Raw genomic sequence first — 288358 nt, forward strand, 5'->3', positions numbered from 1 at the left:
ACCGGCCAGGCTATCTGTGTAGCTGCAACACACATCTCCATTGCATGCTTGTGGTGCAGTTCTTCTGTACATAGTAGAACAACATCAGCTCCACGGAACAAAGGACTTTCCGTATCTTCACAACAGAAGAGGAACTGAGACCTCTTTGCATGGTGTTTAGCAAGGATGTGAATTTTTTTCTGTTCTGAGAAACAACTGCTGCATCGCAGAGAAGCAAAGTTTTGGAAAGTTCATTACACTGTCAGAGAGAAAAGATGCTGGTCTTTACCGCCTACACTGCATATTCACTTTGGAGTCAGAAGGTCAAGCTGCAGGCCAAAATCAAGCTGAAGTTAATACCATTATCTTTAACAGGACTGTGAAGCAGTAATTTCAGAAAGAAACTTGTAGTTAACAAAATCTATAAATTTTATGCCAGCAAAGATAAATTTCGAGTCAGTCACTTGCAGGACTTGCAGGAGGAACTCGTCATAAAAGTTCATTTTTGCTTCCACGTTAACAGCGGCTAACTTTTTTTTGGTATGGTAATGTCATTTTTAAAAAGCCACTTTTCAGTGTAAATGCTTATTTCAGAGAAGTCCTGCACATGCCTGTTGTGGGCAGCGTATTGGTCCCAGGCCACAGACCCATGTATCTGTTTAATCTTCTATCTGCTACAACACCCTTTGGCAAGGAGTTCCACAGCACAGCTACCCGTGACATGAAGAGTGAGGTCCTCTGGTTTATTTTGCACTTGCTTTTTATCAGCTTAATTTGATACCATCCCCCAGCTTATTATTATTATTTATATATATATATATATATATAGGAAAACAAAGTAATATGGTTAACATAAGGATGTTCTCAATATGTTACTTCCAGCTTTAGTTATTCTAACTTCACATATATTTTGTTTTCCCTGTAACATCATATAATTATTCATAAAATATGTAGTAATATACTTGACCATTTGTATATATGTACATATATACACATCATCACATTTTATGTGAAACACTCTATACTGAGCCTGTGCAACACTATTTTACATACACAGCCCAAATCTGACATTTGATTTTTCATGACCTTTTTATCTATACAGTTCAGTGGCTTGTGTGAGATTTTCTTTTTAATTTAAATCTGTGTTATGTTCATAGAAAGATAGTTCTTTAGAGGCTCAAATTAGTTTCATTCACTAAATATCTGAAAAAAAAAAAGGCTTTCACGGGATTAAATGAAAAAATCTGAAATTCGTGTTATCTGCAGTTTAAAGTAATCTACTTGGAAGAAATGAAAGATCTGCAGGTGACTACGAACGCTGGGTGATTTATCGATTATTTTTATCGACTTACTAAGTAGCAGAGCAGAGACGATACTTGTGACCTGATGAAAAGGAGCTGAGTTTGCATCGGCAGGTCTGAGACTCAGTGCGCCTCTCCAGCAGAAGGGGAGAAGAACAACCTGTTTCGGTCGTTTAGTGGTGGAGGAATTTCACCCTTGCAAGCCCAAACTGCACCACAAGCCCAAATACACGGGCTTTCAGGAGGGGCGATGCACACAAGAGCACGGCCAGAAGCCCGTTTGTGCCGGGGCCGGTGCCCGCTCCTGGTCCCGGGGCTGCGGGGATGGGGATGGGGATGGGGATGGGGATGGGGATAGGGATAGGGATGGGGATAGGGACGGGGATGGGGGATGTAGGACGCTATCTTCCTGCCACCGACGGCGAAAAAGTTTGGCGAAGAAGGGGAGGATGATGAAGGAGAGGAGGCGGGGGGGAGGGGGGACGGGGTCCCCATTTCCCAGCCCGATCCACCCGCTGTCATACTACCCGGCCCGGGTCGGCGGGACACAACACCTCCCCCCAGACCCCCCAACACCCCAAAGCCCCCCTCCCCACCGCCGCCCCCCGGGCAGCCCCCGGCCGTCCCGACCCCGCCTCCCGCCGGCGGGGCGAGGCGAGGCGAGGCGCGGCGAGACGCGGCGCCCACTGCAGCAGCGGCCCGGGAGGAGGCGTGCGGCGGGGCTGCAGCCTCCAGGCAGAGGGAGAGAGCCATGGGGAGCTGCCGCGGAGAAACTCCCCGCCGGATTTCGCCTGCTGGTGGCCTGCTCTGAAGAGAAAGAGGGGGAGGAGGTGGAGGAAGAGGAGGAGAAGGAGGAGGAGGAGGAGGAGGAGGGAAGGGGCCGTGGCAGCGGCGGAGTGTGCAAGTTGCGCTCTGCCCTTCTTCCCCCCCGGGCCCGTCTCCTGCCAGCGGAGCAGCATGCGGACTGGCCCCCGCGCCCCCTCGGATGCGCGCTGCCTGCCGCCGCCGCCGCCCTCAGCGCGCCCCGCCGCCGGCCGCGCTCAGCCGGGCGCTGGATGAGACGGCGGGGGGGGGCACATCGCCGCTGCGCTGCCTCCTGCCGCTCCTTCATGCGGGCGGCTGCCGCTCCGCCGGGGGTAGCACCGCCGCCGCCGCCGCCGCCGTTGCCGCCGCCGAGGAGGAGCCGGGCCGCCGCCGCCCCCCCGCCGCGGGGCCCCGCATGGCGTGCTACCTGGTCATCAGCTCCCGGCACCTCAGCAACGGCCACTACCGCGGCATCAAGGGCGTCTTCAGGGGACCGCTCCGCAAGAAGGGCGCCCGCTCGCCGGTAACGTCCACCTCCTCGCTCCCTCCCTCCCTTGCCCCCCGCACGGTAGGAGCGGGCCGGGTGGGGGAGGCCGGACGGGGGCACGGGGACGGGGGTGTGGGGCGGGAGGCTTCGAAAAGTTTCTCCGTGGGGGGCTTGAGGGGAAGGGGGCGCGGGGGTGGCGCTGAGTGGCGGCTTCCCCCCGAAGAGAGGTCGCTGGAGAGGCTCCGCGGGTGAAGGATGCTCCGGGAGCGGGGGCTTGGTGCCTTGGCACAGGTTTGGGGGAGCCGAGCCGGCTGCAGGGATGGATGAACTCGTGCCGTTGGGGTGCTGTGAGCTGCCCGGAGAGACCCGACCCTAAGCGGAGCGTGGGGGAGTTTGGGGAGGTCCCGCCGGGCCCCGAGCCGCCGGGCTGCTGGGGACGGTCCCCGCGGGTCGCTGCAGGGCACCGGGGGGCGCGGGGGGAGCTGCAGTGATCGGGGTGTCCCCGGGGAGCCGGAGCGATGCAGCCTCTCCTCCGCCTACCGAGGGTGGTGGCAGCACCCCAAAATCCCCCCGGCTGGGGTGCAGCTCTCCCCGTCAGCGTGCCGGGTCTGAACATGCGAAATACTCGCGGGTTGTCCCCGCTACCGGAGTTGGTGAGGTGCCGGGGATGCCAGCACCGGTGGTCCCTCTGCTTCGGTCCCATCACACCTGCACCCCAAACGCCTTTGGGGAACTGCGTGTGACGCCAAAGTCTCTGCTTTCCGTTTCTCGGCTGTCGGTGGTGGCGCGAAGTGAAGTGACAGCATCCCGGTGCACAGCTAAAACCCCCTCCGTGTCGTCCTACGGCAGCTTGCGGGTCCTTGTCGTGCTGTCCCTTGCCCTGCTGCAACCTTCGTGTGCAGTGCACTGAATCTGCACCGCGGGTCCCATCCCGCAGCCCCTGGCTGAGCTGTGCCCGTGCTCTCCGACCCGTGGGGCTGAGCCACCCTCGTGCGTGGAACCTCCCGCACGCAGGAGAGGTCGGCGCCAGACCTTAACCGAGATCTCGCCCCAAATCCGAGGTAGAGAGGAAAAGACCTCAAAGATTTAGAGCAGGAAGATGCTTGATTGTAAATACTTTGTATTGCGGATCTGTGTTTTGTGTCTAGCAGAACTTCAACAGCTGGCGTTCAAGTCAAGGGGAGATGTCAGGAATTGCTGTGCCGAAAATAGTGTTATGTCTCAAATCCTTTCCAACTTCTTTGCCTTTCTTTCACACTGCATAGTGAGGATGTGCACCACTCCCTTCAGCCTAAACACTTAATGAGATAAATGAGCTGACTTCACTAGCACATCATCATTTTTGAGATAGTTCTGTCAACAGCTGGGAGGAATTTTTGCTTAAATGCAAATACCAGAGGAAAAAAAACAAGAAATATTCGTTTTGATTTTTCTTATATATATATATACAAGTTTTTTTTTTTTTTTTTTTTTTTTTTTTTTTGTGTGGAAAAGGAAAAAAAAAAGTAAAAGTTGAAAATAAGCTCAGGTTCACTACATAAAAACTTGCTTTCTTGGGAGCTTTCCAGGGTCTGAAACAAGTAGCAAGACCAATTTGTATTGCTTTTCATGAGGACAGACTCTCCTGGTCTTGAGATTCATGTGACCAGGAATTGAGATGTTTTACATGGTTTTAGACCATTTCTGTAGGAAAAAAAAAAAAAAAAAAAAAGTTTTAGTACTCCTTAGCTTTCATTCTGAATTACTGAGGGAAAACTTTCACTTCTTTGTACACTTTTTTTTTCTTCTTTCTTTTTTTTAGTGACCACTATTTGAAGCTAGTCAGGCTTTGAGGTGATAGGCTAAGCCCAGAGTAGTGACAGGAATAGAGGTACATGATAAATTGATGTTTTATTAATGCTGGGTAACTGTAGGTCTAGAACTCTTACTTTTAAGTGTTTGATATTTGATATTACTACTGCTTTTATATGTGCTGTTTTCATGTGGAAGTCCAGGTTTCAGGTGAAAAATAAGGAATGCTTTGTTGGCAAACTAGATAATAGTGTGCTATTAAATCCTGAAAGCAGTGATTCTTTAGAGTAATCTGTATGTGCCTACAAATTTTTTACTTTCCAGACCATATCCTTCTTGCTCATCAATGTGTATGAAATTGAGAACAGTGAACAACAACACCTGGATACATGTTTATATTGTGGATGTGGAGTCATGCATAGTGGAATTTAGTACTAATTGAGGTAGTAAAACTGTTTTGAGCATGAAAACAACAACCAACACCATACAAACAAACCCTCCAACTATTTGTATTTTCTTTAGCAATGAGCTATGAGTTAAACTTGGGACCACTTGTATACTTAAGAAGTCATAAACATTTGGCATTTATTTATAGCGCCTTTTTTTTTTTAATTTATTATAATTATTATTCACTTAATACCTCCTGATTATAACTTTGAAAGATACAGTTTATGTCTCAGTCATTTTTAAAAAGCTGAACTTGGAAGTAGCCTTGAAGATTAAATGTTATAGCTTGTACCATTAAACAATCTTATATTTGTACACTATGAGCTATCTTATGCATGAGTCTACAAAGTTTTTAATGTATAATGTGTATCTTTCTATATTTAAAGTGTTGTATTAACAGACCATGAAATGTCAGTAGACTTAAGGCTATGCTTTCAGAAATGAGAACAGTGGTGAATATTTTAAATACCTTTATCAAATTTCATGGCTATGTGAACAAGGATTTTTCAGTCTGAATATTCCCATAATATTTATTTAGCATACTTTGCGATTATTGTGTTAGAAACAAATCACGTCCTTCTTCCAGGTCTAAAGAGAGACCTTTAGCTGTAGCAGTACTAAGAGCAAGATACAGAAGACTACAGAGATACTGAACTCCATTTGGGCATGTGAATGTGTGGTGACATTGTCATAAGATCACTTTAAAACTCCACCTTCCCTTTTCCCGTTTCTGCACATGGGAAAAGGAACTAGTTATGATGTTGAGATCTGAAGTTAGCGATGATGAATTTACAAAGAGTGGAATTAGAAGCAGGCCCTAGTGATTCACGTACCCACAGTGTTGTGATAGACTTGCACTGGAAAGGGGGTTCAGAGTTTGACCATGGTGCCAGCATTGCTGGGAGGGAAGGGCACTAAGCTGAAGAAAGAAGCCACTTGTTTTAGAGAAGTGATTCTGTGCTGAAGCTTTTTGGTTTTGCCTGGAAAGTTAAGTTCATGAACATATTGCGAGCAAGCGGTAGAAAGCTTTCTGACTCTGAAATTTCTGTTTAGTGGAAGGCATTATAATGCAAAGATCTTGCATTAATTTCAGCCCGTGATGTTGTCTGCAGGATTTTTGAGTCCTGAACAGATTACCTTGATCAGCATGCTGGTTGTAGTTTCTGCAGTTGTGGCAAATATGCTGTAATGCTCACTGGCAGCCAAACCTGCTCAGAGGTGTACTGTCACACCTCACAGGCCTGGCAAAGCTGGCACTGAAGAGGACTTGGTTGTGAAACTTTCAGAGAAAATCTTCCAGGATACAGAAGAAAATGGTACCAGGAATTCAGCAGATGGCCCCCTTGCCTCTGAATCACTTCAGAGCCAATATTATTAGGGTGCACTGCTCTGCTTATGGCTTTTTAAGGTGAGCTGTAAACAGAGTCTCATTTACTACTTGTTATTTAAAGACCCCTTTGTTTTTTTGAAGGAAATAGAAGACTCAGAAAAGCCAGTGCCTTAGCCAGTTTCTGACTTGGCTAATTATTTTCCTTCCGTTGCTCCCTGCAGCTTCAGATGAATACAATATTTTTCACATACTTCTTTATGCTGTTTTCTAATAAGGCTGTCAAGCAGCTGCTCTATTGCACTTAGGGCTTACCTAATTTCTTTGGGGGGTGGGGGGTGGGAAATGCTCCTGTGTTGCACAGAGCTATCTTTTCAACAGCACAGCTCTTGCCCCGTGTCCAGAGGTTCCAGTAGCAATAAATAAGCACCTTGCAGCTACTTGGAAGTAATGACTGGTTAGTTGATACCAAGCCACAAGCATGCTGTTCCAGCACCCAAGCAAGTGTAACCAGGACTGAGTAGCACCTTATTACTCTCCGTAGTGGATAGCAACACCGGGCTCTTGAAAACCTCTTAGAAACTGAAGGGGTGGTTGAGGAATTGGGTACTGTAAGCAGGGAACAGCAAGGCCACGGCACAAGCAGCTCTCCCTATCTGCTTGAGTCTTAGGGGGAAATGCTAGCAAGACTGAGTTTGGAATGAATAATGTGAGTTTGGTGTTTGCCAGCAGCGAGGAGAGAGGTGTGCCAAGAATGGTTGTGAGAAAGCGATGTGAAAGCTAGATATGGTGCATGTGTATCATATGAAATGTGGTCTAGGTGGCAGCAGATTAAAAGGAGGGAGCCACTGTGTGTCCAGGTGATTAGCTAGAAGACCAAATAGCTTGGGAGTCTCTGATCACAAACCTCTTGTCCCTCAGTGCTGTGTCTGTACCCTCAAAAGCTCCAAAAGCAGAGGAGTAGGCTGTGCTGTAGGCACTACTGGGGAGGGAGCACAGGAAGCAAAACTTCAAGAAACATAGTAAGAAGTGATTGGTAACAAACCAGAGGCTCCAATAAATAACCTAGTTTGGTTAGCTTTGTTGGAAGGGAAGCAGAAACAAAACACACCAAAAAACTACTGAAAATAATGTAGATAGGAAACAAACAAAACAAAAAAAAAGGAAAGGAAACAGAAAGTGATACTTTCATTCATATGTGTCAAAAGTCTCTGGCAGCTGCCTCGAGCAGAGGTGATCACAGGCCGGGGGGAATCCCGTGCACTCTGCTGAAAGCATAGTGCAGACACTGCACCCTGAGATACATAGAACAGATACTGCATCTGCCTGTGCACAGCAGCACACACATGAAGGAGAGACACAGATGTGGGAGGGTCACCCTGGTTCACCTATTTCTAAAATCATTGCTTCTGGGCACTTCACTTCTTAGAGTGGGCTGAGTGTATTTCCTACCAACCCTAATGCTGGAGAATGTAAATATTCAGGCAGCCCACGCTAAACTTGGAGGTGAACTTATTTCCTAACTTTATGGTCCTTATTACTGTGCTTTCTGGGGATTTCTGCAGTGCATGAGGGCAAAAACAAACCTTCAGAAAATACATTAATGTGTTTTAGCCACATGTAGCATTGCTGCTCGATCGTTGTATTAAAACTATTTTTGTGCTGTCTACAACTTTTGAGCATATTTTGTTTCCAATTCCGTCAGTGGGCATCACACTTTGGATATAACATTACAATCAAATTTAATCGTCTTCAACCAATTTCTGCTGGGGCCATTTCCTTCACCCACAATTAGCTGTAATGTTAAACAGGTGCTTTATGTTTTACTGTGCCCTTCCAGCAGTCTAATATTTTTATTGGTCCCTCTATTGAGTTCTTAAAACTAGATTGATTTCTCTCTTATTTTGCATGTGGCAATGCTTGTTTGTCGATTACTTCCAAACTGAGACATTGCTGCTACATCCATTTGCATCCTCACTTGCAGCTCAATCACATTTTACTCACCCAGGGTATAGCAATTTATTTGTTTTTATTCTGCACTGTGTGCAAGTTTGAAAAGAGGATTTTTTTGTGTGTGAAATGAGTGCTTCTGCAGACAGTGGGTTTAGCTGCTAACAGCTGTAAGTGTTCGGGGCTGTTCCTTTGCGTGTTCTCCTGCTCTCTGGACTCCTACCCACTGGTGCTGTCTATGGCCAGGGCTCTCCTGCCTGCACTGGGGAAGAAGTCTCAGCTCCTCACCCTGGCTCAGAGGGTGTATTGTTTTCATTTCCGAAGGGTTAAGTAAAGTAAGTAACTTTATTTACACAAACAATTTCACCTGAATCTCCTTGCATAAAAAATCATGGTCAAAAGAATCACATAATCTGAATATACTTATTCCTACCAAAAAGAATTTGCAAGAACTTCTTGCAAAAGTTTTCTAAGTGGAGAAGGAAGTGAAAGGTTTTTAAAGACTGGCCAGAATGTAGGTATTTTTCCCCTAAGATGTCTTTCCCTGATAGACTGTATAGCCTCTGGCTACAAGGCTTTTTTTTCACCCTTTACATTTAACGCTTTACACAAACATTTGTTAAGTCTTTTTATTACATCTCAGCTGATTATTTTAGAAGACTGAATCATTGTTACCTACAAATGTAATTTTTTTTTTTCTCAATAGTATTAGGAAATCTGTAGGGAGTGTTAAGAACTGTGTGGAAAATTATTCCTGCATGGAAAATGTTGACTTTTCTGTGGAAAAAATGGAAATGCAAAATGTTTTTAACTACACACTGAGATACTGCTTTTTTAAAATGCCATTGGTAGTACACTGTGAGAGAATTAGTTTTGTTGTTTTATTTTTCTATCCTCCTCTAGAAGCCTTGCTTCTTATATGGATACATCCTCTGTGATACCCTCAAGGTCTTCACTCTCGAAGACAGTGCATCACAATTGTTAAAACATACAGCAGAAGCTGCAATCCTTCTTTTGGAGCTCAACATCTATGATATTACTGTGAAAGTTTTCATATCACAGTAAGATAATAAAGTATCAGGGATAATTTATTTAAAGGGTCAAATGAAGTTTGTTACAGGATCAAGCCAATGGTGAAGACAAGTACAGATGCATAAATGGGCTGCAAGAACTGGAATTCCCAACCTAACACTCAGGATCATTAAGAATCTAGTTTGTTCATCCAAGGAATTCAGTGGTCTTCACTGGGGAAAAACATTTTGCAAATATACTTTCATGCTGAACTTCATGTGTGCAAACATTTCTGAATAGCGATAAATACATCCTTCAAAACAGCAATTTAACATTCCTGTCAACGGTTGGAAACACTGTTTTTATCAAGATTTAAACAGCTCTGCTTTTAACCTTTGAACCATCAAAACAGTGTATGAACAGAGTTCAAGTAACTTGGTTTATGATGATAATCTACATAAATGGTACCAGGGGTAGCTACTGTAATATTAGAGGTAGTATCCAGAGTTCACTCCTGCATTTCTGTATTTTATGTGGGCACGTATGACTGCTTGTCTTGTACAATCAACTACTGCGCATGAGTAACAGACTTGTCATGGCGTATGTACACATGCCTGAAAATGCTGTTCACTGCTCAGAATGTATTGTTCTGTACCCAGTTGTAAGACACTTTAATGACAGCTTTTTGTATTTTTTTTTTTGTATTTTTTATACTTTACTAAATTTATGTGCATACTGGATAAGATGTAAACATCATCATCAGAATTTTGTCCCAGTTTCATAGTTATGCATAATGTTAATTGGCAAGCTGGTTCAAGTAAAGAAATAAAACTATTGCTCAGAGATTGCATGCAGCTCTGAAACAATTCATACATTAATCAACTCTAGTTGATATCAATTTTTCAACTGATGTTTTGCCTGGAACACATTCTAAAACAGATTTAGTGCATTTGTGTCAACAGAAATATTCCATCTATATTCTACTCAGACTGAATAGGAGAGAAGTATTTGATGTTGTTGAGGAAATTCTCAGTTGTAATCGGCTGTATATCTGCAGCCTGCATTTCCAGCTTAGACTGTAACATGTTAGAAAGGCTTGTGAAACTAGATTGGAAAGCATAAGAACAGGACTTCCTAAAATATAACCTTTGATAGCAAAATAATCTGTAGATGGGATTTGGGGTTACAAATCCCATCCGCAGAATAGGTGTAAATTAAAATTACAAATAAAATCTGTAGGACTACTGTGATCAGTGGATCTGCTAGAAATGCAAACTCTTATAGTTGTTAAGTTGTTCTATGCATTTTTAATATAATTTTCAAAGAAAAGTTTTCATATTCAATTTCTCATAATTCTAATTTTAGTAGTTTCTGTGGCTTTTATATGTGATCAGTGCAAACAATTTGTCTATACAAATCTTCATGTTCTCTGTGCTTACCATCAAATCTTCAGAGGAAGAACGACTTTGTGAAGTGTGAAAAACTCAGACTACCGATGTTTTGTGGGGACGTTGTTCTAAGAAGGAGAAAAAGCTGTGTAATCATGCCACCCTACGTTAGACACCTTTAACCAGGAAAACTGAGTTCAAATCTTGATGTTTTGAGCCCTTGCCTGTGATCACAAGAAGCTTCTGGTGATGCATTGCAGGTAGACTGGGAAAGAATTTGCAATGATCCCTACATCAGTTGATTGGTGAACATTGTGGTCCGAATGCTGGCTAAGGCAGGTGATCAGTGGACTGGATAATTAAAAGGATTTCTCCATGTGGGAAGGGCTCTGCTTATTTCCAGATACTGCTCTGACTGCTCCACTGTGCTGGAAGGTGCAGGAGCAGAATCTGCTGGAAGGCCACAGCTTGCATGGCCACAGGTCTGTACCAAACAGCACCTCTGCACATAGCCATCACCTCACTACTGGGAGGTGATCTGCAGATCTGGTTCCCTTGTCTGATGAGGACCAGATCAGAAATTGTCAAACAGCAATTGAGGACTTGTTTAGAAGACAAAATTAAAAAGCACAGTCATGCAGGTCCCCATAAAGCAAAAGACAAGAGCACGCAATGTGATGTGTATGCAGTTTGTGCTTATTAAATAATAAATACGCATCCTGTAAATGTCACTGAATACATATGCAGCTTCTCCTAGCTGTCTGAATGCTTAACTGCAGACCTTATATAGCTGTACTACTGTTCTTTCTTGATATAGGTCTAAGGATATTATGTTGTATGCATCTGCGTAGACACTGACATTTGACTTCTTTAGTGTTAGATATACACTATTTCCCTTCAAAAAAAAAAAAAAAAGATATTAAAACCTATGTGGAATGATAGTTTAGTTAGCCTAATCAAGAAAAGTTAGTACTATATACAAAGATTTTGAATTTTCATTGGAGTGATAAATATATCCTTGTTTATTCAGTGTGGCAAAGATGCAATGTAAGGAAGGCTGAGCAGTGCTGGAGACAGCTATTTACACACAAAATAAACAACACTAAAAAAGTTCTCTTTCTGGGAGTGAGTGATAAATTTTTGTGGTTACTAATAATCAATAGAGAATCACATATGCATGCTCTTTGATGCAGAAATTGTATTCGTATCTTATAAAATAAAAATGACATTGGAATGAGTGTTGAGTACATAAAGTTGCTGGTTTTATCTTTTGTTCATATCTTCTGCTGGAGACCTTTTTAATACCATAATGTATTGTACACCATGTAGAACAGGGACTTTTTAGTAGACATATATGTACAACATACGTGTTTTATTGCTTAGCATTGTAATAAGTGCATTTTAGAAGTTAAACTACAAAAAATACCAACTCAACATTGTAGTTATTTATCTCAGAAGTTAACTCTTTCCTCAAAATAAACAAAAATCTGTCTCTAAATTTATTCCCTAGAGGACATGTCATATTTGAAAATGCTAATGCTTGGTGGAGAAAGATCCACCTTTCTTTTCAGCTAGGTTAATAAATCTGTGCAGCACTGGTTGGTTCAGAGCTCTCTTCTTATTGGGGAACAAGTTTTCTTTTGTGTAGTTTTTATTTAAAAAAGAGGTATTGACAGAATTGGGCATTTCATTCTATAAAGCACATATTTCTAAAGATGATTGCTGAAATAGAGCCACATGCTGTATTATGACTTCTAGTAGGGGAAGGTCTTCTAGCCTGGGTATCTATTCACACTATTATTTCATCACCTTAAATAATCTCTGACTTTGTAGGTGACTGATTTTGATATCTGTGGGTTGTGAATCAGCCTTCAGATATTTTTGTTGGTTTGCATACTTGTGCATACTTGATGACTTTCATCAGAAGAGATTATTATAAACAGCAAATCACAAGAAGTTAAAAAAAAAATGTTTCCTTGAAAGGGGTTTAACCAAGTTTACAGAATGACTTAACAGCGCCTGCATAATCTTTGCAGTCAATAAAACCAAAGACAGAGAAATGTGCTTAAAATCCGTAGCAAAAATGTTTTGTTTCCATTGTCTATTCTTGAAGACCCATTCTTTAAGCTATAGAAAATGAAGTTTATTGGGTGTATACACTTAGTAACAATCAGGCTGAAAAACAGTTTTTCTAGTTTTTCAAGTTTAATTTCATCTGTAAACTTAGATAAGAGGGACTTTGGATGCCTTTCCCTTCTATCAAAATACCATTGCTTGTCCCAAGTTTTCTTTCTTTCCTTCTTTCCTTTTTTTTTTTTTTGTCAAATATATCTAATTGCAGTAATATTGTATTTCTGACACTCCAAATAGCAGTCTGAATAAAAAATTATTATTAAAAAGTGCCCCAAATGTGTATTTTTAGAATCTATTTTAGCCTGTGATTGATAATTGCACCAAGCAATACTGTAATCTTGAACAGTGAAAAAAAATGCAAACCCACCAACAGCCCCATGCCCACAATCCACAACAAATAAATAGAGTTAGTGGGTGAGATCAACACCACTACAATAAATCACTGACAGCCTCTCTTCCCACGTCCATACAGGTAAAGTTCAGATCCTGCCCTTCCATTTGCCTGGGAGCAGTTATATAGATCCTAATTGGCTTCCTGATTGCATGCTAAGAATAATATCTGATTAAGTAATTGTAGTACCTTACGCTGAAGAGTTTTAAATATGTAAAGCTACTCTGAACTGTCTCTTGACAATAAAAAGGTATTGCTGAGCATGTTATATGTCATAAAAGGAATTCTATTTTTTTCTATCATTATGTACTTACTTAGTTATGTTTATACTTCTAACATCTGGCTAATAAGGATGGTGAATGTAGGCATTAGGCATTAGACAGCCTTAAAAAGATTGATGCTTTTGATTACAGCATACCGTATGATAAATTGTAGGGTTCAAATCTTGTACAGAGTTATAAAGGATATGTGGTATCTGAAGAAACATAGAGGTGTCAATTTTCTACTTGATGGTACTAATATATTTTGATAAGATCTGCATATTAAGAACAGAATGAGCCCTCAACTACAGTGATTTAGTGCTGCAATTGTACACCGTACTTCACAGTGAGTAGAACAAACAAACAATAAAAATGTGAATCCTTGCTTTAACTCTGAAGGACACTGAACAAAGGCGTGTAGGCATTGCTGCTGGCAGGCATGGAGATGACTTGGTTTTCAGAAGTGACTGGAAAGAGGAAAGGAAGGAAGTCTAATAAATGGGAATGGAGAGGTTAATTGCAAAGTAAATGAGTTCACTACAGAAAGCACTGAGGCTCAGAGCCTCAAAGGCTGCATGTGTATTAGTAAGCAACACCAGGGATGTGCCAGGCACTGGAGTTTAATCATCTAGACTATGAAATTGTAAGCACTGTTTCCAGTGTACTTGTGGCATGGATCAAGCAGCCCTCTCCCAAACTTGGTGAGGGTTTGGGAATTACTGTAGGGCAGGGACCCCTGCCAGCACACAGTTTCCATGTGAATACTTGCTTCTGGAAGCTAAGAATGTTCAACTGCACTGACATGGGCTGTTCAGTGCCAGTTGTCCCCATTGCCAGAGAACGTTCCTGAGCCCTTTTTGAGAGACAGGCAGAGATGTATAAGTGTCTATCTCAGCTCATCGTGAGCACCAAAATTTCTGCCAGTAAAGGCAGGTAAAAAAATTTCCTTCTTTTGTTCTCAACTGTTGAAATCCCACCCCTATATGGGGAGAAGGTTGCTGCTCCTAGGGTTCTTCTGCCATGTATGATCAATCCCATATGCCTATGTGAATGGACCATCTCTGACTCCAGCTGAAAATGAGCCCAAACATGTATCATTTCTGTGGTGTAAATCTGGAGAAACTCCCTGCAACCTGAAGTTCTCAGAACATCACATCCTCAGCCTATGAAGATTGACTTTGTATTTCTTCTAGACACTATATATCTACCATTTGCATTTTGGGGGCAGCAGCAGTCACTTTCTCTAGGCATATTTGCTCCATGTAAATCTTTCTTGGTCTCAGCTGCCTTGGTCTTGAACCTTGTTCAGATTCTGGATGTGCTGGAGTCATCCTACAGTTAGTGTTTAAGCCTGTGCAATTCATTTGCCCAGGATTTTTAGCTTCAGACCATCTTTCCTCTTTGAGATAACATCAGGTAGTACAGAGGGAAACTTGTGCAACACATAGGTGCCTGCAGAAGAAAGCAAACACAAAGACATGCCAGAATCAGGCTGCAGATGTTTTTTGAAAGGCATTAGGGTATTAAAAGTATCTTGGCATTTGGGATTGCTCAGCATTGATGTTTGGCCTATTATGGATTAACCCTGAAGTTATAAGATTTCTGTGTGTCTGAGTAGGTGCAGGACTGCCCTCTGCTTTCCCACTCTTCGCACTCCATCATGGGCACAGTTGCTAGAAGAAGCTGTTGAGGCCTAACAACACTTCGGCAGTTAACTCCGACTTCACCTTCTCTATAGAATAAAGCAGAGCCTGTGCTGGGGCCAGGGCCCTGACAGTGGGATTGCATGGCCATGTCTGCATGGTGAAGGCAGAAGCATCAGAGCCTTACAGACAGATGACAGGCACTCACAGCACTTTCCCACGTGGCCACACTCTTTCTTCTACCTTGAAACAAAGGACCCTTTTCCAAACCACCTACTGGGAGCACTGCCCATGCTCTGTTGTTCCCCAAACTATAAATGGACTTGAGAGAACGATGGGGACCATAACCCAAATTGTGCTGGGGAGCATTGTAAGAACAAAAGAATACTGATAGTTGCATTCTAGTGCTTGAGCCCATGTCACGGCTCTTTGTTACTAGAGTGTAGCCTTGGCTCCAGCACCCTTAGCATATGCTGAAGATAGGACTGTACCTTGGAGTGTGTTGTGACATCCCAAGATTGATGAGTAGTGGCTGGATCTCCTGGTAGCAGTCGGGTGTGGACAAGATGGAGTGGCTGCATTCCTTACAAACACCATTACAAGTCAGCCTTGTGCCTCTAATAGGTAGAGTACCAGTAAGTGTGACATGCATATACTAACTGAATGGAATAAAGCTCAGCTTCACTACACAGGCAATAAGCTTTAAAGAAAAAGAGCAGGTTAGAGAATATTTGTGAATCATAATGAGCTTCTTAGAGTGCTTTTCACAGTTCTTCCAAGCATTCTTAACATGCACAGGCACAGCAGGCACAGGAAGTAGTGCCCAGAGGCCATTGGGTCAGGGCAAGATTTTATCTTGTTTAAATCAATGTGGTTAATCGATTGCAGCTTGCAAGGCTGATTTACACCAGTGTGGATCTGGTCCTCAGATTTTATTTCAACCTTATTTAGAAAGTAATCTGACTAAAGTTAGTGAATACCAGTTAACTGGGACCTCCAGGTTCAGACATTGCTGTGACTCAGTTACAGAGTTTAAATAGAAGGAAAATGCAACCACAGTCCAAAAATTAAACCTTTTCCTTTTTGCTGGACTCTGTACCCTGACTTTTTTTTTTTTTTCTTTTTTCTGTACTACTTATTGACAAACAATGCTGGTAAATCACAAGCCATGCTGCTATAGCATATATATTCACACAGTGACCAGAACACCTTTCTTGCTACTTAGCAGCTCTTTGATTTGCACACTTCTCTGGGAGCATGCAGTTTGACTGAGAACTTGCTTCCACATTCCTTATCTTCATAACAGATAGATATATTTGTTAAGAAGGACAACTCTGGATTTACTCACTGTGTGGTGGTGTTATACTATATTTTAGATACTCGTCATGCTAACTTCAGTGCCACTTGCTTTCAGGATCCAGATTTCCAGTTGGCTTACATCAGATCTAAGTAAAAGACACATTTAAGGCATTTCTTAATTTTTCAGCAAAGAAAAAGCTCCACAGAAGTCAATCACAACTTTTGCTGAATTAGAAATACAGAGCAGTAATGTGAAATAGTAATCAGATTTAATATTCTCATAATAATTAACATTAATGAATATATTAATATTATTTCAATATATGAATATTAGGCTAATAGCTGTTCTCTGCTGTTAATATTTTGTGCACAAGTCATTGACAAGGCTAGTTAACAACAGCTGTTGACACAGTGATTATTTTCCTATAGAGGACGTGTCATTTTTAGGTTTATTTTGGAATCTAACACACGATCTTTTATTAACGATATAAGATGGATTTCTGGGTTTGTATGTTTAACTGCCCCATGAGGGATTTGTTTTGTTTTGTTTTGTTTGTTTTCTTCTTGAACTGCAGTGTTTCTATGCTGGTAACTTCCTCTAACATAATATGTACTAGAAATATGCCAACAATCATCGTCTGTAAAGAAGCTGTTGAGCATGATGCTTTTCCAGGCAAGAGGGATTCACCTTTGGGTAGTCTTATTCCATTGTGTAACTGTTGATGCCTCCATTAGGCACGTGAGAGGTGGATGTGTCTTGCTTTATGATCCACGGTTAGTAAGTATTTCCATTATGATACTACGTGACGATCAGATAAGTCTGGAAATTGCTACTAGAAAACCAAGTCTGGAAAATTACATCTAAAGGCATTCCAGACACTTTGTGAAGCTGCTACAAGTTCTGTAACTGAGGTGTATATACACAGGAATTCTGATTTTCCTCCTGTTGGTATGTCTGCCAGCAGTGTTATGCCAGCTGCACGGTGATAGCTAAATGGTCACTTCTCTGTCTCTATCCAAAAGTTCAGGAGGCGATCTGCAAGACAACATTGAAGATGGAGCTGTGAAGGGCTGGATTGTTCATTCTGCCTTTCTGAAAAGTGCAAGGAGTCAGTCATCACTGGTTCAGCAGAGTGGAGGTGATGTGGAGAACTGCCTCAGGAAGGCAAAAGGGGCAGAAAAATAAGGGAAACTAAATATGCAAAAATAGACACCTTTTTTCCATTGATTTTGTTTGCATACTGATAGCAATACTAAAAAAGGCATTTATCCATGGCCAAAGGTCTGCGGCATGACAGTAGATCTAAAATAATTGACACAAAGAAGTAACAGATTTGGAAAATGGAATTTTAGTTGTATGTGAGGATATTCTCGCTCATTCTTTAGCTGGTTGATGAACTGGTCTACAACTGCAACCGGAAATGGACTCTGCTGTCTCATTATGATATTTATCCTACTGGCACTGGATCTTACTTCCACCCCCCAAACACCTGTAGAACAGATACACATTATGTAGGATTGGGGGTTAATTGTGCGTATTTAGTCTGTGTGTATGCCTGAGTTACGGCAATATAATGGAACAAAGGCTGATTTCAGCATGCAGATAAGTGATTTGGTTTAGTGCTGTAAATGTCTTCCTTGCATGACTGTAATTCCAGTCTTTTTCTCAGAGTTGTGTAAACTATAACCTGTTGCTCGTTTAGAACACTTAGTGTATTTATCACAAACTAAAATTCTAAAAAAATGCAGCTTTTGTGAGGGAAAGCAAGGGTACCCTCTTCAGGTATGGTGCTGACAATGATTTTGTGCAAAGGAAGGAATGAATCATTAGCTTTTCAGTTTCAGGATCACAACTTTTCATGGTAGATACGTCCCTAGGAAGCAAAGTTTTTAGCCAGACATGTGCATTAATTTATGTCTGAACCATTTGTTAATATTGGCAAAGTGTCACAGGTGCTCTGAGTGCTTATGGCAGGCTGGGGAGAAGAATGCAGCAGCAGGCTGCTGCTTCATCCCTGAACGGAGGGTTGGCATTTGTACGCAGTGAGAGCTCGGAAAGGTACATTATTTTTCCCCTGTAACTAGTACAGGAATTAATCTGTGCTTCTTGTAATAGTTTCAAGGAGTTTTACTGAGCTTGGTTCTCATGATTTTCAGTAAAATTTCTTGTAAAAATGTTTATGGAAAATCTCCCATACAATTACTCGGCCATACAGTGACACATCTCACCTACTCTTTCAACATTTTGTGCTGCCAGAGGGATTTAAGAATAAATACTACTACAGAGTACAAAGTTAACACACTCAAATTAATTTTATGCTGTGCACATATAGTGATGGATAACGTGGATTAAGGGCTTGATTTGCATATGCTGAAGTCAAGAATTCTGGTGTTAGATCTGCATATGGTAAAGTTGAGATTTCTTGGTGTTATTTTGGTTTATGAATGGCACATAAAAGGTCCTTGGATTTTGTTTGATTGTATACAAAATCATATTATTAATAAATATAGGCATAAGTATTAACAACAAACAATGGCAAAAACAAGACATTACATTCTTGTATAAGGAAGATAATCATAGAATATGGGTTGGAATCATATGATTATGAGTTGGAGGTACCCACAAGGATCTTCGAGTCCAACTCCAGATAATACCAAATTTCTACCAACAATTTTGTTTTCTGAAGAAATACATCTCCAGTCCTACAATTATTTTCTGAAGCAAAAAGTCAGATTACTTTCAGATCATTATATCATCTGTACTAAAAAGTGCTAATTGGGGATTTGCTTAGTACATGGTTTGGCTTGACAGCAAACAAGGTTAATGTTAAATGGTCATGTACCTGAGTTCATTCTAAATGATCTTTAAGGTTGAGATATTTAAAGAACTTTAAAGTTAGTTAACACTGCCTGTGTTTGGAATGTGATACTGATGTATGATCAGACTTCTCCTATAAAAAAATTAGAAGCTGTAACCCAATGTTCAGAATCATCAGCAGAAATATATGTTTTAAACTTTAAAATTTGTATTATGCAGGATATTGTAAGTGGTGTGAGTTCATACTCTGGATGGTGGCACTGTTAAAGAAAGTGGATTTGTGGAATTCGTACCATTATATATTGAAAATAAACATGTAATGAAATGTATCAGGGCAAAGAACTGTGTGTAAGGTCTAGGATACCCAACACTATCCCTTTAAAGGTTATCATACCTTTGCTAATTTATCTTTTCCTCCAAATTAGACATGCAAAACACATTGCAGATGTCAGTTAATTAATCTATTTAGAGTTTTTGTTTTGTGACTGTTTTGCCCCTAGTAAATACTTTTTTTTTTTTTTTTTTTTTTTACTCTCAAAAGAAACAAGTATCAAAATGATGGCAGTGTTAGACAGTTAAAAATTGGAAATACAGTATTGCTGTGTTCTCTCTTGAAGGAAAACAACGTGTTTTACACATGCACAATGACTTAACTTCTCCTGTTAAGTCAGCTTGAAGTAAAGGTACTGAATGTTCCCCGGCAGAGAGCTTTGAACCAAAATTTGGTTGGAGCCCTCTCGCTGCAGCCTGAGGATAGGGGGAGGGATATGGTCTTGTTTTCTCAGAGTACTGGAAATCCTTGAGGACATCTGACTGCCTCTTTTTCCCTCTGTTTTATGCATTAATTTGGTAAAAATACATTCAGCAAGATCGGAGAAGGAAAGGATGGGAAAAAGCAAGGTAATGACTGCATGAAGGAATGTTTGCTTACTTCCATTGTATCTCCCTGCTTGTTCCTAGAAAGCTGTGTGCTTTGCTCTGAAAGTTGCATGATGGCTTAGTGCAGAGCGCACACACTTATGGTGAGCCTGCTAAATGGGGAAGGGCAAAGAGCAGGAGGGGAGAAAAGGATGAACAAGGAGACCAAGACCACTGTGGCCCCTTGCTGCAAGAAGCAGCCTGTGCAGGCAGAGTGGAATGATGCAGCAGTAGCTGGGAAATGGACTTGAGAGAAGGTGGGAACATAAGAGGCTGTTTGTAAGGCACAATATAAATAGGAAAAGGAACTGTTTCCACTAAAGCTGGAGAAAGATGGGATCTCCTTGTAAAATGCAATACTGTTATTGGAGAGGGAAGGAATATGTGAGGGAAAGTGAAGGTATGAGTTAAAAATGTATATTACATTTCCATAAATTCATTTTATGTTAATATTAATAGGTAGGTATGGATAACAATTTCTCAGATTAATATGTGAGAACAGTGTTAATAATATTCACCTGAATCTAGTGGCAGCATATCTACTTCACTTGACATATCCTGGATCTGATAATTTTAATATTTCTACCTTTGTCTATATGTGAAACTATATGTGCACCTACATATTATCTAGCTAGTGCCTGACTTTAGAGAAAAAGATAAAATAAAATAATATACATTGAACTTGCTAATTAAGGAGAAAATCCTAGCAGAAGTTAGGTGGTAGTCATCTATATAAGATCAAGATAGACTAGTAGGCCTTTGATATCTTGTGTATTATTTAAAAACAAAATATGCCTGCATATTCAGTGTGGACAGTCAGTCTCACATCAGATGCTTTGAGTTTACAAGGTGAGATGTGTCTGGTGTCATGTAACCTCCTTCAGTACATGACTGTACTTGAGCTCGGAAGCCAGAGTGGCAGGTGGGACTCACTCGTACAAGTGCATTCTTGAGCAGCTTGCTGACTGGACTAGTGCAGAGTGGTAGAATGTAATATTTTCCTGGCCATATAGGCATAATTCCATGTCATTAAAAAAATAAATAAATCCTCTCTCTCTTAACAAATGGGCAAAAGAAGAAGTCATCTGTGCAAGCACCTGTACAATACTTTTTAAAGCAATTTTGGCTTAATGACAAACGAGTAAATTGTGTTAAGGAAACTCCCTCTAATGAAGAGCGCTTCTTTCAAGAAACAACATCAATAAGTGTAAGTAAGACTAATAAAATATGAGTGTTGTTTTCTAGGACCACAAAGAATACAAATGATTTTATTTACAGCTTCTTTTTTTGTAAAATTTACCCTTTTTTTAATTTCAATTTTTTAATTTTTTTTGTGTGTGTGTGTGTGATATACTTCTTTACCAAAACATTAAAAAAGAATGAGGAGAATAAATGTTAACGGGTATTACTACATGTACATGGATTATTTGTATAGTGCTACATGATACATATCCTAGAATTGAAGGGACAGGGTTATATTTGCTAGCATGGTGTCCTTAATTTATAATGATAGGAAAGGTAAAGAGGTAAATAAAAGGAAATGAAAACTACTTGTTGAAGACAGCTGATAAAAACGATGTGAGAGCAAACAGGTGACACAGTGGAAAGAATTCCTAGTGGTTGGGGATGACAGAGGAGCTCTTATTTGCACTATTGTGGCTCTGTGCCTGCCTCCCTTGGATAACTTTAGGCAATTCAATTAACTGATATGAGCCCCTGTTTCATCATCTATAAAAGGTAGATAATGCTTACCCGCCTCTACAGCATCTTAATATCTGATTTTTGTAATGTGCATTGTGATTCTCAGATGAAAGATGCTATACAAGTATTATTATTATTGCTACTAGTAGTAGTAACAGAACTTGGCATTTATACTGCACTTGCCTGTTCACAGTGCTTTAACATTAACTAATGCATTCCTGCAGTGCCTCTGTGAAGTAAGCACCTATGTATTTTTAGAGATGAAGAAACTACTGAACAATTATTTAGCTTGTCCTTTTTCACAGTGGCAGTAAGATTAAAAAAAAAGAAAAAGGAAAAATCCTAGAGTACAAAGTTCTGTGTGATGATTAGAGCATTTGCAGGAGGTTGTAGACAGTGTTTTGATTTTTTTTTTAATATAACTTTATTCATTCATTCATTTATTTTTCACACTTAGAAGAACACGGAACACAGCTCTCTCAATTTCTGGAGAAGTTTTTTAAGCACTGAATTGTGTAAAAGCCTTCCTACTCTTGTTGTGTTCTGAACGCAAAACCTAACAATGTTGGTGTGTGTTTATTTGACCAAGTACTCCGGCTAAGCCTGTTCCTCCAGGCATTTCAGTGCCTGGTTTTGAGGAAACAGGGGAGTTCAGCTGGGAGCTTGGTCCTGGCACACAGGGCACATCTGGGCAGGGTCAGCGCTCTCGGTGTTTTCTTAGCCAATCTTTTGTATCAGTTTTGCTACCTCCAGGTGTAGATTGATCAGTTGAAGGGCTTAAAATCTCCTTAGATCTCTTTTAGGTGCTTAAGAGTTTATTTTTATTTATTTATTTGTTTTTCTTCTTTCATTTTTAACTTCATTAAATTTGACTTTTAATAATAATATGAGGGGGTTGATTTGTCTTTTTTCTTAACTGCACTTTCTTTAATCTGTGATATCTTTGAAAATGGGAACTCTCAGTTACTCACCCACCTTTTTCTGATCAAAGTGCACAATAATGAATAAATATTTGCCTATTGTTACATTGCCTTCTTTGGTATGGTCTCAGGAGCTACAGATGTCATCGTGTCTGGAGATGCTGTCTTCAAAAGCAGCTATTTTTCAAGGTGGCAAAACGTCCTTGCTTCAGAGCAGTGATGGGCTCTAAAGCTTAGGCTTTCTTCCCAAGTTTAGCAGGTGTCTAAACATCAGCTAGTGGAAATGACATGTATCTTTTACCTTTACGTATAAATAAAGATTATATGAATACATGGTATGGACTCAAACAGAAAGCCATGATTTTAATGGATGTAAGATGTAACCATAATCAGAGAAACTGTGGCCAGCTTATGTGGATATATCCTGGTTTCATTAATGCACTGTACAAGGTGCAAGTATTCTGGTCTGTGCTGAGACCCCTTTAAGCAACAAATTAGGATATGTGATCTGCTGTTCAGAAGCCTTTTCCTAAGGCTTCACAGTGAGAGAGTTGCAGTGTGATCACTGCCTTTAGCTTAAGTTCTTCCTTAAAGGTCTCCCACGGTTTTCCACCGAGGACTGCACTGAACTTCTCCCTTTACCCCTACGGATACCCTCCAGTCATCAGGACTTCTACTTGCAACAGAATGAAGTGTAAATTAGTTTTCATCACAAACAGCCTTCAGGCTTTTTTTTTTTTTTTTTTTTTATTTTTTTTTTTTTTTGTGCTAACAAAAGCTGAAATCAGATTCATCAGGAAAACTCCTTACAGGCTGCAGCGAGCAAGGAGGCCAGTTGTGGCACAGAATGCTGGCTGTTCCGTGTATTTGGGATATGTGTGGTTTGGAGTGGTGAGGACATGGCTTTGAAAGCAAAAGTTCAACCTCTATTAGTATGCAGACAGTGAACCGTTTATGTAGCACACATGTAAACGATAGCAAAATGTGATTCAGCATTTTGTAATCAAAAGCAGCTATCCAGAGACATCTCATTTTGTTAAGTGTTGCATTCCTGGGCCATTACTAATAAGAACCTAGGAAATCTGGAAGTGAATGTGCCTTCTTTGTGTCCCAGACAGTAATGATTATCAATAGCAGCAGGCTGCTGAAGTCAGCTCAAATGGTAAGAATGCTTTTCATGAAAACAGTAATAGGTAAAAACAGATTGAGTTTGAAATTCAGTGCAGGCACATGCTTCAGGCTAGCCTGAGAGGTGAGCTGTCTAGAGACCTCTGTGTTGCTCATGATAGTGAAAAACTGGAAAATGACTAATCACAAAGCTGGTTAAATGTGCAACAGGCAGACTTGCATTATGTATTGAGATAGTCCTTTTGTTTTCTGCAGTCTGGCAGTTACAGGGTACTGCTGTCACCCTCAGACAAATGAAGACTCCAAGAATTAATGAAGTGTTATCTATAAAAATTGCAATTAGGTGTAAACTAAGTCCCTTGTTCAAAAAGGAAAAAAAAAAAAGCATGGTAACTATAATGTTATCACAGTCTTTTGTTTGTATTTGTTTTTCGGGATGATAGACCCTTTTAAATGTACAGACTCATTAGCAGAAGTTTTGCCTGTCAAGCCCACAGATATTGAGGTTAAAGGCAGGAACAGAAGCAAGAAAGTCTCATGCCCCATACATACTCGCATCTTCCTGCTTTCTTTCTTTACCTCTCCAGTAGAAAGCTCTATCAGCTTGTATGGACATCGGATTTGACTTTCTGATTCAGAAAAAGATACTTCTGCAAGAGGTAGGACTCATGATTTTCATATACTGTCCATCCCCGGTTTTAGGGATACTATCTCATTATCTGTTGTGGTTTATCCTGGCAGGCAGCTAAGCACCACACAGCCATTTGCTCACCCACCTTACAGTGGGGTGGGGGAGAGAACTGGAAAAAAAAAAAAAAAAAAGTAAAAACTCATGGGTTGAGACAGATTAATAGGACAGAAAAGGAAGAGAAAGTAATAGTAATAATGATGAAGATAGAGTATGCAAAGCAAGTGATACACAATATAACCACCATCCACTGACCGATGCCCAGCCTGACCCCAAGCAGCAGCTGCAGTCGTGCCCACCACAGGCAACCCCCCAGCTGTTCAGCATGATGCCATGGATGTGGTGTGGGACACCCCTTTGGCCAGGCTGGGGCAGCTGTCCTGGTTCTGTCCCCTCCCAGCTCCTGGTGCACCCCAGTCTCCTCGCTGGCAGGATGGTATGAGAAGCACTGCTCTGCAACAACTAAAACATCAGTGTGTTACCAGCATTATTCTCATCCTAAATCCAAAACAGCACCATAGCAGCTACTAGGAAGAAAATTAACTCTATTCTAACCTAAACCAGTACAACATCTTCCTGTACCTTTTGAAAATAAGATTCGATTTCTTAAGTATTAGCTGAATCAATAGGATTACCTGCATGAGTAAAAGTCAAATCATTACTTACAAGCATATAGTCAAAGCAAGAAGACATTAGTTTTGATATAATCCCCATTTCTATTTCTAATGTTCTCCATTTCTTTTTTGGACAACTTATTTCTTGTTATTAAATCAGCGATATGGAAAAAATGCTTGCCTTTTTATTTTTTATTTTTTTTTAACAAACTATAAAACATCTTTGCAAGCAGATAAAAAATATCTGAGTTACAAAATAACATAAGAGTTTTCTAACTTAAGTTAAACTACATTTTCAAGCTTCTACAATAAGAGATTTTACAAATCCTGTATATATGGGCATACAATTTTCAGGGTGTATCATTAAACTACAGTAAACTGTGTTTAATATTTTCCAAAAGAAAGGTTTTTTTTTTTTTTTTCCAAAAGAGGGTTTAAAACTTTTAACATTGTCTTTAATGTGCTTGCAAGTTTAAACTTCTGAAGTCAGTTTGATGCATTAGAGGATCCCATTTTATGGAATTAAATGAAACATAGCTGCACCAGGACATATTTCTATGGTTATATTTTGTGGTGGGTTTTACTTATTTATTACTTATTGATTTTTCACTATGACCCCTCCTCCATATTATCCATGCAAGTTAAATTAAGGTATATGTTCTGGATAATTACTTCAAAAACTTACACCTTAAAGGAGAGTTCATGCAGGCAAAAATTTGAGTGTTGATAGTCATCTGAAAGTTGACCAAGATATTCTGATTTTACGTTGTGTAAGATTTTGGGACAGCTTTCAAATTACTGTATAGTAAAGAAAATTTGACTTTTATTTGCATCTAACTTTTAGCTCATCATTTTTCTTAACAACAATGTATTTATCTTGTATTGATGATATCTGAATACTTCCTAGGAGAAAGAAAAGTGGCTGTGATATTTGTACCTTTACAACAAGACTCAGAAACAGGGACTCACTTGTCACTTGAAAAAGTAATTGCTGAACATACAGAACATTGAACATTATGAATAAGGAAAGGTCGTTGTGCCAAATGACCTAGATCCTAAAAGACAGGATATCTGATTGTCAATGGGTTCTTAGAAATGAGCAGACTTCTAGACAGAAAACACGTCCAGAATTTCACCTTGTCTCTTCCAGGTTTATACCCATGTAGCCCTGTTGATGTCACTGCTGGTTTTCAATAGTATTATGACCATCTCTTCAGTTTGGAGAGAGTGCCTTGCACCATACTAATATATCTTACATCAGGGTATTGTTATCTGTCATTTAATCTGACATATTTATGCCTGTGTGGCATGTGGAAGAATATGGGGTGATGCTGCTGTACCATTGTAATGGGCATTTTTTCTCTTTTTTTATGTAGCTTTTATTTTAGCATCTGAAATTTGAAATATTATAATTCATGAGTGATGCTTTTTTACAGTATTGCATGTTTGAGTAAGATAATTGGTATTTAAAATGTAATCTTAATGTTGGTATTTAAAATGTAATTTTGGGTACTGGTATTTAAAATGTAATCTTTAAAGAATTCTAGTGTATTTATCTTGTGTTCTTGTAACACATGTACAATAGGTGATTTCTGGAGTCTACTTTGGCTTTCCAGAGGGGTAGCCCATGAACCCTTTCTATTTCACTACAGCTTTGTCTATCCTACAGCTGTGTCTGTATGTGCAATGACAATCAGAAATTCCATCAAGAAGCTTAATTTTTTCCATCCATCATGAAGAATACCTAGAACCCTGAAAACAGCTTCCTGGGACTTACATGTAAGGAGTTTATATCATCCAGCTGCACTGCACTGTGGGTCCACATACACAAAGTACTCCTGGCTGTAGATATATTTCATGTGGATGTGTGTAAATTACCTGTACACTATCTGTAACTGGTAGCAAGCGGGTACCAGGCAGAAGAGAAACAAGGAAGTACTCCAAAGGACTTAAATTGCTCAGGAGCTCAGAAAGGAGCCTGCTTCTGCCTGTGGACATAATTCTAGCTCTGTACGATGTCCTTGTATTGATTACAAGTAAGATATAAGACAGAGGAAGAAAATTCAACCTTTTAGAACAAGGTGACGTATCAGGAATCTTTCCAAGTGATTCAGCCAGGCTGTGTGGCTCAGTAGAGGTAAGAGCTGCTCCTCACAGTGTTTATTGTCAAGGATTAACAGCAGATGCAACACAACTTACTGTTGTTTTCAAGACGGTGCTTCCACTATTTGGGAAAAAAAAAAAAAAAGAAAAAAGAACACTAGAAGAAATAAAGTCAATAAAGGCGTACATGTAATTAAAAATTACCTCTTGTATTACACATGTTGTTCCATTATAAGAAGCAGTTTTAGCTGAGTTTGTCATCATCTGCTAGTTACTGGTAGTTTACAAAAAATGGTTTACTAATTGCAGGTTGATTCTTGTGGACAAATGCTTAAAACTCTAAATCACTGTGCAGCACTAATTGGTCCCCTGGCTGGAAGACTGTTGGGAAGAAAATAAATTGGAATGCAGAGTAAAATAATCTCTCATCTCTATAGGTGGCTCCTAACATCCACATCTTTATTGCTGCCTTTTCTGTGATGGGGTAGGCAAATTTCCAGGCTGTTCATTGGAATTGCTTACATTTGCTTTAAATGTTGGGTTTGTTTTTAAGATCCATATGCGTAATACTGAGCAATGTAAAATTAAATTGCACACAGATTGTTTTTGCTTTTTCTTTTTTTCTTTTCATCCAACTCAAGGGATGCTTATCTGACTTATTGAATATTTACTGATATGAAAAGCTGAAGAAGTTGCTCCAATATAAGGTCAGTCCAATTTTTTTTTTCCCTATGGTTCATCTCTAGTAGTTCTAAATCTCTCTCTAGTTACATGCTTGAGAACAAGGTTATTAACCAGTGCTTTTCATAAACCTACTTCCAAGATATACTTGGGGTTTATAGAGAAAAAATCATCCTACGGAGCTGTTTGTTTTACATGGAAGGTAGGGGTTGGCCCCAGACAATGCTGTTCCTAAACCTAATACATACAGTATGACTTCTCAAAACATACTACTCCTTTGTAAAAAAAAAAAATAAAAGAGAAAAAAATAAATAGCTGTTTGTTTTGTTGTTGTTTTGTTTTTCCCCAAGTTGTTACTGATGTGCCTTGTAAGAATAATTTCTTGATAAAAAATGGAAGAATTGCTTTTGCTGGAAAGGAACAGAGCTGTAGATTAGCCATTATGAACTGATTCAAACTGATTTTAGCTTTCATTTCTGCCTCATATTTGAATTCTAGTAATGACTATTCTCTTGATCGTGTACACTGCTGAGATCAGTGTAATGTAGATTGGTTATTCTCAACCTCTAATCTTGCAATTATGTAATTTGTTTGATGAATAAAGGGCTGAAGCCTTAATTCTTGTCTCCCTGTTCTTTGTTCAGGTCCACAAGTGCCTTCCGATTTTGACAAGAAAAATAAATTAATAAAGTTTTAAAGAAATTTAAATAAATTAAAACTATCTACAACACTAAATTATTATGCTAGCATTTATTTTATTTTTTTTTTTTTGTTTATTTTTGGTCCAAAATGCAAATGTGGATTTGAGGATCTAGACTACTGTCTCAAGAATTATGGAATTTAACTATCTTCATAGCAGAAATCAAATATCAAAATGTTTTTAAAATAATTTTCTCAATATGAATCTTCAAATGATTAGCAACCTTTTGTTTGTCTTGTTTCAACCACTTTAAGAAATAAACAAATAAGAGTAAACAAACAATAAAAAGAACATGAGGATACAGGAAACAAGTCTCTCTCATGCTTGAAGAATTTCAACAGAACAGTCTTGATACCCACTTGCTGATGCTGTGGGCTGTTTACAGAATCAAAGGTAGCTGTTTAAATACTACTTTCTCCATCTCAGTAAGAACTTCCCAGTTTGAAGCAAAGAGGTATTTGGTTTGGTACAGATAGTTCAGGGGAAACCTTTACTCACCTCATCCACAGTGATGACTATGAGAGGACATGGTAGCATTTCTAGTGCACCATGAGGAGGACTGGCAACTTTTCAAGTTGATATGCAAAAAGCTTTTTTTCTTCCCAAATGAGATGTTAAGTTTGCCAGTAGAAAATCTGTACAGGCTGGGAAATGCCGATTCATAAAGAGGCAAAACACTGCTTGTCAGGAAGGATATGTCACTCCTCAAAGGGATAAGAAGTTATCAGTGACTTTGAGGGAACTCTTTCCTTTTTCAGTTGATCCAGTGATAATGTGGCTTTGAGACCAGTGCTGTTAAAAATCTGACTATATGTTTGACTCCTACCTTAATTCATCACCTAAGCACATACTACTGTACTGATATCCAGACCATAACTTGCAGTAGAAAGTACAATATCACCTTATGAAATAAGAATTTTTCTATCCATCTCATCTCTTGTTAGCTCCTACTTCTGTAGTGCTCCTCTGACAGGAGAAAGGCCCATATCCACAGATCTATTTAAGTTTACCACAACTTACTTTTCAGAAACTGAAATCTTATGGCCTGTCTACATGATGATGCTAGGAACAGGTTGTTCTTTAAATTACTGAGGTTCAGAAAATTTCTTTCTTAATAACATGGCAATTTTGCTTTCTGAGTAGGTCGCTTCTGTTGCATATGAGGAAGAAGTGTTTGTTTTTGTAAGTACCTCCATCTTACAGAGGAAAATAGATATGCAAGTTTTTGGGTCAGACTCACTGAGGTGACTGCTGGGGCAAAGCAGTCTAAAGCTGAGGAATTTCTACTTAAGTTATTGTCATTTAACATTAACTTCTGAACAGTGATTGAGGCAGAGGGGAAAAAGAAAGACCACAACCTATCATCACAATCAAAGTCTTAAGTAAACACCTGTCCTTCCCCTTTCCCATGATCAGTGTAAATCAAACACCCATCCTGCCTCCTTCCTAGTCTCTACTTCAGTAATGTTCACTCTGGTTTACTACACTCCATCCATCCCAATTCCTCCAGAGAGGTAGTGGGTGGCACATGAGAGAGGTGGGAGTCATGTGTGTTAAGGTCTCTGCCTGCTGATCTTCCCTTCTTGCTGGTGGTCCTCTGCCCTGGTAAGGGCCACAGTCCTTTGGGAGTGTCCCTGCCACACTGTGGGTGTCCCATGGGCCATGCTGGGACTGGCGCCTTTCGTCTCTTTCCCCTTCTCCTTCCCCTTCCCCTTTTCCTCTCTTCCTTTTCCCTTCCCTCTCCTTCCATTCTCTTCCCTCCTCTCCATCTCTCTTCCCTCCCCTTCTCTTTCTCTTCCACATCAACCCTGACTTGCTGAATGTTTAATAGTTTATGGTGAGTGAGACTATTCCTACAGGCAGAGGAATATAGATAAGGACTCCACCTAGAATACTTAGTTGTGAAATGGGAAATGCTGTTTGCTCTAAACCCAGTAGGATGGGGTTTTCAAAGAAGTGCAACATTGTAAGACTTCAAGCCATTAGCCTTTCTAGATGTCTGTTTTAAAAATTTATTTTACCATGGGACAAATTCATACCGTCATTTTGTGGCACCAAAAACAAGCAATACAATATTTTTCTTTTTGTGTCTTTATGTATTTTTCATGTCTGGTAAGTTCCATGATCATTACAGAGTCACATATGTTTTCAATTAGGAATGTTTTAATTTATTTAGTTTTTTAAAAACTCTTTAAAGTGGTTCTGTTATGCACATATAGACAGAGTTAAGCCCTCTTATTTGCTATCAAACCAAGAAATTGAAGTGGGATGAAATCAGAATAACATGAGTTCAAAGTTTATGTGTTAAAATAAATGGGACACATTTTTTGTCTATTAGTCTGGTGGAAGAAGTAAAATTAAATTCATCCACAGAGTACTGAAGAGCAAGATTAAATCTATGATGCACTGTGGTTTTGAGTAGAAAAGAATGATTCCTGCATATGTTTTACAACATCTGAGTGGAAACACCGATTCTGGAGCATTGGGATAGGAAATACAATCAGTGCAGCTGAAACCAGCATCTATTTATCTTAAATTAATCTTTTTCCAAGTAGGCAGTTGATATCCCAGTGCCGGCTGCCATCTTTTTTACATTCATGCAACAAACATTAAGCCAAAGAACTGTTATTGCAGAAGCTGAAATATATTGCAGCACACCGATTGTAAATGCTTAAAAATACACTAACTCTTTCCTGTATGTTCAGTTGACAAACTATAAAAATAATTTCTCTTTTAAAACATAATTATTGGACATAACGAAACAGATATTCTTACAAATGTTTTGTGTTTTTCACAATTATAAATATTGGTTTTAAGATCCTTAAGTGCAGGGGAAGAAACAGCAAATAGATGTAGATTTTGAGCTAAAATATTTGTTTGCTTATTTGAGGTTTTAAGTTCAATTAAATTTGTTTCTGATTTTCTCCAGTATGGAGACAAGCAAAAATCTGAGAGGTATTTCTAGCTCCTTTTGAATTTACAGGGAGTTAGGTAGGTCAGATCTGAATCTCACACTCTGGACTGAATAACAGGTGAAAAGTTATTATTTTGTATATCTCAGTTTAGATACATGGAGTTTAGTTTAAGAACAGAGGAATTCAGGACATAGTAATGCTCAAGAGAGATCTGCCTTTGAGACAGATTCTCCTAGGCATTCAGGTGTCTCATTTTCTTCTGGGACTGAGCCTGAGGTTTTGTTGGATTTGACCTTAGATGTCATAAGAGAAAATGAAATAAAAAGATAATTTACTGTTTCCTACTGCAGATGTAGTAATCAGAAGGAACTAAAGGGAAGAGGAGAGTCATTCGTTATAAGAAAGTGGTAAATGAAGCAGGCAAAATTTTCTCTTAAAGCCATCATTTTATCACCCAAATACTGATGATATCTGACAGTAATTGCCTGCCAACAAAAGTACATTCACTGGAGTTTAATCTTATTTATTTTAGCTGATTCTCACGTTAACAAAGTTTTTTTTTTTTTTTCCATTTTTACTCCTCCAGTTATTCATTACTTCTGGTTTTAAATCAAAGCTACTTAAAAACAAACAAACAAAAAACAGTGGGTTTTAGAAGTCTTAAGTGACAACTGTTTTTTATTTTGTTGTAGCTTTCATATTTTCAGCAGCCTTTATTTTATCTGTAGTGTAGGACATGCAAAATATATACAGTCAAATACTAGTTTCACAGCAAAGTTTGCATTTGGCCTCTCTAAACTCTTACAGGCTATTTGCTGTCTTCCTGTGCTGACTGCTCTTCAGATGCACCAAAGTGAAGTGGTTCTGATGGGCCTGTCAACCCCATCAATAACCTGGGCTATGAAGCCACTTCTTGTCTGTTGTGATGTCGTGGTTTAAAGTAAATTGTTTCCCTGTCTGTAACAGCACCTTAGCTTTGAAGGGTGGTAACATGCATGTGGTGGGCAGTAACATCTTAAGTCGATAAGTTGATTGTCTGAAGCAAACAATTTGACCCTCATACTCTCCATGACAAATGCTAGATGCCGGTGCAGAACCACAGGGAATTCATTTCAGTTTAATGGAAGTATTAAAAAAATCACCTGGAGTCACCTTAAGGCATTCTAGGTGCCTTATTGTGGCCTCTGGCATAAATTAGAGGAGACTTTCTGTTACAAACCCTGTGGTAGAAATGCCAGGGATGTCGTGGGGTTGTTGTAGTTGCTATGAGCTACCTGGGGGTTCTTGTCTGCAAAGAAGCCCTCTTGGTCCAAAGCTGAGTTAGTTCTGGCATCATCAGCGGTGAAGGTCCCCCTCCAGCAGAGCAGGATTTGTAGCCGAGGAGTTTAGAAAAATCTCTGCTCAGAACTCAGTGCAATACAAATGCTTATTTTGTTCACATGCAGTCAATTGGCAGCTAGATAAACAACAGCACAAATAATCCTAAACACAGCAAACAATACCATTATTTCAAATTAATAATCGTAGTGGTCAAAGTTTTAAAAATCTTGCCTGTTTACTTTCTTAAGTCAAGGGACAGGCTTTTAGTTCAATGACCTTCTTTTCAAAGTGTTTGAATGTATCTAGAGTTTGGAAGTATGCGGATGATGAGTGGAACTGCTCTAACTTCAAAAAATATGTTGTTTAGAGTTGATGAAAACCCTAATGAAGCCAGTGGGGTGGGTGTCTGTATTTTGGCTGCTGGATTTACATCATGATGATGTTGTTGAAGAAACTGAAAGTGAATAAGAGAAACACACACCATCCCTGTTTTTTAAGAGTAGATTTCAAGGAAGGCAACCTTTAGAGGTAGATAAATCCTATATGCAAGACAAGCAGGACTGAAAGCATGAAACCACGTAAAGCCTGTCATTCCGTAATTGCTCACTGTGGTATTTCTTGTGTTTATATTGGAGGCCACTGTCAGGAAAGATAGCAGACTATACCCACCATCGAGTAGGTCTGCTCTGGTTCTGTATCTGTGTGAAGACTCCGTATAATTGTTTGAGTCAGAGAAGAAAATGTAGATATACTCAAATTATTATTGCAATGGCCAAGTACACTTATAGGTTGATTATGATATAAAAGGTCTGATTTATTAAGATCTACTTGCTCATCAGAAAGCAATAATGAAAACACTTTTACCAGACTTGAAGCTTCTGAAAACATATTTATATAGAAATGCTGACAGACTTAATTCTAGCAGTCTAAATAGACCTACTAATACATAATATATTTCAGAAGTGTTCAAAGGGTTGTTACTAACACTTTTCCAAAAAACAAACTTTTACTCTTCATCTCAAGGAAACTCTTTATCCCATCCATCAGAATGAAAATCACTTAGTTTTTCATATGTCCAGAAGCAAACTTTGCTTTTGTGATGAAAACATGGATTAAATGTGGCTTGCCTACCATTGACAATTAGAAAGCAAAGGTAAATATTGAGAAGTACTTTTTTGCTGGGACAAAATAACCTTGTCTGTTTGTGTATTTGTACTAAATATAAAGAAAGATTTACACCTAGGTACAGGTTGGTGCATCCAGCACGTAATGTACACAGAAGAGTGCAATATGTCAAAGCAAGACAAGGTTCTGTAAGACCAAGTTGCTCAGACAGCTGAAGTTAGAGTAACTGCATGGCCAAAGGCAACTCAGAGGTTTCCAGGGCAGCTGCTTATGAAGTTATAGAAGTTATAGCAGAAGCCGTATATTAATTGAAGAGTTTCTCCTTGCAAGTCATTTAAGTATAAGTGAAGGCCTGTTCTATCAACAGGTAGAAATGAAAAGAAATATTATACTTTTTTTTTTTTTTTTTCTTAAGTGTTCATTTTGGCTGTGACACTCATTTGTAATTTTAGACCTGGAGGGAAGGCAAGACAAGGTTTATTTTGGAAGTATTGTATTTACTTTTTGCCCTCTACTATGTGCCTTTTAGACAAGTGCAAGGTAAGGTTTTGTACATCCACAGCCCAATTTTCAGAACCAGTGAGTGCTGCAGGTTCTTGTGATAACATCTGGAGCTATATCTCTTAACACCTCTGAAAAATCAGGCCTTCAGACATTATTGCTTCATTTCCCCAGGCAAATTGTCTCACAGTACCTGACAAAATGAATGAGAAGTGCAGAGTGTGCAAAGTGCTGCAGTTCAATTTGTGCTAACATTTATGTCTTTTGAATGTCAAGATGTTTTTTTAAATGTTTCTTCATAAAACTAAGTCCACTGTCAACGGTATTCCTCGCTCTGATTAGAGGAAGTACCCTACAGCTTAATAAAATTCTAAAGCAAGCAGATAGCTGCCAACGTTTCAGAAGAAAATACGTGAAGCCAGCTCAGTCTTTCTTTGAGTGAAAGAAAAGGCAGGGAGTATTTAGGTCTGTAGGTGAGAGCTCTTGCTCCCTTTCACCTTGATGTGCCAAATAGTATTTCATGACATGTATATTTCTTCTCTCTAGCCACCTGTGGCCAGCAGAGTAGATGGAGATTCTTTTGCTAAACCTTTCTGATGCTCAAGGGGACCATTTTCCAAATTTTCACAATTTCTGCTTCTCCTTCTTATCATGTCTTGGCCTGAACTGCCATGGTGTTTTTTTGTTGTTGTTTGTTTGTTTTTGTTTGTTTTGAGAAGGAAGGGAAATGATTCTTTATGAGCAATTGTTCCTGTAATTTCTTCCTAATCAGGGTTTTTTCAGGAGATAAAATTATTTCTTCAATGTGAAACACTTCAGGAGTTGTCAGGAACTCTAGCTGTCCTGGGGCTTTGATTCCCTGAAGCATTATGAGAAGTTCTGATTTCTGCATCCTGCTCAAGGCAGTGCCATCCAGGCAGCTATTTACTTTTAGAAGCCTTCCATCTTAAATTAAGAGGAAAAGAAAAGTAGCAGAGGTCGCCAAATCCATGTAAAATATCTTTTTGTGAAAGAATAGGATTTACTTTGCTTAATTACACTTGTTTTGACAGTGACTTTACTGCACAGAAAAGCTCTTCTAGGGTGATATGTACTTTTACCTATCTGGCTTTACTTGAAACTTGATGGTAAATAATATTTTTGTGTTGGCATGGATTTCATCCCAGGCATATCAGACACTTTGGTACAGAGACTTGAATGCCATGATTTCAACATGCCCCTAGCCTGCAACACTGGAATACTGATTGTGTAGGTTACTGTAGTCCACAAAACTTGTTGTTGTTGTTGTTGTTTTCCTTTTTCATTAAATTATCAGTGTTATAGCTGTTTCCATTCTCTCTCATTCTTTCAGGTGTGCATTTTCTTTCATGGTACCCTTACCTGTTGAAAGTCTCTGATTTCTCATTCACCATGTTCCCTCTCCTACAGGCTCCTGCTCAGAGCTGTTTTTGAGAATATTTTCAGCACTGGTATCAGCACCAGTAATATTGCCATTGCTTCTGATACTGCTTCTGCATTGTACTATTTTTTTTTATTTTATTTTTTTTCAAATAGCTCCAGAGTATTCAGGGTATTACACTTGAGTGATTTGCAAAGAATTGGGCACACTTTGGTGCTCTGAAAATGATCATTTCAGTGGTAAATGCCACCTTAGTCTGCTAAGCTGTTCTCTTCATTTATTCCTTTCCATGTGTGATATGTTAGCTATATGTTAAACATCATAGCAAAACTCCTGTAATTTGTGACATTCTGTTTATAATATACTTACTGTCAGGCTTGTATCCAGAAATACACACCTATGTTTTTGTATGAGTATACACATATATGCGGATTTATCCCACCTTTCAAATGTATGGCTTTAAATTAGAACTGCTTGATATCTGAGAGACTTGCATGATGCAAAATGTTTAACTTAGGGGATAAAGAAGTACAACTGACATACCTGTCTGTCAAGTTTCAAGAGGCATGTTTTTCAGTAATGCACAATATGATGGCTTCAGGATGAATGACTGCACAGAAAGACTTGGTCCCATAAAACAGGTCTATATTTGGAAGTACCAATAATATTTTTCTGCCCAGATGGTGAAAAGCCTTCTCTGGATTTTTTTTTCCAGGTACTGTTCATGGAATTAAATGCGTACTGCAAAATTGTGGCATACAGGAGGTGGGAAAAGGGACAGGCTGCACAGGAAGAATTTAGAAACATTGTCTAGGCGTGTTGGAGGATTTTAGGAAAGGTAAAGCTCTGCTGGAATTGAGACTTGTCAAGGGCAGCCAGCAGAGCTTCTACTGCTGTATTAGTATTGAAAGACTAAACGAGGACAATGTGGGTCTGTGGGAAATGGAGTGGGTGAGTTAATAGCAGCAGGCAGAGATAAGGCTGAGGTGCTCTGTGCCATCTTTACATCAATCTTCACCAGCTTGGTGTTTTGTGAAATCTAACTTTCGTAACAGAAAGCTCAGAGTGCAGTTAATGTGCAAGGGTTTTGTACTGTGAAAAAGGTCCAGCTTTCAGAAGATGTGACAACTGTTAGGTGGTAACTCACAGTTACCTCTTCAGTATTAGTGTTTTGATGTGTTTTTATTATAAAGTTGTTGGCAGATCATGAGAATATGTAAATGCTTCAGAAGCTGGCAAACCTGCCAAAGACGTGTATAGGAAAAAAAAAAAAAAAAGCTTTGATTCTTTGATTATTGAAATCTACCATGATGAACTAAGCAGTGTTAGCATTCAAGCTACCTTTAATTTGATAGTTTATTATAATACTGGCAAAATGAAAGGATCACGGCAACAGGAACGGCTCACTGCTGTGCTGTGTGTTTTTTTGAATTGTCCAGCCAGGCAGAAAAATTCACTCCTTTCTGATTGTACTGTCTTTTTCCACTTTAAGCCCCCAGTATAGATTCTCTGCATGATCCTTAACATGTTCTCCTACTTCATGCTCAGCCTAATGACCTCCTTAATAGGTATGCATTCCTGTTATCTGTGGAGGATGCTAAGCAATGTGCTTTATGTTTTAAGGAGTATTGGTTAGCATGTGGTATGTCTTCCAGCTGCCTAACTGAATCCATTCTGAGGACCAAGGATGTGGATTTGTCTCATATATAGTTGTGGAGTTAGCTCAGTTTAGAGACTTGTGACTTCTGTTCTTTATTGGAAATAAATCCCAGGCTTTCTGATCACAATTGTTGCAAATACATAGAAGAATAAGTAGATCCTACAATGTAAATCAAACACAAATGATTCAGCTTAGACACATATGATAGATATATAGAGGGTTAAAAACCACTTCACAGAAGTAGTGAGCTCTCAGAAAAGATTGGGTTGAAAAGACAGATCATTTGCAACACAAAAAGCATTTTCAAGTAGAAGAAAAAGTACTGGGGAAAAGGCATTAAAATCACAGCATAAGGAAGAAATAAGAAAAAAAGATGTTAGAAATACATGAAAATGTGAAAATAGCAAAAGGAGAAAAGACTAGAGATTCTGGGAGGAGCAAAGCTGCTGTAGGAAATGCTGTAATGAAGCACTCACCTCATACATGTGCAGATTTTTCTAATTTGAATGAATGGCTCACTGAGCTTGCTGTTAAAAGCAAGAGTTTTGTACTGAGTTTTCAGCAGCAAAGGAAAGTTTTATCTGTTCATATAGATAATGCTTTGAGGATCAATAGTTCAGAAAGTCCTCTGAAAGGTGAATGCAAATTTTTTACAAGATGTGGGTCAACATCTGTTTTAAAACTTGAAATCTTGAAATCCAGTGTTAGATCCCAACATGGCAAAACTTAGGAAAAAATATTATCTTTTTTTTTTTTAATATCCCTCACTTCCCCCCCCCCCCCCCCCCCCCACTGGATTTGTTCAGTTTGCTTCACATTTTTTAAAGTTAAAAGAGCCTACATTTGTGATAGTTTTGTATTTGCATAGGAGTCATTAATGACTTATGCACCATAAAGCCTAGCTTCTCTGTCTGACACCTATTCAGCTGTAACTATGAAAAATTATTCACACACAAAGGCTTTCCGATCCCTGAAGTACAGACTGAAGTTAAAACCAATCATTTTTCAGAAATTTTAAACTGACTACCTGGTCATTGCCAGCTGTATTTTGTCAGAAAGGCTTTTTGCATGACAAGTTTCATCATGTTTTTCCTTTTCTGCTTCTAGAGGGCTTTTTAACATTTACATTTCTGGGCTGATGTTAAATGTTTTTTTTTTTTTCTTTTTTTAAATGAAATTTATATATTTTCTGGAAAGTATTTGAACAAAATATCTGTCTGAATGCTTTTCATCCTTTGTTGCTTATTCATGGTCTAAATATTATTCAGAATCCATCTTGTCTTCAGGTTTGACCTAAACTATAACAAAAGCTGAAATAGGAATAGAGCAGCGAGAACACAGATGTAATACTTATTTTCTCCCATTCTTTATCTCTCTGGCAAAGAATTGTATAACATGACTACACTGTTGTTCAAAAAACAAAAACAAAAACAACAAAAAAACAACTCTTGAAAAGACCCAAAGACCCATTTCCCTCTTCAAAATCACTTTTTCCTTTGAAAACCACTGATAGTTAATTTTGACTATTTCTTTGTATTGTTGGTCAAGAAATCATTAAATTTAGGATTAGAGGCAGTAAAGCTGAAGCATCTTTGAAATAACAAGTGTAAGATCACTTCAAAACCTATTGACCATGAATGATACCTTAAGAAATAAACAAGGATATCTCTTAGGCTCCTTTCTTTGATATGATTTACAAAGGTCTCCAGAAAACTTTTATATTGCTCTGCAGCTCGGAAAGTATATTAAAAATATATTCTTTTTAATAAAAAAGTTTGTATTTTTATTTTTTCTTCACTTTTCTAAGTTCCTTTCTACTTTATAGGTTTTCTCATGTTGTAAATAGTCTTAGAATAAAAGAGTAAAATTATGCCAAACACCAGTTTTCCAGAATTACTTTATTTTTTTTCATTTTAAATGTTTTGTCCAATACCCTAGAAAAGTGATTATTTAGTGAATTTTGCAGCATCTGTAAGTTTTACTTAGCAAATTTCTGTACATGACATAATTTCCCTTATTTATGCCTTGATTTCAAAGACTGTGAATTTGAATCCATTTTAAAACGGTGCTGATGGTCTGTGGTAATATGTTGACTAGTGCTGCACAATGTGTATTAATAGTTTTGTTCAAAAGATGCTAGAAATAAAATATTTCAGTAATCTCAAAATGTAAGTAACTTCTCAGTGACAGAATTTGATCTGAGTTTTTCTTGAAGGAGCATTGAAAGAAAATTGCCCAATATGTCTTAATGTAGTTTCTCACTATTCTGCTGATGAAAGGAATATCAATTTTTTGATTTTTTTTCCCTCACCAGTTTTGGCTATCTGAATAAGATGTCTCACCCCTAAATTGATGATCAGTAAAATATTATATTTAAAATTTTAATTGCTGGATTATATATTCAAGGGCAAACTGGTGGTAGAGGGCTTTTTGATTTTTATTTTTTATTTTTATAAAGTCTTCTGAAATTTTACTAAGAATACATACAGTCATTCAACTTTTAGGAATATGAATCCTATTTAACATGGAGAGGAAGGCACACCAAATACTAACTACTACATTTTTAATTTTTATTCTTTAAATCTCTTCCAGCACAGACAGTATGTTTTTTCCCTCTCATATTACCACAATTATTGAGTAATGCCAGAGATTAGTATTTCATTCAAGAACAAGCAAGAAATGATTCAATCTTTTCTGAGGAAAATCATAAAGATAATGCTTTTCAAAGTTGTCTAATTTTTCATTCATATGCATTTATTTACAAATCCTGCAATTCATTCTTTAAAGTTTATTTTAGCAAATGAATACTTTTAAATCTCCGTTTGAGTCCTTCTTATTGAACTTTTGAAATATTTCTCCAATAGCAAAATATGGTAGAAATAATTATGTGAAAATAGGTTCTACAGTGGTATTGTAAAACAACATGTAAAATATTTTACTAAAACAAAGCTATACAGCATAGTTGAGACTAAGACGTAAAATATCAGATGCTTAAAAAGAAACTGTACCCTCAAGAGGTAGTATTTGGTGTGCCAGATTATTTGTGAAGATATCTTTAATATTTTAAAATTAGAGATTTTTTTTAACATTCCATCCAGTGCTAACTTGGAATCTTGTAGGACTGGATTGCAGCTGGTGAAGAAATGAAGTTAAAAGAAGAGAGTTCCTCTGCAGAAGAGGGTGCAGAGGAACTTGCCCAAACGTTAACGATGACACTCAAAATGTAAAAGCAGAGAGAAGTGCATAAAAGAGAAAGGCATGATTTGCCTGTGTCGAGTTTGAAATCATTTTAAGACATATGTCTACTTGCATACAGCCTGCTCATTTTGGAACTGTTTCTGCAACAGGTATTGAGTTTGAATGCAAGAAAACCTGAGACACTCTCTGTGCAGGGAAATGTGCCCTGTCCACTGGGCTTGCTGTGAACTAGAAACCACTTCTTCACTGGAGCATAACAACTTGGTTGCCTTTTTGCTTTGTAGGACCACAGCCTGAGAGTAATAAGATTGTTCTTCTTTCCGTCATTTTTCATGCATATCTCTTTAAATATTAGGTAAGTACTTTAGATAGGGATCTTTAATATAAAAGGAAATGAAACCCAGTTTCTAGGTAGAAAACTAAGGGTGAAAAGGAAATGAACTGAAGTGTTTAGAATTAAGTATTTTGTGAAAGAGTTGCATTTGTTCTTAGTACAAGAAAAGAGGAAATAAAAGACCCATTTAAATTTTAAGATGTAAAGCTTAAACAGAAATCTCAGTAAGTTTAAATAAACTTCATTTTATAAATAATGAGTGCATGTAAATGAAACCAAAGCCATGGTTCATGTAAAACATACTTGAAATCTGTCTACACACATATTACTGATTTCTTGTTGAGATATTCAAACTGTGAAAACAGTGCCATGGTTAGGATTTTACCTGTCTGATGCAACTATAATGTGATGAAAGTATAATAAAAAGAATATTCCTAAAAAAGAAAAAAAAAGTTAGATTTTGATTATATAAAAAAAGGTCTAACCTTATACATGTATTATATATATTTACTCATATAATAGATATATAGCAAAACAACAAAAGCAATATTGATTTCAGGAGGGAAAATTCTTGTAGTATGATAGAGGGAAGGATGTAATTTTATTTACTACTTTTACTTTTTACGGCTGTAGGGACACCTGGCTTGTCTGTGTACTTCTCAGTGTAGCTTTCAGTGGCAAAATATATCCTTTAGGGTGGCGTTGGTTACTGCATTGTGCAGAGGATCACTTCAAATGCAAATCCACCTTTTCATTTTGACTATTATTTTCTTATACTCAGGAAGCAATATCGCAACATTTGGTGGTAACATCACATCTCTGTGGCCAGTTAATTCTATTTTCAACTTCTAGATTGTTTTTCCACAGCATCTTCACATGTGTGGCAGTGTGTATCATGATCCTGTTACTAATTCTGTAGATAATGTCTTCTGTTACAGCAGTACGTGTGTGCCCTCAACAAGGGTCTTGTCTGTACTAGATATGATCTAAACACTGCCCTGATTTAGCCACTAGTTTGCTACCATTGCTAAGGTTCGTGGGAGTGTATAGAAGGTAGGAATTAGACAAAAGATAAGAACATCATACTTTTATTTTTAAATTGAGGAAATTGAATATGAAGAATATATCCTTTATTGTTTTCCTAGAAAAGGTAAGAGTGAAAATACAGGTGCTTTGTCCTTTTGTGCCTGTTGCACGTAGGTACTTATAGGTACTTCAATAATATTTTTACATATGCAGAAAAAAAAACATAATCTTCCAAAGGTATGGAACTTACTGCCACAAAATGACAAAAAATCCTCTTACAAATTTATAACTATTTTTGGTAATGCATAGGTATTTTAACAGTTCTGATAAACATCCAAGTTTCATGTCTAACACTATTGACTGAGTATATCTTGCAACTTCTTACATCATCCTTGCCTCAAGGGAAATGCTCATACTGTGTGTATCATGTCAATTGTAGTATATGTGCTGCCAAAGATGGGGGAACTGAACTTCCTGTATGATAAAATTATCAGATAATTTTTTATTGTGGTAGTCCCATGGGGACAATGATTTCCTTACAGCTGTCTTTCATTTATGGCAGTGACCATATTCTGTTTATGCTGTAGTAAAAGTCTGCAAAAACTTTTCCCTTCAAATGCTTAATTAATACATATATAAATATTTTTTTCACATCTACTCTTATCCACTAGACTCATGTCATGTAGATATCAACATTTATTCTTTCTAGAAAAAGTACCAGCATAAAATCTGATCTCCTGCTAACTTCATCCAGCAGAACTTCAATAGTCATATTTTGTCTGCAATTCATAAGTAGCAGGTAGCAGGGAGTTATCTTGTGTAGTTTGTTACCTCACTTATAGAATTATATCATTCCCTTAATGAAATGTGTTTAAAATATGGAGAAAGCATAAACACATTTTTTTTTCTCTTCCGACTTATTAAGTTACTGAGTACATTCAGGCTTTCAGTTCAAATTTCAGTGTAGACACAACAGTAGGAGCCTCTTCAGAGTTGTTGAAATAGCACCGTCTTGGCTTTTTAACTCTTTTTGGCATAATTAAAATTTGTTCATATTCTGGATGACGTTTTTCCTGTTCCTTACTCCGTGTTCGTTAGACTTTGTTCCTGGCTTACCTTGTCTCTTTGCACTCTGAAGGTCACACTAATGTGGTGAAAGAGGACAACAATCAACTGAGATATTTGAAAGCATTAAACTACTTTAGATTTTTTTTCAGTTCAGGTGGGATAAAACCATTTTGAGCCTTCTCCACAATTAGCCCTAATCCTTGGGCACTGTGCTCATCAGCATCGCTGGTTTTGAAACTCACTGCATCTGTTCATTCAGATTTGGGATTATTACTTAGTCATGTTATTCATGTCACCTTCTCATGCACTGTCATGTCAATAAATTGTGATGCTATCTTTCAGTATAATACTTCTCTCTTTCATGGCAAAAATTCATCTTTCATTAACAACACCTTTCCACAATGCTTTTTGTTCCAGCTAGGATTGCCATAATATTTCTATTATGCTTCTATTAGCTGCCTTCAGTTCTGTATCAGTAATTTTAATACCCCCATTTTGTTGCCTTGGCATTTCAGCAGTTCAATTACTCCTTTTAGGAACTTGTGGATCTAGCCTTCTCTTAGACTATATATGCTGGATTGACATGTTCCTTTCATTATCTGTATCGATTGCATACTTACTGTTCTCATCAATGTTAATATTTTCATTGCCCTTATTGTACTTTCAAATTTCCTCTGATAATCATTCTTCTACTGTCATATCCTTACCTACTCATTTTCCTCTTCCTGTATGTTACAGACCTTCATCTGTTTTCCTTTTTTTCCCCACACTGAATAACCAAGCAAATGCAAATGAAGCCTACCTCCTTCTAATTTACCTCTATATTTCCTAATTTAAAACTCATTTCATCAACCACACTAGCATTCTTCTCAGCTTGATTGATACTTCTCTGGGGTCCATCCATAGAGCAGACATCTATTTCATCACTATCAGGCATTCTAACACTTTCCTGTCCAAACCCATATTTTTCCCACAGCACTACTCCTTGATATTCATTATTTTGCTGTGTTTTTTCCTTCATTTGTTAAGAATTACAAGAATTTCAATGAAAATTGTTCAAGATTCCTGTTTTATGAGATCTTCACTGAGTCATCCCTAGTCCCTTTCATGTGAGTTTTAGGTTGTCAGGTTTGCTGATATGATAGATGGTCACTGAAGTCTTCTTGACTCTCATGAGGATGTTTTTCAGACTCCCATACTCCTCTCCTTGCCTTGTGTTTGTCAGATAATGCATCCTTCTCTCTTCTAGATGTGCTATAATGACAGCCCATTCATTCCTCCCAATAAGAGCAAGGCAAACTAAACTAGGCTGATGAGAAAAATGATTCTTTTTATTTTTTATTTTTTCCTATTTTTTAACCAATCTTATCCTTTTATTGTTTGTTTCTGTTTTCTATAACATCATTCTCTATAACTTCCTAAAACAAAGGGGCTCATACCTGCTTCCCCACACATGACTTATTCTTTCAAGTTCTATTTCCAAGACAGAGATTTGGGCAGGAAGGTATTACAATGTTATCTTTCCATTAAATCTCGGAAATAAAAAGTTTTTAGTTGTTCTTCAAGAGAAGAAAAAAAGAGATAATTTCACTCATGACAGGGACATTTTTATGAAGCGTGTTCATTCTATGCACTAAATGCTCTCACGAACCTGTGCCATATTTGTGCCATAGTCTTCATTAGGAACCACGGAGGCCTCTTCTATGGAATAGGTTGTTTTCCAAAGGAATAACTAGAGTTCAAAAAGATATAAAATCCATGTTTTTATTTGTTTTTAAAAGCTTTGTATCTCATAGTACCTACTTTAGTCACCTATTAAGAAGACCTTACTTGAAGTGAACTAAATATTTTTCTATTTGCAGATTGTTTCCTTTTTTTTTTTTTTTTTTTTAGTTTTTATTTATTGCACATGGAATAGCTGAACAGAGTAAAAAATGTCTTTTTCTGTAGCTTATTCTTTACTGTGGTGAATTACAGATGTCTAAGCCCTTTCTTTTGGCATTTACCAAACATATGAATCATAGTTCAATGGGGGATGTGCTTATATACCTTAGCATGCCCATAGGAAAACCGGGATCACTGAGTGAAGAACTATTAAAATTGATTTAAAAACAACAACAACAACAACAACAAAGATGTTTCCCTTATCAATCCAAAGATTTTAAACCAGAATATTTCTAGCAGTGTGGCAGACAGTACAAAAATGCAAAGAGAGACTAGTATTTATATTAATTATATATTGATGTCAGTGAAAATTTGGAAGATGAACTTTCCTCTCTGATCCTTTTTGTTGCAGGTGGTGTTTTATCTTTATGGTTAAGTAAAAACTATGCTGTTGCTAGCTTGGATTTATTATTATTATTATTATTATTGTTATTGTTATTATTGACAGAAAGCACTGCTTTTTCATATATATATATATATTTTAATTCTTTCAATTTGGTTATTATATTTATCTCTTGTAGTTATGGTACCTAAGAATTTAAAGTCCCACAGGACACTATATACTGGGTGCAGCATATGCCATTATTTATTATGTTGGTGGTTGAAGCTTTTCCCAACTTTACTTCCCAAGAAAAATCTTACATTTCAGGACCCATATGAGGTGCTGATTTAGAAGGTAACCACAGCTAATGTAGTATGAGTGTGATGAAGAGGTTGTAGAGGAAGACTTCAAGGTCGTTAGCCAAGTTAAGTGAAACAGACTGCAGGGATAGTGCCCCCTGATTCCCTATTGTCAGGAAAATGTGATTCCTTTAAGGTACAGAGAATTTTTGCCATTTCATGCTTGGAATATTGCTTTGGGCTTGTTCTTCTGAAGTGTAATATTTTTGTAATTTTGATCTGGTTGGCTAGTCAGATAGTGCAAAAATCCAATTTTGAATGGATGAGAGTAATGCTGTATGAGTGAAAAGTTATACTTGTTTCATTAGAGGAGTAAGGTCTAAAGTTGTTTCTCTCCCTAAGCATTTGGGAAAGTCACATAGAGAGCGTTTCTCTTTCATGTTTAGTCCTGTTCTTCAAGGCTTCATCCACATTCTATGGAGAAAGATGTCAATCAAGATGGAGGGAATGACTGTCTCTATTAATGTGGCTGTCTCCTTTCAATAATGCTTAAATGTCTAAACAGATAGAATAAAGGGAGTTGAATCTCAGAGTCAGAAAATGCAATGATTGCCCATAAACACCCATATCTGCTCTGTAGTGCGACAGCTCTGTGTTTTCTGCTGTAGGTTTCAAAAGGACTTTTAGTGTCTAGATATTACTGCAAATGTGTCAGGACACTGTGCAGAAGATGAATTCAACTTAACATAAGAATTCCAAGATGAAGGAGCCAAAGAAATGCGATTAGATATATATGTATAGATGAGGAATTTTTTATTTACTTGAACATCAAGCAAGCACACAGTAGACACTCAACTATATTGTCATTTACTATATTTATTTACCTCATCCACATTACCAGCAAATCAACAAATCTGTTAAGGACTGGCAAGACATTTGTTCTCACCCCATAAAAAGTGATTGTCATCTGCTTAGATAAGTTACCAGATCCTGAGGCTGGGATCTTCTACAAGATGCTGGTGAGAAAACTGATGGAATACATATGTGCTCCTCATTATCCATAAATGAGTATTGTTATGGGGATGGACAGACATAGCTGAAAGGGAAAAAGCAAAAAGAACTACAAATGTTAAATTTTCTTCTTGATTTGGGTAATACTGTCTTGGTACCATATTTAAAATGTGCCAAAGGGAATGTGACTGGATATAAGGGAATATGATTTAGTAAAGAGACGGTTTAGGCTAATAACAAGAACTACTACCTGACATTGAGATCTGTACAATTGTGGAAGAGCTTTCTCAAAGAAATTTTAAAAGCTCCATGCTTGAAGACATTTAAAATTAGAGTAGGAAACATCAGGGAAATATCTGTTTTGACAATCAATGTCTCTTTCTCTCGCTTTCTTTCTAAAGCACCCACAAGTATTGCTGTAATACTTAGGTGCTTCAGGATGGACTAATGGGACTTTTATCTGTAATTCATATGATTTTCTGGTATTTTTAGTCCTCTGAGTAGCCTGAGCACTTTTGTGATATGGCCCTTGACAATGGGTTTTCTCCATCTGGATAAACATTTCCTAATGAACTCTACCTTGGGAACTGTAACAGCATGTTCTCATAATTTTAAATCACTGCATTTTCTTGACAGAATTTATAGTTTGCCTGTTGTTTTAATTTGTTGCCAGATTTATTTCTGTAGGCATGTTAGTTTCATGTTTATAAGACCTGTCAAAAATAGTTCTTCTTCCTTTCTCTTTTTTTTTATATATATATGTATGTATCTAGTACACATAAGTTAGCGATGTTTAAATGTCAGTGTGAACTACCGGTTACTGAACCGTAATCACTTACAGTAGTCCTAACTCAGAAGAACAGAAACATTCAGAGTTATGGAAAAGTATGGAGATGGACAACTTTATTTGCACTAGGTTTGTGAAAATGAACAAATAAGTTTATATCCTGAGACTCTTTGGTATTTCTGTGTTTTCATGCACCTCAGACAAGTTGCTTTGCTTTGGAAGTATTGACAGTTGAAAACAAATCACCAAGTAAGTCTCGTCTCCAGATAACATGAGGAAAAACAGAAGCAGACATAAGGAGGAATTTGAATGCAGGGGGACTGGTGATACAGAGGAAAGCAATGCCAACATGAAATGAGGGACTCAGGGAGGAAATAACCAAGGTTCTGGGCAAATTCCCCCTTGTATTAATGATACACACTCACCATCCAGACTACTGCTTAATCCAAGGATGTTTTAAATACAAATAAAAATATGGTGGTTTTATTATCTCTGTAAACACTGGAAACTTCCAAATAATTAAGCCCAGGTTGGGCCATTCCATCTTAGAAAATTAGGGCTGCATCCACCTCTGGACCAGCTCCACCAGTGAACTTCACTAGGCAATGAAGCATCCTCCTCCTCTCACTGCCTGGGCAACCTGTTTGCCCTCAGGCCATGCTCACAGCCATCTTCCTGCTGTTCACAGCCTGAGCAACTTTGCCTTCAAGCCACTCTTACTTCTTTACCTGGTTGTTATTAGTATAAATTGTGTCTCTGTTCAGGCCCTGTCCAGCCTTCCCATCTCGTCCCTTCAGCCTATTGAAAGGGTGACAGCAGTTTTGTTCTCCTTTTCAGAAATATATAATACCACTTCTCCCTTGTTTCTCAAATCCCACCTGAATATTATTGCTAGAATTCTTTATATGGTACTGAGCTAGTATACTTTTTCTAAAGTTCTTAGGAAGATGAGATTTTGGTATTTTAAATTTTAGTACCTTTCATTAAATCCCTGGAGAAAGGTGAAGACAGCTCACCAGTTCATATACTCATTATAAAGACACATAGGTTAGAAAAATGGAGGTTAACAAAATTCAGTTTATTCATTTCACTTTCTGGTGTGTTGAACAGTCTTGATTATTTTTTTTCCTTTTCCTTTTCCTTTTCCTTTTCCTTTTCCTTTTCCTTTTCCTTTTCCTTTTCCTTTTCCTTTTCCTTTTCCTTTTCCTTTTCCTTTTCCTTTTCCTTTTCCTTTTCCTTTCTCCTTCTCCTTTTCCTTTTCCATCTTTTTCTTTTTCTTTTCCTTTTTTTTTTTTTCTTTTCTTTCCTTTTTCCTTTTTTCTTTTCTTTTCCTTTTTCTTTTTCTTTTTCTTTTTCTTTTTCTTTTTCTTTTTTCTTTTTCTTTTTCTTTTTCTTTTTTTTTTTTCTTTTTCTCTTTTTTCTTTTTTTCTTTTTCTTTCTTTCCTTTCCTTTTCCTTTTCCTTTTCCTTTTCCTCTTTCCTTTTCCTTTTCCTTTTCCTTTTCCTTTTCCTTTTCCTTTTCCTTTTCCTTTTCCTTTTCCTTTTCCTTTTCCTTTTCCTTTTCTTCTTTTTCTTTTCTTTTTCCGTCAAAGAATTTGGTTTAATTCTTTATTTTCCTTGCTTTCTTTTGCTTTCCTAGCTTTCAGTTTTCTTTCTGCATAAACTTCATTTAGTTTACTACTACTTTAATAGTAAAAGATAAACCTATCTATAATTTCTGAGTCTTAACCTTGAGTCCTAATATTGTTCTGCCTGGTCTGTGCAACATTATTTCTAATGTTGCAATAATCTCACTATGATTAGGTAATCAAAAGAAGGGAGTATACTTGACTTACTATGTTATTACTTTATGCAGTAACACTACCATCTTCTGATTCAGTCCTGCTTGTAGCATCCAATTCTCCATTATTTAATTTTTGATATTGTGTGATGATCTAAAGGTCCTAAAATACTCTTGTAGCTCTGTTTATGTGCACCTTCTTAGACTTAAGATAATTTCCTACTGTGTGTTTTCTGTGTTTCATTTACTTGGCTTAGGTTTTCTGTTCCATCTTCTTCTGTTAAGCTCTCTGCTGTAGGTGCCTTGTAGATTGCCTTGGATCAGAATATATATTCCGGTAACATCATGTATATATATATATATACACACATATATATATATATAATATTTTGATGTTACTAGGCTTACTGTGTTTGTTTGTTTGTTTGTTTTTTCTTCAAAAGAACTGATATGCTGGCCAGTCTTTGGTCTAAAGACTTCATTGTATATGAATGCGTAAATATGAATATTTAGAGAAAATCAGGATTTCCCAATTTCCAACCATTTTGTTTAATTTTGACACTATTAAAACAGAACACTGTTTATCTAGTAATAAAAAGGTGTGTTTAGTTTTCAGTTGATAATAAATTATTGATCAAATTGGAAGAACAAATTGAAGAAAGAAGTTGAAACTTTATGATCTTTAGTTACAGCTCGGCAAATATTGACACTATAATTACACATAAACAAGTTTCTAACTCATGGTAATGTATGTCAGACCCTGGGTTTGTATGTTAGCTCTATAAGCTTTTACAAAAGCTATGTCTGAGAGTACTTTGTTAACTCCTAATTTTACCTTTGTTTAAAAGCCATGAGTTTACTAACCCATGAAAATGACCTTTTGCTCTCCTTTTCTTCTGTCTGCGAAATCTGAAGTATGTCTTTGTTCTTTTGGAAAGACTTACTGATAGCTAGCAGTGAGCAAACCTCTGGTCAGTTATTTTAGCTAAGATCTCATCTATACTCTGCTGTCCTGTAGGCAGATTTTGTATTGCATCTCTAAAAATGAAATACAACATGGGAAGTGTAGCTGATAATTTATCTGCTTTCCTGGTTCTGTGATTCATTAAAGGGAACCCTGTGATGGCAAGGGCTAAGGAGTAGAAATTATGTTGTAGATATTGCTTTTCTCTCTCTCTTATATATAAAAACATTTGCAACTTCATGGTGAGAACTGCTGAATATATTTTACGCTGTGTATTTTTACTATTTTTCAATAATACTATACAAATGATTTTTTTTTTTTACAATATTGTATTATTACAATACACAAGATAAAACTATCAGTATACAGTTCACTATTTTTACATATTTACTAATTTAACACATATCCAAATTTAATTATTACGGACTCATTTTCGTTGTTGTTGGTTCTTTTTTGTTTTTATGGTTTGTTGTTTTTTGAAAAAGAAGCTTTTGTATATTGCCACTGTAACTGAGCAACACTATTCTTGGTTGTAAAATTTTCACAGCATAGGTCAAGACTGGAGAGACTATTGATTTTTAAAACTTCATTTTTTTCTTTTTCTTTTTCTTTTTCTTTTTCTTTTTCTTTTCTTTTTCTTTTTCTTTTTCTTTTTCTTTTTTCTTTTTCTTTTTCTTTTTCTTTTCTTTTTCTTTTTCTTTCTTTTTTTCTTTTTCTTTCCTTTTTCTTTTTTTCCTTTTCCTTTTCCTTTTTCCTTTTCCTTTTCCCTTTTCCTTTCCTTTTCTTTCCTTTTCCTTTTCTTTCTTTTTCTTTTTCTTTTTCCTTCTTTCTTTTTTCTTTTTCTTTTTCTTTTTCTTTTCTTTTTCTTTTTTCTTTTTCTTTTTTCCTTTTTCTTTTTCTGTTTTTCTTTTTCTTCCTTTTTCTTTTTCTTCCTTTTTCATTTTCTCTTTTTCTTTTTTCCTTTTTCTTTTTCTGTTTTTCTTTTTCTTTTTCTTTTTCTTTTTCTTTTTCTTTTTCTTTTTCTTTTTCTCTTTTTCTTTTTCTCTTTTTCTTTTTCTTTTCTTTCTTTTTCTTTTCTTTTTCTTTTTCTTTTTCTTTTCTCTTTCCTTTTCCTTTCTTTTTCTTTTTCTTTTTTTCTTCTTCTCTTTTTTCCTTTAATTTTTTTTTCCAAATCCATTTATTTTAAAGGCTAAAACTTTTCAAAGTTAACACTTTCAAAGATTTGCAAAATAATGACTATCTGGTGTTTAATTGACATCACTGACAGCTTTTTACATACTAGGCGCATGACTAGTAGACATGTTTTCCTATGCTGTTTTCAGTGAATAGTTAACTCAGTCCCTAGTAAACTATAAAAACAGCTCCTAATATTTTCAGTGCATTGTCATTTATATAAATACTTGGAGGTTATCTGAGGCAGTACCAGCATAGGTTTTTAAGCAACAAAGAAACCAGAACAAACAAATAATGATCAAAATACAAAATTAATGGAGGACAGGAGTATAATAGGGGCAATATATTTACATTTTAATAGAACATTTGATGGTGTCTTCCTCAAAAGCTGTTTTTAGAAGAGCTCATTTCTGGCTGCCTCCTGCATTTAAACTTAGAGGTGTGGAAATAAATTGTCTGTTGTTAATGAATGGGAGTGTCCAGTGAGGTGCCACAGGGCTTTGCACTGGGTTTGTTTTCATCTGCTCTTTGTATTGAATCTTTGAGAAGAGGGAGAAAATGAACTAGATGCTGCTGAGAGAACTGAAGTTGTGTCACATGGCAGTGTCTGCAAGCACTGCCCCTGCCCTGCTCTGGATCCGTGAAGGGAATGGCTCCTGTGCCATATCCAGGTGGTTCTGGGGAGGCTGGAGGCTTCTGGGAGAGGACAAGATGGGGAAAACAGAGTCCTTCAGGCTACAGCAGAGCAATGCTAGCTATGAAAGTGAGATAAAGGCTTTAGACGTGAAGTTCAGGGCAGGCTTTGGAGGAAAGGCAGGTCAGAGGCAGCCTGAGTGTTGGGTTTGAAAACCAGGGAGCTCTGCGGGGAGTGGGTGGCTGCTGACAGTCGTGGAAGGAGGGTGACAGGCAGTCCTGTGAGCATTAGGGGAGGAATGAGCTCCCTTGCACACACAGAGTCCATAAAATGGGCTTGAACATAATGAAAAAATAAATAAGTTATGGCAGATGCTTTAGTCATAGCAGATCACAATGGGTAAATAGCACTCTATTACCCATCTCTCAGTACTTATAACAAGTTAGTGAAGGGGATATGTAATTAACCTAGCCCTCAGGGTATGGTTTGCAGTCCTACTGTGCTAGCGAGCGGGTGTCCAGCATGCAGGAGTAGTTGTATCCAGATAACTGGAGAGAGCAACCCCCAGAATATTGCATTTAAGGGTAGATCTGCAGCTTAATGGCCTCTAAAGAGGGAAATGAGGAATCAGAGGAGGAGAGTAGGTATTAGAAAAAGAGTGCTAGTTGGATACAAATCTCTTTTAACTAGTACTGTAAAAGCTGGTGGGATTTGCCTCAATAATACCTATTTTCCAGCTTTGCTTCCTATTATTTCACGTTTAAGTCCTGAGATAATTGGTGTGGATTACCAGGAAAGAGGTCAAAGTAGGTCCAGTAGTAGAAACATACTTCATGTCCTATTCAAGTTTTATGTAAAATATTCCTGGCTGTCCCCACAAAATCTCAAGTCAACATCAGCACCTGGGGGAAGTAAATGATGAATTCAGAATTTTAAAACAGTTGTGCCATATGCACCTGAGCAACCTGACAAGCACATTTTTTTTTACATATGTGATCCAGCCTGCAGTTGATGAGTGCCAGAAAAGAAGAGAGAAAAGGCATTTCAGAGAGATGTTTTATAGTCATATGAAGATTGAAACAGATATTCATTACTTAATCTTCTCTGAGTAACTGTAAAATGAGATGGAATTAAAATCCCTCAAATTTTTATTGATACTGGCAGCTGGGACTGATTGTATGGGCAAGATCTGATCATCATATAGGTGCTATTCCTTTTGTCCATCCAAAAGGAGCAAGACTGGAAACTTCACAGAATCACAGAATCATCTAGGTTGGAAGAGACCTCCAAGATCATCTAGTCCAACCTCTGCCCTAACACTAACAAGTCCTCCACTAAACCATATCACTAAGGGCTACATCTAAACGTCTTTTAAAGACCTCCAGGGATGGCGACTCAACCACCTCCCTGGGCAGCCCATTCCACTGCCTAACAACCCTTTCGGTAAAGAAGTTCTTCCTAATATCCAACCTAAACCTCCCCTGGCGCAACTTTAGCCCATTCCCTCTCGTCCTGTCACCAGGCACATGGGAGAATAGACCAACCCCCACCTCTCTACAGCCTCCTTTAAGGTACCTATAGAGAGCGATGAGGTCTCCCCTGAGCCTCCTCTTCTCCAGGCTGAACAATCCCAGCTCCCTCAGCCGCTCCTCGTAAGACTTGTTCTCCAGACCCCTCACCAGCCTCGTCGCCCTTCTCTGGACTCTCTCGAGCACCTCCATGTCCTTCTTGTAGCGAGGGGCCCAAAACAGAACACAGTACTCAAGGTGCGGCCTCACCAGAGCCGAGTACAGGGGGACAATCACCTCCTTAGACCTGCTGGCCACACCGTTTCTTATGCAAGCCAGGATGCTGTTGGCCTTCTTGGCCACCTGAGCACACGCTGGCTCATATTCAGCCGACTATCAACCAGTACTCCCAGGTCCTTCTCCGCCAGGCAGCTTTCAAGCCACTCATCTCCCGGCCTGTAGCGCTGCTTGGGGTTGTTGCGCCCCAGGTGCAGGACCCGGCACTTGGCCTTGTTGAACTTCATGCAGTTGACTTCAGCCCATCGGTCCAGCCTATCCAGATCTTCCTGCAGAGCCTTCTTTCCCTCGAGCAGATCGACACACGCACCTAACTTGGTGTCATCTGCAAATTACTGAGGGTGCACTCGATCCCCTCATCCAGGTCATCGATAAAGATATTAAAGAGGACCGGCCCAGCACTGAGCCCTGGGGGACTCCACTAGTAACCGGTCTCCAACTGGATTTGGCTCCATTCACCACAACTCTTTGGGCCCGGCCATCCAGCCAGTTTTTAACCCAACAAAGCGTACGCCAGTCCAAGCCACGAGCAGCCAGTTTCTCGAGGAGAATGTTGTGGGAAACGGTGTCAAAGCCTTACTGAAGTCAAGGTAGATCACATCCACAGCCTTCCCCTCATCCACCAAGCACGTCACTTGGTCATAGAAGGAGATCAGGTTCGTCAAGCAGGACCTACCTTTCATAAACCCATGCTGACTGGGCCTGATCGCCTGGTTGCCCTGCAAGTGCCACGTGATGACACTCAAGATAATCTGCTCCATGAGCTTCCCTGGCACCGAGGTCACAACTGACAGGCCTATAGTTCCCCGGGTCTACCCTCCGGCCCTTCTTGTAGATGGGTGTCACATTGGCTAGCCGCCAGTCAACTGGGACTCCCCCGATAGCCAGGACTGCCAATAAATAATGGAAAGCGGCTTGGCCAGCTCCTCCGCCAGTTCGCTCAGTACCCTCGGGTGGATCCCATCCGGCACCATCGACTTGCGTACATCCAAGTGTCGTAGCAGGTCGCCAACCATTTCTTCATGGATAGCGAGGGCCACATCCTGCTCCCCATCCCCTTCCACCAGCTCAGGGTTACCAGGTATCCAGAGAACAACCGGTCTTGCTACTAAAGACTGAGGCAAAGAAAGCATTGAGCACCTCAGCCTTTTCCTCATCTTTTGTAACTAAGTTTCCCCCCGAATCCAATAAAGGATGGAGATTCTCCTTAGTCCTCCTTTTTGCGTTGATGTATTTGTAAAAACGTTTTTTGTTATCTTTAACGGCGGTAGCCAGATTGAGCTCCAGATGAGTTTTGGCCTTTCTAATTTTGTCCCTGCACCGCCTCGCAACATCCTTATAGTCCTCCTGAGTAGCCCGCCCCTCTTTTTGCAAAGATTATAAACCCTCCTTTTTCTCCTAAGCTCGAGCCACAACTCTCTGCTCAGCAGGCCGGTCTAGTTCGCGTCGGCTCGTCTTTGGGAACGTGGGGACAGACCGCTCCTGAGCCATTAAGATTTCCTTCTTGAGGAGCGCCCAGCCTTCCTGGACTCCTTTGCCCTTCAGAACCTCCCTCCCAAGGGACTCTGCCAACCAGTGACCTGAACAGCTTAAAGTCAGCCCTCCGGAAGTCCAAGACAGCAGTTTTACTGGTCCCCTTCCTGACTTCGCCAAGAATAGAGAACTGAACCATTTCGTGGTCACTCTGCCCAAGACAGCTCCCAACACCACATCTCCACCAGGACCGTCACTGTTCATGAACAGAAGGTCTAGCAGGGCACCTCCCTGGTAGGCTCTCTAACCAGCTGCATCAGGAAGCTATCTTCCACGCTCTCCAGAAACCTCCTAGACTGCTTCTCTGGGCTGTGTTGTGCTTCCAGGATATGTCTGGGAAGTTGAAGTCCCCCCACGAGAACAAGCGCTGACGATTTCGCGGCTTCTGCCAGCTGCCTGTAGAACTCTCTCATCCGTCTCCTCATCCTGGTTCGGCGGTCTATAACAGACCCCCACCAGGATGCTTGCCTTGTTGGCTTCCCTCTGATCCTAACCATAGGGACTCAACCTTCTCATTCCCAGCCTCAAGTTCTCAACATCTAAACCACACTCTAATATAGAGAGCCACACTTCAGAGAACTGCATAACAGAATACACGGGGGAAAGCTTGTGATTTCCAGAGAGCTCCCTTTTCCTATGTGGATTCAAGTTTAGAAGTTTTCTAAGCTTGAATGCAATAAGGTTTTATTTTTTTTCAAAATTTTCTTTCTCTTACAGTTTCTTTCTCCGTAATTTCTTGGCTATTTTCCAAAAAGCCAGCGGCTGTGTGTTGTATACAAAGACTTTATAATTGCACTGGTATGCCGATTAGAGCTTTAATTCTTTTCAGCAAAGGCTGGACCCTGTGACTATTTTTGACCAAAGTGAACTTAACTACAGTGAACATATTTTACTACAGATAGGAAATGCAGAATGCTTGCCTAAAGCAACATTTGGAATTGAGATGAAAAAATGTTCTATGGCACTGCCATAAAAGAATATGCCAATCGGATTTTTTTAAAATGTACACTGAAAAGCACTTCAAAAATATAATCACAGACACCCAATATTTAAAATTATATAAAAAATAAATTTTATACAACATACTTATGTTTTATATATATACCTGTTATTTGTAAAGCTCATATGTTTTAAAATCCTGAAATGTATGAGTAGAAATAGACATCCAAAAATCCTCATCTGAGAAAAGAAATGCAATCCAAAAAGTGGTATAGGGTTAATGTAGGTCATCCCTGATGTAAACATCTACTAGCTGAGCCTGTAACCTTGGGTTTTCTTTTTAGTTGGTGGAAGGAAGAGCAACTTGAAGGGCCTATATCCAACTAATTTATTTAAATGCCTACATGGAATAAAGTTCCTCATAGATAACGTGACTATATTGACTAGGCCTTTGATGACTACAAAGGATCCCTTGGTTCACAAGGTGCAATAGATGTCTGGACTGTAGATGCCTACACTTGGTTTGATGGATTCTACCACTGTCCTCTCTCTCTCTCAAATCTCTTTACTGCTTTCTCTAATCTCTCTCATTAGCTGTCACAGTTCTGTGAGTCTAGGCTACGAGAAACTGATTTTTTGTTGACCCCTTGTGCTTTAGATGTTATTTATAGGATTTGTTCAAAGCCAACGTAAAGTGCTACTGTTCTTACTTGAGTACTACTAACACGTTCTTTCAAAACTGCTTTTCAGTTAATGTGTCTTATCTAAGGAGGGCAGTGTAGCTATCTGACAACCTCAGAAAAAAAATTCCTTTGAGAATTAACTTAATGAAAGAAAGGCAACAAAAATCACATTCTATCATTTTGTAGTAAGAAAAAACATACTGAACATTACCATACACAGTATATTAATTTTTAGTCTTGTGTTAAATTTTTCTTATAGGTCATTTGTTTCATTTATGGCAATTCCTATGCAAAATAAAACCACTTCATTCTAGTGGATTTTGAATATTTCCCCTGGAAACATTTGTCCTCGCTTTGACTTAACAATTATAATTTGCATGCACTTTTTCATTTGTCAGAGAAGCAGCCTTCTTTGTCATGGTACAAACTTAAAAAAAAAAATAAATAAATTTCCATGAAGCTCCAGATAGGAATTTGTTTTTCCTTTAGAGTCAGAAAAGGTTTTGAAATATGATGTTTAATATAAATTGCACACTGCGATGAAAGTAAAACAGATTTCAATCAACCTTTACTATCCTTTGTAACTAAAAGTGCTGTTAAAGTACAAAGAAACAGGCATGTGAAAGTGGAATTCACAGTGGACTTTTATATTGGTGGAATCATGTCACTTTGAGATCTATTGTCTGTGGGTAAGGGTGTAGGTTTCTGATTATATGTTTCTGAAAAAGCCAACAAAACCAAATTGAACACATTTAGAACTACCTCATATGGTTACCAGTTCTCGTGGTCTGTGATAAAGCCTGGAAGTTTTTATTGGACTACTTACTTGTCATTAGTATTGTCATACTGAAACTTCTCGTTTCTCCCTCAGCATCTTTCTCTGGAGTTTAGCAAAACCTCAGCCTCTGGCCTTCTGCAGAGGTACATTGGGACTTCTACAGTGACTGTTTCTAGTACTGTGAATAAAGCCATTATAAATCGTCCTCTTCATATTTTTTTTTCACTGTGTTGTGTGGTACAATACTGAGGTAGTATTAAAAGGTAGACAGTTGTTGCAGCTGAAATTGCAAACTGGCAGTAGATATCATAGCCAATCCTGTACTAAATTGTTGTAACAGTATGTTTCATTTAGTGTATCCAATTTTAGATAAAAGGTGTTATTATGTGTGTTTATGTTTGGGGGGTCTATGTATATATGTGTGTGAAATTGGTTAAATATGCTTTTAAATTATTTAAAGCTTATTAGTCCCCAGTTAAGAAGTTTTATATACATATTTTTTTGAGTCCTGGAACACTAAGTTTTAGCTTAACGTTATCGTTAAGTTATAACATGCTGAAATGTGTAATTGTAGTGGGAATGCATGATGCTTATCAGTTGTGGCCAGAAGATACACACACAATTAATTACTAACAAAAGAAAAAAGATAAATAAGGTTGCTGACTAAACTACATCTAATCTATTAGATTCCTGCTGCATATTGCCAGCTGAGATGGTCATTTGCTAAACTGGCCATATTGTTCCTTGGGTGGTAAATTGTATGGATCAGCTGGGTTTAGTACTCAAAAAATGTCTGGAAGAGTTATCTTGTGGAAAGTACAGTGTAGATCAGTCTAGATAAGGAAATTAATCCTGAATATTTCAAATATGGTTGGAAGGTAGTTAAGAAAATTAAATATCTGCCTGGGTAACTTTTCATTCATAGATGAGTGAAAATGGTTTGAAAATGATTCTTTAAGTAGTAATTGTTATACATTTAGTTCAATATCTTACAATATTTGGGTTTCAAATAACTGACGCAAAATCCCAGCCTACCTTTTCATGTAATATAATGAATGACATAGGACAAGTGTCTACTTAAAAACCTAAGCCTACAAAAAGACAACAGTTTTGTGTAAGAATTGCAAATCTTCACTCCAAATTTGAAACAGCATAAGAGAAGTGGTGACAGTGTGTCCTTTCTTAAGGCGTGTTGTCAAGAGGCAGAATTCCTTTCCTCTGTTCCCTTCCTTCTCCTTTCCTCCATTCCGTCTTCTCCTTCCTTTCTCCACCCCTTCATCCCCAGTGTCACAGCTGATAATGCATATATAACAAAACTATATTATCCTGGTTATGAAGTGTAGAAATCCTACAAAAAGCACGACCCCAGGAGTAATATTTCCGCTTGCTGTTTTTCTTCCCAAGTAACATCTTCATTGAGCTCCCAGAAGTAATGCCCTGAAGAAAGGAGTTAGTTCTACACATGTGGCATGACCTTCCTGTGGTCTTGCCCCACTTTAAAACAGGCTAGTACTGCATGCTGATTGCATACAAAGGTATTTCCTAATGGACATGCTGTCACAAGATTCCTTCCTTTAAGGGTGATATGTTGAAGTCATCATGATGAAATGATGGGGGAGATATTTCTTCTTGTAGAAACTGCAGCATATTTTCTTGAAAGAGACTGTCTGTTATAACTCCAAGGATGTGTGATGGGTAAAAAATCTATATATACACCATATTTTTTATTGCCAGTTCTTGCAATATTGTACATAAACATTCAGTGCTTCTCCTACAGACCCACCTAAAATGTTTTTAAGGGTATTTTAAAATGAAAGGTTAAATAAGGTATAAATAAGGTTATTTTTTAGGAAGACAAACTTCCCTAGAAAATAAATTTCTAACCCTTGTTCTTGTGGAAAAAGCTTGGAAGTAAGAGTTGTAAGCTCTTTAGAAGATAGAGTTGATTATTATCTTTAAATCTCATGATTTTAAAGTCATTTTTTAAGGAACCAAATGGGATTTGATAATATTTTTGAATATTCCCTGAACACAGAGGACTGGCAATGTGACAGTCCTTTGATTCTTGAGGATCTCCTGAGGTCTTCAGAGAGATAACATTACATTACTTGCACTGAAGCTGTATAGGTTTTAAGCTCTGTGTTTCAAAGGTCAAACATCATCCATGTTGATGTTTGAGGTTTTGCGATATGATTGTGTGTTAGTGCACAAGATTGGTAGCTACTCTGTGAAGCACACTTCACCCATATCTAATATGTCATACAAAATATACTTAAAATGGCTCGAATGAACTTGTATGCAGTTGGTCTGGGAATATTCAGCATCGTATGGTATTTGTTTTTATATTTATTATTTTAAACCAGTTGCTAATACAGCAATGAGTAAAATTGCTTTCCAAAGTAACTGTATTTTTAAAAGAAAGCTAGGCTTCTGTCACTTGTGGTTTAATGATGAGATTTTTCACTAAGATTATTGTTCTATCAGCTGCAGAGAAATAAGAAAGTTTATTGTTTTTCCTTTCAAGTGTTGTATTCCTTTTATTGTTTTCTGTTTGTATTGGCAGAAAAAAGTACTTTCTTCTAGAAGGCTAATACACCAGAAAAAATGGTCTGACTGGTTTAACAAATCAGATGGCTACTTTTCTGTGTGCAATAGTTGGATACTGATGTGAAACGTACTGTTCGTGTCGTTACACTCCAGGATAAAAATAACTGTTAAAGTCAACTTACTTGTACCTAAGAAAGAGATGAATCTCTGAGCAGCATCATTTTATGATGAAATTGCCAATACCATTAATAATATAAACTGCAGATTAGGTGTAAATTAGCAAATTACTGTGTATAATTGCTAATCTCTTAGCTGTTCTTACAAGTCTTAAGTGTATTACCCAAAGAAGGAGAGGTTGGGAATACGGTAGGAAGGCTGAAGCTGTGGACAGGAAATTCCCAGTACAACAAAATGATTTTACTTATATAAGCATGATGCTGACTTTATACATAGGTCTCACTTAAGAGTCTGCTGTAGGCTCTAACAGCTTTTTAAGGTTGAATGTCCTATGGCTGTATTAAAACAAAATACATATCTCTTTAGAACATGTACACAGACAGGCAACGATGATGTGCTGTTTAGAACTTGGTATAATGTGTTTCAATATCTCACTTTGTACGGACTTACCACATAAGAATTCATGGACATCTTCCGATTACTTTATTTGGGCTTCCTATGTTGTTTCTCTCAAGGTGGAAGGGAAAAACGATTTTCCTGGAAGAACTGTAGACTTTTGTCTGTCTGCAAGCACAGTTTCAGTGACGACCCTCTTTCTCCCAAGTATAGGTTCATGCTGCCTGCCCATCCCAAACTCTGCTCTGCCAGCTTTGTATTTGTGGACTGAAATTTTTACTGCACTTAATTTTTCTTTCCTCACCCTTTGACCCCTGACAGCTCTGTGAGAGATTTATACCAGCTTTGTGGCTAGGTCTTGGGAGAGGCAGAGAATCTTTTCTCCCTTGACAGAGCTCTTTGTATCTTAAAGAGCAGACATTGCAGTGGCACGGCCATTCTCATGATGAGGTTGTTGTTCTGCTCATTGTGTGCTGTAGTAAAAGGTTAACATATCTCCCTAATCCTCTTCACTCTGCTGCTGCTGAAGTCAAATTTGTATTTCCACAAAACCGGTGACTAACTTCCACAGACTGCCCAATTTTATGCTGCTGCTTCCTGGGCAAGGTTGCACAACCCCTAAAATATTGATTTTCAAGGTTCACACACCTTCTAGAAACAGGAGTTGAATGAAGATGTGTTGTAACTTGCTCTGAGTAATTCTTACAGTACTGACAGATGTCAGCATATTAATTTTCCTGTCCAGGTAGATTTTAACTCATGCAAGTCAGCTGCATGTTTTGGAAATTATTCCAAGCATATTTTTATCATTTGGTTGACTGGTTATTTGAATGTGTATTGTTCACATGCAATTTGGAAGTTTCATGAATCCCTTTGTCCCTGATCCTTTCTGAACATGCCAAAATATGCATTGTGTGGGCCAAATCCTGCCCAGGTGAGCAGTGAATGTATATAAACTAGTCTTGTGCCAGCTTCATTCATTAAAATTCTTCCCCAGTACACAATGATCTTTACATGATATGTAAATCACAGTAAAAATAGGGCCTGGTATTTAAAAGGTCAGACATGCAAGTGTGCATGCAGAGATGTATGTGAATTTGCATTTGTAACTTCATTATATTCTGCTATGGATCTGCTGCAAAAATGATCAATTTGACAAATTAATGGTTGTTGAACTGTAATCATGTTCATCGTGCATACAAAGCAAATGTGTAAATAAGTGTACCTTTCTGTCCATGCATTTTCTTCTAAATCTCAGGGAAACAAGAAAATTTTATTTCTCATATTCATATTTCATATTTCTATTTCTGGTCTTGAAGCATTTTCTCCCTTGCAATTCAATACACTTATAAAAGCGGTCATAAAATTTTAAAGAGTGTAAAAAACTATTAGAGTGTCATGAAATAGAATTAGAACAATTGATTGAAAAAGTTATTTTCTTATGTCTTCTGCTTCACCATCAACAGCATCGTATTCTCTATTAAAAGTGGACAAAGATTGTTATGCTTCTTTACACTGTGGAAAAGAGGTTCTGAATCTTACTTATTTTTACTTTCAAGAAGTTAGTCTGACTTCAAATCAGTGTGTAGGTTTCACTTAGCTAGCTTTCTTCCTTTGTAGGACTGCAGCTAAGTAAATAAAAGCAGGCTGTAAGAGATGAGCAGTTTAATATTCTGCAGGTTGTCACAGGGTATTTTATATTTAAACTTTTATTTATATTTATAATGGCTAAGAAAATTTGAACTCTCAGCAATAGCATTTCTGTTAGACTACAAGTTTTTATTCTCTTTCCCCTTCCTCATTTCTTTATCAGTTGAATATGTTGAATATTAGATATTACATGCAGATGTCTTTTTTAGAGTCACACAGAATGAGCTCTAGACATTTTATGTTCTAATGTTTCTGTTGGAGAATAAAATAAAATTGCAAATATGCCAAATATGGTTTCCAGTAGTTAGTGTTCTGGTAAGACTATGTCTTGATGTAAGGCTATCCTGTAAGACAGTCCTGTAACACTTCTTGATCCATAGGAATTGCTTATATAGTACTTATATTAAAATGTATTGTTTATTGCCACATTGGATTATGCAATCTGGCATGAACTTTCATTTGTATGCAACAGTGTAAGCTGATATTGGTAAGAAGAAAAGTTGATAAAATCCTTAACTTTTTTCCTAAGTCTCTCTTTTTCTTTTTTTTTTTTTTTTTGTATGATTGGTGAGCTTTTCTCAATGACTAGGAAATTTAAAGAAGCAGAGAAATTACATAACAAATTAAAATGGAGATTGGAGTTAAATAACCAAAACATGAAGCAAGACACATTATTCATGTTAAATTAAATGTTACATTGAATCAGTTTTGGGGGATGTAGAGTATTATAGTTTAAAATATTGAGGAATATATTTTGATTCAACAGAAACTAATTTTGTCTTAGCTTTTTTTTTTTTTTCTTTCTTTCAAAGTGAACCAGAAAAAAACATTATTTGCCAAATTCTAGTTTGATCCTCTTCTGCTTATTGCAGAACCCAGACTTGGAAGCGCTCAGCAACTAATTAATTAAATCTTATAAACCTAAACCGGAGTCTATTTCTTCCCTTTTTTTGCCTTGTCAAGATGTGCCACTCTACATACTTGAATGCACCCTTGCTAGCTTTATTAATTTTTACATGGCAACAGTGTTCAGATCTAATTTAAGTAAAAACATGTAAGAGTCAAATATATGAAAAATGGCAATGATCCGCAACATAAAAATTTGGATAATTTATTACAAAAATATCACATGAATCATATCCTTGTTTTGTTTGTCCATCCAAAACAAACCAAGTAATATAATGGTGTGTATTCAGATGTAGAATTTAAATTGGATATGATTTATATGATACCATGAGCCGATTCTGAGAACCATTAATTAATTCTAAGGGAGGAAAGAAATTATAATAGACACAATTAACTTTAGATGTATTGAGTTACTGAATTTCATCAGTCTACCTGAAACTATCCATTTTATTTTATTGCTAAATATGACATTTTATATTCATTTGTTTACCAAATTTGATATAACACTTTATGGGAAAGCTGCATTATCTTTTCTCGGGCCAGTGTAGGTCTATCCCACAAGGGTGCTCCAGATATACTTGGTGACTTGTGCTCAACAATATAGGTTCCATATGATCTCCATCAAACTATCCAAAAGCTTTTGCATATATGACGTGTCAGTTTCCTTTTCTTCTTCATTGTCATTGTATTTGTCTGTGGAATTATTAACAATTGAACCTGCTTTGAAGAATCAAGAGATAAAAACACATGGTGAGAAACGCTAAGGAGGTTGACCAGACCACATGAAGCACACTAATCCCATATGAAGATAACAAGCATCTGAAGACAATCTATTCTCTTAAAGCTTGTGAAGTATGATTAGGTGTTAAACCCAAGCAAGCTGGTGCAGACAAAGTTCTCAGATTTGCGTAACAGATGATGGAAAGGTTGAATCATTAAGTCAAGTTCCTCCGAGTTATCTGTATTTGCAATTTTGATCAATAAAATTGTGATAGATCTATAATAAAGGTATTTGTGTAAACATCTTGTCTTAACCCATTCTGAACAAGAAGTCCTGTTGGCTTGGTTTTCACAGATGGTGTTTTTCATGCAAAACTGGATTCTTCAAGAAGTACTGCATGATAAGTCTCTGGAAAATCAGCATTTGGGTGCATTGATGTTGTACATAATTCACTGACTATATTTTATATACATCTAATTAGAAAGCACTAATAATGTTGGCCTATATCTTTAGCTTCCTTCTCTTTATAACTTCTTACCTTTTGTCTTGTGTTTTTCAAATATTTCACTATTCTTTCTGAAAAAAAAAATAAATAACCATTTGGCTGTTAAAGTTAATTAAATTTATTTTGTGTTATAATTGTTTATTTAATCTGAAAAATAATAATGAAATAATGAATATTGTCTTTGATTTGTTTGTGAATGCTCTTATATGATATCCATTGAATGTAACTAAATGCATCTGGCAAGTGCCTTTTTGGTTTTACATTGTGCTTGTGGGTTGCCTAGTAAGCAAATTCCAGGTAGGTGAAACTGTAAGTTACATGTTTGGATAGAACAAGATTGCCAAAGAAAGTAGGTGGCTCTTGTTCAGATGTTGGTGTTCACTCATTACTTAAAACTAATCTGCTATAATCATTTGCTTTATCAAGCTGTAAATCCTGTAATTACACATTCTAATCAAGGAGTAGTTTCCCAGGATGTTTCCTCTTCTTTAATTTGTTGTTTGTTCCTCTGTTCAGATATGCCTCTGTTTTGTTTGCTTTTGAATCTGTTAACGTTGTCCACTGTCAGCACCTTGATTCTTTTGTTAAATCAGTCTTCTCGAGCATCTTTATATCTAAGGCTGTGCTTGCTGTTCATTCATCATCCTTGTTTACTTATATTGTATATATTAAATGCAATAATAAATGTAACATAGGCACCCGTTCTTTGTTACTGTTTCTGGATCATTTAGACTATATTTCTTACTTGATCAGTACTCAGCAGTTTAACCAGTTGCAGAAATAAATATTCAAGTGTAATTTTTCTCTCTTTGCCGACCATTGAATGCATATAATAATTTTGTTTATCAGTTCACCAAATCTTTTGGTTTGTTGATAAGATATATAAAAAGCAGTAACCACAATTGAGATATTCTGAGTCCACCAAAGAAGAGCTAATATTATTAAATTAGAATTAGAATTCTGTCAAAGTTTGTTACTATTGTTAAAGTGTATGAATTAGCTGTTTTATCTCTGTGAGGCAATAATACAAACATTAGAAAATTATCCTTTCAGAGTTAAGGAAAAGGATTTATCAGTTCATAAGCTGTGAAATGCTAAGCGTTCTTTCTTCAGTGTGAGTGAAAAAAAGAAAGCTATCAACTGTCAGGGCTGAGTCTACCTTCTTCACTTTCAAGTTTTAGTGTCATGAAACAATGCTGCTCTCAGTCCTTGGGTCTGAAAGCCAGCTATAAAGGAAAGAGCAACCCTTTCACCTTGTGTTTTCATTCCTCTAAATTAAACTACCTTAAAATGTCAGTGTCTCCAAAATAAGACAGTATTTTTCTGCTTCTTGAAAAGACATCCCATGCAAGGGCTGACCAGTTTACCTGATTACTGAAGATGAGAAATTGTTTCAGTAATATGAAATTTAACATTTAAGATTTATACAAAACCTAGACTTAACAAGCCCCAGAAAATCAATAATAATATTAGGAAATGATGCAATAACTGCATAGGTTTGATCAAGACATATTAATTCCAGATTGCATAAAGCAAACTGTTAGACTAGTGTCATCAATGCTAGATTGAATTATGATTGTTGCTATCATATTTCATAGGTCATTTTTTATTATTATTTAAAATAATTGATTTGTATTTTAAGTGTATTTTTGTGTATGTATTAGATTTTTTCTGTGTACATAGCACCTGAGCCTGAGACAATTTCATTGTTCCCACATTGCCACGCCCCAGAATGGCAGAAAAATTACTGACAGAAAACTGTATGAGAACAGAGTTAGGAATGTTTGCCTCAAATACAGAATATGATAAAACTTCAAGCAGAATGATATGGCATCCCTGCCTATGGCAGCGGTGTTGGAACAAGATGATCTTTGAGGTGCCTTCCAACCCAAGCCATTCTATGATTCTATGGTATCGTGTGGTACATGTAGTGATTTGAATATGTGAGGTATTTTACTTCAATGAGGGATTTATAGGATGTTAATTTTGAAGCCTATTTGCACCTCAGCAAGATAAAACTCTAGACTACAGAAGCCCATTCCATTGTGCTGTGAGCTGCACCAGAGGGCCACAAAGTACCATCGGTGTACAGCAAACAGCTTTTAATTTACAGTTGTGTTTCTGTCTCTGAGCATTGTAACTTTGTCAGAAGGAACCTGATGGAGGAAGATTAATCCTTGAGTTCAGATACCTCAGTCCTCTGAGGGCTGCTCTTATACTTTGCAATGCAGGCCATGCCAGTGAAGGTGGTCATAAGGGAGCATCGTCCTACACCTGCTGTCCTCCCAGACCTGTGCAGCTGGAGAGCACCCACAGCACACCAACACTTATGCCACAAGCCTTCAGTGAAAGCTATTCACACAACACAAGTCATCTTCAAACTGTTAATGTCGCACAACGGGAGAGTTGCTGGAAGAACTTTTCTGTAGGAGAGGAGTGATGAGGTCATCTTTGACATGATGTGTCTACTTCATCTACCTGAACTATTGTCTTGAACTTCTGTAGTGCATCTGGTTATAACTGATGCAGTCATTTTGAATACCTTCATTGACTTGGGGTCTAATATCCTCATATACAGTCTTTACAGATTTCAACTAAAGAAACTATATGGTATGACAATTAGGATTCTGCTGACATATGCTGTTTTTAAATGTATATGTTTCAATACATTATCACTACACTGTTTTGATCTTTTTTTTGCCTCAGTGCATCTTTTCATAATACTTGTAGGTGGTTAATACCTTTGGCATCTTTAAAACTGTGTCATTTTTGTTGGCAGGGGTGTTGGAACTAGATGATTTTTAAGGTCCCTTCCAACCTGAGCCAATCTATGAGTCTATGATATGATTTAGATTAGGTATTAGGAAGAAATTCTTCACTCAAAGGGTGGTGAGGCACTGGCACATGTAGCCCAGAGAAGCTGTGGATGCCCCATCCCTGGAAGTGTTCAAGGCCAGGCTGGATGGGGCTTTGAGCAACCTGGTCTGGTGGGAGGTGTCCCAGCCCATGGCAGGGGGGTAGGAATTAGATGATCTTTAAGGTCCCTTCCAATCCAAACTATTCTGTGATTCTATGAAAATGTCCACTGAGTTCAAATCAGTTGCCAACTTACAAAGGCAATATTGACTATCACAATGTAAGTTTGCTTTCTGGAGGAAGCCATGCTAAAAACATGTATTTAAAATACATTCAGATTAAAAAAAAAAAAAAAAAGGCACTCAGAGTGTGCCTGAGGTACCTATACAGTGAAGAGAGTGTGCACTGTGCTACTGAGATTGTTGGGAAACACAGAGAAGGAGCTAGATATTTCTTCAGCCATTCAAATCTAACCTTCCTTAATGCAATCAATAGGAGGGACAAAGGTGTACGATGATAACCTCACCAAAAGTGAGTTTTTCAAAGGGTTAGTATTATGAGAAAAGCCTTTTCAAATATTGTATTGTGTCATTTCTGTTGATATTTTTCCATACCCCTCAAATGTGTAGAAATATGATTATACTTTCCTGTAATTATTGTCTAATATCAATATTTTAATAAAAATCCCTTTTTGGGGAAGAAAATATATGTTCAATAATAAACATGTTTGTGGTATATTATCTTATTCTTTGGTGCATAATTTCCGTGTGCATTTTAGCAAAGTGAAAAACTGCATAGTCAGAGATCATGTATTTAGTCTTCTGGATTCAGTAGATTGTGCTATTTTTGCTAAGTCTTAAGTGACAATGGTGAAGCACAAAATTAAAAATATTGCTTTCTTTTCACTTTTTGCCTTGTGTGGATTTCACCTCTTTTAAAGAGGCCAAAAATTCCCCAGGGAGCATTTGAGAATAGCATGAGAAATGCTATTTATTAGCTGCAACCTTCTGTCTTTTACATATGGTGTAAAAAAATATTTGTATTTATAACAGCTTTAGGAAAGACTTTAGTTATAAATTAACCTGTTCACTTCAGAATGATGTTTTTTCTATTTCACTGTAAAACTATAAGTTACATTGAAATTGGTTTCATTTTGACAGAACGTTTCTCCCATTTTTAGGCTAGATCCCCATTTCCCCATCACTGCAAACATTTACCTTTTTTTTTTTTTTTTTTTTTTTTAACATTAACGCCAAATCTTTGAGGCCACCTACATACATAAGCATGCATATGTGTAAGTGCACATTTTGGTCTGTGATCTTTTGAAAATGTTCTAATTCTAAAATACTTGTCTTGCACATGCAGTACTAAGTTTTGCATATTGTATATAGTCTTTGTCGTAAGTTTCTTTACTCTTGTTGTAGATACGCTTCCTGGAGAAAAATTTAAAGTAAATTAAGCCTGTAGCTAAGAAAGGCAATGCTACGTTCTTTCAGAACTTCTTCCAGGATTTCTGGAGGACCTCTGGGGATGCTGTGGCAAACTTTCTGCTGATGGCTTCTGCCAGAAAAGGGTAGCTATGTCCTATGGGCTGCTTTGACTTCTTGCAAAAGATTTGGCATCTCTGATGAGCTCTGGCAGCTATCCCTGACAAAAGAGGGTCTGGGGCTTTTGTTATAACTACCTCCTAGTTACAGAGGATGGAGCATGCTTGCAACAGGTGCTGGGGAGAGGCCTGTTTGAAAACCAGGACTTGAGCACGCTTCCCAGTGCATAGCTAATAAAGACAGCTGAGAGATGCAAGAAGTTTGTACAGGAGGGGGCTAGAGACTGTACCTGTGCTCAGCAGCGGTGGTGATGCACCACAGGATGGGGTCTTCAGCACCCATAGGAACAACTACCCTAGAACAGCAGAGGCTTTGATCCAGACTGAGTTCTGGAGAAAGGCTGCAGGTCTGGGACTGTGGGAACACGATATCCCTCACTGGAGACAGGGAGATGGGCTCCTTCCATGCAGGAGATGTGGACTGCATGGGCATCCTAAGAAATATGTTTTGGTTAGAGTCACCGAGGATTATTATTGCATTACATTCTCATTGCTGGAGATATGGTGTCATTTTGGAAGTGTTTGAAGTATATATTCAAGAAAAATAGATATTTTGAGTTTTCTTCAAAGATAAGGAGTTTTCCAGAATTATTAGCCTCTTATTGAAACTAGGACTATTTTCATATTAGTGATGTTCACAACAGTCCTGTTGGGGATGTGATGGACTGAATCAGTTTAAACAATCAGCACAGAAACTTCTAAGTCACCTTGTAAATACTACCATTAGCTTGTATTCTATCTATTACCACTGAAAGTTGAAAACTACAGAGTGATGTGGTACTGAATTACAAAATATATTTGCTTTTTGGACTAGCGTTGGTCATTTAAGTGAAGCCATCATTTGTTGCAATAAGGAACTCTGCTTCTTGCCTGACCTCTTCTTACATACCAACAGAGGCCAACAAAGCTAAATTTTTCGTGGTGTTATGAAACATAGATCTTTCTTGTCACCTAATTTGCCATGTCCCTAGTTGTTTTTCTTATCTGCATTTGTTCCTTCTGATAACAGTTGTGGTGTCTGCTGAATTTTTTGAGAAAACATGGAGGGTCTCATATAGCCTCACTGAATTTCTTGAATGTGAGAACTGCAAAATCTTCAGCAACTCCCCTCTTCAGTTGGTTGAACAGTTGTGACCTCTGTTTTGATGGTGGTGGCTGCAGGGTTTTGTGTTTTCCTGATCCCGCCCCCACCCCCCCATTTTTATCATCTTGTTATTTCAAATCACTAAAAATAAATAAATGAACATAACCAGGGAATGCGTTTTAGCTGACCTGAGTCAGTTATCCTCTTGCCTGCATTTAAGTCTACATACCTGATAGTCTACTGGATTTTCAGAATTAGGCCTCCCTTTGGATTCTGCTTCTTTCAGGGTCACTAAGATTTTGTATTGCTTTTGATCAGGTATAGTGGGATTCTTTAGTCATTTGGTTCCTTGGGTTTTAATGCGACTAGCAACAGAAGGTTGTTCTGAAAACACAGAGAGGTTATCTGTGTTCCAGGATTCACTTAGTAGTCAGTTGATAATGATGAATAATCTGGTATTGCAGCAGCAACTGTCGTGTCCTACCCACTTGTGGGTTTCACGATTTACAGAACCTTTCTGAATGGGTGGTACAAGCAATATTTACCTGAGTTCCAATTCTGAATTTAATGTTGTGGAAGAAATTGAAATCTTCGTTACATCAAGCTGCCTTTAATACAAGCTTCAAATTATAGGCCCATTCTTTTCAGTTGCCACTATGGGTCTGCAACATTCAGAAGGAATGACAGCCTGACTGTTCAGATTGCCTTACCTTGGTAATGCCAAGCAGGACAACATTTACTTGCATTGGAATCAGTATCAGTTTTGTAAAAACTAAAACCAAAAACATTAAACTGTGGCTTGCACATTTGGTGAAAGCAGCAGGACTTCTTTCATTCAAAGCGGTGTGGTGCCTTTATTCTCTGCATAGGATTCCTCACTTAAGCCTGCTTTCAGGTTGTTTGCTTGCCTGTCCAAAAGCACCTAGATTTGTGCTGTTCATCTGGTATTAATCTTTTGAGTTTAGTGCCCTTGATAATGAGGAAACCTCAAAATTGTGGGGGTTGATATGGATAAGCAGCCAGAAGGTTTGATGCCTTAGCCAGGCTTTGAAGCTTTCTTTGATCTCCCCAACATTGCCTTTCACTCTCTTGTAGTGTTCCCAAATCCATCTAGTGACTCTGGACCTGACTTTTTTTCCTCCCTTTTTCAAGACAGCTTCTTCCCTTCCTCCAAGAGCTTTGATTTTCTGATCACAGAATTGCTCCCTGCCTCTCTTGGAGACAAGATGTTCAGGGATCTCTTTCTTTTCTTTCTGGAGAAGAGAAAACCTCAGAGGATAGGTGTTCTGGAGTAACCAGAGGTGGCAGTTAATATGATGGTCTCCTGCAGACTTGACAGCCAGTGTGCCAGCTGCCACAATGGAGCATTTGATCATTCTTTATTTATTTATATTCTTCTTTAATTAGTCTTTGAGTCCATATAGATTTGGAAAGACTGAATTTTTTCATTCTGAGACAATGAAGAATGTCTTACTAGGCAAATGATTGGACTAATTTAAGACACTGTAACTTGGATATATATAGAAACAATTTCAGGGCTGGATTCTGTGACTTACATGGGATGAAAGACAGCAGACAGGATCATTCAGTATCTTTTATTATTCATTCCGTAGCCTTTATTAATCGGAATGTCAAGCCAGATTATAGAGGAATTCCTTCTGCATTTAAAAAGAAAAAAGAAAGGACTAACCTCTAGTCCTATAGGAAATGTAAACTTTTTTTTTTTTTTGAACACATTTTTAACCATTCTGTTTCAATCTGTGCTTCTGCAATGCCACTGCAGTGAAAGATGGTGTAGTCTGAAAGCAAAATTTGACCTTCCATTCATTGCTTTATAACTCAATTGTAATTCAATCTCCACCCTCTGTGTATGGTCTCTGTCAACTCTAATGCATGAATGCCTCTTGTGTTACATTGGTATTCTAGAAGTTAAACAATCCTTGTTAGATTTTTAAGATAAGCTCTTGCAGTAGTGCTCAGTTTATGTCAACAGGGTAGGGGATTTAATATGAAATTCTGGAACTTTAACTAATGCATGTTTTCTTCATTTCTTTCCACTAATTCAATGAAGACAACATCATAGATTTTTAGGAAACATTCTCAGCCTTAGGTGACATTAAAGGTATGAATAAAATAGGTTAAAATATAAAGCTAGAAGAGGGAAAACAATTTACATGATTCACTTGCAAATTATGAAGACTGGACAGTAATTTGAATAAGTATCCAGAATATCTGTGCAACAAAGAAATGTGTGGGCAAGGAAAAAGATCAGTATCTACTCAAAGTTGTGCCCATCTGTGGTGGTTTTACCTAGCTGGGCAGCTGAGCTCCACCATAACCACTCTCTCACTATCCCTCCTGAAAGGGGGAGAAAAAATGATGGAAAGGGCTCAAGGGTTGAGATAGGACGGTGATCTCACTCTACAATTATCATCAGGGGCAAAACAGACTCAGCATAGGGAGATTAATAAAATTATTACCTATTACTAGCAGGCTATAGTGGTGAAAAACTAAAAGCAAACTAAAAACACCTTCCCCCCATTCACCCTCTTCAACCTCCTCCCGCTGAGCATCACAGTGGAATGGGGAATGGGGGCTGTGGTCAGTCCCTGAAGCTTTGTCTCCGCCACTCCTTCACAGTCACTCTCTGCCCCTGCTCCACGTGGGGTCCCTCCCACGGGATGCCGTCCTTCCCGAACTGATCCTGTGGGGGCTGCCCACAGGCAGCAGCTCTTCAAGAACTGCTCCCACATGGCTCCGTACCACGGAGTCCATCCCCCAGGAGCAAACTGCTCCAACACGGGTCCCCCATGGGCGGCAGCTCCCCCCAGACTCCCTGCTCCTGCGTGGGCTCCTCTCCACGGGCTGCAGCTCTGGCCCGGGGCCTGCTCCTGCGGGGGCTCTCCATGGGCCGCAGCCTCCTCCAGGCCACATCCACCTGCTCCACCAGGGGCTCCTCCACGGGCTGCAGCGTGGAGATCTGCTCCATGTGGGACCCATGGGCTGCAGGGGGACAGCCTGCTCCACCAGGGGCCTCTCCACAGGCCACAGGGGAACTTCTGCTGCATGCCTGGAGTACCTCCTGCCCTCCTTCTGCACTGACCTTGGGGGCTGCAGGGCTGGTTCTCGCTCCTCACTCTCCCAGCTGCTGTTGTGCAGCATTATTTTTTCCCCCCTTTCTTAAATCTGCTCTCACAGAGGCGTAAACAACCTTGCATTTTGGCTTGGCTCTGGGCAGTGGCGGGTCCCTTTGGAGCCAGCTGAAACTGGCCCTTATCTGACATGGGGCAGCTTCTGGAGTCTTCTCACAGAGGCCACCCCTGCAGCACCCTGCTACTAAAAGCCAATACACCATATTTTATGGTTAGAAGCTGTAGAGAACTGGGATTGAAAGAGGTGTAATAGCTGAAGAAGATCACCACTGAAGCAGGTAGGGAAGAGTGTAAGTGCAGTTTCCTACCCAGCATCTGCAGTCATGGGTGTTGATAGTTCATTCAGGCAGGTTCCTTTGACTTTCAGGAGTCTTCTTCCTAGATGCAGCTTGTTGCCTACCAAAAACCTGATCTCAGGGGCATAGGGTTAGGGTAGAATTACATAGCCATTTAGAAGAAAAGCATTCTGTAGAGCAGAACATCACCTTTGAATGAAGAAGCAGAAAGCAATGTTAATGATCTGACAGTAGTGAATAATAGTCTACCGAACAGACATATATACATATGCAACTCATGTTAAAACACAAGGTTGCTTTAAATGTCCAAATTCCTGTCGAGTTTGGCCTGGTTGACAAAATGATATTTTTGTATTTTTCCATGAGGAAATTTTTATGGAGAAACTAATTACTAAATTAAACATCTTAAAATGTAGTCTTCAAATAGCAATTGAACTTGTTATCTTCTATCACTACTAACACTTGTACTGGCTGGCTGTAGTGTATGTTCTGGATGGAGACATAACTCAAGATTACTTGTTTCTTTCTAGTAAGTAGACCATTACACAGGGACAATACTACCTTCTGGGGCTACTGTTGAATATCCTATGGCTGCAGTATAAGAACGTAGTTCAACAAACTCATCCAGGCACAGTAGCCTGGGCATTACCACCTGTCCTGTCCTTCCTCCAGCTCACGTGTTGGTTCATGTTAAAATTAACTTTTTTTTTTTTTTTTAGCGAGGTCAGATTTAACCAACGTACGCTCCTTGACACCACTCAAAGCATAGCCTCACAAACAATTGTGCCAGCACAAAAGGAGGGGATGTAGGGTGGGAGAACCCTGGGAGAGCTGTTGCTGCCATATCCCTTGTGGATATGTTGCACCTCTTGTGCCCTCTAGGTATCTCGTGTAAATGTTAAGCTGCAAATGGCTGGAACAAATGTTTACCGGGCTGGCTTGTGACTATGAGCATAGATTGTCCAGGTCTTATATAGGAAGGGAAATGTTTTTTCACCATTTCAAGGGATTTCTCAGTCATTCACTCCATGAAGATGGTCCAAATTCTCTCCTGTTTTTATAACATTAAGTGAGGGAATTCACATTGCCCAACTCTGAAGGTTCGGAGTATCACCTAACTGCCTACAGCAGCCTAGCAGGTATGATGTGTTATCTCTTAAAATGTCATTGATGTTAAAGCAAATGTGGATCGCCAACAACATTACAAACATGGTAAAACAAATGATCACAAAATGATTGTTATTGTAATACATCCATACATCGGAACAGAATTAAGACTGTATTGAACTTTAATTTAGGCATTTTTTGACTGTGGAATTTAATTGTGCAGTCAACAGGGGAATGCTCTACAGTACTCAGTATGTTCCAGTATGACTCATCAGTGTAGAGTAATACCCAGAAGAAAGGATCGAGCTGTTTTTTATTTTAATGTCCATTTGAATTTTCCTGAAATGGAAATGAATATATGAGGGTTCACTACCTTTTTTAATAAGTTATTTTTCATTACTGTTTATACTGTCAACAAATTTGTGCTATTGGTTCCTGATTTTTTACACCAGGCAATATGGCATGTATTTAAAATAATAGGTTTTCAATTATTTATCTCTGAAAAACTAAAATAAAATTAAATATATTTATGTTAATTTATGTCATTAAAATCTTTTCATTTCTAATTGTCTGTGCAACTATAGAATAGAAATGAGGAAAAAGTCAACATAAAAACATTTTTTCTAGAGCTCCTGCTATGCAGTAACAGTATGATAGCTCTTATATTGAATTATTGCTTATAGCTTTCAGATAACACTGTGTTTTTATCAGTAGTATCTGCTTATATATATATATATTTTTTTTTTGTATGTGTGTGTGCCCCGATATTCTGAGTGCATACAAATGCTTTTGCAACATAAGATGATATTCTTATGATAGTGAATTTGACAGTAGAGTACTTCCATTCATATTATGGTTCTCATGGTCTAAGATTAGTCTGAAATGGTAGTGGAAAATTCTTTTTAGAAGGTAAGAAATTGTTGTTCATATTAGTGACAGCTGTAGTCAACCAGCCACAACAGAAAGCAAGTTATCATGTCAGTCCACAGTGGGATTTCTTATGTGACAAAAGTTTGCTCAGGTAAATAGGAGACCCCCTGTGAACACACAATACTTGCATTTTAAAATGAAGTCATGACTGAAAATGGTCTTTAAAAAGTTAGCCGTAACAAATGTGTTTGTAGGTGGGCTTTGTCTGATATATCAGACAAAGATTGTTGTTGTTGTTGTTTTTTGTTTTGAAATATTAGATATTTTAACACAAAGATTTAAGACAGTTATAGTTCACAGAGAAGGACAAAATCGCCCAAAACCTGAAAAACAAGACATTATGTACACTAATGATTAAAAGGTTTTGAGGTAGGGGTAATAAAATTAAAATTATGATTGCTAAACAAACTTTTTCCTTCCTGAGGTAAAATATCTGTTTAAAGAAGAATGGTCTTAAGCCATAGGGAAGGTTGATTTGATTAACCAAGGTATTTTACACCGTTGATTTTTTTTTTTCTGTTATAGTCAGAAATTCTTAGTAGAACATGAAGATAAATATTCCAGCACAGAAAGGCATAAACTATTCATGAAGTATTAAAAGGAAAAAAAAAGTGGTGGTGTATGAAGTAATTTACAATATAATCAACCTTTCAAACTTGCATATGCAAGAAGCATGAAATGGGTATATATGAGCAAATGTATGCAATTAACAGTACTCAGGCTCTAGTTCAGAAAATCGTGTAGGGCCATGTTTATCTTTAATAGGTACTTAAATTCATAAGCTGAGCACATAAATGTGCTTAAAGGAATGTTTGTATATAGATTTTCCTGTGAAAACTTAGAGACCATCCTGAAGCACAGTTTCTAGTAAAGAGTAGCAGCAGATGTGCTGGGCAGAATAAGATAGCCAAAAGCGTCATCATGTGAAATTATAATTATAAATTTATCTTGAAAAATTCATATAAGAAGTAGCTAGAAGAAAGCAATGTCTCACTATTCCTGTATTTTAGCAAAGCAAAAAGAATAAGCTGCGACCATGCCTTCTCTTCTCCCATGCTTCCCAGTTCTTCCTTGCCACAATGAGTGTCAAAGCAAGGTGCATGCTTTCCAGGGAGTGTGTGGTGTGCAGGCTGGGGTGCAGGGGGAGAAGTTGTAGGTCAGAATGGGAATTAGGCAGTATATACTGGGAGGTGTCACTTGGACTAGGCTAGAGGTGAAGCGTGCCATTGAGTCTGGGGAAGGCTGAGAAGTGAGGACATCCTCAGGGTCTCCTGGAGCTGTGGTTTGCATGCAGTGTTGCCTGCTTCTTCTTGCTCTCCGTAGCCTGAGCTTTCCAGATGGCCACATCTCTCCTGATATTTGGTTTACTTCTCCTTCTGGGTGGTCTTAAAGTTAAACAAGACTCTGTAGGTATGAAAGAGCACACCATCTGCTTTTGCTTTCATATGCCTTCCTTCTGTCTGAGCTCCCCAGATCTCAGGGACTATGCTCTTCCAAGTGCAGGCTCAACTGTCTGGCTGATTTTGATGGAACCTTGCAGGTTTCATTTTCTTGGGCTGAAGCTAAACTAAACTAGTCTCAGTTATGATGGGATCATGTTAGTGTCTTAAGGTGTTCCCATTTGAATGGGTAATAATTAATATTCAGTAGACTTTCCTTATCCCAGCCTTTCAAGATACATTATACTGTTAGGCTAGCATGTGACTAACGTGCACCAAGGCACCAAGTGACATAATTGCTTTGTGAGAACAGCCAAAACTCATTAGTTGTACAAAAAATATTGTAAACTGTGGTAGCAAGCAGATGCCTAATATTTCAAGCAAAGGGTTTCTAATAATAGGAAGAAAAAATTTGAAAATTAGATCAAGTGAAACAAATCTCACAGCTTTTCTCAGTGTAACTACTAATGAGAATTTAAGAGAAGGCATTAGGGTGTAGTACATTTTAAATTTCAATTAAGAAGCCAACACTGTGACACATAGGATTAAAATAATTGGTTAAATGCCAACTAGGAAAAAAATATACGTATCCCAGGACCAAATGGATTCATAATAAGAACTACACACATAGATACTTTATAGTGTTATGATATAGAGTTAATGCTGGACATTGTACAAAATATTAAACAAAAATAGTTCAAACCCCCAAGTATTTTCATCTGGTGATTTTCAAGGTGTTCCAGCAATTATTATTCCATGCAGCTGATGACTTACTATACATCTCTTTACAGCGGCTCTCTGGTTGTTAAATTACTTGTGGGAATGTAGTGATATCCCATATAAATATATAAACATGTTTTTATGTATGTACATGTGTAACGATGTTTCTGGTGGCTGAAAAGCAAAATCCTCTTTGAAGAGGAACAGAGAATAGATTAAAAAGAGAGTAACTGATGAGGTGAAGGATTTTGAAACAGAATGAAAGAGACAGTATTGGTTAGTTCTTAAAACTCTATAAATTTTACTCAGATTATATTTTATTTGATACCAGCCATTCTGTGCAAATCAAGTCTCTGTGTGCCTCTGTTTGCCAATTTTTAAGTTGGAAATACTTCGTGACCTTCTTGGTGCAGTCCTTTGAAATGTACTGATTAAAAAAAAGAACATGTTCATAATGTCTTGTTCATAACAAAAAATGTAATAAAATTAAAAATAAGTAGAAATGAGTAGAAGGAGAAAATGAGTAGAAAGAAAATGACAGTGCATAGGGCCTATAAGAAAGTAATTACAGAGGTAGAAGGTTACAAACAGAGAATTGGAATGCGAGGGAGATGGAGAACGGAAGAGGCAAAAGAAGAGAGAAAATGATGAAAATAAAATGAGATAAGAAAAACTGTGAAATACAAACAGATAAAAGATGCAAAAGAGACTGAACAGAGATAATAAAGAAAATGGGGAAATGGCAAACTACATGTTCCTGCCTGGTACACGTTATTTAGACTATCCACATTAGTTTCAATGTCTTCTTAGGCTGCTTCCACGAAATGACTTACTTTAGTCTAGTTTTTCCAACAGCTTTTCCTTTCAATCTACCAGTAGCAAAGCTTCTAAAAATGCCTCACCTCTAAAGATCCAGTATACTGAAGGCTGGCCTTGTCCTCTGAAACATGCTGTGAGATCAGGACTGAGTAATGCTACAGAGATCAGTGCTCACTCCTGTGGCGTGCTTGAGACATGTTACCTTGTAAAATTTGCATATAGCATTGAATCTGTGGGAATTTAATGTTAATCTGTAATAGTAGCAGTATTTTCAAGAAGGAAAAAAAAACACATTAGATTCAATGAAACTCACATTGTTTTCTTCAGTGACAATTCTGATTCAGTCAAAAAATGTTCCCCACCAATAAAGAATTCCCCTCATATTTTCACTAGTTCAAGCTTCATGTCTGTTGATGGGTTGCACTGGATTTACCCTGTGATATCTATACTCTTAAATATGTAGAGGTGTCTCACCCTCAATAACCTCCCACCGATGTTGTTGCTTAGCCTTTGTGCAGCTAGCACTTTCCGTCTTTCATTGTAAATGAGTCCTGCCAGCTCTCCGAGGTCTGCATGCTTTCCCTGACGTCCAGTTTATCAGCAACTTTCTTGTAAAGTTATGTTCACTCTTAGCCCTGTGGTGTCATCTTCTCTGTTTTCATAGCCCTTTGTGCTAATGTCATATTTCAGATTTAAATCTGAATCAATTGGATACTGTTTGATCTGTGTATTGCATAGTTGCCTTTGTCACTGACCCCTGTACCTGTCACTTTTCATTTTCTTCAAGAAATCTTTAACTTTCTATCATTAGAATAGACTTTCTGGATTATTTTTTCCAGTAGTACCACTTGTTCGCTCCTTATATTTGGCCTCTCATCTCTAAATGTCTTCCCCCCCCCCCCCCCCCCCCCCCCCCCCCCGGTGAATCCTTTTTGTTTTTCAGCCACAAGGCACACAAGGCTTCCCTCTTTGTGTCACATATATCATGCACCTTGCATCTGGATATTGAAATTTCAGCAAAGTGCAGTCCTATATTTTGTTTCATCTACTGCTTTTAATTTGTGTGTAGAAACCCATGCCAGCATATAATGTGTCAGGTAATGTCTTATCCGCTCTGTAGTTCATTAAGGCTCTGCCTTGTCCTTTAGATATGTCACTGCCAGACCTTTTCATTGGACAGAAATGTCAAATTCACTTGTTTCTCCCTCTGAATCTCCGATGTCTTCATTGCAAAGTTTTGATTCTGAAAGAGTTCCTTGTATGTTAAGCATCCATACCAAATAGTTAACAGCCGTAAGTCTCTTACAAAAGGTCTAATTCTGTTAAGGAGATGAGTGCTATTATGCTGTAGAGGAGGTACTGGGAACTATCATTCTCAGGACCTCTGGGCAAATATTCATCATTCTGCAAGATCAACTAAATATTTCAAGATTTCTCTTGGAAAAATGCAGCCTCTCAACCATTGTAAGATGTTGGTATGAGCTTCTAAAACACTTCTAGTTGTTTTGGATCTACTCTTCTACAGCATATTTTACTTAGTTGGAACATCATTAATAGGTCAGAACTCTGTAGCACGATGCACTGTACAAACCCAGAGCAAGCTATGTCTTGCAAATTGACACCTGAAGAAAACATTGATCAGGATAGATGGGAAGTGTCAGGAGATCAGATATGATGTTGAGCAGCATGAGAAACAGTGGCCTTGGTGTGTGACAATGGCCTGGTCATTTGGTGGCATCCTGTCAAATGAGAGTGGTTGCTGCACTGCTTTGAGAAAGTACCACTAGCCTTGTGCAGCACACATCAGGGTTACGGCAGAGCTCTTCCTAATTGTGGGGAGGTGTCCCACTGCTGCGTGGTGGCACTTGGCCTCTCCATACCCAGCAACAGATGGCCAAGTAACCTATGTTTGTTGTGGTAGAGATGGAGGAGGTTACGGGATCATACAGAGACCTTCAATTTCTTCATGATGATGGAGAAAAGAGCTACAGGATGATGTGAGGGAACACTAAGACTTCAACTTTAGCTTTGCTAAGGTTTAATTGTTAATAAGGCAGTCAGAAGGAAATGTCAGGGATAGATGCAGACTGACCTGGTATAGAAATACAGCTCAGTGAATTGTCTGCCAAGAAATCAACTTAATGTGCTTTTCTTTCACAGTGAATACACAAAGTAGACCCAAAAAAAGGAGCATCTATTTCCTTCCAAACTAGCTCTATTCAGATTCTCAAAAACTCTGATGTGGCACCACATTGATTAAATGAACGTAAGTTTTTCCACATGTAATTGAACTGGTATTATGAGCCTGTATTCTGTGTCCACAGCACAATGTCATGCCCCATGGAGTAAGGGAAGCAGCCCTCAATGAACAAGGCTGAGTGCTGGAAGGAGCTCATTGTTGCGTGTGGCTGCTTCCAGCAAGGCCTCGTGGATGAGGATTTAGCTTAAGTTGCCTGTAACTCTTGACTCTCCTCTCGAGCTTCAGGGACCGACGCCAGGTAGGTGCAGATATTTAGGAGACAGTAAAATTTGATTTGAATACAGGATAAAATTACCCAAGTCTAAAGATAAGATACAACTACAGCATCAAAATCTAAAGGGAACCCACATTATCTGACATTTCTGTCATATTATTGGTCAACATGGATAACAGAATGGAATGTATTTCTGGCAAAATTATTTTTACTTGAATGACAGCTAATTTGTCACATAAACTTATTTCTACAACTATATGATGTCCAGCACATAAAAGTCAGCGGCTCATTTTAGTCTGTTGAAAGAAACAGCACTGTTAGCGAGGCCAGTACCTTAATACCACTATTTTCATTATTCAAAGGACATAATGCTGAAGAAAAATACTTCTAAGCTAACATTTCAACATTACAGAGACATGAACCTGGAATTTTGGTTGTCTGAGAGACAAGCCATAGTAAACAACGGCAGGATGTGACATATGTCCTCAGTGGTGGTGGCCTCAAGGCTTCAAAACCAAAATAAGTCTAACTAAACTAGAACCAGATAAAAATCTGGCATAGTTTGTGGATTGGTTTAATTGTGAGATTCACCATATCTTTCTCAAGTGCAGCACATGAAAGAAAATTAATGAGATCACATGAATGAAAACAATGATAATTATTTTTCTTCATTTTTTACCATTATGTTGTTGCATTTATTTAATAAATAAATTAGCACTAATTACTAGTAGAATTAGAGCAATATTTTTATAACATATATTACCCAAATCCATTAATTCTATCATTCATATGCAGTGTTAGATATGGCAAATTTGGATGGCAGCTTTTAGATAAGATTTATTGCTGTAATTTGGAGAACAGTGATGTTTTTGCCTTACGACCTTGAAACAATTTTGACCTAAGCCATATCCGATCAATATTTCCTAAAAGCTAGGTTTTATAATCTTCAGTGTCAGAAGCTTATTTTTAACAAAATATTTTTTATGCTTATAGAAAGACATAGAGTAATGAATACAGAGGTATTGAAGTACCATTAAAGTAGGTACCTCTGCTATCTCTGCAAAGGCAGTGCCGAGTGCTGGAGCAATAGCGTCCCAGGACTTAAGCAAAGGCTCACCTGATGTCACTTCCTATAGCTTCTACCTCGCTGCTACCTGTAGTAACCTCTAACATCCTCAAAATTGAAGGGAGACTGTAATTTATGATCATGTTCTTTTATGATATTATGCATATTTAGCATTGCGATCACATAAACAGGGCATTCAGGCATGCCAGAATTGAAGTTGACCCTGTTTTCCTCCAGAACATTTTATTATGGGTGGAGATTTAAAATGTTTCTTGATGCTTACACATACTGTCAGGCCAGAATATCTGACATAATTGTTCACTGAGGGGGTCCACTACCATATCTGAATTTATTCTGAGAAAAAAAAAAAAAAAATCCTAGGCAACTACTGTAGTGCAACCCCAAACCACAGCTAATAAACATGAGGTAAAATCTGGCGTATTTATTAGATTAACGTTTGCAATTGCACAACTTAGGTCAGCTCAAAGACTGCTTGCATTTGCCCAGCATGTTTTATAAACATACCACAAACAGATGCAATAATTAACAGCCTGGGAAAGATAAGTGCTTTTTCCCCCAATACTCTTTGATGAAAATTGTGTGACGTCTCATTTTTCTGAACTATCCCAATTTAACAAAAAAGCAACTTGATAAATGTTGTCTCTCCCTGTTGAATCTAGCTCACAGTTTATTTAAATGTACATTACACTGTTAATTTTGTAGTGCAACTTGGTTTGTTTTCTAATCCACTAAGTATTTCATTTCAAAAATATGCAAGCAAAATCTATGTTCCTTTGTACAATGAGCCTTAGATACTTAGAACAGATCAAAGGAAAGCTACAGTTTCTAAAACCTAAAGCAAAATTTCAGGGTAATCTTGTTGCTCTGAAATGGATTTTTTTTTAAACCTGTATCTAGTTGATCCGAAGAACCATTGGAAATCTCAAATTGCTGCAATGGTAATGAAGCTTTAGAAAAAAAAAACTTTTCTGGCTTCTATGTACAGCCTCAAAATGTAGGAAATTTAAAGTATAGCCCCTTTTTCAAGGAATATGTCTTCCAATCTTCTATGTAGTTGGCAGTGGATGTCTCCAGCACTCCACTAAAAGCTTCAGCATAGACCTGACTACATGAATAGTTTGGTGAGGAGAATCAAAAGCTCAACAAGAAAACCAGCTTATCAGTATGTAAAATTAACATTCATTATAGGTAAGGTTTTACAGTCCCAAAAATGTGCACATTCAGCTGAGCAGAACTGTGGTTCTCTGAGATAAAATAGGTAGCTATTCATATAATTACAATCTGTAATTAGGAATGATGAACAATTATAGGTCTGGAACAAAAAAGATGCTCTTAGAAATGCAAATCTCAGATTGTACTTCCCCCCCCCCCAGTTTAAAACATTGTAAATAGAGAACCATAACATGATTATAGGTTTCAGATACAAATTAAATTTCTAGGTGAATCAGTGAAAAAAAATTCAGTTTCTTGAATGCATTTGTGAAGGCTGGCTAATATCCCACTGGCTGCCAAGATGCAAGAATATGCAATATGCAATATCAGGCACATATATTCCCAAAGCATAAGACTCAGCTCCTATGGGTGGAATAGCCTCTAGTGCATAAAAATTGCAGGTGGCCAGTACTGCTCTGCCTAAAAGAAATGCTGAGGTGTGTCTAGAACTGTCCTGAAGCTTCTAAGCATTGTCCAGGATGAACAGAAGCTTTGTTGACAATCCTTGTCTGGGTTATATTTCTCTCTTTATAACTAATTTCACCCAACTATGTTAAACATCAACATTAAACATAAACATGTCAAGATGAGAGCACAGAGAAAAAACATGTCCTTTAGCAGTTAGAAATCATTGGTCAGATGGTGAGATACCCTCACTATCAGAGTGATACGAGAATCAACAGAGTACAGACCTGTGGTGTAGCAGTGGCGGAAAAACTGTCCAGAGGTATTAGTTATGATAACATAATTGAGGCATGGTCTGGGATCCCTCAAGCTTGGCCTCAATCTATCTATTTTACCTGGATTGAAGAGGAAATGGCCAGCACTCAATTTAAAGTTTAACTGGTTATCTAGAGATAAGGTGGAACAGAACATCAACAGCAATAACAATTATTTATCTTTAAGACAGAGGAATAAAAAAGTAAATCTTGTAATGCAAAGGCCAAAAGAAGTAGTTAAAGTACTAGAACAAACAATGATGTGGGCAATCTGAAAGTTTTTAAATGAGATTAATGCGAAAAGCTGAAAAGATTCATAAAAATAACTCATGTCAAGCTAACTTGGTTTCTGCCTTTGATGAGATAATAAGCTTCATAGAAAGGGGAATAAAGGGGACATATCTCTTGACTTCAGCAGAGCATTTGACGTTACTTCACATCAGAAAAAAGTGGTGTGGTTAATGCTTTTGAAATTGTTAGACAGATGGCTGACTAACTACAATTGAAGGAGTAATTATTAATGCAGCTCAGGCAAACTGCAAAGTGCACTCACATCATAGAATGAATGGTGTTTTATCTAGCATTAAACAGACGAGATATCCACCATAACCCCACAAAATGGCTGTAGAATGTGCTAGTACAGACCAGAGAGTTTATGTCACATTTTACTTCCAGTCCACTCTGTACTGCAGCAGCTGCTTGGCATGACTGCCTATAGCAGAGGCAGCAGAGGGCAGGTTAGTGAAAAGAACTAATTAATCGCTAGCATAATTAGTGACTAATCCTTCATAAATTGAAGGAGACTATGCACAGATTACTATAGGTTCCCTTAGAAGCAGTTCTAAATCAGTCTGCTGATTGCCTATCAACATGCTTTAGTCTGCTTTCTGCCAGACTCATTATCTCAGACCCACGAGTTCCCATTAGTTCCTCTCTTTTCCTTTCAGTGTCACCATATATTGTATGTTCCTTCCTAATCCTTCACTAACCTACCATTTTATTCTGTGCTGACTTTGCACTTGGTCCAGCCAACAATTCTCCTGTCCCCTGAATTCATGCCATCAGTGGGATGAAAGCTCTCTGTTGCTCCACTTTGCCCTTATGCTCATATCTTTCCACCCCTCTTTCATTCATCATTTCTGGCACTCCTGAACCTCATTCAGGTGGTCCAGTCCTCACAAAGCACCAGGAAGAATGAGAAGACAGCTCTACCACCAAACTCTGCAGTGCCTCATGTTAGAAGAGCAGACGCTAGGATGTGCTATTCTGCTTGTTCTCCTGCAGCATCTCTCATCAGAGACTCGTCCATGGCTTGGAAAAAGTTTTGGCCAAGTAAAGCAAGTGGAAAAAAGAATGGGTACCTTGTTTGCTATGTTTATGTTATATTTCTGAGGATATCAACATATACAGACCTACTTTCCATGTGACTGAGGCATGGGTGAGTGCTTCACACCTTACAGTAGTGTTTTTTTATAACTGCCTTATTTAATCACTTTAGAGGATGATCCCCTCTCTTGCTCCTGGTAAGGTTTTAGGACCAAGACAACTGTTCTTCTATTTGTTGCCATAAATCAACCTTCCCTTTTATTCTCATAGTATCCATCGCCCCCTATAAAATATTTAAGTCAATTAAAGGTAGAAAGTTTCAATCCTCATCAACAGATACTTTTCCCTAGACAAATGCATGAGAATGTCAAACATCAATGGTTCTAGTTATAAGCCTCTTTTTACTGTTCATTTTTATAAAACTCACTGTACTTAAAATAATTTTTCCTTATTAATACAGCACTACAATACTGTTTTACTTTTTGTATTGTCCCTCATCTCTTGGTATTTCCTTCATCTGAGCTGTAAATTCATTAAAAGACTGGAAATACAGTGATATAAGTTTTTGCTTTTCCCCATCAAGGATTCTCTTTCATGTCATTGCCCTCCCTGAAGATCCAATTTACATGCATGCTTATGCTACAACAATTGATTTTGATTGAAATGATTGATTTCACATGTATTCCAAGATAGATAGCAAAAGTCTAAGAGGTCAACGAGAGGGAGACCTGAAGAAGAAGTCAACTTTAATTAAATTATCTATACCTTTGCTACATACACAGATATCAGACAAACAGACGTGTGCAGGAACGATGTTCCGCAGATATGCTTTAGTTCTGTTTAGCTGTTCTGCAGCCATGAGGGGGGCAAATAGTTTTCAATGTGTCTTTGAAATGAAACCATCAAAGACTAAGAGAAAACAAACTATGCATTTAAGACAGTACTTTGGGCACAACAGCTCTGTGGTACAGGACCCAAGATTGCTTGTCTGAAGTTAATACTTCAGACACAGACTCTATTCCTCGGTACCACTGAAAGTTGAATAACTATCTGGCTCTGATCATCAGATTTGAGTAGAATATACTTATTTATATTTTTTCAAAAAATAAAAGCCTATTTTCTGTTAAAGCAGAAAATCCTATAATCAACAAGATAAATTTATTAAAGTTTATTTTATAGAGATTTTTAATAAAACTGCTTTAGTTGATGATTATTTGTTAGTAGTCTCAGTACTCTGTTTTCAATGTATCTAAGGCTCTTCAGTGTGTTTTATCCTAGAAACTTCAAAAATCTTTGAAGTCGCCTGGTTGACCCTTCTGCCTACATACCCTTGAGATTTAGCCCTCTGAAAGGACTTATGAAATTATATGAAATTGTAGAACTCAGTCTGCACATTAGCTAGTTTAAGTTAGTTTAAGATGAACTCGCGGGATTTAAAAAGGGGCTTGAGTTTCACATAATATTATGTTGATTCTCTTCTTACCAATTTTTCCAGAGCTCATGGCCATGTATTCTCTTGCCTGACGCATGCTTATTCCTTCTGGTTTATCATAAACCATGAGGCATTTACTGTATCCATTTGTATGTTGGTATCTTTAAAAAAATATTTGATAGAGCAGTTCAAACCAAGTCCTAATATTTTTTTGTCTTTTTAATGAAGTTTTCCCCAAAACAAGGAAATCTTTTTAAAGGTGAATGCTTAAGATTTCACCAGCTGTGCTGGCTTCATTCACAAGGAGCTTTTGCTGCCTGAACCAAATTCAGTCTACTAGATGAAGTGCTAAGTAAACAATTGCATCGTGGGATATTGGTTTGATTACCACTTTAAGAATTTGTCACCTTGTCAAAGTAAGCTTGATTGACAGACCAAATATTTGAACAGCACTTAAACACCCTATGTCCAAAGTTGCATAATGCTCACCTACCGAACTGTCATACAGCAAAATAGCAATTTATGTTTTCACTTTATACTTAGGATCATATTATTGATTTATGTTCAATTTCTCGCTGACTGTCTAGTAGCAAATGAAATATGGGAATTTCAATGTAGTGAAAACTGCATTTTAAAGCTTTCTGGAGAGTTTGATTCACCTAAACTGAAAAGCATTTACTGGAAATACTGGGAATGCTCAGACTTGGTAAATAGATTGAACTGTCATTCATGTGATACCATGTGTCTCCAATCCAGCTTCCCATTTTCTGCCCTGAAACAAGCAGCCACTGCCATGAACAACATTATTTTGTGAGAAAACCATCTCTTCAGTATTATCAAGGCAAATCAAATATGTGTGTTAGTTTGTTAGTTATAAATATTAAAATATTTGATTAATACAGTTATATAAAGATGCAAGACAAAAGTAACAAAAAACATTGTAACTGGATCAGTACAGGCATGAAAACTTAAATAAAAGCAGATAATTACTTAAACTGATACAATAAATTTGATAATATCTGCATTCAGGTGAGAAAAGCTTAACAGTCAAGGCTCCTTGCAAAATAGACCATAGATGACCATTGCCATCAGAGAAGTTCAGAAAATTGTAATTTTAATAATATAATTGATTCTGAACAGTTAGTCTTATATATTGCTTTTGCATGTAATAAAAATCAAAAATCCTAAGAGATATACAGCAAGAAAGTAGTATCTGCTCGATCTCATGGAAAGGAGACATGGTCAAATACCTACTCTCTGAAATCCATTTATCCAGGTTACAATTTTGTCAACCCACATCACTGTGAGCTAGTTCTCTTTCTTTGCGCAAAATAAGAAGTGGATTAGGAGCAGATCTTCTAATCTAGGTATTATATCTAGGAAGGCTTAGAAAAGAGCAAGAGCTAAAGCTAGCTGAAGACCCCTCTGAGTTGTCCTGCCCTGCTTCAAGTGGAGGGCATCACTGTTTTGGCACACATTGAAGCAGAAACAGGTTGGCCACCTGAAACTTCAAAAACTGATTGCAACCTTAGCTTCGTGGGTCACACATAAAAACTGATTACAGGTGGAGGGAAATGTGAGGCTGCTGGAGGGGAAAACAGGCCAGGGATTAGGCTGAAGCTCTCCTCAGTGTCATGCTATGTCCTGATGTGGTGGAGCAGGCAGTAAAGGGACTTGATCAGGAAAGGCCTGGGTTTGCTAGCCACAGATCTTGGTTTGTAGGACAGAACCCAGCAGTTTAAACACCTTCTTACAGCACTTCCTCTCCACCTCGACATCTTTACCCGATTCTGAGACTTTTCTCTCTCACAGCACCTTCCCTGCTTTGCTCCCTTCTTTGTCATAGACAGCAGGGCCTTTTCAGAAACAATTTTAAAAAAAAAATCTTCCCCCTGCTTTATTACATTTCTCTAGTCTGGCCTGAAGAGCACAGTGAGACTTCAGGAATTATAGGTACTTGGCAAATAAGACTAAGGAGGCTTATAAAAGATTGAAGATGCCTAGAAAGCCATCCTTTCCATCTTGAAGAGACTAGATGGAATTGGATCTTGACCTCAGAAGACCTTAAAATTACTTCTTATAGCCATTGCTGATTCTGTCTCAGTGGTACAACAGTGGGAAAAATGGGGTAATTTAGATTTTTTCACGTATGATTATATTAACTTTCTGTTTCAGTCTGATTTGATTAAGTGCTTATTGATGCCTAACTATGCTTACCTGCATAATATTGAGCAGTCATTCTCTTTTCCCATGATTATAAACTACAGTCTGTAATGCCCGTTCAGTGCAGTTCAATTCTGGCTGGTGACTGGTGCTTTTTCATCTTAGTTCTAGTACCAGTTCTGTCACCCCGCCCCCCCCCCCCCCCCCCACTTCTTGTCATAGAATGATGAACATGGATAATCTTGTTTTAATAAGAAATCAACACATCACAGCCTCAGTTCAACCAACAAGCAACCTGCTCCCCTTTATTTGGAGAACTGTAAGGGACTGAATGCAGACATAATTGTTTGATAACATATTTTCTGTCTGTACATACAGTTAAAAAAACCAATCTGGTGCCTTTGCAATTGCAATTTTTTATTTCAGTTCAGTAAGTCCTTTCCAGATGCAAGTATGATCACAGCACACAGAGATGGACCCATTTTTATTATATCAAACCATACATTGTCTTAGCCAGGAAAAATCAATTTCATATAGTTCTCTCAAAAACAAGGCAGACATGAGACCCTCACTTTCTGCTTCTGCGTTCTGCGCTATGCTTTGCAGCATGGAGAGAAATGTTAAAGTTACATAAGTTATATCTATAGCCGGAACTATGAAAATGAGGAATTGGGAACAAATGACTTTTTTTTTTTTTTTTCCCTTTTGACTTTTCATGAGAACTGCAATGTTTGGTCCAGAGTACATATTTTGGGAAAGAAGCCGGAGATACATCATCTTATAACTTACATCCCACTCAGAAATACCTCTTATGGCCACTTGTTCTGCTTTGTAAAACGCAGTCACCATCAGAGAAAAAGCAGTGAAAGTAGGAACATTGCTTCTTGGAGATTTGAGAGCCAAGTCAAACCACACAAGGACAGATCTTGCTTGAGGCTACCTTTAGTCTTATCTGTGAAGATGAAAATTGTTTTCCAACAGATCCTTAGTTTCCTTTTGGATTTAAGGACCTAACCTAGTCTTTACACAGCTATATCTGTGTCTATGTTAGCGAGTAGTAAAACCCAATGAGTGGATTTGTAAACTAAAACCACTGGTACAAAGGACAGTGTCCAAGTTTTACATATTTCAGAAATTTTACTGCAAAAAGACCTCTAGTCTGGTCCAGTAGACTTGTGTTTACCCACTGCAGGTTGTAGAACAATGCAGGCACTCATGGAGAGTGTCTTCAGGTCCCTGTGCTTTGAGACTGTAACATGAACCAAAGCTCATTAAGTGACCAGGAGATTTATTTGAAAAGTGTGCTCCTGATCAGAATGAAAACACTAATGTAGACGCATGGTATAGATTATTCTATCAGGTGGTGAGCCTCATAAAGCTGGAGGATGAATGAAATCTCAGGATTTGGGGTTGAAGGTGTAGTCTTTAATATAGAAGAAATTGAGAATACACCTTAAATCGTGCCACCTCTTGGGTTTGGAGAGCACTTTAAAAGCTGTACAGCTCATAAAATGTATTTCGTATTGTACTATATTTTAAGACCTCATCCATTTCTCCATGGGCAATTTTTAAGCAGGCAGGGTAATTGTGCTAAAATGCTAGTAGTATTTGAATCACACAGTCGACATTTTCATGTTTTTATGCAAATACAGATCACTGCTTATCTCTATAATTTTAAAACTGTTTCTTTGCCAAAGTGGTTTGGAAATCTGTGACTCCTAATGGTACATTTTGTTTGTAATTTGCACTGGGTGTATACTGCATTTTTGAGCTGAAGAAAGGAGGGAGAACAATGCTGAGGGCCACCTGAAAAGCTATTTATTTGTGCATATATTCACGTCAGAATTGTGTCCACCCCCTCTTCCCTGGTAGGTGAAAGCATACAGCTTATTCGTCTTCTACAGGAACACCTTTACGGCTCCCATATTTTCTTGCTTAGAGTGTAAATGGGTTATATTTATAGGCGACCTCTCACCAACAGTTTGTGCCAAGTAGTTTTTATTTCCAAAGTCCTCTGTGAGCGAAGTGGCAGGGAGTTACCTCTCCTTCCCTTGCACCTCAGCCTCTCTGACAGTCACCGTTTGAATTTTCTTTCATTCCTATTCATGGATGGGGAATTGTCATCAGTCATCACGATCAATTATCAAGCTCAGTAATAGTAAGATCTGTGAAATGCACAACTGAAAGGCAGGAGCAAGGTGGGGGGACACAAGAGTTTTTCAGAGCCATAAAGTGTACGGAGAGGATGTGTTCATGCTTTTAGGAGCTGTAGCATGTGCTTCTTTCTGTGGTGCACTGTTAAGCATTTGCAGACGCAGATACAATCTTGAACCCCAGTGCCCTATACAAGGTGTGTTGTTTCATGGGAGAAATGCTAGGGGGTATTTCTGTTAGGTATTGAGGACAGTTTTCACTTAAAATGATGAATCATGTGATGGGGTTTCTCGTGGGCAGCCAGTGAGCTTGAGTCTGGTTAGTTGCAATTTTGGTTCTGGACTTCATATGTTGTTGGTGAAGAAGGGAAAGGTAAGGGACATTAAACATTCTTTCATGGGATGTATTAATTTCATGGTAGCTGCATGAGGCTTATCTGCTAACACAGTCTTTCAGCCCATGTGGGTTTTCAGCCCATAATTGGTTCCAACGTTGGATGGCATTAGGTGGGTTGGTGGCATTATCCCATATTCCATTTTCTCTCACTCCAACACTGCTATGACAAGGATAAGGGGTGCAGTGTGTATGTGTTCTTGTAGCCTGTTCCATGTTTCATATTCAATTAGGGGAATTTGCACTTGGGTGAAATGTGACCTACGTTCCTTTATATTTAAGTTTCTCTGTCTTTGATGAAAATGGATTCTACCTTACAGATAGGATTTCTGTCTATCCTCATACTCAATGCTACACCAATTCTCTTAAAACAAAACAAAACAAAACAAAACAAACAACAACAACAACAAACTAAAAGTAATAAAGTGAGTTTTTGTTTTGGATACGTTACTACTGCACAGTTCAATCCAGTAACCTAAAACTAGACATCATGAAATCTGGAGAGTTGAATGATAACAATTGTTTTGGATATTCAGATCCTTGAACCTCCAAAGTTTTGGTTTTGTCTTTTTTTTTCTTTCCAACCATGAGTTTGAGGTTTGATATTTTTCTTGCTCTTAGGAGAAGTTTATCTACAGAGTGTTAATTTTAAAGTTTTTCATGCCAAGCTACTACCTTCTGTTTGAAATTTTGTCTCCATTGACCAGTGTAGCTGTTTATTACCAGTGCAGCTTTGTTATAGTAGAGGATGCAGCCTAGTTTGATACATTTTTTTCTAGCTTTATATGTAAGCTGGCAAAGTTTTTTATGTAGCTTTATTTTCTTATTTTCCAGTTAGGGTCACAGTCTCCTGTACTGTATTGGTTGGTTTCACATTTCTTAGTATTAAGCTTTTCCAGCCACTTCAGAAATGGAACAAATGACACTAGCCTCAATAATTCTGATTCACATGTGTTTTTGCTAAAAAAAAAAAATATAGTTTTTGTATTGTGGTACTATGTATTGTGTGCACTAATTTTTATGTTAGCTATGGTAAGCAAATTACAACTCCATAAGATATCATAGGCATGTGATATAATTCCCAGAGTAAAATCTTTTGCCTGTAAGACGGAGTAGCCCACCTTGGTAATAAAAGTGACAGCTGAGGTAGTGCCATGCTCTTTTGCAGTGTTTTGTTGCCAAGATGATATTCAGCTTCTCAGGTAACTAAGAAATGTTGTAAAGCTCTTAAGAAAATATCTAGGATTTTTCACTTTTATGGCCACATTATGCAATGAAAAGACAACACTCTTTACAATCTATTTTGGGGAAATAATAATGATAATTAATGGTCTCTAATTGTGGTCACTTCATTCTGCAATTTAGCTTGTAGAAAGGACAAAAACTCTCTATTATGGTTCATTTGCTTTGCAGCCTTTTAAGGCTTGGTCCTGAAGAAAATCAAAAGGACGCCACAGTGAAGAGGATTGTGTAGAATGAGTAAAGCTGGACCTTTATTTATTCGGGTATTCAGATTTAGGTCAGGTGAAATATTTTGAAAATATACACTTTGAAAAATTGTTTTCATTTAAACAGCCCAAACATTTGGTTAAAACATTTTCTAAATGAGATGTATTAATTTTATTGCTAAAAATAGTTCATAATTTAAAAGTAATTCCTGAATAACACTGACATACGCTAGAAAGAGTAAACATTGATAATGTATTGTTTGGGGGTAAAGTAAAATGTTTCCTTTGACTTGTCTGTGTTTTCAAATTGTCAGCTAATCAAAATAATAGCTATTGGTCAACCAGAAACAAATTTTTTAGTTATTTCATCTTCTTGTTCAGAAGGATGCTGTTCAATTCCTGATGAAAGAACAGACTTGAATGCTGTTGAACAAGACACATCATTTATTTTTATCACTTCTGTCTTCCATTTTCAAGAGAGAAAATATCAAGAATCCGTAACCGACAACAATATTGAACATAGTACTTTCTTAATTTTGTTAATATTTAGAGATTTTTAGCTATTAAATTGAGGTATAGTATATAATAGCCAATAAATGCTTTACTCTGCAAACTACAGTCTATGCTATTTAAATGAGGTAAAGAAAACAATGAAAATGTGTTTACTTATTTGGTTTTCAGTAGAATTACATTATTTCTAAGACAAAAAGAGGTTGCAAACTGACATACACAAAGAAGAAGGATGGCACTAATACCTTGGGACTTTCTTTTAATGTCACTTGAAAGGCTTTTAATTTTTTTCCCCAGAATAGATTTTCAAGGGTTTTCTTTCATAGCCTGTATTAGACCTGATTTTGCTCTTATTTGAACTATTTTTCTTAGGGAACGTTGATGTGATACAGACAATCCAGAAGGCCATGAAAAGCTGTTGTCTATTGTTTGCCCTTTTTGCATGGCTATGGTGTCATCTCTTCTGCCCTTCCTTTTCTATTACCACGTGTAGTCACTAAAAATGTCCGACAAAGTAGATGGAAGTTGCTACCATGGTGAAAATCATCATGGGCAGCTGCCACACATCCTTGGTTATGTCTTAGATATTTAAGCACCATGCCCAAAATATGACAGATTTTCTTTGCCAATTGTATAATATTGATACACTTCCAAAGAGCCTCTTCTGTTTGTGTACCTAGGGAATACACATGACAGATCTTCCTTGGAGAGGATATTTCTTTCCAAAGAGCCTCTTCTGTTTGTGTACCTAAGGAATACACATGACAGATCTTCCTTGGAGAGGATATTTCTTTCTTTTAGTTGTGTCAAACAGTAAAATCAATGAGCCTGATTGCTCCCAAAATCAATGAATTCTGTCCCTTCCTGCTTTGTGGGATCCTAGTGCCAGTGCTGGTATTGCTGCCCTTGTGACTTCAGGAACTCTCTACCAGCAGTCTATTGACTGCTCTTCCCAGTGTGAAGGGCAGGAGAACCTTCCTAATTAGAGCTATAAACTTGTTCTGTTGATGTAATATTATTACTGAAAACTTCTGCAAACACTTTCATCACTCCTTTTCCCTAGAATTTTCCATTGGAAGTAACATTACCACCTTTAAAGTTTTATTGTACACTATCACCCTACCCTCTCACCCTGTTTTTCATGTTTTCATTAAAAAAACAGAATTCATGTATTTGAAGTACACATTTCATTTTCATAGTCACCCATTTTTTATCTTTGTTACTGTACTTTCTTTACTATTGGAAAGAATACAGGAGTTTAAACAAATTTTGCTTTACTTGCTATTATTTTTCAAATTCTCAAAACTGAGGAATTCTTAATAGTTGATAACAGAGCATATGAAGCTGGGTCATTGATTTAATTCCCTGTCAATCACAAGCAACTGTGCAAGGAGGGTCTAGTCCTGAAGGGGCTACAGAGCATCCCATGCCACCAGCTACAATATGATTCCTGCACAATATAATGAATGGAAAAGGAAGGAATGATGGTTAAAGTATCCTATAAGCACATTGTCCAGCCTTCTTGTTAACAAATAGATTTTAAAAAAGATGAGAGTTTCCATGAAAGAAAAGAAAAAATAATTTGAGTTATTTTTGAAAAACTTTTAAAGAATATGATTTTTTTCTTGGTTTTAAACTTAAAAGTGAGAGAGGACTGGGCAGGGTTTAACACACTTTGAAACTCGTGTAAGGGGTTTTCCCATGTGTATCCTAAGGACTTGAGGTCTGGATAACAACTGAATTAATTGGACAGTAAGGATTACAGGGCAATTCCAATCCTTCCAAGGCCGAGTAGTGATAGCAGGAAGGGGAATAAAGATCCTGCCCCATTAGTCAGAAGGCAGAAGTCTTGAGATGAATTGTGACTGCAAGAAAAAAAAGTGTACCTGCAATGTAGACAGTGAAGCTGTGTCCCACTGGGAAATGTGAATGCTATTTCAACGTTACCTTCCATACATAATACGTAAATTAATGGACTAATTTAATTATTTATCTTTCAACATTTTTTCACTTGGCAAAATGGAAATTCTGGTCAAAATGTTGATAAGCAAAACAAAATATATGTTATTCTTCCTTTATTAAGGACTTTTAGTCATTGAAAATCTCAGAATATTCGGATATACAGGCAAATAACAAACAAAACCAACCAAACCAAACAAATGGGATTGTTATCTGTTTGCTGATTTGGTCCAAGGCTGAAACGGGGTCTCGTGAAATTACTGCTAACACTGATTTCTCTTAGAGCTTTCTAGGAATGTTGCTACAATTTTCTCTTCACACTATTTTGGTAAAATTGCAAGGTGCAAGACATAACCAGTAACAGGAGAAAAAAATAAAAACACTTTTTTTTTTTTTACTTAATTTACTGAAGGTTTTGATTGCTGTTTTCATTTGGCCATTCTCCCTCTGCATAGTCCAAATCTTGGAGTCATTACTCAGTCATTCATTCCCCCATTGACTCCTAATGGGATAATTAGCAGCCTAAAGATTTTGGACACAAGCTAACTTGGGTGGTGATCTGGAGCATGTGTGGTCTCAGTGTGTACAATTAATAATGGCCTCTTGTCATTTCTCAGTCATCTAATCTGAAGGTTTCAACCAAGTTAAAATCTGCTGGGTATTTGTTCATTCTTCTGCATGACCATGGCTTAACTAATATCTATGCAGTATGTATCCTGTAACTGTCTTGGACTGTATAAATAATGGAAGGCATTTGCATGCTGACCTGCAGTTATGTCTATTTAGAGGAGACAGTGAACTTGCTTGCTTGGCTTGTTAATATTCTAGTTCCCTAGCAATCAATCTGCTTTGATATTTATGTGACCCAGTAAAGTGTATTTTCTTGGTTTTAAATTATGTTGGCTCATCTCCCTTTATACCTCCAAAAGTCAGTCTGACTTTATTGCCATTTGGATCATGATATGTGGACAGCATGCTTTTACCTAGCCCTCCTAGTCACTTGGCTGTGCAGGCAAGGGGGTCTTACCTTGCTCTCCCAGACACTGAAGAGGTGGCTAGTCATTATAAGGATGCATTCTGTGTTCCCCTGTGCATCCTTGGGTTTCTCAGAATACTTTTCTCTTCTTGGTATTTATATAATTTAAAGCTCAGTTCCTATGTACAGAAATTAACATTTTGATATAAAAATGCTGCTGATATACAAATACCAGAGCTACTATAAAACAAACAGATAAAAAGAATAAACATTCTGAGTCAGAGGAAGCTGATAAAGTGCAGACACTGCCTTGGGCTATCTCTGCACAGAGCAGACAACCTACACATCCGCTTTATCTCCCTTTTCTTTCTTTCTTTTTTTTTTTTTTTTTTTTTTTTTTATGAGTTCACTAAAAACATTCTCTGTTTCTAAAAGTAATTTGTACTCACCGGTGATAAACACAGTAATCTTTCCCAATATTTCTGGCAGCCTGGGACTTGAAATTCCAAGTAGAGTATGGTGGTGGTGTGAAGACAAGTCCCTGCTCATACCGATGGAGAACCTGCAGTCTTAGGAGTAGGCAAGGAGGATTCTTTCACAGACCTCATACTTTTAATAGTTCTGGGAGGTGCTTGAGCAAATGTCTTCCTATCTGTTAGATGAGATAAACACTGTGTTTATCTCACTGAAATGTCATATTAGATTATGATAAATATTTCAGTGTGCCAACAGCTCCAAATAATAAGTTGGAGCTATGTACTACTCTGATGCAAAACACATTTGCATCATGCACCAAAGCATTTTATTAAACATAGCAGAACAGGATGATGGGTTGCAAATCCTTCCCTTGGCCAGTCTGAGGCCTTTGTAATGCTTCTGCTGTACTTCCTCTGCAATCATGATCCCCGCCTTTCCAGGGATGCTTGCATCTGTCACCCCAGGGTCTTTGAATGGGAAGATCCTGGGTTTGATCCAGTTTCAGTCTTTTTACCTTTCTTCTCTTCATTGTGCAGCTGCATGCAGTGGATTAAGAGACAGCAGATATCCCTCTACAGATGGGCTGATGCCATGGGCCATGATGGGAATGCATGCTTGGGCTGGGTGCTTCCTGCAGACGTCAGGGCCAAGGGCTCTTTGGGTGCAGTGAGTGACTTGTAATCTGCGTGCCCGATACAGCTGGTCACAGATCTGCGACAGCTAGTATCTGAGAATGAGAGAGGTAGCTATGCTGAAAACACAAGATAGAAAAGCTAGAGAGGCTGAGAGGGGAGGAAAAGGGCCCTCATGAACTTAAGGAAAATACGTTTGTGTGTGAGACAAGACAGATCTGCAGTTCATCACAAAGATGATAACAGTGTTCAGGGTTCTGCCAACTTCTTCTATGCCACCCTCTATCAGTCCAAATGCGTATCTTCAGCAGGAAAACAATTCACCACAGTCTTTCTGGGTCTTGCCTTCCACTTTTCCAGGTCTGTGTTGCAGATAATATAAAAGACATTGCTGGACTGTTGCTGTCAACTTAAAAAGAAACAGAATTTTCAAAAAATTGTTTTGATCTCCTTGGGACAACTTCAGGAGGATTTATTTTCCCTTTCATGCCCATCCAGAGTTAGGTATCACACCTTCTCTCTGAAAATTTCTGCTTCCCATTTGTTTTTTTTAACTTATTTTTACCTGTTGGCTGCCTGAACTGCCATTAAAATCAATGAAAAGTTCCCCCAGCTGTTTGCTAGAGCACTGTACAGACCTTAGCATCTATTCAAAGACCACAGAAAATGCTGAAGTCAGTAAAAGTCACCTACTGGTTTTGCTTAGCCCCTAAACTCCTACTGGAGAGGAGGGACAGGACACTCAACTAATGTGTATGTGTATGTAGCCTGTGAGGGAAGAAAAGTTTGCCATGGCATTACAGTTTTCCCTTTTTTATGAAGACTCATTAATCTGCTAAACCAGATGTTTCTGAGCCTGGCAGATCTATTAATCTGTATATTTTCCAGTTTGCCAAACATTAAATTGCCAGAAAAGTAAATGGAAACTCTCATTTACTTCCAGTGCTTAAGATCTCCTAACACAATCTAAAAGTGCTTCAAGCAAGTCAGAAAAGGAAATAACAAAAGCCTACATCATCCCCGAGTTCCAGTTCATCTCCCCATAAGGGAGCAGACTTTCTCTTCTGGAGGAGAAAGTGCACGTGTATTAGAGTAACTTCCTCTGACAGTTCTCCTGATAGAGAAGAATATTCCTCCAGTCATTGTATCTCTAGAGGCAGCCCTGCATAAAATACGTCTGCACTATTAGACGAATCATGTTAATGGGCTTAAAATGTTTCAGTTGGGGAGCTGAAAAATGTATTGAGAATATTTCAGTGCAAAATCATTTCATTGTTGGGATGTGTCCATATATGTGCTATTGACTTATCTGTGTTTAACTTCTCATAGCCTTTGACTTGACCTTTCACTTGACTCCATCTCCTGTCATTTTCTTGGTATGAAAAATTTTAGCCTTTCATTTGACCTGTGTGAACTCATAAATTCTGGTTGCTCACACCATAATCACAGAGCAAATAAAGCTCCTGCTGAAGGATAGGGTATCCCTGGTATCTGCTGAAAAGACAACACAGCTAGGCACAAAGAGTCCAGGAGGTTGCTGCAGAGCATCAATGAAAACTTTTTGACTCAGGTGGTGGAGGAGCCAATGAGGACAGGTGCTGCTGGACCTTGTGCTAACAAACAAAGAAGGACTGGTTGGAGAAGTGAAGGCTGGGAGCAGCCTTGGCTGCAGTGACCATGAGGTGGTAGAGTTCAGGATCCTGCGTGGAGAAAGCAGGGCAATAAGTAGGATTGCAACTCTGGACTTTGGGAAAGCAAACTTAGGCCTCTTCAGGGACCTACTTGGAGGAATCCCATGGGTTAGGTTCCACAGGGAGTGGGGTGGGGGGGGGGGAGGGCAGGCCCAAGAGAACTGGCTAATATTCAAGCATCACTTTCTCCAAGCTCCGGGTTGGTGCATCCCTGTGAGTCAAAGAAATGGGACATGAAACCTGCATGGGTGAACAAGAAACTCCCGGCAAAACTCAAACAGAAGATGTATACAGAATGTGGAAAAAGGGACAGGCCATTTAGGAGGAATATATGAACACTGTCAGAGTATGCAGGCATGTGAAAAGGAAGGCTAAGACCCATTTGGAATTAATCTGTCAAGGCCAACAAGAAGGGCTTCTTCAAATACATCAGTAGCAAAAGGAGAGGCTGAGAGAGCTGAGCCTGTTTAGCCTGGAGAAGAGAAGCCTGAGGGGATCTTATCAATGTATACAAATATCTGAAGGGAGGGCGTCAAGAGTATGGGGTCAGACTCTTCTCAGTGGTGCCTAGTGACAGCATAAGAGGCAATAGGCACAAACTGAAACACAAAAGTTCCATCAGAATATGAGGAAAAACTTCTTTACTGTGAGGGTGACAGAGCACTGGAACAGGTTCCTCAGTGAGGCTATGGAGTCTCCTTCTCTGGAGATATTCAAACCCTGCCTGGATGTGGACCTGTGCAACATGCCCTAGGTGACCCTGCTTGGCAGGAGGATTGGACCAGATGATCTCCAGAGGTCCCTTCACACCTTAGCTACTCTGTGATTCTGTGAAACCTAGTGAGGTTGCTCCAGGCCAACTGTCACTTCTCTCGCAAGTACCATCCAATGTCTTACCCTATTTGGCATGTCAGGTGTAGCTTCAAATAGGCCATTTTCTCTAAATTAGTCAATATGTGATCATGTTTCAGTTTAGTCATTGTAGACTGAGGTATCTCTGGAAAAACTGGTGTGAGTTCAATTTTATTTGTGGGTCCTTCTCTACACCCACAACCTAGATGAAAACCCAGGAACATCATTATTTAAGAAGATATTTGTGTTCCTAGTGCTTTTTTAATGCTAAAAATAGTACGCTGTCCTCTTCTTCTGAAATCATTATTCCTGTCTAGTGAAATTTTGCACATCAGGAATAATATTTTTATATGAAGAATTCACAAAGTTTCATAGGCAACTGTTAGGAAATCTGGTTGGAGTTTTTCTGGTCAGAAAATTCAGCTTGGCAATACTGGATAGTGCTATTTCAGTCACGCCAGCAGGAAAGAATTTCCAGGTTTCAAAAAAAATATTTCTGAAGAAATGTGATGTGGTGCCTACCCATCACTCACGTGGTATATTTCATTGTTGAGTACAATCTTATGTTATGAGTAGCCTTGCTACTGGTCTTTCCTCTAAAATAAGTTGGTAGCTTCTCAATCTTCCAGACACTTCAGCTGTCTGTGTCTCAAAAATAAAATCCTTACAATTAGTATTTTTAAGTATTGGCAGATTATTGCTTTCTCATCTTAAAGGTAGCATATTCTCCTCATAGTGGTAATTTCCCCTATTTCTGTATTGAATTTCTGCATTACATTTATGTATGCATTGCATGTCTTCAAACACATAGAGAGGTCTAAAAGTCAAGACTGTCATTGTAATACTTTTATGACTACTGAATTTATTGGAAATGTACAGGTGAAAAGAGATTCCAAGAAGTATATGTAGGTATCCATTTAACTTATAGCATTTTTATGATCCCTTAGTTGACAGTTTGAAACTTTTGTTATTTCTGTACCTACAACGTTGATTTTCCTTTGAAACTAACACTTCAGACATGTAAACAGAAGTTTATTCAGACCCTAAAAATATCTTTACCATAAGTTAAAAGTCAGCACCCTCTTCTCTTCTATTAAAACAGAAATGGAAAAAACAAACAAACAAACAAACAAACAAACAAACAAAAAAAACCTGACCGACTAAAGTACTCTTAATTCCTGTATCCTTGCTGCCGAAAGTAATGACTAAAATTAGACTAAGCATTGTGTATTGTTTATTCTGGACTTGCTTGGTAAGGATAGAAACTTGGAACTCATATAACAGGAAAACTCATTCTGTGTCTCTAATTTGTATTATGTAGTTGATTTTAATTCTATATAAGCACGAGGCTCATGAACTGTGCGATGCTGGTCTGAAAAACTGCGGCAGGACTGCCTTGGTCAACTAGTGGTAGTGAAGTGAGGGTCCCGAGAAATTCAGTTCAGCATGTTCAGTATGCACCTTGCTCCTTTTCTGAATGAGACTAGTGGTAAAGACAAGGACATTAATTTTTCAGCTGTTGCTCTGTAAAATATATGGATGCAGAAGCCTAAACTTCCAGTGGACATTACAGGTTAATTAAGGAGTTTCATTGATTTACTCTTAGTAAAAGATGGTTAGCCAATGCTCAGTGCTAAGAATTCATTGAATTCGGATAGAGCATAGGATAGCTGAGAAGAAATATTTTGTTCCCTGGAATAATGTTTCTGTATGATTCTCAAAATAGGAATCTTCCATTGTTAAATTATTAAAATTACTAAATTATTGTAATCTTTAAATAAGTGGCTGCAATTTAATAGAAAAATATTAATTAATGTATTTAATAAAATTTATTGTTACATAACACAGTGTTACTGAAATTTGGTTTTGGAAGTGAGAACTTTAAAGATGAGAGTTTGATAGATTTGTATCTTGCTTGAGGAAATTTTTAAAGCAACTCTTGGCACATATTTGACACTATCGTTAAATGTATTCTTATGAACCAGCTACTGGTGGCACAGATTTTCAGATCTCATTGTAACTGCAAGTCCCTGGAACCCTAACCCTCACGACGTAAAGATTCAAAATAGAAACAGTGCTATTTATACTACCTATTTGGGTATGCATGAAAAGATATTGAATAAAAGGGTTGTGTAGAAATCTCCTTCAAATTTTCATAGCAAATAATGAGCATACATTAAGAACAAATTACATCTATCTGAACTTAATGGGTGAGGTGTCCCAAGCTTCTGCAAATGAATACTAATGCAAGAAAGCTGTAGTATATATTGAACATTTAATTAACTTTTGGGGTAAGGCTGTCACTGCATTACATGGAAGCAGCACGTGTAAGAAAAGCAAACAAACAAGCAAACCCCCAACCCCAGTACAGTTCTAGAATGGGAAGCAAGAGACACTTCAGCAGTAATTTTTCTGTAGAAGAATCCTAATGCCTCCATGCTGTAGGGGCTGGTACTTACACAATCTTTTCTCACTACTGGAAAAAAAAAAAAAAAAAAAGAGAGATCAAATTCAGCCATCAAATACAGGAGCCCACCTTTGGCCCCTGATTGTATGGCTGTCTGTTTTATTGTTCTCTTTCATTAGCATTTCAGCGGACTGTGATTGATGTGGCCATGGTTTTACTGTGCTGTTGTCAGGAGCAAAACTAAAGCATCTTTGACATGTCAGGATTTACCACCGGTGGGGTCTCTCTGTGCATGCATGTATGTGTGTGTGTTCAGATGGAGTAAAGCTACATGCAGTAGGCTTACTGCATGCCCAAAGTTGTGTAAGACTGCTGATATATTGTTGATATTTTCATCCTGTACAAGATGGTATCACCAGTAAACAGAGGGGAACTGGAATTCTGTATTTGCAGTCCCCTAAAATTCTAAATCACTCTGAATGCATTGCATCATGTTAGGAAATACATATAAAATGCAACTCTAGCATAAACATTTGACTTTATGGAAAACCCACTAAAACACTTGTATCTCAAAAAACGCAGAGGGACAGCAGGAAATAATCCGTGAGTGCATTTTCTTATCAGCTAAGGTACTTCCTCATCATACAAGCAGTTCCTAAAAATGGCAATTTTAGCATCCTATGACAATTCCGTCTAATACATTTCTTTGTGTACATTCTTTGAGCTGTGAGCAGCACATGAAGATGCAGTCCATCTACTTATGTAGTACATAAGTAGTGATACTAGTCAGCCTTTTAGTCTCTACTAGAAAGCTGATAAAACAGCTTTTAATCAGTTAACTACAAAGCAGATAAAGTACTGCTTATGTGTTTGTTACTGAAAACATTTCTTTTACACTCCATGTCATCTTTGGCTTAACTAATACTTTTAGGGTTCATTGGTGAGTTACTGAAATAATACCATGTGTTTCTAAGGAAATTTGAAGATATGAGCGACAGCTTGAAGACTCAATAGACTGATTATTGCCTATCAACACTGAGTTAATCCCCTGATGTTAGTTGGTGTACAGCTGGTGTTGATCAGCTGGGGAACTGCAAATAAATGATAAACAGCAGCAATTTCTAGGAGTTATATTTCCTCTCTGTGTTGAATTTTGTCAGTAGGATTGCATTTGCCACGAGTAGCTGTCAATTCCATCTTGTCTAATTTTGTTGCATTTGGGAACGCTGATTTGTGATTTGGGAGAACTACATTTTGTCAAGCAGTTCTGAGCGTATGGACTTCTGGTATATATTTTGACCTTTGAATGTAGGATAAATTTCACATTAAGTGTAAAGGCAGTGTTTGTTGTTGCCGAATATGCATTTTTGCTCAAAGAGTTTTTTGCCAGAGAGTTAGTTCCATCATTTGGGCTCCAAGCACCAGACCTCTCAGCTGTGGAGACCCCAATTTACTGCTAATTCATCAGCAATTTACACCTTGTCTGGCCACATCCAGCTCCATGCCTCACTGCCCAGCCCCACACAGTCCTGTAAAAGAGCTGTGGTGTTGTGGGGCAGGGAGGCATAGCAAAGCTCTCCAGCCTCAGGTATCCTGTGTGCTCTGATGCCCCCCAGTACTTCGGGAACCTGCAGATTTTGCGTGTGCATCCCTTTGCTCTGTCGGGGTTGCAGAGAGGAAAGTCCAGTTTTCTGCACTACTCCCGCTTGGCAAACACAAGCACTAAAACATGTAGGCACAGTCAGACACCACCACTGTTTCCAGTTGCTGCATAAAGAATCACCGTATAAAGGACAAATTGCTTATAACAATCTACTTTTAAACCTGTATGTAATCTACCCAGCCCTCTTTCTTGCCCAAAGTGCAGTTACTTGGATTCACCTTGAGATACCTGGAGCTTGAATAAATTCTCAGGCAAAGTTCAAATTTACCATTTGTGTATTCCAGATGTAGTAGGTGCTATAGTCACTGTGGGAAGCAACCTCCCTGCCTAGAGCAGTTATTTCTCCCCAGAAAAGTGTATTTGGATTTGACATAGCTGTAAGTTTGGGCAGATGCTGGTTCTCTGTTCTCCCAATCCAAACAGAAAATGAAAAACAGTTTTGCTTTGCGGCCTTAATTAGAATAAGTCAGAGATGTGTTAATACTTTTCAGATTTTGCTTGGGGAAGGAGCTAGCAAATCCCTGAAAGAGTGTTGCCGTCAGAAATGAACCTCTGCGTACCAGTAGTGGAACTGGCCCTCAACACTTTCCCGTTGGCACGTGAAGCTTTGAGAGAGGCAGAGAGGCACAAATTCAGAGAGAGCAAAGGGAACGTTGCAGTCGAAGGAGATTACAGCCTTACCACCCAGAATGTGAATTACATCTCATCAAACTGGCAGACAAGCCAGCAGGTAATAAGTTGTATCCCATTTTATTTAGCTGGCAGGCAATAAACAGTGGTCAACCTGCAGCCTCTTATCACTCACATTCTGCAGGATGTGTGGCTTGACTGCCTTTTATTACCCGCTGGCTTTTCTGCTGGTTTCATAAAATGTGATTTTAAAAGCTTGCACGACCTCCTTAATTCATCTTGCAGTGCCTGTGTTTCAGGGACTTCACTATGTATATGTGATTTAACTAGATCAAATACAATGAGCTGTAGATGCTGTGGCACTTCTGAAGTGTGCAGAAAAACAAATATTGAATGGAAAGAGAAAGTAAATCAAGAAGTCCCTATTAAACTGACAAGGTAGTATAGAAAGGAATGGGAAGAAAAGCAGTAAAAGGTCACTTAAAGTGCAAAACTTGCATTTATAATACGTCCCAGAAACCAAGAGAGTGATCTTACTTTGATGTGCAAAAATACCTACAAAATTACAGTAGATCATAGAATCACAGAACAGTTTGACCCGTGGGCAGGGACACCTTCCACTAGATCAGGCTGCACAAGGGCCCATCCAACCTGACCTTGTACCGTTCCAGGGAGGGGGCATCCACAATCATATATTTTAGATAATTTTGTATGTGCTACGCTGGCCAACATACTGGTTGGAAGATGATTTCTCTGCCAGTGAATCTACCACAATAACCTGGCTGGGCACATTCCCTAGGAGAGGCCAGACCTGCCAAGCTGCCAAGCGGCTGAAAATACCACTGAGAAGGCTGAGGGGTGAAGGCTGAAGGACCAAAATAAGCCCAAGATTATACTGGGGCCACTCCCATTGTCTTCACTGTGAATTAAGTTTTGCTGCTAGATTTGTTTGGGTCAAGGCTGGATTTTTCTCTCATAAGAATAAATCTTTTCTACTGACATACTTGCAATACATGGGCATACAAAAGTTTCCACTCAGAAAAAACATAGGATAGATTAGGGGAGAAAGCATAACAGCACTGAGGGAGAATAAGGATGAAATAAATTAATTCTTTCTGTGTTTTGAAAGCTGTTTTTTCTTCCAGTTTAACTCAGTTATATTATGATTGGATGCTTTTGGTTTTCTCCCTCACTGTGAATGTAAAATTCAGTCATTTTTCTTGTTCATACAAAAAGCATCCATTAAGATAAATTTCAGTGTGGTTTGTGACTGTCGTGGGAGATCCTTAATTATATTCATGTCATAAAGGAAATTTTTTTACAAAGTGTTTTTCTAAAACAGATATGCCTGTAATATTAAGAAAATTTCTTATAATTACAGTAGAAATATAAAAACAAACCCAATAATATAAAATCCAGCTATATTTACCTTACAGTATTGAATCAGTTGATGTAATAATTACACTGTGTGTTGATTTTCCATAGTCATTATGTTCTGATAAAAAACCTATGTAGGAACAAAAATGAACATACACAGACTTATAATCTTTGTCATTTCAATTAGTCCCTCATTTCACATCAATTTATTTTTGTTAAGTCTTATTCTACTGTGTGAAACTTTGGCCTCAAAAGACTGGAAGCGATAAAATTGGTCAGGTTTCATTTTATATATTGAACCCTATTTTCAACTGTGTTAATAAAGTGTCATAGCCATTCAGAGCTATGTTGTAGTGTAATGAACAGTCTCAGGAAACAAGTGTCTATTTCCAGACATAGATTGGGGTAGAAATCTGGCTAAATGGAAGCTTTTCCAAGCAGAACAGTTGGGAGGAAACCATTGCTCTCTCTGACGAGGTCCTGTCCATGGAATAGAGCTTTAAATAGCATGCTGCTCGTGCCACTGACAGTCACTATAAATCACAGAAACAATGATCGATGGGACACCACTGAAATGGGCTCTACAACACTGAACCATAGGTTGGAAGTTATGAGCATCATGCTAGAAAGGTTGGTGTGGCCTGGCAAACAGTGAGTTGCCAACCGAAGTGGGGTGGCTTCATGCTCAGGACCTAAGTGGTCCCACAGGGACCGAGCCCCTGCCCTTCCTGTGTCCTGTGGCCCCCCACAGTTCCCCAGGGCAGTATTCTGCTCTTTGATGCACACACACCCCTTGTCCCTGTGTACACGCTGCAAGTTTCTGATAGTCATTTAACCTGTTGATTTGAAAAGGATCTGTGCATACCCAATCTAAAATTTTCTGGAAGAAGCTTTATTCTCTGTTTCAATATTGTAAATCTAGGGAAATGTAAGAGTTACAACCTATAACGAATGAAGATGGGATTTTCAGAAGTGCTTGTTTCTCTATAACTATGGAATTCAATATAATTTGATGTTTGCAGTAAATACTGTGTGTGGACTTAGGCTAAACCTGTACACTTTTGACAATCACAGACTTGTTCTGTGAGGCCACATATCCAGAGCTTATACCTATGGTCAGACTCAGAACTAACTATTTAGAAAACTAAACAAAGCTAGCTTGACTTTTCCAAGGCATTTCAGTCCTATGGTGTATATTCACTGTGGGGGTTGTGAAGCCCTGGAAAGCAGAGGTACGTAAAAAAAGAACCTCAATTTCAGACAAGTGGGCTTCAAGACTTTCATCTCAGGTCTGTGCAATAAAACATAAACACTTTTGGACCGGTAATCTCTGACAAATGGCAGCTTTGGTACATAACAATATTTGAAAAAGTATGACAATAAAATAATGGCAAATAACTTTGTCCTATAGGTTAAATTCTGCGCACTACATAAATCAGACAGGCTATCATTCAAGAAAATGGTGCAGAAAAGAAGTAATTTCTTTGTGCTGAGTTAATAGAGGGTATATTTTGAAAAGAGCCACTAATTTGCTGGTTATCTGACTGTAACATCCAAGTCTTTCTGCAAAACTTGGCCTTTCTATGCCGCATTTTTAACACAGCAAGTTGCTACTGGATAATTAATGAAATAGCAAGGCACAGTATGGTGTTGCTAAGTTTTTTCAGTTGTGCAGAAAGTCATTCTTACATTCAAAATGCTAATTTGCAATATCTGACATCTGTCATACGGTATCAAATTTAGAGCTTTCTGCATAAAAGGCACTCAGCTCCCTAACAAACTACCCTTATTTTGATGAATGCACTTCTTCTACTCTCTGCTATTTCTGTGTGAAGAGGAAGGTGACAAAATGCTTCAAGTTAGATGGCAAAAATATCTTTCCTACTGTTTGGTAACCTCCATGCACCTGGTCTCCATGGTACTGTAGGAAGCAGAGGCCAAGAGGCAGGCAGCTTTAGTTATCAGTCTCTTCAGCATGCCTCCCCGGGAGGAGATGGGGAGGCAGAGGTTAAGTAGCAAAATTTCATCTGTTAGACCAACAGCATCTCCTGCCACATGAGTGTGTGCTCAGGTACAACTGAAGAAAAAAAAACAAACAGCAAAAACTCCAGAGGCCTTGCTGTTCACTTGCGAAGAATGGAAAAGAATCAGTGTATTTCACTTTGCAAAACTTCCATAAAAAGAATCAAATCTTAAAAAAAAAAAAATCCTCTATTTTCACCCTCAACTGTAGATTAACTGGAGAAAGGAGAACAGAGGAGGTTCCTGTGCTTTTTTCTCTTTGTGTGCATGCTCCTGCATCACATACCATGACCACAGGCCATTTTCCCTCATCCTCCTCTCTGTCTCAGGGTCCAGTGAGGTATTTCAGGAGATGCTGGAAGGGCAAGTGAAGTCAGGGACACCTTAGAGGAATAAATCTCTACCAGAGCTGGGTTACATGGTATTGGCACTCAAAACAGAGCTTTCACCTTGCCATGCACCAGACTTGTCAACTCTCATCCTGCACTTCTGCTCGCAAAGCCTCTGTGAAGGCTAACCTTGAAGGAGGTCTCCTCTGAAGGGTAGAAATCCCATTGGGAGTGACTTATACTGCATCCCTGGGTCTCCAGCAGACTCAGGCAGGTCAGATGCTGCTGCAGAAACATTTGCCCTGCACAAAGGCCATCCGTGCGTTCCTTCATCATACACTTCCAAGCTGCTCAAAAGAAAGACGTTATTGTGGGTTGACCGAAATATGTATTTTTTTCCCAAGACATTTAATTTAATTTGGGACATTTTAATAAAAGACCAGGAAATCTGAACGTGTTCTTCAAGTTATGAGAAACAGTCTGTTGAGTCTGAAGGGGTGATATTTTGGTTTAGGTGGATGTGGGTTATTTTTCAAATGAAAAGGAGCCTTGTTTCTGTCATTAACTGAACACATGAGATGCCACCAGCAGGCATAATACAAATCTGCTGGCTATCCATGATTGCATCCCTATGACCTGGAAAATGCCTAAAGCCATTGGATTTGCTTCTCTCCAAAAGAGACTAAGGAGTTGATGAGAAATTTTCAGAGAAATAGTGACTTGTGTCTCAGCGCTGTCTCCAGTGCAGAACTGCAGGTGCTGAAGGAAGTGGACCAGAAGTAGGACATGGACCAGTGAAGAGCATTCCTGCTCTCTGTGCAGAAAAATCTGATTTCAGCTTGTGCAAAGTTGTTGTTATACACAACGTCCCACCTGCTCACAGGTTTACCACAACATTGTAATTTTTACAAGTTAAAACGTGATTTGTTTGCATCCACATTCTGCCTGTAGTCATATTTGCTCAACTCCTGAACCACAGAGGTAACTGAGGGAAGAACACAGGGTGGGTTAATGAACAGATATTTTTACTGCAGGGCAGGATGCATCAATAGATAATGTGGCTCTGCCAGTGCTAGCCACTGCTTTACTTCCCAAATCTGATCAGTGGCTTGGGAACTCAACCGTGACGTTCATAATTCAGTAGAGTCTATGCTCCTGTCTGTTCAGCCACTATATCAGCAAGATTTAACTGGCCTTTTTTTTTTTTTTTTTTTTAGTAAGTCAGCTCCCTTTATTCTGTAAGCTATATATACAGTGTACAGGACTCCCAACTGAAGCTGTTTTCTTTATTACATGGGTTATGCTACAAAGTTATTCCTGTCTTCTCAAATTAAACTGTGGGGTTGTATGGCCTTTTAAAGAACATACACAATTCTGTTTTGTGTGGGTGAATTTCCATGGAAGTTGGCTTACTCTGCATCAGTCCACGTTTGGCAGTGTGTCAATGTCTGTGGGGATTGGCATATATTACCTTTTTATTCACTGGATCTTGTTTGCAAAAGAAAAAGACAGGCCCAAAAGCTTCTTAAAAATGTCAGGCCAGTCAGTAGACTGAAGTTGCAGAGACAGTCTAGTTTATTTTAGAGATGATTCTGCTACCAACTCACATTCCAGTTTGGGTTGACATAATATTGTTATATGTTTGTACCATATGTTTATCATGTTAAACAGCTTGGGGGAAAACAAACAACTATGCTTCCTGCTAGAGGGACCTATTGGCAATATAATCCTGGGCAGAAAATTCAGATGGTGAATTGCATCTCTCAAATCATCAGTCAACCCTCGTCAGCAAAGAACAAGAAAACAATGATTTTATTAACCTGAATATAGTCACAGATAGTGTGTGCTGTTTCTGAAAAAGAATAATCCATTTGAGAAGGAGGTTGACAAATAAATTACTTTTTTTTTTTTTTTTTTTTTTGCCAAATAAGGCACTTTTGAAATTGTACTTTACACTTTTACTAAGGTGTTTTTTGTTTTGTTTGTTCTTGAATGCATCATATTACACATACTCAAGAGCTTTTTAATTTAAAAAAACAATACAATATGTCTCACCTGCCCAAGGAGATCAAAGGAAATTATTTGTATCAGTAATGGAACTATAATGACAAGAAAAGGGATATTTCTTAATTCCTAGTATTGTAATAAATCTCGGTGATTTATGGGAAAAGCAATGTTTCTGCCCTGACTTCTGCCTCTCCTTCCACAGTATGACACTGTCGTTGCTTCCACGGGGAAGGATTATCTGAGAACACAGAATCATCAAAATGTGAGAGCATTTCTTATTTCCACTTTCATACAGAAAGCATGCAAAACCATTGAAATTCATGTGTTCATAGTTAGATACAGGCTAGGGGATAGGAAATGCACTCCTTTAATTGATTCACAGGCTGCCTCTTGCAGAAAGCACAACCTCCAGGCTGATGTTTGTCCCTTCGATGTGACCCACGCAGCCCAGGAGGACCGGCAAGAGCACAGCAAGGTACATGGGAGGCAGAGTCCAAGCCCCTGTGTAGATGGGGTCCAACTGCGTGATTAGTTGCATGAGTTTTACTTTAAACTGTAAATCCTCAGGATTTGCTTTCAATCCCATCTGACTTTTCCCTCTGTTCCGCCCAGCAAGGAGAGACACTGAAGGAAACCTGCACATTTTGAACAAGCCGTAGGAGACTGCAGTGAATTTCCCTGCCATGCACTGGCTCTGGATGTCAGAGAGTAGGGAAGCTGGTCTGCTTAAGCTGATGCTGATAGTAGTCTTGTACTAACTTATGAATGGACCACTTGACAAGTCTGAGGGAAAGCAGAACACTGCAGTTAATTTTATTCAGAGGATCATCAATTTTGTGTGGAGAAATTAAATAAAAAATAAAAACCTTTACATCTCCAAGCTGTAAACTTTAATGTGAAAGCTTTGGCTGAGAAATGTCCTGAGAAACATCGAGGTGTTTTTCAGCTACACCCATCTCTTATCTGCAGGTGGGGCCAGTCATTGTAGAAGTCATTGTGCTAGCCCATACCAGGATCCTGAGGCAGCTAACCATCTCTTAGAGTAAGGCTGCATTTCCAACACAAAGCTTTTGCAGTTTTATTCTGATACTTTTAATGAAAAACATGGTTGGCTGAAAAACTCACACCTATAATTTTCCATCCGCTCAGAACAATCAGGATGAATTGCACTGATCTACAGAACTTATTCTTGTGAAGCTTGTGCCAGGCTCCCAAGGACACTTTGCATCCCTGCCTGCTCAGAAAAGCACGAGAGCTTTTGGATATTTTTGTTTGTTTGTTTTGGCAGTAGTGTTTTTGTGTTTGCTTTTTAGTGTCACTTAGATCTCGTCTTGCTACTGGAGAAAGTGGTGAAAATTGCATCTCTGTCCACTAGTCAGTTTACTGATGGTTTTTGAGAGTGGGAAAATAGAGCTTTGGTGCAGCATTGGTGCAGTGGGATTTGAGTCTGTGGAAACAGAGGAAAGCTTCTTGCGGGAGGGCTTTTGAACTCAGATTAGCTTTTCAGTCAGAGCAGTTTTACCACCAATTTCTCAGCATCCCACTAACATTACTCACATGACATTAGCATCAAGAAACCCCATCAGTAGAAATACAGAGAAATAGGTTTTAGCTAGGAAAACACCAAGCTTCAAGGCAGGTGCTTTAATGCTCTACAGAATTGTGTCCATGTAGGGAAACCCATATATATATGTGTGTATATATATATATATATATACACACGTATATATATATACATATTTAGAGTTGAAAGCATAGTCTGGCTTGTACTTGTCACTAAACATGAATTAACTACAATTACTTACACCTATATTTGGGAAACACAAATATAAGCCATACCAAATTAGATGGTCTGCCCTCTTGACAGACTGTTTCAAATAATATTAGCAGTTCATATTAATGGAAATCAAACGTAATAATTAGTGATTCAGAAAAAATTGTGGGAAAAATCAGAGTTACTCAGAGCATTAGTACAGAAAGAATAAAGCTCTAAGATGGGCAAATTGCTTTTGATGAATGCCACAGGTGCAACACTTTTCAATACACCTTTGCTGGGCTAATAGCCATAAATGTGTCTCTGAGTTCAGTAAGGGGTGCCAGGCACTCTTCTAATAACAGTAATTCCAAAATAGTAGGTGAGTATGAGCTTAGAAATAAAAAAGGGAAATCAAAATACTGTCTCAGTCTTGTTGAAAGAAGCTTTTAACTCCTTTTAAATTCTAAAAAAAAAAAAAACACACTAAATTATACAACCTTTTTCTGTACAGTTTTACCATTCCAGAAATGTAATAAATACATTGAAAAACAAGCTCTGAAGGACTGTTGAATTCGAGTCAAACCTGACAGAGAAGTTAAGGGTCATATATCACTGAGGAAGGACAGTACTATGGGGGTAGGTCAAGATCCTGCAGTTCCTTAGTGAGGAGTAGACAGCTTTTGATTGCTTGTCCTGCTTTCAGTTAGGACAGAGTTAATTTTCCTCCTAGTAGCTGGCAGGGTGCTATGTTTTGGATTAGAATGAGAAGAGCGCTGATAACATGCTGATGTTTTAATTGTTGTAGAGCAGTGCTTACACCAAGCCAAGGACTTTTCAGCTTCTCGCTCTGTCCTGCTAGCGAGCAGGCTAGGGATGCAGCAGGAGCTGGGAGGGGACAGACCCGGGACAGCTGACCCAAACTGGCCAAAGGGGTATTCCATACCATCTGACGTCATGCTGAACAATATATAGGGGTGGCTAGCCGGGGTGGAGGGGGGCCAGCTGCTCGGGGGATAGGCTGGGCATCGGTCAACGGGTGGTGAGCAATTGCATTGTGCATCACTTAATTCGTACACATTATTACTATTAATACTATTATTATTATTATTATTATTTGTTATTTTTTCCTGTCTTAATAAACTGTCTTTATCTCAACTCACAGACTTCACTTTCCCATTTCTCTCCCCCATCCCAGAGGTAGGGGGGAGGGTGAGCGAACGGCTGTGTGGTGTTTGACTGCCAGCCGGGCTAAACCACAACATTGCTCTTGTGTCCTTGTAACATATCTATCACCTCCTCAAACCTGCCTATTTTTCCAACTTTCTATTTATATGAGCCAGCAGAGTAAGCTATCTTTCGGGAAGGCTGGAAGGACAGGGAGGATGACCAAGGTGGTACCCCCTGCAAGTTGCAAATGAGATTAAAAGAATCAGGAGCATTTAGCAGCCATCAGAAATGACCCACCTCTTAGGAGTGCTTACACCCAACTAGTTATATGACCTGTGCTATCAACACCAGTTGTTTTGGCAACAATTTTGAGGGAGTGGCTACCACATACGGTGCTTTGCAACCAGGTTTTTGCAATTTCAGTATTCCTTTTTTGTTTATGTTACATTTACATTCTGCCATTATACCATGACTAATTTATTGGTATCTGTTGCAAAGGTGATAGGGAGATGTGGAGGATAGCAACAAATTTTACCAAACAATAGTAAATAACTTGACTGTTTTTAAATACTGCAGATATAATACTGTATGGCCGCATTTCTTGTTTAATTATTAGCTATTTAACTTGATGAGTGTAAAACCACTTTTGCTAGTGAAGATAAACTTTCATCTAGATGAACTTAGTTAGTTGGCACTGTCACATTTTTGAAACAGAAAAAGAGATGGAAGGCTGGGGATTGATGCAGTGGGAACTGCCTGCAGGTACAGCAAAAGACTGCCCAGTCTCCCTCAGCCACAGAGAGAGGAGCTGTTATTTCGATTGCTCTGACTTTCTGCCTACTCCAGTCTCTTGAGGTTCATGTGATTGCTCTTCCAGCAAGCCCACAGCTTCCCATGGGGCTGGAGCATCCCTCCATATCTAAACTCCAGGCTCACCTGGGACTACCCAGCTCTCCTTATGCTGCTCACTGGGGGAATACTGCTGCTCCCTTTTGGTGCCAGCTGGGTGAATGGGGTTTCTACTGTGCGTGTAGGTGCCTACAGAAACTGCACATGTACTCCTCATTTACTTTACTGACTTTGTTTTTGCTGAGCAGGTTGTCCTCTGACTGCTCTTGTGTGAAAATGTGCAGGATTTTTGAAAGTGTATTGCTATTGTCCTTGTCAAAATTAACTTGTTTCTTTGGGAAACTAACTGCAATGTATTCAGGGGACACTTTTTCAATGTTTTGTTTCTCCAACTGTTTGAAAACAATGATTTACACTGCCATGGTGGAATGGCAAATGTAGATAAGGAAGCCAGCCTGCAGGCGCTTGCCATCTGCATTTGCTGTAATATGAATGCCAATTAATGCAAATGTTGACAATTTGTTAGATCTTTAATACCTGTCTGAACAACAACCCAAAAAGTCAGAGGGAACTTCATTAAAACTATTTTTCAAGCTAAAATAGAATAGCTCAGCTCTTATAGTTCATCGCTTTCACAGAAGGACTTTTCTTCAGCAGACTGGCTGCCCTCCAGGTTACAGTTTAGAGGCCTTTGCAATTACGCTGGGGAGAAGAGGTGGTTGTGAAGGACTGACAGCAGGTACCAATTGCAGAAATCACACAGGTGGAACATATTGGCAGATGTTCCCCAAGTTGTCCCTTTTTGCTGTCTCCCAGGATACACTGTGACTTCTCTGAATACGTGGCTGATGTCAGGAGGAAGATGAACATGCTGCTCCAGAGCTGATCCTTCTGGTTGGAGGCGATAGTCTTTCTGGCTCCCTCTCTGCAATCACTTCACCCAGTGCCTTTCCCTGCAGAGTCCACTGCTGACCCAGCAGCTCAAAAATGACTTGGGATATCTGGCCTTAGGCTGCTGCAAACTCCCTTGGAAAATTATCTATATTGGGTGTAGCAGAAGTGCCTGTGTAGTTCAGCACTTCCTGGCAATATCAGCAGGTGCTGCCCTGAAGGGGAGTTACTGTCCCCTAAAAGCATGGGTCTGTAAAGCAAGCTGAATGGTTTCTGTGCAGTGGTGTGCCCATTTGCATTGCCATACTGGTTGACCAGGTAATTTGGGAAAATGGCAAATGAGAAATCTGGATAGTAGTCCTCTGTGCTCTCAAAGACATTTTCCATGTACTCTGGAAGTTCTGGATATACGACTTTGTAAAAGACATAGAGGGACAGGTCATTGAGACTACCAGAAAGAACAGTGAGAGTATTGAATCAATTTGCTTAGCCCCTATAGGCACACTGTCACAGCTGTGTCATCTCCAAACTCTTAGCCCTGGGTTATGTATCTGAGCACAAACTATCCCTGTCTGCTGGTAAATCCTCTGCTTAAACACTCACTCACTCCAAATCTGAAGTAGAGTGTCAGTCATGAGTATCTCCCCCTCTGTTGTACTCATACCTATTTAAAACCTAAATGCCAAAATTAAGAGGTCAAACTCCGCCTGTGCACCAAGTAGCAGCTAACAAACCCAGAGCACTCAGCAAACAGGTAGGCACATTCTTTGCCTTCTAGCTGCTGTGTCTTGCTTGTACTTACTGTGTGTGATGGAATGGGCGCTCTGGTAGCGTTTTGTGGCAAGCTCTGCAGACCTCCATCCCTGTTCTCAAATGTGACATGAAGCCAAGCCTCCAGTTTCACCTGGAAGAGGCAAAATGGCAGACATTCCTAAAATATTTTTTTTTCTTCTTTGTTCTTGTCTTTTGAGGACTGTGGTCACTACTGACAACTGGGTCTGTACACTGTAGAAATGCTTTTCAGCTTATTAACTCCAGAAGTGTCAGAGCAGATAGCAGAATTCACCAGGTTAGCGCTCTCGTTTTAATTACAACTGAACAGAAGTGAGTGCAGATTGGTGTAGAAGGAGGCTGCAAAGGCCATCAGGGCCAGTCCAACTCCCTCGCTCGATTGATGTTTGACCAAGACTGGTGGCCTGGGACAGAGCTGTTCAACCAGGGGGTCGCTGTTTGACTGGGGTCAGGCAACATGGGACAGAGCCAGGCGTGGGGCGCAGCCCCCTCTGCCCTTGCTGGGAAAGGCCCCCAACTCCCCAGTGCTCACCCACTCATGGCGGGATGAAAAGCACATTCAATTGTTTTATCTGGAGTTTGGGGAGAGGATGTGTGAGATCAAAATACCACCTTGAAGTTGTGCTTTCCTTGAAGTTTTCCCTTACTTGCAGCTTAAATTACTCTCCTAGAGAGGAGTCTTAGAAAGGGGGAGTGACGCCTGCCTTTGCCACAGTGAGAAGACTGAATGATGTCCAGGTGCCCTTGGGGCCAGGACTTAGGGACAACTGCCCTTTCCTTGCTGGCATTTCCAAGCAGCATGCTGGCTCTGGGGACTCCAGCCACTGAAGCACCCTGTGCTTCCCACCCTTGGCCACTCTCTGGCCACACAGGGATGGGAAGCAGTCAGGTTTTGCACTGCTTCTCTCGCACCACGGGGAGAGTTGCAGATGCTGCTCCAGGGCCAGTTTTGAAAACAGTGACATGTTTCATGAGGAAGGCAGTGGATCTGGGCATTTGCTTTATTTACCTAGACATGGCAAAGTTAATTAGAAATCAAAAACTTGTGTCTAATCTCTGAGGAGGTTAAAAATCCAGTTCACTAAGCTAGGTTCTGCAAGAAATTAATGTACAAAAATATAGCAGGTGTACAAAAACTGAGCAGTGTTTCTATGGAATATTTTTAACAGGCACTAGGTTTATGCATGTGTCTCTTTTCTTATTTTGTTCAGTAACTAATCTGTTTTGGAGACAGCATGTGTAATGTGTCTTCCTATTGCCTCGACACATTAAATGAGATTTATTTTTTGCAAAACTTGGCTGCAAAAGATTAAAACACTAATGACTGAGATTTGCATGCTGCTTTTCTGAAGTTTGTATTTGATATCACACCTTGACACCAAAGCAAAAATTGTCAGTTTTATGCATTAATATTTCACATTTGCATGAAAGTAATCTGTGAGTTAACAGTATTCCAATAAGTTTACTTATGAGAATATGTTCTTTAATTACAATGAACCAGGGTAGGGTAAAGAGAGGGAGTGTTTCATGAGTCCTACTAAAGGTAGGATCATTTTTGTTTGTTCTGCACTGTCAGGAGAAAATTGACTTTAAAATAAATAAATAAATAAAACAGATAACACACAAAAAAGAGTTGCATAGCATTAGTGTACTGAGTCCATGAGAAACAGTTATGATACATTACCAATTATTTATAAAGAGAATTCTAGAGAAATGCTCTGAATATAATACTTTCCTGTTTCTCTCTGCTACCTATATTTTGTTAAATGACAGAATTATCTTGGTTTAAAGATAAAACTTGTCTCTCTTTCTCTGCTACACAAACATACACACACAGGTAGATTCACCTTTTCAATGGATAATTGATTTTTTTTTATTTTTTTTTTAATCTCAGAAAAAGCACAAAATGAATCAATGACTGGCTGAGGTTCGTAAAATTTAAGCTTTAAATAAAAGTATTTTTAGTACTTTTAAAGAACAAAGATAAAAACTGGTGCGGCTTCTGCAGAGAAGCGCTAGATTTTCAACCGAAGATATGCTCCCAATACAAAGAAATGTAATTACAAATGTTGGACTTTGTGTAGGAATTACGGAGGAATTGGTAAGATTCTTTATTATTACAGTGTTATGCCTAGTGCATAAGGTTACACAAACAGAGCAGGTGACAAATTACAGTGGCTACCTCTTTTGCATTCAAATCTATTAATTTATTCAAAGTACCCAAAACACTGCAAAATCCTTCTGTTCTTAGTTCTGCTCTGTATTCTTCTTTTGTTTCAGCTCTCTCAGGTTGTTACTTGGGCTTTTTGAATTTTCCAGGATGCAGTGGACTATACAGTATCCCCAGCAGAGCAATAGTCAGCCTGGGGAATAGTGCAAGGCAGCTGTTCTTCAGTAGTCAGTTGACCTTCTTTTTGTTTTACTACTTAATGCTCCTCTTTTATATTCCAAAGGAAGAGCTCTGTTCAAAGTTGAAGAACAGCTAGCTGTTTTTCTTCAAAGAAGTCTAAATGCCATTCTCCGGTGTGATCAGTGGTGGTCTGAATGTCTCTGACTTGTTGCATTGGGAGTGCTCAGGCACGAGCAGCAAGGCAAGAGAGTGGCTACTTGGCCACTGTGAACTTAAAAAAATACAAAGAGCCGACAAGTGCTGGTTGAGCAACTAGGAAATTTAATGTCTGTTTTAACATTAAATCAAATATGAAATTACATCTTCATTAAACTTCTCAGAAACTAATGGTGTAAGTGAGATGGTAAATGGCATGCTCTCTCTTATTTTCATTTTTTTTTTTTTTTCCAGAAATGGAAAATTTTATTATGTATGCTATAACAAGAAAGAATATGAGTCACTAATAAATAACCACTAGCTATAAACAAGGAATAAAGAACACAGTAATAGCTTAACATAAATAAACTGGCACAATAATACCGTAGCATTTGTTGTTCCTTCATTAGATACTGAATTTGGTTAGTCTTGTGTGATCTCAGATAATAACTGATTGTTCTTGAAGAGTTTGAGAATTCTTAAATATTGTCTTGCTGAGAGATAAAGTACACAGGGTACAGGTACAAAAGCTAAGGTTAAATGCTCTGCAGTTTAGTCTTTTATCTACTGTAAATCTAGTTCCTACTGTTAGAAAGAAATAGGTGGTATCTATGCCAATCTGTAAATTCCTCTAAACTCCAGTCTGCATTGGCAAGCAAAATAAGGATCCCATCTGAGAGGCTCGTTGTCAGAGTAGGAGAAATCACTTGGAAGTTTGTTCTTTATCCACAGTTATGCCAGCGGTCCTAGGAGAGCTGCTGTCTCCAGGCCTTAATTAAGCCTGGAATCTTCTGCCTCTGCTGAAGGTGGTGGAAGGTCTTGGCTGGAGGGAGCAAGTACAAGTACATCCTTGTGCCTGCTGTGCCCTGTCAGCTCCATACTATGTCATTCCTGCTCTGGGTGACCATCTGAATTTGGCCCTCTAAAAGTCTCTTTCTGTAACGCATATCTAACGTAGCTTAAACCATTATGCTTATTTTTGCAGCTTTTGATGTATGGGTAAATCCTGGTGATGTAATTAATCCACTCTTAGGGATACACCAGGCATCACAGTGCTGCCCCAGGAAGAGAAAAACTTGCTGACCTTATGCTCTGGGTCTCCTCCATATGAGTTATATGGTTCTGTTCTTTCACATCTTGGTGGGTAGGTGAAAATCATATTGTTTTCCTGGCGATGCTATTTATCTTCAGTTACACAAAATTAAGCAGGTCCAAGGCATTTTCTCCTGATATTATTATTTGATATTTTAATGCATCCCACTATAAGCAGCTCTGAATGTAGCAGTGACCCCTTTACTGCTTTCAAAATGAAAGATCTCTCAAGCCATAGAGATTTTTTTTTTTTTTTTTTTTTGAAAGAAGTACGGAGCCGAAATGAAATTCCCTAGGACCAGCCAGTGTTTCCTCTGTTCCTTTGCACTCTTTTCCATTTTGGGCACAAAATAAAAAGTGTATCTTAGTTGTGTATAATTAATGTCATGGAACTGTGATCCCGGCATGACACAAGCTGTATCACTGAGAGCAGAAGGTAAGAAGAAATCATGATTGCTCAGCAATTTGCACGGGAAGATGAAGGGGAAAGGCATTTTAAATTAATGGTTCTAAGGCCTTGATGTTGCCCTGCCACATTTCATAAATCTTTTCCGAGCAATATCTCCTGTGAAAGGGGACTCTGCTGTCACTTAGGGAATACCAAACAGATACCTTTTCTCAGGAGGAAACTGTTTTTACATTTTGCTTCAGAACGCACCCCATGGAAGGAAGTAGCCTTTCAGCTTATAGAGTAGCACTTAATGTCTACTGACTGCAAAAGAGACCTTCTTCTCGAAGCCATTTATCTTCGAAACAACCCCTGTCTGCTTTGATAAAAGGTTGAGCTCTCCCCACCACCTTTCAGTGCCGCAGTGGAGGGCTGCCTGCAGGCTCATCCCATGTCAGCAAGGCAGTGATGCCCCTTGCCATCGCACAGCCCAGCTGCAGGCTCAGCCCCCAGCTCCCAGTGGCCCTCAGCACATGGGTGACCCTCGCTCTGCAGAGCTCCATCTAGCCCGTGAAATCACTTACTTCACATGAGCACATCAGCATAGTTAATCTTTGCTATAAAACATCTGGGGAGTGGGCTCGGGCATCTCTAAAACTTTGGGAATGTAGTAGAGTTGGGATGAGAAATGCGTGTAGTATTTGCAGTACTGGTCTTGTATGACTGAGTGTTTCAGCAGCAGCACTGGCGGTAGGCAGTGCTTCTCCATGCTGTTCGCCCCTCACAAAGTCCTCTGCATCTTTTGGCAGAGCTGGCAAAACATGTCCTACAGCACCTGTCATAGGTAGTGGTAACCTGATATGTTGTACGCATTCCTCTCAGAGGCTTCAGTGAGGGGGCAGATCTGTTTTCATGTAAGCTGATTGCATTAATTGGCATTTATATCAGAATATTTAGTATACGGTGAGAAAAGGACAGATGACCTGCCATAATATATTCAGTAGCTGTTTATATTCCTCATAGTGCCACTTCCAACACACAAAAAGCTTTTACCTTACATTGCCTGCTCCTGGGCACAAAAAACACTTGAGTGATAGTGCAAGTGACTCCCTTATGACAGTTATTTCCCAAAAATAATTCCTTATGCCTCCCTCGTGACTGTCATTTGCTACAAAATCATTTCTACTATGATCTGTACAGAGTCACTAATGCATTTTGTGACTAAAAGCAACCACTGCTTAGCACTGGAATCCTAAAAAGATTGCAGAGGAAAAGCAAATGGGAAAAATATTGCACATTGCGTCCACAGGCAAAGACACAGGGATGGGCTTGGAGGTGAAGGGTTAACTTTGCCTTGAGTTGGTGGGCCTCAGATGGCCACAGTGCAAGGACCAGGTGCCTCTGTGCTCTATAGTGGCACTAAGGGACATGGTTTGTGGCACTAAGGGACGTGGTTTAGTGATGGGACTCAGTAGGTCTGATTGACAGTTGGACTTGATGAACTTGAAGGTATTTTCCAACCTAAATGATTCATTCTATGGATAAATGATTCTGTGATGCTCACGGCCAGCCATAACTTCTTGAGGTTGCATGTAGGAGAAGCAAGGTGATGCCCAAGGAGGAGGGGGAAGGTGATGCTGAGAGGTCTGTTTCATCTTGTCCCAATAAGGCTGTGGAGGTTGGTGCAGCCACTGTGCTAGCACTGCCATAGCCAAAGCTTCGATTATGCTGAAGTGTCAGTAAACGGTCTTTTAATGAATAGCCAAAACTTTCTCAGCCAAACTGAGAAGGCAACATGTTCAACCTGTACATAGGCACAGACACAGGGGTCACTCAAGAAACTGCCAAATAGGCAAAATACTGGGGAAAAAACAAAACACTACCAACTTGCTGTTTGTCTCATGCGATCCTAGAGTTTATCACATTATAGTAAGGTACCGTGCCAACAGAGACAAAAATGTAGTCTCTTAGATGTCTGACAGATTATCTTTGTCCAAGAGAACTTTAAAATATGGCTTGGGAAGAAAGATGGAAAAAAATGTGTTTTAGCCTAAAAGAGTATGGACACATCAAAAGCTCACGAACACAGCTACAGAAAAAACCTCGGTTTTCATGGCAAGGAATAATTTGGTGCCCATGCTAATGGTGGGTAGACAAGAACTAATGCCCTAAAATTGCTCTGCAAGTAGGATTAAATACTAAGTACAAAAGTAAAGACACAGTGAAGTTGGAAGATGGGGGCAGCTGTGGGATCTCCATTACTGACAGTCTAACCTGTTATCAGGATGCACTGGATTGATGTAAGTGGGAATGATCCTGCCTTGAGATAGAGGCTAGATCATACAGCTTCTGTAAATTCATTCCATCTATAGGATTCCCAAGGCATTTGCAGATAAAGTAGAAAATGATTAATTCTCATTAAAGTTAATTGCAGATAAATAAAGTATTTGTTCAATTGTGGTCAATTTGCTCAGTGAATGTTTAATGTTTTATATTTGATTGAGTCTACTTACTATTTAATACCCCCCATTTCTGTTCTTGTCAGACAGCTTTCAGCAATGGCTAGCAATCTTTCTGCATTTCATCAGACGACATAATGACAGTTTTAAGTAGAGTGATCAGTTGCTTGGATAATATACTTATTATGGGTGGAAATTAGGAAGCTTGGTTTAGAAATGTAAAGAGCATTAAAATAAAATGAGCTCCCAAATTAGATTTGGGTTACATGCTAAACAAACAAAAACAAACAAACCTTTCTTTAAAAAAGTCAGAATTCAAAATGATGTAGGGATAGTAAAAGTTTGGAATGAGAAGTGTGACTTCTACAAATGTGACAAAAGCAGTGCTAATTTGAGATGACTGATTCGGAAGGCACTTATGCCTGTAGAAAAAAATAAAATAAAAACAGCTAATGCAGGGAATCCCAGGGAACCTTTATTTCTTTGCTTAAATGCAAGGGACATTTTGAACTTATGTTGTCTCTAGCAATAACTTCAATGACAGCAGCTAAAAATAAGCACTATGCAAACACAATGGAATTCACCGGTGTGAGAAGGCATTCGACTGCAGCATGGTCTTTGTACATTGAGATTCTGATCTGCTACCAAAATAACCCTGCTCTGCAGTTAGAAGTGCTGTCCCATAATGTAAAAGTCAAATAGGACTGGAGGGCCAGTCACTGCCTCTTCCCAAACCTTAACAAAAATGGCCTTAACAATCAGAGGTCTACAAGGCTGTATCATAAGATTGTAAGATCTTGTATTTAATATGGTAGGTTTTTTTCCATCAGTGCAGAGTTAAAACTTAAAAATAACCATTTTCTCAAAGACTCCAAATTGAACATGATCTGGGGATAGTACAAATGTGGAGCAAGAAACATCTTATGGGAAATGTTGTCCAAAATCATAAGCATCTAGCTGAGAAAAGGTGAATGTGCTAAGACTATCATGCAATGATGGTTTTTAGCTTGGGATAGAATTTTTGCAAAGGAAATTTTTTACAGAATTGTAATGAAGCTGCTGAAGAACCAACATGGAAATTACTCCAGAAGTTGGTTTTGAAGGCCAAATCCAAATGAGGGTATAAACCTGGCTTCATACATAGATGGCAATAGAAGCACTTAAACTCCACCTAGTTTTTGGTATTTGGTACCACTCTTCTGATGCCTCTGAGTTAGCTAGTGCTTTGCATGAAGCAGGGCTCTTCAGGTGTGTCAGCTCTATCTGGTTACAGGAGTGTTTCTGACTGTAAGGCTAATGAGCAGGGCTTGCAAAGCCATGTGGCGACAGCCCAAAAAGGTGCCTGCCTGTGCACATACCTGACTTTGGAAATGGGCCCCAAAACCCCAGCAGGGTGTACAGCAACTGGCTTGGTACAGAGGGGAGGGCAAATATTCCTCATAGAGGCTGAAATGCAACAGAAGCAGTTGTTTTAAAAAGTGTGACTTCCAGAGGATGCACTAGCATTTTGAGAACACTTTTTTGCCGTTTTGTGATTTCAAGAAGCCATTTTATTTGCTGACGAAATTCAGCTTCTGTGGAAAAGATAAAATGGATCTTAGAAAATTATTATAAAATATGAATACGGGAAAAATGGAATCTGAAAAAGGCAGTTGATTGATAATTAGGGGATCTATGTTGAATCTTCAGATCTACCATCACACTATTTAAGAAGCTTATAATAGTTGATTTTTAAAAGGTTTTATTTTGTCTTCAGTTTACCCTCATTAAAATGGAGACAATAATACCTCTGCCCTCTCATTCTTAGATGGCTTTCTTTACCATCTTTGCAAGTATGTTTCTTAACTAATTACTGGTAACAGAAAAACAGAAGCCCTCAGCACTATCACCCCGATAAAATAATTTATAATAATAATAGATCAGATGCTTACTAACTTGAATAAAGTGAGTTAGTATATTCTAACATGAAAAATAATAATGCTGAAAGGAAAGGCTGCAAAAAGAGCTGGTTGAATAATTCATACTTAAATTGAATCTGATAAATTTTGCTCCTTTTTTCCATTGACAAAAAGTCTATATACAGATGACTGTTTCTGCAGATTTGTTCTGTCATTGTATGATTCACACACTCTACAGATCTCTTTTGGAGTATTGTCTGTACCATTTAACAGTGACTGGTTGCATAAGGCACATGGTGTTTTTTCTGCTTCCTGATGGTGTGGCGCTAATGCTAACAACCAGGACTCTGATACTGATGTTTATGGAAAACAAATATAAAATTCACTTTCTATAAATATTTGAGCATAAAAACTTAGCATTTGCTCTGCATGAATATTGATAATAGGAAAACTAGCATTGTGTTTTCCTAATGTTCATGGAAAGTTAAACAAGGTCAGAGGCAGACAGTTTGAAAATATGACTGAATACTCATGCTGTTTTTTCCTGGTTTCAGAGCTCTGGCACAATTCTAAGCCATGCAGTTGTCAACAGCAACCTTTTCTTTCTTCCTCACCATAATTTATGCGTCTTATATGTGAACCCTGATATGGGTGTACAAAAGGGAAACTCCACCTGCTAGCACTGATGGTGTAAATTGCATTCTCTGTCACCAAAATGTGCAGACAGGAAGGAGAAGGCAGTACATCTGCTAACACGTAGTTCAGTATCAGCACTGTGGATACATTTGCCCCTATATCCTGTGACCCCTGTCTTTGGAACGGTCTGCATCTCATATGCCAGCATTGCATTAGATCCTAGCTTCAGTGCTCAATCAGAGTTTGGTTTAAGGAGCTGCATAGGGTCCCTGAGGGCAAGCAGCCAGGGTGCCTTGCTGGCATGCATACTCCCAACATGAAGATCTGCCAGGTGGCAGGTCAGGAGGGAGGATACAGCCCCCACAACCTTTTTCATTTTTTTTAGGATAGCCACTGGGAAACCTGCAGTGAGTCACTGGAAAGCAGATGTGTATGTCTGAATTCACTCTGTCTGAGTGCCAGGAAGCCCAGATAAGTTGTTTTTAAAATGCCACCATAGAACCAGATTTTTCTAAGTCCCCAAGTAGCAAAGCAATTTTAGGAATACAGCAAGATAAACAAGGAGAAAAATATGAAAGCAAAGCAGTAAGTGCAGGCTGGGTACTCTCTTGAAACATCAAGTGTTAATCACAGACTGCAGCAAGGAAAGGGGAACATGGGAAAAATACTGGACTAGTGACATTTTGCAAATGGTACGGTGAGTACCAATAATCTTCATCATACTCAGAAACCTTAGAAACACTGTGAGTGATGCTTGAGAGAAAAAAAGAAAAAAAAAGAAAAAAATGTAGCTTTTTCTTGTCAAAGAGAGCTCATTTCCTTCTTGGAACTTAGCTTCTGCATGAATAGGCTGATGGTGGAGCAGATGATACCTCTAGTGATTGTATTTTAGTTCCCGCGTTGCTGATATCATGGAGCAACATGGTCCAGCTGGCATGTGCTGAGTATCATGTGCAGGACTTCCTTCTCATCATTGCATGCAGGGACTGGCACTTCGGCTGCCTCAGCAGCTGCCCTGCTGTTTGTGCCTCACCTTCCAGCAGCCAGTGCTTACAGCCTGACCTGTTTGCCTCTGTGGCTGTATATGTATGTATATGTGTGTATGTGCATGGTAGGGAGAACAGTGGCACACATCTTCATGCAAGTGAACACAGCCTCACTAGGGAAACTGCCTCCCTTCCATTGGTATGGCTTGCCTGGCTCCCAAAATTGGGGTCCAGTCCCTCTCAGTACCCAAGTCAGAGCACACTTGCACACAGGCAATATTTCCCCATGGAGACTTTCCTTGAGAAGAAGAACAGTTGCCTCTAGGAGCCAAGAAAAAAATAAAGTTGGTGTTTTATTTTTTGATCTTTGTTATAGGATCAGTGCTTTTTTTTTTGAGAGCTTGCTTGCTGAAACAGAAGTAGAAGGTGGAGGAGCTGACATTTCAAGGATGTCTTTGGAACATAGAAGAAATTAAGTATAAATACATTTTGAATTCTTGAATTTGTATGTTTGTACTGAGAAGTCTTCCTGATTAAAATAGAAGGACTGAAGCTATATGGATTCTATGCTGAAATTCAAGATACACTTTTTCCTAGTGAAGAGCAGGTATATATATGTTTATTTTTTCCCTGGCAAAACACTTATAGCTTCATTATATATTGAATTATTGCTCATATTCTCCTCTTAGATTCCTGTGGAGAAACAATAGGTATTTTAATTAGCGTTCTATTTCGATGGAGTAGTAATTCCACGCTAATAATGGCAGGATTAACATCTCCCCTTCTCTAGTTACGCAAACTCTTCCACATTTGAGTTCTGAGCTTTCTTAGTTGATATTAATACATCAATCTAATTTTAGCAGCCTTAAAAAATGGACAAAACAAATGGATTTCATTCTACCCTGTCTCACACTCACAACGGCATTGCTTTTCAGTTCCCATATCTTTGCACTGCAGGTCATGTATCTCATAAACTTTCAAAATAAAGCCTGCTTATTACTAAATATGTTTGCTCTCTGCAGTGTCATCAAATTCATTTTCCACGTTGACACTATTACAAATATCCTTTAGAAGTCTTTGTCAACTTGTTATTACAATTACATGTAGCTTATAAAACATGCATTTTATACTCATTTCTAACATGTTTAAATATCAAGTGTCTTTACTTTACCCTGTATAAGAAACCATTGAATGTACAGGAGAAAGGTAATGCAATTAAGCAAAATAAATCAATTTCACATTTCAACTACTAGCCTTAATAGTTGGACAAATCTCATCAAATTTTTCTGTTTTCTGTTGGAATTTGACGTAGGGTCTAACATCAAGAAACAATTACTTACTTTAAAGTGGCCCTTGTCTATATCTCCCATTTTAGCACACATCAAATGAAAATTAGAAGAAGCAAGTGAGATGAAATGTTATAGTTAACATTAAATTCCTGAGCATGTGAGTTAAGTTCATTTCATTCACACAGCTTGAGAGGTCAATGAAATGCAAGGGCTAGGACCTGACCTCTTTGCATTGTGTTATGTAATTACAGCTTATGGGAATTAAGGTGATTGTTCAGAGCAAGAATGCTGTTGGATGTCTATGTTGGTGAGTTTCTTTGCACTTGTTCTATTGTTTTTCACTAAAGCCATAGCTGCCGGCCCAAGTGTTCCTACCTGGAGTCAAAATTAGGTGCTTGTCTATGGCAAGATACAGTGACACCACACTTCTGGCTCCATCAAGAAGCTTGATAGTTGTTGGTGCTTCCTCCTGATGAGCCTGGTCATCTGTCAGGCTGCAGACTGTGGATACAAAGAAAATGAATTAATCCAGAAATGCACACAATGAGGGTGTAAGAAGTATTGATTTTACCCTGATACGTCTGTCTCCAAACCAAATCAGATGAAGGTCCCAGGCCCAATTGCTGTGTCCTCACTTTAATGGCTTTGCAACTTAGCCTTAATTTTCTTCTAAAATAGCTTTTAGAAGCTGAATAATGCATAAACAGAAACATACACAGTTCTATTTCAGGATCCCCAAACTGGCATGCTTTCACTCAAATGATAAGCATCTAGCTGTGTCTGTGAAGCTAGGCACATCAAAATGTCCTTGTGCTGTTGTAAATTCTTAACTTCAAACTAAGAGAATTCAAATATTTTATTTCAAAATTCTAAAGCCTGGCTTCAGTTTATTGACTGCTTGCATGCTGTATCATATCACTTGCCGTACTCTGCAGTGGCAGCAAATATATCCACTTGTTGTAGATATTCAAAAGAATATACAGCTGCAGGTTAGAACTTTACCCAGATCCCAATATTTGGATGAATAGTCCGTGCAAGGACTGCTTCTAGCACAAATGCGTTTTCTAACACTAGCAACGAACCTGATTTCTTGCAAGAAATTTAACTTGACATATACCAAATGTTGAAATCTATTACTTCTGGACAACATTATGGCTTTTTTTTTTTTGACTTCAAGTGTTCTATAATTGATATGACGAGCTACTGACATTCTGTGTGAGATTTTGCAAAGCATTTCATTCTTACTGTCATAACCTAGTTTGCCATCAGAATATCCTTACTCTAAGTCCAAACTAGAGAGCTGATAATTAAGACCCTAGAAAAGGCTGGAAGGATACAAATGAAAAAAAGGAGCGTAACTACTGATCTTGAAAACACAGAGAGGGGTAGGATACCAAGCAGAAGACTCAAAATGAAATGAGAATAATCCAAGACATAGATCAAAGCTGACCCGGAACCAACAATGCCCTGGTGACAAGCAGAATAGTATCACTATTGCTGTTGATAAGCTTTTCCTGAAGCAGGAAATGTTATTTACAGTTCCCATAGGAAAAGGATAACATCAGGTACCACTTTAAGAAACTTATATAGTATTTTAAACAGGAAAGTAGTAAATATTAAGGAATTCATAATGTATGTATTTAGTATTTACACAACCTCAACAGGACACTACAGTTTTAAGCATGTGGCATGTGCAGATTTAACAAATCTTAGAAAAATTTGTAGCTTTTAGGAGTTAAAGTGGCATTGTTATAATGTAAAAATAGGTGACTTCTGTCATTGATGGATAGAACATAGTATTTCAACTCATTGATCAGAGGATAACTGCATTTTTACAAAATTGTTCATATAAAATACTTACTAACGTGTCAAAACACCCAACGAATCAGGCTTTTTTATTATTTCTACTTTTCTACTTTACTTTTTGGCTAGATGAGTACTAGTCACCCCAACTCCAAATGTCACACACACACACGTACACACACACACACACACACAAAATTTCTCTTATTAATCACAAACTACAAACTAATCTGGCTTTGGAAAGTAAAGTTGACAGAAGTTTCAAGAAATGGCAACTTCTTCAATTTCCTGGTGATGCATGCTTGCCTCCCCAAGTGTCCCGAGTGTCCCAGCTTTAGCCCTCTCTGTGTATGGCTCCTTTGTTGCATGCAGTCACTGGGAGTTTCAAGACCTGATGTGATTAAGGCTAAGGGATAAAGATTCCACTTTGCTGAAAATTTAGTACCAGAAGTTGTTCTTCTTAAGTCAAATGTGCTACAAAATTGAACTGATTTCTGGTCCCTTCCATAGTTTTATTAATGGTTAAAGCGCATATGGGATATGAATAGTTGTAATGTTATGCTTGTCTTTGGTGAGATCATTACTGGAATAAGGCATGATGGTTTGATGTCTATGCTTCAGTGAGAATGTTAAAATTTCTGAAGAAAATTCAGAGATAAGCTGCAAGATTTACCCGAGCTCTACAAACCGTTGCTGAGCAGGAGAGACTTAATTGCATCGGCTAGATCAGAAGACCAGGGTCCTCTCATGCCACTACAGGTAACCGAAACTGAGGCTTTGGCTAGACCATGAGTGTAAAATGCTTTGGTTCTTGCTGCCTCCTTTTCTTCATCTTATTTGATAGGTCTGCCAGGGCCCTTTTTTAATTTTTATTTATTTATTTATTTATTTATTATTCCCACCCAGGGGACTGGTGACATCACCGTCCCTGGGGTTTTCAAGGAAAGGTTGAAAGGTTGAACCTGATGCTTAGGGACATGGTTTAGTGGGTGACATTGATAGTAGGGTGATTGGACCAGATGATCTTGAAGGTCTTTTCCAACATTGATTCTATGATTCCTTCTTCTCGGAGGTTTCCAGGGCTCCTTCCTCTCCTCAGCCAGCCACAGCAGCAGCTGCAGCCCAGGCCCCCCTCTAGCCAGAGGGAAGATTTTGCCCTTGTCATTTTTATGCTCAAAATCTCGTTTATAGGCAAAAAAGCAAGCATATCTGTTTATATATAGCCAAGAATTCAGCATTAGTACCATTGAAATCTGGAGTCTGATCATTATAAATCCAGATTACAAGCAAACAAACAAATGAAAACCAACCAAAGAATAGTAATACAGTTAGATATATACTACTTCTAAACACAAAACAGCCTCAGTAGTAATAGTAATGCAGTTAAAGTTGTTATGCACACCCTTCTCTGTTGCTACCTTTTTCCCTGGAGCCGTGCTCACCCTTTCCCTGCTCCTCTGGGTCCTGAGGTTGGTAGTTTCATTTGGTGGTGTTGGGGGAGCTGCTATAAGTCATCAGCATCTGGAGTCCTTCATCAAGACAAATATCATATTCATGTTCACTGTTTTTTCTTCTGTAGGGTCAGCCTGGGTACATTTTTATACGTTTATGGCCTGTTATTATCGATGTACTATACTATACTGTACTGTACTGTAGGGCTGCAGAGGGGGCACAGCCACAGTTTGAATCCATACACAGAGGTTGTTTGGCAGCTCTTGTTTGTCAGGTGTTTGACACCTGGGGAAGCCTGGCTTGTTCTCCAGCTGGGCACCCATCCTGGTCCCTATGACTCCAGCACCACCCGTACTCCCCCTATCAAGTACCTGAGACTCTCAGGGATGTGCAGAGACAATCACAGAATAGTATCAATCTTATACTATTTTCGTTGTCTAACAGAAATACAGCCGTATCTGGATTATATATAGCTCCCTTTGTAATCATTGTAGAAAGTGGGTAAAACAGCATGGTTTCATCTGCTCTGTTTTAAGATGTTTTACTTTGGCTGAAAGGAATCTTCCTCTGGGAATGCCTCCTTTCTTCCGTTGTTCAGAGAGCCTAGATTAGATTTCGATGTGAAACTTTTAGACAGAAAAGCTGTGACAGAAGAATCCTTGCCAAAACAACATGTAAACTCATATATGTTCATAGTTATACTTAGAGTTGCAGTTATATGTTATTGTAGATGTGTATATATATACACATATACACAGATGCATACACTTTCCTTTCACTTCTGCAAAAATTTAGTATTGATTTTACATTCCTTTTTGTTGTTAGTGTTTTAGGTTGTTGTTTTTTTTTTTGGTTGGTTTAGGATATAGTTTTGAAAACTGTACATTGCTTGAGAATGGCAGTTCCAGTATCCCAGTTTTCACAGAATTCTATGTATAAACAAATATCCTGCTTTGTCTTTTCTGTAGATTATGAAACGTGAAGTCTTGCTAACCACAGATGTGAATGATGTAACATTCTAACAGAGTTTCAAATAAAATAGAGCATGAAAATCAGTGTATTCCAGCAGTTCCAATAAGAAACAAAAACATTTTTTTCAATGCTAAAAATATATAATTTTAGGAGGCAGACATAGTTGGGTACATGCAAATTTTTTTCATCAAAAGAGTGCACACAGAATAGAATGATCCAAGTGCAAGACATAATTTTCAATTTCTCAATATTATATTATAAAAAGAAAAGTATACTAATTTATCATTGCTGGTTGAGCTGTTTCAGTGTGGCAATGAGTAATTGTCCGATAGGTTCTGAAACAGATGTAAAGTGGCAGTGCAAAGTTTCAAGTGGGGTTTTTATAAAACACTTGCATCTTAGTTTCCAGTACAGAGGGTTTCAGGATATACAATCCATCAAAGAAATGGGTTACTAAATGAATTCCTAATTCTGCCTAGAAATTAAACTTTATTTATGATATTTAGATGTCCTAAACTATACTAGCCTATACTTCACTATACTAAAGTGCCTCACATTTTACAGTAGTTTCACTTATATGTAGGAAAAGGAGACCTGCTGAGGACTGAGTCCAAACTCATCAGAAAGGTCTGTGACTGAATGGTGCTGGACACTCAAGTCTACTCACGTTCAGGTTAAGAGGTCTAACTAAAAGCTTCATCTTTTCTCCCAGCAGAAGAAGTTTAGCTGCATGTAACCTAAAATTGTAAAGTAACTTGATAGAGAAAACTGTAGTGGATATATAATAAATAAATAAATAAATAAATAAACTCAGTAAATTCAAAAATTGAGGTTATATCTGGGCTGAATGTCTATATAACAGCAGAGAAAATAGTGCAAGAGGCTAAAGGACATTCTGCAGTTTCAAGTATGTGTGCTGCTCCAATTCCCATTTCCAAGGGTGTTACTCCTATGGCACCATGGCTTATGATATCAAGTCATCTCATGTAACGTTACTGACATTTCAGTGCATGTCAGATATGTTTTAGTGCTGCATGAAAACAAGATTTTAAAAGAACCTCATGCGTATTCGATTGCATTTCATACATCCAGCAAGAGCAGCATTGGAAATGTGTCTTTGATGGCTTTTCAGAAACAGAATGCTTGAATTCTGTGGTTACACCCCAGCATCTGCAGAGGTTTCTCTGCAACTCTGAGCAAAACTGATAACAGAATATTTTCAAGCACTTCTTCATAACTGGAATATTGTAAGAGTTTGGTCTTGTTATAGGAGCATACAAGAATCTTGAATGTCTGTGACTGACTTTGAATTCAGCCTCTGTCTATTTTTGTGATTACAAGCATGGTGAAAAAAGATGGTTGGATAGCAAAAATAAATAAAATAAAAATAAATATATGGCTAGTATTATTAATTTGTACTTTTCTGGAGTGCTCATTTACCTGGTTACAATTTATGCAGTGCATAACAATACAACATATACAAATAGCCCATAAATCCATTTAAGCTTCTTTAGATTTTGATAATCAGGTAAAACAATTTGAATTTTCAATTATTCTCCCCAAATCTTTGAAGTCAGAATCTAGGTAAAGAAGGTGATTTTGCATTATTTTAAAACTGATATCTAAAAAGGTGGTTTTAGACAAAAATGTCATATTTTGTTGTAATGATGCTGAAAAATCTTTCTTTGTTTTCAAGTGTATGAATCATTTCCCTAGCAGCACTCAGGAAAATGTGCAGAATGCAAAATAAAATTAGATCCCAAGAACATGTGGTACATATTTATTTCAGAACATCAGTTACACTACTGAAGTAGGATACTGAAATTGCCAGCTAATCAGACAATAATGCATAACTCAAAATTTCTGGAGACTTGAGGAGTCTCAAACTCTCTAGTTTGTTGTTCAGTGACTAAATTTTTTAGCTCACTGCCCTAAGTTTGGTGCCTAGTTTTGGTGCAATGTCTCAAGAGACATGAACATTTGCTTAATGAGATTTGCAAAATCTGCTGAACTACTTAAGCTAACCGTACAAGCTCTTACTGACAAAGGTGGTCTTAAGCTGTCCTCCAGTACTTACAACTTTAGCCCTAGTGGGACTCACTACGCTGAAGCTCTCCTATATAAGGTGCTAATATTATTCATTTCTCACAAAATGCATCTGGAGAAGACAATGATGGTCCTTCCATAACCTTTTATCCAATGACTCCATGATTAAAGTACTCACCCAGGTTGCAGGAAAGGCAGATTCAATCGTCTCCTCTACTTAATGGGATTCAAACCCCCCACGTGTCCCAGAAGAGCATCCATAATGACCAGACTATAGGCTATTCTGAGTAAAGGCTTTCTTGGTCCCATGAAAGTTGTTTCATGCTGTCTGAAATAATTGAAACTAGTAGTAGTGCTCTTGTAGCTGTAATGGCCTAAGAATAATAAGAGAAGAAAGCTTGGTGGGAAAATATAATGTCTCCTATAAGAACATCTGATGTAGTTGAAAGAAAAGGACAAGCTCAGGGTCATCTAAGACATTGCCCAGATCTACAGTAGAAATTTAATTTGGCAATAATACATTTAATGTAAAAGATGTAGGGCCAAGAGAGAATGATTATTACACTTGGGAATGCAGACTTCTTCCCTACTCAGATGAGTACTTAATATACATTTACTTATTCATAGGATGAGGAAATGACATTTAGGTAACTAAGTTAGATGGCTCTAGCTCCATTGTTGTTTTATCCATATACCATGTGAATATGCAGGACATGCAGCTGGAAATTGTAGACTATTATAGTTTTTTCTAGCACAGTTTTTAAATACTGTTCATCCAGGTTAGTGCACACAGCTTTATGGCCCGCTAACTGGGGAAAGATATCCTCATCAAAGAGAATGTGTAAGGTTTTTTGCCCACATGCATCAAACTGTACCAGGGTATGTGTACCAGAGATACCAGATTGTCCTACCCCAGTTCTTTATGTGAAACACAGATTTCTTTCATTAAATTTTTCACATGAAGTGCCCACTTCCCACAGAACTAGTTTTTTTTTTTTTTTTTTTTGGTTCAAAGCTACATGAAAATTGCTTTCTTTTATGAGCTGGGTGCTTTGGGAGCTTTCTTTCCTGATTGCCCCCTACATGGAGGGTGCCCACCATTGTGAACAGCAGGATAAGCACAGGCTGGGCACATGCAGGGGCTGCCAACATGCCTGGAATGCCTATGGGTATTGCTTGCAGCCCCGTCAAGCAGCTTGGTTGGTCTAACTTCAAAATAGCAGCTTTACCTTTTTTTTTTTACCCTTTTTCTCCATTATTAATTTTCACGGGAATATTATACAAGCTCTCCTGTAAAGTCAGTTTCCATGAAAGAAGAAACCAGGAGGTATTAGCTGTTTGGAGAATTAATTTTTATTGTTTTTCACAATACATACAGAATGTCAGTTTTAAACAATGTCCACCAGCCAGTATAGCATCCCAGAGGTCCAAGAGTACAGCTGTACTATTTCTGGACCACCAATCCCTCATTTACTGCTAAAAATCTTGTCAACATTGTTAAAATAAAAAATAAAAATCATTTTCTTCCCATTTATCTTGTAGAATTGAGTACTGGCAGCTGTAGCCTTTAAATGTTAGGGTAATACATAAAACCAGAGAACTAATTTATTTTTTTCTACATATTTTCTCTAAGATTCTTTTATATTTCAACCTTCAATTTTAATATGACAATTTGAGTTGCAATTGAATTATACCCTTCCTTTCCACCCTGGCCTTTTTTTGCCTGCCTAGAGAAAGCTGTACTATATGAAAGAAATAAGTGGGAGGAATAAGACTGGATAAAGGACAAGGACAAATATATATATATATATATATATATATATATATATATATAAGATACTGTTCGGATTCTTTTGGTTAATCAGGCACAAAAGTTCACTTAAACAATAAGGTCATATAGGAGTCTTTGACTGGAAACTCGTTATTGTAAAGCCTTAATAATATGTTGAAAGTATAATGTTCAATCACAACAAAGCTTTAATTTATTTTGAAGAAGTGTAAACATTGACGGTCTCAATTTTTATGCAATAATATTTATTAAATAAACATTTTTCATTAGTGGTCATCGTCAAAATCAGAAGACAACCATGATTGGTCAAAAGGTCAGGTCAGATAAGAAGCGTTTATATGAAATTGAAAAGAAGCAGAGTGCATTTCCTCTTGCACATCCAGTGTCATGAACAAGGTGAAAATGTTGCACAGAGCCCTCTTACTGCTGCTACAGGGCAGTTGTAAAGGAGGAGCTGGTTGATCTGCACTTAGCACTCTCTGAAGTCAGAAACACTTTTAGGGCATTGGAAGACCTGCACTACTCCATTCACAAAATAATGATGTTTTCATATCCAGAGTGTCAGCTCCTGCTTACAAGGATAGCAGATGCAAAAGTACTGGAACAGCTTGTAGAAGCAGTTAGAGTTGAAACATACACCAAGGCAGAGTTTCACAGAGATAGTATCATTCCCCAAAGACTGGGTGGGAAGATGGTACAACAGCTGCAACCCATGTAACAAAGGGGCCTAGTTTGAGTATAATGAACATTTCAGAAGGAAAATGAGGAAGCTTTGCACTTTAAAATGCAATTTTGTTTGATTTTTTTTTTTTTTGATTTTCATAAAATTTTCAAACAAGTGTTGAAACTAATAATCTCTGCTCTTCTTCAGAACATGCAGTAGAGAAAAACATATTTTGCTGTGACATGATTCTTTCACTTAAATTAGTTTTATTCTAGTTGCTACATCAGGAATGCTACTCACTTATGTGGAGCTGTTTTCACATTGTCATATTGTATTGTTCATGACTTATAATTTATATTAATATTTTATATTTTTCCAGTGCTATTGAAATGAAATGCTTTTACCTTTCCGAGAAAACATATTTTGACATTAGCAAAGTGTGACAATTTGACATTATCCAAACAAACAATTCAATATTTCTGAATCTACATTTCTTGGCGCTTCCATTCTGTGGAAATTGCCGACATTTTGACATTTCTCTCCGATTTAGAATGAAAACACATTTTGATTTGTAAGAATTTTTCATCTAAAGGAAATTCCATTTACTCATTAGACTCTGTTGTGTCTCTGATACTATCAGGAGGCAGCTAGCCATCATTTAGGAGAAACAGGTACCTACAGAAGGTGATTGATCCAGTTCTGTAATGGAGTTTCAGAGAGATGGAATAAATCATCTTCTATAGGTGCCCATTTCCCTGCACTGATTGTGAAATATGTTTAAACAACTAGTTTAGATGTGGGCAAGCAATTTAGATGTCTGAAATGGAACAGGAATGCCATAAAAAATGGACCCAAATTTAGAGATAGTTTACCTTTTACCACTGCAAGTAAGGGACTCCAGACAGTTACAATTAATGCACTGATAAGTTGAGGTCTGAGTGAACAGTGGGATGGAAGGGTTATTTAATTTACACTGTCTCACAGTTTCCCACTAGATTTGTTTGTTTGTGTTTGCGGTTTTGTTTGTTTGTTTATGGTTGTTTTTGTTTTACTTGTTTTCTTTAGCTTTGCTTTGCTTTGCTTGCTATATTCCCTCTATTGCATTCTTCTTGGCTCATAGGTTATAAAATCTACAAACTCTGTCTTCCCTGAATCCCTTGCATAACTTCTGAATTTGGACTAATGTTTTTAGCCAACATAGTCAACTAATTACTTAAATCAATTGCCTGTCCTGTAACAGACACAGACAGTAAAGAATCCTGGTCAGCCTGTATTGTTAGTTCTCCTCCTCATAGGATACTCTGTAAGAGCGGATTATGTTTTAAAAAATAAACAAAGTCATGGGGAGACTAAGCTTTAGAAAAACATTCTTTCTGATCAGTTACTCCCTTCCCAGGAGCTATGTGTGATAGATGTCATTTTTCTTGAGCTGTGAAAACTAAATACCCTCAGCCTTGTTCTGTGGCTTCCTCTCTAACTCTGTTCAGGAACCTGTACTCTCAGAGTATAATTGGGACCCCTGATGCTGTGTTATACTCCAAAGAATTACAAGAAGAAGCAAACTTGTGATTTGTACTCTTCTACACACAGACTTCGCACTGTGCAGTGGTATGGTCAAACTAAGATAGCAAAACTTGGGATTTTTACCAATTATTCCCCCCCTCCCACTCCCCCCCCCCACCCCGAGTGTGATCTGAGCTGAGTTAAATAAAAGATTTCTGCCTGTGACTCAGTCTGTGGAGAACCAGTCCCTCCTGCTTTTCACATGAGCAAAAAAGAACAGCTTCACACATTGGAAACATTTGCACACCTACTTCAGGACACCACTAAAATAATCTCCTTGTCTCAGATGTGCCATCAGCTGTCTATGCCCCATAACAAGAGTACATCCAAGATTTCATGTACTTTGCCTCAGAACACCCTGGGAAGTGGAAAACATCTTTATCTGTATTTTCCCCAATGTAGACTGAAACATAGAAAAGCTCAAGTTCCTCTGTAGGCTGAAACCAGACATACAGCCAACTTGCTGCAAACCCAGCCCTGAGCCAGCCAGGGTCTCAAAGTCATATAGCTGCTTTCAGACAGCTTGGAGCCAGCAGTAGGGTCCAGCTGAGGGGTGGATGTGTTTGATAAGAGGCTGGTTTCTTGGCTTCCATGCTGCAGCCATATCATGTCCCTCATGTGCAAAACATGGACAAAGAAAGGCCTTTACTGCCTGCTCTTGGGTCTGCAGCATTCCCATCTGGGATTTCCTAGCCACCCAGGCAGCCTGTGGATTACTCAGGAATCATATCTTAGAATGCTAGAATCATAAAGGTCGGAAAAGACCTCCAAGATCATCTGGTCCAACCATCCCCCTACCACCAATGTCACCCACTAAACCATGTCCCTAAGCACCACGTCCAACCTCTCCTTAAACACCCTCAGGGACTCCACCACCTCCCTGAGCAACCCATTCCTGTGCTTAAACGCACTTTCTCAGGAGAAATGTCTCCTAATTTCCAACCTAAACCTCCCCTGGCACACCTTGAGGCCATTCCCTCTAGTCCTATCACTAGCTACCTGTGATAAGAGGCGGAACCCCAGCTCCCCACACCTTCCTTTCAGGCAGCTGTAGAGAGCAATAAGGTCTCCCCTGAGCCTCCTCTTCAGACTGAACAACCCCAGTTCCCTCAGCCGCTCCTCACGGGACTTGTGTTCCAGGTCCTTCACCAGCTTTGTAGCCCTTCTCTGGACATGTTCCAGGGCCTCAATGTCCTTCTTGTAGTGAGGGGCACAAAACTGAACAGAGTACTCGAGGTGCGGCCCCACCAGAGCAGAGCACAGGGGGACGATCACCTCCCTGGTCCTGCTGGCTGCACTGTTCCTGATACAAGCCAGGATGCCGTTGGCCTTCTTGGCCACCTGGGCACACTGCTGGCTCATACTCAGAAACAGTATCAAGAGCTAGGGCAAGTCTTTTGTTTTGCAAGGTAACAATATGCCCATGCAAGTTCACTGAAAGCCTAGAGACTACTTTTTAAAAATTATTATTATTATTTTTATTTATTTTAAAAATGTGCTCAGCAACTGTGCAAGCTCTGTGAGGTGTTCCATCACTTATTTCTGAAAGATGTCCCATAAAACAGATATCCTGTAAGTGTCCTGATTCATTATGTAAAGCTATGAAGAGCCAGTAATGTCAGATGTGAGGCAAAACTTGCAGGCATTATATAGTCCATTTAAGGAAGTGTGGTTATCACATGAAATATGCAGTACTTGAAAAGTTGCATGTGAACTAGTGGAACCAAATTTAGCACCCCTCATTAGAGGAATCTTTTGGTATGAAGGCAGCTGTGGTGTTTCTCCCTCAGTTAGCCTCTTCTTTTACTATTCCTGTGATAATTTATAAACTTTTTTTTGCTTAATCAACCGATTTAATGATTTTGTTTCTCAAGATGCATTTCTAAAAATTGAGTGTACGTGCAGAACACTCGCTTTCCTCCTGCAGAGAGCACAAGTTTCAGTGTGGCACTGGATGCCATGTTGATTTGAAGAGTTGCAGAGGTTTGCCTTTTCATGGTTTTGCTACAAAACCTTGTACTGTGTGGGTCTGTAATTTAGCTTTACATTGCAGTGGATTGTAAGACTACTGTGATGTGATGGTGTGCATGTAACCATGGCTACTGCCATTTTTCAGTCCACTTTTCCTGGTATGTAGCTGCAGTCACACTTTTGGGGTTACTTTATTTTTGTCTCATTTTTGAACAGGGAGCCTTTGAAATAGAAGTCCTCCATGATATAGAGTTGCCCACCATCTCCAGTCTTTCAGACTTCGTGAAAAGAAGTTAGAGTGAAATCATTCAACTGAGTTGTTACAATCTGGCTGAACCCATTAAACGCTGATCACTTGTAGGCAAGTCTGCAAGATCACATTTGCTATTGACAGGGAGAGCTGGTGTTCGTGACAACCTTCAGGGAAAGCATCTTTCCTTGAGATAAAGACCAGTAAAGCAAACTGCACACCCTTCATCACAGTGTGCAGTGGAAGCAGGTCCAGAGCCAAAGTCTACTGAAATCAGTTGAATCTTTTAATTTACTTCAGAGTTATTGTTCAGGCCCTATGGTAAAGTGAATCTTACCACTTCAAAGCAATGAGCAGGAGGATGTGAGCTGTGGTAATGCAGGAATATGGGGACACAATGGGTGCGGAGGTTTCTCAGTATATTCAGAGGGGAGGTCTCTTGGGACCTATCTGAGGGAGAGAATTGGTCCCTTAAAACCTGCTTTTCTACCTTAGGTGAAAAGACACTGACACTTATCTTCACCAAAAAAAAATGAGCATTTTAAGCAAAAATATGTTTTGCAACTCAGCCAAGCAGCAATGCTATCTAACCTCTGACAGAAAAATACTGAAAACACTAAAGAAAACTCTGCTGGTATGATGACTGCCACTGTTCCCTTCAGATCACTTAAATCAGAGTGAGCCTGCATGTAAACAGAAGTGCAAAGCAGTGGAAGCCTATAGAATTCAGTAGAGCTCTTCGAACTGCAAATCTGGTCCCTAAGGCACATGCTGAAACAAAGCAATAGCTAATTTTTTTCAGACTGACTATTAAGAACAATCCATGACAACAATGGCTAATGGAAACAGTCAGCTCCAAAATGTAGAGCTAATGCATTGCCTTCAAAAGAAACGGAGTTAATCAGTTATTACCGCTAGCTGCCCTGCTTGGGCACAGTTTCTGCTGGAATGTGCTGTCTGTTTGGATTCATATAATGTAGCCTGCAGACCAGAGTGCTAAGAAGATTTTAGCACCAGTTTTCATCCTGTTTTTGGAGGAGGAGTTCCTATTTAATTTATATATATGTGTGTGTGTGTATTTTATTGCTTCTTCCCTTTCACAGGAGAGATGTCTGCAGCAGCTGACTGTTAAAAAAAAAAGCATTAAAATATTAGAACAAAATTTGAGGTGAGGTGATAATGCAGTCTATATAGCCTGGCTGTTAGATTAGCTTCCTGGCAAGGGAGTTGCAAGGATTTGTTGAAGAATAATAATACTAAATTTGCCATACTCATGAGTGCAATTAATTGAGAACAGACTTCAGGGAATAAGGAGTCTTCTGCTGCTGGCTAAGAAGTGATTAGTAACTGGTGTAAAACTTCACTGTTCGGGTAAATACAAAAATGAAACATTAAATATGCCAGAACTATCTAAGCTCTCCTTATCACTACTTATGACTACTGACAACAGGCGTGTTTGTGATATGACATGAAGCCAGAATTAACTTTATGTATAGAATTTTCTATTCTGCTCACACTCCATGGAGACGGTCTAGCTGTCTGAGTGATTGGTTATGAGTACAGCTTTTTGCTTTGATGCACTCTTCTCAAATCACATTTGCTTTTCACACAGTCTGTTTTCTCACTGTTCGTGCTACCCTCATTAGTATTTTAATCAATGCTCCAAAGAAGTGTGGAGGAGATTGCTGGTTAGCTAATGTTCAAACCTCCAAACCCTGGAGCCATGGTGAATTTGTTTCCACTGTTTCTTGAGACCTACCCTGAGATCTGGCTCCCCGGCTATACAGATGCCCCAGAGCACAGCCCAGCTGCCGGGCCCCATTGAGCAATATCCCAGTGTGCCCGCTACCCCACGTGCATATGTACACCCCATACCTCACCACAACACGTCCCCAGAGGCTCTTGAAGGCAGTCTGTGAAGCAGCTGTGTGGATGGAGGTGAAGGAGCACGCTGTGCTCATCCTTCCACTCCAGACTACTCTTTAGCAATGGTGTAGATGTAGCTAGATAATCTTCTACCCTACTGGTCTGCTGTTCTCACCACTCACAGACAAACTAATTCTTCATTTTACTCCAAATTTCAGTCCCAGAATGCTTAACCATCCAAGCTGCTGTTTTATCTGATTTTTTTTAATGTCTCTTATTCAGTTTCTTGTTCCAGTTCCACTCTCCATTCATTCCTGATTGTGTGCCTTTCAACCATAATTCTCCTCTTTTATTTCCGTCTTTTTGAGCATCCCATCCTTGACTCTTCTTTTGTTCCATATTTTTATTTTATTTTATTTTATTTTATTTTATTTTATTTTATTTTAATTTTTCTATTCAACATTTCTCTCTCTCCTTCTAACAACAGATTCTTGACTTTCCAGGCCTGGTACCAAAATTAGCTCCAGAACTGTGGCCCTGTCATATCCGTGATCTCTCACATTTACTGGGCTGTGGACAGCAGGAGTCAATCAGTAGCAGACTGCAGATATTTGACTTGAAGCTCCCTGCTTCTATAGTTTGTTTCCCACTGGCATACAATCCTCTTTTACAAGGAGAATATCATGCTATACCTTTCTACCTTGCTGCCAAGCTACAGGAGTAAGGAGCATCATTACTAGGGATCACTGTCCTCGGCAGCTGCTAAGCACAGAGGGCCTCTTCAACTATAGCGAGTGCCATCCCTTGCCAGCATCAACCCTTGCTGACATAGAAGTCTACTGGGGAAGCTAATACATTATGCCATGGACCTGGGAAAAAAAAATGTGATCCAAAAGGATGAGCAGAGTCATAAAGCAAATGTCACGGATATAGCACCATAGGTACCTTGCAGGTTTAAAGATATTCAAGCCTTCTCTCTTCTCTGGGTATTTCTCAGTATTCTTACCACCACTAAACTCTTCTTACAACTTTCACTACAGAGATAATATCAGATTGTTTTCTCCCAAATTGTTCTCCCCATCTGAGGCTGTCTAGACATTATTATCCAGGGAAAGAATGTCAAATGTTAAGATAATAGAAAGTAGATTGTAATGTAAGGTTTGAGAAAGGTGTATTTTCTAAATAATTACATTTGTGAATAAGCATCAAACTTCATAGCTTCCTTAAGTGCAAATGCAAAATATGTTCCTGCCCAGGAACCTGAAAGAATTGTTGAAAGAAACCATGCTTGAAGATCTAACCACCAGAGTTAGTTCAAGGCATGACAAATTACCATTTATAATGATGCAGACAAAGTTAGAAACATGGAGAGTTTAGGCACGTGTAAGTTCAGACAAACTTCTCAAAGTACAGACAGCCTTTCATATGTGACTCTGTGCTTGTATACTGGGTTTACATGGCAAAGTTTTGGTAGCAGGGGGCTGCAGGGGTGGCCTCTGTGAGAAAACTCCAGAAGCTGCCCCAAGTCAGATCAGAGCCAGCTCCAGATGGCTCCAAAAGGGACCCACTGCTGGCCAGAGCTGAGCCAGTGAGAGATGCTGGGTGGGCCTCTGGGAGACGAGGTTTAAGGAAGGGGAAAAAAACCTGCTGCACAACAGCAGCCGGGAGAGTGAGGAGTGAGAAACAGCCCTGTAGCCCTCACATTGGTGCAGAAGGAGGGCAGGAGGTGCTCCAGGCATGCAGCAGAAGTTCCCCTGCGGCCTGTGGAGAGGCCCCTGGTGGCACAGGCTGTCCCCCTGCAGCCCATGGGTCCCACATGGAGCAGATCTCCACACTGCAGCCTGTGGAGGAGCCCCCGGTGGAGCAGGTGGATGTGGCCTGGAGGAGGCTGCAGCCCATGGAGAGCCCCTGCAGGAGCAGGGGGTCTGAGGGGAGCTGCCGCCCATGGGGGACCTGTGCTGGAACAGTTTGCTCCTGACGGATGGACCCCGTGGTACGGAGCCATGTGGGAGCAGTACTTGAAGAGCTGCTGCCTGTGGGCAGCCCCCACAGGCTCAGTTCGGGAAGGATGGCATCCCGTGGGAGGGACCCCACGTGGAGCAGGGGCACGGAGTGACCGTGAAGGAGCAGCGGAGACGAAGCATCAAGGACTGACCACAGCCCCCATTCCCCGTTCCCCTGTGTTGCTCAGAGGGAGGGTGTAGAAGAGGGTGGATGGGGGGGGGGGGGGGGAAGGTGTTTTTAGTCTGTTTTTAGTTTCTCACTGCTCTAGACTGTTAGTAATAGGTAATAAATTATATTAATCTCCCTACACTAAGTCTGTTTTACCTGTAACGATAGTTGTTGAGTGGTCTCCCTTTCCTTATCTCAACCCTTGAGCCCTTTCCATCATAATTTCTCCCTCTCCCTTTTCCTTTGACGAGGGGGAGTGAGAGACCAGTTGTGGTGGAACTCAGCTGGTCAGCTGGGTAAAACCACCACAGTTTGCTGATACAGTGTCAAAGCAGTTATGCATGATTCTGGCTAACGAATGTAGCCCTGCTGATCTTGAACTCAGCCCAAGTGCTTCCTTGCCATGGACTTAATAACTCAGCTTCTGACTCCCTATTTCCCTACAACCACACACACATTTTCTAAGTAGAAGGTAGCCAGGTAGGGCTTGTAGTGTTAAATGGGAGACTCATTTAGAGCATGACTATGCTAAGGGTCTGTGCAAAAGCTTTGGTGAGAAGCATAACTCATTCAGTCCTGGTGGATTAGATACTTGCCAGTTGCATAAATAAATCTGTGTCCATATGATTTAAACCATATTCTCCTCCCAGTTTCTTCCCCTGCCACCCTTCTCCCCACACACGGCAAATAAACGATTTCTGAAGCTGCTGGGCTAAGTACTGATTCTGTCCAGGTTACCAGCTGTTTCAAAGACAGAGGGCATTTTTTCAGCTCCAGCTGCCTCTCTACCTCAAACAAGTTACTGTTGATATAGAGAAAAAAGAGGTAGTCATTTCCTCTGGTAAGTTAAGAGGAGAGGTCAGGCCATAAACCTTAATGACAGGTCACAAGTCCTAGCCTGCCATTCCCACCAGAGCATGGCCAGGATAAGGTTCGGAGAGCAAGGACAAGATGAACAGGCAAGGAATCACAGAGCCAGGGAGGTACAGCAGGTCCTTCCCCCATGGGAGTTGGAGGCAGCTCAGAAATAGCCTCATAAACATAAGGTTTGTGAGGAGAGAGCGACCACCAATACAAATCACAGAAGGCACTCCCTAGACAGTCTGCTGGAAGACTGCTGGCAGACTCTCTAGGCTTAAGATATTTCTCAGTGGCAACCCTCTTTTTGTCTTCTTTTTTTCTTCTAATTCATTGATTATTTTTTGGTGCTCAGCAGTTTGCTTTAAAAAGTATCAGTTTCAGAACACTACTAATACACACATCTTAAATATCAGCCTCTGTCTTTTAATCTATTCATGTAAGTTGGAGAGCTAAAGAGAAGATTGAAATGGTTCAGTTCTTTCCCTAGAAGCCATCAGTTCTGTGTTATTGTTAATCTAATAATCTTATTATTATTATTATTTATTATTAATAGAAACCAAGTGTCTTTCTCTAATCTTCTGTGATTTTTGAAGGGAAGGTCAAAAATCACTGTAGTTCCACTGAAATTCATAGAGCCATACCAACCTTCACTGGAGAAAGAACTGCCTGCTATTTTCAGTTCTACATTATGTCATCAAACTTTAAACCTGTTGGAAATAGCTGTAGGATGACATAACTTTTTTTAGATAGGAAGACACAAAGTATGTACAAAGATATTTTCACTCTTAAATCCAACTGAAATCACGGGGAGACAGGTGTGAAAGACGTTTGTGGATCTGGGCTCAGATCCTGAAATTGTTCCTGATCTGTTTTTCTCTGTTCTTATGACTTTTTTTCCAGTAGAGACTAAATAAGGAAAAAAAAAGAAAACCAAAAAGGTTATATATATTTCTACAAACTGGCGGTTGTTTACATAACATATTCAGTTTAATTCTTCCTGACTTTTCGGGAGATTTGATAGGAAACGATCTCTGTATTAAACCCTAATAAATATGACTTTAGGTCTAGATATAAGAGGCAATTTAAGATTTATTGCACTAGTAAAAGTCTGCAGTATCTTCACTAAATCCTACTGAATTCTTTTGAATTTCAGCTTTGTATAAGAAGTAACATTTTGCCAAGTAAGTTTCAGTAACCGCTTTCCTAAAGGAAACATTAAAAAAAAAAAAAGTAATTATGCTGGAAAGTCATATTTACTAATATACTAAATCTTCAAGTTACTAGTTATATAATTTGGTTTATTTATTATGGCTTTTGATCATAAGTGGCTCAAAGATGGACTAATGACACCTTCTAGAGAAATTCAGGTACAGACATAGATATTGTAAGAAGTGGGAGATTTTGTGCTATTGCTGCTTTTCAACACCACAGAAATTACAGATAAAAAAGCCCTTTCCGTAACAGAAGGCTAATGCTGGAATATGTATGCACCACTTCTCTCATGTGGCTGCAAATTACTTAACATGTTTATTCACTCAGCTGGTTTGGACTAGTGATTTGCCTTTCTTAAAGAATAGACATGCATTCATTTACCCAACAGCTAGAGATTTTGAAGTTGAATGGTTTATCGGTTTCAGCAGAAGTATCTAGGGCTTGATTTGATTTACTGAAGGTAGAGGTTTGCCTGAAGCCACAGGGTTTTGGAGCATCATGGATGGAAAACACTTAGATCCTCGTCTGCTTTGGCCGTGAAGGCAATAACGGCTACTGGTGGATCAACTACTTTGGAAACTGTGGGGTTAGTGACACTTTAACTCCCTGCAGCTTTTTGGTAAGTGAATGCACATCTAATATAAAACATTACATTTGGATATGCCCATAAATTGTATGTGTTTGTACAGCAAGGTGCTGGTATTTCACAATTTGGCCCCTTTATCTGTATACCAAATATCGGAGACAAATCTTGTTAAAGATGTTAAAAGAAGAAATGCAAAGACAGCACATGCCTTTTATATGGATTCTCTTGGCTAGCGAATCCTGCTGCTGCAATGCAAAATGCAGCAGTGCACTCATTTGTGACAGCTGCCAGCAAAGACAGTGAAGAGGATCTGCATTCAACTGCATTCAGGCAGCCGTGCTGGTATGTTTTGCAAGGTTTTGTTATAACTGTGTGAATTGCTAGTCTGATGCACGGGACATTGCCAGAGGTGTGAGGTCAAACACCAAAACATGCTGTACAATGCACACAATACTCCATTAATAGTCAATGTGTAGCAGGGAAAACCTGGACCCTAAAATTTTGTTTCTCTGAAAAATCACCACTATGTAGCTCAATAGACTCCTATGGGTAGGGTGTGAGAGATTATAAACTCTGAGGGTTAATAAGCCAGGTTATTACCCAGAGCCAAAGACTTCTGGAATATGTACAGAAAGGGACATCCTCCACACAGAAATGTGAGGAGCTATGCTCATCTCTGAAAGCTCAGATTTTTTCTAACTCTGAATTGCACGTTGAAGGAGTGAAAAGCCTGTATTTCAGCAGGGTGTAAAATGCACCAACATACCACACCTTTAATCTTTTGACACCTTATATTCAGCTGCTTTCTGTCCCTGGTGGACCCAGAATTGGGCTAAACCATCAAATTCCTATCTTCTCCTGTTTCGTGTGCTGTGCTGCAGCATTCTGGATGTGAAAGCAGAGTGGGGTTAGTAGGGCAGCTGCACTATTGTCTCCTGCCATGCAGAAGATATTCTGCCTGTTGTGAGACAGTAAACCAAACCTTGGGGTACCACAGCTAGATGTTGTGGTTTAGAATAATCAACTGTGTAAATAAGTGCTATGTCTCTTTGCACAAAGAAAAGTATAACATTTTTGATATAAAAATATTTTGACGTAAAAATATTCAGGTGAGGTTGAGACTTTCACTTCAGGTTTTTGATAAGGCTTTGTTCAATCAAAGATCAATATATATTGAGTATATTGCATACGTTATCAATATATATTGAGCATATTACATATGTTATTGTTTAGAGGTTTATAGGATGGATAGTTGAAAAGCAAATATGTTCATGACCAAACCAAAACACTTGAGTACATCTTCTGTGACTCAAGCTGTTACAGTCTGTGCCCCAGAAAGGAGAGATGTTAAATTTCATTTGAACAAGAAACAAAATTAATGTTATGAGTTAATAAAATTAATTAGGTGTGAAATTCAGCCCATGCAAAGGAGTTAAAATAAATTTCCCTTTAGTGGTGTACAAGCATTATATGGGACCCCTGTAGAGAGCAATATTCTTTTCTTTACAGAAGTTGAAGTACTTCATAAAGGTCAATATTAGTCATTTTTATTGGTGTTACAAAGAGGTTACAAAGAGCACTGACATAAGTGAAGATGTATCATTCTGGATCTATGAGATCCAACCAACAGAACACCATGTGCCGTCAGCAGCAAACTCTGTCAGTAAATAATGAACTTGCAGCTCCAAAAAAATGTTTGTACAAACTGCACTGTGCAACTTCATATAATGAAAATACTTATATAAGCAATTATAGATATCTCAATGACCACTTTTTGTATTTTTAGCTCTCAAAAGATGCACAATGGTTGTAATATGTGTAGGCACATGATTTCTCATAGCAAAACTTTTTTTTTTTTTTTTAAATCTGATAGCACAAGAAATATATAGGTCCACCAAAAATAAACTCCAAATGTATTTGCAGGCCATTCGTTGTATTTTGATTCGTTGACCAGGTTCTCTGGGAAAAAGGAGTCTCTGTCTGGGCAGCTTATTGCACACCCAGAAAATTTTGGAGCTTTTTTTATAGTTCAGAGGTCTTTATGTTTTTATTTCTGTGCAGTATTTCTGAAAGGAAAGTTTTGTCACTTCTCAGCTTTTGTTTTGCTGGGGAAATCTACACTCCATGAACATCTCTAAAAAAGCAGAAAAACAGGTCCTCCTCAGCATAGAAATTTCTTTGACACATTTGTAGTCCATAAGAGGTTCCTAGCTTCTCATTCCCATCTCCATACATTCAGTGATTACTGCATTCCTCCTGTCACATTATGTAAAGGGTTTTCTGTGGAAAATCCATGTGCCACATTGATAACAATTGTATCTTTGTATTATGAGAATTGCTTTGTCTGTGACAATCTCAGAACATGAAAAAAAAAAAAAGGCAAGTTTTGTAAGAAATAATCTTTTTTAATAAAGAATTGGAAGAAACAGATAAGCTTTTAAATGCATGAGCCCTTCTTCAGGTGTCCTTTATGCTTATACACAGAATATATTAATAACTCAACTTTCAAGAAACAGGGCATGTTATTCCACTTGTATTAGAAAAGCTTTTCTCATTTTAAACAAGTGTACACAATGTGTGATGATTGGTAACAATGTACTCTGTCATAAATTGTTATTGTTAATTACTTCTATAATGCCATAGGTGTGTATGGCATTGTACAGACAAATAAAAACTGACAGTTCCTTACCTCAAGGAACATGGAAACAAAATTGCACATAACACAGCCAACGATGGCAATAAACAAAGGGAGCAGGTGGGGAAATGTGGAAGCCAAAACTTCCATGATTGTATGAGATGCACTTCATTTGATGCATATCCTGCTTGCTCCTTTTTTATGACAATAAGTGCATGAGACAGCATGAGAACAGTGTCTGGAATGACAGTGCACTGAAGCTGGTTCTGTTTGAGTTGCAAGAGCTGGAGACAGAGAAATTAGATGGTCTTCCTAGTAAAATAGAGCAGATAATTTCTGTCCTGGATGATCTGAGCTGCTCTGTGGGGAGTTGTGCTCTGCATGAGCTTGTGTGACTGCAATACAATTTGCATGGAGCTTCTTAATATGCTTCAGTTAAGAGCCAAGTTGTTCTGATGCTGAGGGACAGGGATAGACCATCCAAACTCAGGAACAATCAAGCAGGAAGTCAAGCAAAGTGGCAGGGAACCTGCAGATTTAAATAAAGATAGAAGCATAGAACACCTAAGGCTGGAAGGGAGCTCAAATGATCATCAGGCCTTACCTTTCCTGAGGAAAAAAGGAGCCTAAATGTGATTATCTAGCATCTTGTCCAATCACATCTTGAAAACCTCCAGTGATGGGGTTTCTACCACATCCATGAGGAAGTTGTTCCAGTGATTGATTGTTCTCAATGTAAAAAGTTTCTTTCTTATATCAAGACAAAACCTCTTCCGGTGCAGCTTGTACCCATTGCTCCTTGCTTCTCCATGTGGCTTCTTGTGAAGAGAGCTTCCATCCTCCTTGTAGCTACCCTTTAGGTACTGGAATATTATGATGAGGCCCACCCTGAGCCTTCTCTTCTCCATGGTGAACAGACCTAACTCCTTCAGTCTTTCCAGCCCAGGGTACAAGTCACAAATAAGAAGCTCATGGCTAAACTGAAACATAAAATAGAATCATACAAAGGTGGCAGCAGAGTCAGATCAGCCAGAAGAAAGAAAGAGACATGGTCTAAGCATGCAGAGATGGGGTTAGAAAAGACAATAGCCACCTGGAGTTGAATATGGCAAGAGATGTGATGGACAAAAAGTGTTTCTTCAGGTATATCATAAGCAAAAAGAATGCTAGGGAAAGTATGGGCCTTTTGCTGAATGGGAATGGGGTCCTAGTGACAAAGGACATGGAAAAGGCTGATGTCCTCAAAGCTTCCTTCATGTCACTCTTTACTGATAAGACCAGCATGAAGGAATCCCAAGCTCCTGAGAGCCTGGGAAAGTCTAGAGCAAGGAAGATATGGAGGAGGAGAGGAAAGAGCAGATTAGGGAATATTTAATCGAACTGGACATGCACAAGTCATCAGTCTTATGAAGTACGGCAAAGGGAAGTGTAAAGTGCTCCACCTGGGGAGGAATAACCTCATGCACCAATATATGCTGGGGATCACCCAGCTGTAGTGCAGCTTTGCAGAAAAGGATATGGGGGTCTTTGTAAACAAGAGGTTGAACAGGAGACAAGAGCATGCCCTTGAAGCAAGGAAGGACAAGAGCCTCATGGACTGCTTTAAGCAGAGTCCGGCCAACATATTGAGGAAGGTGACCTTTGCCTTTTACTTAGCACTGATGAGACAAATCTGGAATTCTGGGTCCAGTTCTGGGCTCTCCAGGACAAGTGTGACATTGATATACTGGAGTAAGTCCAGTGAAGAGCACAAAGATGATTAACAGAATAGAGGATCTGACATATCTGAGGAGAGGCTGAGAAATCTGAAACTATTCAGCCTAGAGAAGAGAAGGCTCAAGGGGATCTTATCCATGTGTATAAACACCTGAAGGAAGGTTATAAGGAAGACAGCCATACTCCAGTGTTGCCTAGTGAAGTGAGTGTCCATGGAAAGGTGTTGGTAGTTGGAAGGCTGCAGGAGTAGCCTCTGTGAGAAGTCAGGGGCTGCCCATGCCAGATGCAATCCGTTCCAGGTGGCTGACACCAAAATGGACATGCTGCAGGACACAGCTGAGCACATAGCCAAGATGGTGGTGCATCTGTGAAAAAATGTTTAAGAAATGGCGGAAAATGTTGGACAGAGATGAATGAAGAGAACAAAAAAAGAAAAACAGCAGAGGGAACATCAAAATCAGAGGAAGTGGAAAAGGAGATGCTCCATGGAAGATCAGATATTCCTGGAGAGCAGCCTATGGAGGACCTGTGCTGGAGCACAGGAAAAGAGAAGGGAGGAGTGATGGAGATAAACCACTCCGTCCTGACCAAAACCACCCCTGCGCCTCTCATTGTGTCCATGAAGGGACTGAGTGTAATCTGCAGCAATAAAAAGGGTGCAGGAAGGGAGTCTGGAGTGAAGCTGAGGCCAACCCACCCCACCTAGTGACAGGACAAGAGGCAATGGGCACAAATTGAAATACAAGGATTTCAATTTAAACATAGGAAAAAAGCTTTGTTTTTTACTTTGATCAAACATACTGGCACAGGTTGCTCAGAGATATGGAGTCTCCATTTCTGGAGATACTGAAAGCCTGACTGGATGCAGCCCTGAGCACCCTGCTCCAGCTGAGTGTGCCCAGATCAGCGTGCTGGACTGGACAATCTCCAGCGGAGCCTCCTGGCAGCAGGCGTTCTGAGACAGACTGAGCCATTGCAAGGAGGAGCCCGGCAGCTGTTCTGGGTTACTCTTTGCATTAAGTTTGCATCCTGGATTTCAGTAACATTTTGTTTTGTTGTTTTCATGCAGGTAAAATCACAGAGTTTTACTTGACACCACTTTTGGAAAATATTCACCTGTGTGAAAATAACCCCACAAGTATGATTACTGTTGTAATCATCCATAAAGATAAGATATTATATTATTTGCATAATTAATTTTATGTACAGATGCATCAAAGGCAATTTAGTATGAAACATTTTATTAAGTTCTGTCAATAGCAATGAAGAGAGCTTTATTTCATTTCACTGTAGTTCAAAAATACTCCTAAGGGTGCTGTTTCTAATTTCCTGTTTGGGGAACCAATTGTGCTATTAGCAAAACAAAATCCTCTATTGTTTTTAGCAGCAATATTCAGTTTTTATAATGATTATTTCCTGGGAGATATGTGCAGAATTTGAAATGGAAGAGATAAGTCAAGTGACACATAAATCTTTAGAATTAAAGCCTGAAAGCACATTCAATGTGATGTTTGCTGTGACACATAGTTTATTGGTGTTCCTAACCTTGTGACACCCTTTTAGTTACATTTATAATTACCTATGATTTCAGCCATATTTCTAGCAGCATTTTATTTAGAAAGTATATAATGAAAAAAATATTTTCTTGGAAAAACAGCTCCTCTATCAACATAGAGTAATACTGATATCATATATGATGCAACTATTTTTGGTTATTAAATAAATTTGAGAAAGAAAATATAGAGAATGATGAAGACATTCTCAAGACTGGTGTAATTGCCTGGACCACAAAAGAATTGAATTGGACCCACAATTTCATCAGTGGAAAACTGTTTCTTCTGTATATTTTCTACTGTGTAGATGAAATGGCTGTACTAAAAGAGCATGTTAACACTTGCATAGAAGGTAAACAGGATATATATGTATCACGTAGTCAATTTAACAGTGCAGTACAAGTATACTAGATATCTATCTGATTAGATATTTAAATAATGTTTGTTTTTATATCTGGTACAGTTCTTGAGAGCTAAGTGCTCTCAGTTGAAGTTTATTTGCTGCTTGAATCTCTCTAAACAGAAAAATTTCTCAGAGAGTGCCTATGAGCTACCCATGCAAAAAGAAAACATTAGTCAGTGTCAGAAAATATTACATGGTAGAGTGTTATTTGCCCAACAACTATGCCGGAGTTTATTCTGGCTGTGTTGTTTCTATTTAGCTTATGTTTTGAGTATACTTTTTTTTTTTTTTTTTTTTTTTTTTTTTTTTTTTTGTCCTCGTGATTGTTTTGCTTTATAATCTGTTCAGGTAAGAACTTTTCAGACACCATTACAAAGCAAACGTTACAAAGCTACCAGTTTACTCCAACACCATTTCATTCATTATAATTTCTCATTCTACGGTGTCAGTTGAATTTCTCATTCTACAGTGTCTTCTAAAAGATGCTAAACTTTTTATTGACCACATGATTATTCAAATTGTGTATACGTTTGATTTTGCCATAGTAGCTTTTAAGAATGCCCTTTTAAGTAGAGAGGAAAAGAACAGTAAATTCTCTTTCTCTGTCTTTTGCCTCCTTTTTCGTTATTCCACTCTGACTCTTCAGGGCAGTGATGAAGCACATATTTAAACATGAATATATGCCAGAGTCCTGCAGAATCCTTGAGTTGTATATATCTGAGTGCTAGCTAGTCTAAAGCACAACTAATGTAAGCCAGGTTAAAAACAAAGCAAAACCACCACAACCAACAAAAAACGCCCCTAAAACCATTTTTACCAGAAAATATCCTCATAACTGATTGATAAATGGGCAACATTTGCATGCTCTCAACTACACATCCTCATAACAGTATGACGGTCTTGATGCGCACAGCTGTCTAGCAGAAATGAACTCATGGAACTGAATCATCTCAGAAACATCTCACATTTGCTCTGTCCAAGTGCTAATAAAACTCATCAAAATTCCATAATACTTTGCACAAAAATGCCGACAATACTTTTCTCCTTCTTGCATCGCTAATGTCTCTCATTTGGATATATATATATATTTTTTTTTTCAAAGCAAAGGTTTCCTGAAAAAAATGCTTCTGGTTTGTGTTTAAGTCTTATGGGATTGAATCATGAAAGACATGGCTAGCACATAAAAAAGTAAAAAAGCTGATGTTTTCAGCTTCTTTCATTTTTATTGAGCATGTTATGCACCTTGTGTTAAAAAAAAAAAAAAAGGCAAAAAAAAAACAACCAAACAAAAAAAAAAAACTTTTACAGGTTCATATCAGTGTTCATATCAAATTGATTAGGACTTTCACACACACACACACACACACAAAAGAATAGATCTGATGTAGCACAACACTCAGCCTTCAAGAAGGAAAAAAAAAAGAGAGAGAATGAAGACATGAACTAACATGTCAGGAGTATTCCTTGCCTACTCTGAACAAAGAAAGGCAGAGCAAGGAATACTCTCACAAGGAAAGTGAGAGTGTTTGCAGTGTTCAAAGTTCCAGTTTGACAGACATGGAAGATTCCTAATGTACTGTACTTAAAAACAGTTTCAAGGAGACAACAACAGGCCTAAAGACCAAAGGAAAGAGACAGGGCAAGAAACGATAGTCTTGGGGTAAGTATCTTCTGTCAGGACCCTGAGGCTGCTCAGTAATACAGGAAGGCTAGACAGATGTTCAGTTGATGGATGTTGAAGGGTTTTGCCTGCTAGGAGTACTCAGAAAAACAACCAAAATGAACTTTGCTTTCATATTCTAAAGTTAGAGTTCACTCATCCTAACTCCCAGTCTCATACTCTCCAAAGTCACAAATTACTTTTTGTTCTGAAGTCACATGGGCACAAGAATATAGAAGAAAAAGTAGTAGAAATGGGAGTAATTGAGCAAAAGAGATGTGATCTCTCTCGGCTCATTTAGAAAAACGAATTATTTTAATTGCGAGTCTGACACATCTTTATAGAGTACATGAAAATATAGGTCTGGAGGTTTTTTTTTTTTTTTAAGGTTGGCCTACAGGGGTTCATTCAAATCTTTGCTGAACAGCTCACTGAAGCTCTAATTGAAACATTTAATTTGGTACTCCATAAAAATACCTTGAAATACATTTTCTCACAGTACCAGCAAATATTAAATGTTACTTATTACAAGGAGGGAAAAGATGATCCTGTGAAAAATTGATTTTTGCTTCAGAGGTGCCAGAAGGAAGCTAATTAACAAAATGCGTGCTGCATACATGAAGTAAGTCAGTTTTGATTATACAGTGAGATTTTCAGTGTGAAAGGAGAGCGTATTTTGTCATAGTTTTTTAATTTTCTTTTTAAGTAGCATGTGAAAGGATCTGTACATATCTAGACATACATAATATTGTTCACTCTTCACATAGCTTACTTATTTAAAACTCAAACAAAGGAATCAAGGACAACTGTACCATAAATCAAGGACGGATTGAAGAAAACTGAAGCTATACAAAATCTTTTTTTTTTTTTTTTCTTTTTGTATTAAAATGGCTTTTGAAGAAATTCTTGGTTACGTCTGACATTTCTACTGATGAATGCTGGTGTTCACTGGAGCATACTAATAGGGAAAACAAGGAACAATTGAATGTCTTGAAGTAAAATGAGGGTCATTTTAAAGATATGCATAGAGGAGTCTTAGCCAGTAATATATGCAGCCTGTGTAACCCAAGGTTGATAAGAAGATGAAGCACCATACATCTGTGAAAGAATCTGTAGAAGTTAAACCCTGTTCCTGCATTAAAATTTCTGGCTGCTTTTCCTTACCCCCCAAATTGCCACAAAGTCAAGTACTGTTCTTTCGCAAAGGAAATTCTGCTCTGCCCAAGAGAGAAACTAAAACAAGGCATGAGTCCTGCAAGGCAATGGGAACATGGAGCACCATGAGCAAATGTGTCACCTCTTCAAGGTGGTGTCTGCAGAACATCCACTGTTGAAAAAATTGACAAGAAAATGGCCTGGAGATGGGTCAGGAGGAATGAATGCAGCTAACTCATTGGCTTAGTTCGTCAGACCACTTTACTGATAGTGTTGTCCTGTGGTGGCTCCATTATTCTTGGTGAAAATATTTGTTCACTCTTTTTTTCATTATAGCGAATTAATAGTTTTCCTTTTTTAATATTAGAATTACCAGTTTGTTAATGACATGGGGATATTTTCATTCAGCTGTTTGTTAATGACATGGGGATATTTTCATTCAGCTGTTGCATTCATTAAGATTTACTTGATCAATTGTAACTCATAGAATCATACAGTGGTTCAGCTTGAAAGGGACCTTAAAGATCATCTAACTCCCCCCAACACATACACACATCAAATTTCTTGTTGTTTTTAACCAATACAAAGAATAAGTAATATTTGATCAATTGATGACCCAATACAAAAGAAAAACAATGAAGGATCCTGATCCTGAAATGTTTGATAAAACTCTCATCAAGTTAAGCAGAAGAAACACACAATAGTATATTTTATCGGTATTACAAAATGGTTTGGGCTTCAAATAAACCTAATACATTTGTTTAAAAGTTGGAAAAAAAAATACAACTTTCCAAATTGAAACTAATAAGCAAAATCTTAGAATTCCAGAAAATCTTGACATGAAAGTATAGAAATGTTTTTGTCTAAATCATTACATAATTTTGCTACTGACAGGAGTATTTCCAAGTCTTCACAACTTAATAATCTTGCTAATACTACACTTGCATTTATCCCATTTTTTTTCTGTTGACTGTTCATTTCCTGCTCTAATAAAAGAAAGAAAATGAAACAGAAAGAGGCGATTATGATCAAAAGAAAAAAAATGTATTAAGAGATTATTTTAACATAAATATTAAAAATACACAAGTTTTTATTATTTTTCAGTACTTGTAGTCAGCATCAAAGAGATGAAACTGGGCAGAAGAATGAGACAAATGAAAATCTGGGAATTACATTCTTTGCTAAATGTGATACTGATATATATGTTACATTATTGTAAGTAATCCAGACTTGAAAAAGTCGAATGTACTGAAATAGATCCTAAAATTCAAACAGTAAAAGGAACCAGTCAAACCATACTCATATGAAGCAGATGAAGAAGTAGAAATTGTCAGACTTTTAAGATCCCAAGGATGAGGCTATTTTTAACAAAATAAAAGATCATTTCAGTGTTGGAAAAGCTACAAAGAGAAAGGAAAGGAGTACAACTGCCTGACCCTGGTCAGATCAACCCCTGACCCTGGTCAGATCATACCATCCAATCTTTTGTGCCCAGTTCATGTCAAGATAATAGATCAAGATAAAGGCACTTGAGTTTTTAAGACTGCCTTTTTAGAAGTACATTCACCTTTGAAGGTCTCCAGTATTAAAAACTATTTCTCTCTATACTGATGAAAATCTTTTACTGTGCTCTAGAATTATAAAGTTCCTAAGATGACCATAAATCAAAAAGATATAAATATCTTCTGTAAATGGAAATATTCATAATTATTTTTCTAGCTGATCTTAAGATCCTAAAATGAATCTATTTTTACTCCACAACATGAGCTTAAAATAAATAAATAAATAAATAAATAAATAAATATATCCTTTACATTTGTTACTACAATAAATGAGCAATTTTCAAATGAGCTCAGTTTTTCGTTTTAACTTTATTAATAAAATGATGTGTAAAGGACGCTGTGCAGAATCAGGAACCATGCCATAAATAAATAAATAGGTAAATGAAATCTGTTTGCCTCAGTAAGTCAATAAAACTACTTTGGAACAAATAATAAGTCAAGATTGCTTAAAGATTTCCTGAAAAGGGAAATCTCATCTTGGTAAAGTATTATATGATGTAAGTATGATAGAGTTCAGTAATGTGAAGTTTTGGGCTAGGATCTGTCCAAATGTTGTTGGAGCCCATAGTCATGGAAATATTTTTCCACGTTATTCTGATTAATGCTCTTCACTGAGCTCTTCAGCTAAAAATTCTTGTTCTCTCTAATTTAAAACAAGTAAGTTGCATTAGGTCTGCAGTAAGTATATGGACCGTTTAGAACAAAACAGGAGTATACACATGATAATAAGAGTTATGGGAGGTCTACATGGGGAAAAAATGAAAACCTTGTTTTCTTTCTTTTTTTTTTTTTCTGTAGAAAAGAGGGATATAATTCTTTAAATATTTTAAATACTTTGAAAACCTCTAAAAGGTTGCTCTAGAAAGGAAAGCAACAATCTGCTGTCTGTTTGCATTCCTATATCTAAAAAAAAAAAAAAAAAAAAAAAAAAAAAAGATAATGAGCTTAAATTGTCACAAGTGAAATATTAAGGAAAAAAAAGTTCTAAAGTGAGTAAGCATTGGAATAAACGTGTTGAAAGAGGCGGAATCAGAAATAGTGAAGGTTTTTAATTACATTAGAAAAACATTTCAGACATAGCTGGCCTTGTCTTGAAAACCAGAGGTGGATGAAATGGGTTCTTCGTTCCATTCTCGTCCGTGTCCTATGACCCCTTGATCGGACATCTATTGTTCTAAGAAGTTCCAGTGTGACTCAAGTACGCTAACAGCTCCTTTCATTAAAGACATAATTTCTTCAGCATTGTCAGTTAGGTGTTTGGTGTTTACGCTTTGTCCAAGTTCCCTCTGCAATCAGTCAGAGAGAAAGGTTTCTTCAAAGACTGATTCATACCAGCCTAAGATGTTTGTCTAAGACAGGCAGGATGAAATGATGCTTGGAAGGCCTGTTTCCCTCCTTGGAGTAAGGAAGGAGTGTCTCAGATTACAGACCTAGTTTTACATGTCCAAAGGAAAGTAAGGTGCATTCTTCCCTTAATCTGAAATATTGAAGTACATCAGAAGTACATCAGAATATTTGGCTTGGTTTCTGGCCCCTAGACTTCTCCTGGTAATTCATTGAAACACATTCAGTATTTTTGCACATAGAAGTTGGGGGCCTTAACAGTGCTATGGAAAAAGACAATTACTTTCTTACTTCTACTTCTTATCTCCCACATTAATAAACCCAAGGGTTGTATCGTTCCACCCTAGTGTTGCCCTGACAGTGCCTGGAGAAGTGAGCACATGCAGTGGCTCTGTGTGATAGGATAGGCATAGAACTGGATGGGCCTTTTGGAAAACTGAGTCGCATCTCTTCCCAGAGGTCATGCTGTTGTTGTGTAACTCAACCTCTAAACCACTCCAGCTCAAAAAAGAGTTTAGTTTTGTTCCTCCCAGTGCTGTTTTTTGATTTCTCCGTTATTTTACTATTCTAAAATAAGGTGTCTTAGCATCAGTATCTTTTTTTTTTTTCCACAATCAATTTATAGCCTTTTTCTTTATAGGATTTATTCTATTTATATTTATATTTATATATTTATATATATTATATTTATATTTATATTCTATTTATAGTATTTTTCTAATATTGTTCTTTAGTTCAGATAGCTCTGGTAATTTTCTTTCAGGTTATAAACGGAGAGAAATCATAATGAGTCTCAGCTATTGCTTTGCAATGCACTGGTAACTACTTCACTTTCTTTCTTATGGCAATTGAAATGACAAACTTTAATCGTATCATTCCAGTAAGATGTCTGGAGTCAGGCAGAGCCTGGTTTCATGTCCAGGTGAAATTTGGACAGGCTTACCAATGTACAGTGATATAATATTTGACTAGGTCACTAGGTCAGCTGAAATTTGTTTCCTGTTCCTTTTTTTTTTTTTTTCATGCCATCATGCCTAAACTGGTGACTCGAGCATAATTTAGGACTGTCATTAAACTCAGGCCTTTGTCTTTCTGCATTGGTTCCAAGCTGCTTTTGTTTTCCATCCAATTTCCAATCCTCCTATCCTTAGGATTGTCCGACTGTACCATCTGGATCCTCTTGTATATGAATGAGAATTTCCAAATTTCCTTAGCACACTGTTACTTTTAGTGAAAATATCTAACAAGATTGGATATTCATCTGGTAATTTCTGCCTGGACCCTGAGGGGACCAGCAGGTCTCACTGGTCCTGCCTGGCATTCCCTGGGGCTTCCCAACGCTGCCCAGGGCCCCATTTCAGCTCCCAGGGGTGTCAACACCTGCCCCAGGAAGGCCGCAGCAGTGCTGGGCTCCAGCTCCCCACAGCCACAGGCTGATGTCCCAGCCAGGCCACAGCCCATCCCCATGCCCAGGAAGGTGCCTAATGCCTGGTGTTGGGGTGTCCCCATCTGTCCCCCGGCTGCCCTGCTCCTGTCAGGGGCAGTGGGACAGGCCCTGGCTGAGAGGCCTGGTGCTGCAGCCCCCTTGGGGACCCCCCATAGGCCCTGCCCCCCCCCACCCTCCCCCCCCAGGAGCTCCCAGCTTGTGTGGCACCCTAACACTTCCCTAATACTCACAATTCCCTAAAGATTCAAAGCCAGCTCATTTCTTTCAGTACAACCATAATGGCTAGTTTCCTTCCCACTCATCTCTTTTGGTTAATAAATTCTATCAGAATCTGCAAATGTATGATTTTTATAATGCAGTTTGCTTTAAGGTTTACTTTGGTATAACATAGTGTGCTGCTATTCCCTACTCAGAGAATAAATCCTAGCCATTATTCCTACCGTGGATAGCTATTAACCACAGAGAAGGAGCTGCTGCAAATGAACTTTCAGGAAGAAATCATGGCTAAAGCTGTTTATATCGAGGAGCTGTCAGAATCTTTTCCTGTCAACAAAACAATCAGGCAATGTTACATTAGTCAAAAATATGCTCTTGATGCATTTAACTCCTGAGTCTCTTCAGAAGTGCTGTTTGAAATTGCTGATGTGTTTGGCATTTGACAGGCCATTGCTGAACCTTTTGTTATTTCTTGTCACCCTTTTCTGGATTGTACTACTGATCCCAGTAGGAGCTGGGAGCTTAGTGCTCCTTACTATGAAGTAACAATTGATATTGGACATCCAGCAAGAATATTCAGGGTTTGTGGATTCCACAGACTTTATAGCAATTCTATGCACAGAACTGAAAAATGCAAGAAGATACATAAAAGTCAGTGTTGGCATATACACACATAATAGCGGCTATTCCAGCCAGAATATATTCATTGTTTTAAAAGTTGACAAAATCATTATCAGAAAGTTCAGAGTTCAATAAGCACAGTCAAGCTAAGTAGAAAAATGGCCTGTGAAAGGCCTGCAAATTGGAGCTAGAATAGTATGAACATGTTTTCAGCCAGTTAAAAATTATTTCCTCTTTTCAATGTGTTCCCTTATCAGTATACCTAAAGTAATTCATAGGCCATCAGGAAGAGTTAGGCAGCATAATTTTATTGATAACATTCAAATGTGAGGTGAAAGTGCTTCCAGTGCAAAGTCCATGTCTTGAGATGTTCATGTACTCTCTGATGGCAAAATTTATTTCATCTGGCCTTAGGCATCTAGAAGTTTTCCTTAAGTGTCTTGTCTAGTGTAACTATATTTAATGGTGAGAGAGCACTCAAGGGAGTTTTCTTCCCAATCACATTAAAAATCAGTCTTACCCCGAAGTGGCTGTATTTTGATAATTGTAAAAGGAGCTCAAGTCATAGCCTGGGTATCTACACCTTTGTGGGGTAACATTAGGGAAGAAAAAAAAAAACATGCATCTTGCCAAATATGGAGGTTTTCCTTGTTGCCTGCTCTGCATTGACCCTTTTTTCACTGTCACAGTTTATCTGAGAGTATGATGGTGACAGTAGTTGTGTTTTCTGGAAAGAAACAAAGAATGGCTGAATTTCACAAAATGTAAAACAAAGACATACAGACCTTTAACAACACATGACAGAACTGAAATGGGGTTCAAACCTTTTCATTTTCTTGAGAATGACTCATCTTTAAAAAAAAAAAAAAGGCATCATAAGAGACAAAAATCACAACCCCAAACAATATCTTGATATCTTGCAAAGCTTGAGCTATCACAGAATGTTATGGACCATATATATATGATGAACATGTTGTGTTTTGGACCTCAGCCACCTTAGCCTCAACAGGCTGTTTGCAACACTAGGGTTCAGCAAGATATCTAAATGAACTGAAGCATTCTCCTCTGTACAGACATGAGACCAAATTAAATACATTTTAATATATGTTGCATTGACATCTGTAGGCAGACAATATTTCTGACTCTCACAACAAGACATCAACAATAGCTCTTTATGTCTGTTTAAATTCTTGTCTTGTGTTTGAGGTGTGTGTGAGGACTGTATTTCAACAGACTTTGCAGTGGTTTTGTAGTACATTGTAGGAGGTCATAAGCACTGCAGAAATATTAATAATATATAATAGAAAAGGAAGGAAGAGCAGACTACATTTTAGTTTCTCCAAGAATAATTAGGATCATCCTCACACACAGAATCACAGAGTCACAGAATGGTTGAGGTTGGAAGGGCCCTCTGAAGATCATCTAGTCCAACTCCCCTGCCAAGCCAGATCACCTAGAGCACACTGTGCAGGATGGCATCCAGGTGGGTTTTGAATATCTCCAAAGAAAGAGACTCCACAACCTCTCTGGGCAACCTGTGCCAGTGCTTTGTCACCCTCACAGTAAAGAAGTACCCTCTCATATTCAGACGGAACCTCCTGTGCTACAGTTTGTGCCCATTGCCTCTCGTCCTATCACTGGGCACAACTGAAAAGCGACTGGCTCCATCCTCTTGACACCTTCTCCTCAGTTATTTATACACATTAATGAGGTCTTCCATCAGTCTTCTCTTTTCTAGGCTAAACAGGCCCAGCTCTCTCAGCTTCTCCTTGTACAACAGGTGCTCCAGTCCTCTAATGACTTTAGCAGCCCCGCTCTGGACTCACTCCAGTAGTTCTATGTCCCTCTTTTGCTGGGGAGCCCAGAACGGGACACAACACTCCAGGTGTGGCCTCACCAGGGCTGAGCAGAGGGGAGGATCACCTCCCTTGACCTGCTGGCAACACTCTTCTGAATGCGCCCCAGGATACCGTTGGCCTTCTTGGCCACAAGGGCACATTGCTGGCTCATGGTCAGCCTGCTGTTCACCGGGACTCCCAGGTCCCTCTCCACAGAGCTGTTCTCCAGCAGGACACCCCCTAATCTGTACTGATGCTTGGGGTTATTCCTCCCTAGGTGCAGGACCCTGCACTTGCCTTTGTTGAACTTCATGAGGCTCCTCTCGACCCATCTTTTCAGCCTGTTGAGGTCCCTCTGAATGGCAGCACAGCCCTCTGGTGTGTCAGCCACTCTTCCCAGCTTTGTGTCGTCAGCAAACTTGCTGAGGGTGCTCTCTGTTCTGTCATCCAGATCCTTGATGAATAAATTGAACACACACGGTTTTTTGCTCTTTAATCTGAAGGTTAAAACATTTATAAACATTACAGGCATACTTAAGACACATAGATGGAGTTGGCATGGATCTGAAGCCTTTAAAAACAGTTGCTGATCTGTCAGTTATATGTGGCACAAGCATACTGTAGAATTTTAGAATCGTTAAATATAAAGAAAAGTATGTGCTGTGTGGCTAAGTCAGGTAGAATAGATCAGCCTGAGTTCTGTTTAGGTCTCTTTCTGTCTTTTTTGCCCATGATCCGACGCTTCCACAATTTTGTCCTGGAAAGTTCAGTGAAAAATTTAATTTAGGGAAAAAAAAAAAAAAAAAAAAAAGGTTTTGTTCCTACAGCTTGACTGCATTACATTAAAAGTACATCTGACTTTCCTTTGTTCAGGGTAATAGGGAGCTAAGTGAGATACACTGGGCAATGGGAAATCCAGGTAATACTGATGGTATTAGCTGGGCTCTATAGCTGAGCTACACAGGCAGCCTGACCACTGGAGCACAGAGAGCTCAGTGCAGAGAAATCGAAATGGCTCCACAGGTATCAAATCAGGCATAGAAAGGCAGCACTGAGCCAGAGTTGGTAAGCTCTGCTGGACTTCAGTGCAGTACACATCTGATTACTTTGATGTCTGCGTAAATGGGCTTCCTATCATTTCCTGTACAAAAATGTTCACTAAGTCTACACAGAACCTCCTCAGTGCAGACTCCATGCAGCTGAAAATCAGACGTATTCTTTCTGGGCCAAAGCTGGATCTAGAAGCAGTATAGACAAGATTTTTGCAACACTATACATGAACTGTACATGATCTGGCAGATCAAAGCTATATGAAGCTAGCACCAATGTGTCTCTGTGTAGTGAAGTCAGCCTGCAACATAAAAAAAAGAGTTGCAACCAATAGTTGGGAGCTGTCTGTCTGTGAGAACCTGACGTGTCTGTATTGACTACCTGTCTTTATTTTAAGTTCTTCTGTAATATAAACAATAAAAACCGTACTAGTATTCCTCTCAGACTTACACAGCTGCCTACTGCTAAGAAAATTGCATTGCTTATTATTTTGACAATGCAGCCAATTGAATTCCATTTTACAGTTACTTCTCGTCCTGGATAGATAGCAAGTACAGAAGCTATTTCAAAACCACCAAAGACACATCGGATTCTCCAAAAAGATTTTAGATTCACAACAACTGATCATTATTTCACTAATGAATGTGTTGTGTTTTTTCTTTTTTTTTAAAAAAAAGAAAAGTTTAGCATAAGCTGTTTCACTTACAATTGGTAGCAAAATAATAGGAAAAAAAATCTCAAACGAAATTGGGCACTTCTAGAATTTGTGGAAGACAGGTATAGGTTTGCTTATTTCTTCTTTTCTGCAGCAAAATGACATTTTACTTGAGTCTGAACTGTGGATGACAATCAGTTTTGTGTCAGATTGTTTGGCAGAAGGCAAGGGAAGTGCTCCAAGCAAAGGATCTCAATCTGACATCCGTGTAATCCAGTCATCCACTAACAGCTGTATGAGGAACTGCTGCCTGTAGGGTCTTCATTGCTTGGAAGGGGACTGACTCTGCAGTGTCCAGTAAAGTTGCCTGGTCTGCTGAAATAAGACAACTGCCTGACTTCTACATGTGATATTTGCTGATATATCCATGGCTCCTTTCTGAATGGATAGTAACTGAAAGTGAGTATGAAGAGAGAAGTTCCAGTTCTCAGAAGTCTTCCTATATAATGAATACATAAGCATACAGACGCGATACAATCTGATTCTTCATTGTTTGAGCTGAACCTACTTTGACGCTTTACATGCAGATTGCTCTCCTGTACAGTAAGCTCATTGAATACAATATGAAAATTTGTCTTTGTATTCCAAATATGTTGGAATTGCTGAAGCAGGACAATTCAAGCTTTTTTGGTTTAGTTTTAGAATCTGTAAGGAATGGGCAGTCACAAATGGGTAAATGATTATTGATCCAGATTCAGATTCTCAGTCTAAATTTAAAAATTTGTTTAGATTTACATACAATCAGGTCAACGTTGAGCTTTACTCTCTGATGTTGCAGACTCTCAGTTTTTCCTGTTTCAGAAAGTGAAAATGTGTTGAAGTACACCAAGAAAGGCCACTCAATAAAGTGATAGTGTGTGCAGACATTTGTGTTGCGTTGGTCCAAATGTGTCTTTAAGAGCCCAGGTTTCTCAAAGAGTTTAGGTAGAGTATAGTAGGTGTCTTTCCTATTGGACAGCACGAGCTTAATCAGTAAAAAAGAAAAAAAAAGAAAAAAAAACAATCTAAAAAAGGCCATGTGTAAATAGAACATTTAATCCTTCTGAAGTAAAACAAAGACAAGAAGAAAATTGCCAAAAAACAGCTGGCACAATAAATCTGAAAAGATTTCTTGCTGACAGTAATCAAATCTACATAGGGGAAAAAATGCTATGCTATTCTGTGTCAAAACACCAGAGTTTTGGTGCACAAAATCTGATATGACAGAAGCTCAACAAAACCATCCTTATTGGGTGATTATTAACAATATTTAAAAAAAAAAAAAAAAAAAGGAAAAGAAAATAGGAAAAAATAGGAAAAGCCCAAAACATCCAGGACCTTTCCAGACATGTCCAAATCATGTCAATTGATGTTTCTTGAGACACTGAACCCTGTCCAGTGCAATTTGAAGTCATTCCCACTTTTTCAGGTTTTGGAAGAGGGACAGTTTGTTCAACAACCAGTTCAGCAAGGTACGATGAATCACCAATAACTATTTCACAAGTGATGCTTACTATGTCTCTATCACTAATACAGTGTCTGGGTTCTCTTTGAGGATAAGAACATGCTTATATGTGTAATAACTTTTATTCTGGTGTTGGTTTCTTATTGAGAGTTTCATCTTCCACTTTCTGTCACTCAAACAGGTGAAGAATATCACCTTCTGGAATGCCCCTCTCTCTACAGGCTGTACAGAAAGATAAAAGATTCTGTGTAGCTAAAATTTGATGATGTGAATGCCACCCTATGTAGGAATGTAAAACAACATGACAATTTACCTCTTAAATGTAAGCATGTACTGAAGTGCTTTACTTATAACCCACTACTTCAGCTAGCAATGCAAGTCATCAGGACTGGTTCAGCTGGTGCTTATCAGGAGAGGTTAAGTGATGTTGATAACGCCATTAAAACACATATAATAAAGGCAGCAGAATGAAGCTTATTAGTTTATCATGAAAATCAAAATCACTGTGACCACAAAAAGCGATGCAAAGATATAGTTTTATCTTGCTGTCAGTGTGATCATAGAAAATAATTCACAACTTTGACTTGGTCTTACTGTTGTTAGAATTGTGGCAAAAGATCCAATGACTTCCATCACTGGTAGACTGGAACTATAAATCCTATCTCATTTCAGCTCTTAGTTATTCCCTTTGCCATTATGTTATTCAGACAGTTTCCTGTTCTTTCTTTTGCAAATATCATTGCTACATACGATGAAATGTAATTTGCAAACATCTTAAAGACTTGAGATGCATTTTAAAGTGAACTTCTGAGGCCTAGTATTGGTTAAAAACTTGATTTTCTGTTCATAATTATTTTTATCGGTTTTATTCCTTACAGCTTTTTAATTGTTTTAAAGATCATAAAATGTAACATTGTCTATTGAAAAAAAAAAAAAAAAAAAGTAGGATTAGCAGCAGCTCTTTTATAGCACAACATATTTTTATTGTTGCTGTTATTAACATAAAAGGATATATTGAAACATTTTTAAAGCTGTTAAAATCTTTAATGATTGTAATCAACTTTTATATTTGTTTAGTTTTCTGTTCTCTGCATCTCCTTTATTATGTCATCTATCCTTTTAACTTGAACCAATTCTACCATTAACAAGAGCAAAGAAATTGTTCATTTCTTTGTTGGAATTAACTCCTCTTAAACTTGCTTATGAAGGAACCTTGTCATGTGTCTAAATTTTAACATGTGAGTAGGAAACTAGATTTTCACATGTATAATATTTGCTCATAATTAAATTAAGCAAGTGAATTAATCGTGCTTCTTATTTTTCTTAAATTTAGGCACATAGTGAAGTTTATTAGTGATTGGAGTTTATAAATGCTATGTCTAACCTAAAAAAAAGTTCAATGTTAAAAACAAAAGTACAAAGTAAAGGTGGCATTTCCAAAAATGACTCTGGATATGAGATGAGACACTTTTTAAGAGGCCTGTTTGTTGTTGTTGTTTCTAAAGATATATGCTCAGCAAGCACTTCAGTATAAACAGATCCTCTTTTAAACTACCCCATAAGACTAACAGCAACTTCAGATGGAAATTTCAGAGGAACTTAGTCAAGCAACAGCTGTCTTGGGCCAACCTGGTGTCCTATCAGTGTCTGCTGAAATCAGCCTCAAAGATGATTAGATCTGGTCTCCCGTGACTGTCTTCTCAGCATTCACCAATTTTACTTAACTGTCCTGCACACAGTAACATCTGAATTTTAACAAATAAAGCTAATTTAGAAAATGTATTAGGTGTAGCAAACTTGAATGCTGCTAAACAAAGAATTACTATTGTGTATCAGATCAACTGATAGTTACTGAAAGAAAAATCTGAGAAAATTTCTGGCTAAAAACAGCCCTGGAGGTGTTACAGTTCAAGCAAAATATCTTAAATCATTAGTTTGAGAAAAAAATTTTATTGGGTTTATGTGGCAAGGTTCTGGTAGTGGGGGCCTCTGTGAGAAGACCCAGCAGCTGCCCCATGTTAGAAAATGGCCAGTTTCAGCTGGCTCCAAAGGGGCCCAACACTCACCAGAGCTGAGCCAGTGAGCGATGTTATTTGCACCTCTGTGAGTGCAGATTTAAGAAAGGGAAAAAAAAAATAAACTGCTGTGCAACAGCAGCTGGGAGAGTGAGGAGAGAGAACCAGCCCTGCAGACCCCAAGGCCAGTGCAGCAGGAGGGCAGGAGGTGCTCCAGGCATCCCCTGAGGCCTGCGGAGAGGCCCCTGGTGGAGCAGGCTGTCCCCCTGCAGCCCATGGGTCCCACATGGAGCAGATCTCCACGCTGCAGCCTGTGGAGGAGCCCACGGTGGAGCAGGTGGATGTGGCCTGGAGGAGGCTGCGGCCCATGGAGAGCCCCCGCAGGAGTAGGCCCAGGGCCGGAGCTGCAGCCCGTGGAGAGGAGCCCACGCAGGAGCAGGGAGTCTGGGGGGAGCTGCCGCCCATGGGGGACCCGTGTTGGAGCAGTTTGCTCCTGGGGGATGGACCCCGTGGTACGGAGCCATGTGGGAGCAGTTCTTGAAGAGCTGCTGCCTGTGGGCAGCCCCCACAGGATCAGTTCAGGAAGGACGGCATCCCGTGGGAGGGACCCCACATGGAGCAGGGGCAGAGAGTGACTGTGAAGGAGTGGCGGGGACAAAGCGTTAGGGACTGACCACAACCCCCATGCCCTGTTCTCTGCACCACCTGGAGAGAGGACGTAGAAGAAGATGGATGGGAGGAAGGTGTTCTTAGTTTGTTTTTAGTTTCTCACTGCTCTAGTCTGTTAGTAATAGGCAATAAATTTTATCTCCTTAATGCTGAGCCTGTTTTACCTTTGACAGTAATTGTTGAGTGATCTCCCTGTCCTTATGTCAACCCTTGAGCTGTTTTCACACTATTTTTCCCACTTTCCCTTTGAGGAGGGTTAGTGAGAGAGCGGTTGTTGTGGAGTTCAGCTGCCCACCTGCGTAAAAGCACCACAAAGATGTTATAACGTGGAGCAGTGTGCAGTTTGAGTAAACAGGAAGGAGAGAGGGTCAATCTCTCTTCTTTGGTGCAGAGAGAACTAGTTATCACGTTTGGTACAAAATGGGAGAGTAGAAAATAATTGCAGTATGTCAGAAGTCCAACATCACTTGCTGATTCCATGATATTTAATATTCAGAGGAGTTGCATATTTTAATTCCTAAGTATATCTTACAAGGATAGTCTTTCTTTTAGGATGAGAAGCTGTAGTTGGAGAGGTGGTAAATGAGAACCTCATACTGCTGTGAGTAACCTTGGAACTGGTAGAAAGGCAATAGCTAAAAAATGGAAATAATAAAAAGTATTATATAAAAATATTTTTCAGCAACTATTCGTTGCTGTTACCCATATCCATATTATCCACATTCTCACAGTATAACCCACAGTTATATATGGTATAAACACATTCTTTATGCTTTGTCACTGAGAGCTGCTTAGGCTTTCCATTGTTTTGAAAGAAAGTGGGAGATGCTAAGGAAAGTTGATGTATGTAGATACGAGAGACAAAAGCTGCAAAGATTTTTCATTCTACAAAAGAATCTCCAGAAGCTGCTGGAACACACATCTTTGATACTGTCATATCTACCTGCTTTATGTAGTTTGTGGAAAACTAGCTGTAATATTTGTCTGTGAAACATCATGTCCCTCAACAAACACATAAGGGACAAGTTTCCTAACAGAACTGCATTCACTGGGTTTGTCTCCAGAGATTTAAATGCTGATGAACAAGCTCCTCTAGGCAGTCTGACTATGTACAGACTCTGTACAGCAGCTGTGAGAACAGACTCAAAGGGGAAAAAAATCTTTCTGAAGGTCATGGCACTGTATGGTAGAATCAGTGAGACACAGAGAATAACACCTATCCAAGAACAGAGTGAGCAGAACACTCTTAACAACTGAGAATGGAGAGTTTGGGAGATACTATATATGAAAACAGGAAAAAATATAACATTGCCTACTATTAGACACAGATGATGTGATTAAAGTGAAAATAAAAGACAGAACTCCCTCAGGAATCTTTCTTGAATACTTACCATTCCTTCGTTCCTTTTGCTCCTAAGGTGAAGTGAGAGAATATAATAATTCATAAAAATGCTACCTTTTTTTTTTTTTTTTGTCTCACCAGGAAATGTTAAAAAAAAATCTTTTTTGCTCATATGATGATATAGAAGGCATTTTTCAAAGTGTTTCAGTAAAAATAAATTTATTATTTCTAGTATCTTGAAGATTCTTTTGCTAAAATTCTTAGCTTACAAATCCACATCCTGCATTTAAATGCTATATAAAGAAGCAGGATGCATTGCAGAAAATTAGATAGGCATCTGTTTCTATATTTGAATTTTTTTAGCCACTGTGCTGCTATCATATTCAGTACAGATTTCTTATATTTGCCATATGGGCTGTAGTAAACATAATAGAATAAAGAAGCTTTGCATCATTAATAACTATTTATTGATTTTAGAGGTATGAGGTTGTTTCCACAGATGAGTTTTTTTGAAGATGTGAGATACTTGGTGCCTTCAGAATGTTATTCAAATACCTTACGTTGGAACATAGAAATCTTTCACATTTCAGCTTTTGCATGCCAGGCTGGTTGGTTTGCTGAAAAGATCCTGAGAAAGATTTTGTATAGCGCTTTGTGGTATAATTATTTTTTTTCTAACAGAGAGTCTAGCTAAGGGAGCCCACATATGGAACTTCCTGATGTGATTTCACAGTTAACAGGAAAGGCCTGAGGACATTTCTACATATATTGAGAGACTTCTTGTTTGGTTATGACACTTCTGGAGGTGTTAAATAGCAAACCCACAATATTAGTGAACTAGTTTTATTGTGATCAGTGAAGTATTTAAAAACTGAAAACTGAATATCTGTTTTATCAACCAAACCAGTAACACATACTTACTAATGACATACTCCAGTCTTTAATGAATTGCTTTCTATATATATGCCTTTGACAGCCCATCCATGTATTCCACACTTTCAAATATCTCACAAATACATACATTCTCCTCGAACATCTAATATTTTAAGAACTGACAACTGGAACCAAACATAAAAAGCATGTTATTTGTGTTCCAGCCAGGAGTGCTGAGACATCTTTCAGATCTGTCTCTGTATATTCTGGAATGGCATGAGTATGAAGATGATAAGGACCAGAACAAAGCATCCTGACGTTTATTTAGATAGTGCAGATTTGGGTTTGGGTTATGTTTTGTTCATGATTATTCTTGTTTTATCTGGGGAGATTGAAATGTGTGCATTCATCATATTACTGTGTCTTACTTTTCTCTTACTCTCTACAAAACAGTACAAACTATTTTCCTGGTTTCAGTAATGACTGCAAAACAGACACGGAGATGTATGAATAGAGTTACAACACACATTTTCCCATGCTGAAAGTGCTTGGAAGCAGCACAAAGCAGAGACTCTTTGCTAAAGATAATGGAAACAATACAGATGATTGTCACATATTATAACCACACACATACACACACACAAAAAATAATTATGACCTCGTACAGTCTCGTAAAGTAGAATTATTTTTATTATCAATTGTCTACCACTAGTTGTAAGAGACTTCATAACAAAATGTTCTATGTTTGTGCAAAGTAATCTGTTTTGACTTTTTACCCATGCAGGATACTTTTTCCTTTTGCTAAACAAAGACACATATTTACCTGCTACATTTAAGAAGTTTGTTTGTCTTTATCTTTTTAAAGTAAGTTGTATTTTCTCCTGTCAAATAATTGCAAGGTTAATGAACTGGAAATTAATTTGCCTTTGCATTTCCCAGAATCTAACCTTGGTGGAATATATGATATATGAAATATTTCAGCATATATATAACTAAAATAGTGGCAATGAGTGCAAAACACATAGATCATTTCTGCATGTCTAGGATTTCTCATGTTAGACACAAATAAAAGGCATTGATTAATACACTTGCAATTGATTCCATTTGTAATTACTGTCTTTCTCTAGCAAGAGTCAGTTGTAAGGACAATAATAGCACAGAACACTGTAGTTAATTGTGTGTGATATGGCTTCTAAAATGGTGTACGATTTATTTGGAGGTCTTGCAATGTACATGCACAAACCGAATAAATTAAATATAAAGGCCTCCTATTAATAGCGATTTTTTGACGTTTGGCATAGTCTTTTGTGTTGCATGAAAAAAAAAAAAGGACACACAGATGTTAAAGGTAAGTAATAATCCTTTGATTACAGTAGCTAAAGGCTGTCCTTTAATGGATTTTACTTGTCACTTTTAATTCTTTTTAATCTTTGTCTGCATTTCATTAGAACGGCTTTATCATTCTGATGGCCCTCCTGTCGTTATTCTGATTGAGTTAATGGGTTGTCGTCATGCCACGGAATGCCAGTATAAAATATAATAGTGTTATATTTATAGTCTTCGGGGACATTTTTAAGATGATTGCTTTGCCAATCAGCTTTTTTGGTTTTACGTGGCACATTGTTTTAAGTGGAGTGCTGTATTTTGCTTTCTCTTGCCTGGTGGGTACTCTGAGCAAAGCTTCTGTCTTAATCTTCCATGACTTAATCTACCCAGAAAATTCAACAGCCAGTTGGTGAGGGAGCTAGAAAAGGTCTGTTATCTTTTCTGTGTTGTTCTTCAGCTGTGATTTTGAAGTTCTGTTCAAAAGCTACATGCCTGCACTGCAATTGTCCTAACAGATGATACAGGTACTTGAATATTATTCAAAAACTTACTTGAGGTCTCATAATGCAGCTATTAAAATGGGTTTGTGTTCTAAACTAAAGCTGTACATCTGAAGGTTGCTTGATATTTAGGCCTTTACACTTAATTTACATATCTTTGGAAAAACTAGTGTTTAAAGTACTGTTTTTTTGGTTGTTTGTTTGTTTTTCCTACATATTATTGAGGAGTCTAATAAATTGCTAATAATTTTAAAGATAATACCATTCTTTGGGAGAAAATCTTGTTAAATAATTGTGGAACATGTCAGACAGCTCATGATTACTGCTTCAATTATATTCTGTAATAATTATGCTGGCTGCACAAAGAATAATGTTTGGGTGGCAAAGAACATTTGACTTTTTAGGTTGGGAGAAGCAATACAATAAATTATATACAGAATATATTAATATGGTATTGGTGATTATATCTGTGATACAAGTCCAGCTGTGACACTGAGCCCTGTTGTTAGTGTTGAGCTATACGATATTCTCCTGCAGAACAGATATCAGAGTTATAACAGGCAACATTTTATGATTTTCTAAAAATTTCTTATGATTTCCTAAAAAATTATGTTTTCTAAAAGTTTAGTAAAGCATCACTTATATGTTTATAATGAGTTAGCTTTTTCTACAAGATAGGAAATGAGGCAGATATGTGGAAAATGTCTATCTAAATTAAATCACTTTTATTTTTAAAATTATTTTAGCGTAAGAATTTAATTTTGCCCTGCCCTGTAGAGATTTTCCAAAAAGATGTGTAGTTTTTAAAGAACTTAAGTGCTTTTATATTTAATAAATAAAAAATATTGATGAAGAACCAGAAATAAGCTACTTATTTATTATAGGATTAGTAGGTAAGGTTTTCAAGACTGTAAATAGAATTGCAGAGGAATTTTTAAATCTCCTATAAAGAAAAAATAACTGCTATATGTTGGGTACTGCTTCAGTCTGAGTTGATAGTGTTAAATTTTCTTGAAGAGGGATACTTACTACCTTGCACTACAGTGCTAAGTAGTATAGAAGTGATTTCACTTCTGTGTCTGTTGGTATGGATAAATTCATATGTACATATATGTTTGCTTATGCTCACTGCTTTTGCAATTAACTGTTGAATCTGGGGAAAAAAGAATAAACATTTATTTCATTTAAGTCAATGAAACTTTTTGTCAAGATACACTTTCATATGTTACATTATTAGCAGACCTTATGTACGCAGCAGATACCTAACTGTGACTATTGTTCCTTCCTGTTCCACTGTATCAAACTGCAGATGTTAGAACTTGGTGAATCATGTACTGCTGCTGCTGCTGCTGCTGCAACACAATGGTATTTCACTAAAGCTTCAGATGCAATTGTATTTAAATGTTCTGTTCTAAGATAGACTCCGGAACAATAATCCTTAATTATGATTTTCTCCTGGAACCACCAGAGAAAATACATTCTGGACTGTTTAGCATTTATATTATTATTTGTTATTATTATTAGCCTTCCTATAGTGCTCAAGATTCCCAGCTGGGAAATAACTCCATATGAGTCCTCCCATGTTAGTTGTTCCATAAGGACAATGCAGTACAGTAATCATTACAATACAGACACACTTCCGTGGTCACACTTCAAGATCACTTTCCAAATTCTGTCCCTCACAAATAATTCAGTCCAAGCGCAAGATATGCACAGCTTTTGTAGTAGTAGCAACACATGCACTTTTTGAAAACCTTTCAATATATTGAAAAACTTAAACTGTAATTAGTATGTTTCAAATGAAAATTGCCATTTTTAGATACAGTCTAGTTGAGAATGTCCAGTTATCTGCTTTCCCTTTTTCATGACTACATGCAAAATGGCTCACATCAGCATTAGTATATTGCACAGAAGGCTGTATTTTTGCCCTCTGTGGAATGGATTTTGCTGGTTCACAGGTATTCCTATTCTTTTGTAATATTTTATGATTTCTAATATTGTACTTACTAAGGTTTTTATTAGCTGTTTTCCAAGTCCAATATGCCAGCAGGTAGATCACTGATCTTACTTTAGATCACTGATTAACTTTGATGGAAGCTACGTCTCCTGCTTTCTTGTACTTGGTTCAGCATAACAGTCTTTATAGATTGCTTAAAGATTGGTACATAGTTCTGTATTGATTCATATTTCTTTCCTCTGTATAGTATTATTAATTTCCATTTATGTATGTTGCCAGACAAACTCAGCAAATTAATTGTGGAATTTTTCTAGCTTCAGTTAAAGTATAGACAAGAGCAAATGATGTTTTATGGTGGGACCTATTAAAATACAATGGCCACATGTAAACATGTGGTTCACAACGTAAACATTTTCCAGTAACCTACAAGGAAATAAAATGGCTCCTAGAAATGTTTTAATGTAGATTTACTGCACTGAGCTGAATCAGCAAAGAAAAAATCATGAATTTAGAAGTGTTTCATGAAGGATCCATTCACTCTCAAGAGGTTTGCTGATCTATCCATATTCTATATCAGTAAATAGGGGCTTGTTGACAGAGGTGGATGAGTGGCAAAATACAAATGACACAGGAAATGAAGAATGGACATTTAGAAGTTACTTAGAGAAAAGAGAAGCAAAAACTAAAACTAAAACTAAAACTAAAACTAAAACTAAAACTAAAACTAAAACTAAAACTAAAAATAAAAATGAGAAAGCAGGGGGGAAGGGGAAAAACAGAAATGGGGATTAAAAGAAAAGAACTTGGATGAAGTAACAAGAGGGAATACATGCAAGCTGCAAACAGCAGGATTTTTAACTTTGGCTTAGAACAATGATATTTAATGCCCTAAGTCTCTAGATATCCTAGCAATAGCTGGGCTTATCTTTTTTATCTCTCTTTGCTTCAGCACTGCACTACAGGTTATAATTAAAGCTGGCCTAAGATAGCAACAAAATTGAATAAATTATTCATTGAAAACTGGCAACATTTTCTAAATAATGGATTTAATGAATAGTGTTCAACTAAAAATAGGTACAATATAAACAGTATTCTGTGCACACTCATAGCTGGTCCTTGGCCCACGTTTTATTATAACTGGTTGATTGATTTATTTTCTTTTTAGTGGAGGCAAAGTAAAAAATACTGCTGTTCTTTCTAGCCTCAGAAGACAATACATACAAGTGCTTTTCACTTTTACAGTTTAAAAGTTCACTTCGGCATAGTATTCTAATAAGAAAAGATGAATTAATCCCTTCTCTGGAACTTGTTGGTAGCCTAGACTATGCTCAGAAGAATAAAATATAGATAGTTCTAAATGTAAATGTAAATGTAAAAACTAAATGTAAAAAGTGCTTCAGAAAAGCTAATTTCCAAAACTCAAAGAAATTTAAGAGAAAATTCTGACTAATACCAAAACAGCACGCAGAAAATTTTAAGTGGAAGTGGATATTAGAAAAGATGTATCAAATAGCTAGAAATCTGCATTGCCTTACCGAAGAGAGTATCTTTTCATAAAAGTTCATTGTAGCCCAGTTGCAATATAAAGGACAACAACTGTTAATGAAAAACAATGGGGATAAGGTAGAAGAAAGCATACATAGAAATTAACCAATAAACATGGGTATAAAAAATAAGGAGTATTTAAAGGAACTGAAAATATCCAGGGTAAAAGGCAGTCAGTTGATCTACGATCTATGAGCTTAAAAAGTACATTACCAATGAAATATATTTTGTAAAAGTTATACGTCCTATATGTATCAAAAATCAAATTTTTAATACATTTGAAGTTATAACATATATTTAGTGATGCAGAGAAGCCAGATAAAATATATATGTATGTGTATAAAACAAATATGATACATTTCAAGCTAATGGGAATGAGATGAGAATGTGCTGTTTAGATTAACGATCATAAATCTAAACACTGAGCCATCTACCATCTACTAAAAATATGTGTCTTTTTCAGACACCAATCTTGGCCCACTAATTTCTAAGTCTTTGGCTTTGTCTGGACCTATGAAATATTTAGATAAATGTTGAGATGATGAGGAATATTCCAGAAAGCTGAAGGAGTGCTATATCATTGCTCAGTAAGGCTGGCAGGATATTTCACAGAACTACAATCCTGCTTTGCTTCTAGGCTAAAAAGCCTTAAAGCCACTGTGAGGAGAGCAGTATCAAGACATGCCAATGCCTAAATTTTCTGCCTCCACTTGTTGTCTTCCTTCATCTCTTTTTGGGAACAAATGTTACCCTCTTCTTGCTTAGCCTATCACTACAGATCTGCCACCCTTGATGATTGCTAGTGCAGCCGAAAGAGGACTGGTGGTATCTTTCTCTTAATTCTGCCATCAATAGGATGCTTGTGGTGATAACCCATCCTGATTCCACACTGAAAACAACTTAGAGAAAAAGATCCATATTTTTGCTCCTTTAGACTGCTCTTGTTAGATCATCTGAAAAAAATAGAATCACTCAAAAGTTTTTTGTTCAAAAATCACTGTAATCTGCATTCATTATAATGCTGTAATACTGTACACTGTCCTGCTTTGACAGCAGAACAAAACAGTCAATATGCTCTTTTATAGTGATCTCCACTGTACCAGTCTCGTAGGGTTAATAGTTGAGACAGATGCGCTGTATAAGAATTTCAAATTTGTATCATCTGTATCACATGTATTGACCATGGTGCATGTTGACAACATATATTTTTGCTAACAAGAAAATGCTTAAAACTATACATACTACAATAAATTTTTGCTTAGATTTTACAACAATTTAAATCGAAAAGCTAAAATACATATTTTCAATCTAGAAGAAAAAAGTGTTTTAGTAAAGCCATTTAAAATACACACAAATTATTGTATAAAACCATCAGTTAAAATATCTAAAATGTCAGTATCTGCAAATACATAGCTGTTACACCCCAACAAACTTAACTGTATGTAGGCCATAAAGAAGATGAACATCTGTATTATATGCAGCCCAAGCCTGGAATTGATATAAACTTTCTTTTATTTATCCATATGTCTATATAACTACATTTGTTCCTTTCTTGTAAATCATTTTCTTTGAAGTGTATTTGCCTCTTGTATTTAGAATAATGTCTCATTGAATGTATAAAAATGTCAGATAACAATTATGTCTACATAATACATCTGCACATCTGCTTAATGCCACAGCTCTGTTAGGGAAAAAATAAATAAATAAAAAAAATGCCCTGAAGTGACAGTTAAGCAAGTCTATGGATGATATGTAGGATCCAAATATTTATATGAGTTTTGAAGACTTTTATATTTGATGAATTGCATACTGTTTATAATATTTGTGTATGTGTATGGCGGCTGACATCACAGACTCGAACCACAGGTTGGAAGAGACCCCAGAAGGTCTCTATTTCAACCTCCTGCTCAAGGAGGGTCTCCTGACAGATCAGACCAGGTTGTTCAGAGCTTTTTCCTGCCTAGTCTTGAAAACCTCAAAGGCAGAGATCATACAACCTCATTTGTCAAGGAAATATCTTGTAAGAAGTCAGTGTAAATCTCCTAAATTGCCTAGGTAATGCAAATGATTTCTGATGCCACCATGTTTTCATGCTTTAGCTTTATCACAGCAGGAACGGAACATTAGCAGTTCTTCCTTTCATTTGGTTCTTCCAGTCCCTACCCAGTGGGTAATGGTTCTACCTGTGAACCATCTTATAGTATTTATCACTTTCAAAAATTGACATTCAAAGCAAAAAGAAAAGTTGGGCTGCTTTCAGCAATGACTGGAAAAGAACTGAAGAAATTTTCAATTCATGTTTGAGCTGAAGATAAGATCTTGTAATGATCTTATGAATTCTTTAGAAACATAAAAAGTGTGATGGCTATATCTGTGTATTAAATTGTATTTTTTTAATAAGTGTAATGTATAAATAATATTGGTTTTAGTACACTATGTCCATTAATCCATCTGTATTTGATTTTGCTAGTGAAACTTTTAATACAGGTATTTTTATGCTGAGAAACCCTAGAAAAGAAGTGTTTACACTTTTGCTATAGCTTACTTTTTTAAATATAATTACAATAATAATACATTGTCAGGTATTATTACTCCCCAGTATGCAAACTAGTACATTTAATGCTTACAGGAAATGTAACCTAGATGTACTGTTTCTAATAGTATCATCAACTGAGAGTTCACTGTTAGTGACAGGAAACTACTGAATCCCTTTTATGCATTTCTTTTCTTGCCCTGTGTGCTTTGATCCTTCACTGATATACTTTGGTCACTCATATAATTCTGAGGAAGACTTTTTTTTTTTTTTCATATGCAGTCTATTATGTAGGTTTATTTCTTACAGTAGTTGCAAAAATAAATAAATAAATAAAAACAGTTATAAACTTAGTATTGGATCCACTCAAAAAATTTATTCTTAATGAAAAAAAGAACCTTTGCTATATGTCTTAAGCCTGAACTATAACCTTATACTGAAATGGTAATCAGTTAAGATCATGGCTTGTAGGTTAGCAGTACAGTCAGCTTCTTAGCTAGATAGGTGAGATGAAGTCACCTTTTTCACTTCAGCTGCACTTGAAGTCAATCTCAGTCTGATGAGCAATATCGGACAAGAGATATAAAAATAGATTCACCCATCACAATAGTATATGCTTTAATAGAAATAATATCCTTCTCTGATAATGAACGCAAAGAGTAATGATCATATCTCAAGTAGCTATGCTAAAAATTATGAAACAGAGCAGAATACTGAAAAAGAGAATAGCACTTTTACTACTTCAGAAATGCTTTATACTGTTTTCTTAGCTACTATTTTGATTCCTCCTGCTTCATACAGGTATGTACCTACAATTGTGGTTTACTATATGAGCTACAGCAAAGTGTGACTTTGTGCAATGCTGAAATACTCTAAGCCAAACAATGGAATTTAGACTGGTTACTGAATGCAATCATAGTCTGTGGCTAAAAGGTTGCAACAATATATTTGTCTCTCTACAAGGACTATATCAAATTAAGAGGAAGCTCCTTTTCCAAGTAATCTTCATAACTTTTTGGCCAACACTTTAACATGATCTTGTTTAGAAACAGCAATATATATTCATTGGAAATAATGAAATCTATTATTTTTCTTTCAGAATAATTTAGTAAAAATAGCCATAATTATAATGTTTGTTACAGTAAACTTTACTGAAATTTACTCTCTGAATGGATCAAATTTATCTTTGCCTAGTTATCTGTGAAAAAAAATATTTTCCTGGATGAATATATGTTTTTCCATCTTCCACAGAATCCATGCTTTTAAAGCTCTTTAAATTTAACATTTATATTTGTTATAATTTTAATCCTAAACATGCCAAAAGCAGTTTTTGCAAAAAAAATATGGAGGAATGATAGTAGGGACTGAACTCTAGCTGACTGCATTTGGGCACACTTTTGTGACTAGAGAAAGCCCTAAAAAGTCATCGCATTTCTCAAGTTCTGATCAGCAACAAGTTTATGTACTCATTATATTTCCTTCACAAAACTTACCCAAGCTTTCTTGGGCAGGAACACTCTCTTCATCTGTGCTTTTGCCAGATTTTGATTAGGACTCTTGGGTTCTTCTGCAATATAAATAATTAATAATTATAATTATGCTAATAGGTTTGAATGCACAGGGAAGGGAACATTGGTATTCAGTTTATTGTTGATCTGATTAGCAATCATGCTTGCTGGAAACAACGGTAAAAATAACTAAAATCAGTCATACTTTTGGCAAAACAGTTTGTGCTTTTTCATTATTCCCACCCTCATTTGAAAAAAAAAAAAAAACTCTCTCAGAATGCTTTTTTCTTTTGACAGCTTCATGCAGGATGGGCAATGGGTATATGATGCTATGAAAACCTGGCACCCCAAACTGACAAAATGATAAAAAAAAAATTACTATTTGATTTATTCTTCAATGTGTCATTTAGGACTTACAACCAAAATGTTTGCTCATCTAATTTGATTTGGCAGCTGTGTAGAACTTATATAAGGAATTGGAAACTTAGAGTGTTGCCAGTTTGATAAACTCTTTTTTATGAGAAGTTTTAAAACCTTAATGAAATAACAGTGTCAGAAACACAAAACACTACTAAAACAAACCACAAAATTAAAACATTGGGCTATAGCAATAGAGAGCCTATATGTGGTAAAAATAAGCAAATCAATGTAGAATTTTTCCCTGTTGAGAATTCCTACAGAGAAAAAATATCTGCAGTTGTTGACATGGATTAAATATTTATTAAAAACAGTGTCTTGGATTAAGTCCCTTTAAAAATTTTCCTGAAAGCCCTGGTTACAGTGAGCTATTATGAAATTGTATCAGAGGGTTTTAGTGGGTTCCAGAGAGTCTATACATTCTGTTAGAGAATTTATTGCTTTGATAACATATTGAAGCTATACTTTTGACCAACCTGCTTATTAATTTCTAAGTTGTCATGCACCTTGTTTTTAAATATGCAAGCACTGATTAGATTTTTGAAGGGAAAATACAAATTTACATGTAATTGGAGCAGAATACCGTGATGACAAGCTCATTGCTGCTCATTACTAGTGGAAATAAACATGCCTGGAATTTTAGATGTTACAAATGAGAGTTCGCCACTGCAATCATCTTTTACTTGCTTCGACATGATAAGGGATGATCAAACAGACTGTTATGAAGAACTTCAAGAAAACCAAACAATCTTACTAACATGCAGATTGTTTTAAGGAATATATTTGCTATAGAACTGCAGTTTAGTAGTATTTATCTATGCTTTTTTAACTATTTAATCAAAGAACCAGTGCTCATAGATGTGCCCTCCAAAAGTGACTTATTTTTCCAATTAATTTTATAATAATTTAATTCATGGGAAAGAAAAATTCTCTGATGTAGCATGGTGCATATACACCCTGCTTGATATTTAGCTCCAAAGCCATATGATCCTGAATGGTTTGTTGTTCCAACTGCTAAGCAAGTACCACAAACCATGACCTCAGCTATGAAGATGCTGGTAATATACCAGAATAAATGGGGATGCTTAATGCGCTTGATCTCAGTCTCTACCTACAAAAATGATTAAGTTTCCAAATAGTGTGTTTTAGTTTGTTATCCCTGAGTGTAAAAGTATTAAATTATTATAATTTTTTAGCATTGTTACAGTTCTGATATTCAGCATTTGTGGATATTAGAGTGTGGGCAGAAATGTTGAGGTGACCTATGTTGTATAATGCAAGTATTGAGAAAGATTAGTAGAAAGTTAGAGAAAAAAAATATTTTATCTGTTTTCACATAAAAATGAGGAGATATAAACCCTTATAGATGATCAAAATTAAATACTTTTTAGATTGTGGAAATGGTTGTAAGAGTATTAGGGATATGAAGGTTTGCTGAGCTCTAGGGATAAGACATAATTAAAAGACTCTGCCAGAACTAAAAAAAAATAAAATAAACCAACTGAGAAGGCAAGTTTGATAACCATCTACAAAGTCTAGCCATGGAGTGGTAAACAAAAAGTCATAATCTCCCTATAGGCTGTGGTAAACAAAAGTCATAATCTCCCCATAGGCCACCCTCACAACATGACATTCAGGAACAATACTGAAATAGTGGTGCAGAAAAGCAGAGAGACAAAACAAGGCAAACAATACTCCCAGAAATGATTAATCTCATTTAATTTTAGTCTTATAAAAGTCAAGTGTCTAATTTTTACATCCCAAGCTCTCTACATAAAGAACATTTTATTGCACCTGTTTTAGGACCCCCATTTTACAAGGGTAATTGTTCAAGTGAGACCTACTTCTCTATTGGTTGTTAAGGAAGTCTAAAATGAATAACCCTGTCTAAAACCAAATCTAATTTTTGTATGGTTGAATCGAGTTAGGAAAACCTATCCATGTAGGATTAATAATAATTCACTTGCTGTAATATTTTGAATGAGTTTTCACCATGTATCACTGAAGGCTAAAGTTTCAGTACTCAGCAGTTTCCAGTCAGATATGCAGGTAATAGTTCTACCTTTGTAGGGATTTGTATTATACTGTGGTCCTCTGTGGTACAAAAACTGAGCATCTGCACTGGAGTAACAAATTCTTGTAACACTTGAGCCTCAGAAAATACGTGTGTATGTGTTTGTCTGTGTACGTGTCTATGTATATATGTAAATTTGCAGATAGACACCCTTGTCAGTCACTTATTATGCAAAGTGTAGATTCAGGAATGGGCATAAATACGTTGTAGAGTTGTGTCACCTCACATCATTTCTCTTGACAGAAAAGCCTGAACAGAGCCAGGAAAGAGGAGTGCACCCTGCATGTGGAGGTCAGAGCTGAAGCTTTGGGGAATTATCAGGTTATCCTTACTGCATGGTGGTGGTGTTATCACCACCGTTTTCATCAAAAATCCAAAACACAGCACCTGAAAAGCCTCTACAAAGAAAATTAACTCTATCCTAGACAAAACCATGACAATTAACCATCTGAGAGTATTAGGCTTGAAGGTGGAGCCTTCAGTGGCAAACACTGTACAAACAGCCAGGAGGTTTCTGCCCTGGATTAGTTATAATTTAAATTAAAATATAAAGGATAGCAGATGGATATAGACAGAATAAGAAAAAAAAAAAAAAAAAAAATCAGTGAGATAATAAAGCATCAGTTTCCAAACCACTGTCTAGTTTTACATTACAGCAAAAGAAAGGTTTTCCAAGTGAAGGAGAATAACCTTATGACTTGACGGATGTTTATAGGTTTCTGTCCTTCAGCATATGGGAGATCCTGAAAGAAAGTGTGAAGCTATATGAATATACCAAAATCATTGATGAAACTGAGATTGTCAGTGTAAAGCAAGGAAGAATAAGATCTCCTGAGGGAGGATAGGTAATATGAAGATAGGCAGTGTTGGTCTAGGACAGTAACACCAGATATTCCATGAGGTTCATTCAATTGAACAGAAACAATTAAATATGGTAGCCAACAGCCAACCAAATGTGTTTCTTGCCACGTAAAAACAATTATTTTTTTGCCTTTGAATTATAAAAGGAGTAAATCTTCAATATCTATTTCGTAATTGCTAACACAACACAAATGGATTAAAAGAGAAGTAGAAGAAGAAGAAGAAGAAGAAGAAGAAAGAAAGAACAGGAACAAGAACAAGAATAAGAACAAGAACAAGAAGAAAAAAACTTTAAAATAACAGTTCATTCATGACAAATACAATCGCCCATCACTCTGTAAATCCTGTTTTGGAGAAATAGATATATAATTCAAGGATATTCACTGGGCTCACTCCAATAGCTTAATTTCAAAACAAGAGTGAAAATATTAAAGTTGTTTCAAAACTTACTGAATATCTGTTTTGGCCTTCAGTCATTTTAGAAAGCCTGACAGTCTAGGAATCCATTTAATGACCTTGAAATTGAAGGATTCAGTTTTTCCATTTCTGCAATTTAATCAGTTACATCCTCAATACAAATGACACAAGGTACTTTAAAGCTGATAGATAAGGGGACCTGAGGCATTAAAAGTTGGGAGCTGAGTTTTTAGAATGTGCCTCTCCCATGTACTTGGGCAATTTTGACACAGATATCTTGTACGTACTGGGAGAAAAAAAAAAAAAAAAAGGAAAAAAAAAAAAGAATACCTTAAGAGATCCCCCTTCAGAAAACTGTAACATGTAGCATTGAACCTGAGAGTTGAGCTTGTGATCTTAGCTCTGGAGGCAAAGAAAATAAAAATATCTAATATCAAATGGAATATGAGCAATTGCTTGCTCCATTGTCAATGGCTTTAGTACAACTGAGATAGGCTTTAGTCTTTAGTCAGATCATAAACAGAAATGATTTCTTCTGTCTTTCTCCCTTGTATTTTCCTCTAGATTATTTAATGGTTATTAATGGGGCCAGAAGAGAAAAAGACAGAGGTATAAGATTAGACATCTTTAAATTTTTAAAACAAAGAGAAATTGGTTTATTTGTTTGTTCAAAATCTTCACTGATTGTTAAAACTATGAACAAACATTTAAATAAAGGAGCAGTGGCTGAAATAACGTCTGTTTTGTATACTGCCATTCTCACAATGTGAACTTCCACAGCAATCTTAAGAGTACTGTGCGCTGCTTAAAACCTGTAAAGTGTAATGAAACGTGATTTAATTAACAAGAGTTTGATTAATAAAACTGAAATGTCAAGTTCTTTAACATTAATGCATGACTTACTTTTCACAGGCATTATCAACAATAGTTCAAACAGTGAAAGTGCTGGAATTTGTTTGGGACAGTATTTGTCCTCATTTTAAACTGAAAAGCAAATTAATATTGTGTTGGGTAGCGTAGTTATTTTTTTCAGCTGACCAAGGAAGAAAGGTGAAATAAACAATTTAACAAAGATAATAAATACATGCTTAGCTCTGGCATGAACATGGCATGGAACTTTACCTAATTTTGGCATCTCTGAGTTTCTGGGAAGAGGTCTATAGGCTTCCTGCTGGTCAGAGAGCAGAATAAAATGTACCTTTTGAATCACAGAATCATAAAGCAGCCTAGGCTGGAACAGACATCAAAAGATACCTGGTCCAGCCTTTGAAGACCTGTTTTAATTTGGGGTATGTTAACACAATGTTAAAAATGCAGGCAATTGAATCAGTCATTTTAAGGAGTTTCTTCTTTCAACCCAGATGCAGCAATGGACTACACAGCATTGGACAGCAATACTCCATCTCATCCAAATAGTAAAAGAAGAATGAATTAGATTTCAGTAGAAGGACAAGCAGATATTTATGCCTGTGATCTCAGTCCTAAGGATTCCAGTCATTGAAGTTTACAGCTATCAGGAGAAACATTACTGAACAGTGAATTGTGAGGGAAATACTACATGCAAGTACCATATTCCAGATTGGATGAAGTGGCAGTGGTTCAAGAAAAGGACACTGTACATAGCTGCATGTTCAGATTCTCCCCCTCTTAGCACTTTGAGAGAACGAGAAGTCCAGGAGAGCCACATGGGGCACTCCTCAGTGCCCTCCCATCATTTAGCTGTCATTGTAGCTTGGGGATACACAGCAAGGTGACTTTCTTCTCTAGCTAGTGAGGAGAGTAGAAGACGTGTGATGGCATGGAAAATCAACCGATGATTCGAAATTTACTTGTTCTTCTACCTCATGTTTTGAGGTCTGACATTAAATCTTCAGAAAAAAAAAAAAAAAAAAGAAAAAGAAAAAAAAAGTAAGCTATGAAATACAGGATAAATAATAATACACTAGACTAAATCTCACATTTCACTTCATTAAAAATATTGAACTACACAACAAATGCTGGCATAATCAGTTTCATAATATACGGATCAATGTCTTTACTTGCCATTTAGTATCAGTTATTGATTTGACACCGTTGTCTTCACAGGCAGTTGTTAACGTTCTTCTAGTTACAGATAAACAGACACCATAGCAAAACTACACACTTCTGCATATTCTCTGTACTATGTGCTATAGAAAATTGCTGGGTGGAGTTTGCTAGGGCAGCAGGAAAAAAAAAATAAAATAAAAGGGGGCTTCTATGACAGTATTCTTTCCCTTCTAATAGATGCTTGGACAAGATTTGGCTTTAAAGTATTAGCAGTTACGAGACTATCTAGAGCTAGTTCATTTTCCATATTGGATACAGTAGAGCCATTTGAATGGGGAAGTATCGAACCAGTGAAAACAAACAAATTCAAAGTGTATTATCACTAGGCCTGCAGCTTCAGACAGTTCAGGCCACAGCTCTTTATCTTACATCTTTTACTCGACTGGAAAGAAGGCCTTTCGATTCTACTGTTTTGACTTTGTACTAAACTGCTGCAACATCTCACCATGTTGCGCAGTGTTTTAGCATATAGGAACTTCCACTGTGCCGTCATGATTGTATCGATGTGATCAAGGTACACCTAGATGCCTCTGAAGTAGACTGTGGATCGACATTTATCTATGAGCAGGGTCCCTGGTATTGGCTCACAGCTGAGATTTCTTAAATCTCCAAAAGCTTCTGACAAAGTATAATTGTACTGCATACATGTATAAAAGCAGTGGAGCGTTAAAATAAGATGTTCCATTTTCTTAGATGCTAGAGATCGCTAAAATTGAGCTCACTTTCTTCAGCCCACAGAAGGTAGGGGACATGTCTATGTCAGAAGCATAGTAAGAACACTCTGAGTGTGTGCATGTGCTAACCCCTTATTTTTAATCAGGGACATATTCAGAGAGAGTTCCTGCGGTACACCAGCAACAGCTGCAAGGAACGATGGCATTTAGGTCCCACTTTGGCTTTGGAAATTATTTTCTTCTTCTTCATGCTTTTGTGCTTGGCCATTTTTCTTGGTTCAGATTTGCGTCTTGTGAAAGTTTGGTAAGTGTTGTGAAACAGACAGAATTAAATATGATTTAATGTATTTTTCTAAAGAAAAATGTTACAGTCCAGAAAGAAAGATGCGGTTAGGAAATGCTGCAAGTTTTGCAAACTTTTTTGGCTCAAAACCAGACAGTCTAGTCTCTTGAGTGTCGAGAGACAAGTACTTCAACGCCTCTGATTCCAGCATTTTCAGTATTTTCTAAGGTTGTAGAGGAACAAAGAATAGTAATTATTAGGTACTGTAATTATATGCTAAAACCAGCAGAGATGATCTAGTGTATAATGAAGTATCCTATTAAAAAACAACAACAAACAACAAAGACAAACAAATAAAACAAAACAAACAAAAAAAAAAAAAAAGAGAGAGAGAGAGAAGCATCCAGTATATTGATCTAATCTCTTCATTATTATGGTTCTAGAAGCATTCATAGCTATTCTGAGACCAAATTCCACACAACAGAAATGCTATTGCCAGTCACACACACACACACGCACACATATATGTATTCTGAAAAAAGAGGGGCTTTAATTGTATCTTTGGATCATGCTGATCTTCATGTAATTATGCAATAGCAAATACATTCCTACAAGTTCAAGAGTTTTACTGGCAAGACCAGACCTCCCCTTATTGTAATGCTCAATCCAGTGATGCAGGAGAGATTGGAAACAGTCAGCAGCATGGATGAATACTCCTTTTGTCCTTTATGCACATTTTTACAATTAAAACTACTTGTCTGGATTTGTGAACTAGAAGGTGGAGCCAGTTCTTCACAGACCTCTCCTGAGCTGCACGCTGGTTTTGCAGCCTACAGCTGAAAATATGCTTGCACATACACAAAGTTAGCCCAGTTAGAATAAAGAGAACTGCAAAGTATTAAGAAAATGTAAAAAGCAGGGCATAACAATGAAAAAGTGCTCCTGAAAAACCTCTGAAGAACTGCCCCAGTCACAATTTAGTGGTAGAATATTACTGTCTTGGCATCATCCTGAGGCGAAAATGAAATCTCATGGGAGAGGCAGAAAAACTCCTGCTTGAAAGTGCCAGGATCACAAAGGATTAAATTAAAATGCATGAAAACATTCAGAAGTTTAATGAAATGACTAAGTCAGTAACAGTCCACTTTTTTGGCCCTTCTGGCACGTTTCATTCACTCCCCTTTTCCCCTCCCATTCACTCCCTTTAATCTTTTATTAGATTATTTGTATTCTTTCCAGATTCAATAATTGTCTAGTTTTTTATCGTTGTATTTCATTATGTTTCTTAGCTGTACCTTTTTTTTCTCCTGTACCTTTTTTCTCTCCAAGATGTGGCATTTTTCTTTCCCCCGATAGGGCTTTGTTCTTGCCTCTTGGTATCCATTTGTGGTGTTTTACATAATCCTTCTCATGTAATACAAATGTATGTGTGTAGTATTTCTATACCTACTAGAAATGAGTCTTAGGCCCAGTGAATTAGTACAGCTATTGAACAATTGTAAAAGCTAGATAGAACTGTATTTGCCATAACCACAGAGTGGTTCAGACAAAGGGTTTTTCTGTATTTAATGTCTTTTGGGAAACAGATTTTGTGAATGCTGAAGCCAGTGTTACCTCACAGGATGCAAGCCTCAATTCTTAACACGTCCACATTGAAGATGCAGGAGGAAGGCATCTTCAGCTTTGTTTTTTATTCCAGGGAACAGAATACTTGCTTTTGGTCAGTGGTCCAGAAAGAGTGGTTGCTTTTATTCTGATTTCTGATTATTCTGAGCTGTGGGAAATTAGAGAGCACTAGCAAAAGCATATCTAGTAATGATATCTACACTACTGGAGGGAACTCTATTATCTTAATATTATCTCTATTATATTAACTCTATAATATTAACTCTATTATCTATCTATTATCTTAATATTTTTCATTTTCAAAACCAGACTACTCTTTGTTGTCCATCAGTCTGCATGTAAACATAAAACCAACCATAACTCTTTTGGAATTTATTTATTTGAAAACATATTTTGACACTATCCAAGTGAGAGCAGAATAAAAGTAAACCAAATGTTTTTTCTTGTTATAAAATGAAATTTGATTACCTTTTTTTTTTTTTTTTGAGCAGTCTCACAGCTAATCTAGCTGAGACTTCAGTAGTCACACTAGATTTTTTGAGAAGTAATGCATATGAAACTGATTTCATCCAGGCTATTTTGCATAGTAACTGAAAATTGTCCATCTAAAGTGCAAGTATGTGTAGGGAAAAATTGCAAGTATATAGTATGATTATACAACACACTAGCATCCACCAAACTGTCCAACAGAGCTTTATGAAATATCAACAAAAATCATAGAATCATAAAATGGCTCAGGTTCAAAGGGACCTTAAAGATCACCCATTTCCAACCCCTGCCATGGGCAGGGACACCTCCCACTAGATCAGGTTGCTCAGGGCCTCATCTAACCTGGTCTTGAACACCTCCAGAGATGGGACATCCACAACCTCTCTGGGCAGCCTCTTCCAGTGCCTCACCACCCTCTGAGTGAAGAATGTCCTCCTAACCTCTAATATGAATCTTCCCAATTGTAGTTTAAAACCATTCCCCCTTGTCCTGTCATTATCTGATTGAGCAAAGAGTTGCTCTCCATCTTTTGTAGAAGTCCCCTTTAAGTACTGAAAAGCCACAATGAGGTCAGCCCAGAGCCTTCTCTTCTGTAGGCTGAACAGCCCCAGCTCTCTCAGCCTGTCTTCATAGGAGAGGTGCTCCAGCCCTTTGATCATCTTCATAGTCCTCTGGACCCATTCTAACAGATCAACATCCTTCTTGTGCTGGGGGCCCCAGACCTGGACAAAGCACTCCAAGTGGGGTCTCACAAGGGCAGAGCAGAGGGGGACAATCACCTCCCTCCCTTGCTGGCCACTCCTTGGTTTATGCAACCCAGGATGCAGGTGGCCTTCTGGGCTGCAAGTGTTCACTGCCAGCTCATGTTGAGCTTTTTATCCACCAGAATCTCCAAGTCCTTCTCTGCAGGGCTGCTCTCAATGAGTTCTTCTCCCAGTCTGTGCTCATGTCTGGGATTGCCCCAGCACAGGTGCAACACCTTGCACTTGGACTTGTTGAACCTCATTTTGTTCACTTGGGCCCAGTTCTCAAGCTTGTCCAGGTCCCTTTGGATGGCATCCCTTCCTTCTGTTGTATCAACTGCACCACTCAGCTTGGTGTCATCTGCAAACTTGCTGAGGGTACACTCAATACCACTATGTCATTGATAAAGATATGAAACAGTAACAGTCCCAGGACAAACCCCTGAGGGACATCACTTATCACTGGCCTCCACTTGGACACAGAGCCGTTGACCACCACTCTCTGGGTGTGACCTTCAAGCCAACTCCTTATCCACTGAATGGTCCACCCATCAAATCCATCTCCCTCCAATTTGGAGACCAGGATGTCATGTGGGACTGTGTCAAAGGCCTTACAGAAGTCCAGGTAGATGACATTGTCAACTGATGTAACTATATTTAGTTAAAAGTCCATTATCTTTTTTTAATCAAAATACCCTGTGGCTGGAATGTGGCTATGCACACAAATTTATCCTTACAAACTAACAAACAAATCTGAAAGAGTCTCTAATATTTCTAATACTACTTTACTGAGATAGCACACTACAGTCCTCTACTCCCCTTGTATTAACATGATTATTCTAGTTTGTGATGAAAAAACTTGCAGAAGCAGGTTTTCGTGTTGTTTGAACAGAAATAGCAGCCACTCTGGTCACTCTCCTTTTAATCTGATATAAAAATGAATCACATTTGGTGGATCAGCTCAGTAAGTGTCATACCTCGCTCATTGGTTGACAGTCCCATCTGGAACCAAAGAGTAGAGCTGTCAAGGGACATCCCAGCTCTGAAGAGAAACTTGGTCTCTACAGATGCTAGCAAATTCAAAGTTACAAATAAATTGAAAATTATGATTAAAAAAAAATAAAGTTACTCTCTGTTCAGTGAATAATCAGTGAAGTTAATGGGGCAATGCAAGAACAAGTTTTTGCTAACTTGTTTTACTATCAATACAAAATCTCCCATCTTAATTCAGAACAGGTTTAGAAGTTACTAAAGTTTGGAGGTCAAAAAAATAAGTGTCTCAAAATTCACATCCTAATCTGACAAGATTGACCTCTTTCCTTTGTCAGCTACAGGTGTCACCAGAAAAGACCCAAGGTTTCAGTCCTTCCTTGAGCTTGATCACCACTCCAAGATGTGATTCAACTCCAGGCTGAAACATCTAAATTTAGATGTCTACACATGGACTATGGGCAGGTCCAACAAGGTGTTAGAGGTGGTTTCCCTCAGAAGCAACTGGGGTATAAACTGCCACATGGGTGAGAAAGATAAGGTATATGATCCAAAGCAGACTGATACTTTTACAGAGCAGTGCTCAATGCATGTCAGGTAGCACTGGACATGTGTGGGCAGCTAAATCAAAACACAGTCCTCAATTGACAGTGATAGAAGAACCTAGGCAGTGCACATTTAAACACCTGTACTTAGGTGTTTTACTCTTGAAATTATTACCTTTCTGAATGCCTGCACTAACGACTGCAAGGCTTTGTGTATGACTATCTTGTTAAAGTTGTCTTCTGTTACTCAGATGTTGTAATATTTTGGCAGTCTGTGGGAGAGAACATCCTTACAGTGCCTTCTGCCTCACTGCTCTTAGGAAAACGTTTTTTGGAGCTTGGAGCTGATAATGAGAATGCCCTCCAGGATAATGGAAAGCAGAGTACAGAAATGCTCACTGGGTGCTGAAAGTCAGCCTCTGTTTTCTAGCTTTTCTTGCCCTTGTATTGAATCAGTAGTTGGATCTTTTTGTACCTAAACTGAGCAAGCTAATGGAATTGTGCAAGCTTACTACTGTGCACTCATAGTAGGTCACTCTGCAGCCTGAACATGTACTATGCTATACAAAATTACTTGGTGGCCTCAGATAAATCTGAGGATACAGTTCAAAGCAAATGATGGCGTTTTATTGGTACAAATTTTTATAAATAGATAGGTCTTGTTATAGTGGTATCAATTCGATCCTATATCACATGCCCATGGCATGCATGGTACATTATTTATAACAGAATTCACCCTATCCAAAGCTATAGCTAGTGAAAGTCCATTTCTGTAACTAGGGTAAAATTAGTACTATACTGGCAATTAAATGACTACTACAGTAATGTCCCAAGTAAAAAAATATTTCAGGGGTGGTTGGAAAGCTTAAAAAAGTCTGCTTACTTTACTATAGAATCTTCTTACTTTACTGTAGTTTAGAGTTTTATATAATGTATGTAGTGTACTTAGCATGTATACTCTGTACGCTGTAATGCAAACTAAGAGGACATAAAGCATAATTTCTTTAATGAGTATTCTGTTATTGAGGATTCTGTCTCTAAGCTGTTCCTTGCCTTGAATAATTTCAAAATCCACCTGGAAAGATAAATTTCCTGGCTGCCTCCAAGCCAGACTGCCAGCTTTGCGCTGCAGGCAAGCACCTGCCCATACCAAGCCAAAGTGTGCCTCTCCGTAAAGACATCCTGTGTTAGGGAGATTAAATCGCAGAGGAAGATGTTTCTGACGGTTCTAAAAATACCACCTTTCTTCTTTCTCTTCTGTGCTAAAAAAATAAAAATACAAAAATTACTAATATTTGCCCTATGTAAACCCTCCAATGTCAGTGAAATTGGGAACTCAGCTTCCCTGAGACTGAAAAAACACCTAAGAAAACCAATAAAAAAGCACAAAAGGAGCAGAAAAGAGGGCATTATTCAAGTACACTTCAGGTGCCTCAGCATGCAACTTTCATGCAGTTACAGAGAGATGGACAAGTTGACCTACACTATAAGCCTTTTCTTCTCTATCAAAAATTGTTATGGTTCTATAATTAGATCAAACAAAGTCATGCTTTCTTCAGCCTGCAAATGGTGCCAAGTGTTATCAGTATGGAAAGGCAGGACATTTAAACCACTCAGGCAGGTGAAGTCACTGTCACCGATATTATTTTCCTGAGTGCTGATAACGGCTGTTCAGCTAATCTAGTTCATAGACTGCTTTGCTGTAGTGTAATGATATTTGCACCTCTGGAAGACAGCCACACTCTATTGAAATGAAGCTTGATAATGTTTCTGTACCAGTTCTGCTTCAATTGACTTGACTGCAGTGTTATCAGAATGTTCAGTTTATAGAACCCAAGCTATATTTGGTGTCTCCTTGATGGAAAAGAAAAATCAGTCCCTAAGTGTTGTCACCTCAATACATTAGTTACAGATGACACTTTTCTTGAATGCAAGAGGGAGCAATTACACTTTGGGGGCTTGCTTCTTTCTTTTCACTGCTATCTTAAAGCAAGATGTTGCTAGAGGATTGTCCTTCACTTCCGCACCAAGCAGCCCCCTTGTTTGACCCCATATCCTTGGTGACAGGTCAGGCACAGGCTGATGGGTGGGCTGTGCAGTGAATTTATATTAATGCATTTCATAAAGCAATAGTTTCCACTTTTAATATAAAAACCTCAGACCCAGAAATGAGCCTAACAACCCAGCTGTCTCATAAGTGCTATATAATACAATGTGCTGACAAATAGCTTACTGATGTGCAGTTATACGTTTGTGTTTTACCGAGTTCGGGTGAATCAGGGCCAAATTTGGTAGCACAAAAGTTGCAAACAGAAGTTTCTACTTTGTTTTGAGTTTCATGTCTACATCAGCAAATAATACAGTATAGTAGGATTAGATTTATGAATCGAAGAAGTTGGATTTGAGACATTTGCATCCATCTTGTTGTTCAGAGGTTTTGCTTTGGCAAGACCTTCAATTGAGGCTGCTCGTTTGGGTCTTTTGCCCCCACCACACATGTCATTCAAAAGTGCCTGCAGGTTAAAACATTAGTTGAGACCCTTATGTTTCCAATAGTGGTGGAATGTAATTGGTAGTCTGCCAGGGCAGGTCTTCTCCTCTAGTTTCCTTTGAAAGCAAGCCTGCTGCATGCACCAAAGCTTCTCCTAGAAACAAACCAACAAACTGGAAGTGAAGAAAGCTTTTAGATTTGCTTCAAAAGCTCACTTCTTTCTGAGTCAAAATACTAATACAGACACAGCCACCCTCTCTGAAGAACAGCTTGACAACTGATTTTTATCTCTGGTATAAATTAAGGGAAAAAAAAATCACCACAAACTTAACTATTTTAAGTTTCTCATCTATCTGCTACAGTTTATTTCCTTTTCCCTTAAGATTCTTCAGTCTTTTGTATGAAGTGCCCAGGCTGAAATTTGACTGTTATATATAACAGATACTGTTATAACAGAATAATAATTACACTGTACTTACAGATAAGGTTCCAGCCTCTGATAAGAGCCTGTCAGAAGCTTTTAGATTCCTATAGTCCATCCATCTCAACTAAAGACTACATACAGCTCTTTCCCTTCCTCCAGTAACTCTGAAAATCCTTTCCCATACTCTGCATGCAGACTCTCATTGTAAATGGAATTCATCCCAGTGAAGAGCGCTAGTCAAGTTCCTAATTTTTGCCCAAGGGAGTGCAAAGAATATCAAGCAGGTTTTCTATGCAGGGTTGAATTTCACCCAAAATTGGATGCCAGTGTCACATCGTTACATTTCAGAGCAATACAACTAATTATCAAATGGAGGATCTATGTATGGAGAAATGAGATGGCTTCAGAGTATGTCTTGGTGAGCAATTAGCATAAAAAAAGAAAGATTTTTTGTTTGATTATATAAATTTGCGGGCAGGAGTATAATTTCTGAATAAAGTAATATGAGAATGAAATAGTCTGAGGTTGTGCTTGTTGTATGAATATTTTGTTTGCTTTGTCACTTTAGTTTTCTGTTATTTTATTGTATCCTGCCTCCTCTTTTGTTTATTGGAAATATAAGCATGACATTAATTTCATTATCCTATTCTGCATGCAAGCCTGTATTACATTTGCAAATTAAGAAGTGGTAAGGAGAAGAAAATTCACTAAGAGAGACAATTTATTTTGCATGCATAACCAAGCAAGTGTTTGTTTTAGAACAGTACATCTTGAACAGTTGTGATAAGGTTTGCCAGGATTTAAGTATGAGTTTTATGAATAGAATTTTTTAAAAAGTAACTACTATAGAAATCACTTCACTTCATTGAACTCTGCGTGCTTTATCTTGAGTAGCACCACAAATTGTGATATTCATTGTTAAATTGAGTTAGAATCTGAAAAAGAGAAACAAGGGATAAATGTGGGTATTATTAAAATATGTAACTTGTCATAACTCTCATTATTGTAAGTAGCCTCCACTTTTATGACATCTTAAATAAAAATGAAGAGAACTACAAAAAGATGTTTTCCAGCACTAAACATAAAAGCAAAAATCTTTACAAGAATTTTGTTCATTCAGACTAATCTAAAATATTTGTTCCCATAAAATCTGCACTTTGCTGTAAATTCCAGCATATTAATACTATGCACGAAGTGAAGGAACCATAGGTTTACTTGAAGTGACTCATGAAAATGCAACTCATTAGCAGAGCCTAGCTGATAGCAGAGGTAGTAGCAACAGTATTTCTCCTTAAGGCAAAGTATAATGTTGCAACATTATTTAGATTTAGTGATGTCAGCTTCTGTTTCTTGTAAAGTCATACCTATGTATCTGAGCTCATATTTTAGTTCATAATGCATATGGTCTAGCCTAAGTAACACAATGCTATATGAAGAATACTAATATAGAAATTAACCATAAAATTTTCAACACAAACTTGGACATGCATTGGAATATTGTGACTTGAAATATCACTATCCATTTCACACAACTATATTTCAGTGTTAATTTAGAGTTATACATAACGGTATCATATAATAATACATAATATTTACAATACAGTAATACCAATACTAATAATATTGTATTGATATATTATCATTATGAAATCCATAATATATTGCATTATATTATTATCTTACTGTCCTAATAATATAATTGCGTAAAAATATAGCTTCATAGTTTTACTATATATTATACTACAAAAACTATATATATTGTGTAAACTAAACAGTCAGACAGAAAGACTGAAGCATGTGTATAATGTACTGTCTTTTTTTTTCTACTAGATAATTAGTATAAAGATTTTTTTTTATTTTCCACGTATCAAGTATCCTTTTTTTCCCTTCCTCATGTTCTCTTATGCCTTGTCATTTGTTCATTTTCCAACCATCTTCATCTTCTTTGTCATATTTGTGCTTTCCAGATATCTTCCCTCACTAAAATTGTTGAAGATATAGTCATGCAGTTCACTGGGCTAAGATTGGAACATGGAGTGCTATTTCTGGTACAACAACAAATCTGCAGGAAAAACTTATTCATGTCATCTCACTGCTTGTTATCACTTTTTCTATACTGCTAGAAGCCTATGTTTTCCTCTATGGCTTCCTATGGAGCCTCTCTGTCCTCCTAGAGATTAGAAAAGGGATGTTAATAAATGCAGTGCAAGGTTCCCAACTTGATCAGAAGATTCATCTTGTATGGGCAGAACAGGAAGGAGGGGCAAACAACTTTTCAAGGAACTGCTTAGCTATTTAACTCCAGAGAGACAAGCTCCAGAATTTTATTGGTATTACCTAATAGGGTTTCATTCCATGTACTGGATTTATGCCGGGCTCACAATAGGTAGTTGTGATGCTTAATTCAACTCTACAGTTTACAGTATATGGTGGGATGTATACAATTTTGGTGCTGCAAAGTTGTGTATGGGGAGGCCAAAGTCCTAGCACCACATCCAGTGCAGGAGTCAGTCAGGCTTCAGAATGATATTTTGAATACTAAATAAAAGCTTACGCATCCATATGACAAATCAACTTAGAGATAAAGATGGAGATGGCCATATGAATATGGACATAGTACCTCTTTATTCCCCTCTATAAAGTATATGTGGTACTTCCATCAAAACTTGTCACAATCATTCTACTGGAACAGAATAAGTTATTTTGAATATACAAAACATATTCTACTGAATTCTTAGCTGGAATTTACTGCATACAGGTCACTGAATATGGCTGAGTGTCCAGCATTTAGGAGCAGTGTTGCTGTGAAATGGGAACAAGAAAATTTGCAGGACAGCAATAAGTGCTAATATGAAATTTGACGCTCACCTCTTATCCCTGCCGTGATACAAATGAAGGCCTGATTGTTTTTAAATTGCTCTAAACTTGCTTCCAGAGTACTCTAGTCATCATCCTAATGAATCGAGTCGGTACTTCTGCTTTAATAATTCCATACAGTATATTACTTGTATTAAAAAGAGAGAAGAATACCTCTAAATAGAGCAAAATGAGACCTGACAAAAGCGTTATTCCCTGGACATTTCTACACTGCACCTATGTTACTCCCCACACGTGCGAGGGATGGTTGTGAGTGCTTGAATGACTGAGAGTACACATCCTGTCAGACAGCTACTGATATGATCATGAGCCAGCTTAGAAGAATCCAGCCTCCCATTAACACATCAAATCTCATAATGGCCAATTTTCTGTTGGGTTTTCCTGACAGTACACTGACAGCATAAGGGAAAGCTGCTCAGAAATGAAAGTTAAGTGCAGTAGACCAAAATCACCAGCGATGGAAACGTAACAAAATAAGTTGCTTTAAAACAAAATGCAAACATGGAAGTGTCAATGGGATGTATACAAAATAATGAGGTTTAGAAACTGAGTCAGTGGAGAGTTTGTGCAGAAGGGAAGCAATTAACTGAAGAACACCATATAAAATATTTCCCTTAAACTTAATAATGTACTTGGTGTGCAAAACTTTCTTTTCCACATTAACTCTTTGCTAAACTTCTCATTCATGTTGTAAATACCAACCAAGTCTGAAATATACAATAGTTTATAAAGTACATTCACATTGATTACAGGCAGTTGACATATGCCTGATGTTACATAAAACACTGAAATTTGCCCCTGGCCCTTCTCATGATGTAGCCATTCAGTGAAGTCTCAACATACCACATTGCTATTAGAAAGTACTATTTTTACTTTATTTTTTTGATTCTGCTTTCATATGTACAGTTTTGTAGCTTTTTTTTTTTTTTTTTTCTCCTAGCGGCAAGCCAGTGTGATTATAAACAGTTCTTTGTTTGTTGCATTTTATTCAAGAACAGGCCATTTACTATGTGGGGTTTAAATATTGGGAGCAAATGTCACCCTCTCATAGTTAAATCATTGAGTCATCTATTCTAATTAGATCAAGAGTTAGAGCTCACACACTAGTATTCATATTCATTAATGAAATGCACTGTCAAATGTGTTATCTAATAAGATTGTGCACTGATTTATAACAGGTGGTTACTCCAGATTTTGTGCTCTAGCAGATTATCTAAAATCAAAGTACTTCTGTTGACTTCTGTACCATTGAAGTCATTACATATTCAATGCAGAATCACAGATCAAAAATAAATAAAAATCTAGCAAGTCCATAATGGATATAAATTCAGTTAGATTTTAAAAACTGAAAATTAAGAAATGTGATGCAATAAGGCAAGAAATTTAATGATTGTACTCTTGGAGTTGAGAACCCCACATTTCTACTTGTAACATGTGATGGTGAAGCCAGAAATATTTTTTCAAGTTAAAAGATGCCAGTCTAGCTCATTTTCCTGAAATCAAGAACCTCTAACATTCTGCTGTGTTCAATAAGTTCATGAGATTAATTGACACCCCAGGAGGCCTCATGAAACAGCATCAAACTGTAATCAGCCACTTGAGTTGTTGTCTCAGGAAGCTTCAGGTCTCCATGGCAGCAATAGAAGTGCTTGTTACGTCTGGGTAATGTATTTCTCACCCAAGCACTTGGGACAGAATTAGCCCTATGTTATATAGCTTACTCATCTAAGGGCAGACAAGCATGGATCATCTTTTATTTGTTCAACACGGTATTTATTTGGTATTTATTTAAGATCTTTCATGCCCCAGAAACTTTTTTTTTTTTAAATTTTATGTTGTATTCTACAATGTTACACCTAATACCAACAATCATGTATGGTGAATTCAAGAACATAACAAATATGTTCTATCAATTTAGTACCATATTAGTCTGTTCCTCAACAATGCTCCAGCAGGAAAAAAAAAAAAAAAGTGTATATATATAGTCTTTGAGTGTAAAGTTATTCTGTTCCTTTTTATTCTGTTCCTTTTTCTCATCTTGTTTTTCTCTTTCTTTTCTTTCCCCCCCTACCCTCCCAATTTTTCTTTTTCAGAGTATTCTCAGTCTCCCTTTTAATAATTTTAATATCTCAGGAAATCCCCCATGGATCTACATTTCATCTTTTCTTTTGTTTGCTTTGTTTTCTACTTCATATGCTTGTTTCAGCTGACTCCCATGCTCCCATTAAAATCAGTGGAAAAAATTCCATCGACTCCAGCTGTGGTGGACTGAGCTAGGCCCTGGGCTTAAGGCAGAGATAGCTGCGCCTCTGGTTCATTGTAACCCCATTCCTGGGAAGGGACCTCACCAAGAGCCAAAGACTAGGTGAAGCACTTGAGGCAAAAAAATTCCAGGTAGCCTTTCATGCTCTTCTGCAATAAGTCTTCATCCTGATTAACAGAACAACAGGAGGAGTTGGTAAGTGGCACTGAGGTGTCTCAGCACAGGGGTCTCTCCAACATTCTTGCAAAGGACAGAAATTCTCTGACTAGATTTTTTTTTAATATATAGTAACTGAACACATTGCAGGCTCACTGCTGATTATACTGCCCAGTAAACACAGAAAGTGGCAGGTAGGGTTCTGTCTATGCTGTGGGTTGTAACTTGAAGGAAAGGGGAGGGAGGGACCATTAAAAAAAAAAAAAAAAAGAAGAATTGAAAAAAGCCCAAACATGATGTAGCTGTAAATCAATTAAGATGCAATGGGCTAAAGGGATTCTGGAGCTGAGGTACATACACCAAATGTGGAAACTGTGAAGAAAACTGTAAAGTGGCTCATTGTTACTGAGTCACTATTTCTTATGCATCTCTACTCATTTCAGTAGTGCATTCAGTCCCCCCTGCTGAGGACACCTCCTTGTATACTAGTACTTATCTCTATCATAGAGGAAAGTTTGCACAGAGGATATGATGCAAGAATGTAGACAATTCACAGAGTTTGTAGTTTTTCTTGATTTAATGTTAATTCAGTTTTAAGTCTGGAGGTGCTAGACAGAAATCAAATTAATATCTTCAGTCAACAATTGTTTTCTACAGTCAGTAATCAAGTGTTCATGTTAATTCCTTCGATCTCTTAGTAACTGGTGTCTTTTGCTTTTGGACATGTTCTGGAGTCTTGCGTTCATCACATAGAAGTAATTTTAGAAAGTAGTTGTTTTCCCTTTGGGCACAGAGGAGATGCTATTGGGTGATTACTCCTGTGTGATAGTTCTTGAGAATGGGATGCTGGAGTTTTACTTTGGAAATTAACATAAAGGTGCTATTAATCTGAATTTGAGTGTCCAGTTTTATTGAAAAATTAACAAGCTTTCCATTGGTTGATGTGCTGGAGGGTGGGTTTCAAGCCACAGGCATTTTGCTAAAAAAGTGATGGAAAAAGTATTAATTCTTTTCTTCAGCCTTTCCACCCTTCCTTCTATTCTTTTTCCCTTCCTTCCTTCCTTCCTTTCTTCCTCCCTTCCTTCCTGCCTTCCACCTCCTCTCCCTCCCATGCATTTTTTTTCCAATCAAAATGCAAATATTATACTTTCCTTTTGCAGAAGAATGAAAGGGTGTGGTGTTTTTTTTTTTGGTGGTGGTGGTTTTTTTGTTTGTTTGTTTTGTTTCGTTTTTGTGGCTGAGATGAGTAGAACTGTGACATGTATAAAAATCCAGAGCTGATGGAAAAAGTATATAGAATTTTACAACCAAGATACATGCATTTGGGGAGGGGCAGAAAAAGAGTGGTATGTATGCATGTAAGTAACCTTCCTTTTTCCATTTGGATTTCATAGAACACGGTGAAAGAAAACAATGCTTTGGGCTTCTGTTGAAAAAAAAAAAAAAAAGTGTGTGTAGGGAGGAAGGTTGCATGAGAAACTAATGTACAGAAATATTCTGGTTTCTGAAAAAACAAACAAAAGAAAACATTTCATTAGATACAATATAATACAATGATGAGGCACTGATTTTAGGGGAAGTTTTAAGAGAAGATTGTTTGCATATAGTTCAATTAATGCTTACGCTGTAAGGCATATTTCTGAAGTAGATTGCAAGTATACTTAGCACAAGTAAATTAATTGACCAATCTGGATTTAGTAAACATTTATTAATATTTTGTCATAAATTTAGCAGTTATTCCCTGTTGCTATGAGCAATAGAAAGCCACTGATTAGACATCCTATTGTACCATTTCTGGTACTGAATTGCTCTACATGAATTGGCTTTAACATTATGGTATCTACAAAGAAAGAGTTAAACACTAGTAAATGAGAGGATGTAAATGTTTAATGTTATTGGTATTAAAGACTATAAAAAGGTATCTGACATGATTAGCTTGTATTGTATGAAAAAGGCACTTACTATAAAAAGATTCTAAAAGGCAAGGATAAGTTGTGTGATAACTGTTTCTGTTCCCACAACTCATGCTTTATTTTCCCACACAGTTACTGCATGATCAATATCATTATTGTAAAGGGCTTTGACTTAACTTTAATATGAAAGACACTAAATATAAGTTACATTCTGTTGTGTTCTGTAGAAGAAGGTCAAAACGTACAAGGATCTTAACTTATGTCAGGTAGGTTTCATCTGAAAAGAGGTGTCAGACAAAGAAATATGACATTGCACAATCTATTAAATGCAGTGCTGGAACATGCATTGTACTCCAAAAATTGCAATTGGAAAAATGAAAATAGTAAAAGATAAATGGAGGACTCACTCTTCAGATTAATTGATAATACCTCACTCATCAGAAAAGAGGTAAAAGAAATGATCACTTGAAAGGAGGAGAGAGAAAGTAGCATGAAATAGTGGAAAAAATTGAAGGGATTGACTTTAAATGGAAGGGAGACAATAATGTCACAATCAGGTTCACTGAAGGACTCATATTTGTGCAGAGAAGCAGGACTATGAGGAAAAAGTGAGTGGTGCAGTATTTTTTTTGCATAACAGGAACAGTTCTGTCCAACTTAGAAGACACATTTCTATTCTATCTACATTTTAAGTTAGTCATTTTGAAATATAACTTCACTGAAGCTTTAGTGGACAGTCTAGATTTACACCAGTCAGCAAAGGCCATCTACAGAGCAGCTGAAAATCATAGAATTATTAAGGTTAGAAAAGACCTCCAAGATCATCTGGTCCAACCATCCCCCTACCACCAATGTCACCCACTAAACACTGTCTCTAAGCACCATGTCCAACCTTTCCTTAAACACCCCCATCGACACCCCACACCTCCGTGAGAAACCCATTCCAATGCCTAATGTTCTGAGATCATCTATCATTTTCTATCTTTTTAGTCCTTACCCATATTTTTTTTAGTATTTTCACTTAACTGCCAAGATTATAACTCTAGCAGTCATAAAACCACATTCCTTGCCAATGTTATCCCAGAAGTTGTTTCAGCCTCTACAAGCATATCCCACCTATGACAGTTCTGATAACCTTTTTGTTCGCAGGTTGTCCTTCCGTCTTTTTGGGACTGATGCTCTAGGTACATAAAGACAACAGAAATTATAATTATTTTCATGGCAGAATTAGTGTTTGGAAATGTATTTATTTCATACATAGAAAATATTTTCAAAATATCAAGTCAAATGTTAACCATAGCACTTACATCAGACATAGATAAAATCACACAGATAAAAACCAGACAGCATCACATACCATTAAGCAGGCTCAGTGTATCTGTATTGTCCTAAATATTCAAATCAGATTTAGTCTTCTATTAGGAGAGTCAATTACATCATATACTTCCCTTCATAAATGTATCATACTCTGTCTTAAATAAAATAGGTTTCTAGACAGCCTGTACTTTAACATGAACGTTATTCTTAAGTCTGTTCCACAGACGACAAAAAACCTTCTTGATTCTAGCCTAAATAGAGAGAAGGCAGGTGACTTAGCTTTCTTTCCTTTTTATATTATTTCCATCCTAGATATAATGTCCTATTTGAGCTGTTTCTGTGCTACATGGCATTCCAGGCAGTTCCATTCACTTAAATAAAATAATTTGCTAATTACTTCCTTTAAATATTACTGTTTGCAATCAGAAATGATCTAAATTCCCAGATTCACTTTATTATGTATTTCCTTTAAAATTAAATTGAGTTCATAAACTGTATACATACAATTTTGTATGTAACTTTCCATTAGGTCCCTAATTCCCTTTGCAGGTCAACTCTTGATCAATTTTTTAGAAGGGTCTGATAGATATAGCTGTTCAAGTTCCTCTGATTTCTGAAAATGTGGTGAAGATGTTGAATCACACTAAAACATTTGAAAAATGTACTCTATTCCCACAATGAAGATTTTTAGTTTTGTTATGTTCCATTTATAAAGTTGGAAAAGTGTTAAGAATGCATTGTTTCTCAAAAAAGTACAAGTCCCTTATAAAAGATACCAGAAGCTGCAACATATTAGAATATATAAGATTTGTTGAAGGTCTGAATGGCCCTGCTGGCACATTTCTTCAAATTCGTATGTTCTATAAGGCTGATTCTAATCAACATTGCTGATGTAGTTAATGAATGAGTTAGGAATAGGTTCATGACAATAGGTTTATGACTCTAAAGTTACAGCTTTTTGATGGATCTGACCCATTAGTTCTAGCAGGTTTGTACTCTGAAAATCATGTTGGATCTGCTAAAAGCATTGCACTTCTCATGTCTCAGTATTCCAGAGGCACATTAAAGTGGATATAATGCTGCTGGAATAGGCTGAGTGTGAAAAATATGAAGATCTTTGTTTGCAAAATTTAGTGGCTGCCCTCTATACGTCAGCTGAGAATTACAGTATTGCTGCTTTTGAAGAAAAATATACCTTTGCAATAGATAACTGAAACTCCGCAATGTTGATTCCACGCTGGCAGAAACTATGCATAGGGTTTTGAAGGTGGAGGATTGTAAAACATGTGTGGGGTAAATGAAAATGAAAAAATCCATATTGTTGGCTTCCCCTGAAATCAGTTCCAAGAATATAGGTGGGTAGGATTCCCTAGAAGAACCCGCTGAGGTGAGCACTATTTAGATGAACTGAAAAGTTACCAGCCAGTAGACATGTGATTATGACATACTGTCCGTGTTTCAGATGGTTAGAAGACCATTCATGCCTACTGTAAGAGGATATCTATCACAGCCGAACAGAGTTATTTGCTTTTCTCCCTATCTCCATGGCTAAACTTCCCTAGAAAATTCTGTAGTTAATGCATTGGAATCTTGTCTAGCTAAAAAAGAACATTTGGGGAAAAGCTGATTAATTGAACAATGCTGATGTTCAGTTGCGCATCCTAATATTGGGACATTTGTACGGTCCTCAAGTTTCACATTGCACACATGTACTTTGATTAGTGCCTGTTTTCTATCACTTACCCAATGAGTTTTAGAGATCTTTCAGAAATCTATGTTGCTATAGATGCAGGAAAAAAAAAAAGGGGTGGGGGGGGGAGATCATAAAAGTTATGTGCAGTTATCCCAAGGGGTGGTGAATGAGCAACTCAGAACAAAAGTTTTACAGTTGTTGTCTCTACTTATCTGTGTGCAGGTCCTCAACATCCAGAGATGTGTTGTACTGGCCCAGACAGTTTTAAAAATTTTCCCCCAAAAAACATCATTTACAAGTTCTCACATGAACTTTCAAAAAAAAAAATACAGTTTGAAATTTAATCATATTCTAAAATGCTTATTTTAACCATGTAACTCACTAGTTCTTAAATAAGTTATCATTACTGACCTGCTCAAGGGTCTCCTGTGTATGTCTAGACCTTTCTCAAATTGTGAGAACCAGTATTTCCTCAAAGGCTGTATCTACATGTCTAGCTGTATCTTCCCCAACAAGCAGGTCTAATCTCTCAGGCACAGTGATGTAGAAAGCATTATCAGCCACACTGCATCCCAAGGAAAAAAGGTTATGCCCATACTTGGCCTAAGTCTCCTCAGGTCTGTGTGGTACCCTCAGACATATTGTTTGGCTTTATTTCAGTCTGTCTGAAAAAAAATAGAATATGTGAGCACTGTGTTAAAATACTGCATGGGTATTTTTGTGGTTGTGGCATAATGCTGTGTGCATTTTAATGGCAAGAGAGTATTGCACACCTTGGGGAAGGCCATGAGATTGGGGTGCCTGAAGGCATACAGATTGATGGTTGTTGGGGGACTATATAGGGCATAGAGAGCCTGGTAAAGTCTCATCCTTGCTACCTATAGAGCACGGTCCTTGAACTGAATGTTATTCGAGAACTGTGCTCAGCTTTGTCTCAAAAGGATATAGCAAGTTTACTCTGAAATGAAAGTCTGGGAATAAACTATCATACACAGAGTGGGGATGATGGAGCACCAAGTTCCAGGATGAAAGTTATTTGCTGGGGTAGATGTACCCAATAGTATTTTACAGCTGACATTTCACCAATACTGAATCAAGTGGAATCATTACCCTCAGCATCTTACATATAACACTACTATTAACATGTCAGAATGTGATTTGCCTTGACTTTCACTGTTGACTTTCATTTAATTTCTTTTCTACTCTAACCTCCTGGACCTTTTTCCTTGCACTTCTGTTTACTCAGCTATTCACAATACAGTATTGGTGGATGTGATTTCACCCTCCAAAGTGAAGCATCTTACTGAATTTTATCTTGCTGATTTTAGTCTATATCTTATGATTATTGCAGTCATTTTGAATCCTGATCCTGATCTCTAAAACATTTGTGCACCCTGCACTGTTAATTAGTATCATTCATAGATTTCATACATAACCATAGCTCATTTCATCATGCAAGTTTCTAATGAATCTCTTAAAATTCTCTAATGTAGAATATGATTCTGTAGCATATTCACATGCTTATATATGTCCTACTTATCCTTTAACCTCTTTTCTGAGAATCCCCGAGCCCCTCAGTAGTGGCAGCAGTATTTAATACTAGCACTCATTATCTAATCTGATTCATGGACCTATATATAAGATATAAAACTCTAACAACCCTGCTTGCTTATGTATCCAAAGAGAACAGTCTGTCATTTATTGAGCTCTGCATTCATGTAGCAGTTAGATGTCCTATCACTAATTTTCTATTCCAGTCTAGAAATAGGTGACCAGAAATGGGATAATGATGCTACATTTTTTTCTCACATTCTATTTGCACTATGGATTTACTCCACAATATCTGTAGAAATCCATGGGTTTATAGAAAGCTGTCTCTGAAAGTTTTACTGTATCAAGTGACCTACTTTTCACCTTAGTCTGTTTGAACATAGCAGATATATTTACTATCAATTCCTGAGGCAAGCAGTGTAATATTGCTTTGTCTAGATCAGCATACTTTAATGGCCATGCAGTCTATTAAACATCTTTTACAGACTCTGGATTTAATAAATGATTTTTAATTGACTAGGTGTCAGTGGCAACATTCTAGAAAACTCAGTTACATGCGATTTTTCATTGATTTTCCCTATATTAGAAAATGAAATGTCAGATACCATTAATTGCATTTTCACAATAAGAAGCATACTGCAAAAGTAACTGCTAAGTGAAGCACTTCCAACCTAATGTGCAATAGAAGTATTCTTGTTAAATGAATCCCATATATAAACATTTATTACAGTTATGTGCCTCTGTGGGCCAAATTGATGTGAATGTAATTACAATCTATAATATGGAGCCATTTTACACATTTCCAGGAAAAAAAGAAAAAAAAAAGAAAAAAAAAAAACATTCAGGTGTATTCTGCACTCATTTATCCTTATACAGTATTTATCTGCATGCAGCAACGTAGCAGATGGTTAACCCGTGGTTTCTAGGAGCATTTACTTACATCTCTGACATGAGCTTGTACTTACTATTAGCTGCCCATTCCTCAAAGACAGTGGTATTAATTTACATTATCTTACAACCATACTCATGTTTACCCAGGCTACATGACATTTTTAAGTAGTGTATGATCTTGAATAAAATCTATGAGACTGTGACACACATGCTCATTATCATTCCTGGTTCCCAGTTAGAAAGATGCATTAATGTGTTTCAAACTTTCTTGTTTCTACATTAGTGTAGTAAACCTTTTATGATCACATATGTTTTCTACAGATGTAATTGCACATTTCTTTCACTTGATCACATTTATTTTGCCAAAATTGGCCCATGGACTCTATAGTTGAAGAGAGATGATATTAATAGTCTGTACGTGAAAATTCATTTGATTATGCACAATTTACTGTAGTGGTAGAAGTTCTTATGCCTTTGCAGAGAAATAAAAACCCATGACCTTTCTAAAGTATGTGATGTTGCATTCAATTTCCCTGCATCTGATCGATAAGCAAGCAGGAAATTATATCTTTTGCCATGGTAGACAAGCATAATTAAGCAATAAGGCAATGGAGGTAGTTGTGATTATCTTAGGATGCACCTGGGAGCTGCCTTGTTGCTATTTTAAAACATCTTTATGCTAAGGGAACTGTATTAATTTCTGCTGAGAAAGATAAAGTTGGCAGTTTGGAATGCTCATGAACAGCAGTTTCAGTTGTGCTTCACAGAGAGTAATGCTGTGTGTTCACCCCAAACAATTAGGCTTCTTCTTCAACAGAAACAAAGGTGGAGCAGGCTGTAAACATTTAATTGACAGTTCAGAAGCAGGAGGAAAAAAATGCTTTGGATGGCTGCCAGTGAGTATAAAACTTACATTTTTTTCCAGATTAAAATAAAAATATGTTGCCCCCAACACTTGACTTCCAAGGAAGGCATTGCTGCATAATTAATGCTATTGCATCCACATTCTAATTTATGCATTTTAATTATACCAAAGGCCCAGTGAATAATTAATGCTAGCAAAACAATGGATCTGAAACATAAGCTGAAAAGTATCATTTTTTAATGGGCTTTATAGATTTAAATAACTAATAAAAGCTATTTAACTGTTTAATTGCAAGAATATTTCCCCCTAACACAATCAAGTAATAACTACCATGACTGAGCAGCTTCTCAAGTGGAGAAGTGAAATAGCTCAGGCTACTTGCTTTTAAAAATGGCCAATCAGAGTATACCACAGTATACTAATCCACCCGAGCCATATACATGCAAGGAAAAGGTTTATTTGGATGTTTGCCCTGTGGGAAGGACTGGCATGATGTTGGCATCATCTGTAGGGTGTAAAATTAAATTCCAGGTACAAAATTCCTCTTTGACCTCCTGTCTTCAAGCTGGTCAGTTCACACAAGGTTCATGGGGAGATTTGGAATTGAATATAAAGAGATATGATATAGAATTCATTATCTCTGAATTCAGCAATCTACAAATTAAGGATGTAGGCCAGGTTAGTAGTTTAGAGCCTTGCAGTGGTTGACAGAGAGAGATAACACCTCTGGAGAGAGTTTCATCTCATCTTAAAATAGGCTTTTGAAGTAGATGAAATTAATCATCATCTGGCAGTGGCTATCATTTTTCTATTTCGTATAGAGGAAGCTTAGGATGCTACCTTAGGTGCATGGTCATACACCTAGCTTCTAGATGGGCTAGTTTAGGTAAAGTTACTCTCACTAGCAACACCAGCCTCTAAGATACCATGTGAGAAAGACCTACTAACACCAACCTGATGGCTTACAAACCAGGGCAAAGCTGGAAGGCTCACAGCACAAACTCATCCAAAGATCTCATGTGTCACATGGACAGCCAACATCCCTGCTGCTTGGTCAAGTCCCAGGCCTAAAATTCACGACTTTCATTAAGAAAATCCTTCCCTCTAGAGAGGCTCAAGAACTGCACTCATGTTGATCTGCCCTGCACGAAGGCTTCCCTCCTGATCCCTGCACTCCTGCCAGGCAGTGCAACCGAAGAGGAGCAGGGTGTCCCAGCCAGGAAGCATCTCCCGGCTTTGGCATACTTACAGTTTGTCACAGGCAGGGTGATGAAACCATGCCGACACCCGACAGTTTCCATAGCATGGAAAGTCTGGTGGTTAAAAGTACGTATTTCTTTAGATGAATAAAATGATACAGCAAATGATAAATTACTGCAATCCCTGGCAATAGCTTACACACACTCGAGTAATATTAACTTGTCAATGAGAATATAAAATGAATTGCTTTTAATGACTTCTTCATTATTTTTTTTCCATGTCAGAATTTTGCATATAAAACTCTAAAGTAAAACATTTAAGTGTAATAATAATAATAAGATAATGAAGGACTTGTAAAAGAAATAAGATCAGCAAAGGCTGCTTCCAGCTTTGAATATCAAGACCTTTATTTAAGTGTTTATTTAAGTATTTAATTATTTGTAGGTTAGTAGCTAATAACTCCTACGTTTTAAGTTTTCTCTGTGTACCTAATATATATTGAAAGTAAAGTACCTGACTCTCCAGGGAACCTACCTGAGTCAGTAAGGAGACACAGAGGGAAAAACCGTTTGTTTTCCCTTTTTTTCATCTGTATTTGCCTGAGAATGGACATCTTCCAGCACTATAGCAGCATGAGAGTTGTGCTAGATCACGTCAGTGGCTGTGGCCTGTGTCTGGAAGGTGATGGTTGCATTCAGTACGATGCAGCTCAGGTAGGACGATGTGTAGGCCCTGGGGAAGGGACATGGTGGCATGGGAAAGGCTCCTGCTGCAGTGGCACTGCTCCAGAGAAATCTCAGCCAGCCATAGCCAGCTGCTGTCTGGCCCTGCTGAATATTTGATGTGAGGTAGAAAGCAGAACTCAAAAGAAAATATGTCTTGGTATCAGACTAAAACTAGTTTCTTTCTTCTGAGCAACAACATCAAAAAGAACAAAGGCACAGAAGCAGTGCCAACCAGGAGCGTTGTGGAAGTTAATTCATCCTCCTGGTGATTTTGATGAGTTTATCCTCTTGGTACTCTTCACTATTCAGATTTTCTACCCAGGAGCCAGGCAGTGTCCTAATGTGCCTTACTTCTCCGTACTTTGCTTACTATGGTACCTAAAACAAGTGCTAAGAATAATTATTCAAGAAATACAACTATTTAACTAAATCCAACATAAAACCCAAATATTTTCAGCCTGTACTTTAATACTAAGATGGTGCCCAGTGAGTTAGCAGTTCTGGTCAGTCTAGTGTTTTTAATGTGGATGACAAAAACAGCATGAGCTCACGATCTGTAGCAAAGTGTCTCCCTTTGCTTCTGCCTTTGCAGGACTATGCTGAGAAGGAGAAAGCTGCAGCCAAGGCTCTGGAGGATGTGAAGGCTAACTTCTACTGTGAACTGTGTGACAAGCAGTACCACAAACACCAAGAATTTGACAACCACATCAATTCTTATGACCATGCTCACAAGCAGGTAAACCTGACAAATATCCATAGATATTACAGTCGTCCATCTTTCATCCTTCCTGATTGCAGGGTTTTCTAAATTCACTCAAGTAGAAGACAAGTTAACATTTGATGCTTTCAAATTTCACACAATATTTTTCATCAAAATCAAATGTAAAATATTAATTGTTTTAATCTTCATCACAATTTAAGCCCCTTTGTCTGAAAGATCACTGTAGTTTTAGATAGGTGCTCAGTACTAATATTCACACTGAAATAGATACGTTAAAATGTGAAGTTACTTATAAATTAGAGGGGGACAAAGAAGCACTTCCTCAGATATCCAGGTCCCTCTTTTGGATTCAGAAGGCATAAGATCATGCTGTTTCAAGCTGGTCATGCTGTTTCAAGGGCTGAAAAGCAGTTCTATTTTTTTTTTTTTTTAAAAAAAAAAAGCATATGTTTCTGAAGTTGAAATCTATGTCCCGTAATGATTCTCATGGTGGAATACATTTTGCCTTACATGCAGAACATGATATAAAATGACAACTACTGTTGAACAACAACATATGGGATTATTGGGAAAAGATAATAGATGCTAATTATTTGTCATCATTTTTGCATCTACTTAATTGGGTCTATATATGATAGGTATATCCTACCAATGTATGCCTGTTATTATTCTATGTTTGCTTTCTGCATCCTAGTTTCTCCTCTGATTTTAGCAAATTGCATATTCCTGTTGGCATTATGGAAGAAAAATGCAATTGTTGAAACAATTTCAGAACTCAACAAAAATCATTGACAAAATTCACGAATGAACATTTCTGAACCTCTGATGTAACTAATCATATGGGTTATTCTAATATGTAAGTTAGAACTGTAGCAAGATTCCATAAACGCACATTTTTTCTGTTTTTCTACTCTCTCTTACATGTGTTACACGGTTCAAGTTCTCATGCATTTGTGTATGTTCAAGCTGCTAGTGTATTAGTGTCTCCTGGGTGATCACTCTTCTGGGTACATGGGGGTCAGGGCAAATATATGAATCATTTAGAAGCTGCAGGTATTTCTTCTACAGAACTAGAAATAGTAAATGTTAAGAACAACAAACAGCACTAAAGGCAAAACTTCTCACTCTTACTGCAAGCAATCTTACTGTCTTTTCTAGTATTATAGAGAATGTAAATCATCCTGGCATTTTCTGTGTACACCTATCACAGCACTGCATGAATGAGCTGGTTAACACCTGCCCACTCATCATGATGAACCATCCTGCTGAATTCAACCAGCCCAGGGTCAGCTCTTCATGGGCGTTAATAGGACTCTTCTGGCCCATCACTCTCAAACCAGAGCTAGATTAATCTAATGTATTTATGTATTAAACTAAAAGCAATTCTTCACATCCCAACTCCATTAATTAATCTGCAAAAATGGTTCTAATAATACAAAACAAATGCATTTCCAGATCCTAAACATGTGACACTAATCCCTAAAAATCCCCATTTGCTTCAGAAATTTTTTTTTTCACCCTTCAGCTGATTTTCTACTTGTCAGAGATGCAACTGATCTTAGATGGATCAATTTGTGCCATTCCTTCTTCTCCACAGCCCCTGCAGAGAGCAGCTTATCCGAAATAAAACATCCTGCTCGATGCACCAGCTACGTTTGTGTTGTCAGGCAAGAGAGGTTTGGGCAGCTTCCCACTATAAAAGAGAATGTTTAAGCAATAAAGCTCTCTTTGATTTGTAGGCAAATTCAGTGCTTTAAAACCAGCCATACTGATGGTACTGTGAACTAAGAGTCTGCATGGAAATGCACCACATATACAGAATATCAACTGGCAGTACAAGCTCACCCCACCCTGCCCTTTCAAATGTAGTTCAGAAGCTCAGTTAGTGCAGGATTAGCTAGCTGTCCTCCTGACGTGACAGGGTAATTCAGTCTCATCTCCCTTTTCACTTCTTGACTGCTCAGCCACGTCTGGGAACAGCATTACTTTGCCTCTAGGAATATCATGAATGCTGCCTTTTCTCCGACTTTTGTGGTTGGTCACAAAAAGTAACTTTCTTCTTCTTACTTTTATCAACTTAGTCTTCAGACAGAAGTTAATTTACAGTTTTCTGTGATTTTAGTTAGCTTAGCTTCAAAATGTTTGCTCCAGGAGGTGTAGTAGCCACAAGAAAAATTTCTTTCTCTTAAGGTGTACTTTCTGTTTCCCAGAAGATATTTGAGGATACCATTAGTCATATGCATGGATATGCTCTGTACACCGTTCTTCTACTGGAGATTACATGAAAGTCAAGGACTCTTTAGATTTCACTAACAATATAGTGTAGTCTCCCCTTGTGATTCCCCTTCCACTTAGAAATCTGTATTAAAGTGGCAATGCTCTTTAGAGAAGATATAAAGACAGAAAAAAAAGATATTGCACTGAGTACTTTGGCATAAGCCTTTTGTTTCTCTTCCAGAGGAAACAGATTTTATTCAAAGATTTATGACTCTAATCTCCCAATATTATGGTATTATAGAATTAATTTTTGTGATCTATTTTCTTATTTCAACCAATTCTAAAGCAGAAAGTACTGAATTTTGGACCTAACAGCTGGCAAACAGCCATTGCCTTCCCTGTCCTTAGAAGACTGCAAAATGTTATGATAAGAATTTAGCCTTGTTTGTGCAACTAGTCTTTCTGTTGTGTTGACTTATTCTCAAGCAATATACTCAGGGACACTTTCTTTCTCTCCACACTGCATACATGCATACGTATACAAATACTACACATGTATATGCACATATATGCATACATATGCTTACAAAGAAAACTTTGATGGAAAATTTTCTCAACCACGGATCCTTCAAGATCATCTGTGCCTGTACCATCATTGCCTTATAACACTAAAATGACCCTAGAGGGGTCTAATGTGCTTTATATATCATTTAGTACTTTTGACTGAGTATTAAGCAGCTCTTAATTGATTGTCTTGACAGCATTAGTCTTAGATAATCTTGCCAGCATCTTTTCTGCTGCACTACTCCGTAATCGTTTCTCATTGATATTATCTGTTATTGCAAAATAATTTCTCTCACTGCAAGGCTGGATATAGTGAGCTCAGAATCAGTCTGAATGGAAGCCTTCACTCCCACATGGCTTAACCTGAGCTCTCCATTGTTAAGCCTGATACTGCACCAAGGCTGAGGCAGGAATGAGGGTGTACCCCCAGAGAGAACCACTCCTTCCCTGCTCCTGATCTTCCACTGCTGTACAGCCCTGTGCATGCACGTCTCCCTACCCCAGCACATACCAGCTAGCTCACTTGAAATGAACAGTGTTTTTCCTTTGTGTTTTTCCTTTGTTATGAAACCTATAACTTTATAAAGTCCTCAGCAGCAATCACAGGCAGTAGCACATTTGGTAAATCTGCAGTATCTCCCATCCAAGCATCAAGGTGCCTGCATCAATGCTTGCTATCACTTGCTTGTGGTGTTCTCCTTAAGAGACGTTGACTGCATCAGAACTGATTATCTCAGCTCTATTGAAATTATCTGAACACTGCAAAGGGTCCTGGTATGAATTAATTCAAAAGTTGTTTGTATGTATTTAATATAAGCTGCTGCCTGAAAATATAACACATGTGAATGCATGTTACACTTTGATGAAAAGTAATATGTAAGTACAGATTTTTTAATAGGATTGTTAAGTCACTTGCATCTGTAAAAGGAAATAAAACTTGAGCAGAGATGTCTACTTGGTTAACACTATTAAATGGAATCTTTGGAATCTTTTAATACCTCCAGGTCATGCATAGCATTCATCCATTCACTTAAAGTAGAAGTAGTGGGAGCTTTCCATTTTTGTATAAATAATCTTTAGCAATCAGCTAGGCTTTCAGATGTCAGCAAAGGAGAAAATTACAAATCTGTTCCAAGTACTGAAATACAATAATTGTGATAATAATAATAATAGAAATAAGCAGTGAAGAAAAACAAGGCTGTATTGCCATCTTGGGGTTTCTGACAACAAAACAGCTCTTTTAGTTTGTTGTCAAAATTTAGAGATACTGCCTAATCACATTCGTTCAGATGAAAAAAAATAAATGAATTTTAGTGTTCTTGAAACGCATAGTACTGTAAAGTAGGTGAGCAGAATTTTCATTTTACACTAGTTCACATGTATGTATCTGTACATTGGTATTTAAATCCATGCATTCTAACACTTGGGTGTATTTTTTGCATGAAAGTCTGATTTAGTGTGTACAGCTGTAGGCACTTGCCATTAAGCCTTTATGGTGCTTGTGGATTTAAACTCTAATTCAGATGGAGATTTATCTACTGTTAAACATCAAAGATAGTAAATATGCTTACATTTTCATTAGCTTTGCCTCTAACACCTAGAAAATACACAGATAAGTAAGCACAGAGAAAGATCTAGGAGTGAGTGTAGTACTGAGATTTTGTTCATTCATGTTTAAGGTCTTCATTTTCTAGCATCTGTATGTTTACTGGAGGAAAAGCTTATATTTTGACCCTCAGGTACACATCTCTTAGTACGCAAACAATTTTCATTTTGAGGAAAGGAGACTGGTTTGACAGTATCCAAGAGAGTTCACCTCAGGATTTGGGAACAAAGGCAAACACAGCACCAAGAAACCTTCTTCTGGACAAAATACCAGTAGCTGTAAAAACATATTAATCAAAACAGAAAGGGTTACCTTGGCATGAAGGTGCATGACTATGTGCATTTGTGTAGTCTCTGCTTTTTTCCCCTCAAGATATCAGTGGACCCACTGTTCCTTTTGTACTGCTTTTTTAAGGCCAGTTTGTGCACCTGAAATCCTCACTCTCTGTGTATTCCTCAGAAAATAACCTAGCCAGCAAAAGGCTTCAGCGTTTCTTCCTCACAGTTAGAGAGAAGTGTAATCTGCAACCATTGACATTTTCTTCCTCTAACCTTGCAAAAATCAACTTAGATTCATGCTTGTTAAGAAATACATGTATATTTTAAAAACAGAATTTTCACATTTGTCACATCCCTAGTAAGAAAGCTGGAATCATAATTGCATTAAAAGTTAAAGATCAGGAACAGAGCAATAGAACTACTGATGTGATGTTAGACTCCCTCAAACAGCTGGTTTACAAGTGGACTTGAACTGAGAAAGGAATTTTTGTATGTGTGGTAGTTTTTGTCTTAATGTTGTTACTTTTTTTTTTAAACCTGAACATTTGCCACAAGTTTCTCTATTCAGATTATATGCTTCTGACATATAAAACAACATACTGAAAGTATAATTCAGTATGGCCAACAGTTGCTCATATTTTTCCATGATTTATTCTTTAATTTCAGTGAAATGACAATTTAGCAATACAAGTCTATTTCCAGTTTGTTTTACCTATTACCATTATGGAATTAGAATGGTTATCTGTGGATGTATACCCTATGCAAGACACTTCTTTGTCACAATATTTATTTTCTTAAGAATTTTTTGCTTTTTAATGCAGAAGAATTCCTGTTATTTTATTCGTTATTCTACTACACATACAGATTTTATTTTCCCTGCTTTTTCCTTTTAAGTATAGGTTTCTGTGGAAACAGTATACTCTTTAAATTTCTGGCATAAGACTTGTTTTCTATCACGTGAAAAGCAAAGCTTTCATTTCTGTAGTCTGCCATATCATTTACTGAAATGATCTTCTTGCCTGCTTTTGCTCATTCTGAAACCAGTGATTTTCTTATTGTTACTTATGACTATGCTATTTATTGCATTGTCTAATTTCAGTCATAGTTTCACACTTTCTTAGCTTTTCATCATACATTGATTTTGCAGTGTGTGTTCTTGTTCATCCTCCCCAAAATGACTTCACTCTTTCTGTAACTTCCTTACGAGCAAGTTTTTGATAATTTCTTGCTGAATAGTTTTCATTTTCTCGCACTGCTTTTTTCATAATTGACTTAACAAGTTCTCATTCTTTCAGAATTTATTTTTGTGAATTAACTCCTTTTAGGTTTCCCTTTTCTTCTGATATTAGTTTTGATTACAAAACAAACTATCGTACGGTTTCTATTGGATCCTTAAATACAGAACTCACCATGATGCTTATAATTAAGATTTCCAAACACTTTGTATTTTAAGACCCGGGTTTCTTTGCTTTCAGTGCTTGGGTTGAAATTTTCTTTCTGGATCCCAGGCTTTAGTAAATTGCTACATAAATATATAGGCTATTTGTAAAGTAAAGCATAGAAAAGTGACAAGGCACCAGAATCAAAACTGTATGGATGACCTTTTTTGACACTTTTATGCAACTGTTCTTTAATACAATCTTTAATCTCAGGCTTGCATGTTGCTTTCATTAAGGAAAATTCCCTGACTTAGTATTGAAGATGGACTGTACTGAAGGAATTAACCCATCTTGTGAAAGGGACAAAGCTGTTGGCTACAAATGAACTGATGATGTGAAATGAGGGGGCAACAGAAGTGTCTTTATGAAGTAATTATGAGAATAGGTGTAGTGGATGGAGAAAGAAATTTCATGGAAGTATCACTCTGAAATTAGAAGACAAAATGAAGGTGTGTGTAAAAAAAAAAAAAAAAAAAAAGGAGAGAGAGATATAAAAATAAGTTTACAATAGCAAAGACTTGCAAAAATAATCCAATAATCCATCAACAAGGGGAAATAGCAGGGTAAAGGACGGGAGAAGACATTCCACTGAGAGCAGAGGAACTGGGTGAATCAACAAGGAATGATATATGAAAATCAGAGGTTGTTTTGAAAGGTAATTATTTTTAGAAGAAGAAAAAAAAAACACCACAGATATATTGGCACAAAATGTTTCTTTGTATATGGAAAATAGTACCAAGGTAGTACATGTCATCAAAAATCACTGGGGTCTGAAAATAAAAAAATAAAATATGAGCAAATGATGTTGCTCACATACAATTCAAACTTCTACCACTGATAGATAATATAAGACCAAAATAGTCTGTTTTCTTGGCCTGGATGCTTCTTTCTGTTATTCAGAAATAGAGAAATCCTGTCTTTCTAAAACTATGTTTTTATCATGCTTGCTGTGCTTCAGAGTACCTGCAATCCAGCATCTTTGAAATGCTGAAACAGTGATGCAATGAAACAGGCAATCAAGTTGTGTCACATCACAGAAACTGATGTAAATAAAAGTAGCATAAAGCAACAGAGGATGACATCACGGTTTAAGCAAAGGGCAGCATATGAGCAAAAGCAGGATGTAAGGATGTAAACAATATGATAATTCAATTGCATCACTGTACTAAAAGCATTTATTTTGCCAGCTTGAAGCGACCTTAAATTGAATGTTTAGTTTATAATATCATGCAATATTTTCTTAAATGTTATGAGAGGAGGCTTGTATTTTTGGCTATACTACATAAAGATGCCTCAGTTGCACTCTATAGCAAGTACATGTACCAGAGTAGCTCTGTAGCAGCAGAAGCGGCATTATCAAATACCACTGAGCACACTCTGAAAATGGGGGTGACTTGAGGCAACAGATTCCAAAGAAATGCCATCAGAAACAATTCTTTATTTTAAACTGACAAATCTGTGGGTCTTATTAAGAACTACTGAACCTGCTGCCCTTCCAGTGCTTGGCTCTTTTCTTATTACTCGGTGGTAAGGTAACTAAATTGGCAGTATTCATCTTTTTAAAATTGTGTGTTGCTTAGAATAATGAGATTCCTTTAATCATTAGCCCTCAAAAATACTCTTGCAAATAATGCAGAGCTGCTTTTAAATTTAATGTCTAGATAAGCTAAATTGTTAAATGTTAGATGCTATGGAATTACATTTGCTGTACTTTAGAATGAATGCTAATTAGCATGTAAATTAGCAATTTAACCCTCTTTACATTGGGGAAAAAAAAAGTGGGAAACTTAATTTCATCGTTGTTAATGACGGTCCAATGACTGTAAGATATTTCTTTAGTATTTCATTATATAAGGAATTACAGAAGTGTATTATCAGATTCTGGCATTTAAGACATAGCAATAACCAGAATATCAGGTAGAAGAAGTGCTCTACATTAATGCCTGTTATTGTCATTTCCATTCTTTTCAGAGTATACTTTTTCATTGCTAGAGTTTTATACATGATTTTTCAGTCAGGGGGAATGGGTGATGCAGTGTAATTGATCGCTTATTCAAATAAGCAAGGAATCTGAAGAATTAGATTTGTTAAAACAAACAAACAAACAAAAACGTGATGCCAAAACCCAAATTAAATAGTGACAAATATGAAATTGTTCCCAAAAAATATCAGTTTGGATAGTTTAAAAGTTTAATTTTGTTCTATAATTCCCTGACCCAGAACATGAAGAAACATGTAAATTCAATAGATTTTGAAACAAAAAGCCTTTCTGAAGCACACCATTCCAATAGAAAATGTTTTAGAGCCAATCATATATAGTTTCATACTATGTAAAAAGTAGTGATTAAAATCAACGTATTCCTCTTTGGTTCTCTGTTCTGACGTGCTAACGCATGCAGTACATAGGATAGTACTTAAGAAAATAGAATAAATATGGAGAACCTAAACATTTATATTAAAATGATTGTTCCTGTTTTTAGATAATCTCTAGGTCAGTCCAGTTGGAGTTATGCCTGTATTATTTAATACGCAAGATAAATGATATTGGGCATTGTTGTTCTTTTTTTTAATGTCTGTATTCAGATGTCTTTTGCACTTTTTAAAGACAAGTAGCAAGGACAAAAGCAGTGGGATATACAGCATGTCTCCTAAGTACTTACTTCTATGTAAAAATCTTATTGTTCATATAACAGTGTCTATTCACTATGAATAAGAACTGGGCAAGGCTGAACACAGATATACAGTATATTTCTTGTACCATCTTCAAAAGACTGATGAACATTAGGTAATGTTCCTTGTAAGCCAAATACTTTGCAGATTGTGTGTATATGTGTGTGTGTGAGAGAGAGAGAGAGAAATCAGTGGATCTGAAACAAACCAGAGTCATTCTGAGGTCAGGCTCTACAAGTCTTGCTTCAAGGTGATAGAAAGAAAGAAATTTCTAAAGAAAGATGCTATGCTTGTTTTTGATTGCTGTACATTTACAAGTACTTTAGTTCATATTTTGGAGTGACTTGTAGAATACAGTACTATTCAACAAGATTACATATCTTACCTACGGTAATTTTCTGCTATGACCAGCTTTTTGGAGACACTGGGCAATTAACTTCACTAGCAAAATGTTGTACTATCAGATGTTCACAAAAATTATGCTTCTGTTAGCTTCTGCACAACTTTTAAACAGTGTACTCTTATTCATATCTGTCTGGAAAAATAATATTTCTGCTAATCTCATTGGCACCCACAAAGGTATACATGGCCCTACAAACATCTGTTTAGAATCTGCATCTATTATAGCTCTGTTCATTTTTGACCATCTGCAGTAATTAATGTGCAAGAATGTAGCTGTGTAATTGATTCCTGTGGAGCTTTAAAGTCATGCTAATCAATGATGTTTGTGTTTGAGAAAATGTACAATGTACCTTGTATGTCTTTAAGGGGCACTTATAACAGAAACAAATATTTAAAAGCAAACCAGAAACATTTCTGTACATCACCAAGATAGTGATAAAGATGGTGGGATTAGTCATTTATTACCTTTTCTTAGTTAAAAGCATTAATTAACATATTTTAACGTGTCTCCAAGGGAAAAATAAAGGAGGTAACCCAGACTAATTATCATTTCTCTGCTTTAGCAATTTCATAATAATTAGGCTCCACCAGGAGCCATTAAAAAGATGAGGGCTCTTTAAACACCTTCTCATATTAAATTGCAAGGGAATATCTAGAGAAATGTAAATGATATTCATATGAATACCAAACAAATATATTAACACAGGTGATGGGACCATAAAAAACAAATGTTTCCTTAACACAAAGTTAACTACTAAACACTTTTTCCAATAGGAAATACTATTTTTAAAGCAGAATGCTTTGGCAGGAATGTGAGAAGTTCAGGAACATTTCTCTTTGGAAAGTTTTACATCATTTTGTTTTAAAACAATTTGAAATTGTTCATAAAGATTGAAATACACTGTTTCAACAGTGCAATCTTGAAAATATTTAAAAATAGGCTTTTTAATATATGCACAGATTATGTTTAATATTCTTGAGGTAAAAACAAATTATTAAAATTATAACTTTATAAAGCATTTTGTTCCATTGCTATTTAGATGAATTGACATCAAGTCACTTAGAAACAGTTTAAATTTTCATTTTTTTTAATAAGTTCTCAAGTTTTTACTTCCTCCAGTAAGACTAAAATGTAAATAAATCACAAATGTTAAAGTTTCCTGCTAAGCAGAAATTCTGCTTCTTTAAACAAATGTGTAAGTAGAGAGGAATTGACATAACCCCCCAGGAACACTGTAGGAGACTTTCTGTTTGTAGTCAATGTTTCTCTGCTCGTTTTCAAACCTTAGCATGTTGAAGGATTCTTAGCTCTGCTTCTTTCAAAACAGACATTTCTAAATACTGATCTTTAAAACTGAAAATGCAGTCATGTTCCATTGCTCAGTATTTACGCTTTTACTATAGGGTATGTGGAGTGGTAACTTACTACTCATATCGTCAACCTGCCTTAGATCTCCAAAATTAGATAAGGATTTGATTGTGTGCAAGAATAGAAAATCACAATTAATAGAGGAATTATTGGGTAAATTAATAAATAAACTTTAGGGGCAAAATAAAACAATTTATTAAATTTAATTTATTACCATTATTAAATTAATATTTATTAATATTTATTATTTCCTTTTTCAAGGAACCCAGAATATTCAGATTAATCTCATCTTGTTCTTCACTTCAGTGCAAAATCCAGTCTTCTCATCAGCTTCCAATGACATTTTTTTTCTGAGTTCTGCCTTTCATATTGTTTGATCCTGGGTTACACTTGGCATTCAATTCATTCATGTAATTATGGCTCTTGGTAACCCAGGTCAGATTCTGATTTCCTTTCCATTCTGAAATTTAGCACAGCATAACGTTCAGATGCATAGTTAAAAAAGAAAATAAAGATTCTTGCCTGCAAATTGAAAGCAATCATAAATTGGACCTGCATACATGCAAACCAACAAGGGATATCTCACTAAATCTAAACTTGGAGTACATGAGAAGATTATAGTAATTGCTATAGTGATTTTCTGTTATTTCTAGCAAATTGAAATCATTTCTCATATAATTCCTTATTTATTTCTGGAGTTCATCAAGCAGCACAAGGTCTTTCTAAAAACTAAACCAATAGTACCCGGAAAACAATGGAATAATTTTTTCAAAATTAAAATTATAACGTGATCCAGTTGCCCTGCTTTTCTCCATTTTGACTCACCTAGGCCAAAGAATATAAACTTACTGTCACCATGTTTTATATGAGATGGTGCATATTTTAAGAGGATTGTTCAATTTGAGCATGAAAACTTACAATCATACTTTAGTAAAAGAAATAACTAAAATTCAGGGCTGTAAAAAAATATAGAGAACTAGAATAAGAAGCAGTGGTATAAATAAAAGATCAACTCCAAATTTTACAGCAATAAAACTTTGCTGAGAGCAAATAATAAAATAAACTTTACTCAAAATTTGAGAAGTGGCATAACGTTTTAGAAGCAGGGAGTGACAATTCAGCTTTATAGTGTTAAAAACTTTCCATGTCTACATCAAAAACTAGCTTGTTTATAGCATTATTTGATAGAAGGGTGAATACAAACAGAGTCTAGATCATGGGTAAGAGGGAAAGGGGGACATTAAATGCTACTTTCCATTAGCTCCACGATGTACAATGTGTTCATTTTCATCCTCTTTCCAGGGAGCATTTTCTTGAGCAGCATTAAACTAATTTTAACTTATGGAATCACAATTGAAAGGTGTCAAGTTGCAGTTCAGTGATCTGTTACACAGCAGTGAGCTGAACCACATATCTTGACCTATGTGCATGCTTTTAGCTCCCTGTCTTAGTGAAAGCTTTAAGCACTGCAGGTTGCAACAGCAATATGTTCAAGAAAACCAAATGGAAATAACAAATTTCAAATGAATAATATTTTAAGCAAGTGGCAATAAAAATGGTGCTGGATAGGCCAAAATGTCTTTGCCTTTATAAACTGGAAAATTAAGGCATCATTCACTCTGCACAGTTTGGTTATCTTTTACCTTGACACAATGAATTTGCTTAGGAAGCACCTTATTACTTTTGTGATTTCAGCAGGAAATGCTGATGAACTGGGAAGTGAGATGGATAGGTAAAGTGGAGGGAAAAAAAGGGCACTAAAATCAAAATACACAACACATAATAACTATGTGAGACAAATTTGGAAAATAAAAATAGATATTCAAAATAACCATTTTTAATCAGTACAATTTACTGAGATATGTTCTCAGAAGATTTTCTCAGATAATCAAAGGCTACATCAGGCTGTGGCAGGAGTGAATTACCCTGGAAAAATAATGGGACATCTGTTCATCTCTTCCTGTAAATAAACCGAAGACTGGAACATAAACTGCTATTCCAATCCCATGCACGAAGAAATTAAAACTAACAGATTATCCATCTGAATTTGTTGCCTCTGTGGACCTCCCTTCTGTCAAGAATAGTACAAAAATGCTTCAAATTACTGAATCTGGATTCATCTACGTTATGGGGCTCTATAAAGCTGATCTTTAACTTACATATTATTAGTATCATGATGATCAACACAGGCATAAAGGAAATTTAGAAAAAACGACATGATTGTGTTTAGTAAATGCAAATGGCATAAAAACAAAAATAAAACCAAACAGAAACTGCAACATGCACTTACTTAAGGAAGCTAGTGTCATGAAGGTGGAAGAGCCAGCAAAATGGACTAGGAGGAAGAATTCAAATAGAAAGATGTGAGAGAAACTTAAGAAATTTAAAAGAGCATTTGTCAGATAGCTTACGAACCAAAATCCCACAACTGAAAAAAGACCAAATAGGTAATAAACAGCTAATCTTGTTTAGAAGGAAAGTCAATTCTCTGTGGCTTAAATTTATAATAAAGGAGAAAAAGGAAAAATGGATAGTAAAGATCATAAATCAGAAGTGAAGAAATTGGAAAAAAAGTGATAGAGGAAGTAAAAAGGGCAAAAGGAAAATTTGTAGTCATCAGAGGTAAGGGCAAGAAGGTTTCTGAAAGTATATTGAGGACATAAAGAATCTTCTGATCCAAATAGAAATGAGTTACTTGTCAGCAGTGATGTAAAAAAAGAGTATTTAATACAGATTTCTGTTCTATACTTGGGGCAAAGCCAGATGATTTAGTCACATTTCTGATATTTATGATGATTGTGAAGTACCACTCTAGCATTAGCTAAGAAAAATATGAAGCAGCATAATCTGAAACTAAATATTTTTATACCAGCAGATTCAGGTAACCTACACTTAATAGTGGGAAAGAGATCGCCATACACTCTCATAACCATTAATGAGAATTTTTAATAAGTCTCAGAGCACTAGAGGAAGTTGCATGAAGCTAGAAACCATGCTAGTGTTTAAAGAGAATAAACAAGAAAATCTGTCATCCTGACATCAGTGCCAGGGAAAATGCTGGCATGACTGATACAGGATTCCATAAAGTATTAAAGAACTATAATGTAATTAATGTAATTTAATTTGGTTTATGTAAAATAGATCTTGTCAAAGTAACTTGATTTTATCAGTTTATCTGTTAAAAAGGATGTTCCCTGCTTTGTGTTATTGGGAAGTTTCAGACAGATGACTATAAAAGTCATTTGTAGCCTTTCTTATTGTCAAATAAGAATCTTATGTCATGGAGATGTCATTTATTATACCTCCTTTACCCTGATCAGCCATTTTGTTATAGTATTGTTCCCGGTTACCTTTAGCTCTCCTACTCCAGAAGACATCTGTCTGCTTTAAGCAAATAGAAGAGAAAGAATGCTTTGCTTTTGACTGTATAAGGAAAACAACCTAAAAGTCTTTTTATTGATAGCTATTATTTCTTATTAGAAAAAGTGATTTTCTATTTCCTTGAGACATTTGATGAGACTTTTGTTTATAGTTGGTTTTAATATTCGTCATGCACATACTGTTTTTCACCCTTCGCCCTGACCAAATACAATTTCATCTGAAGTGCAGTGAAAGGTACCTATCACAAAACATACATTTATCTCAGGTGCTTATTAAAATAACTCTTTTTAGTGATGAGCTTGTTCTCTAGCACAGCAGTACAAAGCCACAATGTAGTGGTCTGCTGATTCATCTTTCCTTTATGTAACCTATGGACATAGCACAATGTTTTGTAATGGGTATATTTCATGCTTTATTGTAGTTCCCTCATCACTACCACAGTCCTTAAGAATCAACTGATTATACAGGAAAATCAAATTCAGGTTTTGTTGTGCTTTAACCCCAGCAGGCAACTCAGCACCACATGGCCGCTCACTCGCTCTCCTCAGGTGGGATGGGGGAGAGAATGGGGAAGGTAAAAGTGTGAGGACCCACAGGCTGAGATACTGACAGTTTATGAGGTAAAGCAGAAGCCGTGCACACAGGCAAAGCAAAACAAGGAATTCGCTCACTGTTTCCATCGGCAGGCAGGTGTCAGCTGCTCCCAGGAAAGCCGGACCTGTCAAGCGCAGCGGTTCTTTGGGAAGACAAGTGCCATCACGGCGAATGTCCCCCCAGTTCCTCCCCCTCTCCCCCAGTTGTTATTGCCAAGCATGACACCCCGTGGAGTGGGTGGGACACCTCTTTGGGCAGCCTGGGCCAGCTGTCCTGGCTGTGTCCCCTCCCAGCTCCTGGTGCACCCCCAGCCCCTCACTGGCTGGGCAGCGTGCAGAACAGGAGAGGCCTTGCCTCTGGGTGAGCACTGCCAGCAACAACTACACATCCATGCATTACCAGCATTGTTCTCATCCTACATCCCAAACACAGCACTGTACAAGCTTCTACAAAGAAAATTAACTCTATCACAGTCAAAACCGTGGCAGGTTTAATTCAGATGTCTGGCATCTTCCGTCTTGTTCCAATGGGCTTATAAAGAGTAAGATGTGCTAATTAAACACACATTTGTGAGTGCTGATTTAGCCTCTTCCCTACTCTTCTCATAAGTAATTCCATCTCTCTTTGCTTTCATTTCTTTATTTGTAAAATAGTATCATGGTAAAAGTGCCTGTTTCATAAGACATCTGAGATTTGTCTCTGTAAAGTGTTATATAATATGTATGCAAAATCACGTCTATTATCATTATTGTTACTCTGAAAGTTTGATGACTACATTGAAGGAATTCTGAGGCCATGCTTTAGACCTGCCTTTTGAATTCTTGGATAATTCAGGCTCTTTTCCTTAAAATGTAAGTGATATATTTCACCTGCTACAGATAGAACAAAGAAACACTAAGTGGTGAGATAGGCTTCAAAAATGTGGGAAAAAAAGGCTTAAAAATTTCTAAAGTAAGATTACAATAAGTATTGAAAATTTTGATTTTACAAAATTGTCATAGCAGTTTATTCTCTTTGAGATCTTTACATGGGAAAGAAAAAAAAATTAAATGAGCTTTTGTTTTTCTCTGGCTGAGAATCAGCACCAGAGACCCCATGAGCCAGGTTGTATATAAACATGCAGTGAAGATACAGTCCTTGTCTTAAGATTCTTATCTTTCAAATGTGTTGCTTTTACTAGGTAAATTACTCTATATTCCAAAGTGACACTGGATGTGTCTAATCAAATAGTACGGTACACAGACAGCTTGCTGGACCATATGACAATAAATTCATTGGAACTGATATAAATGTGGGTGGTCAAGCAGAGCATATGCTGAATCCACAAATAGCTCAGTCCTTCAGACGAGTGAATTGCTGCCACAAAGTGCCTGTTCTATCCTTTACCCTGCAGAAATGCCCTCCCTGCAATCCGTTTTAACGTTACTTGGGGGTTTCTCATGAGCTGTACAAATGTACCCCGAATTTCATTAGTCCAAACTCATACTTTGGGCAATGGTTGAAATCAGTTTAAGTAGCAAGAATATTCACTGATCTGGCTGAACTGTAAGAAGCTCCCACAGAAAAGAAACAGATAAGCAGCGGTAGATCCTGTTTCTTTCTGGTATCAAGACCCATTGCACTAGATCAGATCCTCTTTCTACAAAGATTTAGCAGCAGTTTCTATGAAGGAACATGAAAACAAACACCTGGCTGTAATTTTTTCTTTCAGTTGGATCTGTGATCAACAACTCATTCATTGATGGGCATGTCTAAGGATTGATTTTTACCCTCCTGCTGTCATCTCATTCCCTAACCCAATCATGCAAGGATATTTTCTTTCTAGCTTCCATTCATTCCTGATAACAATATTGAATCCATTATAATTGGCTATAATAAAATATACTCCAAAAAATAGTCACTATCACACATTTCAAAGGGATCTTTAACTATTTATATGTAAAACATAACAATTTGTCAGGTAATTTTTGAGTTTCATATCTCCTGGTTAATTTCTGTATGTAATAGCCTTTCATTTTTATTTTTAGGATTTTATTTATTATAGTAAAAGCAAATTTCTTCTTTGTTGTTTCCCCTATTTCACTTAGAGAGTTAATACTATAAGCTTCAGACATGAAGTCTAATTTTATTTTCTACTAACTTTATCATTCTCATTTGATGGTTTGCAGTGTAAAATCATTTTATAAATAATTTACTTAGTTCCAGTCTTAGGCAAGAGAATAATTACTGAAAATCACATTCCACTTTTTTTTTTTTCCTCATTTAACCCTTCTATGGTGAGTTTGATTAGAATTCAATTAAGGAGCTTTTTAGCAAAGTGGAAATCAATCTTTAAGTCAATCATGCACTCAAACACTTTAGTTTATGGACTTGAATTCAGAGAAGGCTCTTTACATATGGCAGGCCTCATATACATGAAGCTGACTGAAGTAAGCAGAGATGCATACGTTTCTATCTGGGGCTACAGTGCCTTACAGTGATGAATATTTTATCAGATACATTGAATGTGAATGATATTTGGAAATAAAATATCTGAATGTAAGTGGAAAAAGTTGTCTAACTCAATCTGACCTGATATTTTCTGATTTAATGCGTGAAATTTTAACATTTTTTTTCCAAACCTGCCTTCTATTTAAATCTGCGTAGTTACACCACTGAGAACAAAAACATGATTTGCTTCTCAATATACTTGCAGCAACACTTATTTGACCCAGTATCTGAAGTAGAGATACACTGAGACTCCCAAGTAGATCTCTATAATGAGGTGAACATGACCCCTGGCAGAATTCTCAAAAGAAGTAACTCTCTCCCAGTACTACATTCCCTCTGGTCCTTAAATTGAGAGAAAGTGAACAAGAGAAAAAGTGGTTCTTGAAGTCAGCAACCACCTAGAGAAGGAGGGGTGAGAAATCTGGCAGGGAAATGACCAAGACAAGAAATCAGGAGTGAGAGAAGAACAAGTATCTTCTCTATGCTTCTCAATGTATTTGTGTTCTTAACCAGTACTGCAAGCACGCTTTCTCCATTTTTTTTTCTGTGTATCCCCTGTCAAATGAATAACTTTGAAATGCAGATTATAGAAACCTTATTTTGTCAATGGTTTCCTAAAAAAAGTAAAAAATGAATAAGCCCAGAAGTCTTTCTCAACTTTCTTTCTCTTATATACGCCAAAAGTGACACTAATACAAATTACTCTTTTATGGAACCTGTAAACACGAATACTACCTGTGTGACCAAGTGACAATGTACCAATCGCACACTCTTCCTCTGTCAAAAGTGGTCCATGTCTGAGATAGTCACCATTAATACCCTCCTTACCCAATGAAAAGAAAGATACTTTTACATCTCACTTTACCCCACTGATTTCAGATGAGGTGATTAGGTCCATAAAAATGCTAATTTCTCTTCAGTGGTTGTAAAGAAAATCTAAGAAACTGCCACAGGCATCTAAATTTGTTCAGATTAATGACAATCCAGAGAAATGCTCCTCTTCACATGGAGGAATAGAAATCAGGATCAAGCTCTGGAAAAAAAGTAATCTTACTACTGAAAATGCAGTCAGTGGTAAGTATGCTACAGTAAGTAAGTAAGTATTGGCCACAACGAAGCAACAATTTAAAAAAAAAAAAAAATCTCGTAGAAGTTACTAAAGTACAGTGCACGTATGGTATTTGGCCACTGATGTTTCCTAGCTAACAAAGGAAGGTAACAAAGATGCAACTCCATTGACTCATTTGGATCCCCTGATGAATCATACCAGAGTTCAGGGGGGAAAATAACATATTCAGCAATTTTTGAGTGGGTCTTACATAGATGAGCCAATGTGACTCAGACATGGTTATATAAGTAAAGTGTTCCATAATAGTGAAAATTACTTTGTGGTCTTTTAATATTGTGTGGGTTTAAAAAAAAAAAAAAAAAAAAGGTGTTACTTCTAGATATGGCAGTATCCACATGCACATTTACATGAAAAACAGAGAAAGAATAGAACATGAGTCTAAATATGAAAAATAATTCTGTAGCAATGATATTTGTAGCAGGTGAAGGACAGAACACTAAATTGCTATTAAATAAATCATAATTTATTACACGTGCCTGTATTTGGATGCCCAGTTAAGTACCTAATTACATGAAAAATGCAATTGCCATGTAAAGTGATGTTAATTTTCAAGCACACCTGCTGAGCTTAGGGTTGTCATTCAGGTACCTCATCAGTTGCATGCTGTTGTTCACCACCTGTGAAAGATATTTGCATGCCTGTCAAAAGACTGGCACAGGTTATTAGTGAGGAAAACCATGGCTTTTGCAGGTTCAGTGGGCAGTCCCATGGTCTATCCAACACAGATGACAAATTTCATTACAATTCCTAATCGGAGCTCTGGCAGTGCAGCTTTTTTGTTTTGATGGGGGCATGTGCAGGGAGAGACCCTTTCTCTGCTCAGACTGTAGATGCTTTTAATTTCTTGGTTTTCATCTCCAGTTGATGAGTGCTCAGCTACACTTACCTATATTTTTTGTATTCTTTTCTCTTCTTCCTTGACACATTCTGTATGCCATTAGAGAGCAAAAAATACCACTACGACTTCTATTCTTAGTTTTGGTCCATTTGCTTTGTTGATTATCATCCTAACTGTCAAAGAAGTGAAATGGCATTGCTTTGCAGTACCTGCACTCCATAGTACTAGCATGCACATTGTTCTTTGTTTCCTTGACAGGTAGAAACTGTTTCTGTTTTTCCTCATGAATGCTTTATGTGTGATACCAAACAGCTCATGGTGACAGCTAAAATACAGCAAGCGGCACTAAACGACATTTCTCAAATGTATTTCTTTGCCCTTTCTTCACATGGAAGATGTTAATAAGACTCAAGATTCTGTGTTTTTTCATGGAAGATAGAATCTTTACTGCTTAAATATCTTTACACTCATGTAAATATGAAAGATGACAAAGTTTGTTCTGGGAAGATTCTCTGGTTTACTTTACAGCTTTGGCTTTAACATATTACTAAAAAGAAATTACTTTCTTGGACCAGCAGTAATGTTGTCTTACATATTTGTCTAATTTATTGTAAACTACAGGCAAAAATGTTGAGGGAATGGAATGCTGTATGGGCTGGAAAAGATGGACAAAAGATGGACAGGGAGGGGGACAGGAAAAAAATAAAAAATTAGTGGAATAACCATTTCTTTCCAAGGAACTGAATTTTAAGTGTTTTAAAGAGGACTTTGCAGATGTTCTGTTTTGGAGTCTAGTTTGGTGAAATACTAAATGTCACAGCTGATAGAGGATTTCCAGAGAGATATAAGGATTAGACAGACTGCAAAGGTTTCTGATTAATACAGTTAAACTTTCAACAGGCACCAGGTGGCAGGATGGTTCTTGCTGGTTGGAGCTGCCCTAGTTACCTGAGCAACTGCCTTTCTGGCCTTCTCCTCCCCATCCAAGGGAGTTTGTCCATGGGAAGACATCAGGCAGGTCACTGACAGCTCTTAAGCTCCCTGGACAACTGATTCCTGGACAGCCCAGCTCTCTCTAGCTCCATATGAGTGCTCAGAAGCACAAGTCTCGGGGTCCAGAAGGCTGGGAGCAAACAAGAAACTTCTGACCTTAGTCTCACAACATTTTTTTTTCTCCCAACAATGGCATCTGGCTTTTTCATTTTTAATTTATTTTTTAATTCTTTTTTCACAAATATACTTGAAGGAGAGTTGACATGACCATGATGAGAGATACCTACCACAGCTTTCCAGCACGCTTCACAGAACATAATCAGAGCCTGCATCACCTCTTTCCCCCAAGGGTTCCTATGATATTATGCCATTATTATGTGTCTCTCTGTGATATTATGCCATCACCATTAAATGGATGACTTAATATTTCTCTAATTTTAGTTGAAGAAAAATAAAAATAAAAAAGGAATTAGCATCTCTTTAGATTTTATAAAACAACAACACAGCTTTTTTTTTTTTTTTTTTTTCATGTTCACTTTGTCTTCATCTACTGAGAAAAGCTCTCTCTCTCCAGAAAGCAGTTCTCTTATGCCTTTGTCATTCTCATGACACACTATAGGTTAAGGTCTCTCTGTCTTCAACTTGGTACCTCAAACACAGATCCCTAATGGCCTGTGCAAAAGTCTGTGCAGCCATGGTGAGACTTTTGAGCAGCTTGTTCTGCCTATTCTGGAAATATAAGTCCCACGCAGTGTCTCCTTCAGATTGAGGGGCAAGTGGATGCTGGGGTTCAGCTCTTAGGTCATCAAGGTTTCCAGTCTGGAGATCTGACTCAGTGTACCTGAGCTCCCTTCTCGCTTATGAACCTCCCTTCCCCAGACACCCTGGTGCTGGGAAGTTGGTGAGGGGAGCAAGGTGTTTCTGTAGAGCATGGAAATATGGACCTGAATTGGGAAGTGCATGTTCCTGAGTTGTAACGTTGGGCATGACCCACAGTGACCTAGAGAGCACAGTGAACTCAATGTCCAGATAGCACCACTTTTTTTGCAGAGGATATTTTTGACGCTTTCTGGTTTTTTGTCTTCTTTTCTTTCACTTTGCCTTACACTATCAGCACCACAAAACCATGTAATAAAAATGTAATAAAGGCAAAGAATTTTGCTTTCTCCAATAGGAATTATCTGACTTAAAGATGTATGACATGATCCAGAAAATTTGTGAATATACCCAAAGAAGAGTTTCCTGATGGAATCTTTCAGACAGTAGTTCTCTCCTTTGAATAACAAATTCAGTCTTAAAAAGCTACAGAAGCAACACAGAGACACACACACATCCATGCATACCTGTGCAAGTATAGAGCTCTAAAAAATACACACACAAGTTCAGATTTATTCCAGTATATGGCTAAGGATTGCATTCCAACTGACTGAATATGACAGGAAAATTCCAGCTGAATTAAATGGAGGCTAGTTTTGTCCATGTATTTGTACACAACAGAAGATACGTGCACGCATAAGACAAATATATTTCAGGATTAAAATCTGTATCTATGAATGAAGGTTTCATTCATATGTGGGTATATATCAGCTGAGTAGTGATGGCTCAATCATATTATTTTGTTAGGCAAAAATAAAATTTTCTATATCTTCTTAGAGTGATAGCATTTTAAGTATATTCTTACTGTCCATTTATATACTAGCTTCACCAAAAGCAAATAAACTGAGTTAGAGGTAATGCATATGCTGTTTACATATATAATCTCTTCTCTTTTTGCTCTTTTCACACAGAGATTAAAAGACTTGAAACAAAGGGAATTTGCTCGAAATGTGGCTTCAAAGTCATGGAAAGATGAGAAGAAACAGGAAAAAGCACTCAAGCGGCTCCACCAGCTCGCAGAGTTACGGAAACAGTCAGAATGGCAAGTATTTAAAACTCATATTACATTTTAATGCCTACTTTCCTCAATCCCAGAAGAAATCTCCAAATTTTTACTCCTACACTCTGTAATGGACAGAGATTGCAAATATTGTAACCTGCTTTCAGCTATCCCCAACTCCTAATGTTCCTGTTCTCTAAACCATAAAATTGAAAGTCCCTGAATTAATTACATGCTATTTGAAGGTTTGTGTTTTTCTCTCCTGTAACCAGTTAATCTAATCTCTTCTGAACTGAGTGGTTTGGAGATGATTTTATATCACCATTTTACCTTATTAAAACTGACCCATGTAGAGTAGTATAACTGTCTTATCATTTTATAGTAAGCTAACATGAGAGGAAAGCCACCCTTTTAGCACTGGTCTGCTGGTGCCTGATCTGTGAATCATTTTCATTATTTTCAATATACTGAGATTATTCTCACAGTTTCTGCGTACACTAATGGAAATATCATTAAGTGAATGGAAAATAAGTGATTAACTCAGTTAAGTTTGCCCAGTACTTTTAGTTCTATTGATGCATATCAAGATACAGTATGAAGTTTACACTAATAAAGCCTTACATTTGAGAAATCTCCTTTGTTTAATGACACTGAATGCTTCAGTAAAATAGATTGCTACCAGACCAATTGTTTATGTTAATCTATGACCATAATGAGTTAAGTAGATAATTAAACTGGCATCCTTTTTAATTCATATCAACTTTACAGTACCCTAGAAATAATAACATTGAGAGTTTATTATACACTCATTTTGGCCAATGTAATTGCTTTTAAGTAATCTGCTGAAATATAACAGTTTAGTGTTAATGTATCACTTTTATGGTTACAACTCCATTTTCATACAGATCTACTGAAAGAAATGTAACTGCCTGTGGAAAGATACCTTTATGTCTATGTACTTGAAGATGTAGTTTTAGATTTAGACTGATAAGATCAGTAGTAAAAAATCAGGTCTGAATGAGACAGGAAGGGAACAACTGGGTCTGCTTACAGAATGAGCTACAAGTCCCGTATCCTTTACAGAAAGCCTGGAAATACAGCACATACTATTCTTGTTGGTAATGACAGATGAGTTCAGGGATGGCTGAGATGTGCAATCTTGGCTGTTGTCCAGGCAAGACAGAAAGTCAGCCTCGCTAGGCAAAAGTTTGTGCACACACACAACTGTTATTGTCCCTGAATACTGTGTCTCAGGTTCCAGCAGGGTTCTTTACAACAAACTAATACAATCTGACAACAAAATTACTGTTAATCTGGTGCACAGAAAACCTGGGGGGAGAAAAAAAAAATATTTTGCTATTCCAAGCAGACTTTCAAAAAGATCTCTTTATATGCTTTCTACAAGACAGAATTCCTTCCTCATATGCAAATAGGGGTGGATTTGTATCTTCTGATGCTAAGTTTGTGGCAAATGCAAATTTATTCTCAGAAATGCATATATATTCTCTTACTCTGAGGTGACCCTACCCCAGGGAGTCTTTATGTTGTTCCCACTGCTGGAGATCAATGCTTTTTTATAGCACCTATAAAACATGCTAGCCTGTTTATAGATAACTGCTATGCAGATCTGGCAGTTGTATTTTACTTACAGTTTTTTAAAATATTTTCTAATTTTTAATCAAACTCTTTACTGAAACTGCTTCCAAAATTGTTTCATGTAAGTGTATTGTAGGCTTTGATAGCAAATGTAGATAATTTATCTAATGAAGTGTATGTTTAAAATATTACTTGGAATAACATTTTTTTGGTGGCTATGTACATATCATCTCTAATGGAAAAAGACAGTGGTCATTCCAGTCATTCCATTCATTTAAACATAAATTGCAAACAACCAACAATTCACCATGTTTGTTAAGTTCTCCTTAGAATACATTGATCTTATTTTATTTTTTTTAAGTGCAAGAAAAGTAAACCCCAGATTTAAAATCTGAGAGTTTTGGGGAAGAAGAAAAATGTAATTAATTGAAGTAAAATACAGGAGGAGAAAATACAACAAAGAAAGCCAAATGGTGGTTGATAATGAGAGTGCTGATGTTGCCATTAATATTGGTGGAAATCCAGCTTGCATCCTTTCCCCCACCAATGTTTAGAGATAGTATTAGCATTAATATCTCTGAATATTTCACAAAATCCTTTCTTGTGTAATAATATAAAGGTAAAATAAAATTTTCTCTTTAACCTACACACACACACGAAGCAAGCAGAATACTGCCTTTTCTGCTACAGAGGCTGATTCTGCAGATGTTATGGGTGGAAGTGTCTTATGAGTGGCGCTCTTTTACCAAACATGTATTGCCAAATGTGTGTTCTATTTTAACTTGGTTACTTAATTAATACAACCATGTTTTTATTTATTTTCTTACAGCATCACTGGAAGTGGACCAATGCTTAAAGCCCCCAGATTAGTCATGGAAAAGAAGCAGTCGCCAGATGGAGTTTTCCTATACAAGGGTGGCATGGTCACAGCTGGTTCTCAAAGCACCACTGCAAGTGAAGGACAAGGTTTCTCCAGCAGTATACTAGAGAAACAGCATCTTATCATAAGCAGGCACCATTCACCTACTAAAAGATGCCACGTGCTTCAAAATCAAGTCTCACAAGTGTTCCCAGATAGCACCAATGCTTCTCAAAGGGCAGGGGTGTCTTTCTCATTTTCTAAAAAAGTCCCTTTGAAGCTTGAGTCCTCAGCATCAGTCTTCAGTGAGAACTCTGAAGAAGGAAATGATTGTAGTGAATCCCCCAACCATAAAACAAAGCAAGTTCTTGAGGGCTGTCGTTCTGGCACACTTTTGGAAGAGGATATAAAAACAGGCCTGGACAAAGGACCACCTATTCCACAAGACCAAATGGATTTGGATAATGGTGCATCAAGTCATGGAGCTGTGAAACTTAAAATGCTAAAAGAAAATGATAGAAGTAGTGATAGAGAAATAGAAGAAAAGGTCAGTGTTCATTCTTCATTTTCCAAAATCAAAATACAGCTTTCAAATTTGGATTTTTCAGGTTCACTTAGAGAAACAGATCAAGAGAGTAAACTGAGTGAGTCTGAGCAATTGTTGGAAACTCTCATTTCACCTTCATGCCAAGCTAACAGTTTTTGCATACAGCCAAACACCTACAAGCACAGCAATGCACAACTGTCTGACAAGTTACCTGAGCTCCCACAACAGCCAGTGCCTGAGCTGACATTTTCAAGCAACATTAATGACAGTCCTGGGGTAGTAAAGAGGGAAAGATATTTGGAGGTTTCAGAAACCACAAATGGAAATACAGAATCGCTTTCTAGGGAGACTGTGGTTAAAGAGGCTAAGCCCCAGGAACTGCCTTTCCTCCATGTAGTGAGCAAAGATGGCAGCACTGCTCTGCAGTGGCCCACAGAATTACTTTTGTTTACAAAAACTGAGCCCTGTATTTCATATGGCTGTAATCCATTGTATTTTGACTTCAGACTCTCTTTAAATCACAGAGATGGTAAACAGCATGAAACAAACAAAGAAGGCTGTAAAGACTACTCTATAAATAAGACTGCAGATGAAAATGAAGCCTCAGGTTTAATAAAACACAAGCAAATGTCAAATGAACAAGATAATCAGTTCTTGAAACCAAAGAAGATGAAAGGTTCCCTAAATCCAAGAAAGGCCAAGCAAAAAGCTGAGTCAGACATAGGGAAAGAAATGAACAAAAATGGTCGAAAATATATTTCAGATTATTTGAATGAAAATATACCCAAAGTGCCTGCTTACCTTGATGTCTCACAAAAGGATTATATGACAGAAAAAGGTCTTCATACAACACCACAGAAAAGATCTTTAAAGCATCATTTCCATAGCTGTGAAAGAAAAAAACAGAGCATTAGAAATGAAAGCATTTCCTTTTCTGCTTTTATGTCTAGGATTAAAAAGACTAAAGCTGCAAAATGTCATTTAATTTATTCTGAAGAAACTCATGAAAACCAAAATGACTGCAGATCCATTCAAGATGTGGCCAGCTGCAGCAGTGACATAAGTGACAGTGGAAAATATTCTAGTGGAAGTTTCCTTAGTTATAAATCTGGTTCGAACAGCAGGTATTCAGAAAATGAAGAAAGTGGAAGTTTTACAAGATGCTGGAGATTTCCATCTCCTGAAAAGTCCTCCTCTGACAGACATTCCAGCTATTCTGACACTTCCGTTAGCAGTACAAGTAGCTACATGAGCAGTTCCTCTAGTCCCACATCAAACAATCACAGCAGAAATCATTTGCTTTGTTGTTGCAAAAGGAAAAGCAAGACAGCTGAAAGGCACAAATGTAAACACAGAAAGCACAACTGTATTTTTACTTCTGATGATGCATATGATAATTATCTTTGCCATGTTAGAAGTCACAGAAGTAGAAACTGCACACAGAGGGGCACAATTAAATATCAAAGATGTTCAAGACATAAAGTTTTACACCACAGAGATAGATTTAAACACAGCAGATGTAGACACCAGCATTTTGGCAGAGTGAATAGTAGAAGTAGAAGCTACAATGGCTCCAAAAGTTCTTCCACCACAGAATCAAGAAGCAGCGAGAGCTCATCTAGCAGCAGAGTATCAAGAGGTAGTAGTGCAGGGTCCTTCTCAAAAGAGACTGATAACTGTGAGAATAAAACAAAAGAGGATGCAGAAAGAGATTCTAACACCAAAAGAGGAAATGATGGAACTACACATTATGAATCTCTGAATGTAAACAGCCAGACGAAAAACTTTGCTACCTGCTCTTCTGAAACATTGGTAAAAGACATATGTGGAAAAAGAAAGTCACTGACAGCCAAGTTATTGTTGGAAAGAGTGCAGTCCAAGAAAACCCAAGAACAAATGCATGATTCAGAAAGATTTTCAAACATTTGTGGTATGGAATTAAAGGATCTTTCACAAAGTCACTTTGCGGTTCAGTTTTCATCATCGGTAGGTGATACAGCAATGATACCTTTGCCAGAGAAACTGCTAAGCACAGGTAAAAATGACATAGGGCAAAATGAAAGTCCATTGGAAGGCAGTGTGAAAAGAAACAAATCTGAAGCTTCAGAGATAACCAATGTTGCTCGTTCAACAGGGACTGATTATGATCATTGTCTTTTTAAAGACATCATTCAAATAGGAACAGGCTATCAGAGCCCAAGCGTAAAAAGGAGCACAGCAATAAAGGAACAATCCAATCTCTTCATTAATGAAGTACAACCCTTTATACAAAGCTGTGACCCAGTACCAAATGATTTCCCTGGTGCTTTTTCCTCTAAAAGATATTCTGTTGTTGCTAATTCAACAGAGACCAAAGAAGAACTACACGATGTAAACATGGACTTGAACCAGGCAGAAGGCAGTTCAGACTCTCTTTGTGACAATGCTATGCAGAACTACAATGACACAGTAAATGAACTAGAAGTGTACACTAAATCCATCTCCCCTCCTTTAACACAGCAGCCTATAACATTCTCACCAGAAGAAGTAGACAAATATAGGTTGCTGCAGCTGCAAGCCCAGCAGCATATGCAGAAACAACTTCTGGCAAAACACCTGAAAGTTTTGCCTGCCCCAGGACCAGCTGCCTTCTCTGCAACACCAGCAGTTCCCACCATCCCTGTTCAGCAGCATGCTACTGTCACCACCATCCACCATACACTGCTGCAACGCTTTGCTGTCTCAGCATCTGTACATCCCCATGGCAGCCATCTTTCCCTGGCACACCTCCATCCCCTCTCTCAGGCACATTTCACCCCTATATCACTTTCTCCATTAGCACCAACCCTCATTCCTGCCCACCCTGCTCTGCTGGCAGGACACCCGTTGCACTTGGTCTCCACCACCCCTACTCACCCTTCCCCACTGAACTTCCCCATACTGCCACATGCTGCGTACATCCCAGCCTTATTTACACCACACCTGAATGCAGCCACACCTCCTGCTATACATCCAAATCCCATTGTTCATCCGTTATTCCAAGGTCAAGATTCCCATCATCATTCTTGCTCTAGCCAGACCCAACAGTTACCTACAATAAAAGAAATTTTTGGTGTTTCTAGTTATTTAAACTAGCCCAAAAAATTGCACCATGGCTCCAGAAACAAATTTAAAGAAAAAAGATATCCAGTGTTCAATCACATATCCGAGGGGAAATCTACTGTTTTGCTGTACAAAATGGCAAATATTTTAAAGTACAAGTGTTGTCTGACTGCATATGAATGTTGATTAGTTTCTCATATCATAGGATAGAAGCAGTTTTAAAGCCTGTCCTGATACCATCACAAGAAATACAGGGTCCAGCTAATGTCATGTTGCAGAAAGTTTAGAAAGAACAGCCTGAAGTGAAGCCTGTGACTGTCTGTAGGAAGAGGACCACAGCACTCAGGCACAACAGGACAAAGAACGTCAACAATGACAGGTGATTTAAAGTAACACAATTTAAGGTAGTGCAATCTTGACACACCTCAAAAGCTTGCTTTTATGAGCATGTAAACGTAATGCTTGATCTGTGTAAAGCCTTTCAGAATGAGCCAAAAAGATAAACCTTGGGACCACAAGTACCTTGTTCTGTTTCCCAGCCATAATTTGGAGAGCCTCATAGTGGTAGGCGATGAGTTGATATTGGAAGAACAGGGTCATCACAACATCTCAAAGTTACTTCAGTGATTTTATCACTGGGATATGTTGCTCGGACTGTGTAAAGGGACTATAGTCTGGCCACAAATACATAACAAAAATACCCCCTTATTGTAGGGGGTTCTTTGCTGGCACAGACTGCTAAATTTTCCCCCCAGCCAAGCTTCCGAGAAGGCAGGAGAAGGAAAGTGATGAAACCAAGCTCTTTGGCATTACCTGCTGTGGCTATGTCAGGGGTGGGGTGCAGCAGCCCAGAGTTGCAATTCAGATAGTGCAGGCCTTGAACCTTGGAGGTCACTGGCCCACAAGGTAACTCTTCTTCCTTGCCAACAAAGCTCTGACGTGTTGGGGAGAGTCTTGCCCAAAGTACATGCAAATATATTTCACCCCTTTCACAAATAACATAAACAACTGGCTGGTTTTATAAAGTCATGATGAAATTCATAAAAATACGGAAGTAGAATTCTGAGCAGAAACTGGCTTTCCAGGTCATGTCTCATGAACAACCATGTCACAGTTCTCATAAGTACAAGGTGTACTGAATCTAAGCAAACATGCCAAGTCTCTAGCATGGCTTCCCAAACTGAACTTGCAAACTGAAGTCTTGCATCTATCTAACTTTCAGGGCAACGTGTACTTGAAATCTCTAAAAATAAGTGTGTTTCTGAAAATAGGTGAGGGCTTCGGCATCTTTTTGAATGGTATACTTTGGATATTTTTATAATATTACTAACTCGACATGGGATATTTAGCAAGAAATTAAGATCATAATTGTGGCTAGACTACAGGCCTGCCTCCCAATATAATTGGACAGTGAAGTGTCTGACAGACAATACCTGTTTATTTGGATTTGAAACATCTGAAATAATTTCATTTGCAATGATGTAGTGCACAATTACTAATATATATTTCAGAACTGATATAAAGCACATTGAAAATGTTTGGAGGATTTTATTCCATTATATCCAGCTATCTGAAGAAGCTGAGAATTGCAATTAGGCTGAGTATTTAAAATACAACTTAGGACCAATTTTCTAACTTAGTTTTAATCAAACTAGATTGATCCATTGCAGTAAAATGGAAGTGTTTTAATTTCTAAAAGCAGCTGCTTCAGCATAAACTGGTATTATGCCAAATTTTTCGAATGTGTTTACAAATTGTGATAGCTTACTTTGTAGTTGATTTTCAAAGTCAAAGTTTCTTTGGTTGCTTAACATTTTAGCCATCAAAGAAAAACTGCTGGAAAAAAAAAAAAATCTGGAGACTAAGTAGAAGCGAAATACTTTGTAATGAAAAAGAGGCTGGTGAAACCAGATCCCATCAAATGTCTTTTGGTTGCATTCCCAGCTGATTTATTCACTTCATTAACAAAATGGGTTCATGATATTTTGGAGTTAATTATCTTTATGGTTTAATTTTTCTTATTTTAATTGTAGGGATATATTTTTTTTTAATTTAAAATTATTGCTTCATAATTAAGGAAGTCAGTTATGTTTTTGTTTTGTTTTGTTTTGTCTTGTTTTAAGATTTTAAAAATAAATATCTCCACGGTTTTAAAATTCTACTTTTTATTTTTTACTGAAATTGTTCCTCAAATCAGATCTGAATTTACATATAATTTATGTACTTCTGAAATTTATTTTCTGTGAATCAAATATATTTCACTGAATGCAACTTATCAGCTCTGAAAATTAGTACTTGGTATCTCAGACTGAATTCCTTCTCTCAGAGGTTCATTTGTAAAAAATAGTTATAATTCTGTAGAAAGAGTGTGAATTGTATATTTAAAAAGAGCAAGTCAACCTGTGCTCTAGAAGAAGCTGACTGACCTGCACAGCACCTACCAGCAGTTCAGGGCTAATACCAACCTCAAAGATGCATTCCAAGACACAAAAATTTTTTAATTTGCTGTCACAATTTCGCTCCCATTCAAGATAAACCAACATTTTTTATTGTCTGTACTAGTTCTCTTGGATCATAAACAGTTAACGCTGATAGGAAAAACAGTGATAAGGAAATCAGACTGTTCTCATATTTAATACATAAGCACCTATTTTAATTTTTTTTTTTTTTTTTGCAGATAACATTACTATTGTAGAAATTCCCACAGCAAAAAAACTCATCAAATGAAACTTAACAACATCCTAATAAGTAGATCATTTATGGGAAGCATACACATTACCCTTAATGCATGCACAGTACAATGGGATTCTAGGAAGGAACCAAATCATAGGATATCCACTCATCATTGTGTATACCAACAAGGATGATCTGGAAAGGCAAATGAATAGGCAATAAAAATTGAACATTTCATGTTCAATTTCAAAATTGAACAATTCATGGAACAATAGGAATTAGGATTTTGATAGACGTGGGGGGGTGGGGGGGAAGAGATTAAGAAGGGACTGAAACAACACAATAGTAAAACAGCAGTCACTGACTATCAATGAAGAGAATGTCCAATAGAGTTCCTAGCACACAGAAGGGATTTTCTTGGAGAAATGTAATAAAATTATCAGCACAGCTGAGATGATGTATTTGCTCTACTTGCTGCCATTTTATTTTTCATCAGTAATATTCTTTAAATATGCATCATGTTTATTATTAAAAGCATAATTGGGCCTGATGGATGGAGCCATGATACAATTCTAATTTTAGTTATACTAAGAATCCTTGTGGCACAGATATATACACTCAAAGTTAAATAACTGTTTTATCTTGATTGTATATTCTTCATCCATAATCCAAGGAAATAGGTCATCCATGCTGTAAAATTCCCATAATTAAGTTTCTTGAGTTCCACAATGATGACAGTTTTTTTTTGTTGTTGTTTGTTTGTTTGTTTTTTCCCATAACTGAGGCACTTTTGGAATACATTTAGTATGTATATTTGTTGTTCAAATTTGCATTAAAATGTCATTTGACCAGATTGATTTTAAAAGTGTTAAGTTTATATTTAAAATTGGATAATACTCTGGCTAGTAAAATATGTAAACTAGTAATTTTGTTTTGTATTCTCTGTATAAAGTGTTTTATATTATATAATAGCTAAGTGAATTGCACTATTGTACATGCAATGCGGCTTTTTTTTTAGGTTATTCAAAGAATTCCTGGGAATGTAGTTTAATGCAATAATATTTTTTTTCCAATAAAATGGCTTACTGGTATAAAGAGTGTCAGTCATGTATTTTTAATGTAAAGCATACCAAAAGGCAGCAACATAATAAAATGCAGAATGATGCAAACATATTCTGTATTTTAATCTGCAAAATTAAAATGCATTTAATTTATCCCTGTGGCTATAATCCTGAAATTTCTTAGAATGTTTCCTAAAGATTTTAGTATGTGTTACAAAAGTGGGTTGTTTAAATGGAAGTGAAAATAAATATTCCTTTAAAAAATGATTTTATCTATGTGTTTTTTACAAGCACTTTTAATGGACCATCTCCCTGGATATTTTTATACACTAATCAGTTTAGAATTACACTCATAACTCACTTGTCAGGTTCCCCAAATAATACATTTGAGTTATAATTCTTATTGGTTGTGTAGAAGGTCCTTTGGTAAAGACGCTAATAGTAGGATCCCAGAAGCCACTATTTTCTTTATTCAATTTTTAAGCATTCTTTAAAACTTACCTTTGTCATTAAAACTATCTTCTGTTTAATCCGTGATTTCCATTTCACTGTGTATTTTCTCAGCTTGCTTATTGTATATTTTTTCTTCTATCCTTCATTTATATTATATGCTCTCTGATGGAAGAATTTGGGTCTTCTCATATAGTTACTAGCCTTGGAGCCCCCATCTGCTGTTGTTTTACTAGTAATAATTTTAAGACTCGTTCTAGCCATCAGTAGGTAGTTTCAGAAGTTTCATGTCTCCAGGTAAGCGTAAAGGTTGAGGTAATGGAAAAACATGAGTCTGGATGGGTATATACAATAGATAAACCTCTGTATTTTGATTGTTATGTGGCAGATGTCATATTCCTTGAGGTCTATTAGCTTAGCTAGAAATAACTTAGCTAACATCTGGGATAAAATTAATCTATGATGCAGTCCCAGCTTATGACTCAGACATTCAATAAAATCTTGAAATCACAGCAAATCAACATTAACAGTATTAACTATTACAACAGGTTTCTTGTTGAGATCAGATCTCATCTGCCTGTTGCTGAAAAAAAAAAAAAAAAAAAAAAAAAAAAACACCTGATACTGCTTTTGAGTAGGATATGATATGTGAAGAAACAAAGTTATTCACACCTTATTTGTGGTCAAGCTAGCTACTTTTCCCAAATGGCAATGTGCATACTCATTCAACTATATAAAAAAAAATAAAAATACTTGTTGATACTTAGGTCTAAGTTTATCTTCAAGACAATCCTTTTGCTTCCATTAGTTAAAATGTTGTCACAACACAGAGCCCAGCCTTTGCAAGACCCAGACACTGCCTCCACTCAACAGGATCTCATTCAGGGGATGAGATTGTTCTTAGAGATCCTATCCTTCCATAGTCTCTGCTCAGATAGGAAGTCTCCCTGCCCTCTGAAAACTTTCTGCAAGCCCAAGTAGAGTTCTCAGTACTTCTACCATCATAATGCTTAGTACCACAGCTAAAATGCATGCAGTCCTTGGACACCGGCTAGGCAGTGCTACCACCTGGCCAGGCCAAATACAAATTGAAAGATTTAAAAATGTCTTATCTTCTTGGGCTATAAACAACCCACATATGGTGCAGGCACACAACACTGATTGAAAAATGTTCCATCCCCTCCTTGGTCACCAGGCACAGGTTTCAAACTGCACTTTGCGATGTTTTTCCCTGCCCTGCCCTGCCCTGCCCTGCCTCTCCTTCTCCCTTCTCTCTTCTCTTTCTCTCTTCTCCCTTCTCCCTTCTCCCTTCTTTCTCTCTTCTCTCAAGTCCCTACAGTGTTCCAATTCACTGTTTAGTCCCATGATCACTCACATCAGCAGAGCTGTAGAAGGGAATGGGACTGAGCCAGAATGGTGGAAGAAAGGAGAACAGCACAAGAAGGGAGGCTGGAAAATTATTAGACCTATTTTCTTCATAGGTGATGTTTGAATACACGTGTCCCCATGCAATGTCAGCAAATTCATTCCTTCGCTCTGGTGGGAAGTCTTTCACTCCAGTGATTAACCTTATTATGTAAATATAGGCATCTTAATATAAACTTTATATAGACATAAAGAATCACTGGGAGTGCAGCTCATTATATTGTTCCTTCTAGAAACTCAGTACAATAATAAAAATGTGTGAGGGGATAACAGGGAATCTGCAGGCCAGTGAACTGACTTATTGAGACTGGGGAGCATTGATGTGATGTGCTTGAAGCCCCAGGGCTAAGAGGAATTAACTCATGAACATTAACTCATGAACAAATACTCTCTGTCTGTAGCACCATCAGTCTCAGCCTTAACTCAACACTCAATTCATCTATACATGTGTAGCAGTTTTACAATACTTCTCATTATAGTTCAATAAACACATTGTTTTCTTCACCAGAAAACACAGAAGAACATAAATAGCCAATTGCAGAAATTATAGGCAGAAATAAATCTGCAATTATGGTAATGAGTATTTATTCCAAAGCTCTACTGATTAAGAGTGGCCAATCTGTTTTGTGAATCTGCTTAAAAGTGCTCTTGACTGAGAAGTCAAAAAGTAGATGCATGACTGTCTTAGAAGAAGAATCTGGAAAAACTCATTTTTATAACCTAGCTATGAACCCCTCAAAATAACGATAAGGACAAAAAGCTAGATAGACTTTCACAAAGCAGTGTAAGCAGTTCTGTTGTGTCTACTTAAGTGCACATCTAAAACTTATACTGCACACAAAAATCAATATTTCATTCTTATGAACCAATAAACTTTCTGGATGAAATACATTTGCCATTTTCAAATCAATAAATTAAATATATTTATCAACTTTATATATAAAACAGTTCAGTGTACTCCAAGCAGTCTGTGTGCAAATCAACATTAATAAATAAATCACTGTGAATGAAATGAACCAATTAGTCTCAGACAGCTGTAAACTATTTCTATATAAAGCAATGTATATACAAAAATTGTTGAATTATATTTTACTTTCTTGGTTTTGCTAGTAATTTATGGACTAACTGCTTTCTGCAAGCCCTAGTGAGAAATCCTACAGAATTTAATAGAAATAGTTATGTGTATGCATGTTTGTGGGGTAAGGGGGTGTTTCTTAAGGAACTACAATTGCATTTAATAGAAACTTCTACCCCTGACAAAGAACTCCACATGTAAATCAGAAAAGGGAGGATGTACGTGTAGGAAATCATTCCACTTTTTTTTTTTTTTTTTTTTTTTTTTTTTTTGTTACCGTAGTAGTAGAACTTTGCTTTCAGTCTTACCAGATCATATAAAATCTCTTTAATCAATGCTAACCTAAGAGTTCCCAAAACAAAAAGTTATTTTTTTCCTGTCCCTCACATTTACCAGGTGTCAGTTTCTGAGGAAATGTTTATCTATGAACTGTCTACATTGCTATTAAGTGGGAAGTCAGAGAACTTCATCAGAGAAGTTGAAAATACTAGAAATGTTTGAGCTGAGGCACATGACCACAGGTCTGCAAAACTCAAAGAGAAAGCAAAGAACCACAGTCCACATTGAGCTACAATTTCTGAAGGATGGGATTGTCTTCTCTACCATGCTATAAAGAAACCTGTGCATAAATGTTAACACGGCTAATAAAGAACTAAGTCCTTCCTGTTTCACTGGGCATATGTAACTATTGGCTATAGCACTTTTCATAAAGCAATACGGTATTGACACAAGACTGTCTGAGAAGCAATGCTTTATGAAATGCCCCATTTTAAGTCCTGTTCCATTTTCAAGTGAGTTTGCTTTCTGCCGGACAGGAGCAGCTATGGGATTAAAGGTAGGGATGCAGCTAGTCTCTCCTGCTTACATGCTCATAAGGTTAATTCAGGTTCCAAAAGAAAACAGCTGGATCTAGGGATGGATGTCCAAGTTTGAAAAACTTAAGCATTTTAAGAGAGAATTTAACACTAAATATTGTTAAAGTTGCTAGTTCTCAGCTGGGACAAGTTTCTTGCTCACACAGAAGGCCTGGATTTTTTATCTTATCCACAGCATGCAACCAAGACCTGCAGTACCGAGGAGAGATTTCAGGGCTCTATTATATCTCTCTCTTTCTGAGACATTTTAGAAATTGTTTGTGAAAAAAACCTTGATAATTAAGTGAGATGACCTTTGGCCTGCTTTTTAGTTTACTAGTAATTTCTTGAAAGGTTTCTGTGACTTAACATGCTTAATTGTTTTATTAATATCATCTGTAATTATAACACTGATATCTACTGCTGACATATTACAGGTTTAATCCTTAGCAAAGAGCTTTCGCCCCATGAGTCTCTTTCTCTTGGTTCTGTTCTATAACTGTATTTTTTCAAATGCTGAATTCCCTAGTTTTATTTTTCTTAAATAATGTGTTAGATAAGCAGTTCTTATGTGATTATTACTGGAAATTATATGGGTTAGGGTGAAGTATAATAATGAATCTTATTAGAGGCTATCAGAGCTTACGATTTGAAAATAATTTTATCTTTCATCTCAGTGTTGCTGGCCCCCACTAGCTTTTCTCAAGAGAGGCTCTCAAATGCTGTGGGCCAGTGGGGGTGCTGAAATGGAAAAGCAGAAGGAAGCAAATGAACACAAGGGCTGCTTGTGAATGATAAAGGTAAAAGAGAAGGCACATGCAAAGCCTGAAGAGCAGTGTTGAATTTGTTTGACAAAGAGTATTGTGATTCCAGAGAGTGCAGAGAGCACTGAGGAGAGGTTAGACTCATGATAGACAAAGCCAGACAAGTTTGCAAGCTTAAATAAAACCTCAGATGAGCAGTTGTAGTTACTGACATCAATAAAATTAAGATGAAAATTTCTGGTAAGTTTTTTATTATTATTATTATTTATTTATTTATTCATGGTAGGCTGTAACTTTTTCCAAAATTATACATTTTTTTCCACATCTGCTCCCAGTCAAGTCTGGAGAAAAACAGGGTAAGATAATAATAAAAAAATAATAATGAGTAACTGTACAAGTGTTTCAAAAAATACACACACACAAAAAAAAGTATGTTTAGCTTTTCAGTGAACATTAGGTCAGTTCTTACTCTGATTGATATCATCCACTTATTCCTACACTGGGGATATTTGAAACAGCAGGTTATGGGCTAATTTTGAGCAAGTATAAGCAAACAACATGAAACACTTCCACCTGGTGAACCTGGTCCATTTGGATTTAAGAACAGGCAAAATGAGTTACAGTCCCATTTGAAGCTCAAGAAACTTGTATGCTTGGTGAAATGGTAGTCTAAATGATTAATTAAAAATCTGTTAAGTGGAAAAAATGTTAATATTAAGAAATTCCCAGACTGAAAATTCTGTTGGGTTTTCATCAGTATTTTTTCTACAGAGAGGTAACTTTAACATTTTTTTCTAGTGAAATAGCCAAGGAATGAAAAATTGCAAAGGGTAATTTAGAAAATTAGCGTTCAACATATTTGATAATGTTTGATATATGTCTGCCTTAAGAAACTGGGATGGCTGCTTTCAAAAAGGACCAATACGGTTCTTCTTAGCAGAGTAAGTTGACCTAAGACAGAAGAATGTCTTTGCCAGAACACTGACATCTGAGTATAGTTATGAGGAATGAACTAGCAAATTTCCCATAGAAGAACATTTTGGTGTAGCTGAGGCAGCAGTCTCACAGGAAAAGCATCATTTTCTGTACTCTGTTGGACCAAATGCCCATAGAAGATGATATAGAGAATAGACTGCAGAGCATCAGTAAACAATCTCCTAGCTACAAGTCTAGATACTTTCTCCATATGACTACTGGAAAGACCACTGTTGAAATCTCTGGACACATGGATATGCCTGGTGGTGTGGCATTTCCAGGCAATATACACTGCTCATGACTCAAAAACAACAAATATTGGTGGGGGAAGAAAAAAATAAATAAATGGAAGAAAAAGAAAGAAGGAAAAAAAGTCAAGTTACAATGAATTGAAAATTGAAAATGTAAAAAATACCCTAAACATTCTCAGCATGTCTCAGTATTACAAATATATATTAACATATGCCTAAAAAATCCTTCTAGAACTGTAAAATATATAAACACTTTAATCATGCTGTAAAATTCCTATTGCCCATGCAACACAAATCCTTTCTGTCTGCACAGTTGGAGCACTGTGATCATGGCAAACCTTGTAAAATGAATGTTGAAAGCAACAGAGTATTTTCTACTGTTGCTAATTCAATAAATACCTGCATTAAAAATGTTCTGGTCTTTTCTTTCTAAGGTCACTCATCTACAGTGGGAAGCAGAGTAAAGAGTCAGACTAATACCAAGGGTATATTTTCAAAATATAGACGAGAGATTTAGCCACTTAATTTCCATTATAGGCAATACAAGCGTTTAGGTTAGAATACATTGTTTTAATATGTAACTTCATTTTTTTAATAAAGATTTCTCAAGGATTTCTCAGGAAATTGGCTTTAGAAATTCTTAGATAGAGACATGATCAGCATGATCAGACATATTCTGTGAAAGTTTCCTTGGCAGCTTGGAAAACTTAAAACATTGCATGAAACACATCCCAGTCCTAGCTGTCAGCTCCTGTTAGAAAAGCATTTTGACTTGTCCTTACAATTTCTACGACCTTCACAAATTCCAGAGTTAATTCATCACGTAACTCAGTGGGAGCTGAACAGTTTTCAGGACTAGGAAACTTACTATGTACTCAGTACTTATTTATGGAGAATCTTAACATTGAGCCAAATGTTGGCTTGAGAGTGATGGGCTCTAGAAGCTCAGTGATGCATTGCAGGAGACCTGTGCCACTTTGCACGGGCTGAAATGCACAGTTGCCTAAACACTGCCCCAGTATTAGGGTCTGCTTTCTTTTCTTTTTATAACCCAGTGCTTAGGGCTTTCCAAACTAGAAGCCAAGGTGCAGTTTCACCACCTGTATGTATGATAAATATGCCCAAGTGCATTAACAGATCTGCCAATGAAAGTTCCCTGCATTATGGCAATGACACAAGATCAACTCATTGCATACAGCATGAACAACTCATCTCATGTGAATGGGATCACATAAAATGCATTGCCTGTGTTGCCTACACATTGAAGAGAGACAGAGATGCACCCTTATAGCAGGCTCACCTCACCTTCCTCAGGATCACTGGAGTCACCCTTGCTAAGTGTCTGCCTCTCAACACTGAGTGTAGGATGTATTCACACAGAAGCTCAGGCTATGTGCATACAATTTAGTATTCAAAGTAGATCAGCAATGTAAGGTACATTTTATTATGTGTTGGCCATATGGAACTTTTTGAAACTCGAAACTGAAGCCAATATAGCTATGTTGCTTCATCCTAAGTCAGGTACTACTCCTGCTTAAGGAGCAGAAGAGAAAGATGGAAATCATAGCAAATCTTTATTTTCATTCATTTATAAGGAGTTGCCAATTAAATACCTGCCATGACTGAATTCAAAAGAGTGCAGACATTTCAAATATGGGTAGGTTTATCTGCAGCGCATTATGAGAATTTAATAGAATTATTTGCCAAAATATGTTTGGTGAATAATAAATATATGGTGACAAACATATTTTTAAGCAACTCATGAGCAATTTACAAAATGAATTGAAAAAGGCTATATTTATACTCACTATTTACTTCACATTATTTGCTCAGTTCATATGATAATTCGATTAAGTTCTTATATACATTTGCACATAGTACCAAAATATAAGCCAGATTCATTTGTTGCATTTCATTTTTCCATTGTTGTTCTTTCTCCCCATGCAGATAGAGATACTTTCCTCATCATCAGATTGTTTGTTGAATTTGCTGTTAGCTGGTATTAAACAGTAAGTCATTAGTATTCTGTATGTCACATAAACATTCAATACAGTGTCTGTTTTTAGTGAACTACAGCAGCTGGAAATGAATGAAAGAAGCAGCAATGAAACTTTTCTAAAGGTTTTGCCAAAGAAATGTGTGGGACTATCCTTGAGGCAAGTCCAAAAAAGATCTATAGTAACAATTACAAATAAAACAATAAGCATGGAAGGAAAATGGCAGGACAAAAAAATAGAGCTTTCAACAAGGTTGTTTTTGTTTTTGTTTTTGTTTTTTCTGATAAAAAGCAATTACTACAGAAAATTATACTATTCAGATCATGGTCTTTACTCTCTGACAAACCTCTAAAACATCTGCTACAAACCCTTAGCAAATGACATGCCAAAGCTCTGTGACTGAGTGTTATAGTCTCAAACAGGCCTAACATGATGATAAATCATGACCTTCTCCCATGAATCATCAATTCACAAGGAATATGTGGTCAAAACAACACTGCAAAGGACATTTCTCAACCCAAGTTGGTCAACTCCCTGCTTTTGATATACGTCAGACCTCAGGGAATAAAAGGCAATGCAGACCTTTGCTATGAGATCTCACACCCGTCACTGGGGAATGGATGGTACTGGAAAATGTGATGGCAGAAGCAGGCCCCAGGGAAGGTAGAAGTCCTGGGAGGAAGCTCACACTGCAGCAGGGTAAGCCAGAGAAAGCTGCCAGGCTGCGGCCAACAAGAAGAATGCACTAAGAGGGGAAGCTGTGCTGGTTCATTTGCATGGGAAGAGGCTTCAAGGCTGAGCCTGGCTTGTCAGTGAGAAACAGCATGGAGTTGTCTAAGCACTCAATGAAAGCAAATTGCTGTTCAAAAGACAGAAAGCTCAGTTTAACCCTCTTTATTTCATGTGAGTTGCCATGCTTAAATGACCATGAAGACACAATCTAAGGGAAGGACAGCTCTCACATCCACATAAATTCCCTTTGGTGGAGGACGTGTACAATCAGGGCTGCTTGCCATGTCTGTGCTTTATGGGAGATGCTGTCCCTTTTCAACACAGACTTTCTGCTGCATGGACACATTCAAACCCATGAGATAATCTGACCTAAAATGTTGCTCTAAGAGCTAAATAAGTACAGATTTTAACTTTAAATTGTGACATTCGTTTATGTGAAAAACCATTTAAGCAATGTAAAGAGCTGATAATAAACTGGGTACTAGATGGTATGAATGCCAAAAGGACTTTCATACACAGAACAGGGGGAAGAGCAGAATGCTTCTCTTAGAAGAACATATACAGTGGCTGGATATGGCATTTAGCTATAGATATCTTCAAAATGTAAGCTACCAAGCTGTTACAGTTAGTGCCTGAAGATTAAAATTTCTCAGGTATTTCCCATCAGGACCCAACAATTCATTGCAATGTGCTCAGAGAATATATTACACCACATGAGCGGGCTATATCTCTCCAAATAGGCACATAAACTTCTGGAGAAGTGACAAAGGAAGTGCAGGAAGTGCATTCATTGTATGCAAAATTGCTCTTTCCTTTTGAAGTCTTTAAAACAATTGCTTGGCAGTCCTGTGCCATTAGTTCTAGCTTGTAGCTGCCCAATTCCTAGCAATAAATTCAGGGATTATACTACCAGTCTGGGTCTGCCAAAGATCTCAGAGTAGTGATACTTTGAAGAAAATAACCTGAGGTCCTATGTTTTGAAATACGTAAGTAGAATCATTTCCAGACCTATAATGCAAAGACATGTAGATGTGATGATGAGTTCTAAAATGAGGTTCAAGCCATAGATGTGCAACAGAGTCCATGCAATTTCCATGAAATTATTACAATTACACTTGTGAGTCTGGAGAATATAAACACTGGTTTCATTGTTCACCATATATGTTAATATATCTGTGCAGCAGCTGAAGCAAATTTCTGCCCTCATCCTGATTTCTTATTTTGAGTGATTTGATCACAAATTGAATGATATAATGAAAGAATAAAATACAGGTTTTCCAGTTCTCAGTGATGTGTCTTTAACTTAATTATTTTTTTGGATGTCACACATCAGAGAGGCTTTGACATTTTAGGCATATTCTGGATGCTTTTGTCAAACATGATGGGGAGGACTCCAGTATATGTAAGGGCTCTATAGATCTTGGAAAGGTCCAGGCTCCTATGCTATCCAATAGTTTTCATGCTAGCAGCTGGGTCTGCTTTTGCTGCCACTGTAGGTGTGCGGAACAGACTTGCTCAGAATCTAGTAATGCTTGAAATCAAAGATCAGATCCAAATTCTGTAACTTTAGCTAAGTTTTGTTCTTACTGTCTTGATTCATTTTAATCAGGTGAGATCTCTGCTTCCTTGCTGAGTCCCTCAGGAGATTATCCCTTACACCTGACCAATCATTAACATAGACATCCTCTGGTGTGATCTCTCTCTCCCCAGTGTAAGTTGCCACAGTGCAAAAGTATATAGCTTTTTAGATCTATGTAAAATGCCAGCTTTTCTCACATTGAGGCTCTAAGGCTTTTTTAAATCAAGTTCCTGCTGCTAGAAATGGGACGCTGCAATTGAATCTTTTAAAATTTTTGTTTTGTTCTGTTTTAATATACATTTGATGACATCCAATTTATACATACTGGAAATATAAAATTTGCTTTATGCAAATTGATCATATACAGGCTTTGGTGAACTCCTTTCCTTCTGCTAATCTCCACATATTTCAGTGAACTTCTGCACTGGTTCACAGCTCATTGTGAGTCCTAGATCAGACTGATGCATGTATCTAATATATCTGTGGGTAAGTATAAACATACACTTTTCTACAACATCAACGATAAATGAGATGATGTGTTATAGTTTAAATAATGCTGATTTACGTAAATTGCTGGATGAACAGAATGTTTTCCATTGCTTTTTGTTTCATTTTCAGTCTCAAATACAGATTAATCATGTTCATGCGTATTATGTGAGGGATTACAAATATCTAATGTGTTTTAAACTGTGTTCAAGGGTATTTGTGCTAAAAAGAACAGTACAGATTGGCAGGAAATAAGTCACTGACCTAGTACTATTGCATTGGAGAATTGAAAGAAAACTTTAATGTTCACTGATGTTAAACAGTATGTACAAGGTACTCTAGAATTAAGAAACCTCTTTTAAAAAGAGGAAAGCAAGCTTAAGTTGTTAAGTTCTCAGAAGAATGTTATTGATTTTTTTCTACCACTAGATGATCATTAGAGGGATTTGCCTACGTACAGAAACTTCGAGCGATCTCTGAGCTTGCTGCATAAAGCAGAGCAAAGAATCTTCCCTAGATTCTGCAATATAATGGAAAATTAAGTGACGCATTCCTGGTACTATAAGCAAAACTCTAATGAATTTAAGGGATATGATAGATTTTATAATCTTATGTAAAGTCCAGTGATGAACCTCTAGGGTTCACCAGCACATTGGATATTGATGATCCAAATGCGTTAAGCTTGGGAGTCTCTTTGTTCATGGAATTAAAGAATCACTAAAGGAAGAAAGAAGGGAGCAAAAAGAACACTACAATTGTTTTCTGTTTTTTTTTTTTTTTTTTTTTTTTTTACTGAAATATTTTTCTGAATTCTTATATCTTCCAGGCAGGAAAAATTCAAAGGACTTATTTTGTAACGATATTTCATTATTTTATTGCTCATGAAAGCTCCTTGTTTTTCATAACTAGTCTGGAAATAAAGCTTTCTTTTTATGTGTGAACTACTGAGGGAGACTCCCAAACAGCAAAGGAAGAAGGAAATGTAAACACTTCACAAAGAGCGACGTCCTGATGACGCTTCTGAATTTCTTAGTTTCAGATTTCACAACATGAAATGAAATTTCACCTAAGGCATCTAAACTGTTCTTTTTTAATCCAACATGTACAAATGCACTGAAAGTTAGAATTAATGACCTATGATTTTTTAAGGAAGCAAATCCATCCAAAGAATGGCCAACAAATTATTTCCAGAAGTGTTCAAAAGATCCCACTCTTCTGAGTATCTTCTCAAAAATATCACAAATATTTTTCATTTTTTGATCAAAAAATTTATAGCTGTCCATGACCATCTGAAAATCTTTATTTAGTTCACTTGAGGTCATGGCCAAACCTTGAGTTTTTCTAATTTCCAGCAGGTATCTGCTTCAGCAGAAATCTTCCTGCTCAGTACACCAAACAAAGACATGACAAAGGGTAGTTTCCAGAATTCAGCTATCTGAAGCATTGATTCCTGAAATATGAAAATTAATGAAGCAAAGACTAGGAAACTGCAGTTCCTGCACACTGCCAGTTAGAAACTGTACTAAGACCCCGTAACAGTAAAAAGTAGGTTGTCTTATAGAAAAGGTTCCTCACCCAAAGAGATATTTATTGTCTTCCCTTCCAGCTTTAAAAACTGATGTTTATGCCAGTTTCCCAACCTCAGTAGCCCTCTTTCCTATTTTAAACTCTGAACCTTATCTTCCTTATTATTTCTGATTCTATTACTCTATTGCACTTAGCTATCTCTTTTCATCCTCTTTACTTTTCCACCAAAATAGCATGACACTTGAAACAAGGCCTCTCAAGGATTGAACCATCTTCTCTGGAGTGGTCTTCACAGCTGTAGGAACTGAATGAGCAGGTATTGCACAAGCAGTAATGTGTATAGGCAAGAAGATCCCTGGCATGGTGGTAGAAAGATCATAGGAACACATCTGAAGCTCTGGTGTTTGGATACTCAGTAGTCCCATTTCATTTCTTGCAACAACAGCTAAACCAGACACCGTGCAGTGCAAACCCATGCTTTTCTCATCACTGGAGTCATGATTTGATAGATGAGAATTTATCTTAAATTTCATTCTACATTTAGTTTATTTTGAAGTCTTCTACCATCTCCTGGAAAAATAAATAAATAAATCACTGTGTATGTCCCTTAAAATAAAAAGATGCAAAGAGGGAGAGAATGAAAATACTTTTTTTTTTTTACAAAAAAAGAGAGTAATAAAAATATTTTTCTGCTGCTGCAATTTCTTTCCCAACAATGGCATATTGAATGAAATTATGGGTTATTTCTGTTTCCTTATTTAGCTTGTAGTAGAGTGCATTGAGCTGTTTTATGTCACACTGGAGTGTGCTGTACCTGTAGGATGGCACTACATAACATGATTCAAGGTGGCATTTTTATCCGGGTTCACTGTTAGTGTTTCAGACAAGCATGCAGTAATTACAGATTATTTAAGCTTTACGCATATGTGGTGCAGTACTGAAAATAGTGAGGAAAAGAGTAGTGAGAAAAGCATAGAGGAACAAGCTCCTTTAGACACTGTTTATTCACTTTTTTTTTTTTTTTTTTTTTTTTTTTTTTTTTTTGAAATTGGATAGTCAGTTTGACAGCTTTCTTTATACTGGTATTTGTATAGCTTTCCAGTTTCCTAGAAAATAGCTTTATACAGCACAGGATGCCACAGAGAGAATCCACAGAAGTCTGGCCAAAGCTGAAAGACTTTCCAATACTTTGCCATGGCACACAGGCCAGAACTACTTGAGTAGACAATGGCAGCAAAGTCCCTAAAATACCTCTGGGCATACTGCAGGAACTTGGAAATGCTATTTCCTCATTTTCAAAACAGTACTTTCTTAATTTTGGACAGGTAGTTTAAGAACTGACTTTATAACTACTCTAAACCAGTGAAGATTTGCAGTAGAAGCTCCTGGGTAGCACCTCTATGCAAGCATGAAAGCTGGACCAAGCCTTTAACCATTCTAACTTCTCACTTCTTGAACTTTGTGCAAGAATTGTGCAAAAAGTAGCCTTTGGGCACAGAAATCTTCTACTGATACTTCTATAACTCCCTGTTTATACCTTCTGGTCTAATTTGTGATCCTGTTACCCACAACTGGAGAGAAACCTGGAAGACCGGTAAGAGTCTGCTTACTGATTCCCAGAAGGTGTATCCCAAAGAATAGCATGGATGACCATGGTGGAGACTATGATACGCGTTTCAATTTTGTTAGAATAGGGAAGTACACATGGTTTAAGAGGACTGATCTTAGCTGACAGTGGAGGCATTATCTGGAGGTCTTGCTGGAATGAAGCATCATGGCACATGCTGTTCTGTTGGTTTCTGTCCAAGAAGCATAAAGGAGTAGAGCAATTTTCTGAGTTCTGTCAAGCTTCTGACCAGCTCTGTAGTGGCTGTTCGGGGCCTGAGGCATAGACTGAGGCTGTTGAGAGCCTAACTATAAACAGGCCCCCAAACCAGGGTTTGACCCAGTAATATCACACGGAAAAAAAAAAAAAAAAAACATGATTGCCAAATAAACCAACAGACATGTACCTGAGATGGTGTTAGCTCACATTATTTTCTAAAGGAAAATTGAGCTTTGTTGGCTTTTTTTTTTCTTAACATTCAATTTTTTTCCAAATTCTTATTTTCTAACAGACTGAATATGTCTGGAACAATGTAAAAAAAAGTATTACATGTCAGGGAGGAAAACAAAATTTCCTATCCATATAGTTTTTTCCCTTTATATGGATAATCGACTTATTAAAAACAACCACACAGACAGTTGTTAGTTCTGTGTAACAAAACCTCTTCTCTTCCATTAAATAAGTTACATAATTACTACCACTCTTCTTACTTATACTTATAAACTCTATAATACTTATAATCTGTAACTATAATAGAAATAAAACTACAAAATGCACTTTTATACTAAAAAAAAAAAAATTGTTACTGGTTCTGCTGTATACCACTAAGAGAATCATTCCTAATTTGCAATTCAGCTATAGAGGTATGAAGTCTCTTTCTTAATGAGGCAAATATTTGTTATTACTAAACATTTTCTATTTTCCATTACTAAGAAATACAAGCAGTTTTTTAGACATAGCCAGAATGACACAGGATGTACTGTTAGGACAATTGTTTTTTGAAGAAGAATCTATGGAAGTTGAGAGGTTGACTGACAGAAAATTTAAGGACAACCTGAAATCCTAAATCACTTTTAATCTTATTAATTCAAGTGAGAAAGAATCACTTTGGAGAAAGACTTCTGGAAATAAAGCTATAATTATGCTCTTGAGACAAAGTACACAGCCAAGATGGAGGTCAAAATTGGGATCAATAAAATCTATCGCAACTTAGAAGTATCCAGAATATCTATTCTTGATATTGTGACAGTATTTACTCTTCACAGATAGGACTTTGCTCTCAAGAAGGAACACAGATATGTTGAAAGCTGTGTAAATAACTACACCTCAAAGAAACGATGACCATCATGATGGATATCTGAATGGTACAAGTTAGTGTAACACAAGGCCAATAAAAAAGTAATCTTCTAAAGCTTTTTATATATTAAAAGAAAATAGAATGAAGTTTGCAAATCTTTGTAATACTAACTAGTTTCCTGCTATTTGATGCTTTATTCAACATTGAAAATATTCATAGTATTCTGATGATCATCTTTCAGCTAAAGTCTTAGTAGCCTATTAAAAAGACAGAAATAAATAGCTCCATGATATGTAGACTATCTCTTGAATTTCATTATCACTCCACTACTTTTCATTGAGTCCTTCATTACTTTGTGGCTGTGAGAAAGACTAGAGGCATTTGGTCTTCTAGGGCTACTCAGAGTTCCATATAATTTCACTCAAGTGCAAACAGGGGTAGATGCACACTAAGTAAATATCCAGCGAACATTTTTGCAGTAAAAGGCTTGCAATAAAAGGTGGGCTGCCTGCAAGCTCAAGACTGGACTCCAAAATGTTGTCTGTGTCTTCCTCTCAGAAGAGCTAATGTTTTAGGACACAAGAAACGTCTGTGAATTTTCTTGGTTTTATCAAAATAGGTATCATTGCTGCTACTCATTGTTCAAAATACAAATTACTGTCAAACACACTATGAGTTTTTTCTCTCACATTCTCAATGCAGTTTCGGGATAGGAGCTATTTACTTCATCTGTCACTTATGACACTCTTACAGTGTCTGTAGGATTTCCACCAAATGCACAGACTTTGAAAAGTTAATGAGAATGTCCTAGGGAAGATACATCAGGAAGCTGAGTGCATTAGGTGGAGTCACCAATTTTATTTTCTAGCTCTTCCTGAAGGCTAAGTCATGCATCTTTAAATTAGTAAAAATAGAAGAATAAGCAGGGCAGAAAACAGCAGGTAAGCAAGCCTCTGCCATTTGAACACCGCTCCAGATTCAGGTATGCTCTGAGGTTATATGTAATTCAGCACGATAAGCACACTGGTATTCAGCAGTATAGAGCCACCAGTTGAAAGAGATGCATTCCCATTACTTACCATTGCAGCAAGTACTTGCTTATTTTCAAATACAAATTCACCATCCAAAGCCACAGCATTTCTTATATTAAAATATTAAACAATATAAACTGAGGTCATTATTTTCCCTTCAAATGCCCTTGTGTCAGCCCTTTAACTTTCTTTCATCCTGGGAAGCCAGGGTTAGAGAGACCAATCTGGTCTTCCTGGAGTGAATCCTTCAGGATGTTCTGCAGGTTTCTAGAGTGTGCTAATACAACTGGTCACATTATCCTTCTGAAAGTAAGCAGTTTTCCCTTATGAAAAATGCATACATCTTTCACAGACTCTCATATAAGAATAAACAAGTAATGAGTATATCAGATCTGTTTGCAACCTAAAGGAGTCATCCTGGACAAGTCACTTTGCAGAGTTCCTGTAGCAGCCTCCAAGCAGAATATCTTTGTGCTGCAGCACATTACTAGGCAGATGACACCTTAGATTCAGGAAAGAACACATTTCACTGCTCACTGCAGACACACGAAATCTACTACCTCTAACAGGAGAAACATGGCAGGAGATAAATAAGTATTGCTTTCTAACAAGCATTCGTAAAGCTATAGAAACCAAGGTGCATGGTGGCACCTGTGACCTGTCTGTGCCTTAGGTTAGCCAGCTCATCTAAGTCCTTTGTGCAGGTTCACAATGTTATTCCTAGTAAGGAATTTAGATATGGTCTTTTCAACTTGAAGAGACCCAACTATGGCCTGTCTGTCATGACAAAATTAATTTAATGGAATATGTGAGAGATGTGGGTAGGTGATATCATAATTATTCAAATAATTATCCTTCTCTTCACCCCTAAGTTAGCCCCTCTGTCCACTCTTGGGTGATCAAATCAAAGTTCCTTCCCTTAGCTAATTTTTTTGTTTGTTTGTCTGTTTGTTTGTTTGTTTTCTTATAACTCATTACAGAGTGGGTACAAGTACTGAACATGTTATGTCAATCATGTTATCAATGAATTCATTTCATTTGTTGATGTATTATTATTTTTATGTTATTTGAATATATGACTGGCTGTCTATTGTATTAATCAAATGAAAGAACTGAAGCAACACAAGGAAGATGATTTCATACTACTAACATGAAAAAACAAAAACTGTACTACTTAATTAACATCTACCTAACTGTTGCATAAACTTTTCCAACATTAGAAATGCAGTGGCAAACACAGTGGGATCAGGATTTGGCCTAGGAAAGAATGTGAAAGAAATTCCAGAATGCAAGAGGCAAAAAATATATATCCTTGAAGTTATAGTTCCCCACTTGCCGCTGAACATGGGTTTGAACAGGCACTGACCTTTGGCATACATCTGGAAGGCTGGAAGCCAAGCAACACTGGAGAATCAAAGCAGTATGTGGTTTCATGCTGAAGTCATTTTTTTCTGAGATTGTTTCTGTCTCTTGGTGATCCCTCCAGAGTCCGGGTGCTCAGGCAGTCCTCTGAAATCCAAACCATGTATGCGGTTCCTGGAGAACCCATTTCTATTGTATTTTGGGAAGAAATTAAGCACCTTATTTGTAATCTGGTTCAGCGTGTGCTTATAGCTGTAACAAATAGTAGGTGCATATGGTCTTCTAGGGACAGTGGTTACTCACACCTCCAGTGAATTTTACTCAGAGCTGCAAGAGTGAATGTATACACAAAGAGTGAGCCTCTAAATGGCTAGGGATTGTCTGCCAGTAAGCTTGAGACTAAATGATATATACAGTTCTCTAACTGGAAATGAACATAAATGGCATACTTGTTTCATGCTATTGTTTTCTAGATTTCCAAGCTGTTGGTTCTGAGGTCACTGTGTAGAAAACATTTCATGTATGACTAATGCTTGTTCATTCAGTTTTAGATCACTTCAACCTCTGTGAAATCTTCCTCATTGCTACTGCACTGATGCTCTGTCTACAGGGCTATGGTTGTTCTGTTCTCATTTTAATGCTCAACACCACCAGGGCAATATAGCAGTACTCACTTCTCTACTTCTCTACTAAAACAGCCTACTTAAAGGCCAGGTGTCTCTTATAGTACTCCCAGGAGCTTAAGGACTTGAAGCATACAGCATCTGAAGCTGGAATTAACTGGGCAGCGTGGGAGAAACCTGACATCAAGTGGAAGTGAAAGAGGAAAATCTAATGACCACAGAGTAAGAAATTCAGTAACATAATGGTATTCTCCAAGTAGCCAGCTTGTTACAGATGGGTAATTGCTATTATAATGACACAGATTACACTTTTTTCTCTACAACAAGAAATAATTACCTTTATTCAAAATACTGGCTGTCTGACAATAGAATATCTACTGCAACACCTGCAGACCAGAAATGGACGTCTGTATTTTCCTCACTGATAACCAAGCTTCTACCATTCCCAGATCTTTGACTGACGTTGAGGGGACAGGTTGTCATCACAGTTTTAAAGGATTTTTTCCTCTTTACCTACTGCTTTAGTCTCAGTTTCTCCACCACTTTCTCCCACTCCAAAATACATTGTTGGCAGTGACAGCAAACTCGGAAAAGGAAGACTGCCAGATAGTCAACTGATATAAGTGAGTATATTATTATAGTCAGAGGAGCTGTATTGATATATGTGAGACGAAAATTAACCCCAAATCTGCTCAAATGTTAATTAGTATTTGATATTATCTGCAATGATTATGCAAATCACTAAATCCACAAAAGAAATTACAGACTAGGTGATCCTATCGTCTTCAGGCTACCAGTTGTCATCTGCCCAGTCTCTCTTTTCAGCTAAGACAGATATTTAAACATGTGCTTACTTCTGATTGTGTTCATGTTATTTACAAGCATAACAAAAATACAGACCATTACCTTTTATAAACTGGGTGGAAATGATGCAGGGAATAAAAATTACTTTAGTTTGTGGACACAGTGTACTGTGCTGAAGCATTTTAAAATATAAAAAAATTTGACAAGTATCAAGGGCAAAAATAATCTCACCTTAATCAATACAGTGACAAGCTAAATTCAATGGCAACAACCTTCACAGAGCTTGTCCTCCAAATGAACAGCAGGTTTTCTCTAAAGGCCTTGTGGAGCTATGGGGTTATTCAATATACATAATTGTTTCCCTAGAAAAGAAATCTCCAGAGACAGTTAGTTTTATCTACTGTACACACAACTAGATTGCCTTATGGCATTTTATTCTGCAGATTAATGGAGGGTTGTTTAAATTCATACCGTTGGCTTCTATAGTATGATGCTGAATCATGTTTCTAAGTAAGCATGAGAATTAGTAAGGACAGACAACACGTATTTTGAGTTAATAAAAGTTTCCTTTTTAAAAGACTTGCCAACTTGAATGATTTTTCTTGTTTTAAAATCCAGTATGGACAGATTAGAAGACAGCTCATCAAATAACCATTGTAGGGAACTGAAGAACCTCCAAGAGTTAGTGAAGACTTTCAAGAAAGTGCAATAAAATTATGAATTTATTACAGTTAAATGGCATTTATCAAGATCCTAGACATTGCTAAAGGGCAGGTAGAACACTAGAAAATTAGTGATAATTACATTACTTTACTAGGTGATAATTACATTACTTTAATGTAACTAGGAAAGTATCTATTTACTACTTTCCCTGTGCTCTATTATTCTGTTTTCTTTCCTGACTAGCTCTCTCCCAAACTTTATCCCTACCGATCTCCTTCATGGAAGATCAAAGATAAAGAACAGGTTGTTCTTCGTTTGGGACCTAAGTATGGTTTTCACCCATTTCAGAGGACTTTCTTGCTTCATTCTCTTATGAGGTCTAATCCAGTATGAAACAAAATCCTTTGCTGCATGACACTGCAAATTGGGTATGCTTTAACCTAAATTAGCCCCTGGGATTATGCTGCAGAGAAATAAAAAGAGATACAAGTTTAATTATCCCCCTCCCCATTACAAATCACTTTAAAACCAATTCATACAACATATTACTGCAGTGTGGCCCTTGGGATACTTTCCTTGTTTCTCATTTTCTTGTCATTATATTCTTTTATAATTACACAAGGAAGTTGCCAGTACTGCTTTGCATCGGCTTCCCACAAGAAATATCAAATGTGGCATAGAACAAAGATTCATACAGGTGTTCACATATATATACTTTTTAAAGGCAATTTCCTCTCACAAAAGGAATTTGCTGTAGGACACCTAAGAATAGTGAAGAGAGACATGTTTTGATGCATCCATGGCTATCTCAGTATAGGATAAGGGCCTGCACAACAAAGAGGAAGGTTATGACTTTATCCTTCTCTTTTTAGTAGGGCCTCTTGAAGACTGTCTGGTGTGTTCAGGCCTATCTCAGTATTGTCCACTTGGAGGGGCCCCAGGGTTGTGGTGAGCAGTTGGCAAAGCCAGACAGGACACGTAATGTGGAGTCAGCAGGCACGTGGCTCACCTGGACATACTCATCAGGCTTTCTGGCTGAAATGTTTCAGTCGTGACTCAAGGGGGAAAAGACAAAACTGAAGGAAGTTCAGAACTGAAACCCTGCAATATTTCCATTAGGAAACACTGAAACACAGTGAGTGAATGTGTGGAATGGGTTGGTTTCAAAACCTGTGCTCTTAATGAGACTAAGCCACTTAAATTCAGGACTCTTAAAGCTGGTGTTTCTCTGTGAGTTAAGTGTCTAGTCTTCCATTACAGCTATGGTAGAGTGTGATTCAACTGATGAGCTGCTAGTAAGGCCTCATCAAGTGCTGAACCAGGTGCCAAAACATAAGCACTTGGTGTGATATTAGCAGTGCCACTGGATGAACAGGTCTTTTTAATTAAGCACAGACATTGCTGTCAAACTTCAGGTGAGCTGCTCTGTAGGCCTTGAAGACAATTTTCACAGGAGCTGCAATTTGAATATCTAGCGTCACTTTATTTACTTGAGGAAAATCCTTCTGATATCCAGCTACTACTCCAAGGACTGCTGTAGGTTCTCTGTTGCATCTGCATCTGCTGCATCTCTGCAGGTATCTCATATACCAAGAACATCTCAGCTTAAACAAGGTACCTAAGGTTTGGTAACTGAATCTTGCGCTGTCTCTCCATGGACCATAACAAGAGCATGACTGCCTGCCTCACACATATGTGTCTTCACCTGAAACACAATCCTGCTCAAGCTGCCAGAAATCTAGGTAAGCAAAACATGATCCTTATCCTAGTCCTTATTTTTCACTAGCAGGCAGTAAGGAATGATGCTAACAAGACCTATTAATTTGAGACTTTTTGTGACAGCAAATGACATGCTGGCAGTATGAACATGCTGCGTGCACCAGAATTGGAGGCACGAGGGCTTTGAGACTCAGCTTGTTCCTCAGGCTCAGGGACAAGTTTCCCAGGCTATGCTCAAGACAAGTCAGATGGAGAATCTCTTGGCTTTAAGGAAAACCGCCTGGAAAATAGGCAACCCCTGTTCAGTGTCACTTTGTTGCCAGAGATCTAGAAACTTAACCCTGAAAAAACTGACCTCAACCTTAAAATCTGGGGGGCTACTTTGGGCACCATGTCTCATGTTGTAGGAAACTTACACATGGGGAAATCAGATGGCCTGACACTCGCTGCGTGAGTGAAGTCAGAACTGAAAACCTGCATACCTTCCAAGTTGTGAAGTTTGACTGTTTCCATTCAATTTGGCAAAGGAAAGAATATAATGGAAATGCTTTGCTTTTATTAGATCTTTGTCCTTCAAATAAAATAAATAAATAAATATCATTGCTCTGTAAAATTTCCAATGAGATCCAGTGTAACACTCTGATCAGTGATCAGGAGAGAAAAGAAAATCTCATTTTCATTTGCAAACAGTGGGATTAATGGCACAGTTATCTAAGTGGCAGCTGAAAATATGGATCAAAGTTACCCATCTTCTACCCAAACTTCTGTTTTAATTAATAGGTTGTGTTACATGTAATGATAAGAACCCAAAAGCAGTTTCCAAGTTGTTCACAAATATTGCAGTATGCTTCTGAAATAACAGCTGACCTTATTTATAATCTCTTCCCATAATGTTTTGTTTTCTCTGTATAGAGTTAGATATCTAAGAATGTACAATAAGCGCTTTATTTGCTGCATTATTTAGTTGTATAAGGATAATAATCTTAGGCTTAGAACTTGAGAAAACCACCAATTTTTTTTCTAGAAATTTTAGCTTTTATGGGGAAACTTCAAAATATGAAAAGACTAAAGTTAAAAAAGCAAATATTTTGATTCAAAATGGGGCTGTGGTTGTCTCTTCTCTCTCTTCTCCACAGGCCAAGTTCTTAATTTCATATATGTGATGATAGATATTTTTTCTCTCTCTGGCTAGAAAGTTGGGAAAGGGTTTGTATTTTTTAAGTGAGTATCCCTTTAGTTCTCCGTCCATTACTTGTTTATAAAACATGGATTCCATTAAGCTGTGATATGATCAAGAAATATCATCAGATAATTTATGAAGCAGTCTTTGAAATTCATCAGATAAAATATTTGAAAAATAGACTCTTTTAAGATAAGAGTAATGTTAGCCAACTAATGTTTCTTAAAAAGACAATGGGGTAAGAAGATATCAAATGTTTTTCTGGGATGGTATAGATATGCTAACTCATTTCAGTTTACAGATATTATCATTGGAATGGGTAAAAGGCTTGGTACAAAAATTTGAATAGCCTGCCTATTCAATCACCAGCTATTTGAAATTCATAAACTGAGTCAACATCAGGCAGCTTCCTTTCTCCTCCCAACAGACAAGGGAACCAGCAGGAGAAACATATGTTTTGTTCAAGATGTCAGTCCCAGTATGTAACATGCTTAAAATAAGGATCTTAAACCACAGCACATCATCTGCTTCATGTCCAAACTTGTGGTTCCTGTCTATCTATACCACCTATCTTTTATGAAGCAAGTTTTCTGGCCCATGGCTTCTCATTTTTTTGTTGTTATTTGTTTTGTTGTTGTTGTTGTTTGTTTGTTTTTGTTTTGTTTTGTTTTGTTTCTTTGTACGGAGATTGTCTAAAAGGGCATGGACTGAGACATGTCAGTGCAACATGGAAGTGTGAAGAGAAATTTTGTACCCCTGAAAAGCTGGTGTGGATGCTCCACTGAGAGCACCAGGTACAGAATGAAGCCAAAATCACATACTACAGCAGAGCTCAACCAGCATAAGGCCACTAGGTGCTGTCAGTAAAAGCACACATAAATTGTAAATTTTCTGAAAGTGGTTAATGTATTCTGGGAGAGAACAGAACATGTTTACCAAGACTCACAAACACCAACACCCACTCCCAATTGTTTTTGCTACATATTGAAGGCTAAGTGCAGGCCCTGAGGACTTGTCACTGAATATGGAAACAATACTTTCTGGTCAATGATGCTCATGATTCACCAGAATGTCACAGAATGACATTTTGAAATGTTGAGTAATGTTGAAGAATATGTAGAAAAGTGCAAAGAATTCAGAAGCATTTTCTTTAGCTTTCAGTGATTTCCTTATTTTAACTTTGTAGTTTCACATAAAAGACATGCTCTGGAGTAGAGCTGAAGAAATAATTATGGGTTTTTCTGTTTATAATTTTGGTCATGTAAAATTCTACACTCACAGCAACCTGAAAAGTGAAAGGTTCTGAGCTGTTTTTGTTGTTGTTGTTGTTTTGTTTTCCGTTCTTTTGTTTTTTTTTTTTCTTTCTTAAATTGTTTATTGGTGGAGTACAAGGGGAATGGACAACAGACAGTGGCCAGACTCTCACACTTTCACTAAGTTAAATTTTCTAATGCTGTTTTCGGAGATAGAACACGCTTAAAAGTGGATCAAAGTCTAATCCAATAGAATATTACTTACGTTCTTAAGTTTAGAACAGGTCTCATCTCACCCTCAGCAACTGTCCTGTTGTATTGGAGCAACTTTATTTAGCTTGTTTGCTTTGATTTCTGAGAATGTAGTGTAATATGATTACTTGGAGTATCCAACGATTAAAGTAGTCAAATAAAAAATGAAAATAAATCCCGAAGAATATAAGTACTGTCAAGCACAGTACTATAAATCAAACTGCTTTTTAAGAACCCTTACAATCTCTTCAAATACCAGTCTACCATATGTCAGAAAAGTTATTTCTAAAGGACAGTCTGCCTTTGGTGTGCTAACAAAGGGAGAAATGACAGGGAGATATGAAAAAAAAATAAATAAAATGTTGGGCCAGTCAGGAATTCTAGACTACTACTTTGAAAGAGGTATAAAAGAATGGCTGAAAATTTTAGCTGGGAAACTACAAATAAAACTTCAAATAATATTTTAATTGTACAAAAATATGAAGAGTAAGAAGAAGAAGAAAAAAAAATACATTAATACCCCAATAAAATATACAGCAGCAAATATCAACTGAGCCTTTATGAAACGAGCAATTACTTGTGCTATGTAGGAAAGGGAAGTCACAGACTAGAATTATTCTCTTCCAACAGGGAAGAACAAATGCTTTTAGGCTGAAAGACGCTGACAGAAACAGTCATGAGAAAATAGTCTGTTTAGGAGAAATCATGACTACTTCAATAACGTTCTTAAGGTGGGAAAGGACAGTTGATTTTAAAATAGTACACATATTCAAATCCAATAATATGTCAGAAAAGATACCTGTATGGATAGGTCTGGAATTCATTTACAAGAAGGTATCCAAGTGGACAGAAGAGACTCCTACTACCATGGGTAAATATTTAACCTGGGTAACATTAACTCAAATAAATTTTTCATCTACTGTCTCTGCAAAGGGTAAGCATCAGGACTTTGAGGCAATCATGCTCTGCCCAAACCTAAGTTGCCAGAGTAGTGCCTCTGGACGGGAGTGCCTCAGACCTCCTCCTCCTCTTCAGACTAGTGAATAAATCCTCCCTTGGAGTAAAGTGTATTCTGTACCCAAAGACTGACATAAAGCTACAAAGGAGGTTGTACTAATAGCACATGATCAGATTATTCTAATCAGCAATATAACATGAAAAATGGGCTATTAATTTACCAGTTAAAAATGATGGGGCCAAGATTCCAACAAGAGGAAAGGTTGATAGTCAAGTTGTAAACTTTGGAAAACATCATTATGTCATTGAAACAGCAATAAAGGATCCTTAACTACAGAAACTCAAACAGTTATGTTTTAATTCCAAGTATCAGGAACTACAAGGGACTGCATCCAGTGAAGAACTAGGAGATAAGATATTACAACCCCTGCTGTTTCTGCAAACATTTTTTATTAGGTAGAGAAGCAAAGGAATTAGACCAAAGGGAATGAGTTTCTGGAAGCTATTTAGCAACCATAAACCAGCAAAGGAGCAGGGAATTCTAGTTACATTGCACGGTATTAAAGTTGTTTTTTCTCTTTGCCTTTTTCTCCCCAAACAGCTCTTCAATATGAAAAATGACTCTGTCAGCAGAGACTCCTTGTAACCCACCCTGATCAGCAACCTTCATTGCTTTATTGAGATAAACTAGCAGTATGCAACCAAGTCATGTCATGTAAGTCAAATTAGATACTCAGAAACATGGCTTTGTCACATGCAAATAGAAAATAGGCAACAAATCTAGATCCACCCTGTCAAACAAATTAGCAATGAGCAGCCAGTTTGGAACTGTCTTTGATTCAATTACTCTCAGGTGAAGTGCAAAATGATTGACTGACTAAAAAAAAAACTTTTAAATTGTTTTGGACGGTATTGTTATTATGAACACTAATTATTCCTACCTTTCTCTAAAGTAAGCTATATTTCTTGGTTACATATGATAAACAGAGAATGATGATCACCTTAATTTATGGTCTATTTTACTCTTATGAAGGAAGAGAATAAAGCTTATTATCTTCACTTAAGCCTTATTTAATAAACATCCTTCCAAACATTTTAATAGATTCCTTTTTTGTTGGAAAATAAGATTTTAGGTCAGAACTGAAGAATTTTACAAGAAAACATCAAATGTTATGAAATGTGTAAATCAAAATAACATGAAATATGGTGTGTTCCAACTTTTTTTTTTCATTTCTTTCTGACTTTGTTTGATATTTTCTAAGTTAAATAGAGAAGAGTCATACATTGTCCATGATGTTTTATTGCTTCAAAACAAAGATTTCATTAACTCATATTCTATCAAATTCTTGAACTAAAATTTATCAGACTGTCTTTCCATGACATTTCAATAATTTAATCATTCAGTGATATCCAATACTGTCTGCATCATAAGTCTCTAAATCACTCAGAGCTTTGGGTTTAGAGATCTCTCAGCAGATTCCCAAACCCTCACTCTCCAAGGTAGGACCTTGGTGGTACCTCCACCTTTTTTTTTTTTTTTTTGATTGTTTGTTTGCTGTTTTCTTAATTTAACCATTTCCTTTAAAAAGTATTAAAAGCTAATGAATGCTTTGCTTAAATGCTTGCTTTGAGCCAGGCAGAACATCTATGAATCTGGGTTCCTAGCTTTCAACACCATGCCATGACCTGCCCAAGACACTCTGAGCAGGGTCCTTCTCAGTGCTGCTGCAGCCAGCTGTTGTGGATTCAGATCTTCTCAGAGGTCAGGGAATCATGTTCTAATTCTGCACATCGTGAATTCATTGCTAAGCCTCTGAATAAATACTTTCTATCCCTTCTACCATTTTTGTGGCTTACAGATATCTTGACCACTATCAGTGGACACTTGTCAGTATAAGCTTTCCTTTTTCTTTGTCAGCATCCATCCTACCTTTTGAATCTTGTTCTTCCTTTTGGGTTATTTTTGAATGCCCTTTTCTTCTCCCTCCATAATCAGTTAAAAATTTGATGTCAGATTTAATGGTTGGAAGGGTTGTTTCAGAAAAAGGAAAATCAGAAAGTTTTATAGTCTCTTTGAGTCTATTTTTTCCTCTCAAATGAACAGAAAAATCAATTATTAGCTAGCATTATACAGCAATTCATGCCTCTGTAATGATCCACTCTCTCTATAGACAAAGAAAAAATAAGCTTCTAAGCTACATGCAGGAGAGCTAACCTGTAATCATTAGCTCCAGAAGTGCTGAATCTTCCCAACTGGGCTAAGTGGAGAATCTCCATTAGTTGTCACTGGGGAGGTATACATTCTCTTTGCAGGACAGCAAACATAAATGGAATAACCACAAAAAAAACTGAGCAGGACTGAAACTGCACACAGAGAAAGGTGACTGAGTCTGCTTTCCAGCCTCTTTATTTCCCATCTTTCCATTAGGGACTTATGTCAAAAATATGTGTTCTGGATGGGAAGAAAAAAAAAACAAGAAAAAAACTTTTCACCCAGTGGGAAGATTGCTATTAAGAGACAGGCAGCAGAAATAATTCATGTCAGCTTGATATCAGAAGCTTCTTACCAGATCCCTACTTCCACTAACTAGTTTCCCCACAGAACAAACATTTCCAGTGCCTATTAACAGTAGGAGGGAATTGCCATGAGTATTTGTGCCTACATGTAAATTCAATGTTTCAAACATCAGTCAGACCAAAATCTATAAAAGTACACATCTTGCAGAAAAAAAAGATTTTACTTTTTTTTTTTTTTTTTTTTTTTTTAACCAACCTACCAAAAACAGTTCTGCACTGGTTTAAAGATTTTTCCCTTAAAAAGACCTTTAGCTTAGGGAAATTTGCTGCTTCAAAACCAGTGAAATAATGCCAATGTTTGTATGACATAGACAATAAAATGCTATCCCTGCCCAGCAGAATCAGTGTGAAGGTGAGAAGAGCTAGCCCTTAGAGAGAAAGAGATGCCAGAACACAAAATGTGTGAAGGTGAGGTCTCTAACGGCACATACTCATCTCATTCAGGTGGGAACATCTCCTTACACATCTCCCCAGAAAATCTCATCCCTGCTACCCTGCCCCTTCCTCCCTAGGTCCTGGATCCAAGTTCTTCCCTGCCCTCTGCTGAGCCATCCCCACCCCAGCACTTCCCTTTGCCCCCTCCCCATTTCAGCATGCATCATCCAGGCTCCCTTTCCCTGCCATCAGGTTCCTCCCTGCCTTCCTTTCTGTTCCCCAAAGTCTCAGGTTTCCTCTCTCAGTCCTCCTCCATTTGTTTTCCCACATACAAACATGTGTTTTGAATTTTTTGGCACGCCAATAACAAAGTCCCACTTTTTCACCATACATTATTTCATCATAGATAGTAAGCGTAGAATCAGAGAACTTTATTCATCAAAGCACACAAGTTTGGGCTTCTTTCAAGCAAATCCAAATCCAGATTTCCAGTGGATTATATACACTTATATGAAAGTTACAACATTGTGTTGGGAATTCAACACGTTTTTTCTTTATATATATATATATATTTTTTTTTTTCCTGCTCTCAATATATCTTATTATGTGAAAACAGATAGAACTCAGGTATTTTGATATATATCTCACTGAAGAAACTTAATGCAAATCTGGCAACATGTACTACCAGCTGCATGCAACTACAGAACTATTTCCATTTTGGAGTAAAAATAAAAATCTAGAGAGATTAAATCTGAGTGGTTACTTGCTAGTTAGGAATAAGAATGAGAAATAAAAATTATAGGGGAAAGGAGACAGGCCGCAACTTTAATTATATGCTTCCAGATTTATTGGTGCTTGTTTATTTTGTAAGTAATATTTTGTGCAAGAAATGCAATATTTTGACAGATGCAAATGTTTGTGGGAGGACCTGCAGAGGTGAGATGGGTGAAGGTTTCTGCTGATTTTAGTGTACACAATTTCAGCCTTCATGTTTTGCTGACCTTTATCTTCTACTGCTGTTCATAAGCAAACTGGCCTTATCCTTACTTCAATTCAACTGCAGCAACCAGATCCATTAAGTCACAAAGGCTGTCAGAAAAGTAAACCTTCCAGAATAATTTCAGATGTGGGAGTTAGCTAACCTGGGTAGTCAGCTAATAGAAATAACTTGCTTCTGTCAAGCTACAACTTATATGCGCTCTGTTTTGTGTTTGATGAGGAAAAAAAAAGATAGGAATTTTGCTATCAATGGCACCTGTAATTAACAGGAACATCTTCCTGGAAGATGCTGACATGATTACTGTCAGCATCTTCTTACGCAGGTATCCCTGTGAAGGGCTCTGTAGTACTCCTGCTATTATGCACACTATAAATTGGTGTAGTTTTATTCTTGGAACCATTCTCAAATGTCAGGATTTTCCATAGCTTTATTGCAAACATTACAGTGAGAGTTTAGGCTAATTCCCTGAACCTCATTTTTTAAATACTCTGGGATAAGAAATTGGACACAGCAGTCTTTCTCGATAGCCAGGTCTCTTCTCTTCTCCATGTCAATACAAAGCTATCCTGCAGTATAACATGTACAGTTGTGCTTGCTTAAGCCACAGCAGCTAACTATGTCAGTTGGTTAAAATTTCTTGGGTGAAAGATCAGAAATAAGAACTTCACAGCTGCAGGATGACAAGCTGAAAGTGATGAAGGAGAAGAAAAAAAAAAAAAAAGCATAATTTTTGCCCAATTCCTGCTTCTTCCAACCTAATGTAATGTGGTATAAGAAGTTCCACAAGTTTGTTTCTTAATCCTGTCCTGGGAAGCCACTGAAATCTGAAATTCTGGGGCAAAAAAACTGTGTGTGGGTAATCTGTGATGTCCTGTGATTAAGTTGTTCGTTCAGTCTCATTCTCTCTCTTCCCTCAGCTAAAATCTTAGAAATTGCTGTCATTTAGAGTCACTCAGGAGCTCTCTATACACAGCGCACATGAAGCCATCAGTCCTGCCCTCAGTGTATAAGTAAGCTTGGACAATTAGCTAGGTGGACTGCCTCACCTGTGGGACTACATTGGTTTCATTAACAGCTTCTGCACATTACTGCATTTTACCATATAGATATATCCTCAATCTTTATGTCCAAAGAAGGGCAATGAGGCTGGTAAGTTGTCTAGAGAACAAGTCTTATGAAGAGCAGATAACCATTTTTCTTCTGCTTGATTCTGTCTCCTGCAACTGATGTTTTAAAGGCTGTATTGCTTCATTTTCCAATCCTCTTGTCTTGGGCAGATCCACACTATCCATTTTTAGAAAACAGACATCCATGGGCAAAGAGAAAACCCACCACATGTTGGAATGTGGTATCACACCAATGGCATATAATGGTTAAAGATGCCCAGTCCACATCCAGAGATAGCAGGGAAGGATGGCTAAGAATGAGTCCATCTGTGTCTATTTTGGCAAGATTGCCAAGCACTTTGGTTATTTAAATCTCTGCTTCTGGCTCCCCTAAAGCACTCAAATCCTATCTCTTTACCCTCTTTCCAAGGTTATATTTCTTCTCCATGTCAAGGAGTTGTCTTCTACATTTTGTCCTCTGGCCCTACAGCCAAAGTGCTTTGCTAGCCATTACCAAATGCCAGAATGTCCTGTCACCTTTTATCATAAATATGAATTACTTGGGGAAAAAAATAATAAATTTAAAAATAATAAATAAAAACCTTCTTGTTTCCTGGATTCACTCTTTACATTTGGCCAAAGTGATGGGATAGCCTCTTTCTGTGCACCTCTGACATTTCAACTGAAATATATAAGAATAAGCCAGTCTTCTTCCTGGTATGAAGTCAGAATATGTAAAGTCTATAGTGAGGCATTATCTTCAAAGAAGCCACCCATTTTTTCCAGGATAAGTGTTATACTGTAACAGGGCACTGAGAGAGAGCTGACAAGTCTATATAAAATTCATCAGAGTCCATTCAGAATAAAAGCATTTTTAAAGACCTTTTCTTGGGGTTGCTCAGATAAAATCATTTTAAAAAAAAAAAAGAGTTGAAAAAGTTATTGCTACAGTAAACATGAATTAAGTTTAATAGCCTTCTGCCCTCAACTTTAGGCCTCAAGTGCTCTTAAGAGGTCAATAAAACATTCTCTTCACTATAGTCTGTCAAACAATGCAGACAAGGCAGGTGAAGGTTCTCAAATAAGTATAGAGAAGTCTTGAACTAAGCAAATAAACAAGAAAAAAACAATGCCACATGACAATATGTGTACCTGAGATTCTTTGTTTTCCAGGTACCATGTGGAACTGCAATTGTTCAGCTATTAATAACTCACAGTTAAAGAAATGCAGACCTCGAGCTGGACAGAACTAGCTTTAGGAAAACAAATAAAAAAAAGAAATAGTATCTAACATATATAAAAAGTACTATATATAATAAAGTTGAATGTAACATAGCTGTAAAGCAATGAAGAATGGGTAAAGTGTAAAAGCATATTAGCAAACATATAAGAAGAACCACTGGTGGTTCCTAGAGCAAGGGAGAAAAAACTGTGGACATGTACATTCGATTCATCCCGGGGCAGGACTCCACATGCTGACAACTTCCAGTAACACCTTCCATAACCACCACTGAAGTGAAACTACCAGCCTCAAGACCCAGAGGAGAAAGGGAGGAGTATGCAGAACACAAGAAAAAAGAATAGAAACAAGGAAGTGTGTATATAACAATTTTGACTGCCTTGTTATGATTATTGAAATCTTTTTAGTGTATTCTTTATTTTTCTGTAGTAATAGATCTGGACTAGCAATGATTAGACTATTAAGATTTCAATTATGCTAAGAATTAATTCTTTGCTTTAAATGTATATGGTGTGCTTCATCTTTGCCTGTAAATAAGGTTTTGAGTATAACACCTTCTCTAATTCGTGTACCAGACCCCTCTGTGAATAGCCCCTCTTTATCTTCAGAGAAACCTCTGCATAGTTAAAGATGAGCTGCTACTCTGTTCCCCTGAAGATGCCCCTTTCACAGGCTAAGCACACCCTAGTCCCTTCTCTCAGCCTCTTCACACAGGACAAATATTCAAGCCCCCAATCATCTTGGGTACCCTCTGCTGAATTCTCTGATTTGTCAGTGTCTTGCTTGTACTGATGGGCCCCAAAATGGGCTTCAGATATCGTCTAATGAGTGCTGAGCTAAGGGGAGTTATCATTTCCCTAGATGCGGTGCCTGTGCTTCTGTTTGTGCATCCCAGGGTGCTGTTGGATCTTGCAGCTGCCAGGGCTCATGGGAGCTCTTGTGCAACTTCTCTCTTCCACATTTCACAGGGCTGTGTCTGCAAAGCTGCAGACAGTGTATCATTGATGTGGGGTTGGAGGGCTTCCTTCCCAGGTGCTGGACTTTGCACTTGTCTGTGCTAAATTGCAAGGAGTTTCCATGCAGGCCATTCCTCCATGTGCCATTCATTCCCCCTTCAGGTTGCCGATAAAGATGTTGAACAGGACAGGTCCCAAGACCTGAACTACTTCATTTCTAACCAACCTCCAGATAGAGCACAACCCATTAACCACTTAGCGCAATTATCCAAACAGATTTTCACCAGGTTTTGCACTCATTTGGAATGTAAAGTCCTAGTTTGGATAAAAATATACTGTAAGTCTCTGTGTCAAAAGCCTGGCTAGTCAGGGTAAATGACATTCACTGTTCTCCCCTCATCCACAAATCTAGTCACTTAGTAAATCTGTGCTGACTGTTTCCAAGAACAACTACTTTTATACACTCAGATACACACTCCAAGATGATTCACTCCAAAATTTTCCCAAGGATCAAAATGAGGGTGACCAATTTGGATTGGTCCTTGGACTGCCTTTTTGGCCTATTTTCAAGATGGGAATAACGTGTTTGTTGTTGTTGTTGTTGTTGTTGTTGTTTTGTTTGTTTGTTGTTGTTTTTGTTTTTCAGTTTTCAGGGTCTCCACACCTTCAAACTCTAGGACTTCTCAATCATGATTGAGAGGATCTTCATGATGACACCAGCTGGCACTTTTAGAAGCCTCACGCAATACAGAGATGTGAGAGGGACTCTTGCTGAACCTGACCAATGAAGTCTCAGTCTTCACTTCTAAGGGATCCTCAATGCTTCCAGTCCTTATTTTCCTGCAGGTTTAAAGAAAGCAGTACAAAATATTCTTGCATTTGCCCCAGGCATTCTTCCTACAGGAGCTCCATTTCAGAGATCAGACACATTGAACCTGAACTACATGAACTACATGAACTAAATGAACTACATGAACTGATAGCAAAAGAGTCATAAGAATTGTAGAGTGGCCAAGAAAGAATGGAAACCACGGCAAGGATCTCTCATCTCTTTCTGGGAGGGTTGACAGCATATTGCTTGTAAGAATTTGAGCAGAAATAATAAAAAATATAAGCAAAGTAACTTCACTATCCATTGTGATTAACTCCTTCTAGTTATCCCACACTGATAGTTTGGGGTTTTGTTAGTTTGCTGTGTAAACTTCTATTTGATATTATTTCACAGAGACTTGTACTTTTATTTCAGTTTGATAAACCAGAAAACTACTTATTTGAAAATTATATTCAATAAGTTTTTCATTTGTCTGATTTCATCACGATTGTATTAGAAAACAGTAGGAAAAAAAAAAGTCTTATGAAGTTCAGCATGTTGTAAAATCATGAATTTGAATGGCTTTGAAGGAACTAATAGACTTTGTCAACCTAAGCAGTGGTGGAATGACAAATGAAAAAAAAAAGTCAAATAGTCAGCAGCTGTCATAAAAAAATCTGTATCAATATTGCTTTAAACTGTACATAGGGTAATAAAAGTGCACTTGAAGCCCCTGTGGAAATTCAGCCTCTACTTTATGACAGTATAATATTTCTAAACACTCCCTTGCTTGTGGAAAAGAATTTTTCTGAATTACTACATGAGTGACTCCTGGGGTATGTGTAAAAATCCCCATGATTCAGAAGTGTGCATGAGTAAATTTAACAGAAAGCTGACTTTCATCCAGCAGATCTTTTGATTTGATTCCACCATAAACTAGAACTCCATTTAAGTAGAAATCCCTTCCTTCTGTATCTTCATCTGATTTTGTTGTCTGAGAAGGCAGGTTATCTGAGAACTTAGTCTGAAGGAATGATACTTTTAAAGGTTTCAGAGTTGTGGGTTTTATGCATGGAAACACAGTCATTACTTCAAGGGAAATTAGCTTCTCCATATAGTGCTAGAGTAGTTATACTACATTGTCAGCTGGAGTGAGCTGTATGCTGATTTACACCTGCTGAGTCCTTCATTTGCCAAAATACTCATCTCATCATGCCCAGAAACCCTACAGACTTTTTAAAATCTGATGTAAAACAGTCCAGAATAGTTACTCTTCCCATCACAGTAATTTCTGAGAATCACTGACACAAAGCCCTTTACAGCCAAAAGAGATCATGTGCAGGGCAAATTTTTTCCCAGAAGCCCGGCCTGTTCTGTGCTCAACTGAGTAGTGTCATGAATACGTTGCAGATGCTTTTTGCTATTTTCTCTTTCCGTAACAAAACTGCACTTTGGCAAAAAAAATATTGAAGGAGTAATCAAAGATTGTATGAAGAATGAAATGTGGAATCAGACTAAGAACAAAGACAGAACTGATTTAATTTCATTAGCAGCTAGTAGGACAAATATATATATATAGTTTATGAATTACTAAGGACAGAGTAAGCTCCTAGGCTTATAGCCTATAAAGTTCCACGATTTTACGATCTTTTTATTAAGGGATTTCTTCTGCACTTTGGAAAAACAGGTGAGGTTGTGTAGCCAAAGCTCTGAGTGTCCTTCAAGATGTTCTGTCAACAACTTATCCAAGTGAAGCTGTACAAATTCCTTTTTCAACTATTTCTCTCTCCCTGTAGAATGGGCATTTCAAATCACATATCCATATAAAACTAGGCAGCTCATGGATTAGGGTGATCATGAACTGAAACCTATGCATCTGCCAGATCTTATTCTTAGTGTTTTGCTGCAGAAGAGAATGAACACGAAGTGTGCTCAATCTAAAAGACTTGAAACCAGAATTACACTGTGATCTGCCAGACTCTAAAGAGAGGGAAATTGTATTGGGAGATACTTATACCCAAGGGTCTTCCACATAAAGGTTTCTTCAACCCAGTTAACACCAGCAGAACTTGTCAGGCAAGACTACCAGGAAAAATACTTCATTTTGTCCTAAACCATTGAAGAAATGGACCTGAGTAATTATGAAAGAAGCTTGCAAAACAATAAAACACTTAATTTTCTAGACTGGGACTGGAAAATGCTGAAAATATATCGAATCATTCACTTTCCTGGAGAAAAAAAAAGGGAAAAAAAAGGGGTGGGGGGGGGGGGGGGGTGGAGCCTAGAGCCTATTTTATCAAAATACTGATTTAAAAGCTTGCTTTCTTAGGAATTTTTCAAACATATTTCCCATTCAATCTGAAGTTAGCAGGGATGGAGCCAACAGAATTGGAAACACTATTAGGCAGAATGCTTCTTTTTTCTCCCCATATAATACAACTCTGTGACCAGTGCACACAATTGACCTGACTTCTTCCTATAAATATCATTAAGACTTTAGGGTTTCCAAGACTGGGATGTTTGTATAGATAGAAAAAAAATTCAGTTACAATGACCAAAATAGTAATAATAACAACAACAACAACAACAACTGAATAGATATATAAATTCATCACTATGAGACTAAACCAATAAAAAATTTATAAGGTTATTTATAAGGAGAAATCTGTTCAGTGGAAACATTTCTCTTCTTTGATTGTCCAATATGTTCATTTGTCTGCTCTGAAGCATCTGGTATTAATCATTATTTGAGATGGAATGCCAGTGTAGGGGTTCTGTGCTTTCATCTGTAGTTCAATCCTTATGCACCTTCAAACATTTTGTGATTTTTTGTTCTCTAGGGATGTTAAAACTTTACAGCAATTTTTATTAACAAGGCTTTTTGATATGCTTTATAATATAGGATGAAAAGTGAGAAGTTTTGTTATAGTGTCAGCATAAGTTCATGTGATCCATCAAATGAATCAATACTTTATACATAATTTAATCTTGTATTGCAAAAAACTGCCCTAGAAGTTTGAAATGAAGAAGATTGGAACTAGGGCACACACAGCTCTGTGCCAGTGTGACTGCACGTACTGTCACAGCTAGCAAAACAAGCTGAGTTAAGGAAGGCAGCTTAGAAGAAGCATCCATCTTCCAGGTTTGTCCCATGTGTAATTGTGAGGATGGTCTTCCAGAAAATGAAATGGCAGAATAAAAGCTGGAAGGTTGATAAGATTCTGTAAAATGGATGCTTCTAAAGACACTCAATTTCTAAAATATTGCCATAATTTTTTAACTTTTTGTTTGTTTGCTTTTGTTAATGAAAGCACTAGGAAGAATGAACCAAGTAAGGACAAAAAAAGTGAATATTATTCAAAGAAACTCTGAGAGAAGTTAAAAAAAAAAAAAAAAAAAAAGTTCCACATAGCATGTAGAAAGGAGATACTAAGTTCAAGAGACTAAGATGAGAAGTCAAAAAAGAATGGAGAGAGGAAAGGGGAACTTCTTCCCCTGTTAAATACAACTTTCTTTTCCAGTCAATTGTTGTGGTTTAACCCAGCCAGCAGCTAAGCACTGCACAGCTGTTTGCTCACCCCTCACCCCCCAGTGGGACAAGGGAGAAAATCACACAGGAAAATAATAAAAACTTGTAGGCTGACATAAAGACAGTTTAATGGGACAGAAAAGAAAGAAAAATTATTATTAATAATATTAATAATAGAATGTACAAAGCAAGTGATGCACAATGCTGAACAACACCCAGAATATCTCCAACAGCAGTCCCTCCCACCTCAGCCAGTCAATCCATATTAATTGTTCAGCATGGCACCACATGGTGTGGGACATCTCTTTGGCCAGTTTGGGTCAGCTGTCCTGGTTCTGTCACCTACCATCTCCTTGTGCACCCCCAGAATCCTTGCTGGCAGGGCAACATGAGAAGATGAAAAGTCCTTTACTTAATGTAAGCACTGCTCTGCAACAATTAAAACATTGGTGTTTTATAAACATTATTCTCATCCTAAATACAAAACACAGCACCATATCAGTTGCTAAGAGGAAAAATAACTGTATCCTAGCTGAAGACAGGACACAATCTTTTTTTTATCATTTTTGATTTTTACAAAGTAATTGTTTAAAATAGAAATCCAAAGTCTAATTTGTATAATTCACTTATAAAACCTCAGCGTCTTGCCTCTGTGTCTCAGACTCATGCTCACTCTGGTTGTTGCTCTGGCAGTATCTTTGGAACTGAAAAATCTTTAGCAATTTCATGCAAAATGAGACTCATTTAAGAGGATAGATTAGGAACAGAAAGAGGCATCTGGGTTTGACCTTCTGTTGACAAAGAGGAAATTGATCGTATGTTGCATTCTCAATACTACAGGGAAGTCTAAAGAAACTAGACTTCCATGGACAAACTGGGAATGATATTTCATAGATTATTTTCCACAAGAGAAAATAAGTGTAAATTAGATAAAGATAAATTAGAACACAGATCTAGTCTGAAACCTGGGCTTTATTCTTGTCATCGGCTAAACCTAGAAAGAGCTGTCTGAAGTTTTCATCAGATTTATGAACTGATATCTCCAACAGAAAATGGCACTGTCTGCACCAGACTGGCCTCTGAATTAGCTACTACTGGACAGGAAAGAAATTCTATAATTATTGTTTTCTGAAATCTACCCTCATTAGCTACATGTTCAGTGGTTGGTAAATAAAAGAGTGGAAATTATTAAGAAATGCATAGAGATTGAAAAAAATAGCATCATTGTATTACTGCATAAATCCACACTGTGCCCACATCTTAAACATTGTGTGGACATTTATTGTTTCCCTGAGAACATGGAAGAAACAGTATTTACCCCTTGCAAAATCATCAGGTAGCATATTCACAATAAAAGCTACATTTTCTCATATGAATCTATTTAAACTGGAAATTCATTGCCATGGAACTTCTGTAGAATTTCCGAGACCAGTAGGATAAATGGTTTCAACATACATAAAACAAATTCCCAGAAGTTAATGTCATTAGTAGCTTTTGGAAGCAATGTTTTAAATGAATGCTCAAGCTCAAGAAGGCCTTTAACTGTCGATGGCTATAAATACATTCTTAAATTATGTAAAGGTCACCTCATCATTATTAGAGTTTTCTCATCATTATTAGAGTTTTCCGATCTGATACATGTGCTTTAAAAGTGTTTATTTTGTTGATCTTAGGATTTCCAAGGTATGTTTAAATCACTAAATCACAAGAATGAGTTACCTCTGAACATACACAGGTCCATGAAGAACTTTAACATGAAAAATGGAGACAGGTCCTCAACCGAACTGTATTTTATTTACTAATCCTCCTCACACACTCATTTTAATTGCCCCAGTCATATCACAGGTCATATTAGTAGTGGGGTTGAAAGGACAGATTTTATTTTAAAAGAAATATGTAAATTCTCCATGAGAACAAAGAAATACAAGAAATACAGCTTATTCTGAAGAGCACACAGAAAAGGGTGATAGTCTTAGACATGTCTGTATTTTTAACTGTAATGGAAAAGCAAAGCATATATTTTTGTTTGTTTGTTTTTGTTTTTTTTTTAGTGCAGACTTCACAGTTTCTTTACAGGAATGTTAAATAGAGCAACAGCCGTTAGTGCCAGCTTCCTCATCACTGGATTTTTCCCCTTTTATCTGAATGAAATCCAGTCCTTAAAATCCTCCCATCCATCAAAATTCATATACCAGGTCTGTAGCTGGTATTTATTTTTACACAATGGAAAGACAACTTCCCCAAAACATGATACAGCATCCTGAAATACAATTTAAACACATGCTCAGCCAGAAAAAATAAATGTTGATTGGAAGAAAGCTTTGTGCACTTTATTAAAAGAAAAGATAAAACAGAATCATAGAATCACAGAGGGATTGAGGTTGGAAGGTATCTCTGGAGATTGTCTAGTAAAAACTCCTGTTTAAGCAAGATCAAATGGAGCTGTTTGCCAAGGACTTTGTTGAGCTGGTTTTTGAATATCTCCAAGCATGGAGACACTACAGCCTCTCTCAGCAACCTGTGCCACTACTTGATCACCCTCACAATTAAAAAATAAATAAAAATAAAAACTTTATTTAAATGGAATATCCTGTTTTTCATTTTGTGCCCATGGGCCCTCGTGCCAGTGGGCACCACTGAGAAAAGTCTGGCTATGTCTTTTTTACTCCCCCCTAGCAGATATTTAGACAGATGCCTGAGCCTTCTCTTCTCCAGGTTGAAGAGTCCCAGCTCTCCCAGTCTTTCCTCATGTGTGAGATGCTCCATTCCCTTTAAGCACCTTGCAGCCCTTCACTGTACTTGTTCCAGTATGTATGTTCCTGCCTTTCTGGTACTGAGAAGCCCAGATCTGGCTCACCAATGATGAGCAGGGGGGAAGGATCATTTTCAATGATGTTCTTCCTAATGCAGCCCTGGAGGCTGTTGGCTTTCTTTTCTGCAAAGAAACATTCCTTGCCCATGTTCAACTTGATGTTCACCAGGACACCTAAAACCTGTTTTGCAGAGCTGCTTTTATGCTGGTTGGCCACAGCCTGTACTGGAGTGGGGGATTATGTCCTCCATGTGCACGATTTGGCATTTCTCTTTGTTGAATTTCATGAAACTCATGAAGTTCAGATTGAGAAGAGGCAATTTAACAAAACAGTTATTCACCATGCACAGAAACTACTCTTCTGTTTATCTTCTGTTATATATCCCTATGGTTAACAAGATGATAGCAAATTTAAGAACAATTTTCTGTTGATTTTTATTTGAGGTCATCAAGATCAGGAGGGAGGATGTGAAGAGAGTGGGACAGAAAAAAGAGAAATATGAATGATCAAAAGGATTGTAGAGAGAATATAAATTCCCTTGGTGGGCCTTGAGTTATCATTTTTTGATTATGGCAGTTGTGAAGTTTGAAAGATGTTTATGAATATACAATGATCAAATACCTTGTCAGTTAAACTTTTCAACTTCCCTGTTTTAAAAGAAAGCACAATAGAATACTAATCTAATCATCATATTTTTTTATTTATTTTTTATTTTTTTTAGCCTAATCAGGTGGTGTGCAAAGAGTCCAAGAAGGCAAATGATTTGCATCAAAAATACCAATATGAAAAGACATACCCCAGTCTTCAGTCTCAAAGGGAGAAAGAAGTGGAGGAAAGATTTTCTGTTAAGGTGCCTTGATGAGATGTAATTGCAATTCTCTCACCAACAAAGGGTTCATTTTATATTTTAGAATGTTTTTGTATTTGTTCTTAATTTGAAGAAAGAAGAAAGCAAATTACTGTTGGCAGTTCTCATACTAATACAGCTTTTTACCTTAAATCCCTTTGATGTATAAAGTTATAACTCCACTCGAAACTTCTTCTGTAAGACTGTTATTCAGCTGTCTTGAAATGCTCCATCAGTCACTCACACTAGACCTCTAGCTCTTCCAGTCTCAGATTATATGATGTAGGGGCAGTATTTTCATTGAATCACTTTAAGGATGGGCAAAAAATGGAATTTCGAGAAAAAGGGGAAAGAGGTAAGGATGTTTTACCTTTTTGAGTCTAACTGTGCATCTCACCTAATTTCTAAACAAGTACTACTTTATTCATCTATTTCTGGATGCTTTAATTTGTTTTCTCAAATCATGTCTGCTTGCTACTCATTTGTTTCACATTCACTACTTCTTCTTTCACTGCATTTCCCTGTTGGCTCAATTTTTCCTCCGCAGTGCAGACTGAAATCTGTGATTTCCATCACCTCTGATAGTTTTCTTTCCTCTACCATTTCACTCTCATTGATTCTAAGCTCTTTAGTAGCATTTGTCCATTCTTTTCTGTTATTTTACGTGATACCTTGGGAATGGATGTTCAAAATATGAATATCCAAAATATCTCCAATCCAGGTTATTTGCTATTTTTATTCTTAAGAATCTAATACTAGATTTAGGTATAAAAGTAAGTTAATAATGTTCAGTTGTCCTATTTCTATTTCCTTCTTTCTTTCTGACTGTAGGTTGTGACGACTCTAAAGTTCCCCAAAGTATTTGGTCCGCTCACAGTTTCCTCCATCTGTAATTCTCTTTGTTCTCCTTCAGTTTCTCTAGTGATTTCCAAAATGTGTTATTCCCAAGACTGCCCTTCTCACTATACAGTTCTGTGGAGTGGAGGGGAAAGAAGGCTATATTATAAGCCTGTTTCTTTGCTTCAGACCTGACCCCCATCTGTCTACATGAGCTATCACTCCAAAAATTATCCCCTTGGATATCCAGGTGTCTTATCTTACGCAGTCTGAACATTTATCTTTCTCTCCACTGGCCTTCTGGCCTTTCTTTCTTCTTGATCACTTTTGACAGCACTTTCACCTTGCCATTGGCAGATAACCTTGCCATTTTCTTCTCTTGGCCCTCTTCCTACAACTTTACACCAAAACTTTTTCTAAATCTTAACTCTTCTAAAATATCTGTATTTGAAATACAGTTATAAAATAATATAAAGTAATGTAGCAAAGGAGCTCTTTCTAACACACTATTTTAGTTACAGTCACCATCTTGCAGCCTTCCTCTAATGACCTCCCTTCTACTAGTTCTGCACTAAAAATAACTTGCCTTTACTTAGCTTTATCTTACTCCTACTCCTTGGCTCCATCCCCCAACTGCTGCCACATCAGCTCCTGTTGAAGGTCAGCCAGCTCCATCCTACACTTACAAAGTTTTTAGGCAAACACCTTTGAGTTACCCACAGGTGTCCACAAAATTACCTTGTTGCTGTCTTTCAAATCATTCCTTGAAACTCTCCTTTGCAATGACATTTAAAAGAAACAAACTTGGCAACAGTTAGGTGCCTGGTAAACACATACAGTTACCTCCTATCCTTTCTATATTATCTGCTCATTGCACCTCCCAGCTGCTTTTTATGTCCACTCAGTGCCTCACACCAGAAGGAGATGACTTTAGGAAAGACTCTTGGCTTCTGGCTTTTGGTTACTGCAGTAACTAATGGAAGTTGAACTTTGCCGTAACAGGAAATCCTAGATGCTATCAGAGGACTTACTGTACATGGGATATCACTGCATATAGAAGCACGGTATACATGTTCTGTCAATAATCTGAGTTGCTCTATGAAAACCTGACAGGACCTGGACACAGAGTGTCTTGCAGTCAAAATGTAGGTCAAATGTCTGCTGGTGAAAAGAATATATTCCAAAAACTTTCAGCATTTTTTACCACAATCTTTTTTTCTATTTTATTCCTTTAGGTAATATGCTAATAGGTAATATTAACATTTTGGTAAGTGTAATATTTCCAATTTTATGAAAAAATAAATAAATAAAAAAATCTGTGAATTAATAATGATATAGCTTCAATGATACAAAAGCTCATCTTCCTGACTGAGGAAAAAAAAAGTCCCATGAAGATTATTAACTGTAAGACAGTCAGCATGCTGGCAACCTGAGGCATGGAAGATGGACATTTATATATGGGCACAACAATTCTGTCAGAAGATAAAGATATTCTGACACCAGCCTCTTAGAAACTCTTCCTTGATGTGAAAAATAATGAAGTAGTTTAAGGTGATACGAAATTCTTCGGCCATATGGTCTTGTCTGCAATTTGAGTCTCATCCATATGAATCCTTTGAATCAATACAAATCGTATGTCAGCAAATGTTCAAACAAATACAGCAAGCTAACACACTGGCTCTGACCACAACTGGGTTGCAAACCTAGATTTTAATAGTGACATATATCTGCAGGAGATCCGGTTGTGTCAGAGAATAGTCCTGTAAATACTATTTTAACCAGAATATTATATCTCATCACATTTGAAACATTAACAATGGCAAGCATCTCCATCATGCAAAAAAATACAATACGTTTTCTAATTTGGTTTCTTGTGGTTTTGTTGTTGTTATTGTTTGTTTTGTTTTGTTTGTTTGTTTGTTTTTTTAATATGAATTCAGGCATAGGAGATAATGAAAGTTTGGGAGATAGAAATTCAAGGTTAGATATAATTCAAATTACAATGGATGTGGTATCTGAAATCCCTCATTTAAGATTTTAAGAGGCTTAGACAACACAGTAACATGTGACATATCCATGTGATAATTAGGAATGTGACAAGCCAAGCTGAAGACCTGGAAACAAGTTCATATTAGAAAATATAATGTTGGTTCTGGTTCATGAAGAATAACTAGAGAAGTGAAATACTATCTTCTTTAAAAGATTATAGATGGGCCAGGCATAGAAGTTTGAAATGCATTTACAGTATGTCATGGCTTGTCAGATTTTTTCTTATGAATGTCAATTATAAAACATCTCAAACAATAGGGGAAAGTCTCAGTATGAAGAGATGCTTTAAGAGACATCTAAATCAAAATCTAGCCTGCAGTGGTCATGAGTCACATTTTGATTTGATGGTTTTGGTAATAAATATGGACTATGTAAAAATTAGGATTTGAGAAGTTAGGATAGGGAGAATAATAATTACTTCTAACATCCTTTTACTTCTTTGCTTTTTGTAAAATGATGTAACTATATAAAACATTAAGTTTCTGCTGGGAACTCTAATGTTTATCACTAGTGATTGTCACTGTGATGTCACTGATGTCACTAGTGATTGTTGTCACTACTTCAGTGAATTCTTCTAGTATTATTTCTACTGTGTCACTTCACCTCTGCTTTTGAACAGTCCAAGAAACATGATTTTATGTGCATGTGAATACAGACACATTTGAAAAATCTACAGAGAATATTCTCAATATTCTCAAAATTCTCAAAATTTCTCAAACCACAAGGAAATCCTGAATTGGAGTGAGGTGGGGCTCACTCCTCAGACAGAGCCCAGCAGAATACTTGTGTGATCTGAGCTGCTTCCCTGTGGCAGAAGTAATCTACATGTATCCTTTATTTTAGAAACAAGCATATATGAGCCCAGCTATCCAATGCCACTCATCTATATGCCACAGTCGATGTATCATGCCTAGAAAGTGGTAGTTTGCAGGTCAAAATGCATCATACAGATATCATTGGCACTATGGGTTCCAATTCCAGTCAGCTTTTTGGGTCTTGGAGTAAAAGGACTTACAGGCTTTTGTCAAAACATAAGAAACTTTAGAAATCTTCCTTATTTACTAAGCTCCTCCTAGCCTCCTAGAACACTGCAACTAAAATAATTTATAACATTGACATTTCACCATCCATAATTTTCTAACCAATTTCCATGTGCCCTTTGCATCTCACTTACAAATAGTTGCTGGATTAAGTTTGGTTCTTGCCTTCACCTCTAACTGTATGAGCAAAACTGTGTTGAGCTGTAATTTGACTCACTGATAATTGCTGACATATGGCATATTGAATAAGAAGGGGAGGGAAAAGTACTCCTGGGGGGTAAATGATTAGCAATCTAAACATGAGAATTACTGGCATTCCATAATTTTACATTTTCTTACTGTTCATCTTAAAATCCTGGCTCTCAGAATATGCTTCTTTTCTGCTTATTTGGAAAAAAAAGGTGCAGAAATACTATGGTGAATTATGCTATAATAGAGAAGTCAAAAAAACTCATAAATCCTGCAAGTAAAGCAATCTGCCAGAAATGATCATGCATATTTAAAACTATTTACAAATGGGGCAAAGCATGAGCAGCTGCATCCCATACTTAAAGCTCTCAGATGGAGAACAGATTGTTTACAAATACCAATGAGCATTTCCTGAGAAACTTGCTGTATGCACACAGCGGACACCCGAAGGAGAAACTCCTCATTTACCACTCACACTTCCTCTAATGGGGAGATTATTTGGAAATGAGAAAATAATATATCACCTACACTCTCCTAATCAAAAAGATTTTGTTTGAAATATCCACCCACGAGTAGTCAAATGAAGAGTGCAATAATGTGAAAAGCAGCAGAGCAATTCTTCACTTAATCAAGAGAGTCAATAGCTAGAATATTTTAAGAAATGACTATTTGCTCAGACACTGATGATATTTTTGATGATAGAGTTTAAATGCTAAATAATAGCAGAAACCTTAAAAATACGTTTTGAGCAAGACAGCCTTTAAGAGATGGACTGTATCAGTTCAGGAAAGATCAGATTTACTTACATTTGAGCAAGGATGAATGTTTTACCATTATATTCACCACCTGTATATCTGAGTAGACAATAAAATCAATTATTTTATGACATTAAAAAACTGCCCCAGAATTTAAGTTTGTTAGAAATTTTATTTTAGATAGGCTTATCTTCAGTGCTAAGAAAAGGGAATTTCTTCACCTCTTGCAATGTCTTTTAATCTAAATTCTGTCCCTCAGGTTTGATTCGTGCTACATGAAGCTGTCCCTACCCTGTGATATCATAACTCCATGTTGACCTTTCCTTTCTGTAGTCTGAGTAAATCAGTGATCTGAGCATGTAGGAGAGGAAAAAGTGAATCTGCAGGCGTGAAGAATGGACTTCCATATTTGCAGGTAGGTTGAACTAAACTTCATTAGCTTTCGGCCAAAGTAGTTTAGAAGAAGAAGCCAATCCAAAACTAAGAAGCTAGCCCTGCAAGGGTGTGGTAATAGGCAAAACTCCTTGCCAGAGAGAGATTTCAGAAAAAACTCAGGCTATGATTAGACGTTCTGATATGTTATTCATCTGTAAATTCATCAAGGATAAATATCATCAATGAGATACTCATTGAGGGAAAAAAAAAAAGAGAGAAAAGAAAAAAGAGAAAGAGAGAAAGAGAGAGAGAAAGAGAGAGAGGGAAAGAGGGAAAGAGGGAAAGAGGGAAAGAGGGAAAGAGGGAAAGAGGGAAAGAGGGAAAGAGGGAAAGAGGGAAAGAGGGAAAGAGGGAAAGAGGGAAAGAGGGAAAGAGGGAAAGAGGGAAAGAGGGAAAGGAAGGAAGGGAGAGGGAAAGAGAGAAAGAGAGAAAGAGAGAAAGAAAGAAAGAAAGAAAGAAAGAGAGAGAGAAAGAAAGAAAGAAAGAGAGAGAGAAAGAAAGAAAGAAAGAGAGAGAAAGAGAGAGAAAGAGAGAGAGAGAGAAAGAGAGAGAAAGAGAGAGAAAGAGAGAGAAAGAGAGAGAAAGAGAGAGAAAGAGAGAGAAAGAGAGAGAAAGAGAGAGAAAGAGAGAGAAAGAGAGAGAAAGAGAGAGAAAGAGAGAGAAAGAGAGAGAAAGAGAGAGAAAGAGAGAGAAAGAGAGAGAAAGAGAGAGAGAGAGAGAGAGAGAGAAAGAGAGAGAAAGAGAGAGAAAGAGAGAGAGAGAGAGAGAGAGAGAGAGAGAGAGAGAGAGAGAGAGAGAGAGAGAGAGAGAGAGAGAGAGAGAGAGAAAGAAAGAAAGAAAGAGAAACCTAGTCACTTTTCCAAAATCA

General features: G+C 37.6%; 1 protein-coding gene and 1 long non-coding RNA gene across 4 annotated transcripts; both read left to right on the forward strand.

Moving 5' to 3' along the window:
* The first annotated feature begins 2499 nt into the window (after positions 1-2499).
* Positions 2500-240363, forward strand: ZNF804B (zinc finger protein 804B). Its single transcript, XM_040549150.1, has 4 exons — positions 2500-2607; positions 210278-210421; positions 232164-232294; positions 234678-240363. The coding sequence occupies exons 1-4, from the start codon at positions 2500-2502 to the stop codon at positions 238366-238368; spliced, it is 4074 nt and encodes a 1357-aa protein (XP_040405084.1). The 3' UTR covers positions 238369-240363.
* A 22338-nt stretch (positions 240364-262701) lies between these two features.
* LOC121066373 lies at positions 262702-275586 on the forward strand. 3 transcript variants are annotated; one of them, XR_005817719.1, is made up of 4 exons: positions 262702-263312; positions 267533-267646; positions 268568-268693; positions 274832-275586. It is a non-coding gene; the product is annotated as an uncharacterized LOC121066373 (long non-coding RNA). The 3 variants fall into 3 exon arrangements; XR_005817718.1 differs by lacking the exon at positions 274832-275586 and adding an exon at positions 269848-270046; XR_005817717.1 differs by lacking the exon at positions 274832-275586 and having other exon boundaries at positions 268568-268769.
* The last annotated feature ends 12772 nt before the right edge of the window (positions 275587-288358 follow it).

The sequence above is a fragment of the Cygnus olor genome, chromosome 2, assembly GCF_009769625.2.
Source record: "Cygnus olor isolate bCygOlo1 chromosome 2, bCygOlo1.pri.v2, whole genome shotgun sequence".
In the NCBI taxonomy this organism is placed as follows: domain Eukaryota; kingdom Metazoa; phylum Chordata; class Aves; order Anseriformes; family Anatidae; genus Cygnus; species Cygnus olor.

Excerpts from the sequence above, each read along its gene's own strand:
- ZNF804B (XM_040549150.1), top strand. The coding sequence starts at position 2,500 with ATGGCGTGCTACCTGGTCATCAGCTCCCGGCACCTCAGCAACGGCCAC. Across the intron at positions 210,422-232,163 it reads ATGACCATGCTCACAAGCAG|AGATTAAAAGACTTGAAACA; the intron begins GTAAACCTGACA and ends CTTTTCACACAG. Across the intron at positions 232,295-234,677 it reads TTACGGAAACAGTCAGAATG|CATCACTGGAAGTGGACCAA; the intron begins GCAAGTATTTAA and ends ATTTTCTTACAG.